General features: G+C 42.4%; 6 protein-coding genes and 2 long non-coding RNA genes across 22 annotated transcripts; 5 read left to right on the top strand and 3 right to left on the bottom strand.

Moving 5' to 3' along the window:
• Positions 1–12914: 12914 nt before the first annotated feature.
• HYCC1 (hyccin PI4KA lipid kinase complex subunit 1) lies at positions 12915–55452 on the bottom strand. 10 transcript variants are annotated; one of them, XM_027450929.3, is made up of 12 exons: positions 55314–55452; positions 36712–36791; positions 34162–34263; positions 30207–30386; positions 28536–28616; positions 28008–28123; positions 27589–27684; positions 25534–25650; positions 24652–24739; positions 24029–24188; positions 18313–18607; positions 12915–17449 (listed from the first exon to the last, which is right to left on the bottom strand). In XM_027450929.3, the coding sequence occupies exons 2-11, from the start codon at positions 36760–36762 to the stop codon at positions 18339–18341; spliced, it is 1260 nt and encodes a 419-aa protein (XP_027306730.1). In that variant the 5' UTR covers positions 36763–36791; positions 55314–55452; the 3' UTR covers positions 12915–17449; positions 18313–18338. The 10 variants fall into 10 exon arrangements, with proteins under 10 accessions (XP_027306730.1, XP_027306731.1, XP_071889651.1 ...); XM_027450930.3 differs by having other exon boundaries at positions 18393–18607; XM_072033550.1 differs by lacking the exon at positions 55314–55452 and adding an exon at positions 54286–55122.
• A 12330-nt stretch (positions 55453–67782) lies between these two features.
• Positions 67783–75022, bottom strand: LOC140001594 (uncharacterized). Of its 3 annotated transcripts, none has more exons than XR_011806966.1 (3): positions 74904–75022; positions 71432–72775; positions 67783–68889 (listed from the first exon to the last, which is right to left on the bottom strand). It is a non-coding gene; the product is annotated as an uncharacterized lncRNA (long non-coding RNA). The 3 variants fall into 3 exon arrangements; XR_011806965.1 differs by lacking the exon at positions 74904–75022 and having other exon boundaries at positions 71432–71530; positions 72012–74887; XR_011806967.1 differs by lacking the exon at positions 74904–75022 and having other exon boundaries at positions 71432–72153; positions 72712–74887.
• On the top strand, positions 74932–98169 carry KLHL7 (kelch like family member 7). Of its 2 annotated transcripts, XM_005020526.4 has the most exons (11): positions 74932–75242; positions 78191–78293; positions 79219–79312; positions 80478–80602; positions 82857–83032; positions 85633–85807; positions 87213–87355; positions 91840–92080; positions 94685–94886; positions 95163–95260; positions 96911–98169. In XM_005020526.4, the coding sequence occupies exons 1-11, from the start codon at positions 75123–75125 to the stop codon at positions 97192–97194; spliced, it is 1761 nt and encodes a 586-aa protein (XP_005020583.2). In that variant the 5' UTR covers positions 74932–75122; the 3' UTR covers positions 97195–98169. The 2 variants fall into 2 exon arrangements, with proteins under 2 accessions (XP_005020583.2, XP_005020584.1); XM_005020527.6 differs by lacking the exon at positions 74932–75242 and having other exon boundaries at positions 79196–79312.
• A 710-nt stretch (positions 98170–98879) lies between these two features.
• NUP42 (nucleoporin 42) lies at positions 98880–104979 on the top strand. The gene is made up of 7 exons (XM_027450931.3): positions 98880–99399; positions 99531–99756; positions 100603–100697; positions 100997–101073; positions 102302–102388; positions 104054–104138; positions 104250–104979. The coding sequence occupies exons 1-7, from the start codon at positions 99306–99308 to the stop codon at positions 104819–104821; spliced, it is 1236 nt and encodes a 411-aa protein (XP_027306732.1). The 5' UTR covers positions 98880–99305; the 3' UTR covers positions 104822–104979.
• Positions 104980–125915: 20936 nt separating this feature from the next.
• Positions 125916–144144, top strand: GPNMB (glycoprotein nmb). Its single transcript, XM_005020529.6, has 11 exons — positions 125916–126134; positions 131024–131173; positions 131877–132020; positions 133328–133501; positions 134640–134798; positions 135261–135569; positions 136642–136752; positions 137468–137570; positions 138454–138659; positions 141117–141204; positions 142008–144144. The coding sequence occupies exons 1-11, from the start codon at positions 126065–126067 to the stop codon at positions 142159–142161; spliced, it is 1668 nt and encodes a 555-aa protein (XP_005020586.1). The 5' UTR covers positions 125916–126064; the 3' UTR covers positions 142162–144144.
• Positions 144145–145467: 1323 nt separating this feature from the next.
• On the top strand, positions 145468–150327 carry MALSU1 (mitochondrial assembly of ribosomal large subunit 1). Its single transcript, XM_027450933.3, has 4 exons — positions 145468–145681; positions 146561–146733; positions 147760–147841; positions 148448–150327. The coding sequence occupies exons 1-4, from the start codon at positions 145486–145488 to the stop codon at positions 148633–148635; spliced, it is 639 nt and encodes a 212-aa protein (XP_027306734.1). The 5' UTR covers positions 145468–145485; the 3' UTR covers positions 148636–150327.
• Positions 150328–154096: 3769 nt separating this feature from the next.
• Positions 154097–261368, bottom strand: IGF2BP3 (insulin like growth factor 2 mRNA binding protein 3). 3 transcript variants are annotated; one of them, XM_038174133.2, is made up of 16 exons: positions 261212–261368; positions 260460–260681; positions 259445–259505; positions 237747–237795; positions 195678–195729; positions 195524–195587; positions 186618–186902; positions 184047–184181; positions 183345–183467; positions 181661–181796; positions 179780–179911; positions 164484–164603; positions 160356–160430; positions 156924–157055; positions 155539–155652; positions 154097–154612 (listed from the first exon to the last, which is right to left on the bottom strand). In XM_038174133.2, the coding sequence occupies exons 2-16, from the start codon at positions 260632–260634 to the stop codon at positions 154511–154513; spliced, it is 1755 nt and encodes a 584-aa protein (XP_038030061.1). In that variant the 5' UTR covers positions 260635–260681; positions 261212–261368; the 3' UTR covers positions 154097–154510. The 3 variants fall into 3 exon arrangements, with proteins under 3 accessions (XP_038030061.1, XP_038030062.1, XP_038030063.1); XM_038174134.2 differs by lacking the exon at positions 261212–261368 and adding an exon at positions 261036–261126; XM_038174135.2 differs by lacking the exon at positions 261212–261368 and having other exon boundaries at positions 260460–260769.
• Positions 205586–216008, top strand: LOC119715812 (uncharacterized). The gene is made up of 3 exons (XR_005263218.2): positions 205586–207005; positions 207240–207677; positions 214809–216008. It is a non-coding gene; the product is annotated as an uncharacterized lncRNA (long non-coding RNA).
• Positions 261369–263580: the final 2212 nt, after the last annotated feature.

Genomic DNA, 263580 nt, shown 5'->3' with positions numbered 1-263580 from the left:
TGGATTCTCTATCTGAGTAAAATATTCTAAATCTAGAGCAATCTCAAAATAGTCTTCTCTGGAGTACCTCAGGGCTTACAGAGATCAAGAACAGAGTTTCACTCTATATTTGTTCTCTTACAACTGATGTTAGAAAGCTTGCAAAGCTTCTGCCTTGATATCTATTTGTCACACACTTTATCTCAAGTCATAAGGTGAGCACTAGGGGGAAAAAGCCTAGGAACCACATCTGCCAGATGATAAACAGTAAGAAGTTGGGGGCAGGGGGAGAAGTCATCTTCAAGGATGAAGAGTCTTAATTCAAACACTATTAAATTACAGAACCCCAAAATTAAATTGTTGAAGTTTAATTAAGCTGTGAAAGCAGCCAAAAACTGGGAACTCAATCCAGCCACGCCACATGTGCTCAGTCTCAGTTCTGCAAGACTGGAGCATCTGTAGCAGGCAACACAGCAGTAACGAGGTTGAAGGGAGGAGGTGCATGGGCAGCTGCCCAAACGTAAACGAGCCCTCATCCAATTGCGTAACAACTCTATTTACAAGATGACATTAAAAAAAAAAAAAAGCTGACAACCACACTGACATCCTGAAAAGCCCCGTGAACCTGTGTGCATAAGGGTGTGATGCAGGGAGAGTCTGACCCAGGTTCCACTTGCAAATGAAGCTTAAAACTGTCAAATCTCCAGGAGGATGAGGAAAGGTTTGGGGCTTTACTCCAGCTACAGAGGAAAGGCGCCACCCTGCCTCCTGTGGGTTTGGCCACCCAAGCCACAAGAGATAAATCTGAGGGGAGGGAAGCTAATGGGCCTCTAACAGTCCTGGTTTTAAGATTCTGTGAAGCAGTGATAGCAACAAAAAGCCATCACGGGCAGATCTATGATCACGAGGACCAGAATTCAGTTACACTCACAAGCTTGTTTGGGAGCTGGCAAGATCAGCCAGGAGATACCACAGACAAGCGGCACGAGAAATGTCACCTCCTCTGGGACAGTCATTTATCAGATGAACTACATCTGGGTTCTGCTTAGGGTCTGCTCTAGCAAACACATTTAGCACTGCTGCAGTCACTTTAAATGCAGGAACTAAATACACAGCATGCTGCCGTATGTTAAAATCCAGGATGTTCAGTTCAGCAGTGAGAAGTGAGTAATACAAGTGACATTAATTGAAATACATTTCAGGAACCTACTTTCCATCAAAAAATGTCCTTTCTCAAAATCAATCCCTTCATGAGGCAAATCCATTACTTCAACATTTTTCAGGGAAATCTCAATGCTTTTCCTTGTTTTTTGTAGGTCACGCTTGTTTCAGAATTAAGCAGGCTTAATTACAATGTTGCTAATTACAATAATTTTTCTTTCCTTTTACATATTTTATATGGAACATACACAGGGACAATGAGAAAGAAACACACGAGTGTTTCTGAGGTAATTTTTTTCTTGCAAAAGTCCCAGTTAGGAACAAAGCCTTTCAAAATGCTGCCATTTCTGTGGAAGAGCAGTTCGTGCTCCCAGCCAGCCTTGTTCAGACAACAAGTGTTTCTTGGATCGCAAGGTCACAATTAAGTCCAGCAAACAAAGTACAAAGCATTACGGAAAACAGCGCTGCTCAGCAGCAAGGCACTTTTTCCTGGCCAGGCCAGTGAGAAGAAACTGCAATTATTGACTCAATATCTTGACACTGAAACCACACAATACCTTTAATTAGGGGAATCAGCTCCTTCTTCCCAAGGAAGGTTTATACCACAGCCAGTTTGTTCTCACCCACCTTAGGGCAACTGAGGCTCTATTAACTCAGAGGGAAAACAAAAAGTTTGATAAACACTGCTAAAAGGCTCCACATTATCTGCCAATGTGCAGTCCATCATACAACAGGAAGAAATAAATTCCTTTGACCTCAAGCCATAACGCCATGACTCCTGTGTAAGCTTTCAGTGGCGTTAATACTGCCATGTGGTGCTTTTGGTCTTACCCTGCTCACTGGGGATATTCCACGTCTCTCCTTCACAGGCATTGCGAATGGTAAGCGTGCCTTGCACAAAGAGCTTCAAATACGACTTTTATAAGCAAGACTGAGAGCAATTATAGCTGCCTACCCAGAAATATAGATATTGGCACCAAAAAAAAATAAAAAAATCATCCTTATTTCTTTGTTGTCTGTCACTGCAGTTTCCAAGTAAGTCTAGAAGCAGCTACAGGGAGGCTGCCACCGTGAACACAGGAGCAGCTCCCAGGAAGAGCTTGTCTCCATGCAGATACGTGCCTAGCAAAATATCACTTTGATCCCCAAATAAAATGGAAAAGGCAACACAGTATTTTTGCTTCAGCCTGACAAAACAATTGCATGCTGTAACTAAACAAAGACAAAAGCAGGTAGTGGGATGTACGAATACGTACATTTTCAGCACAAATACCAACATTTCTGGGCACGCTGCCCCGAACCGTCTGGTGTTTTAGTAGATACCAGCTCATGGATAGATTTCTGTGCTTTCAGAAATGCAAATGCTTCTGAGAAGTAACATTCAGCTTGGCCTTGTGGAACAGAGCACCCCAGAATGACTCCCAGCAGGCACCTGCTTTTCTGCTTGTGGCTTCCTAAGGGGGCCAGAGCAAGGAGATGTACCTGGAGGCCAGCAGCAGCCAAGTTAGAGTGCTCCTATGTCTTAGAGGGTGTAACTCAGTAATGTACCTTTTAAGCAGCTACCTTATGACTGAGAGGAGAGCTCCAGAGATGCTCCAGCAGTGGATCCACACCTCCAGAAGTGTAGGACCAAGCAGAGAAAAGTATTGGATCCGCACTCCCCTTGCTGCTGCAGAAGGCACGGAGCTCAGGCTTTGGAGGCTCTGGTTCCACAAGTGCTGGCCTAGGAAAAACAAATCTGTAAGCCATCATTTTTAAGTGATAACCTGCCTGCAAGAGGTGCATGTTTATGAAAACATACCCACAGCAGGACGGGCAAACTTTTCCAAGGGTAGATGCGATGAGCGCGCACACAGGATGAAGGATGACAGCCTGCTCTCCTGGGCATCCACAAGGCCACGCGTACTGAATGCAGAAGCCAAGAAGTCTGCTGGTGGAAGACAGAACATCCGCCTTCATTTCAGGTGAGTGGAAATATCGTTAAAGAATACCAGAGCTTCCTCTTAAATAGTGTAAGCAGTGACAGAAGAAAGTAAATCTATTTCTGAACAGTGCTGCACTGATTCTGCTAAGGTAAGAGGGGAAAACCACATTTCATTATGTTGCAGCATGTTCAGTGAGCTTGAAAGCAACTTAATTCTGTGCTGTCCTTCTGGAGCAAACATTTCTGACTGCGGCTACATGAGGAGAATGTGGTCTCTGTAGATGGGCAAACCATTCATTATCCTTTCATTTTCCGTCCATGCTTTTGAGTCCTTTGTGTGAGCTGGTGAAACAGCCGGCTAACTCCTTGTTCCCCAGATCCGGGTGGATAAATGTGTAAATGGTGGGCGTTCTCCTCCAGTTCAAGGCAGCTGGACATCTTCTCACCTTCCAGCAACAAAATGCTGTAAAGCCTCTACTACCCTTTCCAACAAAATGCCTTGGTTTACTCGCCAGCTTTTATTCTAGTTGATAGGGAACAAAGCTGATTAAACACACTGACTACAGCATGCACAGTCTAATAAACTGGACTAATAACTGTTCCTGTCACCACAAAATGTCACATTTTGGTGTAATGTCCAATAAAGAATCACCTGAAGCAGATCAAAAGATGTAAACTGGCTGTTATAAATGAAGTCTCAACTCAATCTGAATTTAGTAATATTTATAAAAAGAATAGTTATAAAAGGCAAGTAAACAGCGCTGGGTGTGTGGGGAGTCTACGCTCCATCAACACGCACACATGAACATCAAACATTCTAAATATTACAGAACATTGCTTTTATATACTAAACCCGAATACATCTATACATATATACAATCAGAAAAGGTAACAAACAATCCTTTAAGTTGCATGACTTACAATGTCCATGAACAGTCTCCATTTTCCATTCCTTTTCTTGACTACAAATAACAGTCTCCATTTTCCATTCCTTTTGAACAATGTCTTGCTTTAAGTTGTCAAGCAACTCAGTCTTCTGGCCTTATGTATCCCATTCTTCCCAGATCGAAGAAAAACGTATCCATCTCCTTTTCAAGGCCAATAGGGCCTGGGTCAAAAGGCACGTCCAGGTCACCAGGGAGCATAACAGCAAAAGCCTTCGATGGCTGTAGCGTTCGGGGGGCCAATGGCGTAGCAGTCAGATCAGTAAAGGAGCCCACAGCTCCCTCACTGTCTGGCAAACCACACGTTTCTGACTGTGGCCCCACAGGGCTCTTTAAGGCCTCAGAGATTGCTTGCCAGGTGCCGAGCAATCCCACTGCAACCTTGTTGTTTTTAGTTGCAGAGTCCCACACCTTGACCTCAATTTGGTCCCGTATTTCAAACTGTCTGATTGTTAATAAGGAGAATAAGCTGTAAGGTTACCAGGACAGTCTTTGTTCCTAAGGACGTATGATTCCCCAAAACACGCAGCTGCTTACCAGCGAGGGGCAGCTGTGTGCGCGGCTCCGCTTCTCTCAGCTTGAGCTTCTTCTCAGCTCCGGTGGTGCGCCCATTTCCAGCAACTTTCTGTACGAGCTTCTCTGAGCAGTTTGCTGAGTTTGGCCAAACCTATCTTCATGAGGTGATCAGTGTGCCTGTTCCCATCCTGGTCTCCATTCTGCTAGCCTGTCCCTATTCATTCCTTCTTTCTACTTCTTTATTGATGACATAACTTCATTATATCGTGTTGCCTTTTTCTATCTTGAGGGCAGGCTCCCCTCTTATACCCTTCTCCCCACAGCAGTTCTTTTCAAAACAACTTTTCATTGGTCAAACAACTTCGCATATAACAGCAGCGGCAAACGCCCAGAAACTTCCATGCCTTAACGGCTGGAGAACAAGCAACACGAGTCTGCATGGAGTCTCCTGAATCACTCTTCTTTGTTCCCTCTGAACTCTTTTACATTCATCATAGCCTCATCGTTAACAGTCTGATGTTACCATCAACCGCAGGGCTTGCTGGCCACACTCCCACATCTCCCCCTTCTTTATTAATATCAACCATCTTCTTGACAGGAATTACCACTCCATATATAACACTGACCTATGCAGGGAAGTGCCTCCCTATTACAGCCAGCCCGTTAGCAGCATTAGGCCTACTTCTCTGCTGTGCTGTACCACATTCGTGCCAGATGTATAAATTGTTAGGCCCTGGAACCAGCAGGGATGGAGCTGCCTGTCAGATTCTGGTAGGATACTTGCCCTCATTTTAATCTCGCTTTTGCAACAAAGATTACATTTCTGTAAAGCTGAAAGCAGCAGGGGATCAGTGATGCAGCTAGCACTGGGACATGCAGCTTCCAGACCCAGCAGTGCTGCGGGCAGTAGCATGACACAGCCCGGTAACACAAGAGCATGTGACATACAGCCATGCATCCGCACGCAATAATTAACCACTGACAGACACCAGGAAGAGGACAGGCTGTGTTACATTCCATTAGCTGGCCTTTCTTTTGTCTGACAGGCAGCTGAGCACTACACACGAAATACAATTTCTGCAGATTTCCTTCTCCACGAGCACTATAATTGCTGTCATTAACACTGGTCAGCTACGACAGCAAAATTGTCATCTCATTAGTGCAATGTAGTAGCTTATAAAAAGGTACAATTTATCAGTTTTACTAAGTAGCTAACCAGCATTTCCCTTCTAGCATTTATTTCATGTACTTCCATGTAGGTTTTTTCAGGTAAGTCAACCACCTTCTACATAATTCTACCAAAAAATAGAATTTCCCTAAGAGCTATAAATTGGGATGAGTTCAGCTGAGGGAATTTGCATGTCCCTACTGAGAGGAAGAGTGGCAGGTGAAAAGTGACACAAGTGCTCCATGTTTGCTGTTGGAGAGTTGGTATTTTCCATCCTGCTGGTTCGGAGGGCATTACCTGCATGTCAGTCCATAGGAAGACGTCTGGCTGAGCACCTTGTACCTCTGTTTTGACTTTCTTCTGTTTTCCTTATGAAAGCCTACTTTCATACATGCTCAGTGTTTTATCTGATGTTTGATTTGTATGTCAGAAAGGTGCAGAGGATAAAAGAGGGGAGCAGCAAGGCTATGGGAGTCTATGCTAGGTCATAACTTGCTGACTGTGTGTGTAGGTATTGAAAAATTTGGACAAATATAGTCAAATTGGGTTTTTATGAGGCATCTTCCCTCCAACTGCTAGAGAGACCTGGGCAGTGGCTTCAGGTGAGCCCAAGTCCTTTGTGTGATGCACACTGTGTGCCTGGGGAAGGCAGGCTGAAGAAAGAAAAAAAAAAAAAGATTTTAATGCAAGCACTTCTTCACAGCACAGCACAACAGACAGCTTCTGTTAGCTTTGTTTGAAGCCTCAGGGAAACTGAATCTGCTGTGATAATTAAAAGCCTAAAGGAGATTAGCCACTGACCCCGTGATTCACCGAGCGAGCTGCTGTTCTCCTCACCCAGAGGAGTCCCCCACAAGCAGACCGCACACTATGGCACCTGGATTAACCCTTGGAGGTGGCTCTGCTCCCTGCAGCAGGGAATGGTGCCCAGCTGAGGCCGTGCACTGCCCGGGGCTGCCTGACCTTTTGCTGTTAATGAAGAGAAGCAGTTGTGACACTAGCTGTAGGAACATAACCTTACCGCAGGGTTTGCTTTAGCCTTTGAACATGCATCGCTATGTCCCTGTACTGAGTGGCCGTGTGGTGACAATGCCAATCTTCTTCAAGACATTTTCTTACATTTGGTGGTCTCAGCCCCTGCTCCTCCCCTTCTGTCCTTTGTTTTCCCTTTCTCTTTTTATAGTTAAGGAAAGTTTACACGTACAGTAATTTCCTTTGCAAATGTAGAACCATTTTGTCTTATAGTAATTCAGTCAATCCCCAGGACTTTCTTCTGATCATACTAACCTGTATGCTTCTTTCTGCTTCCCCTCCTTTCAGCCCTTTACAGGTGCACAACTAAACTTTTAAAGGGAATTAGCTATATGTCCAATGCCAGCTTTCCATATAAGATTTCTCCCCTTTCTAAGGTGCAAATGCTGTATACTCTCTCCTTTGACTAAAGTTTATTTGAATATCTTTATTTGTTTCTTTCTTTGCTTTACTTTATCTCAAACCAATAAGTTTCATTTGTCCAGCCACCTTCATTTCTCAAAATTCACCCTTTGGAAATAAAAATTCCTTCAAATCAGGTCTATTTTTTCTTCTTTATCTAAAACCAAAACAGGTTCTCATCTGTAACTATCTCCTACTTGTCTGTACAGTGGTACAATGAAACATTGCCACAACCCCAGCTGAACAAAGTGGTTTACATGCTAGTAGTTTGGTCTCACCAGCTTCATTCCCATTGAGGTTAATTAACTTCTCCCAGTTTCAGGAATCTAATCCCTACACTATTCATAAAAACGCTCAAAGTCTGAAACAGTATGCCCTATTCTTTTTTTGTTGTTTAATAAGTCTGTTGGTAATAGCTTCCAGAAGCGATAAGGACCTACATTATTGATATAATTTGTCTTCTAATAAAGAAATTTCAGTCCCTCCTAAGGGCAGTTTCTGGTAATATTCCTCCACCAAGATTATAAATGTGTCCCCACAGGCAGACCTGTAACACTACCCAACCAAGAGATTTTTGCCCAAAGGCCATACAGACATTTCCTATTTTTTCTTAATTTGCCACCATTGCACCACCCTTCCCTGTGCCTTTTCTCAGTACTGTGGTCTCTCCATGCTCCATGCCCAACAGCTATTGCAGTGAGTTATTTCTATACTACCAAGTTCCACAAACTGCTGCATGGGTGCTCTCAGTTAGTCTTGCATGACTGGAAAAAAAAAAAAAAAATTCTAAGTCACACTATGCTGGCCAAACCAAACCAGTGAGACAGTGGGATTTTTTTTTTAATTGGGATCTTTTGTAAAGTCAGATCTGTGTCTCATTCCTGCTCTGGATGGATGGGTCTCTTACACCACCACCACACAGGACAGCTCTGCTTTTCCAACCCAGCAGCCCTGCTGTTTCTGCACACCTCATGAACCACAAGCTCCTCGTTCACCTCTTTGCTTGACATCTGCAAATCCTGAGATGTCTTCACAGCTTCCAGCCCTCCATCTTTATTGGCTCTGCTTCTTCTCTGACCAGGCTGTGGCCTTTGCAGGGCCGCTTCCAAAAACTCCCTCAGACATCCAGCTGATGGCTAGTACATTCACCAAGATCTCTTAATTCTGTTATTCCTTACAGCTTAAGGGGCACTGGAGCAGCCAGTCTAGCAGCCACCTCCTTTAGGAAAGCAGAAAATCCTTCACACCCACTCACTTTCTCTCCTCTTCTTCTTTAACTCTCTGACAGAAACAGACATGTTTCCTGACATGTTGTCTACAGGTACCAGTCCTGTTCTTCTTAACAGGAAAGTATGACAAGAAAGCCATCAGTGCTTAGACACACAGAGCTGAGATAGCTCCCAGTGCAGCCCAGATGCCTTTTTCAGAACTGCCTGCAGAGACAGATACAGAGGAAGAGCACCAGGCATTGTCACAGTGCTACTCTGAAGGCTCCCGTTTCACTCTCCCATTCACCTCTTTTCCCACAGCTGAGCACAGAGCGTGCTTTATACAACGCGTTCCTGCTCCCAGGCGTGGAACAAAACCGTCCCTCAGCACTTGTGCTGTACCGTGCTGGCTCTTATTAGAGTAGGAAGGAGTAATTACAGGGATTATGAACGTGGTGCTGAATGTCAAGGCATATTAAAGCTGTTCAATATCTCGAAATAGAATAGAGATTCTTCCACCTAAGGCGCTGCTTTTCTGCCTGAAATTAAATTATGGCATCAACTGCCTTGGATCTACCTAGTAACTAATTTTGTTGGCATATTTAAGAAGTTACTCATCTCACCATTACCAGAATGCGTCAAAACTCTTTGTGCTCACAGGCATCACAGAGCTTTTTATCCAATACTGCTCCTAAGGCACAAAAACACCCTGTCACTCACCAGGAACACAGTGCATGTATCATGCTGCTGTATGTACCACGCATGCCAGGCTTTGGGGATAAGATGGATGATACAGTGTGGTATTAGGGACAATTCCATTTCCCTGTAACTTCTTTGAGTTGTCTCTATGCACATTTGACTTTGGGGAATAATGCCAAAGCAGTGGACTAGTCCATTTAGAGTCCAGATTGCAGTGTCTCAGGAGACTGGCAGCTGAAATGCTGCTCGGGCTCAATGCTGCTCCCACTCCTGCAGCCATATGGGGAACTTGCCACCATACAAGCACTTCAGTACCCAGCTGCTGGCATCGTAACACACCTGAAATCCATCGGGAGGCCTGGAGAAGTGGTGAAAAATCTCTCCTCAGCCATTCACTGAGCTGGGGAAGTCTTGAATACCTGAAACATGTTCAGGTTCATGCTCGTGTCAGGGACAATGCTTTTGCAGTGAGGCTTCCTACACTAGTAGCAGGAAAAAGTAAGATCTCATGGAAAACTGAAGAAATTTAAAAGTATGGATGTGATGCGGTTTGCAAGGCAGTTGAGAAGCTCCTTTCCAGCTTGAATAGCTAAGAAATAAGGCTCAGATTTGTCAGAGGATTCAGCTAGAGCTGAATAGCTATCGTTCAGTTATAGAGATGCTTTAACAACCTTGCTGCTGTTCTACCATTAAAGCCCAAAGCAGCTAGCACTATTGTGTATTTTTAAGTGGGATTCTGAAAGGAAAAATAAAAAAAAAGAACAGCAGAAGCAAGAATGATGTAAAGAGACCCATGGTCCAGTTCTTTCCACCTTCCGTGCTCTAGACATTTAGAAATGCAGCTATTTCACAATTACTCAGGTAATCCAAACAGATTCAGTAGAATTGTAGCTCCCAGTACCTGTCCTCATTATTCCAAGCAGATCTTTACCTCCCAGCCAGCAGAACTGCTAAATCAGGTCTATTCTTCCTAGGCTTCTGCCTGCTAGTAAGGACTTTAGTAAAAATAGGACAGCTGCTGACATTATTCAGAACTATGCTAAAACATTTGATCTGAAAGCTTATTTGAGTATATTTTGGCTCTGTGCAGCAAGAAGGGAGATGCACAGACTCTGTTCAATAGGAAGCAGTAACAAGGCAGTATTGTATCCAGTTGTCCAGGATAAAAAGCAAGGGAGAGGTGGGATGTGAACTCTCCAGGTGTCAGAGAGGACAACCCTCCTTTAATGTGCAGGATCAGTTAGATGGTGCCTCTGATGGGAAGCTGGAGGAAACTATACGCGTGTGTGTATATATGTACACAAGCATGCATAACATGTTTGTGTATGCATGATTTTAAAGAATCTAAGTTCTGTTCCTACTTTGATAGGAATAAAAGATGATATTTATATAAAATGATATAAAAGATAAAAGACTTTGTAAGCCTGAGTGAAGTATCTTTTCAGAAAAAATGAAAAAAAAAAACCACAACACTGAATCTTTGTTCTTTGTTTTGGTTCACTAGTAGTATTGCAGAAATATCAGCAAATCCCAGCCATGCTGAGGTCTTCTTGTGCCAAAACCAGATGCTCCTTCATTTATCTTGTGCACTGCAGAAGTAAGCACTGGCATTCCTTCTCACTTCCTCAGAAGTCTGCTCTCTCACACTAGAAAAATCCAGCACCATAACCCAGACCGAGAAGCCATAGATAGAGGACTGCCAGTATTAGTCAGCATTAACAACAATAGCAACGAGGTAGCTTGTCAGAAGGGCTGCATGACTCAGTCTAACTTCCACAAGTCTTTCCACGCCATTAAATTTCAGTATTGTCCCAGGAAATTTAGAGTAACAGGCAATTAAACATGCCCTCATTTTCGAAATCAAGTTAATGAAGCGAGCACCCTGCGATGTAAAGGCTTGTTTCACAAAGATTTCTAGAGTCACACTGCATTAGCAGGCATATTTATTACCTGGCAGCTGCTGGCTGTGAGAAAACACAAGTATTGAAGTCCCCTTTAATACAGAGCTAGGTTAACGTAAAACATGAAAAATAGTTGTCACAAATTAAAGGCAAGCAACTAGTTGCAAAGTCTGTAGAAACACATGTCAATTCTGTAACTAAATACTTACTTGCTTCAAAGATCTCTCTCACTCCAAACTGTCCCACAAAGAGGCTTTAAGGCATCCTCATCCTCCACTGAGGGCTATATTTTGGGGTGCCATTACCTTCTTTTGTACTCCCTACCACAGTTAGTGAATAAAAGATTCTAATTCATTTTTCTCCCCCTGATCAATCAGTGTTCCTACTTGAAACCACATAACAGCCTAAACATTCCCTTTTACCTACTGTCACTGAAAGAGCAAATCTTATGCAGCCACTGCATCAACTCTAACTTGAACTCCTCCAAAACTAAAATCCTTAGTTTGGTCATGTAAAATGTTAAGAATCTGAGATCTGGTGAGTGCCTCACCATCCTCTGAGTGAAGAATTTCCTCCTAATGCCTAGTCTGAATCTCTCCTCTTTTAGTTTAAGGCCATTCCCCTCTTGTCGTGTCATTATCTACCCAAGTGTCCTTCTCCATCCTTTTTATTAGTCCTCTTTAAGAAGGCTGCAATGAGGTCTCCCTGGAGCCTTCTCTTCTCCAAGCTAAACAAGCCCAGTTCCCTCAACCTTTCTTCACAGGAGAGGTGCTCCAGCCCTCTGTGGCCCTCCTCTGGGCTCACTCTAACAGGTCCAGAGGGACACAATCCCCTCCCTCGCCCTGCTGGCCGTTCCTCTGGTGATGCAGCCCAGGCCGCAGTTGGCCTTCTGGGCTGCAGGCACACCCTGCTGGATCATGTCCAGCCTTTCGTCCACCAGAACCCCCAAGTCCTTCTCTGCAGGGCTGCTCTCGGTGAGTTTTTCTCCCAGGCTGTGCTCCTGTCTGGGATTTCAAGGTGCCCAGGTAGTCGTACATTAGTGACGGGAGTCATCTACTTCTGCCATCAACCAGTCTACAACTTACCTGCTTAAGTACACCTGAGATTCAGTGCTTTCCAGTGGGTTAGGCACGGCGTCTTGACTGACAAGAAACCTCGCTGTGTGTAAAATAGGTACTCCACACATATAAAGTAACACAGTCAATCTTACTGTGACTTCTAGGTGTGTATAATGAAAAAGCTGAGAAAATATAGTGCTGTCTGTGGTGGGTTTACCCAGCTGGCAGCTGAACCACAAACGCTCTCTCACTCCTCCTCCTCCTCAAAAGGAAAAGGGGAGAAAATACAATGGAAAGGGCTCAAGAGTTGAGATAAGGATAGGGAGAGCAGTCACCAATTATCATCACAGGCAAAACAGACTCAGCATAGGGAGATTAATATAGATTATTGCGTATCGTTAGCTGACTAAAGCAGTGAGAAACTAAAACCAAACTAAGAACACCTTCCCCCATCCATCCTCTTCTACATCCTCCCCCTGAGCAGCACAGGGGAACAGGGGCTGCGGTCAGTCCCTAACACTTTGTCTCACACTCCCCATGAGGTCCCTCCCACAGGATGCCATCCTTCCCCAGCTGAGCCTGTGGGGGCTGCCCACAGGCAGCAGCTCTTCAAGAACTGCTCCCACATGGCTCCGTACCACAGGGTCCATCCCCCTGGAGAAAACTGCTCCAGCACGGGTCTCCCACGGGCAGCAGCTCCCCCCAGACCCCCTGCTCCTGCGGGGGCTGGAGCTGGCCCTGACCTGACATGGGGCAGCTGCTGGGCTCTGCTCACAGAGGCCACCCCCGCAGCCCCCTGCTACTAAGCCCTTGCCACGTAAACCCAATACATTGTCTAATGTGTATTTCAACAAAGCTTGTAAAAATAAATAAATAAATAAATAAAATTCTGCTGTATTAAGTATTTACAAAAGCATGCAACTTCCAAAAAGCCATACCAGTTTATTTTACTGGCCAAAGTATTAAACACTAAACAAGACAAGCTTCATGTTTATACAATGGGAATGCCAATTTTCATGTACAATTATGAAAACACTTCACTGTAAGGTGAAATACTGCAGTACTAAAACAGAAGTGTCACACAACAAACTGAAGGATAGAAGAAAGCGTGGCACATTCATTTAGATTCAGGCTCAGCTGAAGACAAACATCTATCACCTGATGTAGCTACTATGCTGCCTTTAGTGAGTATAAATGTATACATCTAGTTTGCTGTCTTAGAATTATACAAATCTCAATATATTACACATCTATATATAGCACTGTAAGCCTCAAACTGTGACAAAAGTTAGACAATTAAGTTAGACATCTCTAAAATTCTCACAGAAATCAGAAGAGACCTACTTAGAGAGAAGCGTGGCTAAAAGTTATGTATTTCTGTACCTGATGAATCTGCTAGGTATTCATGAGAATTCAACATCCCCTTTCAGAAAAGTCATTGTAGCTCTAGATCAAGTGGTTAGAGGTCATACATTTTTCGCACAAATGCTACAGATTCTCACAACAAAAACAATTATATTCTGCCGTCAAGAGTTTCAAAAATGTTGCTTTTCAAAGCCAGCATCGCAAACAGTTCCCTTTGATTTCAAACAGTAAGGTCAGTCATAAATGTCAGCATTAAACAACTTCTCTCATTATAATTTGAGATGATTCACTCCTACATAACATTTTTTTCCAGCAGAATGTTGCAACTGTGTGTGACATTTGGAGTGTACTCATCAGAACTACCTCCTAGCGGGTAGACTACAATATGTAATGTCTTCATATATTTTCCCTGTGCTGTTAGAAGACCTCTACTTCTTTAATATACACTATTCTTCCATCAGTAAAAAACAAGTAGATGATGTTCCAAATCCAAGGCCTTCCAAATTTTAGAAACACGGGGAAATAACTATGCTTCCTGCCCCAACCCCCTCCAGTTCTGCGCTGGGAACAGCACAACGTGTCTTATGGAGAACACACGACGCACATTTGGCCAACAAATATTTCTGCCCTTCCTCCCCCATCCCCATTTTTTCCACACTGTTGAAGAAAAGAAAGAAACACAGCTGAAAGTTTTATTACTTACATCAGTAAAGAAATTCTGTAGACTAGATCGGTATCAAAGTGTGATGTCAGTTCACAAAAACATGCTCATTCTCCGAGTCTCTCCGGAGACTAACACAGACATTTACACAGCGTCACACATGTATGGAAGCAGCAGTGTCTGGTACCAAGAAACTTTCTTTTTACCATTTTCTAAAGGAAGTATAAAGCCTTACATAATGTTATTTGTACCAATGACAATTTCTATTTTGGATTGAAGCCAGAGCACAGTTAGAATAATTAGCTGTATAAAATAAAAGGATAAACTAACTTTAACACTGTTTGACTTGTAGCCAACAGCACTGCAAACATGTTATGTATCTACACTTTATGACATTTTAGTTGTCTCAAAATTCCAGTGATTTACAGCTGAAGAAGCCAGATATTCCAAGTGTAATAAACACCTTTGACATCAACACCCAGCTTGAAACAATATCTACTGTGGAGATAACTGAAAGGATCATGAACTAAATGAAACAAAACAAACCCAACAGAAGTACTTACAAGTTCTAGTTTCTTAGCACTAACTCATAAATAATACTGTCACAACAAACATTTGTTAATTGCAATTTTATTCATCTATCCCAGTTTTTGTTTCTATTTTAGTTACTGTAAGGTGTTTCCACAGTATTGTTAAATGACACTGCAAGAACAAATCAGGAGGCAGCCCTAAGTTCTGCAGGTTATTTCTTCATCACATCTAATACAAATTTCAAGGAAAGGAAAAACTTTACATTCGGTAAATGTACTTCTAGGCAATGTCTGCAATCAGCTGCCTGAAACTTTTTCATTGCTTGTCATGTATGCTCCAGCAACCACATATATTAGTCAATCTGAAACAAATATATTGTCATCTAATGTGTATTTGGGGGGGGGGGGGAGGGTAAAAAAAAAAAAAAAAAGGCAAAATTTTCTGCTGTTCTAAGTATTTACAAAAGGATGTAACTTTAAAAAAAAATACACCAGTTTATTTTACTGGCCAAAGTATTAAACACTAAACAAGACAAGCTTCTTATTTATACAATGGGAATGTCAATTTTCATGTACAATTACGAAAACATTCACTGTAAGGTGAAATACTGCAGTACTAAAACAAAACAATGTCACACAACAAACTGAAGAATACAAGAAAGTGTGGCACATTCATTTAAACTCAGGCTCTCAGTTGAAGACAAACATCTATAGACCAACGTAGCTATTCTGCTGCTTTAGTGAATATTAAGAAATGTACACATCTAGTCTGCTGTCAAAGTAGTAGAATTCTACAACTTAACCCTATCAACTATGTCTTCTTATCTCTTTTCATTAATTAACCAGCTATAAACCTGAATAACATTAGCTGCTTAAAAGTTATTTGTGCTTCAGTACAAGTCAAAAAAGGTATACCTAAACTTATCTCCAGGCAGACAGAAAAGTCTCCTAGAATTTTAGTGTTTGGTCTGTCACAAGGTCTTTCTATGTACTTAACAAAAAGGGATCATTAGCTGCAGACACTTGGACAGTTGGGAATGACTATGCATTAGATCCTCACCTTGATTCTACACACACAATAATATGCTGCCTCTCAGATAATCACTGCCACTGAAGTGCTTTTGTCTGCTATTGCTTCTCCAAATTTCTGCATAAGTAGTTTTAACTTTTTAATTGAAGTCTTAAGCTTACAAAAGTTGGTATCAAACAGGGTCACCAAACTGACTGAAGGTTAAAGGTTAAGTAACCTTGAACATGTTGTTCTTTTAGAATTTCTAACTAGAAAAATAATAGATACAAAAAAGTAGGAATTACACTGCTAGTTATATTTACATAATAATTTCCCTTTGTGCTTGCAAGTTACTGAAAGTACACATCCTTTGGTAGTATTCTCTAAGTCTCAAGTAACAAGTTCATGTGAAACGCATTTACACTCCTGATTTGCTTGATTCAGTGCAAAGGGTTCATATTGTCTACAATGCCCTTACACAAGCACATCTCTTCCTCATAAGTAATAACTACTGATGATGGCAACTTTTCAGTGAGTAGTTTTGTGCTTGCTATTTAAAAGTACGAAAGGGATACAGAGTCAGTCACACTTGTTGCCTGAAAAGTGACTATTACAGCAGTTGGTAAGAACTGCCATACACAAGTACTGCTACCATATGACTTTTGACCCAGTTTCAAAGCTACATATATAATCCAAAATGCATCTATACCTCAGACACATATAGGCATACAGAAGTATGAACACTGCAGTATATACTGACAAACATTACAAAAACCATCCATAACATCATACACTGACCAATGCCTTCCAGTTTTAACCTTGCATATAAGTACAGCTTTCTCATGACTCACATAAGAGTGTTTATATTCTAACAGTGCCATTCCAAAACTCTGTGCTCATGCCATAAGGCTTCTCTTAAATAAAAAAAATACTTGCAGTTTTGCCTATGCCAAGAAGTACTGAAAAGCAGAATCTGGGAAAGAGGATCTATTTGTTCCCATGGTGTGCATTTGTAAAAAGCCAGATATCTTGGCCAGTGGCTGAACAATCAATGTTTGTAAATCTGGTAAAGCTGTAAACTTCTCACAAAGCCATAAGCAATCAGGAGTATAAATAGAGTGAGTCAAAATCGGAACGTAACAAGCTATTAGGAGCTGATGCAAAATAATTGAAACTGTAGTCTATTCACTACTACTGTCAAATGTGAGCTGAATAAGAATTTATGGGCTTGAGGTTTAAGAAAGTAATGTAGAGCACATTAAGGAGCTTACTGTACGGTACCAATATTGGCATACAACCCCATATTTATTTTTTCATACTTGCTAATTCATGATATCAATCAGTTGACAAAGTTATACTAATACTTGGAGGTCGCTGCTGGTTAGGTTGCTTGCTTAAAAGAGGAAGGTCTGTTCTTTCTGTTCCATAGATCAGTTTTTCCTCCTGAAGACTGCAAGCTGAGAACCTGTTTGCCTCTGTACCAGATACACCACCACGATTATTTGGAACTGTGACACCACTGACCTGTTCAAATGATTTACTAAATACAGTAGTGGTAGTTCTGGCCAAACTATGGCTACCAGGTTTAGGCAGGGACTGGCTGGTTGTCAGTGTCAGTCTCTTCAAGGAAACAAGTTCTAGATTCTCACTCATGGCTCTCTGAGTTTGTTTTCGTGACAAGTGTTCTCTGCAGGTTTCTCCTTCTTTTTCTTTTCCTCCAGCTTTGCTTCCTCCAGATCTTCGTTGGCTCTTCCCTAAAAGGTTCTTACTGCTTGTGTTGCCACTGTTAGATAAGGCGGACTGACTTGTGCTAGATGCAGCCCTAGAGTAAAACCCTTCATCAGCTTCAGATACTTCTATCAGTTCTTCTTCAATTCCTAGATCAGTATTACCTGTGTGGTAGGAAGGAAAAAAAAATTAACATTTGGCTTTCTCACTTTTACTGACTTTTATTACTAGGCTTTGATATTTACAAGCATGAAGCCATAAAGCAAAAGAACAGAGAATAGAAGACAAAACACTTACCTATTACATTTTGGAATTAAGATTCATTAGGACATAAAGCTACAGCAAATAACACTGCATTAACTAGATCAAAAAGCATGCCCACAACCTCAGTTTGTAGTGATTTTGAAAAAAATGCATTATTGTTAATTCATGCAGGAGATTAGAAACATATTAGAAGATACCACACAAAACTAAAAAAAAAAAAAAAAAAAGTATAAATCTCATTTTGAGCAAGTGCTCCAATACATGATTTTGCAAAGCTGATTAATTATAAAGATCTGTGATCGATGTCCCAGAAAACGCAATATGGCACCTGCTCATTTTGCAACCCAAGAATGCCTTAGGACTGAAAGGTCACATTCTGCATCATAAGTCTGGTGGTATTAAGTTGGAAACTCAAGCACAATGGAACGTGAAATCTCCTGTATACCATGAAAAGTCCAATTTGGAATACCTTAGGTACACAGCGAGATAATTTTCACATCCATTTTGATTGATTCTTCATACCATTGATCACTGGATCTGTAAATCCAGTAAATATGCTCAATACAATCAAAGAAGTGTTGAGTCTCACAGCATACAGCCTCCAGATTAAATGTGTCTACTTGTAAGTACGTCGTCATTGTCTGTGGCACAGACAAAGCTGTGTGCAATACATGCATTTGTGTTATTACACATGCAAATATATTAACTGCATACTTCAATTCTCCAAACATGCAGCAGTGATCCTTTCAATCAACAGCGGTACCTTAGAGTGCAGCTACAAGTGGTCTGCTAAAACTGCACTCTGCCAGTTGAGTTTATTCCATCATCCATCATTTTTCTTACAGATTTTTGCCTCCTGATTTCTGGCATGCCTTTGCTGTCAGTTCTAGGATCTGTAGCTGTTTCCTGTACTCCCTGTATATGCTGAACATCATTCTCTGCTAGTGTTCTGCTTTTTTCCCCATTCCCGGTTCTCTCTCCAGACACATTTGTGACACTAATCTCAGGTATGATAAAGTTGCCCAATTCAGTAGCATCATTACCATTCTCTGGTTGTTCTAGAATTAAAGATGGATAAGAAAAAAAAAACACACAGAAGATGGCTGAAACAAAACATGAAACAAAAAAACAACAGGAACAGATGACTAAAGCATTATGAATTAAAGCAGATGTTCACATGTCAAAGTCTTGTTAATCTGCAATATTAGTGAGTATGGAATTTTATTTCTAAATTCTGGCTTCAATCTTCTGACTATCATCCTGCACCCACATACTGGGAAACCCCACACGCAGTATTCCAAAACTGAAATTTATTTTAACTGGAAGGGATCTTCCCCCGGCCCCCACACTGAGGACTCCTGCACAGGCACTGTACTTCCAGGCACAGTGCGCTGCAGAGCTTGGATCCGTGCTGTTGTGCTGTCTGCATTCACCACAGAAAGGAAATAAATCTCAGAGGCAGAAGGGTATTCTGGCAGGGATAGACATCGCTGTCCCCCCGTGGAAGAGCTATTGTTATGATTCTTCCTAATTAACTAGTCAACTATTAAGAACAGTATCCATCCAACAAGTGGTACTATGCAGTGGAAATGGCGTTAATAATTGCTGCTACTAGCCACTACTTTCCTGATAGTAGGCATGAAACACGAGTTAAATGTTGTGTTACTCCCTTTAAGAGCACTTTTTGCAAACGTCTTCTGTTGTCAGTAACAAGGCCAGAACTGCAACTGGGCACCATGAACTGCAGCAGTACTCCTACCACCAAATACAGCACTTTTTCTAAAAACACATGAGCAGAAAGTTAGTGAGAAGACCAGCATTCTCATTGGCCTTACTGGACTCACTGCACACGGGTGAGGCAGCTGTGCCTCTCCTGCAGCAATCTTCAAACCCCTTCCTCCCCCCCCGTCAGTGCCACTACAGGCACCTTATTTCACAGCACCACCTCTTCCCAGGATCCACAGATCTCCACACACACGAGCCAGAGACTTCACTGGCAGCTGGGAAACCAGGCAGAGGAGAGGGCAGAACAGAGCTCGCTGTCAGCCCCTTCTCCACCAAGGGCAGAAAAGCACTGATTAGCAGCACCCAGCTCCAAAGAAAGGAGATTCAGAGTGCATGAAGTCCTGGGCTCAGCACAGACTGGAGGAACAGAGGAAGAATTTATTTCATGGATTTTGTGGTAATAGTGATATTTAATTATTGTTTAGTGGCTTATTATTGCATTTCTAAATGCAATATCCTGTTGTGTATCAGCACTTTATCCATCATTGCTGGATTCACACAGCTGAGTAACCACGATAAAAATTAGGAAAAAAAAACTTTTACTCAAATAAAAAAATAAACATAATTATTCTAAGTTCTATTAACTACTTTTAATGAAAGGTAATATACCTTTCTGAGCTTAACATTGAACTACAGGAGGAAATCAATGAAAAGAGGACGTGAGGTATATCAACTTCTATTATCGCTGTCTCCCACAATATCTACAAGCCCTTTGGAAGGAATAAGGTTCCACAATCCAGGTCCCTTGTAGTAGCACCCCATCCTTATATCTTAAAATTTTTAAGAACACCTAGAACAAACCTTCAGCTTCGTAGTATTTGGTTTTGAAGATAATACTGCTTCAAGCTGGACAACTCTGTGGGTCTATCCTTTGAGAAAGAGATATTAATACCCAGTGCACAAGGCAATGTAGCAAAAGAGAAAAAGAAACGGCTGAATTTTGTACAGATTAAATAATTATGCCAGTTTGAAAGGCAATATAAATATGCTGTAGCGTTTGAAGAAAAATACATTTGGAGTTGTTTCTGAATGCTAGACCTAGTACAACCAACTTTGATAAATGCATTTCATGATTACCAGCTGATAAGGACTAACTTAAAAGATTTCAATCATAGTCTACCTTATTATTACAATTGTCTCCATCAGATTGCACAAACAAACTGCCCATTTGAATTGTAATTCAGTTTTAACGACCAGAAGCTCAAGCTGCATTTCCTGCACAACGTCAGCATTTTGAATTATTATCAAGCGTATAACTCCAAATTAACATACATTCCAGATCTCCCCCTCCCCCCCCCAAAAAAAAAAAAAAAGTAGGAAAATTCTCTCCACAGAGATTCAGTGACTCAGTGTTTCTTTGTACACTACCTGAAAGTCAATTCTAGTGTTTATTGTCTAGTCAATATCTTTGTTTTTGTTATACATCTTACTAGCATCTGCTCAGTGATTCTTACTTAGTCTGTTACATCAGGGTATTTGTCTTACCTGCACAGAAGTTTTTTCCCCCAACAGCCCTTTTATGGTTTGACGTATTTTACATTACCAAGGAAAGCGTTGCTGGTGTTTGCTTAATTTTTTTGCCCTAGCTTCCACAAACAACCGCTCATTTAAGTGTTTGTGTACCTTATGAACTCTATGATTTTTCTGTTTTTCCTCTACATTTGAATAGAAACATAAATGCCACTCAGGATTTGCTTTTTAAAACACAAATACTAATGCATGAAAAAGTAATGCTAGATCAAGTCCTCTTTTTCAAGCTTTACAAATTTAGGGGCAATCCAATTCCATAGGATTAAGTAATTTGTTGTTAAGGGATGGCTAATATCAATGAAGTCTATAAATCCTATTAATTTGTGAGCAGACATATCCATTTTGCAAATTACCTTTACATTTAGTACCTCTGTCAGAAGTCCAAATTGGCAATACTAGCTTGATTCAAAAAAACATTAAGTTGACCTGTTTGCAAAACAGACTTCAATCTAGAGTTCTAACACAGGCTAGCAAGAACTAGTGCCTTAAATTTTTGGTATTACATTGATTTTTTTTATAGTTTTTAAAAAAATATGTGCTTCTCAACTGGAAATATGATCAGGTGTGTTTTGTTTTGTTTTGTTTTATGTATTTATTTTACTTTACACAAAAAAGACAATGATTGAAAATTACTGCTCTCACTCCTCCAAAGGATGTTTTGCTTTATAAGGTCTTGTCCACATAATGTGCAAGATCATACCATATCTAGCTGTATCGTCCATTGTATAATTCATTTCATATTGAAGCACAAAAATTAAATCCCTGAATATATTTTTCCTTGTCACTGTGGAAGAGAGAATAGTGGTCAAGAGGTACAAGGTTTGTTATCCTATAACTAACAACTCCAGTACTCATTTTAATTCAAGCACCCATCTGTAAGGATAAGCATCATCATTCTTTAGGCCCACCCTAAGGATCTGTTCCACATCTTTCTCTTATCAAGGGTTGGGAAGCACTGAATTTTATTAGGAATTTTGAAATCCAGAGAATATTTATTCTGACTTTAAAAGACTTCTTTTCCAGTTATACGCAATTTATTTTTCAGCATTTTGTAATGAAATTTTTGACTAGGCTAACTGAAGTACTACATGCTTGGAATGTATGCCACTTAAATCAAAATAATTGGTAAGTCAAAAATACTGTACGTTCATCTTTTGCCTTTAAACTAGTCTAATGTTTACGCAGCCTTCAAATTCATAGCTATTGCTAAATTTGCTACACGTTTTTGTCCCCGCCCGCTATCAGTATAACTGATTTTCTTCTTCTTCATCAAATCCTGTACCACTGAGACAAACTTAAAGTTTTTCTGATAACCCAAATAAAATGTTGACAAGTGCTTGTTATTTAGATCCTCCAATCCTTATCCCTAAATATTGACTTGCTTCAGTCATATTAGCTAGATTATCACTGTTTATCTCAAATCGTCCTGCTTTATATGAAAGCTCCACAAAACACTGCATTTCCCCCACATTTCTATGAATCCTACTGTTATTTCTCTTTCATCTGTTATCTGCTGCAGTGCACACTCGTCCCACCCACAAGTTCTTGAACTTCACCCAAGTATCACCCCTGTAAGAAGGCAGTATTTTTAAAAGCTTCCAGATTCTTGTAGTTGCTGAAAAAAATAGATTTACATCAGGATGGTTCCAGAGCAAGTTGTGTAGTGGTTTTTGTATTTCATTGTTTCTGTAAATGCAGGAGCAAGGGAATGTTTATTTTAATACACTTTCAATTCCTTTGATTGAGCAAACACTCAACATCCCTGATCTGTGTTCCCATCCACTTTCTACAAACATCAGAACCACTCAAAAATAATAGCTAGCGAAACTGCCAAGCTTCAGAGGGCATATCTGAGTTTAAAAGCTAAGCTATCAGTTTTCTGAGTCCTGGTCAATATTCCCTTCTTAAAAAATGTAAGCCTGAATAAAGGAAAACAAACAGTAAAGGCTAAAATGTTCCTTAGCAATCTTCAGATTTCAGTAATGACTTGCTATGAGTGTAGTCCAGGGAAAGACACTACTGCTTTACTCCTTAGTTTTACCTGACAGTTTTAAACAGTTTATAAATTAAATACTTTTATTTCCTTTAAATGAAAAGAACTTCAATATTTTAACTTCCTTTAAATTCCTTCTTCCCCTCCAAAAGGTTACACTATTGGTAACACTAATACCAACAGCTCAGAAAGCTCTGTCACTATTTTAAAGTCGTCTTCTACCAGTATATTTATAAATAATTTCCAACACTTACCTGAAATACTCCTAGGTTCTTTTATGACACAGAACTCTGCAATATTTTTCTAACTGAACTGCCTAACTACTACAGAAGTTCATACAGTACATATTATACAGAATTCACTCTGATACTGCTTCAAAATCTTTATTGAACCTATTAAAAAGGCATTATCTACACTCACTCCCTTAGCTTTTCATCATTATTACAAGCACAGCACAGGAAGCAATCTGAAATTTTGCTCGCTGGTCCAGCAGCTCTTCTCTCAGCTGAAACTGGTAGAAGAAGTGGAATATAATGTTTGTCCTTTGGCAGTATACTCAGCACCATTTTTTTCTACTTCTTAGCACAGAAATGTGCATCACTTTGGGGAAGCCCTTATACTATTTTGTCCAAAAAAATAGTAATTTATCCCTCTACCCTTAAATCTCATTTTTATTTAAATAATGTAAGACATGAGTTTTTGTGGCTTTGCTTCAGGTGTTACACACTACCCCTTCAGAAAAGAACAGCCTCTTTAAATAATCAAAAACTTTATACAGCAGCCCTTAAAAAAAAAAAAAAGTTGTTTGTTTGAAAAAAATAGGATTGGGGAAAGAGAGAATATACTTTCTGAACTGCAGTAAGACCATTTACCAGTTTAAAAATGTCCTAAATATGCCACTTCCTTAGCAGCAGCAGCAGAACAGCACCAAAGTTCAACCATGACATGTTTCACGTAGTACACAGCCAATCTTAGCATTGCTCCAGACCCACTTTAAAAATGTGATTAAGTTTGTTCCTAGGAAGAATCTCATTTTAAAAGGAACGAACGTATAGCATCAGCTCACTGAAGACATCTTAATTAATAACGAAGATTCGCAAAGACAACATTCTAAATACTACTTTAAACAGGTGTAAAAAGTTAAGAATTCATTGTAAAATGTGTTTCTTACCATGCCTTTTCCATCTATGCCCTCGGATAGACATACTAGTCACAGCATTTCTTGATATCCTGGATGAAGTAGGTGTAATTTCAACCTGAATGCACCTTGTGCCTTCTTTACTAGATTTCATGGCACCCTGAGGCAGTGAAGCTTTTATTGCATTAGCAACCTAGAGCGAGGAAATATGCAGATAAGTTCTTAACATGAAGATCAACATTTTAGAGAAGACTTCTATCACATGGTTCTTATTACTCCATGTAGATCACCGTGTACAATTCCAGTTTAAGGTCAATTAAGTATGCTAGCATTTTGCACAGGTTTTAAGAATGCTGGTTGCAATTACCTCTTAGAATTATTTTATATTTAACACTTGTCACTATTTAAAACAAAGTCTCCAATTTAAAGATGTGGCTATTACTTAACATGAACCTCAGAGTACTTCTGCACTATCATTAAGCTTTCAAGACTTGGAAGTGTTCTACTGTAAATAGCTTATTCACTAGGGAAGATGATAAAATAACCAAGCGCAGCCACATAGACCACATGAGATTTAGGTTCCTGGCACAACATTCACTGGAAGGACTTATTAGGCTAATAATTCTACTCTAAAAATGTTGAAATATGTTACCTACCAGTAGAGGTTCTGGATACAGTTCTAGCTGTGCTCTATACAAAATGTCATCCATAGCTTTACGAGCCAGATCCCATTCTCCATTATAACTGCAAAGGTAAATATATTCAGAATAATAAGCATCTGTATCAATGGATGAACCTTCTTGATCATGACCTTCAAGAACATAGTATTCCTTGAAGGTTCAATTTAGAGGAATTAACTGTGTTTATTAATTGTGGAATTAATTAACTGTGGAATTAATTGTGCTTATTACCAGCAAGTCTGCTACTTAGAGAAATTGTTCTGAATTATTACATATGGAGACACTAGTTTTATTTCCATTAACCACCCTGAGCAGTTTAGAAGTGACATAACTAGTTATTGATCAGCCAGTCATGAAATATTTTGAAATTCAAACAGGATGGTTTTAATATTGCTCCATGTTTTTTGATTACTTCTGTGTTACTAGCCTCTGATTATTTCAATTAATACGAGAGCTTTATGCATCAACATGACTACCAAAAAGGTGGACAGCATTCAGCATTTCAGAGAAAGAATGGTAGAAGACTTTTTTGCTTAACTAGATTGATGTCAGAAGTAAGCATGTAGAAATTTGGACAGCAGACAAAATTTGGAAAAAGGTTTTTGGGCATTTTTTCACATCACCAGTTATAACTCCCAAGTGCTAGTCCAGTCCTCTTTCCCCATTATTACACACGTACTATCGTTTAACTAGTTGGTGAACTAGTTCTGCTCCTGAAGACTTCATTGTTACATCTACCCATTAGAAAATAAAATATTTCAAAGGTAGCTTGCCTAAGTGAATGTACAACTTAAGCTGTTATTTATTTTGTACACATATTAAAAAAAAAAAAAAAAGCAAACAAACAAGAACACTTACAAGGCATAATAAATCCCTGTTAGCATTTGCACCATGAATTCAGATGAAACTGGAATCCTGCAGTTTACTCCCTTGTACTTTCTCACTTGTTGGCGAGGATATCCACAGACACAAATTCTAAGGAAATCATGCATTGTCATTAGTAGATAATGTAGAATACCTTTGTATAGAACACTACCAAGTCAAGTGTTTAGTATATTTTTTAACTGCAAAAGACCTCAGAAAAGTGATCATCATCAACAGTGTTCTGAAGCAGACTTTCTTATTATGGAAGAAGGGTATGCCCTCTACTGGCAGAGTGCAAATCCTTCAAAGCAGAGATACCCTAGACAATGTTACATTTATACCACAGCTGAACATGGGAAAAAACAGCCATTAGAAGTCATTCTCAATTCAAAGCATTTACTGCAGAACAGAAAAAATAAACTAACAGTATTTAAAGAAATAGAGCAGCATAGAAACTATTACTATAAAAGACAGAAGCAAGTGTAATTCTATAAAATATCAAAGTTACACGCAGATTTTTCAAGCAGAGACCAGAAGCATCACGCTCATGAAACCCATCTAAAATCCAGTAGAAGTCAGCATTTGAATTAGTCACAGATCAGATCCAAATTCCACATCAGATTCTGTAGACAAAAGATTTTGAAAAACAAAGATATGGGGTGGTTAAATATTCAATTTATTGACTGCTACTGGACTTCTCGAACTGCCTTTAATGACATTCATCAGTATTTTCTTCTTCATAGCACAGATTGACAGGTTTATTCTTAGAAACCTTCAATTCTTCAGCTTCAATACAGATTTAAGACCATGAGCTAGTTACTGAAATTAATTAGGTTGAATAACCCACCCCAAAAAATCCCATCCATTCTCTTCCTCTTTATCCCCCAGTAGAGGTTACTATTATACAAGATGGGCAACACTTTAGTTCCAGATATTCCATAACTTCTATCAATGGTTTGGCTCAGAGATAATTTATCATATTTAACTGAAGTAATAAACATATCAGTATTGTCTAAAGCCTGGAGGATGGAGGCAGGGAAAAATTAGCATCCAGTTTAAAGTAAAGCTAGCTTACATAAAAAACATCTAAACAGGTCGTTTTTATGCCAGTAATATATATAATTATGCATTTATCAGATGCTACAGCATAGTGATAAGTCAAGTACTTAGGGGGGAAAACTCACTCACTGTGAACTCACAGTAGCAACGTAATCAGTTAATGATGACAATGATACAGAAAAGACCCTCTCAATACAGCCATTTCTTTAATGCCAGTATTGACCAGTTTCAAAAAGCCCTACTCTGTCCCGAGTTACTTCCTGTAAAAAGGCTAGAATGAAATCAGCAGAACTGCTTCACTGTATGTCTCAGTAAGATAATCTTCTTATGAAGACAGACTTAGTTGATTTCTGCATTTCTCTTGGGTTCTCTGGGTTAACATCAGTATTCTAATTTCCTTAATACAACGTCCACTTTGGAAATTCTAGAGAGAGAAATGTTCAATACCAGCACTTCCTCTTTGAATAAAGAAAGAGGAAAAATGGACACCAATAAAAGCTGAGGTTTTATTTTGTTTTTGAAGTAACAACAGATTTTGGAAATACCCCCAACATCTGTAAGAATGAGCATATTTCTAGTTTCAAGATCTACTATAACTCCAAAGAAGTTTCAGTTTGCACTACAGCTAAATATACTTAGTAAGCATGTAATGCAAAGTTTACCAAGATTTTAGAAGGCCCTTCTTATTTTACTTAGTTAAAACACTTACAACTACTTTAATTAAAAAGAATGTCCTTGATTTGACTTCTTTCTCCATTTTACAGCACTGCATGTAAACCAGGTCATTGCTTCTCCCATCTCAACCCATAGTTAGATAAGAGTAACTTAAACACAAGTAATGCAGCAATAAAAAAAAAAAAAAAAAAAAGTCAAGTTTACAAGCAACTTTTGGGATCCTGAAGAATTTTTTTTTTTAGAATTCGAACTGGTTGCATTTCAAGTTGGCATTGCCATTTCAATTATAATTAAATTAAAGCCTACAGAAATTACCTTGAACAAATTTGACACAATGACTGAAGAGAAACTGCAGGCATGTAGCTTAAGGCAGCATTGTAGCAGAGCAGAAGGAAAGTTAACACTTCAAACCTGGAGTTTACAAGAAACAGAGAGTATGTTACCACTTTCACTTTGAAAAAAATAAAACAGGTTTGCACAGAAATTTGCAAGAGTTATTTGAACAAACTCAATGTAATTCAATAAAATCATTGACCAATGATTATCTTGGGTCTGCAAGTTTTTCCTCTTCATGTGGAAAAACTCCTAGTCTTTCTGCATCTATATTTACATTTAAAAAAAACAAACACACAAAAAAAAAAAACACAGCACACACCTCTATAACTTCTGAATATATGAAAAAACCTTAAGATTCATTACTGATTCTCTAGCAAAATCCTATTATACAATTTTACCTGTTCTGTGCTGTTAACATCTCCCTCTGAGGATGAGGTCCACTGTATACAACCCTGGATAAACCATGCTGGGATAAAGCTCCTTCAGTAAGAGCCATGGAGCCAATGCTGGAAGGCTAAAAGAAAAAAGATCATTCAAAATACATCCACCTGAAGCCTCGCTACAATGCAAGAAAAAACAGACAACAGGACACCATCACCATATTTGTACATAAATTCCAACTGGCTTAAGATTATCCGTCTGCCTAGCTGTCTTAGATTTAAGAAATCATTTTTTAATAGATAAGGTACAAGATTTCAGAACAGGTAAAAATATATTTGGAGCATGCATACTATGGAGTTATGACTACTAAAACTTGAAAAGGTCTCAGAGGCCAGTTAGTAGTAATCAGAAGACCAAAAAATACGTTACTACGTCATGCTAGGTCAAGTGTTAAAGATCATTTTCATTTTTATTCTTAAACAGGCACCAAAAATCATACTGCTTTTCACAATCAGTGACAAGTTTGTGTTATAGGTGTTACTTACTTCATGATATACTGAAGGTTTGGATAAAGACGGAATCGTGAAACTCAGCACTTTGCTATGTCCCTCTTTGTCGACTATCTCCTGAAAAAGTCAGAAGACACCAGTGGTTATACTGTACTACAGAAACCAGACATTCAAAAATGTTAAGTGCTGAAGCGGGGTGAGTGGACAAAGAAAACAACATGAATGGTTATAAGAACAGAGAGTGGATACTATAACAATTCAAGTTACAAGCTAGAAGTCATCTCTTTATTTACTTTCTATCACAGAACATTTGTCTTGCTTCTGAATACTATTCAAATGACTTATCAAAGGGCATGTGCTATGATAGGCCACCTTAAAAACTTAATCTGGAAAGCTCAGTAAGTTTAAAGCATGGTGGGTTTTTTTGTTTGTTTGTTTGCTGTTTTTTTGTTGGTTGGTTTTTTTTTTTGGTTGGTTGGTTGGTTGGTTGCTTCGTTTGTTTGCTTTGGGGGGGGGGACGGATGTTTAATTACACACTATTTCCTAGTTGTGAAGGTTAACACTCAATTATGTTTGGAAAACTACTTGCCCATCAAATGACTCTACAAGTCCTTTTGGAAATACACTTCTAAAAGGATTGCAGCCTCATATGGCTTGACATAGTAGCAGACATCAAAATATTTGCAAAAGCTCAACCTTGACACTTATTTACAAAGATAGTTAAAATATGCCACCTAGGAAAACAGAAATTTGGATGCAAAAATCTTTGAGAAGATACCACTATGGCAGTATCTTGGAAGGTGTGTTGCAAACTTCTCACTCCTGTTAATTAGCATAAGACTAATGGGTAATGCAAAAAAAAAAAAAGGTGCCCACACATTACAGAAGAGCACCGAAGTACTCTCAGTCAAAACCTTCAGAAATAACTTCTGAAGCAGATCTGGCCAAAACCACACAATAAAATTTTTGTTTTGTTTTGTTGTTGTTTTTATCATAGAAACAAATTTCACATATCCAAAGGTAGAAATTAGAGAGGAGCTTCAGTAAAATCTCTAACACAGACCAAATTCATTTTGCCCTTAACAACTAATGTACGGTGCTCTTAAAGGTTCCCCCATAAATTTGTTTTTCATTGGACTATTTTAACATCAAACAGTAACTCTTCATGGAGAATACAAAAAAAGATGTCAAGGTTATTACAGAAATGAAAGATGACCTTTATGTTCTCAGAACTGAACAAACTGTTCAACAATCAAGTCCTAAGAATTTGTTGAAAGTGACTTTTTTGTAATCTCTATTCAAGACAGTTAGAATACCACAGAAAACATGTGCAACCACTTCAAAAACAGTGCTTCTAAAAGCTCTCAAGCAGAACATAAACTTTAATCACTGTACCAAGAATTAATGAAAACAAAGTAAATAAATAACAAGGAATCCTTTGGCTCCTTCAGCCATTAGAGTTCATCACACTTTCCAAAAAACACAAAAAGAGCAGAAATAAATATTCACCAAGATAAAGGAATCTAAGTTCACGTTGGTGATTTCAGACTAGGACATCAATTCGAAGAGACAAATTTGAAATAATCACTTATTTTCAGTTCTGAAACAAAACTGTTTCTTATTCCCCACTAAGTACTCCGTAGTATCCCCCCCCCAAAAAAGCACATTAATATTTTTAGGCCTGAAAAAATATGTGCAAATACAAACCAAGTTGTAAACTCCTAGGAGAAGGGCCTCTATGCATCCACTGCTCTGCAGATCTCTGCTGGCTGAGACAGCAAGGTAGCACCACATCAGTTCTGGTAGAAACTGCAGCGTGAATCGCAGCAATTGTTCTTCACCACTGCGGTAGAACTCGAAGAGCTGATGGCAGACTGGCTCCAGAAGCTGAAGTAATAATTAGGTTACAATTGTTAATAAGTAAAACATCATAGAAACCGCAAATTCATGTGGAAAGAAACTGATCGGTCCTTTGGTCAAAACTCTAAGGTGATAAATGTTAGGCTGTAGCTATCAGTGAGTGACCAGAGCAGAAGGTGCCCAAGTCACTTTGTCACTTTGCACACTTTCTGTCTCTGACACTTTCGGATACAGAAGTAGAGTCTTCCATCCCCTCAGAAGTAGTAGTTCCAACAACTCCTTTCTTTCATTTTTAGCCCACTTCCTCTAGCCTCACAGCCATAAACAGAGGGTACTCATTATCACTGCATCTCATACCATAACCTCAATACAGATGATATACATGAAGAGTACCTGAACAAAACACCTTGCTATTCTAGAGCTCTCACAGTGTACACACAAAATGCTGAAAGATTTTACTCTGCAAGTGAGAAAAGCTGCAAGACATTCATGCATAAAGTATTGCAACATCCTAGTACGCTGCACTTTCAGTCTTTCCACTCTCGTTAAACTCTTCCAGAAACTTCAGTGTATAGGTTTGGAAGAGAACTAGGAAGCCTCAAGAGTAATTTTTTCTTTTTCCTTTTTTTTTTTTTTTTTTTTTTAAAAAAAAACAAGATTGGTTAAGCTTCCAGAAATTGAAGTAATAGATTGAACTGGAAGTAGTACACTGAGCAAGAACAGTTAAATATTTGAAGTAATTAAGTGATCAGCTTATGCTGCTTTTCCAAATGTAATGCTCATTCTTCTGCTATGACCTACCTCTGCTAGAGAACAAAATATAGTGTGAACCATGCGTCCCTGTATGGAGGTTACACTTTGGTCATGACAGTAAGAGATTTCCTAAATCAACTGGTAAACACTGTCTACACTAGCAGGCACTTTTAAAGGCTAGCTGAACTGGATACTGAAACTTCAAACAAGCAAAAAAAGTCAAAAGCACGATCTCAGAAATTCTTTTTGACTGCAAACACAGCAAATTGCATATAAAAATTTTGAACTGTTAGAGGATTTCTTCCTTACATTCCTCAAAACGTCACTAAAAATGGGTCAGGAAGAGAGGGGGCAAAAAAGGATGTTTAGTTAAATATTCTAAGTCATGCATTTGCAAATAACAAATAGGAGGACATTGTCATCTGAGGTACTACTCTTAGAAAAAGAATCATGATAGTCAGTGGATTTGCATTAAAAAACTTTACAAAATGAAATCTGAGATTCCTGCTATTTAGAATTCATTTCATCAACTGCAGCTCTAGTATATAAAAAAAGCATTACAAGAAATGTGACATTCTCCAATTGCAAATCTCTAAGACAGGATTCAAATGCAACATACCTAAAGGATTAGTTTTGCTGCCTTGGTTCCTCACCTCCAAGATTTAACATCTTAATGGTTCATCTACATGACTCCCAGAAATAGACTCAGTTTATTTTAAAGCCAGGAATGTTAAAGACAGTAATAAATTGAAATGTGTGACTCAACAAAGTCCCCAAAAGTTTCAACCTGAATATTATGGAATCCAAACCAAAGAGTATTTTATAGACTGCACTGAGAAAAAGATACTGTAATAATCAGAGTTACCACTGCACTTCAGTTCAGAAAGCAAAGTATTATGCAATACCTTAATGAAAATCCTTAAGAACTGGGATAAAAATATGTACTTTATTGCTAGTAACATGCATATAATGTTTTGCATTTGATTTATTAATTTCCTTCAAAAAATTTTGAAAACTTACAGAGAAGACAAAAAAGCATATCAAGCTAAACTACCAGTTAGTTTTCAAAGCAGACTATCAAAGATACTTCTAGAAAACCTTATCAGCGAAAGCGTTTTACATCTTCAGCTTACATATTTCACACAATTTGCATGCTTCTTTTAATGAAATACCAGTTCAGAATGATGTGCTTGAACTTTAGAAGGCACAAAAATAGCTATGACAGGTATCCATGTTCACATCATTATCTCAGTTGAGACAGCTTTATATCAGCACTTTTAAATGCGTAATCAGTACAAAAACAGATTTTCCTCCTTAAAATGCCACCACATGCTAAAACCTAATATCAAAACACACTGATGAGTTGTTGCTGCTTCAAGATAATGTTTTATACTAAACCAGTTCTAAAGGGTATGAAAACTAGACTGATTTTTTTCTCGTGCTGGAACAGAAGAATGTTCAAGCAATTTTATCCTTCCTTCTTCAGTGCTGCAACCAGACACGTTGGCCACTTCAAACATTTTCTATTTCCTGATGCAAAGACCTGAATGTCTATTATCAGCAGCAATAGTGCTTTAGGTACAAGGCAAAAAAATCCAGAATTTGTGAATAAACCTCTTCAGAAAGAGAAAAAAGAATTGCCATTGGACTTTTGAGTATCTGCTCAATTAAGAGTCCTTTAAACTTTAACATCTACTGAAGACTCTCCTTTTATTGAATTACAATTTCCCCTACTAATAAAGCCGTTATTAACTTTCCATAAAGTGCCAGGTAGCTGGAGAATTGTACAAATAAAGATTTTAGGAGTGTTCTCTCAAGTCAGAACATGTACATGTCAGCACTGGCTTTCCATTTCAAGTTTCACTACCAGGAAAATCTTCAATACCTTGCCCCTGGAATTATCCCAACAATCTTTTTGAGCAGAATTTTCACAACCTTGGCGACCCTGCTGCATGCATACAATGGCAAACCTGGTGATAGCCAGTAGTAGTAATAAATCAAAGAACACGTGAAAAGTATCAATAGGGAGACTCATCAGATTAAGTTGCATGTTAATACACACTTTGAAGACCAGGCAAGCTTGACTCAGTATTTGGAATGACTCAGAATGCCCTCCTGAGCAGCAAAGAAAAGTCAAGTGAGATGTTTTCTCTGTTGTACAACCTGGATTTCTCAATCAGCATACTCTCTAAAAATGTACCTATACCAGGAAGTCTCTTACCCTCTGCCCACTATTGGCATCATCTCAAACTTTGGAGAGGTGCATTATGCTGGGTCTTTACAGAACAGGAATTAAGGACTCGGTGCAGTTTAAAAAAAAGTATACAAAAAGTATGTTGGGTAGTAGGAAGTGAGACAATACAATTACCAGGATACAGCTAGCACCAGCTCATTATGTTCTGATCTCACCTAAACACTGCAAAATAAGTGCAGGCACAGTATATGAACCATTCCTTACACAGATACAGAGCAAACCTGCCCCTTTCCACCCCAAAATTTTTTAGGAATTGGCAGATTGTTGTTTTAAATGCTTGTAAATATATGTATTTATACAGTGGACGTACATTTGCCGAAGTGATGGCAAAAAAGCTGTAAGACACAAGCAATTACATAAAAGGAATGCAAACCTATCTAACATTGGTCTCTTGGCTTATAAAAGACAAGCTTCTGATAGCTTGATAGCTATAGATTCACACTCAAGTTATTTTGAAATGCAAAAATAATTCAGTCAGTCTCAAACATCTTTTCAATTCCTAAATTTATTTCTCAGTTCTATACACAGGTCCTGAACACCCTGAGTATGATCCACAAGCTTAGTTATGATCAGCAGCTTGCAAAACTTAGGAATTGTTTCCATGGTATTATGTCATTGCTAAGAACATGTCTCAATAACATTAAAAGGAAAACATTTTGATGAAGACTCTTCATGAAGTTCACATAGTTAGAACTAACTATTTCACATAGTCAGAACAGAGTTAACCAGCATGCAATATTTACTCTGCTGGCATTCTGTGAAAAACTTTGTGTGTGCAAGACCTGATATACTCACTTCACTCTGTGGCTCCTGAATTACTTTGTAAAGAGATGAAATCAGAGCAGTCTTGTCTTTCAAGTTTGTCGCATAGCTGGATATGGATGCTTCTGGCAGGGTCTGCAAAAAAAAAGTATATTATAACTACTAGAAAAAAGCAATTTTTATCATTAAAATGTAACAGCTATTTCAACAATTTTCCATTACAAGTTACTATTCATCAGAGTTTACAGGAAACTAGAATTTGTTTCATAAGGAAACCCGAACAATAGAAAACATCATTTTTTCATGACAGCAGAGTTGCCAGAAGACACTACATTTTTTCATTTTGCAGACAGTTTCATTGAGAAACTAATGACATCAGAATGGAAATAGATAAATAGATAAAAAATGAGTTTCAGAAGTGCAATCTCATTGAAAATACATAATATACTGATGAAGCCAGGAAAAAAAAATCACAATTCACTTCCCACTCTTTTTGCTAGTGTCAGTGACAACACATACCCACTATGAAATTTAAATACTGGGAAACTTTGCAGTTTGCAGACCCACTCTTTATGACAGTACACAGACAGTGAATTAATATCACAGGATATATTACTACCTGAAAAAAACACAAATTCAGATTGGCAAGAATAGCTCTTCTTTAACATAAGCAGGATTTCTGGTAGCAGAGATTCAAAGTCTAATCTCTTTAACAACTCTTTGGAAGCTGTACATTTAAACTTACTATTCATAGTTCTTACTTAACTGCAGTCTTTCAGAGGAGACTGTACTCCGTTACGCAGATAGGAAAACAAGAAGTGATTCCTAGAGTATGTAAGCAGACCAGGAAAAAATAAAATCTATGGTAAAGTCCCTGTCCATACTCACATCAACCAGACCACAACGCAGGTCTCATCCCAAACACTACAAATATCAAAAGGAGAAACAAAGAATGGAACAGAAGGCCAGTATCAAAGTTTGGAAAGAAATCCAGCAGGCTACCAGAATTTTCACAAATGACAACTAACAGAATTTCTGGGGTTTAGGTTTTTTATGCATAACTTTCAATTCTGTTGTATAAAAACTTTCAGTTATTCAGTAACAAGATCATTGAACAGAATGCTGAGGACTCACGAGACATTTCAACAGTAGCTTGACACAACCAAAAAGTTACTGAGATAAACACTAAGAGAGAAATAAGGTTGGTCTATAATCTACATGGATCCATAACAAAGGTACATTTTCCCCTACAGCTACACAACATACTTAGTGTCTTCAGTATCAGTATCTTACAGATATACACATAGCACTTGAATCTTCCAGTCAACATGTTTCAAGAACACAGTTTGACCATGACCACAAGGGTTTAGGTATGCTAAGGTTACAATCTTAATCTTTTATTTTTATCAATGAAGTTTTCAAAGGTATTCAATCAATGTTAAACTTTCTGGGTGTTTGCAGGACAGTGTCCTAACATTAAGGCTGAGAGTACAACTTAATAAAACAGAGCTGTATGGCTCATTCTCTTTTAAAGGTTGGGGCCATTAACTGTGCCCCCCAAAAATTTACCACGTTTCAAGACAGAAAATAGTGAATTCAGAAGGGTGTCAGAGAGATGGTGTTTTAATTTGCAACATTTCTTCAAACCACATAAGCAACATTTACATGCTGATATCAAGTTTCTTCCTAAGTAACAGAAGATTGTGGCTTCATAACAACAGAAAATAAAGCAGCTCTGGCTTCCTTGGAGCCAGCTTATCTATCTGCTTTTGCAGTTACCAGATAGTGGCCCAATCAAGTTATGCATGAGGAAGTAGTAAAACAATAGTTCCTTTCTTCAAAGTTGTCTTTATTGTTGCTAGAGCAAAAACTCTATAAATAATCAACAATGAAATAAATAAATAAATAAACAAAACACTCATGTACCCAACTGTTTTTCCCATGGCAAAGGTAGGCAGAGATGACCGGTGATGCCTGCTCTCTGCTTTGAGATATTCTCTTCCATAGATTTTGCCCCACTTAGAGCCAGACCTGATCTAACATACTGACAGTGCGACAGCAGAGGAATGCAACCTGCACGGAATAGACCTGGATATCTGATCGTAAATGAGTTCTTTGAATGGAAAAAAAATATAGTGATCAAAACTACAGGATGCACCAGTAGTGCAGCAAGTTCAACAAATGAACAGCAACTATCACACTATTGAATCTGTAATGATAAAACTTTAAGAATGCACTCCAGATCCAATGGGTGTTAATTACTCCATACAGTCCATAAAAAGGTAAACCACGCAGGAAAAAAATTGAAACACTGAGATTTGGGGTACAACTTTATAGCTTGTAGTTCTTAATTTTTTGCCACAGCTCACAATTATTTTCACTGCTCTGTATCAGGAAGTATGTCATCCCAAAAAGGACAAGGGAAAAAAAATAACTTTCCAACAGACGTTTGTATACATCAGATTACCTCAGCAAAATCCAAGGTCAGTGGGTGTCTTTATTTTCTGCAGCAATCAGGCACTGCTGCATACTGCTCCGGCAGCAGTTCAAATACTAGTGGCTAAATATCTTACAGTTTATTACCTTGAACTCCGATAACCACTCCTCCACAATCCCAGTATCCACAGCTAACATCTTCCAGCATCCGTTCCAAAACCTTCAGCCTGAAAGAGCAAACAGTTTGTAAAAAACCATGCAGTTGCTGCATTAAACAGATGATGAAAATTAAGTTCCTGGGAATATTTAAAGCATCTTACCATGCTTTTACTCATTAACATTTCACATGCTGACATTATTTTGAACTTTCATTCTACCTCACTTGCGCAAGCTGCTGGAAGCATTAAGCATGGGAGCCTTCGCATACAGCAGTTTAATAAATTCCAAATATGTATTGCGTGGGAAGCTCAGTAAGTCAAAGATTTGCAGAACTGGCATTTTGAAAACAGAAAAATATTACCTTCTCATTTCTATTTATTTTTCAGCTTACAGAATTCAAGAGAAAACTGTACAAACTCACTGAAGAGAAACGACTATTTAGGTTTTTCCTTGACAACTGCTATTCCTAACCTGGAAAAGGACACTGAAAGACTGATGGAGAACTTTCAATCCTCCCCCTCACCACAGCTGCAAGACAATGAGTCTGCAGCCTCAGCATGTAGCCTGAGATGGACTCCCCTCCCTAACTTCCCACACGGGCTCAGACAGAGCAAGATCAGTGGTACTGAGACAAACACAAAAGATGCAGAACGGCCTTGGAAACTCACTTTTGATTTCCCTGAAGCTTTTAGGAAACATTTTAAAACAGCTGTTCTTTGAAATGGCTTATTCTGAAACTAAGAGCAACATACCACCAAGATACAAAACTGTTAAAGTTAAGAGCGTGCGGTGGAGTATATCCCAGACATGTGAAAACTGTCCTACATTAACTTACAACTTTGTGGTCATGGATTTCACACAACAACAAATACTCATCTGATGAAATAATTAACACTTACTTGAAATGTTTGGTCATGATACACGTTATCAAGCTTCCCTTCGCTAGTTTAAAAATAGTCACAAAGTTCTGCTACCCAAGTATGGGCTTCTTTGAGAAATGACAAACAGGGAAAAGAGGGAAGTGAAGAATTGCCTCATATAACACAGATGCAAATTTTTGCTCTGAAATCCAGATTGCAGTGGAATTTTAGAAAGCCTAAATAAAAGGAGAAGAACCAGGCATGATAATGGTGAGAGCTCACTGTAAGCCTTCCAAAGCAAGGGAAAAAATTAGTTAAGAGAGGCTTTACTTAAAGAGAAAGCTACTGAAATCTTCCAAGGTATAGTAAGTACATGGTTTGCAGCAGTAACTACACAGATCTGCACTGCAAAAGCGACGAAACTGGACAGGCTATCTGGCAACTTCTTGCATCGTGTTCATAAAAAATAATGGCATAAGCAGGCAGAGATTTTCCTTTTAAGAGAAAATAGGCTTCAAGTTCTCCCAAGACTTAAGGCAAGTTCTCATGTCCACTTGTTACAAAGGCAAAGGAGTTCAGGAGGGCTGGCAGTTTGTTCAAGAAAGAATCGTGAAAAACAAGCCCAGATTATGCCAAAGGAAAAGGAAAGGGCAGGGAAGGGGAGGGGATCAGATGATCAGCCTAATCATGAGTTGAAGTCAGAAGCTCGTAATGATCTGAAATTCAATAAAGAGGCACACTGAAAACCAGATCCATTTTAAATTACTGCAAAATACAAAATAGCTATGGTCTATATGGACATGCATTAGAAAGGTCAAAACAGATACATGAAAACACTAAGAACACACGATTCTTGTGTCCCCTTGCTCAGAGGGAAAACTTTTCTGTAAGAAAATATACCAAAGGCTTGTTTCTGGTTTTGGAATTGGTCAGGTTTTATTTGGTTTTGTTTTTAAATGACGACTGAAAAAAAGTCCATTGCAGTTAGATTACTGACATGGCTAGCATAATTAAAGAATAAGAACTCACAGCATTACTGAGAAAGAATTTAGCCTGTTAAATAAATTATCTGATCAGATGAAAACTAAAATCCTTGGGAAACCAGCTACTGAATTCTCCTCTTGCAGCTCCAGAAAGATATGGAAGACTGCAAAAAGTAGAAGGACAGTGCTTTCCAGTAATGAAAGTGGAACAAGGGCTAAGGAAGTATAAAACACACAGGATTAGATTTAATTTCTGGAGAAAACAGCAGTGGTAGCTGTAAAAACCTAGCAGCAGCAGCAGCAGGTCCATTAAAATGCCACTCCTGGCAGGTGGAGGGTTGCAGCACTTCCATTAGAAGGACCAGCTTAGATGATCTCTAAAGGTAAATTAATGAAGATACAGATTAGCAACCTCTAGATGAATTAGCTTTTGTGTCAAACCCTGATGTGAAAGGGAGGCTTTCAAACAACTCTGTGTGCTAACAAACACAAAGGCAGATCCTTCTGCAAATACTAAAGCAACAAATTCATCATTCTCTACAAAATCACAAGATCTGCTAGCCCTACTTTCATTCCTATGAATGTGGACAAAGGCTTCTGCAATGTCTTATGCTTCAGTAGGATTGACAACAGCAACCCTTACTGAGCCCCCTTAATAGCATAAATGCTTGTTCATATTGACTCCTGTATCGAGGAACCCTGGATACTTCAGTTCACAGCTGACACCAAATTCGTCAAACACTTGCATTATTTTTTTTTTACCTATTTCTGAAAATAACACTTGATAAATCAATAGATTAAAGACTTCCAGAGAACACAGGATTTATTTGACTACTGAAACAATACAAACATCCTTGGCTGGCACTATCCTTTGGACCAAGAACAATACTTCAAGACTTAACGACTGTATTTGATGGCAATTCTTTTTTTTGGCACATGAGACAGTGCTGAAGTATGAATATTGAAATGAAAAGCTGAATTAAAAGAAAAAGGAAACATTTTTGCTGATGGGGTCTTTGATTTTTTCAGTCATGAAAACATCCCGTTGAGATTTAAGGCAGTCGTGATCCACAAGAGACGCAGACTGCTCTTATTTTACCTTTATACATTACAAGAAAAACCATACACCCTTCTCAATACCTGGTTTAAACTTAAGCACATCCACAGCAATACACATGCAAGTGTCATAAGTAAAAAACCTGATTCTGAAGACATAGATTATGATCATCTGTAAGACTTTTCTCTGCATATAAGAAGCTTCATTTCCACCCATCAGGCATGGGGGGCAGGGGTTCTTAGAACAGGCAGATAACCTAATGTTTTGCTCAGGATTGCCGCATTTTTTGCTGGATAGATCATGCTGCACTGCAACAATGTATGCACAGATTTGGCAAACCCTTCTTGAGACTGTTCTAAAAGAAGTATCAACAAATTTCTGTTAACAATGCATTTTTTTTTCCAAAGTTTACAAAAAGAAATCAACCCTAAAACTGATTTTTTTAAAAAAGACACTACAAAGTGGGCCAAAATAGGGGCTAAGTTATTGCATCTGTTAACCTTTTGTGCACCAAATTCCAAGAGGATTTAGAAAAATGTATCCCTTAAATACAGCTCTAGTTGAGTAGATTCAACTGCAGCACAGAGGCCACTGTAAAGCATGAGATGCCCCAGTCACTGACGAATTAAAACAACAAAAGTAGATATAGGAAATACATGCTACTTAAAAAAAAATGTAAAATTATATTGAGAACGATCTTTACAAATACCAAAGCTGTAATGAAAATTCAAACAATACAGCAAGCACTACACAGCATTCCCCCCCCCCAAACATCTTGCTTTAAGGACCATCAGCTTGTAATTCCCTTTGAACAGACCGGCTTTTTCCTTGGCCTTCTCCTTTAAGTCCTTGTAAAGAGTTCAGATCTACAGACTTTGAGAATTTCTTTAAAAATTAAGAGTAATAAAATAGCTTTTGTCCATATAACCCCCACAAAAACAAAACATTGACTAAAACTGATCAGCAGCTTTCAATGTCCCCATGCTCCTCACTCCAAAAGCCTTACAGGCAGAGCCATTTGGACATCCTCATGGAAGATCGTTGCAGGAAGGAGAGAGAAGTCGCAAAGATACAAATGATCCCGCAAAATTATTTGTGATGGATTTCAGTCAGGCTGTCATCCATCTGCTGAACTTAACGGTAGACACATATAACGTGTCTATGTCATATTAATGTTAGACATATTCTTAGCTTACACCATGCGTGAGGCAAAGCAACTTCAGGCAACTCTCACTGCATGTCTTACTATGTTTTCACATTTATCACATGACAAAAACATGCGTAGGCACTGCAGCCCAGCTAGTGCACAGCAAATTTATCTGTACATTTTAGCCTGTAAGTTAGAAGCACTTTGGAGTATTTTCCTCACGTGGATTAGCAGCAAGAAATAGGATTCATACTACATAATAATCAACAAACAAGCTTCCCTAGTGGAACATCTATTTAAAGTAAGCATACATGAAATCATACAGCCCTTGCTAATCTCTAACATCAGAACCCAAAGGAACTCGAGCCCTAATATCAACAAGAAAAGAATCTAACTTACATTCCACTCAGTCCGCAATCCATTTTGATACGGCTTGAGGTAGGACTTTTCTGGATCTGTTCCCAAGTAATAAGCAGACTCTGAGAGCTGTAAATTGATCGTGCTCCATTCTAATGCCATAATAAAACTCTCCACATATCGGAGATGGCATTTTTTGCTTTGCTTCAGAATGAATAGTACCTCTGGAATAAGATACCAAGCAAGTTTGCCTGACAAAAGCAGAGAGTTTTTTCAGAGACTTCTACAAAGTGGCTGCAGAGACAATCCTTTTTTCATTATAGCACAAGCACACCAGGAACTTACCAAGCTTTTAATAGAGGCAGGGAGAAAAAGTTGCTACACACCAAGTTGGTGGAGAACAAGCCAAGACGAATGAAGCTATATTCTCTGGCAAACCTACTGATGGGTTCAGCTACTTCAATGGCTTTCATTTTCCATGTCACTCAAGACTTTTTTAATCTTCTAGTATCAAACGATGGCCTTGAGTCAAGGCACAGACAACACATGCACAGGCTGTTCTTAAAGAAAATTCTCACAATAGGTGGCTTTCCTATTCTTTAAAGCTACCCAGCCTTGGTAGAATTTATCCACAGGATGTGTGTATCTGAATGAACTCTGGATTAAGTACAAGGAGGTTGGACTTGGACAAAGAATGAACTCTTGAGTTCTGCAGAACTGACCTTCTGGAGTCACTGCACTAGGCATTTGCTAGTGGAAAAAACAAAACCAGGAGCCAAAAACTGCTCAAGTCCCATCCTCTGGGAACTGCTGGAAGAAGAGGAAAAGCATATATTGTGCCCTTACTTAATATGAAAAGCATCTGTTTGGAAGTTTGTGCTATTTGCTAAGAAATAACCTTTTCTTCGTCTTCAGCTAAACAGATCTAAGAGCGGAACAAGATTTTTAAGAACCAACAGCCAAATTTGGTTCCTAATTCCCTGAAGAGGAACAAAGTAAACTTTTGAGCATTCTGTTATGATGCACCAGGTCTGTAAGAGTCCAAGTCCCTGGTCCTTATGGTTTTGTATTCTACGGCAGTTCCATTTTCAGAAGTAGGGAACAGCTAATTAGGACTCAACCTTTATTTTTCCCCCCTCCTTTTAAACCCTTTGAAGTGGTACAATTAGCATTGGAAACTTTTTAAATCAGCTCTGTATCTCACATCAAGTTCACTTAAGGACCACAGTCTATGCTTAAAATTCATGCTGCTGAACCCTTTTCTCTCCCAACTCTTTTCAGAGACAAAGGCAAACCTTGGTAGGCCTCAGAAGAGGAAACGTAACTTGGGCAAGTGTGTTCTTGACTAAGTTGTCAACGAAGTGAATGTATTTTCCTGATGTTAATGCACAGCTTATTCTACTGATACAGTGCTTTATTCACTTATTATGGAATTTCAAATATTGTCAAGCTATCCTGTTCAAACAGATACCTGTTGTTGCAGTAATAGATAGCAAATTAAAGTCTGTCAAGAAAACAAACCAAGGCTGCTCTGGGCTCCAAAAACCACTCTGGCAAGTTCCACAAACCACAAAGGCCAGGTGTGACTTCTTGACATTTTTCAAATTTACTCTAAGGGAAAGAAACAAAAACCCCATTGTGCTAAGCCTGAAAGTCACATGCTCTATTCAAATACACAATGCAAGCAATGCTCAAAGACTCCGTGTCAAATACTCTCTTGTAATTGCTGCCTTCTGTGTAAAAGGAGGCAATGTCAACTAGCTAGCTATAGCTGCACCAAGCATCGCTGACTCAAGCTCAGACAAGTTCCTAAAACGACAAGAGAGCTGTTCAGCATCTTCTCACAGGAGAACTAACAAGTGCCAGGGCTCAGAACAAGCGGGAGGAGTTCCCGAAAACAATGCAGAGAAGGCATACATTGAGTCCCACGGCAGAGTGGGTTAAGTCTACAGAACTGCACAGAAAAAGAAGCCTGAATGCATTCATGGAAGAAACCCATGCACAGCCATTACATGTAAGAGCACATCTTTGCATTCAGAACGCCCAAGTCAGAAGGTGATCCCCAACAATACTCTTCCAGCCTTCCCTGTCACTATATGCCCTGTTTTCCTCTCTAATAATCTATGAACAGCCCTTGTTAGACAGAAACAGCTCAGAAGTTCTGGTCTGACTCCATATGGTCCCAACCTCATCCAGCTTACCTTCACAACTCCTGTGCTAAAGCTATACCAGGACAGCAGTATTGAACACCCTTGTTTCCAGTGGTTTTCAAAGGTTACTGAACCTGCGGAACTGAAACGGCAGACAATTTGAATTTCACGCTGCCAAGGCTGTTTTTCAGTTTTGCTTCTATTTTTCTCCCCCGTCCATCAGCACTAAGCACCTCCTTAGGAGGTTACACCTCAGATGAGAGCCAGAGGTCAATGAACTTGCCCACACCAGAGGCTTAAGCAAGATTTCCTCCTCTTGTGCATATACTCTCCTTGAACCGTTTACATTTGAGATATGACCAAGTTACAGATCTTCGGGCATCACATGGAAAAAATCCTCCTAAAAAGTACTCAAAATAGGTTCCTAAAAATCACACTGCAAATAATATTCAGACACAGACACTTCCGTTCTGACAATAGTAGATAATGAAAAAAATAGTTACGCTGAAGCCAGAAAGTGTACATTAACTAAACTGCACAGAAGCAACAAAAAGCTGCCTTAAAGGCAGTTGTTTCTTGTGCTAGGGATACAGCACCATACAATACTGACAATGTGCAGCCCAGAAACCTACAAATTTAATTTTTGTATCAAGCTATAACTCACCCTTCCACAACCCTCAACTTCTGTAAACGTGGAGAGGAAAAAAGCAACAGCTGAGCTCGTAATGCCATTTACGGTGCTGATAAAGAGTCGTGTGGGCACACAGGACCCAGAACATGTCTGCAGAAAGCTTTCTCAAATCATGAGTGAAGGGTAGGAGCCCTATAAGCATACGCTTTAGGAGATTTTAATTCTGACCTTTGGCTGCTGGCAGTTACATTTGCTTAACTTCAGATTAGCAAACAACAATTATAAACCACCTTTGTACACCATCCACCTTTTACTTGCCCTTTACCTGGCAAAAGATAACTCTTTAAACACAACCAAACGACTCATGCCAGCCAAACAGTTTACCAAGATAGAGAAGTGAGATTCGCTATTGATTTATTCCCCTGAATTTATACAAGCTGTAGTAAGTCAGGTTTGTATTGTTAAAGCTGTACAAAAGCAACTCTAATAGTTGGGTGCCAAACTGGTGTAAAAATGAAATTAAAAAAGCTTAAAAGTTATTTTTTAAAATTGTACTTCACCATTTCTTCCTCACTGCTTTCTGCACAAGAGCACACCCTAAGTACAACTGCAGTATTGCTAACAACAGGCTCAGTCAAAATCTGTCACTGGAAACCAATTTGCCCTGGTCATATCCCATTCCCCGGCCTGCACAAGCCCTACTCTGTTTCAAGCTATTTCATTTGCAGTACAGCAAGTGTTAGCTTTTCTATCATCTGCAACATACCGAGAGTTACATCCATTATAGGAAAAAGAAAGAGCTATTACTTCCAAACCAGCTGTTCTTAGCAGCTGAAATATACCTGCTTCCTCTTTTGTTTTGGTCCATGCAAACGCTATTGTTTACATCTTATTAAATCTTTAAGAAAGAACAGATACAAACAGCTTAGTCTTGGAGAAAACGGGAGATCTAAATGAAAAATCTTGTTGTAAACAGTTTGTAGTTATTCTGGGTTAATAGAGTTAACAGCTGAACATACACGAAAATCAAAGTAATAGCTATATATCACAAGGAAAGACAATTTAAATTAAAGCAGTGTTAAAGGTAGTGCAGCCAAAAGCCTAACCAACCATACCAGAATTAACAAACAGAAATGCACAGAAGGGAACAACATGCTAATACTACTGAAGTCACCCAATCCACCCAGGTTTTCCAGGCTTTGCATTAGCCCCAGAACCCCACACTATTCAAATCAAGTTATCTTCTTTATGCTCTAATAAGAAAGAACTAGGAAGCTTTAGAATTTGTTTTTAATTGTATCTTATCTTGCACCTGTATCTCGTGTCAGGAGTAAGAAACACCACAGTACACCACAGTGTTCTTACCACTTCTGTAAAGAAACGCAGAGCTGCAGAAGTTACCAAGTTAGAAGAAGCATTCTCTACACAGCTCTGAACAAAGTAAAGTTACTGTTTTCCTACACCCTCATTCCCCTAACTCCAACACCTACTACATCATGATGCAGTCAGGAAGTTTCCCTGAAACCCAGAAAGCAAAATTTAAGATGGTGAAATAGAACAAACTATGCAGAGAGAATAATTACATTGCAGCTCCTGTTTCAGTGCTCACACAAGCCTTGAAGCAACAACCAACATTCTTTCCAAGAGCACAGAGCATTATTTTGGTGGCAATGCCATGACCTCTAGTTACCTACTTTGCATCCTCAAACTTCAGTGCTACTGTAGCTTACCTTTACTAGTAGTTACTCCTTTAATCTAACTGTCTGTGAAATCTGCTTGTTGCAAGCTCATTTTAAAAATAAGTTTTTCTTTCTGTGAAAATGGGAAGTCACCCCAGAGGTTCTTCTGACCAAATCAAAAAGAAAGGTGGCAGGTAATTCAGCAGTCGGAAAAGCTGTCAATATAAATCATGCATAAATAGATGCTGCACAACAGCTTCAGGATGACCTAAAAAGCATGCAGAGAATCGAGCAGTGGCTGTGCTTCACCTCCGAGCATCAGCTGCCAAAGGCACAGCTCCAGCACCTCTCCCACAACAGCGTAGTTTTGGCTAGAGCAAGCAGAAAAGAGTTCATCCAACAAATAGTTTAGCAGTGACTTATCAGAAGGCCAAAGACTCAGCTCACAAATGGACAGGAGTTGGAGCAGGCTCTTCACCTCCCACTTTTAATACTCTACACCTTCTACTTTTCAGTAACAGCATTAAGAATGCAACACTTGGCCAAAGCCTCTTCACTCCACTGGCTGAGAGCAAGATTTTTGGAGGTTCTCCCTACTTCCAACCCTGCTCAAGGTATCCAGTCCCTATCTGTTTTGAAAGGCAGAGATGCCTACTTACAAGCCAACAGAACCTAACTGTATTAGACCGTACACAAGCCCCATGAATGAAGAAATTTCGTAGCAGCTCTTGGGACTTCTTTTCAACAAGATCTTCCTTCTGCCTCCGCAATGTGCAGGGAGCTCCACAGACTGAGAATTAGGTTGCAAAAGTTCCAGGTGCTTCAGAAGTGATTGTTTTATTTAGCAAAAAAAAAAAAAAATTAGTTAAGTTGTAAGTTCTATTATTTTTTTAAGTAATATTACAAGCATGAAAATATTTAAAGAGAAGTGTCTGCTCTGAAATCACACCCTCCTTTGCCAGCCGCTCATACATGCCCAGCTGAAAGGTCCATCTGCAGCCTGAACTCCTGAAAGCATTCCCAAGCACCCACAAATAAGAATTATCCTTTCAAAGCAGGTCCATACATAGCTGAGAAAGCCTAACTCACTGCATTTGAAACAAGCATCCAACTATACTATCCGCATAAATTCTGGGAAAGGTCAGTGATTTAGATGACTCAGAAACAGCCTTCAAAAACTTACTACTCCTAAGAACAGTTATGGTGTGTTTACCCAGGGCAGGCCTGCAGTAATAGCACACTAACATCAACACACATGCTCAAATGTGACTGCAATGAAAGGGTTTGATTCTTATTTTTACCCCAGACAAGCAACTGCTATGACACTTCCCACCACCCTGCTCTACCACTGCAACAACATAAGCATTCCTGATAACTTAATGCATCCCAAATATCACCTCCAGTGTACCATTCTACCATTTCCCCAAAGACCATGAGAGAAAAGCAGGAGCACTACTATCTGGGATCCAGCACACGTTTTATAGCAAAAAGAGGCTTGTGGTGATCTACCGGTAACTGGTTCAGTAGCTTATTTTGTCACGAAGAAGCTCTAGCAAGCTGCATTTTCCAGAGGAGGGGCACATCAACACTGACAATGATCGTAGGACTTGGTTTGCTTGGAGTGGTTGAAAATAACTTTCTGTTAAGTTGCAGAACTCAAATGATCCATCAAGAAACGTACATAATGCTACATTAAATAGCTTCAGGAAAAGGCTCCTTTATCTCCACATGGCAGTTTTCTCTTTCTTCCTCATCTCTTCCCCACCAAGCTCTCCCACACAAGCCTGCTGTATCAGAAGACTGGACACGTTAATTTGAACAACATTTTCCAACACCAAAAAAGAGCTTTGTGTATTTTACACGCTTTGTAAACATCAGAAAAACACTATTTCTTTCCTGATTTTTTTTTCATGTAACAGCAAGATCCACACTTCTGTCTTACTCAGAATTTGGTATGTTTAAGATTTAAAAAAATAACAATAACAGGGCATGGGTTCAATTTCTCTTTTCCTGCTTCCTTTATTTGCATGGTCATTAAAACTCCAGATGTCTTCTGCTCAAGACAGGCCTGAGTTTCTAAGTCTATTCTTTACGACTTCCACACTTAATATTTCTAGAGCAATCAGTTGATCAGTACTTCAGCATTTGGTTACAAGCTCTGAGCCCTAGTTTGGAGCACAGGTTTCAGGAGTTTGAGTCTGACAACATCTCTGTAGCCTAACAACAAACTAGTTGAAATTGTTTCTGCAGTAGCCTGAAGTCTGTGGAGTTCAACTTGGAACCTGACTCAGTGCATTCTGCTTACGAGAGGCAACTGAAAAGCCATTTGAATTGCAGATGCAATTACGACAATACATGGAAATTGGTCATTGACTGCACATGTATTTGGGACACGGTGGACTCAAATGAACCAGAGCCAAGTGAGAGCAGGACAGCTTCATAGCTCCAGGAAGCACATTACGCTCATGAAAACTGCTGTGGCCACAGTAAAGAGGAGCTGTAACAAACCAAGAGCAAAGCAAGCTATCACATGAGGAAACACCAAATAAAATCTCAGTGAATGGCCACTTTTCAAACAGTACGGCATTCTTTTCAAGGGGAGAGAGAGTGTAATTGCACAATACAAAAAGATCATAATCCTATCACCTAAATCACAAGTCACATTTGATTTGAGGAACCTCTTAAAGGTTAAATGTGGCATCATTTGGTTCCTGGTGGTTTCATCACCTAGTCAACTTCCTATTCACACTGTTCAGTCAGCTCCTCTGGTTGCTGTACAAGCAGAGGTTTCTCCCCTCGATGACAAAAACACCCACATCCTACAAAGCTACTAAATTTATACAGGACGTTCACTTCTCTGCACTGAAAAGTGGTCATAAATGGGTGTGTTAAGCGGGTTAGCCACTGTTTCATGGGAATACAGATGAACTAACAAGCATTCCTTTACCAGAATAGCACATTTAAGTACCACTAAAATGGGAATGAACCAAAGATTTCCATGACTTCCTTAAGGAACGAATGTATGCACTATGTATGGGAACTGCAGAGTTTAGAGATCTTCTCTGGCTAGGCTAAGTTTCAGGTGAAAAATATGTGCCAGGTTTTCCCATTACATCTACGGCTTGCCAGCACCACTAGTTTAGCATGAAATATCACCGCACAAATAACCATTACATCCTAGTAAGACCTTCCGGGAACCACTGCTAATGCACATGCTTCAGAGACTCTTAAACTTTGATGCAAGACAAAAAGGGCCATATTAAAAATACATATGAAAAAAAAAAGTTACTAAGGCAGCAAAGAAATTCAAAGGAGCAGAGACTGCATCATGTTAGAGTGGCTGAGTAGATTAGCAAGTGCTAGAAGAGTAGTTCTGCTACATTTGCAGAAATTACTGAAAAAGCAACACAGTTTGAGCTCGCGCCTTCAAGCTATCTTGACCAACTTCAAACAATTCTAACTGAAAAGAGAATCCAGCCACTTCAAGCAGTATCATTAAGTACTTCGCAGAACAGATGTTTCCTTTGTTGTGTTTCACCAAGTGACATGCCAAATTTGATTGTCTGAAATACCGTGCTTCATGACAGCGTGGCAATGCTGTGGTGAAAATACCTGCCACTTACAGTAATGATGCAAAATGCTGCTGAGAAAATGGGGATGGGAGGGGCACAACGGTTTTTTTTTCCCCTCCTCAGCTTTACAATGAAAAGTCAGTTACATTTTCTCAAGAAAGAGAGGCGTTGGTAAATACAGTACAAGCACTCACAAAGCTGTGTGAGCGGATGTACAGAATTCCTGTCAAAGCCCATCACCTGCTCTTCTGGCTGCTGCACCGGGAATTCAGTTCAAAGCAGGGGGGAGGAAAAAAAAAAAAGGGAAAAAAAAAAAAAAAAGCAAGAGCCTATTAGTCTTTCTAGACCTGATATATAGAGTCAATATAATTGGGAGTGTGAGAGATGTAAGTGGAAAGACTACAGCTTATTAAGCCTAAAAGCTGCAACTGAGTAAAAGTAGTAGCATGTCCCCAGCATGTGACATGAAAACTGTAAGTGTTTTAGCACAACCTCGAGAAGAGCAATAAGAAAGGTATTATCTTAACTGAGCAGACAGCAACTGGCTCAGCCAGATGTGCTACTAACCGCAAACTGTGGCAGAATATTCAGAATCTCACTGCCAAAATGTAAAGTTACTGGAAGTCACGTTAAACTGTTGCTTTAGTACCAAGCTTCCCTTCATTAGCCCAACACAAGGTGTTGGAAGTCACAGTCTGATTTTGCAACCTGCTTCACCTCTGGAAGAATACCAGACAAATTCATTCAGCCAGCAAGCACTAAGGAAAAATCTTACCATGGAAAAAAGTTTCCATTTTTTTGCCTGAAGATCCTATAGAGACAAGCAGAGACCATACAGCATATCCAGCATGCTTACAGGATAGGCTGCTTGAAAACATACAAGCATCCTAACGTTAAGAGATGGTAGATGGCAATAAAAACTATTAAATGAAGATTCTTAATATTTATTAGGCCAACTTACAACTTTTACTGATACTTGAGTCATTTCCTTCGATACAGCAAATACAATAGGATTAAAAAGAAAAGTACGAAACAATCTTATTTAGAAATGAGAACTGATTCAAGTACTTGAAAACAAACCAATGATATAGTACAGCCTTGTCCATCAACCAGGCATTCATGAAGACCTTATATTATCCAACATTAGCTTGTGCACAATGCTCAGACTGCTAGACAGCTTAATTATTGAGCATTCGACTTAATTCTCTACCTCCAATCAAAAATCTTCCCACAAGAATCTACTTCATTTTGCAAAGGCTGTATATTTAGAGCATAACGGGCTTCCTCCCCCCGTTTCTAAAAGAAAATAAAAAAAGGACTGCAATAAAACGTCGTAATAGTAGTGTTTAGTATTAACAAAAATACTAAGGCTGTATGCACTGTTCCTCAGGTTGGAGTTAGCACCTTGCTGAAGCATAAATATTTATCCAGTGCAAACAGCAGGAGCCCTGAGGAGACAGCAAGGCTTAGAGCACTGAAGTGCAGCAATTAGCATCCAGCACGGCTTCGGAGCAGGCTATGCTATTTTTAATTAAAGGTTAGCTTCAAAATAGAAAAAAAAGTAACAAAATGCTAATGGTATCTTAACTCTTACCTAGGAGAGCTGTCTGTAACAGCTCTCTAAGCTACCCCAAACACAGAAAGCTTCTGGCACTAAATTTAGAGTAAGAGCACTTATTCCAGTCAGGATGGAGAGCAAACACTCAGTGACTCGTGCACCAGCAGTAGGCGTGTTCAACCGTTCAGCCAGAACTGCTTTTACCTACATCTCTTTGTTGTGCTTTGTTTGCTACAGAGCATTTCTTATCATCGGGGGCTAGAGACAGAAGAATGCAAACATACATCTGTTTTGGAGAGATAGCCCGTTTCCAATCTTCCTCTCTGCAATCAGATGATATGCGACCGACTCTCCTACAACGCTGATTGTTTAAAAAGGAGTAAAAATGTTTTCATGCACGGTCTCATTTTTCATGCCACTCTCCATACACAAGAGTGATGATTACTGAGCACGGTCCAAATTCCACGTGCTTTATTGATTCCAAATCTAATAAATAACGCTCCCGATAACAACTGTTTATGGAGCGCACATTAAATTTGTGCACCATTGGGAATTTACAACCAGGCCTTATAAACCGAGCCTGAAATAACCCCGGCACCATCCTCCCATTTCTGCCAGCGGGATGACAAGGACGGGTCATGTCCCAAGCACTGCAGCGTTACGGGGGCTGCAAGCCACATTACGTTCATTCACTAGCTCCCCAGTTGTTACCAAAGCATGCGAGTTCACGCGGGGATGCGGCTAAAGAAGTCACCGTAAGTAAGGCGCCTGACGAGAGTAAGCCAGCGCTCTATTTTTATTCTGCTGGTCTCCAACCTGATCCTAATTAGGACAAAGGCTTCACAGCAGTTTCACCAGGAGGACTAAAACACTTAATATCCTGCATCAGTTTAGATGAGCAGTATGTTAAACGCTTGGCTCTTTCAGCTGGCTTTTAATATAAACCAGAAGGATTCAAGTTTGCAAGCTAGCGAAGTTCCAGCACCGATTTGACAGAACCCTAACCACTTACAGTCAGAGAAGATGCAGAAGCAAGACCCTCAGCCTCACAGAACTAAGAAATCATTTTAATGGCGTGCAGAGCTTGAGCGCCCTGGAAGGCGCTTTGCAGCCCTGGCATAATTAAAAAGCATTTTTCATACTTGAGTTCATTTTTTTCTTCAACTACACTGACCTGACACAGATTCCAGTCTTCATCCTGACACCACTTTGTTGCTGCCTTCCAAGATTATCTCAAGAAGCATTACAAATACATTAATCCAATTTAAGTTCCTAATTAACTGATGATAATAAAACAATGTTTTAATTCCAACACATCCTTCACTCTCAAATGTGCATTTAATACTCCCCACTTCAATTCTGGCAGCTGAAGGCAGCGAGTGGCCAAAAAGGCCACTCTTTCATAAAAGAAAGAAAATACAGATTTAAAGAAAAGATATGATGCCTACAATTTTACTTAGTGGGTTTGGGGGGGTTGTTTTTTTTTTTTGTGTGTGTGGTTGAGCTGTTGGGTTTTCTTTTAAATACTTCTATGATTAAAATGAACAGCATCAGCAAATCAAAAGCCATAGTTCTGTCAGACAGCAAACTATCAGATTCCAGTACAACAAGAACTTCCAAATCCATCCTACCATAACCAAACCAGCATGCTGAGCAGTAAGTTTTGAGCACTTTGTATTTTCATAACACCACAGAAGTCTAGGAGGTTACACACAGCCACTCCAGTGCTCAAGCTATTACGCATCAGTATTTGCACAGTCTTCAGTTTGGGAGGATTTGTGTGTGTGTTTGTTCACTGTGTATTTTTGTTGTTGTTTTTAAGCGTAGGAGATTTGGGCTCTTAGTTCTCCTAACCTAAGGAGACAGAGCATACACAGACAGCAAAGGTCATATCATCAGGCTTTCCATTTCCTACACAATGTGACAGATCTCCTGGTTAACTTCACGCTTATTACTCTGGCAGACCGACTGCTTGATGACTGTTAGTATCTTCAGTAACACACAAGTGCAGTGACTCGTGCATAATCCCCATCTATGCTAACAAAAGCACCTGCACAAATCCAACGGCAGACTTAAGCATAAGCTTGCACCCAATCTTGCATTTGCTAGACAGGAAGCGTGCCAGGATATGCAAAGAGGGCATTTACCTAAAGGAGGGCTTGGTAACGAACCTGGTGATCCAACTAATGGAGTTAAGTCTAAGCTGCTCCCATTGGAGGCTCTGCATGTCTGCAGAGCAGCCGGGTGATCTCTGTAAGAGTACAAGACCCACTGGGTTCAAATATTACCATCATTATCATAAACATTTAAGACTCATTCAAATGCCATTTGTAAGCCTCAAACACAGAAAGCACTCTGCAGGCTCTTAGTGCCAAAGGAAAACCTGGGAACTGTGACTTTTCTCTTACAGATCATGCAGATTTCTCAAACTTCCACAGAACCTGAAACAAAGTAGCGTCAAGTTGAGCCATAAAATGCATATCAATTTTCTGATCAAAATAGCCAGACAGTAGTCAACGTTTGAAAACTAATGATAGTAAGATAAATCTCCAGAACAAACAAGGTGGTTTTCACGTTGCACATGCTAAAAGAAGTCACAGATCAGAGATAACCTACCTACCCTAGGGTAGGATTTAACGAAGAGGCATTTCTTGATATGAACATGTTTCCTTGTGTGCAATAACATACCAAGAAATAGATTAATTCCGTGACTTACTGCTCGGCTTGATACAGTCATAACATTTGCATCAGTAAGTGGGCTCAGAGCGTAGGGCCAGCCCCATTGTGCTAAGGAAAATACAGATGACACATACCATTTACAGGGCCTAGCCTTGCAATATCTTTCGCACATTCTTGTTTGCAATACAAGTCTTTACAAATTAGAATCCAAGTGACTTAACCATCCAGCTATGCCTGTGAACATGTCTACCATGAACTTTCCCGAGTGAAAGGGAACCCTCCCATTCATGTAACTATCTCAGAAGCTCGAGATGATTCTGCCCATAAAAGCCTTCTTCCTTGTAAGAAGCATTCTGAGTAAACTTAACTTGTCCCCTAAAACAGCTCAACACTGAAAGGAAGTGAAATGCTAAAATTAATAAATCATCCGCAGCATCACGAACTTCCTCAAAATTGTCACCCCTCTGTTAAAAGGCCTGTTAAAAGCACCCTGTCTCACACAAAGGTTAGCACAGGGAAGAAGAAGCCGAGCTTTGCATTTCAAAAGTAGTATTTTTATGTTGTCTCCTTACTCTGGAGGAAATAAACGTATCCAAGCACAACGCCAGATGGATTCAGCTCAACTTTAAAGTTCGTTACTATTAGCTCAAGTATTTCACTGATGAAAGTGAAATAGGCTGGAAGTTAATTTCACCAAGTTTTCCAAGGCTACTGACTTTTCACAACTCAGAAAGAACTTGTTGGAAGGTGGAGATGACAACAAAAGCACGGCACTGTCACAGAGGAAGGCATGCTGTGAAAGGCACAAGCTTCTGAAAAGATGCTTTGTAGCATCCAGAGGCAAAAAAAAAACCTGCAGAAAAGCCTTTTAAACGCAGTGACAACCAACCCTCAGCGTCGCTCTACACTTTGCCACCTAAAACTGCTCCTTCGCGGTGTCTTGTGCTCCAGTCGCTTTTCAGATAACACTACGCACGAAGCCTGAGCGTGCAGCTGACACAACTCCTTAGCGGCGATCACCAGCAGCTAATATTTGATCCCTCTACGGTCGTGGCGTGTGGCGGCAGCCGGTGCCAGCAGCGAGCAGAGATGGAGCGGCGGTGCTGGACCCGCACTCCTCGGGTACCCGAACCTCGTCCTCGGGGACACCCAACTGTCCTGACAGAGCTGGGCTTCGGCTGCAAGAGAAACCAGGCGGGCAGCCCCTGGCACCACGGGAACCAGCCCCGGGCGTTATTTCTGCCACGGGTATTGCCTCGGGGAGACGGCTCGGGGCAAATCGGCACGATTTGGGGCGGGATGAGGCGATTTGGGGCGGGATGGGGCGATTTGGGGCGGGATGAGGCGGTTTGGGGCGCGATTTTGGGGCGCTCTGGGCTCGATAGCGAAAGCTCCCCCGGCACTGCCTCCCCGCAGCACTTCCTCCTCACGCCGCCCGGCCGCCAACTCTCGCCGCTTACAACTGTTGCTGCCACTTCTCGGAACCCCTGCCCGCCCCGCGCCGCGGAATAAATAAATAAATAAATAAATTAATTAAATAAAACGGTAAAATATGAAAAATAAAAAGAAGGCGGAGAGGGGACGGGCGGCACGCCTCGGCACCGCTGCCGCTGCCCGCCCGGGGGGCAGCTCTTTGTCTGCCCGCCGCCGCCTCCCTCAGCCCTCGGGGCACGGATTGGGCACGGGGGGGACCGGAGCCGGAGGGGCGCTGCCCAGCCCTGCCCTGCCCTGCCCTGCCCTGCCCTGCCCTGCCCGCCCCGGCGGGTACCGGCACGGAGCGGCTGCCCCCGGGCCGTGCGGGGCTCCCCGCAGCCGTTGGCCGCCCACCGGCCGCCGCCGTCCCGCGCGGCCCCGCCGAGTTCCCTCAGCGGCCGCGCGCCCCCGCTCAGCGCCGCGCTCGCTCCGCCGCTCACTCACCCCGCCCGCCCCGCGGCGCCTCCGCTGCTCACGGACGCGCTCGCCCGCGGGGAGCGACGGCGGGAGGGAGGCGGCGGGCTGGCACCGCCCGAGCGGCCGCTGACTGACGGCGGCGCCGGCCAATGGGCGTGCGAAGCGCGGTCACGCTAGCCAATGGGATCCTCTCCTCGCCGCCGGGGGGCGGGGCCGTCCCGCGGGCAGGGCGGGCGGCGCCGCGGGGCTCTGAGGGAGCCCCGGGGGGGGCGGGCGGCGCCCGGGGGGTCCCGCAGCCGCCTCAGGGCTGGAGGTGGCGCCTCCCGTTATGAGCAGTGTCCTGTCCCTGCCTTTTGGGCTCGGTCCTGCTCGGGCTGCTCCGGAGAATTGCCTTGGAATAAAACGGAGCGAGCATAATTAGCCACTTTTTGTTTTAATGATAGTTCTAATTTCATTTATTTTTTTGTTTGCGACGCTTTCCTTGCAAGCGTGCCTCGGGGATTAACTTTTAATCCTCAGGAGCACATGCTCAGGGTAATCCGCGGGATCAATGCGGATTAAATTAATCAGTTATCTGCACCGGGGGCTGGCAGGGCCCGCAGTGGCGTCCCCTACACCCACTGCACCCATTGTGCCACGGGAGTCCCATTGTGCCAAGGGGTGTCCCATTGTGTGTCCTATTGTGCCAAGGGGGTCCCATTGTGCCAAGTGTGTCCCACAGTGCCAAGGGGTGTCCTATTGTATCTAGGGGGTCCCATTGTGCCAAGGGATGTCCTATTGTATGAAGGGGGTCCCACTATGCCAAGGGGTGTCTCATTGTGCCAAGGGGGTCACACTGTATCAAGAGGTGTCCCATTGTGCCAAGGGGTGTCCTAATGTGCCAAGGGGGTCCCATTGTGCCAAGGGGGTCCCATTGTATCAAGGGTGTCCCACTGTGCCAAGGGGTGTTCCCCTGCATCCACTGCTCCAGGGTCCAGCTCCCCCACGCCTTGCCCCACAGCTCCCCTTTCTATAGGATCTCCGTTCCCACACCAGTTGGTTACATGGAGCTTGGAGCCCAAGGAGCTGGCAGGTTCAACGCCTTCACTCAAAATCTATCCTTTTTGAGTTCATACTTCGGTGTCTTTCTGCTTAAGCTGTCTCTTGACCTGTACCATCGTACCACTCATTTCCACAGGTGTCCAGTGTGTTATTCACATTCGGTGACAACGAAACGTATGGATTATTTTCAAGGATCTTCAATAACACAAATAACACATGGAAATTGCTTTTAGAATGTAAATGTCTTTCTTACTAAGTCATTTCTCGTTATGTTACTCCCACTGTTTTATGGTCTAACTTGATTCTGGCATCAGTTTCTATGACACTGGATAAAATGGGTCTGTTTTCCTGAAAAAAGAGATGGTATTAGTTCCAACGAAGGTGTAAGGGTGTTCTGTTATTTTACTACGGTAAGACGAAGAGAGACAGTTAAATGACATAGTCTTAGGAACAACTAAACAGAACTTTATGAGTAAGATTTTCTGTCTTTTTTTTCACCTTAGAAAGAACATACATCTGAATCAGAGCCAGATTGCTTAATGCTCTTTTTTCCCCTTCTAATTACCAAGTAACAGAGAGTCTTTGCATTTCCATCACTTTTTGCCAACAGTGCGGGCATAAGCAGCTCCCATCAGAACGTTTCCCACCTGCTGGTTGTACCTTCTTCTGAGATCCTTTTGGTTTCTGGGACCACACAATTACCTGACTAGCCAAACCAATTCAGTCTGAAGATAACCAAGTGAAAAAAGACCATTTAAAAACCATATTCTGTTCCCTGACCTGGTTTTGTGCTCAGTCCTGTAGATCTGGGAGCAGCATGGAATACAGAACAAACCATGGGAGTAAAAATGCAGCAGTGCAAGAGGAGTTTAAAAACAAATTTGTCAGCCTGTATGCTCAGACCTATCATGTATACAGCATCAGGAAGGAGTGCAGGTGCTGATGTGAATGCTGTATCCCAGAGCTGCTGTGGGTTGTGACATAAAGGACATGTTAGGTGACCCTGCTAGTTGCAAAGAGAGGCAGTGAGATCATACTGTCATTAGTTATTAATGTTACTGTTGTTGATGCATTATGACTCTAACAATTAGTAAAAGTAATGAATCATGCAGAAATGAAAAGCACACAAATACTTCACATGAGATACATTGACAGTTCTGCAACTTCAGGTCACATTATTGAAAGAGAATAATTTACCTGGTATTACTTTCTCATTTTGCTTGAATTATTTTAGTGCTTTAGGTACTCCTAGGACATTAGTCTTAAATACCCTAAATGCCCAAATCTGTTTGCAGTGCATCCTTTCACTAAGGGCTGACATTTCCATGCACAGAGGTACGCCGCATTTATTACCTTTTAATCTTACATTTATGGCATTTTTTTTTCCCACTAGAAATCCATTCCAAGTTGCCCTCTAAGAGGAGAGCCACAAAGAATCAAGACCTGGGTTGCACTTCCCCAGCAGCCAAGGCTGCTCAGTGTTGTTTCAGAAACAGCTTTTCCAGGAAGCAGTTTCCCTTAGTTTTCACAAAGTATTCTTGTTGCTCGGGAAAATAATTTGGAACCAACAGCTTCTGCCCGTTCGACTATTTTTGATCTGCATTTTTCATTGTAAGTTCTTATATTTGGATTGCAAACTATAATGGGGTTGTTAGCCTCTTCAAAAATAGAAATCCTTGATAAATAAATACTTAACAACTGTAATCTCGGTCATATGACCGCATTCTTAAAGCTCAATTCAACGCACAGTCCATTTTTAAAAAAAACAGTGCATCTGGACATTGGGAAAAAATAGCAGTTATTTCCAGTCATCTGATCCGATACCAAATCCACAGCCTGCAAGACACCGAGAAAGGCACTGTTTAGGGAGGCAGAAGTTGTGTCACTCCTCTGTCCCAGCCCCAGCCTAGGCCATGCAAGCCGTGACTGTGGCCGCAGGCTGGTAACACCTCATGGAGCAGCCCTTCTGTGTCAGGCAGGATGGAATAACGCTCACTTCAGATTTAAGAGCAGTCCTGTCTTGATTGGAAATTCAGCTAACATTGCCAACAACACCCAGAACTCGCTCTGCCCTTCACAGAGCCTTTGATAGTGCCTCTGATTTGGACCATGAGCAAGCACCAAGTCGTTCTTCTAATCAGCAGAGTTGTAAGGGCTTCGAACCAAATGCAAGGGTCCCCGGAGGCTACTGCTCTGACATCCTCCTTGAAAGCAGTTTCAAGGAAAATAATGCTGGCCTAAGAACAAAAAACGGATATTCTGAAATTTCCTTCCAAACGAAAATGAAAAGTCAACACTTTCTGCAAAACAAATTCTGCAGTTTTTATTTTGGGAAACAACTGGCAGAAATAAATATTTTGACAGCATCAGATGTTCAGTTTGCACTTATGGTTTTCCTCTTAATATTCTAGTTCCAACCACAAATAAAATATTTGGATAACTTTTTCTTAAAAACACAAACGAAACTGCTATGTTCCTACAAAAAGTTAAGTTTTATCAAAACCACATTTTGACAGAAAACTGCTGTGGCTGAAATCTCTTTACAAGATCTTTCAGGAAAGTGAAAAGTCACTAATGTCTGCTTGACTCAAACACTGAAGATCTCAGTCTCCATTTCTTTGTATTATCTCAAAACTAAGGAACAGTATTTACAACACTAGAAAATAAAATGTAATACATGTAGCTCCTCACTTTGCTTAAATTTTAAGGAGAGGCTACTACACAGATCCAGTAAGAGAAAAAAAAAAAAAAAAAAAAAAGATTTTTCTCACTGTACCACTAATATAAAGCGAAGTTTAACAAAAATACGGGAACTAAATCTTAATAAATTTAAATAATGAATAAACTGTTCTTACAGCAGGAGACCCAGGAAGCCCATTGCTTCTTCTTCCTCACTCTTCCCTGAGAACACATTGCACTGTGACTGTGACGAACACCAGCATCAAGCAGAGGTTAAAAGCACGCACGTAGGTTTGTAGTGCAGCAATTACCAGGATTAATTGCTGGAGGGGACAGACATAAACCTTGCCTCAGAGCCCACACAGCCTGGAGTCCTAGAAACCAGCACTCAATAAAAGGGAGGGGAAGAGGAGAAATGCGTGGAGGTTGCTCTCACAAGACATAAAAGCAACTACTCAGCATCGGGACAGAACCGCAAGCAGGGGAGGCTGTGCTGGGGAGCTGGAAGAAGGTGGCGGACACCCACCAGAGCACAAAGCCTCCTGCACATCCTCAGCACCACAGCCTCAGCACCACAGCCACCCCACAAGAGGGTGGGGTTGGGCTCGGCACTAGTGGCTGGTGTTGCATTATTGCTGCCCCTCGGGTCGTGCTGGTGAGCTCTGCCTTTGAATCTCAAGGGCTGGAAGCCCAGGCACACACTTTGTTAATGGAACCTCTCCCTTCTGGTGTAACCCCATTAACCCCTAAACCAGGAGGTGAGCTCCTTCTGCCATCCTGGATAAGAGGCTTGATGTCCTGTGTTAGTAAGCCCTTAGTACGTATACAGCAGTGGGCTCCACACAGCACCAGTGGAAGCAGCCCTAAAAAGCAGCAGCAGTAGGTCCACGCAGCAACATCAGTTTGATCTGACCCAACCCGACCCCCACCACGATGCCATCCGCCTCCCAGCTGTACCTCTTCCAAGACACAAAACCCAGCGTTGGTCCAAAGACTCCACAATTCAACCTATTCCCCCTAGAAATACTAAGGCTCCAGCTGTATTACTAAGGCTCATAGCCCTGCGGGAGCATAACGCTTATTTTAAAGCAGATAGGGTAACATATCACAGGGCTAACTGCAGCGAGGGAGGCAGAAGGTGGGCGTTAGGAAGTCCTGCTCCAACCACACAGATAGCACTGCAGCTGGAGCAGGTCGTGGGAAGAAAACGTGGAATTACCAGCAGGTCAGTTTGTAAGAAGAGTTCAGGTGTACTGACCATGATTTAAGGCGGGTACAGAGAACTGAGTGATACCTCTTCGTGAGTTATCTTCTGATCTTTGGGGCTTTTATCAGCTGCACTTATTCTCTTCTCTCAAAGTAATGGGTTGCAGACTGAATATTTTAAGACTTAAGTGAAACTTGAAATACTAAATTACAGCTTTATAGAATGCTTTTAGAATAAGAATGAGAACACTGTTAGCGGGAATGTAAGCATTCTTAAACAGGACTATATGTGTACCAAAAAGTTACCTATTTGCAGCAAAATCCAAACCAGACATGAGGTAGTAGTTGTGTGTTGTCACCTTTGCTGACAGATTATAACCTACTTCACCTTCTGCTTTTATAGTTGGCATCTATATCTTTGCATCCCTCTCTCTTCATGTATTTTAATAGACACTTACGGGGCTTTTTTGATATTTCATTTGAGATGGTTTCACTTTGTCAAAACAATCAGACTAGGTGCCTGCTCTTGCTCCGTCAAGAGCATCAACTGTTTTGTTTTAACTAAATATTTTGTCTTCCTGCCAGCAGGGAGTCTTTCTACTTGGTCAAGGACAAGATTCCAGCCAATTTTTTTTTTAATGTGAACAATAAAAAAATCTTGCCAATATGGCTCACTTTCTCCCTAATGTAGGAGGTCACAAATTTGGTCTAATCATCTGGCCGTTTTCCCTAGAACTCACAATGTTGGTTGCAGAGACAGGCTTCAGTCTTAGATACTGTGCTAAGGAGGAGAAGCAGCCTCTCAAGCTAATCAGGCCATTAGTGCCCTGCTTTCTTGCTGTCTACTTTCTCAAAGCCTGATATTTTCAAGAAGATAAACTTATTATTCATAGGGCTATTATCTGGTGAAAAGAGAACATTCAAATTACGGACTCGTTATTTGATGTAGATGCACCCTGTTGATTTTTAGGAAGTCACATCTCAGCCCAGCAGCCTCCTTGCTTCACGTGGCTCAGCTTGTGCTCTGTTACCTGACAGCACCTCACCGGAGCATCCTTCTGTCGTGAAGAACATTGGTGTAGCACGGATCGAAATTAAAAAGGGACCACACACGTTAGGTACGTATCACATATCTGATCAAACCACTGGGACATCCAAGGGGAAAAAAGGTTTCTGTTTTGTGCAAGAACTTCATGATCTTAGGTATTATTCCCTGATAAAATCAGATCAGCATTTGACAATAGCTAAACATATTTCCAACCCATTTCTCTAACTCTGCCGCAGATCTGTGTGTTCCAGCCTGGCAGCCCTTGTGTGTGTCACTGCCAGGGACTGACTTGTCTCCTGCCTTTTCTGGGGGTTTGCTCTCTGTTTGACAGATTAAAATTACAGCCAGTTATGTTGTCAGGTCGTGGCTTTGTTCACCTCTAAATAACCATCGTAAGACACATCGCTCACTCAGACAGCCCCGAGTCTTAAAAGTGACCGGGTGCTGGCAGGTGGGGGGAGATTCGTTGTAGATAGAAACAAAGTAGGAGGATTTTGCTTTTCCTTCGGAGAAATCACTTCCAAGGAGGAACTGGGGGAAAAAATATAAGCAAATAAATAAATAAAGTATGACAGAAAGCCTGAGATGGCATTGAGCAGGGGACGCCAAATGAATAAAGCTCTGTAGCTGGGAAAAAGCAAGCAGCCAACAAACAGAACTGCACATGCACGTGTGCACGTATACATCTGTATTTGTGGCCACCCTCGGAGCGTATAAACCCTGCTGCCACGAACCACAGCCCAGTGACCCCACTGGTGACTACGTTTTAATAGCCACCATGCTTTTCAAAGCATCACAGAAACGCAATGCACTCCGTAAATGCTAACGCTGAGAGAGCTATCACATTTTGACAGAAAGGAAGCCGACTACAAGAAAGCTTTTTGCCTCCCTTGGCACAGGACCTCTCATCACAAGCATCCCCAGCGGTATTTCCCATTGTCGCAATGACATCTGCTGGAGGGGATGGGGTTGAGCACGGATTTCGCTGTCCAGGTGTTAACACTTCCAGCACCAGCAGGGCTGGTGCAAATCCTCGTCCTGAAAACTGGTGGAGGAGTGAAATGGGCAGAAAGCAACATGTCAGTGTTATTGCTCTATTTTACACTCCCTCAAGAGACGCGCGATAAAAAAGAATGAGAGGAAATGATTCAAACCTCATCTACTATGTGTAAATAAAAATGACCCAGCCAGATATTTTTAAACGATTAGCTGAAAAGGAAATGAACTTGTTAAACATCTCTTGAAAGATATAACGATCGCTAACTTTAGAAGAATACTTAGCTGTTGCACTCCAAAGATACGTAAGTCCAAAACAAAGGTTTGTTAAAATAAATGAGATATTAGAAATTGGTTATGTAAACCAGTATAAATTGAAAAGAAAATATATGCAACATTTTTACATTTGAGATGTTTAATTTTACTCACAATAAAAATACTGAATGTTTACATGAAAAAAAATAGTATATATTCTTGCTACATTTTCACTTGAGGAGTTCCCACTGTCTGCACAGGGCAAGGCAGACATCAAGTCCATCTACTGCTCCCTTCCCTTCCCTTCCCTTCCCTTCCCTTCCCTTCCCTTCCCTTCCCTTCCCTTCCCTTCCCTTCCCTTCCCTTCCCTTCCCTTCCCTTCCCTTCCCTTCCCTTCCCTTCCCTTCCCTTCCCTTCCCTTCCCTTCCCTTCCCTTCCCTTCCCTTCCCTTCCCTTCCCTTCCCATGGCCAGATTTTGCCATGAAGCCAAACAAAAATAGGCCTTTTCAAATAAATTTGCAGCCTAGCATAGCACAAACCCAGACTTCAAAAAAAAAAATAAATAAAATAAAAATAAAAAGAAGAGTCTTTAACAAAACAAGGTTTTTTGTCTCCTGGAGTCTCCTTTTCCTTGGAGTGTAGGAACAGAAACAATAACAGGGGCCTGCAGATGAGTGGGTGGTCTGAAATTTATGAATTCTTCAGAAAATTCACAATATACAAAGTCAGGAAATTTTTCCATAAGAAGGAAATTCACTGGGCTAACAGAGAGGGGTGAGGACAGAAGAATAACATGAAGTAATCATTGCAGTTGGTATCCTTGATGAGAGGAATGTGGTGGAAAGCAAGAGGAGAGGAAACAAGACCTCCAGGGCAGCCAAACGTGGGGCTTGGAGGGCAGGGCCCTAGGGTTTGAGCTTGGCAATAGGCAAAGGTACACTCAGGGACTCGTGTGCTGAGCAGCTGCTCCATGTAGGAACAGGTAGGAAGCCTGACATGCCCTCTGCCCAGCTTCCTGAGCACGCTTGTCCTGGATTTCAGGCTGCCTAGAAATCAGAAGAGCATTGGCAAAGCAATTTGGCAGCAGATGGCTGCTGCTAAAAGAAGACATCTACTGCCCAAGGTATTAGGGTTGGCAGGCCAGAAACATGCTGTCAGTGCTTGGCTGCTCGGGAGCGAGCTGAAGGGTGGGGGTCACACAGCTGAAAGGAGAGCACTGCTCCCCCGGTAGTGATGTACCCCTGCTAGAAAGGGAAAAATTAAATTAAAATTAAAAAAAAAAAAAAAAAAAAAAAAAAAAAAAAAAGATGTTTCAAAAGGTTTTTACAAAAGACTTGTTAAAAAACTCCACTTAACCAACAATTAAGTTAAATCACAATATTAGGGAAATCATGGATATGGCATAGGAAGAAGACACGAAAGGAAAGAAAATACTCAGAAAGTGTTTGTGAAATATGGGAAAGCAGCTTCTTAGCACTGCTGTGCTTGAAGAACGCCTCTCACCTCAGTCTGAGCAGGTTTCTTCCCACAGCCCAAGCCTCTGGCTATCACCTTTTCTTTTTGTGTGTGTGTGTTTGTGCTGAAATATGATGCTTCTGCCTTCAGCCAGGGCCCTGTCTGCACTTCCCAGACCATGAGTTATGAGTGCCCTCGTCCTTCACACTAACTATTTCTGTTTTCCCCAGAATCAATGACAGCAGAAATGAATGGCCAGCTTAAACTCAATTATCTTACACTTGCATATGAAAGCCATTAGATAAAGCGTATCTCTAAAACAGTGAAACTGTCCACACCACACGTACAATTGTCAGGCTTGCCATCCTCCTATCCAGCAGGACTGGATTTGTTTGAATTTCCTTTATGACCCCTCTCCCCTTGCCTCTGCCAGTTTGTCTCCACGGGGAGCTGCTGAGAGGTGATCTCCCCCTCCTGTGTCTTCTCAAAGGGTTTACAAGTGTTTCAGCTCTGTTTCATATTCAAGGTCTCAGACTGAAGTTTGTTTCTCCTTGGAGGCTGCGTGTCGTGCCCCTGAGTCTGCTGGCTTTGCCTGTTATCTTTTTGCTGTGAGCCTGGCTGGTCTTGTGCGGGCACCAACTGCACGGCCTGCGCCTTGTCTGCTCTTCCCTCAGCCTCAGGCTAGGCCGGAGAAGATGGGACACCCAGAACTCAGCCTGTACAGATCCTGTTGTCTCTCCCAGATGCATATCCTTCATTGGCTTGTTGCATCCCAGTGCTGAGTTTTATTACTTCTCCTCATTTTTGTCATTTACCTGCTGTAAACGTCCCAAACCACCGTCTTTCACACCGGTCAGATCACAGATCAGCCTGTGTCTGACTGTGGCTGCACAAAGACCACCAGGAGCACTGATTGCTCATCTTGACTATGCTCGTGTCAGCCTCAGAAGTCCGCCTTGGTAATCTGCAAATACCTCATTGTGTAACTTCAATGAAGATTAGGACTGAATATTCTTACGGTATCAGAATTTCTCATACAAACGTCAGTACAAAAATCTGTTTTGACCGAACTATAAGAAGTAATACACCTTTTTTTTTTTTCCCCACACACACATACCACAAAATATCCTGTTTACTTACCCACCATTTCAGCACTGACAACACAACCTCCTGGGGCGGACACAACTTAAGGGAGAACTGTTGTGCAACCCCCGTGCAGCTGCCCTGAGCAGTGAATGGGACCAGGACATCCTCGTCTGGGGCAGACACGGTCTATCAGAGGTAACTGCCTGCACCAAAGCTCACCCCACCTGCCCCACTGTGCTTCGGGCACAGCAGCATTGTTCTGGAGGCCGGTGCAGAAGCTGCAGGAGATAAATTTGCCCCCCCTTTCTCCATTTCCATGTTCAGTTTCCTTTCTTCTCGTGAGAACAGAAACAAAAATAAGCCTTTGCAATCATCGGTCGCTGTTTTGAGCCTGACCTTCTGCAGGGCTGGCTCTCTGCTTTGCTTAGATCTCTGTAGCTCAGGATCTATGCCAACAGATTTAATGTTTTTAGACACTTGGCAAGACCAAGCCAGAGGGGATGCATCTTGCAAGACTAAGACTCTTTGGAGCAGCCCTTGCAACACCATAACCGTGCTTCTTGCTGGCCACGTAGGGCCTGCAGCTCCCCAGTAGGTTTCGCAGTTCCTGCACTGCGGGACATCGTGTTTCTTGGTCCCTTGAGACACAAAGCCCTGTACAGGCTCATTTCTGTGATGGAGTCAGTGCAGCCAGCCTCTCACCTGCTGCAAGCATCACTTGTGTGGCAATGCAGTAACACTGCTGCTTGACAGGACACGCCAGGGCTGCACAGGGCAGGGAAGAACCCAACCATCTAAAGAAAGCCTCGGGAGGATTTCAGATAGGTTAAGTGAGCTGTTCCACTGACATTCATCCAGCATACCACCCCGAGCTGGACTTGTGGTTTTCCTAAGTGCTTACATCTCCGATCTGCAGCTGTTCACAACAGCATGAATCTGGCCTTGGAGCTGACGATCCTGTGGCTTGCAGGCAGGAGGGGGGCAGTGAGAAGCGTTGTTTATTTTGGATAAAAGTGGGTCGGGGGCTGTGTCACAGCCCCCTCGGTGCCTGGTGGAAACTGCCCTGTTATATCCATGCAGTGGTGTGTGTGTTTTGGGGGAGACACCAACACACTGCCACAGCCGACAGAGTGAGACACCACGGCGTAACAGGCACTGTCTGACCTTTACATATTCATAAAGGCTTTTATTAATTTGCTTGGATTCTAGATTATTTTCTAAAGCAGCAACAACACACGCTGCTGAAGGCAGCAGCTCTGTTCCCAGCATCCCAGCAACAGGCACTCAGTTAACACTGCCTGGGCTGGCATCCAGACAGACCCAGCGCTTCTCCCAAGCCCTACCTCGTGCCCCTATCTCTCTCTGTCACCTCCCCTGCCACCCCACCATGGGTTCCACTGTCTGTGTGCCAGGGATCCAAGGTCTAGCTCTGATGCAGCCCAGCTGCATAACCTTGGCTCAGGCTTCTGGGAGGATTGCAAGGCCGCGGCCAAGCGCCGTGAGGTCCAGGCAAAATAAGTGAAGGTAAAATTACAGAGGTGGGTGAAAACTCGGTGAAAGACTGGGTGAAAGACAGCAACCCCACAACTCTGATCTGCTCCAGAAAGCAGCAGAGGCCAGCCCACCCCATCCTGACTGGTGCTGCAAGGACTCTTTGCTGCAAGGACCCCCTTTTGAGGGGACATGAGCATGTGAGCTCTGGTAGCTTGTTAAATCCCAGCTATCTTGCATGTGTGTGAGCCAATAAATTGTTGCTTTATACTTTTAAGCTGTGTTTGTCCTGACTGCAGAGACTCTTTACATATGGCTAACTGTGCTGGAACCTAAGAGGATCAGTTACAGTCAACTGCAGAGCAGCTTCCCTTAATCATCATTAATCATTGTTTCTTTCAAAACCAGCTTCTTCCTACCCACAGAACAAATATTTAGTCAAATGAACATGACAAATACGTCAGCATCATTCCAAGATGGTTCCTCAAAGCTCGTTACTGCGAGCAGCCTCATTAGCACCGAGTCTCGCTGCTCCTTCAGCAGTCATTCGGAGTCCAGGCTGCTCCCAGGCCCTACAGATCTCCCTTCTCTGTGCCATAAAACATGTCCAAAGCATCAGCCCAGTGCGTGTCCGGGGAGAGAGGAGCTAGAGGGGCAAAGTATTTTATTTTATTTTCTTCAGCTTGATGCTGGAATGACTCATTTTTTTGTACAGTCTCTTCACTTGCCAACTAACCAGATTTCCTGAGCCTTTATTACTCACCAGAGCTCATGTGAATTCTCTTGGGAGTGGGTGAAGTTGGGCTTAGTGTTTATGCACGGCACATGCATGCTATCCCAGTGACAAAGAGAGCAATAGGACCAATTCTCCTAGGTAGGGTGGAACAGCAGCAACAGGAGAGCATTGCAGCCACACCACGGGCCTGCTGGCTGGGCGTATAGTTCCATACTCCCTGAATTTCATGCATCAGGCCATGCAAAATGATGTTGCTCCTCCCAAAATAAACCATACCACTCATTTATAATTTGTGAGGACTTCCATCACACCTGCAACAAGCAAGCTCTGACATATATTTAGCCCTTCTCAAAGCTTTTTCTCCTTGCATTACCTCTTGGAGTGGGAAAACTAGAAACCAGTGCAAAGGGGTTGAAAACCAAAGCCAGCACAAAGTCCATGTATGAATGGAAATTTGTGAAAATTTATTCTATAATAATATTTTCCTAATACAGAAATGGACACAGAAAAAAAAAAAAAAAAACAAAAACAAAAACAAAAACAAAAAAAAAAAAACAATCCACAGAAGTCTGTGCGTGCTACTATCTTGCTCACCATAATCCCTAGTGAGCTCTCCATCCACCTTGAAGTTCCACTAGTATCAACCCTCAGAAAGTATCTTTTACATCCAGGCATTCAAACAAGAAGTGTTTAACAAGGAATAAAAGTTTTACGAGTTTTAAATGATCACTGGCTCATGCTTCTTTTCTTAACATAACCCAGAACAAGCTATAACTGAGCTGGCATTTTAATCTCCGTGTGCTGTTATTCTAACTTTTAACATCAACAAGCCAACAGTAATGCTTACTGTCATAAAAAATCAAACAACAACAACAACAATAAAAAACAGATTGCTTCTAAGGCCATCGGGCAATTATGTAAGTATCACCATCATGTTTATAACTGGGTATTTCAGATGAACGTACATGACTTTGTTCCAAAGGAGGTGCCTCCACCGCACGTCTCTTGAGGATGACTCATGCATTGTTTTCTTGAAGGCATCCCATTACAGGCAGCATTTGGAAGGGAAAAATGTGATTTGTTTAAAAATATATATATAGAACTGCAATCATGTGGACCGGTGGGGTGTAGAGGCTGCGAGTTCCTCTGAATGATGAGAGAATCCAGCATCACCAGGAAGGCAGTTCTGCTATTTCCTAGTTTCTGCTACAAAAACAAAACAAAACAAAAACCATGTTAAAAGTGTGCCTCCGTAAGGGTTTTTCCCATGTGTTGGCAAGCCTGTCTTTTGTGTGTGTGTGTGTATTCAAAGAAGAAGCAATTTATTTATTGGCTTATTCAGGTAGAAGAGATTCAGGAATATCCCTTGTTCATTGTAGGCAAATCAGTAAAAGCTATGAATTGGAACTACTCATAGCAACTTTTTCTGTTGATGAGATCCAACATTTGGGAGCCTTCCTTGGTAGGTGTGATGGCAGCTATGCTCAGCTGTTAGAGCTGTGCTCCTTTTCTGTACCTCAGTTCAGCTGAGGGCAAAGCTCACAGAGACGACAGTAATTCAGATGGAATCTCTCCCTGGCTTCATTGTCCCTGCATTGTCCTGAATGTTCCTATTTCAAAAAGAGAAATTTAAACCTTTCAAATTCATGTTGAAAATATTCACATTCAAGAAGTTTGAATACAGACTTTTACTGGAAGGGCAGATAATATTTATTATTTGTCTGAAAACACATCTCTGAACTGCTGAAACCTTAGTTATGGAGAGACTGACACCCTCTGTAACACAAGAAGGCAGCGTTACTCATTGAGTTGGACTTTGCACAAACAGCTCCACTACTCCATGATCTTGTTTCCAGCTCTGAGGCTAATGTACTGTGAGCTTTAACAAGTTCAGCCACTGGAACACACACTGCCAACTTGTGGAGTGGATCTTCTAACACTGGAGCCATCCTCAACAGGAGATATCGAGCTGCAGCTAATCCTTTTCCTTCTGGGTTTCTCCCAGGAGAAGACTAGATCTGAGGAGGAGAAGACAGCATCTGGGGGCTCTGGTTGCTAGAACATACTGAAAGGCAGAAGGTGCTTGAGGGAGACAGGTGCTAACTATAGCATGTTGTCACTTTAAGGTTATGGGATCTACAACTCCCTGAACAGAATGCAGGTTTTAGTCTTCATCAGGTTTGTGCCCACTAACTTCAAGTATGGAAATCAAAAAAGCTACTTCTTTTTTCACACCTCATTCCCCTGTGAACTTCATTTTTTTTATCCTACAGTTACTATGACCTTGCTGCAAAATCTCCCTCAGCAGGGCTGCTTGCTCTTCTGACCCATGGACAAGGAAGTCCTGGGCGTCTGCAGGATCCAAGAGCACAGCAGGACGTGCAGGATCCGCTGTCCCAGCCCCTGGCCAGATCCCATGGGACAGCCTCGCAGGGCACCAGGACAGCAAAACCAACCCAAACACTGGTGTGCCGACACACGCTTGCCATGTTCTGCTGCTCTGTTGACACATTATTACAACCCACACTAGTACAGTTACTGATCTGGCTTGGAGACACATACAAATATTATTTTCTCCTCGAGGAAAGGGCAAAGAAGTGAATTGGGATAAAAGTATTGTAGGCAGCCTAAATATTTATCGTTCTCCAGAGTGGAAAAGCTAAACTGAAGGTCTGGAATTAGTGCCGAACATTAACAAAAAAGAAGAGATGCATTCAGAGTAGGGCAGATGTTAATGACTAAAGGGCTTTGTGCAGCGCATCCTGTGGCAGAATTAACCTCATCTCACTCACCGGCTGGGGTCAGCCAGACAGGGATCTGGAGTCCTCTGCTTTCCTTCTCGTATTGCTTATTTTATCTGTTCCCAAAAGGAGATTATTTTCAGAGTATTTACAAGCCTGTGTCACAAAGGCCTCCTTTGGCTGGCCCTGGTGATAAATCATCCCCCAACGAGCCAAGATAGAAGTGCTGACAGCGAGGAAGGACCGCCGCCTGCCACAAGGCACGCACCAACCTGGGCTGCCAGGACCACGCTGCCCTCGGTCACTCCCCCATCCTGTCCCAAACCTCACCACTGAGATCCAGATGCGTTGTGTTACAATGACAGTGTGATTAAATTGCATGAAATTCACCCAGAGAGGGCAGGGGGCATCTGCCTGCATCAAGTTTTGGGTACCCAAACTGCTCTCTACAGTGGGGACCCTAAAATTGGAGGCACAGATGCTTGAAACAGAGCAGATCCCATCCCAGCACAGTGACCAGCCATACTGGGGTCACCTCGGCTCACCCCGTCTCCCAGGGCAGCCCCACTCTGCCTGCTCCCTGAGGTGGGAGTGCCACTTTCATTTCCTGCTTGGGGTAACACGCAGCAAAACTTCAGCAGGTACGTGGTCTGCAAAGAGTCACTTCGTCAGCTGAGGCTTTGCTTATGAGTTATTTTGTGGTCTGGGGTTCTCAGGATAACCAAGCAGGACCGTAATCTTTAACGCAAAAAGGCAAATAAACTAACTTTCTTACATCATGTAAGAAATGATGTAAAATTTGCTTTCTTACAAGCAAATAAAGAACAAACACCTTTTAGCCTCTCTTTCCTCTGCCTTTAAAGCTCTGATGCATCAGGCACCTACCAGAAGAGAAAATTTGCAATAGCAGGGGCTGTTGTAAGCCACAGTTCACAGAAGTGCAAGTCTGCCCTCCATTAAACTGAAGGCACGAGTCTAAACCATGACGGGGGGAGGGAAAGGAAAAATTGAAACCAGCGCTGAGACAGCCTTAATTCAAGACAGTAAAACAACTCTCTGAGCCAAGAAAGCAGGAGGACCTCTAATAAACTGATTAGGAAGGAGTACCCTGGAAATAATTCAGACCTGAGAAAATCCTTCAGACAGAATTCCCCCCGTGCTCTGGCACAGCTCAGAAGGACTCACAAAAGGTGGCACAAGATGTCCTTGCACAGAAGAGGCTGCTGGCAGCCAGTAAGAGCATGCTCCGAAGAAGATCAGCGAGAGTTAAAAATGTACCAGTCAAAACCAGAATGCTGATTTCAGCAGAGTAAGCCGTCCCACTGCTCCGGAGAGAGCAAGGAAGTAAATGTTATTCGATCTCCTTAATGCATGCAGTAAGGTGTCCCAGCTAATGGGGTGATAAACCCACCTCATCCTTGAAGTTTATGCCCCTGTGAGTGTCAGTGCTGCGACTTGTCCTGGTCCCCCTTCTGCCGTAACACAGTTAAGGTTTTCACGTGCAGCTGTACTGCAAAAAAAGAACTCATCTGAGGTAAATGAAGAACAACCTGGAGGTTTTTGTTTTGTTTTGTTTTGTTTTGAAATATCTGGGATGGGTTAACATAAAAAGAATCAGAAACATTACAAAATTAGAAAGCTTTTTGCCACTTTGCTAGATAATACACCTGAGACCCACACGTGGTATGTTGCGGAGGCAAACCTGCTGATAATCCCTGGCTTAAAACCATCCCCCGTTAAGTGTCTGTTTTCATCTTTGATGTCATATTCCCATTCATCCAGTAGCATCTGATTGGAGTGCTTGTCATTTATTTTTTTGTTCTCTGGTGTGATGTGTTGGCTTGTATTTCTCTAACCAACAGAATATCAATTGATCACAAACTCAAGAGAGCTGGCTTTTAAAGCAGTGTGTGTTAAATATATAATTAGAGGATCATCTGGGCGATCTTTCTCTCTTGCCATAAGTGCCAGCCCTGCTTCAGCCCGCATACACTTAGCAAAGCCTGTTGCCATTCCCTAGAGCCACGGCTTTCTATTTGTCTCCACTGCTTCATCAGGACTGTCGGCTCTTCGCACAGCAGCACCCCTCAGGTCCATCCGTCATTCATGTCACATAAGCAGAAGAAACTTGACCTGCCACAAAAGCCAACCAAAGGCATTTGTATCTTTCACTACAGTGCTGCCAAAAATAGAACCATAATACCGCTAGGCATCACTGTAACATCAAAGCTTTGGGAGAGGATTGCCATGCTTTTGAAGGGAGGTGGCCTGGCACAGGACGGAAGGGCTTCTCTCCTAGTATCCTGATCTCCGAGGGATGAGAGCTCCCTTGGGATCCACCATTTCATGGTGAAATCAGCACTGCAAGTTGGCATGAGACATTCTCCATATCCAGCACAACTCCCTTCTTCCCCCTCACTTTCCTCATAAGACCCCCAACTCTCCTCATTCTCCCCACCTTCCCCAACATACCCACTTTTCCCACAAGAGGCAGAGGCTGTGCTGGTAGAGGAAGGGGAGGGTGAAAGTAGCATTTCTTCATCTGAACCGAGGAGTAGCATGGGGGGAAGGGTGAGTAGGCCCAGGCTCAAGATAACAAGACATAAAGCTAGAATGACAGCTCTATCTATATCATGGCAGTAGCTGCCATCATCACTCCAAATCATGGTGAAATAAGGTGTTATCACATACATTCAGATTCAGAACTTCTAGTCTTTTACTCCAGTCTTCTTTGCCTTCTTTACTTCTAGTCTTGCTTTGTGAATTGGAAAGAAAACAAGGCAAAAGTGAACAATCACCATTTATAAACAGTATATAAGAAATTATTAATGCTAGCATGACAAAAGGGAAATTAATCTGACCCCAATGTCAAAGCAGCAGAAGAGCATCCTGCTGCAAATATCCTGAGTTTGTCTCAGTCTAGCAAAGAGTTGAACACAACCAGTACTCAGTGCCCTTTTGAGTCTGTACCACAGAACCAGGCCCTCCTAATCTTCCAAATTTCAGCATAACACAGATATTACTTCAGCTTCTCAATGGAAACATTTCTACCACGCTGTGGATTAGAAATTATTGGATTAAGCAAACAATGCTCACAAAAACATTTCAGAGTATTCAGCTGTGCTGCACTAACCCCGTTAGCAGCATTAGTTCATCCCTCAAAATACAATTTGATATACTTTCAAAACCGCAATAGACATGATACTTTGTGCCAGAACAGTTATTTCCCTGTCAAACTCATAAATAAAATGCACTTTAGAGAAGAGTATAATCCCTTTCCGTTTTTAATTTTAACCTCAGTTTGTGAATCAGAAGATAAGACATCATTAAACTGTTAATGTTTGTAGAGTGATTTGAGTATAACAATGTGTTTAGATGAGACACGACGTATTATGATGCTTTCACTTGTATTAAATTCCCAATTTGTGTTACAAACTGCCCATTTCATTTAAATGATTTGAATTTAATTTCTCAGATTTCACGAGGAGCTGACTTCTACTTTTTCCAATTTCCATCTAAAAATTCTGAGTAAGAGATGCTGTCCTGAGATTACATGATTTTCTGCCATCACTCCAAGATTCTGGTGTCTTAGAAATCTAGGACATTAATATGTTTTTTTTTTTTCTCATCTTGACATGTTCTTCATTTGTAACTTTGTATATTTACACACAGCAGTGCATGTATAAACACAGGTATACCCACACATAAATGCTAGCTGGTTTTCATCAAAAAATAATATAGGATTTCACCTCAGCTAGGACACTTACTCATAAGACCATTTAAATTTAAGCTAAATGTAGAATTTTCTTTCTAATACAGCATCCAGGCTGCTCGTGGTGATGCAGCTGCCTTGATATCACGCTCTGCTCCCCACTCATCACCACTACTGGAACAGCCGGACCTCACCGCTCCCACATGCACCCTTCATCTGTGAATATCTCTCATATAGTAAAATTTGTAAAGCCAAGTGTGTCAGTGCATTTATTTCAATGAAATAGAGGAGGTTTAGGTTAGAAATTAGTAGACATTTCTTCTGAGAAAGAGTAGTAAGACATTGGGACGAGTTGCCCAGGGAGGTGGTGTCGTCACTGTCCCTGGGGGTGTTCAAGGAAAGGCTGGACGTGGTGCTTAGGGACATGGTTGAGCGGGTGACATTGGTGGTAGGGAGATGGATGGACCAGATGATCTTGGAGGTCTTTTCCAGCCTTTTTGAGTTCGTAATCCGATGATAAATGCATTACAACTCTCTCCTCAGCACACACAAGCCTGAGCCTTGCTGCCACCTTGTCAGAGCAAGGCAGAGGAACTTCAAAGCAGGAGCTGGTGTGGTCTCCATGCATGGGATGAAACCATTCACTCAACACTCACAAATGCACACAACTACCACCAGTCCCTAGAACAACACAGCTTCAAAACCCCTCAGGTGAGGAATTGAGCATAAACCTCTAAAAACAAGCCCTGACCTGGGCTCTTGGGCGAGAGGGATTCCCTGGAGGTGTTCAAGCCCAGGTTGGATGAGACCCTGGGTAACCTGATCTAGCGGGTGGCATTCCCGCCTTATGGCAGGGCAGTGGGAGAAGATCTGTGAGGTCCTTTCCAACCCGAGCCATTCTGTGATGCTATTTCCAAGGATGGGGCACCCACAGCTCCTCTGGGCAACCTGCTCCAGCGCCTCACCACCCCCAGAGCAAAGAATTTCCCCTAACATCCAATCTAAATCTCCCCTCTTTCAGTTTAAGCCCATCACCCCTCGTCCTATCCTTACACCCCGTGCCAAAGGCTCCCTCCCCAGCCTTCCCGGAGCCCCCTTCATGTCCTGGCCGTTCCCCTTCCCCACGCCCTCCCCAACCCTTTGTTAACCCCAGCCGGGGGCAGCGCCCCACCAAATGGCGCCCGCGCCTGCGCAGCCCCGCCTCGCTCCCTCAGCCCCAGGGCCGCCTCCTCCGCTCCGGCATCCCCCCCCGTCTGTCTGTCTGTGTGTCCGCCCGGCCGTTTGTCCGTCCGTCTGTCCGTTGGCTGCGGGGCGGTCTCCGAGGGCTCCCCGCGGAGCCGCATGCGGCCCGCGAGGGGTGGCGGCCCCCCGGTGCCGGCGGTGAGGGGCCATGGCCGCCGCCGGGGCGGAGAAGGGCGGCAAGAAGAAGACAGAGAAGAAGCTGGCGGCCCGCGAGGAGGCCAAGCTGCTGGCCGGCTTCATGGGCGTCATGAACTGCATGCGCAAGCAGGTAACGCGCGTTGAAAAACGCGTGAAACCCCCCAAATCTGCCCGTGCTGATTTGAGGAGCGGTGAGGGTTTTTCCTCTCCTTGAGAGCCCCGAACTTGTGGTGCGGGCGCGGGGTCTGCGCGGCTCCCTAAGCGTGAGGGGAACTTGCTGCTCGGCGGGTATTAACGTGCCCGCCTGTCTGGGCTGTGTCCTGAAAGGCGACATCCGATATCCTATGCATCTTTTATTAATAATGCTGTCAATTGCACTTGTGTGCATAAAGCTTTTTGCGTAGCTCAGCCCCTGTGTATGAAGAACTGAGTTGGCTTCGATGGAGGGTTTGTGGTGGCTTCAGGCAATGGGGCGCTAGGACTGACGTTGGCGCTCGGAGCCTATGACCTACTTCTTGTAGGGTTTCTTTCTGCTTTGAATCAGGTAAAACATGTTCCAGGGTGCGGCTGAGCCCAGTAACTCAGCTGGATGCCATCTGTCTCGTACCGCTGTCCTTGCTGGCAGGGGGACACCAGGTGCTGGTGCTCTTTGTGCTTGGGTAGAGGGAATCGAGCCCCCGGTGTGAGAAGGTGAAGCTGAAGTGCTGCTGTGACACCTGTGGGTACTTCTGGATGTCTTGAAATTTGGGGTGCCAGTGGGGATGCGACCCTGGATTTTGACATCTTTTATTGTGCCAGAGTTTCCCAAAAACTTCAACTCAGACCTCAGGTGGTGGCTTTGCACGTCTGTCCACCCTTCTAGAAACTTGTGTGTAGCTCATGACTCTCCTGCTTCTTCTGGTTGTTTGTGGGAGGAGCAGCCAGAGGAAGGCATACTGGATCGGCTGGTTTATTATGCTGTGGTTCAATAGGACCTGCAGGAAGCTCTCCTATGTGTTTTGAGAACTTTTTAACAGGATTGTGCTGTGCTTATAAAACCTCAGTAAGCTGTGTGTGAAAACTTGCCTGTGGTGGTTATAGCAACCTGCGTGCAGAACGCCACCAATCTGACTGCGTTGGTTTAATGATATAGGAAAATGGTCTGGGTGGAAGGTACGGCTAATTCTTAAGAAGCTAGTTTTTGTGTGAGATGGGATCTGGAAGCAGCTGCTACGTTTATGGGATTTTAGAGCAAACTGTGAACACATCTGCGCTTAGTTCTGGTGAGATGTTGGGAGCATGGAGAAGTTGTTGCTCGTCTCCAGAATGAGGTGACCCATATCTTTGTGAATGTCACTGAGCTATTTGACAGCACACGCATAAGTCCTCTGTTGCCACTTTGTAGCTGAGTGGAGATGTGCCAAGAGGGAAGCTATTGAGAATGAAGTTGGGGTAGGTTTGCAAGGTGTCGCTGAGCTCCCAAAGCTCGGCAATGCCAGCTGATGCCTGGGTGTGTCCTCTGGTTGACGAAATGCTGGTCTTGCATTGAATCCTTGGAGCTGTGGAGTGATGCAAGTGGGCCCTTTTGGAACGAAGTTCTTGCTGGGAATTTCTGTACGGTGTTTGAAACGGAGCAGTCACACCCAGGCACATCACAGAGGGAGAAAGGAAAGCGATGATCCGTTCTGGCTGACAAATATTTCTTCCCACGCCCAGAGAGGCTTTAGGATATCTGAGATGCTTCAAATGCTGAGCTGAGGCAGTAAACATGTGGACACTAAGCATACCTCACAAACACAGCACATAGGGCAAGCAGCATTGCAAGCCTTAGCACAGCTTGCCCCCAGAATTTTATGGTATCTTATAGTGCTAACGTGCAACACTTATTTTGAACCAGATGTGCTGGGAATTCCAGCTTTAAAAGATTTCCTTTGAAATTTTTCTCACATGGTCTTTTTTATTGATTCAGTCTTAAATGTTTTAAAGCCATGGGTGCACAAAGAAAGTTGGGTGTCATACACCCCTCCACTCTCTGATGAGTGTCCTCTAAGAAACTAAAAACCAGATTTATTTCACAAGGCTCCGTGTGGATTATCAGCCTGAGTTGAACCCTGGGTAACAGTCTATGTGTGGAGAAAATTCTAACACTGTTCTAATCAAGTGTATTTCCTTCCTACAGTAGAAGTGCTGCTTTCTGGGGTTAGCATTGGGATGGGTGTAGGTAGGTGTTACCCAAAATAGTCTCATGAACTTAACATAGTAACAGAAAGTGCTGAGAAGCTAACTTCCTAAAAACAGTTTTTCTTAATAAGAGAATGTTATAATTAACTGCAGTATGGCGTGCCCTCATTTCAGTCCGTGTGTTCTTAGCAAGGATACCACGTTAAAATCTATTCAAATAACATATTTTTACCCTCACCCCTTACTCTTGTCTCCTGACAACTTTTAAGTTCTGTCACTTTGTCCTTCTAGTTTCTCTCCTACATGAACTGTCACGCGCTGTTTATATGCAATGAGCAAACAATGAGAAATAAAAGTGTATTTTGTCTGAAAGTTAGTTGCTGATGGGGTGTGAGCATTCAAACTCTTTAATATAAGTGGTGTTTTTGGGATATGCTTCATTTAACATATCCAGCTGAATGTTTTGAATTTGTTCATCACTTTCACTCTGGGCAGCATGGTGGGATTCTACGGGTATTGGGATCCTCTGAGTTATTTATGAAAATTGACAGCTGGGTAGGTAAGAGAGCCCCTGATGGATGAAAAGGCTGCAGTGTCAATGTGGTCCCCGCTAGATTCTGTAGAGACTGTTATAGGAGGTTGATGTAAATGTCACAGGAAAAGCTTTAGAGTTCATATTTTATCAGTGACCAGCTTTAAGGTACAAGTTCATGGGGAAAACTGAGCTTTTTTTCTTCAACCTGGCCAAAGGTTTGACTTGGTTGCCTTTCAGAAAATATTTTTGTTACATGATACTCTTTTGAGTTATGCAGATTAAGGACACCGGTGAATTTCCATAAGCTGCTGTTAGAGAAATATTTTTGAAAGTGTTTCAAAAAATGCTCATCTTTTTCTGTTTGTCTTTTTCCTTTGATTCAGAGAACTCTATGTGATGTCATTCTTATGGTTCAGGAAAGAAAGATCCCAGCTCACCGTGTTGTGCTCGCTTCAGCAAGTCACTTTTTTAACTTGATGTTCACTAGTAAGTCTTCAAAATCGTTTGATTTTATGCTTTCATGGTAATATGCTGTTAGATACGTGGCTGACAAGCTGTTTATTTTATGAAAGTGATAAATTTCAGAGATAAGTGTGAGTGAAGATTTCAGTTTGTATCCTTCCATTCGTCTCTGTTAACCATTCCCCTCGTTTTCACTTTCTCTCCTTTGATCAAGTCAAGTGTTACTTTGTATGAAAGCCCAGCTGGAGCCCACACACTGTCTTGCAGTTGCTTTCCCTCCCTTAACCTGAAAACTGGGAGTTGCTACTCCTGTGGCACAAAGGATTCCTGCCCTGTTCCTTCCCACCATTAGGCACTGCCGCGTACAAAACAGGCTTCCAGGAACATAGGCGTTCTTGTGTTTGCACTAACTTTACAAAATCAGCCACGTAGTGTCTATGTTACAAATCATAGGTAAGGCATGCAAAAGTTAAATTGACTTCAGTGTGTGTTTTACAGCACAGTAAGTAGCAGTAAAACGTGTGTGCCTTCCAGTGGTTGGCCTGTAACCATCTGTGGGTGAACTTGCAATGCATGGGGAGCTCTGAGCTGGCTCTATTATCAGCATGAATATGGAGATAGCTTTTAGTAGTGCAGTCTGTGCTTCCAGTCTTTGGTAATGCTGGCTTGGCAGTCTGCACTGCAGTCAGCAGCATTTCTGACCCTTTCTATTTAATACACCTTACAGCATAATTGACACAACACAAGCACGTGTGCGCACGAGTTCTCTTGGTTGTCACTCTGCCTCCTTTCTTTCATGACTTGCATGAATAATCCCGGGACACACCAATCAACTGTGTGCAGTCTTAGCAAGTTCCCCTTTTGTCTGATCACTTTACATTTTGCAAACTGGAAAATACAATAACCAGAGTGGCTTATTGATGTAGTTTGTCTTTTAATCTATTTGCAGCAAATATGCTTGAATCCAAGTCCTTCGAAGTGGAGCTAAAAGATGCAGAACCTGACATTATTGAACAGCTTGTGGAGTTTGCTTATACTGCAAGGTAGTTTTGGTATTTTAAAATGACATTTCTGCTAGAAAGCCTGCCAATTGTAAATGGTAAAATGTTAAAATAATGCTTTCATGATTCATCAGTTTTATTACTATTATAATCCTTTACTCATTTGAAGTCTGATGTGACTAGACCTTCTATTCTCCTCCCCTTTTCCTTTTTATTTAATCAGTAGGAAGCTCCACAGACGAAAGAGGGTGGTAATTGTCTCCAGAAGGCAATTCAGAATGCTTCTGGCTTCAGTCTTGGAGTCAAATGATATTCCCCATTGTTCTGAAATCCAGGCCCCTGTTGATACCAGCAGGGGTTTCTCTTTATGCCCATAGTAGCTATCACAGATAACCATTTCTGGGAGCTGCACCTTCACCTCTGGTCGGGCCGGGTGGATAACAACTGTGTGAACAGCATTTCCCTTCTATCTCAGGCTGCCCCCATGCTTGGTTTTAAATAGCACTGCAGGCACTGCAGTGTTTATACAAAGCTCGCTCAAACAGCTAGGATTGTGAACAGCACTTTGCAACGAGCTCTTATGGCAGATGGATGGCAGGCCCTTCATCTTCGTGCTGATGGGATTAACTCTCCTTAAGAAGGCTTCTTCTGTTTTCTCAGAGGAGCCTTGTATGCTTCATCCGTGGTCAGACACAGTGTCAGCGCCCCAGCCATACTGTTGCCTCTGCTGGCACACAAACGCTTGCCTGTGGGCTCTGGACCTTTTCTTCAGGCACTCCCAAATAGTTGTTGTGCTCACACGCTTTAGACAGATCAACCAGAGCAGTGTCCACAATGAGTTTAGACAAAATTTGCTGATGTCTGTTAGGGAGTAGGTGGCTGTCAGGAAAAGGTTCTGTTCCTTTTCTGTTTCGTAAAAATGGTTCACCACACAAGTCAAAGTAATTAGCATGGTATTCCAGATGGCCTGTGTTAGAGGCTTAGCCTTTAAAATCCGGGACTGTTTGCCCTTCCTTAGCAAAGTACAGCAAACCAAAGCAATTTGGAAAGAGCATGAGGGGAGGCTGTGTCTTCTTTGCGTGTAAGAGAAGGACGCCAGGGGAAATAGCAGGGGAATAATTTTGCGATTATTTCAATTGGTGTAAGTTGGTGTTTTGGCTCCAACGAAGTAGGTATTGGTGCTAACTTTGCGTCTTCTGTTCCGCAGAATTTCTGTTAACAGCAATAACGTCCAGTCTTTACTAGATGCAGCAAACCAATATCAGATTGAACCTGTGAAAAAAATGTGTGTGGATTTCTTGAAAGAACAAGTCGATGCTTCAAATTGTCTTGGTAAGAGAAATGCAGGCTTTTTACTTTGTTTTTAACTTTGCTATTCTCAAAACGTAGATAGCATCATCTAAAAGACAGTAGCGCTTAGCTAAATCCAGATATGTGGAAAAATAATTTGGCTCAATCTAAACTGTTTTCCCTTGCCATAAACGAAGTGATCTGGCAGTTTTTGTTCAATACCAAGGTCCACTGACTTTGCTAGGTCTCATCCCAGTTTAGCAGCAGCCTGTAGCTTCTTGTTTGTTTGAGATCCTTACGTATTTAATAAGGTGGAGCTTTCAATTGTTGTTACTGTACTTGGAGGTGGAATTTGATGCTCGTAGTTCATACAAAATTAGCCTATCTTCTAAAAAATATGAAGAGGATAAGTTTAGGTTGCTCTATTTTTAATTGCTTCTTTTGAGTGATGTCTGTGATTGTCATCTGGGCGGATTTGGTAGTTAATATGCCCTGTAGCCTTACTGTAAACTCTGAGTTACAAAAAAGGTAACAAGCAGAACTTGGTGTGTATTGGTGCTCCAAGATTTGGAGCACTTTAGTCTCTGATTAAAGAAAATTTATAAAGCTTCTTACTGACCTTGGTTATGTTATTCTCCTAGTGATATCTCAAGTATGTTATAGATGTTTATAATATCAACAGAAATGTTTTGTGCAGTTTCTGAATTAAAGGATTCAACTGGTGCCTCAGTGCAGTACAGCAGTGGCTCCGAAACAACTGCTGGAAGGAAGATGTTACTTTCTAAGGAAAATGCCACTTACGCTTGCTTTGGGGCATGTTCAGTCCTCTGTGGTCTTTGTTAACTAGAAAGCTAATTATATTCTCTTAACACTTGCATACTTTGCTAATTTATATCAAAAGGGAGATCGAGATTAAATCAAATCTTCCTCAAGATATGCTTTACAAGTTGAAATGTGTTCTCTGCAGACTCACAGGCAAGCCCTTAGCTCATAAAAATGTGTACTTGAAAGAAACCGTGGTGAATCTGGAATCTCTTGAAATTGTTTTTTCTCACTTGGACAGCAGCTCGTCAGAGAGATGCTTGGATTTTATTATTGTATTTTGCATCTTACTACTTAGAGAAGCACAGAGTTGCATCCCATGGATTGCCTTTCACTGGTGGGTTGCTTCTACCACCCCCCCATCCTGCAAAGGAGGAGGAGAGGGAAGATTTGCAGCATGCTCATTCCTGCATGCAGATTTCCTGCTGAGTATCCCTCTGCTTACCAGGTTACTAGAGGGAGTGTTGGAAACGGTGCTTCTCAGTAGCAGTTGCCTTTTGTACCTTTATGCCAACTTTCTGCTCTTGATGCAGTATCAACTCGACTTCTTTGTGTCAGCCTGCAGCAGAGTTTGCTACCGACACATAAAAGTCCCAGTTGGTTGTGGCCCTTGCAGGAAATTGGGCTGGGCTGGTGACTGCTGCTGTGTGACCAGGTCAGGGGAGGTCAGGAAACCTGGAAGCGGTCTCTCAAGCTGTGCTGGTTAGACTGGGTTGTTGTAGTGTGGCTCAGACCTAGTTAACGTGCTGTTGGCTCTTTCACAGTGGGGAAGGAAATAGTGGGGAAGTAGCTAATACAGCAAGTGCTACAGGCCTGGCTCTCCAGTTAGTTCTGCAGGGATAGGGATCACAAATTCGGGCTTATCTTAGTTTGTCTTGAGTTGCAGATGAGTTGTAACAGCATCTTTTTTCTTCTGTTTTTAAAAAAAAAAGAGAGAGAGAAAAAGTATATCAATAAATATGAACTAGGTTTCTAACTATTACTGAAGTTATGGTATTTTTATTCTAGTTTAATATATTAAAAGTAGAACCATAAAATGGCTCAGGTTGGAAGGGTCCTCAGAGATCACCCAGTTCCAACCCCCTGCCATAGGCAGGGATGCAACCCACCAGATCAGGTTGCTTGAGGCCTTGTCCAGTCTGGCCTTGAACACCCTCAGGGATGAGGCATCCACAACCTCTCTGGGCAACCTGTTCCAGTGCCTCACCACCCTCTGAGTGAAGAATTTCCTCCTAACCTCTAATCTAAATCTCCCCTCTTTTAGTTTAAAACCATTCCACTTGTCCTGTCATTGTCTAACTGAGCAAAAAGTTGCTCTCCATCTTTTTTTTATAAGCCCCTTTTAAGTATTGAAAAGCTGCAATGAGGTCACCCCGAGCCTTCTCTTCAGGCTGAACAGCCCCAGCTCTCTCCGCCTTTCTCCGTAGTAATTGCAGTTCAGTTGGGAATTATTTTTTCAATTTTTCCTTTGCAGGTATAAGTGTGTTAGCAGAATGCCTAGACTGTCCAGAACTGAAAGCCACTGCAGATGACTTCATCCATCAACACTTCACTGAAGTTTACAAGACGGATGAATTTCTTCAGCTTGATGTTAAACGTGTGACACACCTCTTGAACCAAGATACGCTAACTGTGAGGGCAGAAGACCAGGTGAGATCTCTGTTTCATTGTAAAAGAGCTCTGTCTGCTAGCAGCGAAGAGCATTGAACTTCACTATGGCTTTCTAATCAAGAAACAGGCTGAGGCAGCTCACTTCGTATGTTCCTACAGTGTGTGATGCACGCAGTGCTTGCTAAAAGTGTATCCTAGCTTGGTCAAAACCCGATGTTAATGAGCATCCACACTTGAAGTGTGGATGTTTCGTGTGTAGTCTCAGCAAGCTGCAAAGAGAAGTAATAAAGGGAGTAAGCGAAATAGCTTTCTGTATTGTGATAGCTGTAGGGCTTTCAATTCCATGTAACATGAATGGAATTAAATTTATTATATTACAGGAGTTGCTCCCAGACTGGGGTGAGACGTACACCTTAATGGCTGCGTGTCTCAACCTGAGTATGGGCTGAGCCTCAGCTTGTCTCAGAGAAGAGCTGCTGCTGATGGAAATATGCATACATAAACTAATCTGCCAGAACTCAGGAACTTAGGAGCAAGGTGCACCAAACAGTCAGAACTAGCTGCATTGACAGTGACAGGTTGGTGGAAGGCCTTTATTTATGGAATAGATACAAAAAAAAATAAAAAAAGCCTGGGTGGCTGGAAAGGGCCTAAAACTCCATTCATTTAAAAGCTGTAAACTGTGGTAGAAAGTACGTTCACAGCAGTCCCATTTGGAAAACTTGATTCAATATACCACAGCTCTGAATGGTTATTTGCCAGAATGTTCTTCCTACTGCAAGGAAATAAAGTACAGGTGTGTCTGCAGTGCAGCCCAAAGAGGTGATTGCAAGATGGTTGTAGCTGCTGGGTACTTCTTGAAGGTTCTCAATCAAATCTGTTGAAACCATACTGACGTTTTGCCTTTCTAGCTGGTTCTGGCGCTTGAACTAGATAATTTAAGTTCATTTAGCTATGTCATCATGAGTCTGTGTGCCTCTTTGAAGTGCAACAGAGGGATCTCGTAATCAAGATGGTATGTGTGTGTGCACTTAAATAGAAATGGGTGTTCTGCTGACTCTGAAGTTTAGTCTTTGCATAATTAATGCATTTTCTTCAATGTATCTGTTACATGAAAATAAGAATTACTATGGGTAGAGGAATAATATCAGGTGACAAGAATATGACAGCTAACTAGTTTATAAGTATAAATACGATTTAGGTCACAGTTCAAAATTCTTACCATGGATTGGGAAGAGTTCAGGCCACAGGGTAACAGTCTCAAAGCTAGAAGTGTTATATTTTATTAGTTTGTAGTGGAAATTACACTTTAGAATTTACATTCTTGAAGTTTTGCTGATAAAGATGGGATGCTTCAACTTGGCGGGGGTGATAGAAATTTCAGGGAGACATCACGGCATGATAAAAATTCCTCTTGTTAAGTGGCAACGTACAGTATGAAACTGCAAAGTTAGTGATACCAAAAAAAATCATCTTTCTTAGGAGTACCAATAGAAAGTTGCCATAGTCCAGTCTTTGCATGGTATAAGGCATATTTACATTTAGCAGAAACAGGAAGGGCAGCTTTGATTACTAAGTGGCCTATTTTTCCTGAATGCTAATAGTGTTTCTGTTGTTGACTGGGACAGGAACACCATATGCCAACATTCTGCTGAATTTCCTTAGCTGATGGAACTTGAGCCTTAAATCCTTCTTTCTTTCTCTACTTTTCCTTGCTCTGTGGTCATTTTGCAGGATTACAGCAGAGGAGGTTTAGCAATCCTTCTGAATAACTCATAATATGGAGAGACATTTAATGGCAGAACTAAATCACTCACAAGTGATCACTGTGATCAGTTTCAGCTACAACGAGTAGGTATTGAACGTGTTAATCACTTGTAATGAAACGAGTGCTGACTCTGAAATGGCAGCGTAGCAGATAAGCTTGCTATGTCTGAGAGCAGCACTGAAATATCTTAGTACGTAGGAATGGAAAGGAAGTCCACTATTACCTTCCTGACTCAGAGGACAGTCATAAATAAAACAGGTTACCTTGCTTGTCCTGTCCTCCCTGCCCTGCCAAGGAAACCCATTATCTTTTCCTGTAAAGAGGAGCTAGAGAGGAGAGTCTCAGAACAGTAAACTTATGGCAGTCTGCAGTTAAAAAAGCATATATATATTTTTAAATGGTCCCCCAAGACACAATAGCAATGCATTTGGAACTTCCCAGCACTGATTCGATAACAGAAGCAGTTTGTCAGCTCACGACACTATATAAAGCACGAGCTATTTCAGCACTTCTGGTGAAGTATTATCTGTGTTGTGACATTGAATGCAAAGCGTACTAGTTTTAACGTTGCCCAGATAAATATGAATTGCAGATTCATGCTTCCCACTTGAAGAAAAGGTTAAATGGCAGTAGAAGTTTTTATTATAAAAAAAAAAAAGTTTTGTACAGGGATTTTACTTCATGCCTGAGTGTTGTCTTGCATTTTTGGAAGATGGAGATGTATACACTTGTGAATTCTCCGTGTACTGAAATGTTGGTATAAGTTAACCCTTAATAGGTAGAAGAATCTGTTCAGAGCACTGACATTTAGCTTTTGTCTGAGTCTGTGGTGATGTACATTGTCCTTTTCTTTCCTTTTCTTTTGTTTAAGGTTTATGATGCAGCAGTCAGATGGCTGAAGTATGATGAGCCAAATCGCCAGCCATACATGGTTGACATTCTTGCTAAAGTCCGATTTCCTCTTATATCAAAGAACTTCTTAAGTAAAACAGTTCAGGCTGAACCACTTATTCAGGATAACCCAGAATGCCTTAAAATGGTGATCAGTAAGTTGACTTCTAGTTGAAATCTTTGATGTTCTGTATAACTTAAAATTTTTGTGGAATGTAGATTGTTGAAAATTGGTTTAAAATGCTCTGACAACATTTTTGCGTTAAATACATCTGACTGTGTTCCCTTGAGGATTTTGCACCTATTTGAAGTTGGATTAGCAAATTGTCATGTAAATAGCACACATTCTTATGTAACAAGAGGAAAGAAGTGAAAGTCATCACCAAACGATGTTAACTCTGTGATGTGTAATGTAATGAAGTTTCTGTCAATGGGTTGTCAGGGTAATTGGAAGCATTAGCGTGCCTTTGGGACACGACAGTAACTTCAGTGTCTAATATTCATGTGTGAATTATTAAAATTTAAAGAAATAAATTTTTAATATTGTGAAGCTTCCCTATGCAAATAAGAATGTTAAGCCTCTGTTGTGCTATTTACATCTCTAATATACTCTGGAAGTTGAAGCTAACAGAGTTACATTCTCAAGGTACAGATGAGATGAGGAAATAAGCTTTAAGTGTTTTTAGACACCAAATTTGAAGTTTTATCACATAAAAAATAAAAGCCTAGATGTTGATAAATATTCCCGAAGAATTTTTGCATTTCAGTAGCAGTTATTTAGGCAACTTCCTTTTAGTGTAAATCTAAAATTGGCATACAACCGTTTTCCTTCAGTCAACAAGCAAGGTTCAAATTAGCCTATACGTTGGTAAGTATTTGCCAACCATCAGAATTTCAGTCATACTTTTTGCATGAGATGGAACTAGGTGGATTGTTGAAGGAATACATTTTTTTTGTTTTATTGGTTTGTAATGTCACTAATGTTTTTGTATTCTTTGGAATGCTTTTGTAAGAAAATGCTAATTTTCTTATAGCAAATGTAGCTAATACTTCGCATTGTCAAGTTATGAACAACAGTGAGGGTTTTTCATAGATGCATTCCTTATTGATCAGAAACCACGGGGTAAGGAGCAGGGTGTGGTGACTCCTTGTTGCCTTGAAGTTCCTTCTTTAAGGTTGGTGCTGTGCTCCCTGGGCTCCCAGTTCTGCCAGTACTAGTCATCCTTGGTTGTGCTTCTTTTTGCCAGTTTCAGCATGGCAAACTTAGTTGCCTGGTAGTATTGGCAAAAATTGAGCCAGTAGATAAATTGGTATGTGACATGCATCCATATCCGTGTCCCGTTTTCACATGGAGTAGGCAGATTGAAATGGGATGTAAATCTGGATGTATTCTCCTATGTGCTACTGCACGTTGTTACATTTAAAAAACAAAACTAAGCTGTACAGATGCACTGTGGAAACTTGATTTCTCCCCCCCCCCTTTTTTTTTCCCCTCCCTGGCTCTGAAACATCCCTTTCTCGGCTACACTGGATTTACAACAGTTGTTGTGTTCCTTCCAGGTGGGATGCGATACCATCTCCTTTCCCCAGAAGACAGAGAAGAGTTAGTGGAAGGTACACGGCCAAGAAGAAAAAAACATGATTACCGCATTGCTTTGTTTGGAGGCTCACAGCCCCAGTCCTGCAGATATTTTAATCCAAAGGTAATCGTTACCTCAGAATGCATTAACATTCACTGTCTGTAATCTTCCGCGGTTTATATTTGCTGATGATATTAACTAAGGCATAATGCTCTACAAAACGGTGTGGGGAAGGATGTATTCCCTGCCTCTTGGGTATGCAGTTGGAAGAGTGTAGCTAATTAGGCGTTTTCAAATCCGTGTACCTAGATGTAGGACTTCGTTCTGAGTAGAATGATTATGTGCTTGTTGTTGGCAATATTAGATAGGGAGATCTGAAGTACTTTTGAGTCAAGAATTGATTGGTGTGTGCATCCCACAGCTGGAAATAACTAAAAGGTCACAGAAACATCAGGCAGGCAGTTAGGAATATATAAAAATCCATATGCATGTGCATGCGCGTATGTGTCCAGAGACTAACTCAGAGCAGTTTCTTCTTAGTGTAAGTTGAAACATTGGCTTTTATGATAGTATAGAACCTGTTTTAGAGTACAAGGGGTTTTGGTTCATTCAGTATAAATGTGTAACCTTTCCTAAATTCCAGTGGTTCACAATTCCACGAACTAAGAGTATGTTAGAAGAATCGGCAGCCAGTTACCCTAGAAGTGTGGGGAAAAGTGAATTTCTACAACAAAACCCTTAGAGATGGCCAATTTAGAGCAATCAAGCTTTGCCTGATATTTTCTTCCACGTTTCCTGAATGAAGTCAAGCCACTGGAATGTTTATTACAGCTCTGCAGACTAGATGAGGTTGGAACATTGGCTGCTTGCAGGAGGATTACCCATACGCTGTTTTACCAGCCAAGCACATGCAATAAAACAGAAATAAGTTTCTACCAAAGCATCAATGCTCTCTAATAAATTATGAAGTTACACAACTGTAATATTTTGTTGCAGAGATTCCAGTTGTTTCACCTCAGCATATTAAATGCTTGTTAGAATTTCGAACAGTTGTGTGTTATCTCTCTGAACTGCATAATGAACAGGAGCCCTGTCAGATCTAATTCAGAGTGAACAAGGCCTTGGGGTGCATTTTGAACTCATCCAACATGAATTTGCATTCCCTTAGGTAAAATAAAATTGAAGCCACCTCTTACGAGCATTGATCAAGTTCGGAGAAAAAAAAAAAAAGATTTGCTGACTTAAAGCGAGATATTTAATTTGTATTTTTATTGAGAATCCCAAATTGTTGAATAACATTCATCTTTCTTCACGCGTATGTTCAAGTAAGACATGTGGTGGGGTGGGAGGAACAGAGTAGGTGACTTTTATTTTTTCTTTTTTGAAGAAATCTTGCAGAATTACCTCTTGCTAGAGCTGTATGGTCTTGCATGTGGATTAACTGTGGGGCCGGGCATGGGCAGAAGGGTAGGGGCAGGGAAGGAGAAGGAAGAAAGTAATTGGAGAACTTGATTCTAATAAGCATTGTCTCCCTTCAGTGTCTTTTTTCTAGTGCTTATATGCTTCCTCAAGTGTTCTTAGCTAGCCTGTCATGTCTTCTTCAATAGCTTTACTTATTTTATTTTTAGCTCTTAAGTTACCTAAAGGTCCTTTTCTGGATATTTTCCTAGAGTGTGTCTTTGATCTTTAACTATGACTGTAGCTTCTTAAATGCCACAAACCAAGGATCCAGAACCCCTGTGGGATTAGCATCACGTGCATGTGAAATAAGTGTGGGATGTAAGGCTCCAATGCTGCAAATCTCCATGACATGTTTAACCTGCTTTAATTAGTTTTATCAAAAGTAACAGGAGTATCAGAGTGCCAAAAATCGAGGTTATATATGGACTTCTGCAAGGTTATAGGACCTTGGGAAGTAATTGAAATTCCTTATTTTGTTGTCTTCTGGGTTGATTGAATAGTGACCTAAGCCTCTACTTTTGATTTTAATTAAATTCAATAATTTAATTATTGAATCAGCGAAAGAAATAGTTCAAAACAAACTTAGGTAATTTTTCTCCTGAAAATATTATATTGGTTGTGAGTGACATAACTTTCACTAATACTGCAAAAATTATTTCGCTATTGAATAGGCTGTGTTTGTTGAAACTGTTAACAGAATTATATTGACTACCTTTGTCTTTGTTGTGCTTTGTTTAATACTTTGTTGCATGTACTTCAAGAGAGCAAAATGATGGAACAGATGCAGACTGGGGCATAAAGCTCCTGTGGAGCAATCTGGCACTATTTTGAGTAGAGATGTTTGGTTTCGGAATTATACTGAAAATCTTAAGTGTTCTATTTGTGGTGGTGGGAAATACTTTCTTGTTGAGTTTTCCACAGAGCACTAAAAAAAAAAAAAAAAAAAAAAAAAACCATTTTTTCCAAGTTGAAAGTAATTTTTTTTTTTATGATTTCTTGATTAAAATTTATACATAACTTCATATGACTTTAAGGTAGGAATACTCCTTTGAAATTATTCTGTTAACCCTAGTTTTAGGCTTTAACAATAAAAAATCCACCAATGGCAATTAAAAATTAACAGATGCCTGGCATTGATGTTTTGTGACAATTAAGAGAACCAGCATGCCTCCTAGGAGGAGATAAGGATCTATAGGTGATATGCTGTTAATGGCAAGGTTGTCCATGTTAGATGTCTCTGCTGTTCTTCCCTGGAAGAAGAAGTAGCAAGTGAAACAGGAATTAAACAAAAGGATGGCCCATTATGACATCTGGAATTGTTGTCACTGCAGGGCCTTGTAGCTGCCAAGAATTCAGATAGTTTTAGTGAGTTAAATTTATTTTTTAATTAAAAAAAAAAAAAAAGCCTTTCAAAAACGATTAAATACAAAGATACAGCTTCTGCCTCTGGTGTCCTGCATCACCAACTGTTGAAAACCAAGGTCAGCAGGCGAAGTGTCAGCATATATTTATCTCGTTCTTTCTTTCCTTCTAACCCCACCACTCCACCCCCTGCAAAAAAAAAAAAAAAAAAAAAAAAGAGAGAGAGAGGATTCCCACTGCCCTGAGTTGCAGATCTTGGCTGTGGTGGCAAGCAACTGTTTGTAAGCGCAAAAGCCCTGTTGAGATGAATACTGTGGGGTACAGGCGAACGCACTGAAGAGCACTGAAAGAAAAGGACCTAATTGCCTCCTGCTGGAAGAGGAGGGTTCTGCTGAGCGTGCTGAGGTTATGGGAGAGCCTCTGGCTTTTCATTTGGTAAAGGTGTGATTGAAAGGGTGGCTAGGAACTGAAGCCACAAAAGTGGGTCAGATCGCAGCCCTTACAACAGTAAGGGAAAACAGATTTCTGTAAAAGTGCCAGAAACTTGAGCCAGAAAATATGATGATCTTGCAGAAAGCACTAAGACATTTTTCTTAAGATTTATGCAGCTATTTATTTTGCCATGCTGTAGTATGGCTTTCCTTTCTAGGATGCCTCAGGACGTGTTTCTCACCATAAAGGGCCACATGCACCTGCCAGCTCTTCTTGATTTGGGGGATGCTACAGGAAAAGATTGTAAGATGTTTTGGACTATAACATGCTCTGCCTCTTTCTTTGAACCCCCATGTAGGAGTCGCTGTTCCTCCTCATTGACCAAGGTGTTTGAAGTATGTCCTTGCTAAGAAAATGTAATAATGTAATGTCTTGTGTGAACCATTACGATGAAGGTCATTCAGCAGGTTTAGCTAGACCATCTGAGGTGACAGAGATAAGTTCAGGTCCCAAGCTTTCCTGTTCAGCATAAGATACAAGCTGTGCTCACGATGGCATGGAATATGTGAGATGCAATTATTCAAGAACTGTTTCTTGTTCTGTATGCTATCCTGGTCTGCCATCAGTTGCTGAGTTTGGTGTTCTTAAGGCTTTGGGTAGCCTTAATGCCTATATTTGATACTTGCTGGTTTTGCCAATCCATGCAAAATCAGCTTCCAGGCACCATGACTGTCAGTATTTGTGATAAAGCATTACCCAATTTCTCATGCTATCAGCTGTGGATAGCTATAGATCATTTGTGTTTTGTAAATTCTGTAAATAAGCTTCTAGTTGTTACGGTAATAAAGTATGTATCACAGAGCTTTTTAACTGAGTTGCTTGTCAATTTGGATATTATCTTTTCCCTTTTGCCATTGCCTTTGTTTGGTTTTACTTTCTGTACTTATTTTCTTTAGATGTAAGATGTCTTTTTCCATTCCTATAAAAGAAAATGCAATTCTGCTTTATTGATTACATGCATTGTTTCTGACTTGATAACAGCAGGAGGTCAATTCTGTTGGGGGAAAAAAAAATTGTTTTTCAGGGAAGCTGTACGGGGTCTACAGAGGGAATGAGGAAATAGAAATTGATAATGTCATGGTTCGTTGCAGCTAACTATGTCTGTGTCTAAGCGAATTTTTCAAGAGTACGCCTGAGGAGTATTCTTCAATAAACAGTATTCATGTTTGTTTTGAAAAGGAAATTTAAAACTGACCATATCTAAATCTCTATGAAAAGCTCTGTTTGAAAAACACTCACTGTGCAGGTAAGTGTTACAATCTATTAGACATTACCTGTTCTTTGTAATGCAGGATTACAGCTGGACAGACATCCGATGTCCCTTTGAAAAGCGCAGGGATGCAGCTTGTGTCTTCTGGGACAACGTAGTTTATATTTTGGGTGGTTCCCAGCTCTTCCCTATAAAGCGAATGGACTGCTACAATGTGGTGAAGGATAGCTGGTATTCCAAGCTAGGACCTCCAACACCTCGAGATAGCCTTGCAGCCTGTGCTGCTGAGGGCAAAATTTATACATCTGGTGGTTCAGAAGTGGGTAAGACACTAAAAATCTTTAAACCAAACCCAAAAAAAAAAAAAAGCACAAACAAAGATACCTGGAGATTTTTCTGGTTTTTGCATGATAATGTTGGAACGAAACTGCACGTTGCCATGTTAGCCTAATGAGTTATTTTTCCCATATTGAGAATTTTCTCCTCCCTACAACCCAACAATCTATTTCTGTTGTGTTTTTAAGATGGTTTCACTTATTGAAATGATAATATTCACATTAACTGGCGTGTAAAGCACACTGTACTTTTCAGAGTTAACTAGGGACAAGCAAACATGATTTGCCATCCCACTCTGCTATTAGTTCACCTCCATAAATCCACAGAACTGGTTTAAAATTTTCTCGGGCATATGGCTGGAGTACCTGCATTTTGGCAATGGCATACATTGTATAAGTTGGGCCTCATGATTTATTTATTTTTTTCAAAGAAAAAAGTGTGAAATAAAGCTTTTGAGTTACTGGTTTTGGTGGTGAAGTTATACCTGAGGTTTTTTTTTTTTAGTCTGTCATTTCACAGAAAAATCAGAAGTTATCTTCTGTTAATTTGTTATTGTTGGCTTGCCTCAGTAGATGATTAAATACTACTTTATTTAGATGTAGTTAAACTTGTCCTTGTAATTAAACTAAGACCACTGGGGGGTTTTACCCCTTCCCACAAAAAACAAACAAACAAAAAACACTAGTGGATGATGTAAACCCTAGCATAATAGCAACTGTTACTAATTTTTGTCTAAATTTGGTTTCCTGAACATGCATCAGATTAAAGTAGAGATGTAGGTATGCTATTATCCATAAAAAGTTTTTTTTTAAAAAAAAAAAACAAAAAACACCGAAACACTGTATCTAGGGAGAAATTTTTAGTAAATCCTATTGAGTTCTGTCTTACTGCAGAGGAAAGAGCAGGAAAAAGTAATTGTAATCAGTGCCAAACACTATCAAGATTTTGCAACTTCCCATTAATTGACTTAGTAATGCTATCTGACTTCTAAAATATCTGCTGCTACAACAGACGTCTTATAATAAGACAGTTTATAGCTGCCACCTAGTGTGATAAATGTGATATAACACTTCCCATTACTTAAAACTGGTTTAACCAGGGCTTGGAACACTAAAACCTATTAGATCTTCTGTGGGAAAGACAGAAAAGTAACATATAAAAATAAACAAACTCATTTACTTTGCAAGTGCGTTTTTGCTATGGTGTTCAGTGAACACTGCTTTTTTTAGACAAGCCCATCTATCCTCATTACAGTGTTTTCTAAATTGGAGCCAACAATTATGTAGACCTATTAATTGGGGAAAATGCTGTAGTGCGTTTAATTGTAAAGAAATCTAAAAATTCCATGCTGCTTGCATTGACTGGAGAGCTTGGAAAACAAAGTACTGTGCCATGCCACCGAGACAACAGGGTTTGTTTCACCTCTTAGAACTGATGGAATCCAGGTTTACTTGCAATACCCAGCAGAGTTTGAGCATTAAACCTCCTGAATTCTTCCACTATAATCAGGTGCAGAACAAATACTTAACATGATACTGACTGAAAACAGCAGCTTTTCACTTTTTAGCAATGACATTAAAGACAGTTATTCTCTGCTTCCCATGGAGAAGAATTTGTACAACTTCAAAGCAATACTGATGTATAGTTACATCAAGAAAAAAGTCTCATTTTGTAGTTCTTAATGATATGAGAATTATGTGGTAGGAGTAAATAAATATACAGTTTATAGAAGTCTACTGTATTTTGGGTCTGGAAACATAACACTTCCACATATCTTGATGATAGTTGGGAGCGAGTGCTGCTAGTGTACACGCTTGGCTCTTTTCAGAGCAGGTTGTATCCAGCCGCCTCTGCTTTCGTTATGGCTAGTCATCCAAGCACAAGTATTTAAGCTCCAATTTATTTACGTTATAAAAAAAAAAAAAAACCCTTTTGATTTAATTAATAGTTTTATTGGCCCTTGAGGGAGGAAGACAGACCTTGCACTTCCAGAAAATATTAAGTATCTGCCAGGCCCCAGGAAGAAAGTAAAATGGTGAGGGCTAGCTACTTTGTGGTCACTAATAATTCAGAATTATGCTCTAACATAATCTAGCTATCTAATTCAGAAGCAGCAAATGTGCTGGGAATTGTACAAATCACTTTGCTTAGAGAGAGACTCTTATGAATCTGTATTCACTTCACAAAGCTGGTTTCATCTCCACATCCAAAAGTTCCCTATGTCTCCAAGTACTGAGAGTAGCGTGGATTGATGGCAATTTGATCAGTACCTGATCAAACTATAACGCACATCTTGATTCAGTCTGCCCCCCCCTCCAAAAAAAACCCTGCATAACATATACTCATTTTCAAACACAAGCAGCAATTTTATAAACTTAAATATTTTGGAACAAAAGAGTCAATAAAAGAATTACAAGTATGTGCTTTTTGAATAGTCCCAAATTTTGAGTTGGTTGGCCCTATTTTTAGTGGTGGAAAAGCACCTTTCCCCTTACAACTAACAAAGCAAATTTGATAATTACTGTTACTCTCCTCCTGAAGGACGACCATCAAAATTAACGCCGCTTTGGTGGGTTTCTTATTTTTTGAAGGAAATTCTGCCCTGTATTTGTTCGAATGCTACGATACGAGAACGGAGAGCTGGCACACAAAGCCCAGCATGCTGACTCAGCGCTGCAGCCATGGGATGGTGGAGGCGAATGGCCTCATTTACGTGTGTGGAGGAAGCTTGGGAAACAATGTTTCTGGAAGAGTACTCAATTCCTGTGAAGTTTATGATCCAGCCACCGAAACGTAAGTGTTGTATCAACTCTGAATGTTTTTGGTCACTTCAAGCTTTGTTCAGCCAAGGAATGCATGAAATAGAGATGAATAGGAAAAATTGTGTGCATTAAAGTATTTTCCCTAGTTAAGTAGTAACATAACAGTTACTTGTAGTTTTACTTGAAAGGCTAATTTTCTTCAGCTTCCTTTCATATTCCCAACTCCAGGATTTATTTATGTATTTTATATTTATTTTCTAGGAACTAAATAGTCAATTTTGCTGTGGTATTGTGTTGTTTTTTCTAGGTGGACTGAGCTGTGTCCAATGATTGAGGCCAGGAAGAATCATGGGCTGGTGTTTGTAAAGGACAAAATATTTGCTGTGGGTGGACAAAATGGCTCAGGTACTCCAGCACTTGTAATCCTCTGCACGGTCTCACAAGGTTTCATGGGAGGCTTTTGCAAAGAATTCATTCTACTTTAGTCAGCTGAAAAACTTTGAGCAGTACTATAAAACATGTGCTGCTGATGCATCGTTGTTGCCCTCCTTTCTCCTCCTTACATCACTATATCTCATTTCCCAAAGCATTTTACTAATGATAATACAGTTAAATTCAGAAACGCACCGTGTTTTAGCCTAGTTCTGCAGTAGCTTAGTGTGGCTAAGCTTAAGAAAAGGTAATTTTTTGGATGAGTTAGCTTTTTTAGTCCTTTATTATGTATTTGAGAAACTTTGTTATTCCCCTAAGAGACAGGTAAAAATGTAGCCATTGTTTTGGGAACTTCAATCTAAGTGAGCTATTTTCAAGTGGTGAGAAAGTAAGAATTTTCTTGACTGCCCTAGTTAATGAAATATGACTGACTGTCATAGGCAGGTCACTTTATGATCTATCTCCTGATCTGTAAAAGTAGAGTGATAGCTTATCTCCCAGGACAGTTTAATTTTAATTTTAATTACATAGGGTTTCTGAAGTGCTTTTGAAAATGAAAACTTCTCTGCTAGGAGATTTATTAATTATTATTTATGGTAACCAGAATATCTAATTTCACATTAATACTGTTTTAGAATAGAGCTTTTACTTTAATTAGTTACTGAAACTATTCCAACATGATTGACTCTTAATTTAAAAATAGCAGTAGATAAAATCTTTGTACTTTATCTAATAGTTATGGTTAGAACTGCCACTTTGCAAAATTTTAGTGTATTTGCTGAATGTGTATTCCAAGGCAATAAGTATTTTGCTACTTATATTCTGCAACCATACTGATAAATTGTTCTTAATATAATGGTGAAGAACTATGGGATGAAATATTTATACCTCTTGAGATTAGACCTGAGAGATTCATTTCTACAATAATTCATGTCTGGAAGCGAAAACTTTTCTGTGCCTCATAGTCATTGTTAAATAGGGATAACAAGTTGTTTGTAGATCATATGAAGCATGATAACTGCCCGTTTCCTAAAGAAACAATTCGTACATAGATCTTATATTTTTGATCTTATAGAGATCTTATATTGATCTTATAGATCAAATGAATAACTTGAAACTATTGGCCCTTCCAAAGGCACTTAGGCCGTTACGATAGTAAAATCCTTGAAATTTATTGGAGAAACATCCCCCGTCAGTATATGACCTATTTAAGTAAAAGTATGCTGAAGACTCCTCTAGAATGACATGGTCGCACTAGAGGCAAGCTTGAGGTAGTTTCCTAACTCTTGGTTACTAGCCACAAATCCGTAATGTACTGGGCCTTGTTCTGTTCATGAAGCAACACATTAGAATCTTTAGTAAGTTAAATGTTAATCTTTATAGTGTGAAACTTGTAACAATATCTCTCATTTTCAGTCTCCTTTCTACTCTTCTTTCCCTATTTAAAAAGAGTAGGACAGCTAGTAAAGAAGCCTGTGGCCCTCCTTTTCAAGGATTTTTAGTTTGATCTCTCTTTCAATGTAAACCTTGCAAATAACTAAACTTTTATTAAGCATTTGTATGCTCAAGTTCAGCCTTGACAGTACATTGTAATAAGCAGTTATCTGTTTCATTGCTTTGTAGGTGGCCTTGATAACGTAGAATATTACGATATCAAGATGAATGAATGGAAGATGGTGTCTCCAATGCCATGGAAAGGTGTAACAGTGAAGTGTGCTGCTGTGGGATCTATAGTCTATGTCCTGGCTGGTTTTCAGGGTGTTGGTCGCTTAGGGCACATTCTTGAATATAATACTGAAACAGACAAGTGGATAGCCAACTCCAAAGTCCGTGCTTTCCCAGTGACGAGTTGTTTAATCTGTGTTGTAGACACTTGTGGTGCAAATGAAGAAACATTAGAGACCTGAAGACGTGTAGGAGATCCTGAGAAATTCTTCAAGGACTTGGGGAAAGATGGCCATTGGTACTTTGCTTCCATGTTTTACTGAATCTTGTTATACTGAGTAATAGGAAAAACTGAAATGCAGTCCTTCAATTTGTATATACAGCTTATTGTATAACATGGATTTTTGTGATGCCCATTTTATTGTCTGTTTTGAGATGGGGATGTGTTTTAAGAATCCACTTACCTACCTGAACACATATGCCATCTTCCTGTAAAAGGACTCTTTGTGTGGCCTTGTCAAAAAATAGACCCAAACCAGTTATTTAGAAGAACTCAAGGTATTTGATGAAGATAATGTTTCTGGTTAAATGACCCCCAAGCACAGTTACAGAGATTCTTCCTTTGATAAAGGTGAGTAAAGATAGCTTGGGTCATGAGAAATGTGAGCAAATTTTTCTCATTCATACATATCTGCAAAAATCTTACTGGGATGCAATGATTATTTTGCTCAGGAAAGACCAAGGACAGCAGTACTTAGATTCCTATAGTGAATGGGGATAGATTATACAGCTCTCCAGATTACAATAGGTGTTTTATTCTGGTGATTATCTTCCATCATCTGCATGACTGCATAGCGATTTTAAAGTCAGACAGGCCATATATATAGATAGATTTGAGAAATACTTTGCTTAATGTCATCTTTGGCATTTTGGGAAGCTCTCACAAAAGACTTTCCTATTTTATAAAGGCAGGGGGGAGGGAAAGGTCCACAATAATTGTGCACTATCGGATCGAGTTGGAAATTCAAGATATCAAACTCAGTACATCTTCCTAGGCAACCAGGCTGTACATACTGTGGATGCCAAACTGTTATCAAAGAAGTGAATAAGAATGGGAAAGCAAAGTCAATACAAAGAAAAGTATTGATTTTTATTGAAAATGACTGTTTTTAAAATGGCACGAACCAAGTCATTAAAGTTATTTTGCAGAAGCCTTCTGACGTTGCACATGATTATTAATCTCTGGTTTTGTAAATGTTTCCAGCCAACATGATACTAAAAGTGATCACAATTTTTCTTCCAGCATAAAGTTCAAGTTGTCAGGCTATCAGTGTCGATATTGCGTACGTTATTCTGAAAAACTACAAACTTCCATGCAGGTCTGTCCTCCTGCCATGCTAGTTCATGAAGATCCCAGTTTTGTCACTTTTCTAACTTGCCCATTCTTGCAGGTCTGGGTCTGTGGGACTACAGAGTTAAGGTTGATGCTTGCCCACCTGTATCTTACGTGTCACTGGTGGTGTGGATTTTTTTAGTCAACTTTATTTCTGAAGATCTCACAAGTACTGCAATTTCAGTTCTCAAAGCTTTTTTGTAACCTTCTTCCTGATAAACTTCTTCCAGATTTTCTTGTACCTCTTAACAACTCGGCATGTATGGAGAACAGTAGATGCGCTCAAGGGCTTAAAGGGGTTTATGTACCTCGGTTCTCTATTCAGGAGTAAGTGAATGATGTACAATGCTTTTTTTTCCCCCCATGCTTTTCTGTTTTTGAAAGAAACAAATGTCAGTGCCCTTTTTGATCCTTATAAAATACTGTAAACACTTTTCTGTACTCTTTAGGCTGCACAGGCTCTTTGATTTTTCGTATCCGCTTTTAAAAACGTGAAGCGCCTTTTTCTAACTTTGTTTTGAAGGGGTAACTTCTTAGGTTACTGAAAAACGCGTAAGGAGAAGGTTGTAAGAAGCAGGCTGGGTGCGCACCGGGCTGTGAGGGCTCCCCGTAACGGCCGTTTCGTGAGGGGCGCTGTGGTGGCGGCCCTGCTCTGTGCCCCTCCGTGCCTCGCCACCTGAGTGGGGCCACAGAGCCACGACGCTCCCCGTTACGGGCACCACCAGGGCATCGCTGTTCATCATTCCCTCGACTCGTACCATGCTGCGGTACCCCGTTACCTTGAGCCCACCCCCGCCCCGCCCCGCACACGCATAATGGCGGCGGCCGCCGGGCGGCACCCGCCCCGCACACGCATAATGGCGGCGGCCGCCGGGCGGCACCCGCCCCGCCCCGTTCCACCCCCGCCGCTGCTGCCTGGCGCCGGCCGTGACGCGGCGGCGGTTGCGCGCTGTGGCGGCCATGGCCATCTGCCAGTTCTTCCTGCAGGGCCGCTGCCGCTTCGGCGACAAGTGCTGGAACGAGCACCCCCGCGGCGGAGGGGGCCGCCAGCAAGGTACCGGGGGAGGGGGAGGAGGGTTGGGGAGCTGCCACAGCTGCCGCTTCTCACGGCCGGAGCCGGCGGCGGCAGGGGCTGGGCTCACCTGGGTGCCTTGGGCGGGTTTGGAGCTGTGCTTGTGTCGGCAGGCGCTGCCAGAGGGGGAGGAGGAGGAGGAGGAGGAGGAGGAGGATGGGGCGCCTCGACGCAGAGGTACAGCAGCGTTATCCAGCCGTCAGCCTTCAGGAGCAGCGCGTGGGGCGGCAGCCGGGAGCACGGCGGCGGCAGGAGCGCCGACTTCTCTCAGAACAGGTTCTCCGCCTTAAGCAGCCAAAGCCTCGGCGATGGCTACAGGGATGAAGACGAGAAACTTCTGTAAGTTATCAGCCTGCCTCCTCGGAAGGACTTACGATGAGCTAAAAGTTTACTGGGTAACGCAGAGGGTGCGGTCCCGAGGAGGGCAGCGGGGATGTGTGGGAGAAGCACAGAAAACCCTGCTTCATTTAATTCTCTTCAGTTCTGGTGCCATGGGAAGAGAGGGATCCTTGCATTGAACCCGGGCAGGGCAGCCAGCCAGCTGTGACAGGAGGATAAGGAAGGAGAAGCTAAGCTGTGTATTATCGTACATCTGAGCGCCTGTAACGTTTTGTTACTGTGGAATAATCTGCCTCTCCGCTTCAGTTTTTAACCTTTCACTGTTTGTTTACATTTGGATTTCAGCCTGTTGCTGTAGCTTCTATTTCTGTGCTTCCACCAAAGCTTTTTTTAAGCTTTTGATTCTTTTCCAAAACATATTGAGAGCACTTCTCTTACTTCCTCCCCCTTTACTGAATTTTGCTATTTAATACTGTGCACATTCATTCACATCATAATATCTTCTAATACTGAGAAGGTTCTAACTAGCCTGTGACAGCACGTGCCATCCAGGGATTAAACATACATTGCGTGTGTTTTTTTTAAAGACCTAGTTTAATTTACTTGCTTTACTCTATACTTTAGATGATACAGTAAAACGCTTTGAAGGGACACACATATCCTGCAGAATGAGTGCGTTTTTTTTCCAGAGAATTGTGTAGTTCTGTTGTTCATCCAGAGTAGCATCCTACTTAGCGTTAAACTTAATTCTGGTGTTTTCAGGTACTTAAATTTGACTCTGCTTGTGGTGGTTTTTTTTTGACTGCCTAGTTTCTCCTTCATTTGTTTTTACGCTTTGTTCTCTAGTGAATGTATAGTGAAAGACATGGAAATTTGGGAATCCTCAGGACAATGGATGTTTTCATCTTACTCACCTATGAAAGACAAGCCTAATATTACAGGTAGGTAATATTCTTAGTGTCACTGCGTACTGCTACTTTTTAGAATGTTCCTTATCCACATCTATTATACGTAGATATATTGCAAGGTGATCACTTGCCTTGTGATGCAACAGGAAGGAATGTTGGATTATTACCAACTCATTTTGCATACTCGCATCTTCTGTAGTTAATCCTTTTTGCAACACAAACAGTGACTGACTTATCACAGATGGTGTAGCAAGGCCCGTTTCTTCCTAACTAGAGAGGGTGACTGGAAGTTATATTTTCTTTGAGATTTTTGATTATTCGTCTCCTTGCAGGCTTTCAAGATTTCTCGCCAGAAGAATTGCGTCTGGAGTGTTACAACTGCAGAGCAAACAGTAGCGCTCAGACCTATGTAAGTATTTTAAAACGACTGGCTTTTTATTTCACTATAGGACTTGTTACTTGTCTTCGGGTGGCAACTCTTGACTCACTTGATTACCAGACTCAAGGAGATTATCAGAATACCAAAGTATTTTTAACTTGCTGTGCACTAAATAGTACACAAAATAGCTGCTAGTCTGAGTGCTCTGCCGTAACTTCTTATTTCTCTCCGATAATTATATGATACAGTCCTCAAAAATATGTAAGTATCCAAAGCATGTGTTTCTGTTGATAAACCAGGTCAAAATCTGAATTTTTCAGTCTGTTGTATAAGAACTGATACTAAATAATGTGATCTTGCAACATGTGACTAGACACAAAAGCATTATTGATGTTTGTGATGCAAGATCTTCTTGAAAAATTAAGAAATTCAGTTACAAAAAGATTAAGTGCTCTGCTCTTACAGGTACTTGGGACATCAGAATACTTTCTTAATTTTTAAGGAAAATTTGTTAGTCTAGACTTCAAATAGGGTGTTCTTGGAAACTTAAATGTGGGAAATTCAAGTTAGAAATTCCTGAAAAATAAGTTATTTAATAACTTCGGGGTTTCTTATTTAGCACTTTAATCACAGTTATCCAGACACAAGTACTATTTATTGCTGCATATGTTCTGTGCAGCAACCTGTTGGACTACATTAAAGGGACTGATTCAAATTAAGGAAGTTAATTTCTGCAAAACTAAATATTTTAGGATAATACTATTATATTGTTCTGAATTGTTTTATGTTTTGAAAGGGGTTGTTTGTTGTTTGTTTGTTTTTCTGAAAATGTGGGAGAAACTTAGGACTTCAGCTTGATTAGCGAGCCCATAAGTAAACGGGACAGATAAAAAACAAGAATAGAAAAGCTTAGTCTTTTATACATAAAACTCGAATCTTTTGTATTTTTTTTTGCAAGCACCTATTTCAGATAGTGATAGAGCTTAGATTTAGAAAGCTCCAGGACATTTTTTAATCTTACTGTTGCGTAAAGTGTAAAATAATAAAATAAAGGGTAATAGTAAGAGAATTGAAGGAATTCTGGGTTAATAAAAATTTCAGCTCCTCACCTTGAAATTTGAAGAGAGAAAAAATTCTGTCTTTTAGCTTAACTTTTTCTTTTTAATTCTAGATATTTTCTTGTAGTTTGCTATCAGATCATTCTAGTTCCATTTTATCAAGTCTAATAAAAACATGCTTGTCTTTTCCCTTGTTTTAGTTAAATTCCGTCCAACAATTAGTAAAAGGCTGGAAAGACAGGCTGCTGCAGTTGAAGACTTTAAATGCAACAACAAAAGTAGCATTGGTGAGTGTCAATGAAGGGTAAAATATTTCTGTTTCTGATGTCATTTTTTGCTTCATCTTTGGCAAAGTTTTGTGTTTTTTTGTCTTTTTTTTAAGATTCACATAGTTTCTGTTAAAAAGGCTATTAATTAAATGACATAGTTGTAATATTCCACCTTCTTTTTAATGAAAAAAGGATCTTCCAAATATTCCATAGAAAATTCAGCTGTTATTAAAGGGTTTAACTGCACAACTTTGTAAAATAAATAAATAAATAAATAAAATTAGGTAATAAGTATTGCTTTGAATATCTCAGGATACTGTTGTACAAGCAAATACACATGATTCTTCTAGGGCATCCTTTTTTGCAACTAAGTACCTGAGACCTGAAAATGTTTGGTTCCTGGATTTAGCAGCAGTTGTAGTGGTAGATACATGAATCGTTCTGAGGAAGAACACCTGGCATGAAAATGTTTGGCTGACTGGCAGCATGAAAATCTTGGCAGTAATCTGAAAACGGTAGAGAAACTGCGAAGTCTGGAAGGAGAAATTACATAAGAGAGTAATTGGAGCTTGAAACCTGCCTCATCCTTGCTTCAGTGTGGTTTTTATTGGTGAGAGAAGTGTGAGTGAATGCTCTAGCGCTGAGTCAGATGAACATGGAAGTCTTTGAACGCAGTTTGGGGTGTCAAATCCACCCTTCTCTGGAATCATGAAATCAGTGAGTTACTTGCAAGTTGGATTAGAAACAGAAATCTTTAGTTATGTAAGGAAAGTAGTAGTGAATCGGGATGATTCCAGTTAGGATGATGTTAGCAAAGCAGTGGCCAGGGTTGGAAAATGTTATCATTGCAAGCCACATGGGAGTAACTGTACCTTAGGGATGGGTCTGGGTCATATGCATGCGTAGCAGGGTGCAAACAGCCGGCCCCACCTTTTTTCCCCTGTGCTGATGGTGGCTTTTCTGAAGCGTAATCACTAGACCAGAACAGAATTGTCCTCCAGGCCATTTTAGGATAAATAGAGCATTTTGGTAATGCTAGAATGAGAAATTGATACATCTTTGATACAGAAGAGAGACTGTGTTTAGGTGAAATGGAAAGACTAGTTGTTAGGCTAGTTGTTCTTGGGAAGCTGGCAAACAGTTGTGAATCGAGATGTTTCAGAAGAGGATGCTCAAGAACAGTTAAAGCCAATATTAAATAATCACAGAGACAGTAAGTCATCAAGCTGAAGTCTGCTTGAAGTGCGTTCAAGTTTAAGAACAGACCCCTCAATATGTCCAGGGCTGAAAGTGAGGAGGTGGGATTCAGACTTCAGCACAGAAGACCAGATGTGTGAAGGTCAGAGAACAGAAGAAGCCAAAGCAGTGGCTCAAATCAAACAGACTAGAAAAGATGAGATAAAAACGAGAGCTCAGAGAGGTGTTTGGTCATTGCAATTTATCAATTTTTTTTTTTCTGTCAGTGAAGATATTTGTACTTCTAGGGTGTTTCACAGAAAATAGCCTCAAAGCAGTTTTTTTATACCTGCAGTTGCATGCAATTAGTGAAAATGATCAGTGTCTAACTTTGTCTAAGTTGTGTTCAATTGAATGGTGCAGCTGTTCTGTTCTTCCATATAATTATTGAAAGATACCGCCTGCTTTGGAATGTAGTTTTCATTTATGTATTTTGAATTTTTAAAGCTCACTGAGTTAAAGAACACGGTCATGCAGCCATCACCTTCATTTGGATTTGGAGGACAGCAAACATCCAGCTTCGGGGCGTCAAGTAAGTTCCTGCATTATGAACCAACTTTTTTTGAGTTTTCTTCTGCGGGATTGAAATAGCAGTGTTTTAGGATCGCAGGTGTACCCATTCTAAATGCATTTGTAATTGCAGGTTTTCCTGTGAACAGCAGCAGTACCAGTGCCAGCAATTTCTCCTTTAAAACAAGTTCCAGTCTCTTTGGTGCCTCATCAGGAAATGCCCCTGCTTTTGGGAGCTCTTCTGCAGGCTGCAATCCTCCTGCATTTGGTGCGATGTCTTCCACGAGCGTTTCCCATCCTCCTGCTTTTGGCAACCCATCAGCTCCCTCTGCAGCCTCCTTCTCGTTTAAGCTTTCTTCTGAACCAACCAGCAGTTTTGGATCTTCTGGGTTTTCAGGCTTTGGCAGTTCTTCTACTGTGAACTCTTCAAGCAGCGCTCCACTTCCAGCTTTTGGAGCTTTTAATGCAGCAGCACAAGCGTCCCCCTCACATTCGAGCAGCACTTTGTTTGGTCAGGCTGCCACTGCCTCTGGACATAACGTAACACCAGTGCCTTCTGTGCTCACAAATGGTGGTACAGCGGATAAGTTATTTACATCCAAGAGTGAATTAACAGCAGAGGAGTTGAAACAGTTTGAAGCAAAAAGGTTTATCATGGGAAAGATACCTCTTAGGCCACCACCGCTAGAACTTTTAAATATTTAAGACTTGTACGTTTATTCTGAAATGGCACGTTTTGTAGCTGGTCTATGACACCTCAAATACACAATATTGTGATTGACTCGTGAATTAAAATGCCTCTCTCTGAGATAAATTTTCATTTCATCTCAGTCTTCTGCAGTAATAAACACTTAAAAATTGAATTTTTTCATTCTGTATTTATTTTGGAGTTGACTTTTTATATCCATGAAATAAGCTACTGAAAATAAAATTTCTTAGTAAAAGTTCCCTTTTATATTCTGTACTGTGAACTTGTGGGCAAAACGTGTATTTAAAAACCTCTTGTCAAAGGCAGGAATGCTCTGGTGTGGCATTCACAGCTACTGTGAATAGAATGCTAGAAAGAAATGCACACAGTGCCAGCCTGCTTGTTGGACCACCTTGCTTTTGTCTCTTACTTACAGGCTTCATGCAGCCTCTGATAATTGTGGCTGGGCAGGGAAGGAGCAGACCACACAGGAGACCTCTGTGGCCCCGGAGGCAGTTCCCTTTCCCAGCTGATACAATTTAGGTTTTGTTGGTTGTTCTGCCTGAGGTCATGCTACACGCGTTCAAGTCATACACTTGGTGAGGGGCAGCCCTGAAAGCATTCATCGGGAATAAGAAACTTGCTGTTTGCTGTTTTGGCACATCTTAGATAAAACTTTTCAGCAACTGTAAAACTACTTATGACATTTGCATGACATGATGCAGTTTTGTTGTCTGGGCCTCGAATCTTGGTGGGTGCATGTGCCATACCCATACTGAACTGATGATACGAGGGTATTTTGCCAAGATGCTATAAAGCAGTGGTCAGAAATTTTCCAAAGGAGCTTCTAGAGTCAGGTGCAGACAATGTTAGTTCTTGGCCACACATTCCTATTGGCAGTTTAAAATCATTTAACCTCTTATTTAATAGGAAAGCAAAAAATGACCCTCTGATATACATAAGTCAATTGGCTGTTTCTTTAATGTCAAAGGTAACATTTCAGATCTTGCTATGGACTCATGGTCCTACTTAAAACTTGACTGTAAATGTGTTTCCTACTTAAAGGCTGTTGCAGGAAGATGGCTTGCTAAAATAGCGTGAACAGGTTTAAGATCTCGTATGACAGGGTATGGGTGGGCACTCTGCAGTCGTTCTGCTCCAGTAAAATCGGAGTTCCTCAGTCCATGTGCTCAGTGTACACGAACCATAAAATTGCATGTGTTATGTTACAGTGCTGGGTTGCTGTTATTAAACTTTTTGGGTGATTGTTTTGCAGATGAAGTAAGGCATCTGGTTTTTGTTATTGTTGTTAATGAACCAGTGCAAGCTTTGTGCAACCCATAAACAAAATACTGATACATTGGCTTGGAGCCCCGTTTCAATCTTATGAAACGTGTTTTTCTGAGCAGGATCTCTGGAGCAGCGCTAAGACTTGTTCAAATTAAGAAATGTGCATCTCTTAGGGCTCACTTAGCACTGGATCGCTTGTGCCAGTTACTCAGCTTTTGACACAGGAACTGAGGAACAAACCAAAATCCATTACGTAGCTGCAGAAAATCCACAACTTTACAGAAGCTATTAAACTCACATTTGTAAAAGCTTAGTATTTAACAACAACAACAAAGTGTGGCTTGTTAGATGAATTCCACAGCTGCCTAAACTTGGTCTATCCTATACCCTTTCCTGTATTTCATTTGTGAAGCCTTAGTGATTCTCAAACCCAAGTGTATCAGACAGCTAAAAGTTTTGTTTGTTTTTTAAGTTCCTGCAACATTTTTTTACTGTTGCCATATTAAAGCAGTATTCCAGCATGGCAAGAACATATTTAGGGGTAAAGGTGTAATAGACTGAAGTTCCACTGACAACCTCAAGGATCCCCTGGCATGCTTTCAGAAGACTGTGGATAATTTTGGCTTACATTTAAGGCAGCAAAGATTTTGAAGTCACCTGTGTTTTTCATTTTTTCCTGAACACTTATCCTCTGAAATAGGTTTAGAAAAAAAAAATAATAATAATGGACCAAAAGGAGGGGGAGGGGGACTAAATAGCACTTAAGGATACTCTGACGAATACTAAAGGGATCTTTCCTAAGTCGAAATATCTTCATACACAAGGGCAGTGAAAGATTGTTGACCTTCTGCACCTCAGTGCTGCTGCCATGCAGTGGAAGACCCTAAAGCAGCTCACTTCCAAACTGAAGCGATGAGCCGTCTAAAACCTTTCTAAAACCTTTACACTCTCATAGTATCTCAGCAGGTTGCTGCTGCTATGCTGCACTAAGATGTTTCAAGGCCTTGAAATGTGTAAGGGCTATTTAAGTCGAAGTACTGTTAACTAATGATAATAGGACCGTGAAAAATCTGACTAATCTGTTGCGTGTACCTGAATTAACAGCATTGGCTAGATGTTCTCAAACATCATCCTAGCCTACAGGGATGTAAGGGGAGAAGGGAATTTGGAAGTCCTAGGTCACTTTGCTGTAAGAAATGAAAAGAGCAAGGTTCAGGGAGGTATTCCTGCTTTAGATGATGATAAATGAAAATTCATGTTTGAGCAAGTTTTATAACAATTACTTTTTTAGATCCTCTCTTCACATGCTAAGAAAAATGAAACAATGCCTATAAAGGAAATATTAAAGGCTGGATGTTTCATCTCAAATGGTCTTCTGAGCATCTAAAAAGATGACAGAGAATAGTGTGAGACAAGAATTGGCGATATGACATTACTAGCAAAAGTCAAGCTGTCTATTTGGCTGCAGAAGTGGAGATAAGGACAGAATAGAAATAGTCTTGCTCTAATGGGCTTACTAAACTGCAGAAAATAAGCAACAATTTGTCAGTAGATCAAAGCAATCTTTCCCAATATTTGCTCTCTATTTCATTTTTTGCAGTTTGTCCCATTCTGCGTTTGTTACACTTGCTATCAGAGTTGGTTATGAGTACAAAGAAGGCTAAATAATACCTTCCTTTCAGCTCCTTTCAGCTCCTTCCTTTTCAGATCCTTTCTTTGCCTTAACTTCTCCTTTTCACATCTGCTTTTTTGTCTGCTAGAGGGCTGCCATCCAGAAAGCCATAGTATTGTGGTCTGGTGTCCAAAAATACATATAGGGTGGCAGCAGTCACATAGCTTATTTACTGTGCGTTGTTTTGGAACAGGAAACACAAGGTGAAAGCCCAAGCACGGAGGTGTAACACAGCGTGATCGGCAGGACTTGCTCTGGGAAGCAGGCTAGGACCTTCAAGCTCCATGTGATGTTTTCAAGTGCTTCCCTAACTTTGAAATAACAGGATTTATGAGTCACTGAAATTCCTGCAGTGTGGTACAAACAACTAAGTTGAAGAATTAGTTGAAGTTTGGTTTCCAAGAGATCCTGGATTAATCCTCAGACAGCAGCACTAGAGCCTGGCTGCGTGCCAGAGAAATGCCCTCCGCTGCCCAAGCAGAGGAAGCAACCCAGCATGTAACGAAGGAGATCTGCTCTGCCCTCAATCCTCTGGACGATGCTGGCAGCAGTGGGAGATGTCAAAACATGAGCTATTAACAGAGAAGAGAAAAACAAGTCTCGGAAAACACTATTTTCTCTTACAAGTTAAGCATTGTAATCATGTGCTCTGTAGTTTGGCTGCAAAGAGGTGAGGTAGCTTTGCTTTGAGAGTGGGAGGCGCTGCGAATAATCAACTGACTGGCTTTAAGCCACAAAGAGTAAAGCTAAAGGCATCAACAAGAATGATTTAGCAAAAGACAAAGATAAGGAAAGGAGCTTCCACAAACATCTAGGGGAGGGAAATACAAAGAGCCTGTTAGTGTAGGTGCACTGAGGTGAGATCAGTAACAGATGGTAGCAATCTGTGTAAAATAAATATGTGAAATGGGGCGGGGGTTGGAAACCATCGTGGATGTAATGCAGTTATTGATACATGGCAGGTGAGAAAATATTTATGGAATGTAATTCTACTGCAGCATAGCGGGAATCCAGACAGTTGGCTTTACTGGTCAGTAAGGGACTCAGCTAACGGAGTTACCGTAGTAAGAGTGAGTGTTTAGCTAAGTAATAAAGCAGTAGGGATGTGCTAACGGGGAAATACTACAGCTTAGCAATCAGAGGCACCTCTTTTGTTGATGATTACAAATAATTTGGGGGATTTAGAGACTGATACTTTGACTTTTACTAAAGCATTTGGAATAGACACCGAAGGCTGTCAGAAGTGATTAGGGTTAGAGATTAGTCACACGCATTGATGAGTGAGTGAGTCCTTTATGTCTGTGATCTACAGACTAATGCTGATCCTAATGCTGAGGATAGAGAGAGAAACTGTAATTTGATTTTTACCTGGTCAATATCTGAGGAGAAAATCCATAGGTTCTATTTAGACATTATCGGTAGGTACCTAATTGTATTTGACCTCATACAAGCCAGCAGCTGAAAGATAAATCTGTACTACCAGTGAGTGTACGGAGAGACTGAAAACTGCAGGGTCACAGGGTACTGACAGTAGGTGAACCCACAGTGGTTTCCATCAGGAAAACATAGTTTGAGACACAGGAATCTTGTTCACTGGGCAATTCAGTAACACTGCATTCAGTTCTGAGCACACCATTGCTGTAGAGGAGCTTGACAAATAGAAATTCAGAGAGCAGCCAAAGTGATCAACAGCTGGAAACAAGGATTTGGGTGGAATCAGAGGAGCTGAAAAATGCCTGCTTGGTGAAAGTGAAGGTCGCAGTATGGGATGACTGTCCTGGTGGAGGTTTGCTCACAGGAGGGAGGAAATGGGATTTTTTTACAACACCTTGACCAGTAACCAGAATATTGAAGTGCTTACTCAGAGATGCCTTAGGCAGCATGTTTTCCCGCTGGGAAAGTCCTATTAATTCTCTGCTAAGATCTGGCCAGGCCAAAACGACAACACTGGATACAAATCCCTGCTGTCAGGGCTAACGGCACATGTCCTCAGAGACCTGAGAGTCAGCATAAGCACTTCTGATCCCTCGCCTTTGAACCAGAACACACCAGCACTTGTGAAGAGACTGACAAGAGTGTGAAGCAGAGCATTTGAAGCAGGAGCTGTATGCTGCTCCCTGCTCTCCTGGGAAACATTTAGGGCTCTCTGTAGCACTGGAAGCAAATATGCTTCTCAGTCTTGAAACGCACTCACAAATGCTTGTTTTTTCTGTTAAGAATTAAAAAAAAAAAAAAAAAAGCAGTTATTAACAAGGCAGCCCTAGGCAGTACTCTTATTTAACCCATGATGCTGTTGCAGGCTTTTGGTTTGTTCTGCAGAATAAGGCTAAGCATGATCTTACAACATGGTATGCAACAGGCTCTTTGCTAAGACTTACCCTCCTGCAAGATAACACAAATGGCTCTTAAAACATAGGGAAGAGGAGCAAGAACAAGGAGATTTAAATGTCAGCAGGCTGGGCAACATTTTTTTCCCCATGTTACGTGGATTGCTTCGTCTTCTGTGCTTTTCTCTGCAGGCAGTGAGTGGGATTTGCCCTTACCATGTCACGTGAGAGGCATGAGAAACAAGTTTTACATCTTACGCCTTCCAGCGGGCAGCTCTGTTACATTGCTAATTGCATAGTAGTCATCAGAACAGCGAACTGGTGGTTTTCAAGTACCTGCAGCACTTATATCCTGTTCCACCTGAATTTCTGTCTCATTAGGGCAGTGCGCTCTTGGCAAACGAAATGCTTTCTAGTCAGCATCCAGACATGCTTCTGGAAGTCTTCAGCATGCCCTTATCTCTGTAAATCACATGAAGGTACCCAATATAAATGCCCCAGCTGTACTAAGTAATTAGATTAGTCCTAATTATACAGAGTATACCCACCCTCCCGTATGAATTGAAGAAGCAACATTTGTGTGTGTGTATGTGCAAAATCACATCACTTTAAAAGGGGCACTGCTGAGGTACAGTTCTGATCTCAGATAGCTCACCTTTTCTGTCCAACCAGCGCTGTTGCATTTTTCTCAGCCTGACAAGTATCTGCAGGACTCTGGCTCCTGGTGCGCTTCAGCGTTAAAGCACTCCTTGAAATCACATGAGCTTTTGATGTTGTAGCTTACTCCTATACCTACAGGCTCCTCCTTAGCAGCCGGGTTTCTCTTGGATTATATGTAATGGTGAAATAGGTCCAAAATCATATAAAACTGAAACAGCAAACTTCTAACAAAGGGTTACATTAAAAAAAAAAAAAAAAAGCTTTACAGATTTAGAACAAAAGCTGTCTGTGGATGACTAGTCAGTCACACGATAGCACTTGTTGCTTTATATACCCTGTTTTCCTCAGACATAAATGTCCTAGCAGGGAGGGGAGGAGAAAGGATTTGAACAGTTCCTTGTACTGACCGGTCATCTGTGGTCTTCTACCTTTGGTCGCAGCTCACTCTGTCATGAAACTCTTCCAGAACAGAGGGTTAGCACTGCATCCCTTGGCAGCACCCAGCACCTTCTGGCTGTCCAAGTGTCACTGGTCACCCTCTGGGGAGGTCAAGCAACAAGGCAAGGGGAGGTTTCCAGGGCCTTCAGCGTTCCCCCACTGCCTTGGAGCTTGCTCAGCAGCTCCTAAGGTGCTGGGGACAAAGAGGTCCTCTGCTATGCCCACCAGCAGGTGAGGATGCCCTATGTTGCTCTCACAAAGCAAGGCGCTGCTTGAACTTCTCCATAGGAACTTGGCACAGCATGAAAGAAGGACCTGGCCTGCAGGCAGATCTGCCTGCCCTCAGATAAGGCTAACATTTCACAGCAGAGCCTCTTTCCTGGAGTCTGCTTCAGACATCTCTGTCTCTATCTAACCTGCCTGACTCCCTGCCCTGCATGTCTCCCACTCCCACCAACCTCCTTATTCCCCAGATTATGCAGTGTGAGGGACACGACCCGCTCGGCCTTCTCACCCAGGATTTGCCGAGGGAAATGGCCACCAGAAACAACACCGCCCTGGAGCTCTGTGCCCGTTCCTGATGCCTGCATGGGAACTGATGTGTGCATACAGCTCTGTTGACCCCGGGTCCGTGCATTACTCCAATCACCACCGAGCCAGCCGAGAACAGACGCAGAGCTGTACCCCGCCACAGGTAGGTGGTGACACAGCTCCAGCACAACTTGTTCTTCCAGCTGGTGCTGTCTCAAGTGTATGTCCTACCAGCACCCTGTATTCACATGCTCAAACCCCAGACCATATGATATTTCTAGCAAAACTAATCCCCCTCAGCTTTTAATCATCTTGTATAGCCACCAGTCAACTCCTCCAGCCTGTTCTTACCAGGTTCTCCACCCAGTGTACAGCTCAGGGAAGGAGGGAGCAGCTCTGGACCCCCACACGATAGTGACCTCTCTGCTAGCAGTTGCTTAATTGTCTGTACCTGCTGACAGTCTGATTGACTTTCTCCTGTTTTTCCTTTCTGAGCAATGATTCACAAAGGATGAGAAAGGAGAAGGAATGGCACAAAGTACTCCAGCACTTTTGCTGCAGGTGTACTGGAAATCCCTGACACTGCCAGGGGAAAAAGCCTGGACATCCAAAATTTTGGCTGTATGTTTGAAGCACGAGCCCACCCTTCTTTTCACAGTGCAAATAAAGAGCAATGCTTAGCAAAGAGCACACATTATACAAGTAACCCAAGCAATACTTTTTGATCCCTGCATCAGTTGCCCACAACTGGGCAACACACCCAGTTGCCAGTAATAGGTCCGCATTAAGGTAACAAAGTCATCTTGGGCATCTGAAGATATATAAGGCTGTCTGTCCTATCTGTCCTGATGAAAGCAGAGCACTCTTTCTGACCTTTTCTTCTTGATTTATCTACTTTCTGTTTGGAAAAAAATATTGGGTTACATTAAAAAGAGCAGCAGAGTACCTCCATATTAAATACAATGCTGGAGAACAAACAATTAAATGCACACAAGGCACTTCATGATCACAGCTGCTGTAAACTGGTTCTGGCAGCAAAGAGATTTTCTCCCACTTAAGTGATCACTGGACCCATTCCATCCGTGTGATGATTTACTTTGAAAAGGTTTATTCTTCCAACAATAACTTAACAGAAACAGTCATGAACAGAGGGAGTCCTCTAAAATAACTGAGAAGTACATGAGAACAACGTGTGTGTGTGTGTTTTAAAATCTGTTGGTGTGTGTGTGGCTGTAATTTATAGCTCTGCATCTTAGATCACTCACTTAGGAGTCTGTATATGTTGCAGTACGTGGTATATAGCAAGAGGAAATAAATTGCTTTTTACAGCACTCCCACCTCTGATGCTGGGCCCATGGGGACTCATGCAGCTGGAGGACCTGGAGCCAAGAAGCCAAGAAGACACGGTGTCTGGTGTGCCCTTGCAGACCCTCAGCGTGGACCCATCTCTAGAAACCATGCCACAGAGCTGTCACGCTGCCTGTTAGCTATCTAAAAAAAAAAAATCTCTATGGAAGTAGCACTTCCAAACAGCAATTTAAGTTTCTGAGATAGTGCACAGGAGCCAGAAAACTGCTAAGGTCCAATTCATGATGTTTTCTGTTTTACAGTAAAATAACTCAATTGTTTTAGCAGGTTTCCTAAGAAAACAACGTGGTTTTGATTAGACTGTCTGATCATCTGTCTGTCATTCCTTCTGTCCCAGTCCCTTTTTTAAAACCCTGTGGCCAATTTCCAAGCACTTAAGCCTCGAAGATGACTGTATTCTCATAGCTGGACTAAGAATTGGCAGCTGGATGAAGAGGGAGACCAGAATTAGTGCTTCGACTGAGAGAAAAACAGGCACAGCTCAGCTGCTATGAATACTGCCAGCGGCTGGCTGGCTGACCAGCACCCATGTAAATCCAGTTTGCAAAGCTTTCGCCCCACTGGGGTATTAGCGAGGACAAAGGGCACCAATCTCAAGGAAATTAAGTTTCATACACACATTCTGTGGGCCAAAGCCAACTTGTTTTAAATATCAAAGCACAATTCTTTCACTTCCGAATGTGAAGTTCATCCAGGAATGAGGAGTAATACAGAAATCCTGTGCTTGTAAGTCCAGATAGAGCAAGGTATGGAAGCTCCCAGCTTCACACTGGGTTGCTAACTTGCTGCTGATTCCATACTTAGTTGAAATCAATGAAAATATCCATAATCCCAGATCTGTGCTGATAGACCCCCCAAGCACCATCATTCCTAGAATCCTCTGAAGTTCATGGGGAAAACAGGTTCAGAGCAGATGAGCTTCTGCAATGGGACAGATACTGTGAACGATGTTTCATGTAAATGAAATGAAATAACTCGCTGTCTAAAGACCATTGTTAGAACTTTATTTCCCCCTCCTACTGGACAGTTGCTACCCATGGCTAGTCACTAACCCTTTATCATATCATGTAACACCATATTCATTTCCTTGGTCTTTCCTGTGGCAGATAATACCTTTTTTTGCCAAAACAATTGAAAATTGAAAAAGTGCTGGCTACAGATATCAGCTGAGTCCTACAACATATTCATTCATCTTCTAGTCTTAAACCTAACAAAACCTACTCCATAAGGCTTAAGGTACAGGACAGGCTGAATGTGAGTGAACTCAGACAATCTGAGATGTTTTTCTGTCACAGGTGCCAGGCTCAAACACTCAGCCAACACTAACTCCTTCAATCCAAACTGGAGAGAACTGACCGGGCCTCCATATATAGAGCCCCCTTTACTTTGCAGGTCAGCCACTGCCCCTGCAAAAAAAGGGGTCCAAAACATTCAGGACAAGCATGGGTATAAGTGAGAATATTCAGCCTCACCTGCAAACTGAAGCTCATGAACCACTCAGGTGGGCTCTCTGCCTGAGTGGTTCCACCAGGAAACATCACTGAACTGATAACCACATCTCCTCTAACGTAACTTATGTCCGCTCATACCGTGTCATCTCCAGGTGGCGACCTCTCACATGGTTATCATACAAAGCATGATAATGGTCATCAATGATCTGGATGAGGGCATTGAGTGCACCCTCAGTAAGTTTGCAGATGACACCAAGCTAGGTGCGTGTGTCGATCTGCTTGAGGGTAGGAAGGCTCTGCAGGAGGATCTGGATAGGCTGCACCGATGGGCTGAGGTCAACTGTATGAAGTTTAACAAGGCCAAGTGCCGGGTCCTACACCTGGGGCGCAATAACCCCAAGAAGAGCTACAGGCTGGGAGAGGAATGGCTGGAGAGCTGCCAGGCAGAGAAGGACCTGGGAGTGATGGTGGACAGTCGGCTGAATATGAGCCAGCAGTGTGCTCAGGTGGCCAAGAAGGCCAACGGCATCCTGGCTTGTATCAGAAACACTGTGACCAGCAGGGCTGGGGAGGTGATCGTCCCCCTGTACTCGGCTCTGGTGAGGCCGCACCTCGAGTACTGTGTTCAGTTCTGGGCCCCTCGCTACAAGAAGGACATCGAGGTGCTTGAGCGGGTCCAGAGAAGGGCGACGAAGCTGGTGAGGGGCCTGGAGAGCAAGTCCTATGAGGAGCGGCTGAAGGAGCTGGGCTTGTTCAGCCTAGAGAAAAGGAGGCTCAGGGGTGACCTTATCACTCTGTATAAGTATATTAAAGGAGGCTCTAGCGAGATGGGGGTTGGCCTGTTCTCCCATGTGCCTGGTGACAGGACGAGGGGGAATGGGCTAAAGTTGCGCCAGGGGAGTTTTAGGTTAGATGTTAGGAAGAATTTCTTTACTGAAAGGGTTGTTAGACATTGGAACAGGCTGCCCAGGGAGGTGGTTGAGTCACCATCCCTGGAAGTCTTCAAAAGACGTTTAGATGTAGAACTTAGGGATATGGTTTAGTGGGGACTGTTAGTGTTAGGTCAGAGGTTGGACTCGATGATCTTGAGGTCTCTTCCAACCTAGAGATTCTGTGTGATTCTGTGTGATTCTGTGTGATAAAACTTGCTGAGATAGTCAAACAAGAGTTCCCAAATTGGGCTACCTGTGTTGGCCAATTCGGAAGCCACCAAACATTACCTGCTGGCCCTATGGCTACCACAAGAGCTTGTGGCAACACAGGAGCAACCTTTCCTTGCTACCGGTAAATCACAGAGATAATAGGTGAGTAACAGGTGGGATTGCCTTTATCCAGGACACCAAAGCTCCCATGGTAGAAGACCAGCTGAGATGAGGCCACACCGTAGAACTACAACAGCACAGGAATACAGCCCTGCAACACTGGCTTATCATTATATGTTCATGAAATGCCCAGCACAAAGCAGCGATGGCTGATTATGCCCTCTAAATACTACTGTGATACTAACACTAAGTGATTCCATTAGCAAGTTTATTTTGCTGGTTCTTAATTACAGAGAGACTTGGGAAGATATACACATCAAAGGAATCCTTTTCCCTAGCCAGATAAGTCTCTATTTATTCCTATGATATTTTAAAATTCCCCACCCTATTCAGCTTGGAAAACTGCTGCAGGCTGTTAGGATTTAAATCACTATATGCTTATTTGGAGACTTTAAAGGTAAATGAAAGGTTACATGGACTGGTACAGAACTGCTTCTATTCGGTATGTTTTCAGGTACATAAGAAACAGAATTAAATACCTTCCTGCTCTCCCAAGCTGTCCATTATAAACCCCAGGCCAGTCATTTCTTAACTGAATTTAAAAGCTCTCTGAAAATAATGCGATGTACCATGAAGCACAGAGCTGTCTGCTCGCAGCATTAACTCTGTAAATTATTATTAGCAAAAAACTTGTATCCATCAACTCTTTTCCCACACAATGTCCTGCAAAAGCATTGGTGGACTGACTTAAACACTGAAGGAACTGGGATTCAGAAAGGAACTTAAAGGAAGGCCACTACTAGGAAATAGACTTTACAGACATATATAGCCCTACAACCATTGAAATGACCCCAGACTGAGCACAGCAGAAGAAAAGGACTTGTCTCCAGTGAGAATGCAGTGAGCAGGGGTAGAGTTTCTTTTAAATTGCTTGTTTTGTCTTATTCTATATTTGCTCCTATTTAAATAGTGAGTAGTTCCCATTTATGTTCTAATCAGACCTAGCTCTTGAGATCCAAAGCTTTTCTTGGGTGTTGGGGATCTTTGTTTTAATGAGAAGCCATCTCAAAGCCTTGGACTTGGTGGGCCTCATCCAGCAGGAAATAACCTTTCTTCAGTTGTAAATCTGAAGTTTTTTATTTATTTATTTTAAATTAGTAGCTATAAGAAGTACATTATGAGAGGGTGTTCTGTGTAATCTGAAAACACATGAAAAGCATTCAAATACAACGGGAATGAAAACTATAAAACATGTCACAGATAAATGAAAGGCATAATTTGCACATCCCTCTGCTTTCAGTGCTGTTGTGTTGGAGAGGTGGGTTCTGTAATTTGAGCAAAAATTTCAAAAAGATATTATTTGCTGGGGCTTTTGCCTCCTGTCTACATGAACACACTGTCTTCAAGCTTTCCAGCAAAAGTCACCTGATGTCCAAACCATGTGAATATGTAACAGTGCAAAAGTACTCCCTGTGCCCTTCAAGATATTCACATAATGTCCTTAAGCCCTGCCATATACGACTTCAAAAATTTCATAACACTGTTTGCTCTTTGTTTTATTTCTAGATGCTCTAATTCTAAGAGCCCTGAAGAAATGACACGAAATCCGTAATGAAAGACCTAGTGATTTTAATAGAGTTTTTCCCTGAACCTAGATAGCCAGAAACATTTTCAACTGCTTAAGCAGAGAAGCAGTCATCACTGTAAGTATTCCTCCCAGGGAGAGACTGCATGAGCTGAGGGGAAGATCTAGCTGGTTATTCAGAGGGAAGGGAGCTGGTTCAGGACATTTTGATGGGCTCCTCCACCAAAGTGTCATCTCTGATCACTTTCACTTGCAGCCTTTCCATTTTGTGTGAATTAAAGAAAGAAATCAAAGTTGCCCTTAAACATTTTCAATCACTGTGAGCACACAATCTTAGTAGGGTATTAGAGGTGCTGGGAAGATGTTTGGGGTCAGGAACATGCTGCCATCCCTCTGTGCACCAAACAGAGTGCTGATGGTTGTTATCCTTTACTGCATATACATCAGCATGGTGTTTTTATATATTGTCATGTTTATGACCATCAGCTTGCTTAAGGTATTGTTAAACCTGTCCTTCTCTTGATTTTTCTCCCTTTACTTATAGAAAGCGAAGTAACTTATTCACCCAAAAAGCAGGGCCAGCAGTATCCTCCTTCATGAGTCTTTTTCCTGCTGCAGAAGGAGGTACTTCAAACCCCTCACCTCTGGCTGCTTGGACCACTGGGGTGGAGGAGAAGGAAGAAGCCTTGCAGACCCTCTGCTACACATCCCCAGACAATAGCGATGTTTTTCACATTTTCTTTCCTGAGAAATCTCTCTCCATTCTCTCCTCAGTTATGTAGCCCCACACATTTACTTTTAAGTCTTTTTTCTCTCTCTAGCTAGACAGAAGACATCATTAATCAATTTTGTGCTGTGTGAAGACACAAGCAAAACAACCAAACACTCCCTATTCTGATGGATCACCTGTGGCTTAATCGAGACAGTTTTGAGCCATCTTACAGTTCAATACACCTACCAGCACACAGAGCTGGGCTTTCTATGAAGCAACAGGGGCAGACCATACCCATGGAGCCTCCTGGTGCTGCTTGCCCCTCGCTGCCCACTGCCAGCAGGCAAGGTCACCGTATCTAACGTCCTCACTATGAGGTTCGTGTGCTCATTTTCACTGATCGGTGCGTTCCAGCTGGGTTTTACTACTCAGTAGATTGCTTCTGCAAAAAAAATGTAAACATCCATAAACACGGACTGTTTCACCAGTTAAAAGCATGGCTGCATGGGAAGGGATGGGAACATAACTGCATAGCTGTGTAAAACCCAAAGCCACAGTGGTCACAGCAGGTAGATGGCTTCAAAGCTGCTCCTGTCTTTGGACTTCAGAATTTCACCCTTGACAACAAATACCACTGCAAGGTAAAGAAGCTCTGACTTCACATCATATTCTAAATAAAATAAACATGGCAGCTTGGGCTGTATACCATGTTTCTTTACATTTGTCAATTTCTTGATTAAACTTCTTGACTTGAATAAAATTTAAATGCATACGAATGCATTAGTAATTAATTCATCTGTCCTCAGCACCCACCTAAAGTAGCTTCTATTTGCTATCAGAACACCCACAAAAGTCAAACTGCTAAGAAAACTGCTCAGTGGAAATGATTAACAGCATAGCTTGGTGTATGTGTCTTAGCACATGCTGATTTTTCTTGTGTTTCTATTTTTAATTCTACAAAGCGCCATTCAATAACGAGTTCCACTTGCTGAAAGGTCTTTTGTATCATGCAATAATAGAAGAACTGAGTACTCGGGAATGCAGCAAACAATTGGCAAACAAAAGATCAGATTATCTCTATTTTCATTTTATCGTGTTCTTATTTCATAAAAACAACTTTTTGCCTCCATCTAAACCCTACTCACTGTGATTACCACATAAAAAAATCACTGTAAATTTATAGGGGTCTGAATGTACAATCCGTTTTCCTCCTCTTCACTTACACTACTCATTTCTTTATTTTCTTTTCTTTAGGGCTATTCCAATTTTTCTACTTTGACATCAGGCACTTACAGTACAGGATTAAATCCAGACCACTCAAATTGCGTGTAATGTCCTTTACTGAGAAGAACTGCAACTATTTTACATTACATCCCAGTTATTTAATAACTGTTAAACCTCCTTTCCCCTGCAGCAGAACCCAACCATTTGCAGTGAAAATGTAACCCCCTGTGTTAGGCAGGAGCCTCCTCCCTTTCAGGCTCCTGGCACACAGTAGTGCTCAGAGCAACCAGCTGCAATTAAGCATGTCCAGGGGAAGATTTGTTAAGCTCTTCTGCTCCTTCAGGAGAGACAATTTAAACTATAGATCTAAGAACCAGATTTTTCTGTTACATGATGCACAGACATTTTCTGTAACAATTTTTTTCAAGTCATCTAACATTTCCCATGCAGACCTCATAGCTCTGGTGATCAGTGCATTACACATGACAGACAGAAAGATTTTAGCCTTTGTATTTCACTTAAGCCAGGGATTGTGAGTAGGCTGCTACATTAAATCAATTTTTTGGTTCTCACACTGTAACACAATAAAGTCATGTTAAGTTTTCCAGCACTGGCAAAGAAAGCTAAAAGAAAATAGCCTTGTCCCAATACAGATTTAAAACAGAATCAGAATCGCATCACAGAAAAGATAAATTAAGGATGTCAGTGTTTAAGGCAAACTCAGAAGACTAATTCTGATATACTCAATGTATATGATGTTGTATTTCTCTGCCTACATGTGATTGCAAGTGTTAGAGATTACTAATCAATGTTTTGGGGAGTAGGGCCTTAAAATATAGATATTTTCTCATAATGACAGAAAACCATCGGTTTCTGTTAAAGTTTTTGCAAGCACAAACCCCTCCACCTGTGCTGCAGCCCTGGGGGGCTGCAGAGCTGCCTTAGCAGCCCGTCCTTCCTCCTGCCTAAGATGCATGGATGTGGTGCTGAGTTGGTACATGTGGGAACTGGCAAGTCAGGGCACAGCCACGCTGCTCCTCCTGCGCCTTGCCAGTTAACCCAGCGTTCCAGCAAGACATGACAGATCTGTGCAAGCGACAGCAGATCAATTTGGAAAAAAAATACAATACAAAATAAAAGAAACAAAAATTAACAACAACAAAAAGTACGTTTTTCTTTCTCTTTCCCTCCAGAATGAGCTTTCCCCACTGTTGCCAGCCTGGAGCAGGGTCCAGGTGGATGTAATTCCTAGCACTACAGCAGCACATCTCTAGGAGCACAGCAGTTCCACTTGCTGAATTTGCCTTCTTTTCATGCCACAAATGTTACTATCTAAACAGGGCTTATAGGTAGAAAGCTGGGTGCTGCATAATGTATTGTTCTTTTTTCTCATTTTCCATTGCCTGTATGTCCACAAGTGGGTCTGGCCTCCAAAGAAGCGGTGAGTGTCTGAATTACTGCCATGAGTGAGTGGGAATACAGTCCAAAAATGCAAATTTTTGCCCACATTCTTGTTGTTAACATATTAAAGAGAATGTTATGCTAAAGTTCAGCTGCCAGCGCTTTCATTTTTTTCAGACTCCTATTACAGAGAAGTGCTGAGCTTATTTCTTGAGCAGTCAAGGCAATTTCAGTGAACTGTAAAGCAACTGAGCTTCTGTGTTGAACTCTTGAAGCCAAGCCCATAATAAGTGAAATATACCATATACAGGGAAGGAGATATAACTTAGTACACTAAGTTTGTGTTTTTTCTTAGAAAAACTTAAAAGGAGCAGATTTCGGCTGAGATCACTTTGCCTTCAGTGTCCTGTCACCAAAATGACTACAAAGCAGATGTTTCTGTTACATATATTCCTTTTGAAACAACATCACCTTTTTGGTTGGGTTTCGTTTGTTTGATTGTTGTTGGATACTTTTTATTTTGAAGAAATCTTTCTTTAATTTTCCTAGACAAATATCAATGAGAGCCTCAGGGAAAACAACTTTTCAGCAATAATTTGGTCGCTCTCTTTGGAGCTGGTTCATCCAATATCTTCCTTTTAAAATCTCCCCGCTCAGCAGAGAGGCCTGAACATATTTCATTATAATAATAATGTGTAAAATGTGGGTATCACACAGTCATAATCATGCACTTTTACAGCAATTATCTGCCCTCACAACTGGAAGAGGATGGTGCCTTGATGACTCACTGTGAACATAAGCCGTGTAACTAACAGTTCATTAAGCCAGCGTGTAAAATGTAGTACAGTAAACCCAATGTCCAGACTGCAAATGAACCGTGGCAGCTCTACAAGTGGCTCAGCTGAGGTGTGCACAGGGCCATCAAGAAGCTCACAGAGGCCTTCAGGGGACCACCAGCAAGGGAAGCAGAGCACTGGGATTACTGGGATAACTCCTCCTTGTATTGGCACCGTAGCTAACAAAAATCTGCCTAGAGACATTGAATGAAGCTCACTTGCTCTGTTTATACATCTTGAGGAAAAAAAGGAAAAACAAACAAACAAAAGAATAAAAAAAGAGTGGTGAGGTCTGGGTGAGGTCTGGAAGGCCAATCTCTGTTACCATGCTTCATCTCCGACTGCTGATCATATACATGAATTAGTTCCCATGAGCTGGGAAGCCAAGTCCACATGTGAGAGATGAGTGGAGCGGCATGGGTTTGATCTCAAGACTGAGCTCTGTGCATTTTCTGATGTCAAAGAGCTGCAGCCCTTCCTTGAATTGAATGTTATCTTGGGTTTCTGTGCCTTCCCGTGAGCTGCTTTCACAAGAGTTTTGGGGCACAGTCACGCACCTGATCAGTGAGGTTAGTGTTACTACAGAGAAAAAAACAGAGACATCCCTAGAAAAGGCAGAGAGATGGCATGGTCATTCAAGCCTTTGCTCTAGAGGCAATCAAGCCAAAAATGACTTCTATCACACACACACACAAACAAACAAACAAACAAACAAAAAAACCTCCAGAATTATATACTGTGGTTAAGTACAAAGTTTGGAAAGCATCAATGCATCAATACCAATACAGGAATTTGAAGAAGAGTACAAGTGTTTGGAAGTGCCTTCCCATTAAAAAAAAAAAAAAAAAAGCACAATCAGCACAATCTTAGCTGTAGCTTTATCTCTCACAAAAGAAAAAATAAAATTAAATTGAAAAGGAGACACTGGAATTACTGGAAGCCTGTTTCTCTACTTGTGATGGTTAACTCATTTTCAAGTGATAAATTGAGCTGGGTGGTGCCACAAACTGATCAAGAGCTTTAGTAGAGCCTTTTTTTTTTATGTTTGTCATATACACACAGATACATGGCAGTTTCTTATGTATTTTCTGCAGAAAGACTGAAGACTGCTAACGCAGCTTTGTGTACACATTCAGTTTAGTCAGTTGATGAGGCACTGTCCCACATGAAGTAAGACACAGATGATATCCTCCCAGAAAGGTAATTTGTGTCGCCTTAAGCAGCATTCCCTAGAGACCACTGGTAATGGCAGACAGCTTTCACCTGCACGTATCTGGTTAGCTAAAATGAGATTGGTTCATTTTCATCTGCTGGTTTGGCTAAACATCAAGATCATTCTTCGTATCTGTTTGTTTTTCTTCTTTTTTTTTTTAAAGTTCCTATGAGAAGTGTTTAACAATTCCTGTACTCGTGTTGAGGAGATGGAAGCATGATAGCAGTGAGAACATGCCAGCTCTGTCACAATCTAGACATGCAGGTACACATGATTTGATCACACCCTGTCATCTGACAAGCCTTCAGGTAGCAGAGATCTGTATCTCTTGGACGAGTTTTAATAACTGAGGAGCTAAAGCTGTGAAGAACCAAGCTCTTCCTACCCACCCACTTCTTTGTAAGATTAAGTCCTAAATCTCTCTGAACATATTTCTTTGCTAAAAGAATATTTAAGCTATATTTTAAATCTTGTCTCTGTTGCAGCTACACAATTCAGTTCAGTTGCTTTAATTGTGAAGCCACTTCTCAGACACCAAGCATAATGATGTAAAATCAGTGAAGTTCATTTACGATCTGGTGATGATCAGCCAGCTAAAAGCAATTCTTTGGTGTTTCAGAAGAACTCATGTTCAAATACAAACTGAGAAGTCAGCTGACATTGGGACTTAGGGTACAACTTTAAGTCAGCTCAGTTTTCAGAGGGTCCCTTCAGTCTTCACTTCTAATACTTCTTCACTTTTTCTTCCTCTCTTCACTCTTTTTACATCTCTGTTCTTCCTAGCTCTTTCTTCTCTTATTCTATGGCTTCCTACTCTCCTCTTTTCTTGCTAATGCAGTTGGCTGCAGCCACAGCATAAATGGATCCAAACATTTTCTGTTTCAACCCTTCAGGACTGTTTAGTCTAAGGCCCAAGAGCAGAAGAGGGAGAATGTGAAGGACCAGATCTTCACAGTACAGACACCTTTTAGTGATTACCCCAGCCCTGGTGGTTTTGGATTCCTGTAACCACAGGCCTGATCCTCAGTGCCCCTGAAGTCTATTTACAACATGTTTAATAATTTCCACCAGCTGGCTCTTATTGAGAGTGTCACTCAATATTTATGTAACATTTTCATGTATCAAATAACACGGCAAAAAAAAAAAAATCTGTCTTAACCAACCTTATTGTTTTTAGGCTGATAAATTTTTGTTTTTAATTACCAGACATTTGTTGTCAGCAGTTTTTCTCTGGAGGTTCTCAAAAACCCTGTTGGGAAAGAGTGCTCAAGCCTCCTTTCTCCTCAGCAGACTTTGGATCAGTGCTGAAACACAGTATTTGAAGGTCCTTTTCACTTTTAGGATCAATAACCTGGAAACAAAGGAGTGCAATTAAAATTAATGTCCGATGTGGTTTAAAAAATAGTTGTGAATGGCTTTGAATCCTGACATTTCAACTGGGAACGTAGTTAATTTAATAACAACAAGAAAGCAACAATCACATGAGGACGCTACAGTCATATGATTTTTTTTGCATAGTCAGTCACAGGTTTGACTTTGATTTACGCTCCCTCTCCTTTCTGCCAGATAATGAGGGCTTAGTTTAAACAAGCCTGGTATCCCTAAGGCTATTGCCTTCACCTCTTTTCCTGGCTTGGCAGCAGGAGGGAGATCTGGCTACAGACAGGAGGCTGCTGAACCATGGAGTCTCCATATGCAAGATGCACTTCACTCTTCACATGGCCTGGGATCCTTCTCTCTGTGCTGTTGGGAAGACAGGGGCAAAAAAGACACTCCTGTTTTCTGCTCACCCATGTCTGGCTTCACACACAAAGGCCATGACTTACTCTTTCTGAAAGACCTCCAGAAGGAGTCTTGCCTTGCATCCATCAGGAGCTTTTAAGAGGTCAGGACATCAGAGTCTGTGTTTCTGAGAAAAAATGCTGGCCAGGGTGCTCCAGGTAGTGACAATAACTTCCAGGTAATAGAAAATGTTAGGGGAAAAAAAAAAAAAAGAAAAAGGAAAAAAAAAAGACACTAAGAAAAAAAAATTAAAAGAAGTCATACTTGTAAAGTCTCCTCTCTTTGGACAATCTCTTCATTTTGTTTAGAGTATGTTGGATCTACAGATTTCCACCTGCCTTGCCCAATATAAAAATGGCTTAGTGTTGCCCAGCTTGCTCTTTTCTGGCTAACACCTCACTTGCCAGTGATTTTTGGGGTCACTGAAACCATTGTTGAACTCCCATCTTGAGGACTGTATTTGATTCTATGCCTTGTCTCATCAAAGCTTGTTTTCTGCTGGAAAAAAAAAAAAAAAAAAAAAAAAAAAAAAAAAAAAAGCAAGAAACTTCATGAGGCTGCCAGGACCAACATAAAATTCAGTCGTTGCACCGCTTATGGAAGACCACCTGGGGAAGGTATCTATGCTGATGAAGCATGTTGAACCTGAATTTGAACCATAAGTGTGGTGTTTGAAAGTATTGCCCTCCTCCTCTTCAGCCACTGGCGACACCTTATTATTAGGTTGGACAGTAAAGCCTACTTTTAATTTATCTCTGTACACCACACACCACATTGAAGTGCTTTCAGTGCTTTGGTCACGGCAACTAGTGACCTAGATATTGGCTGGCCATCACTACACAGCCTGTGATCATACCTCTAATTGTGGACATGTCACGTCACACAGCTGTGGCATGGTGGTACACACATGTGCCCACTAAACAAGCCCTTAAATATTTTTTTTCCTTAAGGATCAGCTCTAATCAGGAGCCATGTCCAGGGAAGTGCTAGAATCCACCAGTCTCCATCCAGTTTGCAGTCTGTTGCCCAGCATGTGGGAAGAGAAACATGTTTAAGTAGTGGTGGGCCCATCAAATGCAATGAGCTGTTGCAGTAACACTAGCAAATCAGGCTAGGGTGAGAGTTAATTTGGATTTCTGGAAATAAATGTTCCTAATTTAAAAACAAATTAAGTACCAAAATTGATCATACTATAAAACTAGTATAAAAATGCCTGCAAGGTAAATGGTGTGGCTCTAAACAGGTCTCTCAGAAATCCCAGGGAATGCTGAAAGCAAAAGGAGTGAGTCATAAGCACATGAGCCGAAAGAAGCTGAAGACAAAATCATGCATCTCTGCTTAATTCCATCACATGATGAGTCCCGGGGCCCTTCATTTAATTGGAGAGCTGCGCAGCGGAGAAACTTTATTCTCACTTCTCAGCGGAGACCGACGGAGTTGCTGCGTGCAGGAGCTGGGTGCCCTCCACTCCTCCGTGCGCACCGACCCGACGTACGATCCCTCACACCATGAGCGGGGCTTGCCGCTACCTCGGATTCCTGCTCCTGGTCGAAGTGGTGCTCTGTGCTGCTGCCACGCGTGAGTCCTTCATCCCTTTCCTCTCTCCTGTCCTGAGACTGTGCTGTAAAACCTGCCGCTCCTTGCAGGCGTGGTGGTTCCCGTAGCTCTACTGTCTGTAGGAAGATGCCAAGAGCTGTCCGGTTGTCTCCTGGCAGATAGACAGTTGACTGGAGCTTTGGGGTTCATTTCCTCAATTCCTAACAATATTTCCCCAGTTCAAACCTGGCCAAAAAGACAGAGGCAGTGTGGATTTCTCATAGTCTGCTCAGCTGTGTCTGGGAGAAGCCACCAAACCTCTGCATCCTGAACCTCAAGGAGCCCAGTCAAGGAGCTGGACCTTCCAGCTGTGGTGGATGGGCACTGGACTGGTCCTGGTCTTCTTCCCAGACTCCAGCTTGGTTTACAGTCTTACGCTGACTCACTGAGCTTGGTGCTAGGAACCCAGAAATGGGAATTTAGGGTCAAGTTCCAGCATCTGAGAGAAAGAAACTGAAGAAAGAGCTGAGATTGCGCATACCGCTAGCCTTGCACCTGCCTCCAGTGGGGAAAAGTCATAGATGTAGAATTGGACAAGTGTACAATGGCATTTACCGAGGACACTTCCCCAGCCTTCAGTGATTTATAGCACCAAAACTTCCTTGGTCAGATGTAGAACCATTGTATTTAACAGTTTTTACTGGACTTCTCTTCTGCCAGTTTGTGCACTCAGGTTTTGGCGGTAGCCCATGTAAATTTTGAGCACGCACAACATCCTGCCAACAAGAAATTTCACAGCTTAACTGTGCCTTGCATGAAGAAATATCTTTTTTTTTTCTTTAGTGTGTGTGTGCTTAGAACCTATAACCTGCTGGTTTCATTTGATTGTCCTTAACTTTTGTGCTTTCAGAAACTGAAAAATTGCTTCTTTCACCATGCTGTTCTTGATTCTGTTTTTATACTCTCCTCTGTCACTTCTTCTGTAGGCTCAAGACATGGTCTATTTAGCTGTTCCTCATATGGAAATGATTCCATCCCTTTGCAGCATCCTTGCCACCTTTCTCTGTAATTTTTTTAGCTCTTTTACACCCTGCTTGAGCTGCAGAGAACAGAGCAGCATACGGTATTCAAGACACGAGCACACATGGAATTATACAATGCTGTAAAGACATTTTGATCTCCGTTCTCTAACCTTTTCCTAGGTTTTCAACTATTCCCGAGCACTGCATTCAAAACTATAAAGCTACAAGATCTCATTTCTGAGTGGCAATAGCTAGTTTAGAGCCTCTCATTCTTTAACTTTACCTAAAGTTACATTTAACCATGCTGAATTTCATGTTGTTACATTGTTGAGTCATTGAGTCTCATCCAGTCCTCCTCTCTACTACTTTATCATGCTGTCTTTGGCAGAGTAAAGAACTTCACTGTTTACCTGTTTTCCAGATTATTAACATTTAAAATTATTTCATCAATGGTGGAAACTAGCCGCTTGCTCACAGCTTTCAAACATCCTAAGCAATCATTTACTCATGTGAAATCCTTCTTGTCCCATGGAAACTTAGCTCCTTTATGCGCCTTTAGCAAGGAGCCTCACCAAATGCTGCCTGGAACTCAGGCAGACTGTAACCAACAGGTTACGCGCTCTCTGGCTCCCTCAGCAAAACTTGAGTATATTTGTGAGGAACGCACTCCTTTTACAGAAAATCATATTAATCCCCTGTATCTGCTAATTCTGTTCTTCACTGCTGTTTCTACCAGCTTGTCCAATTTGAGTATCACACTTTTTGTAATCCTCTAAATCTTCCCTGGAAATGTTTTTAAAAACTGTCATCACAGTTGCCAACTTTTGTTTCACAGCCACTGAAGCAGTTTTAAGCAAGACTTTACATGCTGTGGTTAGCAGCTCATTTACTTCACTCTTGAATAACTTCCACACCTTTTGAGCCACCTGAGCTAGACAACTCTTTTGTTTGTTAATTTCTTCTGTAATTCTTCTTTTGTGCCAACACTTCATTTTGAGAGAGATTCTCCATCATCGTAAAGAAAAACTCTGGCACAGAAGTCTCTCAGGCTCCTCCTTTGTGAAAGAAAATGTAAACTAATGTATATTATTTTTGTGCCATTGCTTTTTCTTCCTTGAATGCTTCTTCTGTATCTATTTCATCTATTGGCCCTACAGACTTGCTGGCAAGCTTTCTACTACTTTTGTATTTTAAAAGATTAATTAGTAGGTTTTATGTTTTTGCAAGTTGTTTCTCAAAGTCTCTTCTGTCCTGCTTTATTATGTTCCTACATGCAACTTCGGTAAGGTTACATTATTTTCTGTGTTCTTAGCTTAGCCATAACATCAGCCTTGTCCCATTCTGCTCTTTAACTATGTCATCTTTTTATTGCTATTCTAACATTCACTTTCTCTCTATCATGGCTAACACACTATCACAGGAAATGCTGAACTTCTTGACTTTTCTGTATTTTTCACCAAAATGAAAACCAGAATGAGAAAGAAGAAAGCCTATTGAAGTTAAGATCTTTTCTCCTATGACCACCTCACCGAAACTATTATAGAAATCATTTCCTTAGATTGTTTTATTACTGTCTATTTTGAACTGAATCGCTCTAATTTTATATTATGACCAACATCTGTTCTTGAGTGCTTTGGGCTGGATTTTCTTTAGGTTGGTTGTGTTTTGTTTATTTTTTGTGTGTGTTTTTTTATTTATTTTGTTGTTGTTGTTGCTGAAGAATAAATGCATTACTTTAGATTTAGCAATGGAAAATCTTCAGTTCCATGTGTTAGAAAAACTAGAGCTAAAGTATTTGCTCATCTTAAAAATGCCTTTGTCTAGTTCTGAAGCTTGTGAAATGTTTTATATTTGATTGAAATACACAAAGCACATCAGGGAGGCACAGAAATGCCCAAGGAGCTTGTGATTTAGAAGCAGTGACCATGGTTATTAGTAAAGCTGGACCAAAAAAAATGACTTCTGAATTCAAAAATTGTTATTCAAAATTAAAAGCATTTATAAAGTTAAAAGTGTTCCATCTCTTTTTGATGAAATGAATACTTGGGAGAAAAAAATGATTGAAATGTTTTGAACTTGCAAAATCAAAACATCGTAATCTTTACATAATTTTTCAATAAAATCAAAGAGAATGGGAAAAACTAGGAAAAAAAATCCCTGACTACTTACTTTCAAATAAGATGAAATTAATTTCTTGACATAAAATGCAATTAAGCTTGATAAGCCTTTGTGAAATATTTTATAGTCTCTAATCTGTTGTTTTTTTCCCCCTGAGAAAAGTTTCTGAAGGACAGTATTACCCAACTCTGCTTCTGACCAAGACTGAAAATAATAGAGCATGTGATACAGGCCACTGAGTAAATACCAGTCATGATGTTATGCTCTGCTCACATCAAAATATATTAACTCTTCAGGAAAGTCTTGATCCAAGTGGTCTAAGTGAGGCTGTGAGGAGTTCCTGTAGGGCAAAAGAGTATGGGAGATGATGTCTCATAAAATCTCTAAAATTTGCCCTTTTCCTCTGACCTATCAGTCCTCAAACCTCAAGAGACTAGGGAGAAAGCTACCAGCATCACTTCAGAGTGACCACTGAGATGGGACTGGCTGAGGGAAGTCCTGCCCAGCTGAAATTTCTCTGGGTGGCAAAACGCCAAGAGAAAACAACTCCTACCTCTTCTTTAGTGCCGTTTTTCTGGCTCTTCCTTGCAGTAAAATTAGGAGTCACATGCCCATAAAGACCGTGCTTAGACTGGCTGCACCTGCTCTGCACCTTTTCCAAAAGTGGGAGAAACTCCAACACACTTGGTTTTGTAACACCACGTAGGGCCATTCCTGTCCTTCTTTATAACTCTCTGCATTTTCCTTGAAATCAACCAATTCTTTGCTGTACTTGGGTATAAATCTCAGAAGCATCCAGCATCTGGTAACTTTAAAAGTCACGAGAAGCAGAAATCCTAACTCCCTTGATCTTGTGACAGAATGGCACACCCAGCAGTTACCTGATTAACATGACAGGGTTGTTTAAAGCCTCCAGGCTTTAATGGAACTCTGCCTGTCAGCCGGCTTATGAACATGCTTCTGTGGCATCCTCCAGTGTCTGACATGTTCCTACAGGTTACTTGGATATTTATTTTGCTTCCCATTGTGTGAGTACTTTGTGAGAGAAAGAGGGATCCTCGAAGGCCTGGGAAAAGTTTGAGTCCATCATTTGTAGTAATATGAGAAGAAAGAGGTTATTAAAGTTATTTAATCTGAGCCATTTTAAAGTAATAGGCGTGGAGCTAATATGTTTTTGTTGTTATATTACAAACACATTGAATTTACTACTCAGTTCTGAATTTCCTTTTCTGGAAATGCCAGCTTCTGTTACGATTGGTTCCACCCCTCCCACCCAAACCACCAGCCAGCTCACCAGAAAAGCCTCACTGGGTCAAAATTCATTCCTAGCATAACTTCCACTAGAGCACAACCCAGACACACAGGGAATTTAGCCTGCTACCCTTTCAGTCACAGATTTATTACCAGTCAAGCACAAAGCAGTCAGCAACAGCAGTCAAGCAGCCTCTTTACAACTGGCCTGACTGTTGCACGGTTATCTCCATTCATAAGAACAATTGCTCTGAGATGGTCAAAATGTTGTAAAACTTTGCATTCTTCCTGTGGGGAGCCTGCAATAGTGCAAGCAGAAAAATGTCAGGCTGTCAGTGGCAGAATTGTCTTTGTGCTGGTTGTAGCTGATTTAAATGTCCAGAGCTGCAGTGACAAAATTCTGTAACATTCCACTGGCAAAGAGTTTTCTAAGCAGCACAAAAATACAGCCACAATGAGACAGCTGTTCAGCACGGGCACAATGCTTTATAGGGCAGGAGGGAACATAGTAGCCCATTGCATGTTTGCTTTTCTATCCAGGGTTTCAAGATGTGCTGAGCAATGGAAGAAATCCTCCTGTTGCATCCTACAAGCAGGTACAAGGCTGGTCTAGCGATCAAAATAACTGGAATGAAAACCTTTATCCTGTCTGGGAGGAAGATGATCCCAGGTGGAAGGACTGCTGGAAAGGTAATTGCACATATGCAGTTCACTGAGAAAATTGGCCATAAAACCCACTCCACTGAAGAGTGCGGGTGCTGCAGTGCATTTTTCATAAGTGCAATGTTCACAGCTGCTGCAAGCAAGAGCAAAGTAGAGACAATTGGGATTGATGCCATTACCGGAACGCTATCTGAAGCAGCAGAATAGTGAGTTGTTACAGTAAATGCTTTCCCATAGCTCATAGCCTCAGACATGAATACTTATTAAGATGTATTGATGGCCAGGGCTCTAGGATAACCCTTTCTTTGAAGCATGCCCTACAGGATATGCAGCTTCAACTTCTACCTCAGTAGGGTACTGTGGGTTTCAGGTTAACAACTTCTGTGTAGAGCCTGTTTATTATCATCTGCTCTGAGCTGAGGTCTAACAGCTGGGGAGAAATAAAAATATTTTGCTTTGGAATCTATCAACTCCATGGGTAAAAAGCTCATTCTTAGCTCTAAGAAGGAAATGAATGACAGATCAGTAAGTTACATGGGGGAAAATGATGAATCCCTATTGTCCTAAATTGGGACTTTGATGAGAGCACAAATGAGTGAGGAGCAGAAATTCCCTTGGAAATAAAGGAGGAATAAACAAAACATTCCTAAGGTAAAGGGTGCACAGCTGCAGGTAGCTGCTGCTCTGATGCATCCATTAATGCTGTGAAGACCAATTTTGTTTTTTACAGGAGGAAGAGTGACAGCCAAACTGGTCACTGATAGCCCAGCACTGGTAGGATCCAATGTGACCTTTGTTGTGACTCTCCAGTTTCCCAAGTGCCAGGAGGAAGATAACGATGGCAACATTATCTACAAGAGAAACTGTACCCCGGGTAAGTAATGGCAATCTGCATGCACTGTACATGCGTCTCACTACTGTACTGGTGTGAAAGCACCATAAATCTTTGAAATCGTGAACAGTCATGGTGCTTTTAACTGATAACTACACTAGTGTCTAGCCTGGGTCGTACCTTTTTCGTTCCTCAGAAGATCACTGTAGTATTTTTAGCATTCTGCACCTGTTACATATAATGACCAAGTAATTTAAGGAGATTTGTCTTGAGTATAAAAATGGCTTCCCAAAATACTTTAATTGGCTTTAATTTGGCTTCCTAACAAAACTGGTGCTGCTTTTCAGCTCAATCGCAAGGTTGAACAGTCCCTGGGAGAGTACAGGTTCAACTGATCTCTCAGTCACACTGTTTTTGTCAAAATTTGCAAAACTGTCTATTTATAAAATTGAGTTGTTGTTGCTTTTTTTTTTTTTTAATTACATACTGTAGAACTCACTAGCAATCTTTTGTATCTTGGAAAACTCACAAGAAAGTGTAAGTCTCACATTCCCCCATTTTAAGAATTGGAAACAAGAAGAAAAATAAATAAAGCATTTAAAAAACAAGCAATCTCTTCATCAGAGAATCACCTTTTTTATGTTATGTATATGCTCCATGAGGAAAAAAAAAAAAAAAAACCAAAAACATAATGACTTCAATGTTTGAAGCTGCCAGTAATTTTCATTTCAAGGCATATCAACATTTTTTTCAGCCTATGTTCTACTTTATCACCATCTAATGCTTTGTTAACTGTTGATAACCATTTTCTACTTAATGTCTGTTGTGCAGTTTGAGGAAGGAAACTGTCTTTTCATTATTCAGAAAGGAACTGAAATTCATGTCTAAGTTATTTAAAGGTGCCATAGAAAATTATTTTGACAAAACAAAATAAGTCACTTCCTCACAGTGTTTCCATGGCTGCCATTTCTACTCAAAATTTAAAATTATGCTTGCCAAATGCCAGGGCAAATTCACTAGCTTCAGTGAAACACTAGAATTGCGTGCAGTTGACAGAAATTTTTGGACAAGCAACTTAAATTGTGTCTGGCCTATTATACTAATTTTTTAATCCTCTAAACAAAATGGTTCCAAGCAAGAAAAATGTGGTGTTTACACTAAAAACAAAAACTAACAAAACAAAAACAAAGGACAATCTTGGGAGAACTGAATGTCAGTCTAAAAATATCCCACTTACCCTGCTGCTTAAGTGCAGAAACTTTGCTGTAACCTGGGGTGTTTGCCTCCTGATTCCTCATTTACTGCACAATTCTCAGTTGACCAGGAACATGTCCTGTTTCTACATTTAGATTTCCCAGCTTCCCAGGATCAGTATGTCTACAACTGGACTGAATGGATTGACAGCTGTGGCTGGGAAAACTGCACAGGCAACCACAGCCATAATGTGTTCCCAGATGGGAGACCTTTCCCTCATAATCCTGGCTGGAGAAGAAGGCACTTTGTCTACCTGTTCCATACATTCGGTTAGTACTGCAACATACCTCAGTGTGGCTGATTCTGCAAAGCTTACATTCATTCTGTACCTCAACTCATTTCACCAGTATCTTTCGTTAAAAGTCCTTAACAAGATTCCACACTTCTTTAGTGGAGACTCTGAATTCATTCCCCACTTTCCAGGGAGGCCACCAATTGTTATGTTATCTTCTACTAGATTTGGAAAACATGTATTACCAGATCTTCAAGTCTGCATTCACAGAACTACCACTGAAGAAAAATAATTTCCTTTCCATAGTACTCAAGAGACTTTCCTAGGAAAACAGAGGGTCTAGGCAGGTCAGTCAGATGACTTACTGACCAGTCACTGCCATTTCAGATTCTTAAATTTAAGAGAGAACACAGAGCTGTATATGTTCAGATCAATTTAATGGTACAGCACATCTTGACTCTGGCAAGAAGGTGAAAATTGTCATTGACCATGTCATACTGTTCTGGTCACAGATGCTGATTTTCCAGCTGTGAGTATGTAATGGTTGAGCTATTCCTGACATTGGCTACATACTGAATCTTAGTATCCTGATTTAGGTTGAGAAACTCAGCATTACCATTAGTATCATTCCAAGTAATAATGTCCCTAATTTTACATAGAGGTGATACCTACCTCAGTCTGCTGACATGAAGAAAAATGAATAAATGTATGCAAAGGGTTCTGGGGTACGAAGCAAGAGGCATTATATCTTTTTGCTACACTGAAGGCAAACAAACACAAGATGACTTAAAATGCCTAAGAGGTAATACCATCCACTACGTAATCCTAATAACATAACACAATTTGTTTGGAAAGATGAAGATGCCTTGGCAAATGCCCTTTCTTAGATCAGTGAAATCTGGGACATCTGACACCTTTGGAAAAAAAAAAAAAAACAAAAAAAAAACAAACAAACAAAAAAAAAAAAACAAACAAAAAAAAAAAAACAGAAATAATGGGAGTAAACACATTGAAAAAGTGCTCTAGAAACACTTACCAGATAACTGAAAGACAATTCTGAACTGTACATTTTGATTTAGACAATCTAAGATTCACAGAGATATAGGTCCTCAGAAACGATTTTTCGTAGCTGGCCTTAAGGAGAAAACATATTACAAGTTCATGTTCTGTTTCAGGTCAGTACTATGAAATAATTGGACGATCTTCAGTGATTTTTTCAGTCAACACAGCAAATATCACTCTTGGCAAACACGTAATGGGAGTATCCATTTACAGGAGAGGGCACTCAACATACATTCCAATTGCAAGAGCAAGTGCCATTTATGTTGTAACAGGTGAGTGTGCTGAAATAAACTGATAAAATACTGGGGGTATTTGTTGGTTAGGTGTTATAAGAATTCAGCACAAACATCATCTGGCATGAAAAGAAGGCTGAGAAAGGTTCTTAATACAAATGTGAAATATCTGGTAAATTGCCTTGAATAATGTAATTTATGTTTGTACCTGTCTCAGTTTTGACAACTCTACTTTGTGATGAAGCATGATTTACTAGAGGAAACATGGTTTCCACAGATGCCTGTGATTCCTTATTTGTTCCTGTACTTTTCTGGGTACCTGTTTCCCACTAACATTAACTTGTCAGATCGGTAAATCAAACTAAAGTGGAAACCCATATAATAATATTAATGTCTCACATTCTGACTGTTGCTGTTCAGAAGCTTTGGAGCTGTTTGTTGCTTGCAGCCAGATATACATGGTTTATTTATTTTCTTCCTTTTTTTCTTTTCTCCTGGCAGAAAAAATTCCAATATTTGTGAGTATGTACCAAAAACATGACCGCAACATCTCAGACTCCATTTTTATCAAAGACTCGCCAATCACATTTGATGTGAAGATCCATGATCCCAGCTACTACCTAAATAATTCTGCCATTTCCTACAAGTGGAACTTTGGAGATGGAAGCGGCTTATTTGTAGCAAGCGGTGCCACCACACCCCACACCTATGCTCTGCAAGGAAACTTCACTCTGAATTTAACTGTCCAAGCTATTATACCTGTACCTTGCAGGCCAGTAACACCTACGCCACCACTGCCCACCTCAGCAGGTAAGAGTTTGTCAATCAGCAGTGATATTAGGAGCTCTGTGTAGCTCTGTAAACAGTCTATAAATTGGTTTAAAGACAGAATCAATAAACACAGACATCATTTACACATTTAAAAACCTAATTATCGATTGCACTAAATCTAGCTATACCACCACAGTGACAGCACAAATAGGTGTTCAGATGGACTCAGCATATACGCATTTGTTTTTTTACCTTCTGCTTTGCCAGATCAAGTGGTTTCACTCTTGCCTACTCAGAGGCATATTCTGAGGTAAGACGCAAATTTTAAGTGAGGAAGAGGTATTTCAGAACACTCTTATAGCCTGTTCCTTTCTAGGTTGCGTTAACTTCCAACCCAAATTAAATGAGATTGAATTGAACTAGAAAAAATGTACTCATATTTAAAAATATGGGATTTTCAGATGGCATTAACCCAGAATGGCTCTTCCACTTTACATTTATGCACTACTGCATTTCCGAATAACTTTCATTATATTCAGTATTGGTTTATCATCTCAAAGTTTTATTAAGGTTTGCAAAAGGACTGCAGTTTAAGGCTGGGTAGTTGGAACAGTACCACTATTAAATTGTAAATCTGACTATATTTTTCAAATGTCAGGATTTTATTTTTTTAATGAAATGGTAAGTGAGAATGAAAAATGAAAGACAGAATTTTCACTACTTCCCTACTAGCTCTAATGTAGAGCAATGGAAAAATACCTACTTTTAAAGAGAGCATTTTAAGGCTCTTACTGGCCTTTGGATTTATTCTACTATTGATGAGGGAGTTTTAAAGACTTGTTTAATTATACCGAACCTTGCAGTCTCACTTTTACTTCACAGAGACAGGCAACTACACAGAAACTATCTAGGCCACTCCAGGGTTCTACAGAACAGCTCACCACATGTGTTTTCTTACAATGATCCCATACGGATAAATATATACTGCATAACTGTAAAGCAAGATAATCCATGACGTATGACATGAATGCAGTTGAAGGATATAGCCATGTTCAGAATACCTGTAAGCAGAACTCATTGTAAAGCTACTTTTCTTCCTTCATCTCTGAAGCATCTTCTAATTCAACCTATTCTGCTGCTGCTGAGACAATGGAAGACAATCCTGATGGAGGTTGCCATATTTACAGAAATGGATACTATACAACTGGTCTCTCCATTGTAGGTAAGGTCACGAGTCAATGCTTGGAGCAAAATGGGGCTAATAATGTACTATACGTATGGTAAAGATGGTGTTTACTTGAGCCACACTTTTATCAGATTAGTGAGACCCACAGTAAGATCCTTCTCTTGGACATAGCTGACATTTTTAAAGATTGATGTGCACATAGCTAACTGGCTTTCTTTGGCTTCTACACATTCTACCAGGTCAGGTCAGTAGCAGATGTTACGGTGCGTTGGTTTCAGACATGTGAGTCTGAGCCTTGATCTTGATGCCTTCAGATGGTTGCCCCTATGCTACACGTGGGTTTCTAAGCACCTGGGCTGGGAAACGGCTGGTGGGAATGTGAGACCTTTCATTCTTTTCTGTATCACCAGTTTCTGAAACTGGCACACCCCAAATGTACAGGCCTGAGGGGTCACATTAGGTTGAGTAGACCTTGGCACGCACAGAAGTTGTGGTTAATGGGAAGTGGAGGTGATTTTGTAATAGAAATAACTAACCAGTTATAAAAGAAAAATAAAGTGGAGCAGAAAGGAGCAACCTCACAGGGAAAGCACTGGAACATTTCACAGCTTTCAAACCCTTCAAAATGAGTGCTGAGGGAGGGAGAAGGTTATGGAAAACAAGACTTGACCTGAGCATCAGCCAAACACTTGAGGTTCTGTACACACAGGCTTGTCATGTGTCCTACAGTTGACATCTGTTTCCTCTCCAGAGGGAATCCTTGAGGTAAATATTATTCAGATGACAAGCATCCAGATGACAGAAAGTCAAGCTGAAAATTCACTGGTTGACTTTGTTGTTACCTGCCAAGGGAGGTAAGTGTGTAAATGAAATTGTCAATCATCTTCCCTCTTTAAAAATAATTAGGTGCTGGAACACTGTCTGCACTTAGATGCAGCTGAATGAACTAAAGCTGGGAACCACAGTGTTTCTATTTCTTGACTGGAACTAAAGATAATGCAAGTCTCATTTGTAAACTATGTCAACAGAGGTTATTGCCAGGCTCTTAGGATTCAGAACAAATGGCAGGCCTAAGTAAAAGTAAGAGAACTAGATATTGAGAAGTAATTCTATATTTTTCTGGCAAAGACGAGCTTTCAGCACTCACTGTGAAATTGGAAGCAGTCTACTGAAATTGGAAGGAAACCATTTCTTTTTGGCCATGATTTTTTGACACTTAGAGTAAATGGGTGTGTCCAAGCAATTTCTTGGAGAGGAAAATGTTGCACTAATATCCCTGGCTTCTGGAAGAACATTTGAGTTGAGAGGACTGAGAACTACAAGAATTGTCTTGGCAACACAACCAGAAAACAATTAACCTCTCTTAAGTTAGTGTTCACTTTGTCAGCATATGATATTACACATAAGAATCCTCATTTCTTTCATAACAATGTGCATTAAAGGTAACAAACTTTATAAGCTGATTTGAGGCATTTTTTTCTGTGATCACGATAAAATGCTAAATATGGAAACAAGCAGACAAATTTATAGACATATAGACACCACGTGTGTATATATAAAATATAGAGGTATGTATAAAGTACAGATAATATATCGATACCTTGTTCATAAATCACTGTAGTATCACTGACTTGAGTAACCAGGCACCAGCATAATACTGGGGCATCGGTGCAATGTGTCTCTAAGCTGTCCTAATAGGACTTGACAGATGTGATGCATTCTGTCTTCCCACCCCAGTCTCCCCACAGATGTCTGCACAGCAGTTTCTGACCCCACGTGCCAGGTGTCTCAGGGTGTGGTATGTGACCCCGTCGTCATCACCGATGAATGCTTACTCACCATAAGGAGAGCTTTTGACGAACCTGGGACATACTGCATAAACATCACCCTAGGGGACGACACAAGTCAAGCCCTTGCCAGCGCGCTGATTTCTGTGAACAGAGGTGAGTCTGCACAGAGCTGATGTGGGTTGTCCGTGAACAGCTTCTCCTTGTGGTCATTTCGCTGCTGGGGGGAGAACACAGGAGGGTTTCTAGGGGTTTTAGCATGCCTGGAGGCCTCAGCTGAGGTTGTGCCATCTTATGTGAGAGTCCATACAACAGTAAGAGATAACTCCTTTCCTATGGAAACCTTAGATGTTAGAACTTGATTTGATTTATGTGTACAATCTAAAGAGTACAGCAACTGCACAAACCCTTCAGCATCACAAAATATAGTGCTCTTAAGCTGTAGTTTATTTTTTCTATTGGACAGAAAAGTAGGTGAGGGACATGCCAGTCTACTCTGCACATGGAGGAACAGGAGAAACTAAGAGCGGAATTCAGTTCACTTGAAAGAGAATAAAAGCCTACAGCTGAGCTAGCTGCCCTGAGCCCTCTCTGTAGCCCATTGATCTTGACCAGGTTTCTATTTCTACTTTGGGATAAGATGAATCAGATTCTGGAAAGGCCTGTGTCATTCACTGACTACAAAGTGTGCCCAGGGCAGCTATTTCAGAACAGAAGGTTTACTTTTGTTCAGCTGACTATAACTGTGTCTTGCTCATAATTAACCAAGCAGTCTTTGACAGAACCAGGTATTAAACTTGGTCTCAAGTAGAACCCCAAATGATCATGATGTCTCTCTGCTCCCACCCCATTCCATTCCCCTTCTGACCTCCCACTACAACATCTTAGTGATTCTTCTGAGTGCTTTAATTAGCATCAGCCAAGAAACTGACCCTTTGCGGGCATTTGTCACAGTATTTTTGGCTGCTTTTATTTTATCTAGGTATAAAATTAGCTGTACCTAAATCAGTTTGTGGTGACTAAGACACAATTCCTGACCTCTAAATGTATTTAGGCTCCTGAAGATGAAAATAAGCATGCAGTAGGATCTTTCAAAACTTTATTCACAGAGACTAAATTTAGCCCCAAAAGACTGTCTCCCGAGGTTTCCTCTAGGAAGAAAAGCTAAGTTGTATTTTGGGGCTTCAGCTATAATCATAGCAGAATTAGGATCTAAGAAAGGTTGCTGTTATGAATCACCTTCCATAGGAGCCCATCTGGCATTTCCAACCATTTCCCGTGTGCCATGATTTTCTACTCATTTCAAGGGAATGCAAGTATTTATGAATTTCTGAAAATCCTATAATTTGGTGCCTGAGAATACCTGAACACCTGTCTTTTGAAGTTTAGAAGGACTGTGCCTGGGTTATGCAGGCATTGTACAAAAACTGCTGAAAGGGTTGCAGTCCTATGACTTAGACCTGGCCCATCAATGTGTGTTCCTTTGCAAACTAATTCAAAGATCTATCTTATTAATAAAATAATGTAAATCTCTGCACTCTCAGCAAAAATACTGTGTAAACTGGGAATGAGGGCAAGCCTTCACAAATATTTTATCAACAAACTGAAAAATGCATGAGGCACATGTAACGAATAAATGGTAAATCCGGATTTGATATCTTGATTTTATAGATATCAACTTAGATATCTTGATATCTTGATTTTATAGATATCAACTATAAATTAATACAATGGAAAGGGAAACCAACATGCACTTCTAGATTACTCCACTGTATAAACACTGTAGATAATGTGAGGACCAACAATGTATATCCATCTCAGCAAACTCAATAAATAGGTCAAAGTACAGTCTGCGAACTGCAAAATTAAGATATTTAACACAAATTTAACACAAAATTAACACAAAAAACATACTTGTAATGATTCACCTTCTTCCATCATATACAGTGAATTAGGAGTAGATATGAGTGAAATGCTTAATGACAAACCAGAAGGCAGAGCTCAATGACAGGCAAAGCCCAAAGTTAATTTCCCAGAACTGAGAACGTTAAAAAAGCAGAGCCCTCACCTCTTAAATAAGGAAAACGAGCCTGGGTTCATCAGGTTCTCAGCCATGCTTTGCTATCTTAGCATGTGGGGCTGAAACAAAGATGCAGAACATTTAAGGAACTCAATTTTTATTCCCTTTTCCTTTCTCCCTGGCTATCACCCTTAAGAATAAGCAGAAGTTGATTCTCACATCACAGCTTATTGGTGCAAATGGTCAAGGCGATTGGCAAGGAGCAAATTAGCACCACCTCGTGGGATGCCAGCAAGCACTTCAGTTCCCTCCCACACTGGAAGGGCCACTGTGTGTCTCTGGAGCATGGCTCGTGCAAAACCAAAGCCCAAGTCACAGCCTGCTGGTACTGAGAGTTAAACTGATCAGGCTGTGAAAACACCACCGCCTGCCAAAGTCACTGACCTCCAATGCTTAGCTTGCATTCCAATATGAGAAGTATTAAGCGTGCTTCAATCTTTGCAGCAATCAAATTAAAATGACATTTTCTTTAGAAAGTCTATCTTACTGTAACAACAAGGCTAACACTTAATCAACCTATTTCTGAACTCTAGGATCATCCCCAGGAACAACAAAAGGTGTCTTCATCTTCCTTGGGTTGATGGCAGTGTTTGCCTCTGTTGGGGCTTTTGTCCTTTACAAGTAAGTTACTAGTGGCTAAGATTAAAAGTAGTTCAAGGAACTGACAAGGATATTACTTTAAATTAATAAAACCTACAGCTTAAGTTTGTGTTAGCTATATTTTTGTTTCTTTTTTTTTATTGCTGTTCAAATATTCTAGCAAATATTCAAGAAAATGAGATTACTGCCTTAAACCACAAAATCATCACAAAACATGTAAATATTAGAAAAATTAGTAATAAAAGGCAGCCTGCGAACTGCATGTAAGCAGTAAGCAAATTCAAGCTGCATGATGTGATTTACATATGCATTAAAACCTAACAAATAGAAATTTAATTTAGCATTAAAACTCTTACAAGTACTGTTTGTGAATGACTGACAGATTAAGAATTAATCGTCAAAATACTTCATTACAAAATTGACAGATTGTTTAGAAAAAGGATACTGGGCTGCAGGAAAGTGGTTAAAAGAAGCACATATTACTGCATTTCTGGCTTGGACATTTCTCATGAAACTTTAAGACTGCACTGAGACTCCTGAGTCAAGAGTGTGCTCAGCCCTAAGAGCCAGTGGCGAGAAAGAAACATTTCCATGGAGCACCAGAACTCCTCAGTGCAACACTGCCTTCTCATTAACCAGGCCTTAGTCACAGCTAACTAATTTTTATTTATTTTTTTTTTTTTTTTTGGATTTAAGAGGGAAAGAGAAAAAAGAATATATGCTATGAACACGATTAACTCTCTTACGTGCTGGTTGCACACTACATGTGGATCTTTGTTTAAATGTCTTCCAGCAACTAACTGTACACATTCTTTCTCTTGCAGGAGATACAAACAATATAAACCTATCGAGAGAAGTGCAGGACAAGCAGAGAACCAGGAGGGACTAAGTGCTTACTTCAGCAATTTCAAAGCCTTTTTCTTCCCTAGGAGCACTGAGAGAAATCCTCTCTTGAAAACCAAACCAGGCATTGTTTAAACCTTTAGTCTGACACTACTAGATTACGTACAGGACTCATATCTGAGCTGTACCTTGATGGTTTGGGGTTTTGGTTTGTTTTTGTTATAAAAACAAGGGGCGAGGGGAAAACACACATAGATTGGTGGGTAACTTTGGGGGGCTTGGTGCAATTAGAAATATTAAAATAGTCCTTATTATAAAACAGTTAGTTTTGAGCACTTGCTGTTCTTGTTTGTGATCTAGGATATAGTTTTCTAAATAACTAATCCCCCCCTCCATCTGTGTTTTCTTACTTCTGGGTTAACTACCTGCGAAACTAATCAGATCCATAACCTGTAGGGGGAAAAAATATTACTAAACAAAGAAAATAAAGAATTGTAAATATTTGGTCTTAAATACACAGTCCAGCACAGCTGTTTACCACCTTAGTGAGAGCCATGCCTTTGCTGGAAAGCAAGCTACAGGCGGACAGGTACGGGTTATGTCTGTGGAACAAAACATTGCCACGACAGACAAAGCCCATCTGCTTGGCTATTCCTGCTGAAACATTTTACTTTTAAAGAAGCACTAATTTCTGCTTGACCCTCCATCCCTTCTCTTTGAACACTTACTCAAGTAAATGAAAACCCCCTAAATGTAAATAACGCACTGTGCTCCAGTTTTTGCTTTTGCATGATCAAGCATAGAAAGTGTAAAGTTTTGCAAAAAATCAAAACATGTTGACTTGCTCACTGTAGCTGCAATTCTGCATTAACAAAACTTACATGGAAGCTTTTCCCAAGTGACACAGTGTTCTAGCTGTATGTTCTTCTAAGTCTGCTTTGTGGCATTTAGTAGTGGAAGACTGGAAGCACACTGCTGAAGGGAAGCACACTGGGTCACTGGATAATATGAAAAGGAGAACATCTTATTTGTGGAAGGCAAAAGGTTGCTAAGAAGATTAATTGAGATGAGAAAGCAGGCCAAAAAATGCTTTAAACAGTTTGTTTTTCATAAGTGCCTTACTGTTAACATTAAAGTTTCTAATCAAAATGAAATTAACTTTCAGCTAAGGGCAAATGCCTTTGCACAATCCTGTTCCTTGAAGAGCTATATTTTGATATATTTAGCTTATTTACTGTATCTTGGAACATCTCTGATACATATTGTTCTCGGTTCCTGCAGCAATAAAAAGCATAAACAGATTTTTCTGGTATCTTCGTAGACCTGTCAAATGCTTGTCACTTACAATCTGAATGTAGTCTTCATTAGCACTTCCCCAGAGTGCATAGACACGACTTGAGGATATAAAAAATACAGATTGTGGCATACCTCTGAGATTAGTTCTTTAGCTATAAAATGCAACAACCTCTTTTCTTCTTTTGTTTCCATATTCTCCATTTGTTTTAATTCTTTTGTGGCCATTTCAGACATTGACATTTTATTAAAAGCACCATGTTTGGTTTTATTCTGTCTTCCATATGTATAACAAGCTATTATCTAACCATAACTGGGCATCTAAAATGATTCTCTGACTTAAACAGAGAACAGTTCCTACAAAAATTGTTGTCGGAATGTTATGACCCCTGTAATGTTTGACTCTTGACTTGTTGCAGGACAGGGGTTTAGTCAAAAGCTTAAGAAAATCTGTAATGAAGCATGAAAAAATTATGTCTATCACAGTTATAACACTCAGGATTAGTGATGATGCACGTGGCTGACCTAAGCTCTATGCAGAAAGCATCTTGTTTCTGTAGAACACTGCATTTTGGGAGCTCAGAGACATCTTAGGCCTTTGTACAGAAAACAGTTCTCAGATATACTTAAAGAACTTTTTTCACCTTTCACCTGTGTATACAGTATAGCATACACTATCTTCCTTTAGCTATAATGTCAGAATATTAAATTTCTATAATTTGATTTTGCCTTTTCAACTGTAACTTCCCTTCCATACATCTGTTGTTTTATACAAATGAACGTTTAACTGCTGTCTTGACAAATAAACCACCTAATGATTGTAAAGAGTACTTCTCCTTTATCTCAAAAAGAGACGGTCAAATAGGCGACTTGATGAGTTTCTAATTACTGATCAAAACAATACGTACCGCCAGAAAACAGATACGAATTTGCCTTAGTCTTAGTTTACTTATGCGTATCTGGTATTACTTATTATTATTGCTTATCCAGCAGTGTTTGCTGTTGCTATTCAAGGATACTTAGAACAACAGCACCATGAACCTGAGAAGTGGGGAAACTTCCTTGATAACCACACAATGGCTGTGGAACTCAATTTTGGAAGAGATCAGGATAAAAACGATCTTCGTGTCCATCAAAGGCAAGAACAGCTGACAAACAACAGATTTGTGAATGTCAGCAAACGTGTTCTTAGTCATATGGTGATTTTTTGGGTAGTCCTGTTTTGGGAGAGGAGCTGGACTCGATGATTCTTGTGGGTCCCTTCCAACCCCAATATTCTATGTTTCTAATATGGATAGGTTTCAGGCATTCCCTTTGGAGAAATATTCCCTTTGGAGAAATAACATCAAAGAATAACATCAGACATAAATGTGCATCGTCTTTAAAAACGACATTTTCAAACACGCCACCAAGAGAAACAGAAACGTTAGCTGGGTAGCAAGTTTGTTTAAAAATTACTTAAAAATGAAGTACTGTTTCAAGCAGCTTGTTTTGTTTGTCCTCCCCCTATTTGCTGAACGCATTTTATAGCACACAATTAAGAGATTCATCAGATGTTAACATCCTTATTAAAAGCATTTCTGAGATGAAAATAAGGCTAAAAAATGCCAGCTCCTGAAGGAACCGTAAAGGAACCAAACATTGTAAGACACATCCAGATACCGTGGCATCATACTGAACATCTTCAGCCCTGTACAGTAGAGTTGAATTTATTTAAAACTAAAGCTTTCATCACTAAAAGTGTTTGAATAAAAAGATAATGCCTCTTAAGTCTTATTACCATTGTTATTATCATCACTTTGTGAGGGGGAGAAAAACAGAACAGTCATTTTTTTATGCATCAGTGTAAATGCTCACATCTTCAGGGAGTGGAGTAAGTTTACTTTTATCCCCAGTTAAAAATAAGTGTATTTATTTCTATTTTCAAGCCAGCTGCAGCTTTCTTAGACCAAACTATAGCAGGCGTCCCAAGCCTGAGGAGCCCCAAGCCTGAGGCGCCGAACTCGAAGCCCGGCGCCCCCTCAGCCTCGAGGTGACCGTTGCGCACGCGCCCAACGGCTGCCCCGGACCGACAGCGGGGCGAGCCAATGAGGTGCGAGGGCGGGCGCAGCGCTGGCCAATGGCGGTGCGGGGGCGGGCGGTGGCGGCAGAGGGCGGCCGGCGGGGATGTGGCGGGCGCTGCGTGGGGGGCGCCGCCTGCTGCGGCTGGGGGCTGGGGCTCGGCCCCGCTCCGCTGTCGCCGCCCGCGGACCGCGGCCGCTCCTCGGGCCGGCGGCGGGGGCCGAAGGAGGAGCAGGAGGAGGAGGAGGAGGAGGAGGAAGCGGGGTGCTGAGGGCGGTGGCGGAGCAGCGGCGGGCGGCAGGTAGGGCGCGGTGAGGGGCGGCCGGGGCCGCCGCCGCCGCCATTTTGTGCTCCGGCCCCTCGGCAGGGGGTGGGGGCAGCCCTTGGGCGCGTTGCTCGGCTCGGGGGGTCCGGGTTGGGAATGAGGAGACTTTGCTCCGCAGGGAGAGCGCTCAGGCAGCGGGGCGGGCTGCCCAGGGAGGGGGTGGGGTCACCGGCCCCGGGGGTGTCGAAGGAGAGGTTGGGAGTGGGGCGTGGGGCAGGGTTTGGTGGGTGGCAGTGGTGGCAGGGGGTGGTTGGGGCAGGTGAGCTCGGAGGTCTCTAACAACCTGCATGGCTCTGTGGCAGAGCAGGCTGGAGAAGTAAAGTAAGTGAAAGAAGTGGCTGCCCACTGCATCACATCAGCTCCATTTTTGACATTGATCCCATCTACTTGAAATTTTGGAGTACTTTCGTCACCACATATTGTCACAGGCCTGCTGGGGCCTGTTGACAAGCATTGTTTCGAAATATTTTTAATGGGCTTGAAAAGAATGTCTGTTGAAGTACCTAGGTTTCATTCATCTTAATCATTAGGTGTCTGATGATAATACTGACTCTAATACTTACGAATAAGGAGAACTAAGTAAGTTAGCTAAAAGAAACTGGGATGTTTGCTCTGTCTAGTTACAGGGCATTATTTATGAGGAGCGTGCTTAGTACTCAGCTTTGATGATTTTAAGAAATGGCTTTTAAAAGTCTTCCACATTGGATTGTCAGCATCAGACCAAACTTCACAGTGAGTGACTAGCTTAGGCTATAATTTAGTTCATTGCTGTTTTGTGTTTTTAATAACTTTCAGAGTGACTGATGCTTGCAATTTAAGAGAAATTACCACTCTCTAATTCTTTCTCTGTTCCAGATACTGCAAAGTTCAACATTGACTTTGTTGTAGCTCTGCTGAGGCAAGAAAATGCAAAAGACATCTGCGTTATCGAAGTACCTCCAGAAATGAAATACTGTAACTATTTTATCGTTGTGAGTGGATCTTCAACACGGCATCTCCATGCAATGGCAAATTATATGATGAAAATGGTAAGACAGCTCCCACTGCCCTCTCTAGGTTTTTGGGACTGGTTTTAGGTGGAGATGCTCTGAAATTAATTTCCCTAGGTTTGCAGCTGTACAGATACACCAGGTAAGATGAAACTAATTGTGCTTATGCCATTTATTTCCGAATACACCTACCAACTAACTGTACTTTTCTCTTATAGTGACAGTACTCAGTATGTGGAGGTTATATTTTAAAAACAGCCCTCTCTGTATTTAGAACGCTGATGGCAGTAGCACAGTTTGGTGGCTAGAATGAGAGCATCCATCAGTGATGTGAAATGGTGCTGGTGACTAGTATCCATGTCTGACTTCTGTCCAGCAAACTTCATAGCTGTTACCACTCACTCTAAAGAGAGATGAATACTCCCCAACTCTGCAAAAATACCTGTGTAGTACAACAGTGTGCTCCCTCTGGTGGCTGCAGGACCGTCTCTCCCCAGAGCAGAGCCTCTGGGGAGAGACACGAGGTCTTCCTGTGTGCTGAGAAACTGGGAAGCTTGGCTTGCCTGGTGTTAAAGAGTTTTGTAGGCAAAAGTGAGGTGAAGCATGGCAGGAGCTGGGGCAGCTGGCTGGCTTTGCTGTTACGGTACTTAAAATGTCACAGGACTGCATGGTGAACTGCCTACCTTGCCCCAGCTGAGATTTCACAGTCCTGCTTTGAGTTTTGTTCTCCCTTCTGTCACAGTAACTCATAGCCTGTAAACCCGTATGCCAGCTGTATGTTCTCCATCTTGCAACGAGTGTTCAGAGCACACTCTCAAGGGGCAAGAAGCTTGTTTGGACGCCTTCCTCATGACACCAGGTCAAACCTGTTTTCTCCCCACCTCCCCTTTGCCATTGGGCATCTCCATTTCTGCATCCTTAGCTAGCCAGCACAAAACACCTAAAGGCATCTGAAACGAAGCAAAACGTGATGGTAATGGCAGTCATGGGGAACCTATACCTTAGGTTTGAATGCTTTTAAATAAATGTGAAGTATTCCACTTTCTGCTGTTGCTTCTCTCCCAGTACAAGCTTCAGAAAGAAGACAGCGATCCTCGTGCTCAGATCGAAGGGAAGGAGACAGATGACTGGCTGTGCATTGATTTTGGTGAGTATTTGTGGATCTGACCTATATGAAGTTCTGCATGGGCCCTTTATTAAGGACACATCTCACTGTGAGCCCTGGCTGCTGTGGAGAGTTGAAAATACTCTGCTGTTTTGGAATTCCGGTTGTTTTTATTGAGTTACTAACTTAATTTTCACTAAAATTGTGGGCATTGAAAAGAAAGTAGAAGCTACTCATCAGTGGCTAAAACAGGTCTTAATAAGTTGAAGATAACAGTAGCAAGAGAGAAGCTACTTCAGTAAATTCTCTCATGTTTATATGATCCCTGGGCGAGCCGGGGCTCTCTGTATGCTGCCGTAGTCATGAGCTGTTGAACAGACTTCGGCACTGTCTGGGTCATACCATGGCACTGGGTAAAACCACAGTCCTAAAGAAACCGAGTTCAGTTCCTGGTTCTTCATGTGTGAAACTCTCTACACAAACATGAAGACTTTACCTTCGACAGCATTTCACCTTCACCACTGTCTCTGTAATCTCACCCTCTGAAAGAGAGAACATGAACGTGAATATTTTCAAACTTATCTGATGGATTGCCCAGAACGGTTCGCTCCCTACTGCTCATTTGATGTGGATTTCTGTTCTGTGCAGGTAGCATAGTGGTGCACTTCATGCTGCCAGAGGCACGGGAGACTTACGAGCTGGAGAAGTTGTGGACTCTGGGTTCCTACGATGACCAGTTAACGCAGATGACTCCACAGTCACTGCCAGAAGACTTTGTTCTTGGGCTGACTTCCCAACAGCAGTGGGAAGGGTCATCATCTTGTGACAAGAACTGAAGGCAGCTGCTGAGGTGGCGAGTAGCAAGAGAAATGAGTGCCTTAACAGACACGAGAGGCAGTGGGCTTCAATGCTGACTCAACCATCAGTGCAGTTGGTCAGCACAAAACGATGCATTTATTGGATGTGCCTGGGTAAATTGCTGAAGGAGCTACCAGAATGTGAGAAAGAAGGAACCGTATCACAAGGGAGCGTCCTGGGAGAGTCACTCCCTCAGTGGAGTTTGCAATAGAAGGCTCTTCCCTGCTCCGTTGCAGCTTACCCTGAAGCGCGGGCATTGCCTCTGCACTGATCATTTTCCTAGTACCTTTGAAAGGCCTGCCCGTAGTGGCAGTGCACGTGTAGTACCTGTCCTGTGAGAAGGCCGAGTGCTGCAAGGTGAACCATGAGATAAACAGTGCAGTTTAGATGAGGTTTTTATTAAGCCAGTTGCTTCTGGTCATGTTGAAGCAAATCATGTGCTGAGTTGAAGGAGGAGAGAAAACATAATGGCATTACTGAGCGCATAAAAGAGCAGCAGTGACAAATAAATGTGTCTTGAATTAACAGAGCAGTAAGTCACTTCTTCAGCCAAGGCCAATCTGTTTTTAATAACAATAATAAACTGAAGAGCTTGAGCTCTGTGCCTTCACACTAAAACATGCGGCTTGCTTTAAGTGTGCTACTGGCCCATCTCTGGGCTTTCCTCTCACCTCGTTTCTAGAAAAGGAACCAAGGCAATGTGCTGTGGCAGCCTAAACCTTCAGCCCCTTGGAGGTGGGGGAATGTTCTGCAGGAAGCCCTTAGCACTCAGCATGACTTGCTGTCGGACAGGTCAGCAGTGGTTAGAAGAGCTTCAAGTTGGTAAAAAAAACTTGTCTCTAGGTAAAAGATATTTTTTTCTGCTCCAGGACAGAGCTGTCAGCAGTAGAGTAGAATCTCTTCTTGAAGCTGGCCCTGCCATGCATCAGGGAGGAGGAGCAGTGGCTGCTGAGGGTGGTCGCCTTTTACCCCATAACCTACTTTAAGTGCTGACAGCATCTTGTTCCTACATAGCAGCTGCTGGTTGCAGTGCCCAGAGAAAGTTTTTTGTTGTTGTTGTTTTTTTGTGTGTTTATTTTTGGGGGGGAGGGGGAGCAGCCTCATTTCAGGCTGCTTATGTTACCCTCCTGTGTCTAGCCTCTTTCAGGAAGAACCGCCTCTGAATTCTTCTGCTTTCTGCTAGAAGGCAGCAGATAGTTCTCCAAATTAAACAAGGAACATTTATACAAGGAACACAAAATAAAGGTGTTTGTGGTAAACTTGCCAGATTTGCAAAACACTTCATGATACTTTGCTTACTGCAGAGTAACCCAGAGGCAAGATAACAATGTCTCTCTTACAGAGAGACAGGTTCTGCATCTGGCATGACCTCCCAGGAGAGGTGTGGACTGTTCCCTGAAACTATTTACCTTTTCCTGCTGCTACTGAAGGTGCGCACTGCTGGATGAGTAGAGGCAGCTGCAGCAAACACAATGCCGTTACACGTTCCTGCTGTACCTTATGTTTAGCAGCTGGACCTACACACAGTGTGCTGTCTCTCAGAGAAGGGTAACAACAGGGGAGTCCAGAAAAGAACAGTAAGGGATAGGGAACAGCTGTGTGATCAAAGGTGTTTTTGTGTGTGTCATCCCTTTCCAACTGTAAAAATAAAAATGAGGAGACAACAAGCACTGAAGAGTGTAACTGAAGTTACTGTCAAAGCATATTGTGAAAATGAGTTGGCTGAAACAGTCACTGATTGCTATTAATCAGAACTTCCAGCTCAAGAAAAGCACTTCCTCACCCCTCATTTAAAAGAAATCCATACTTTGTACCACCCTACTGCAACACCCCAGCCAGGTTACCAGCCCAACTTGCTGAGCCTTTGGGCTGGGACCTTGGAATTAACAGAGATGGTCTGGCTGCTCGCTCCTGTGCAACACTAACCCCCTTTGGAAAGAGAAACATTTGGGAGTGTTTCAGTTCCATGGATAAGTTGAGTCTTGTGTAAAATTATTTTAAAAACTAGAGTGGTTGGTCCAGGGAGACTATAGATTCCTCATTCAGTCCTCTTGCAGAGGTGCATGCAGGATTTCTTGATGATGGGATGAAGAGGAGAAACAATTTCCAATGTGAAACTTGTCATACCACAGAATTTCCCTTACTGCATTTGAGTAACTTGGGTATTGAGCAGTGTTTGCATCCATAAATTGAGCAAACATCTGTTACAGCCCAGCTTGAGTGCCTACTCCCTGATTTCTTACAGTCATTTAGAAATCCCACACCCAGCTGAGCCTGTGTTGTCCTGCACAGCATACATGCTTCAGGTAACGGAAGCTAACACAAAGAGCGCATGCCTTTGAAACAGCAGCTTCAGAATAAAAGCTTTGGAAGGTTAGAAGCAAATAAAGCATCATGGTTAAGCAAATGCTTAAGAACAGTCAGGGGCTGAGCTATCACAAATGTGCCAGCAATACAGAGGAAGGCTCGAGGTATGTTGCTCAAAGGGCAGGGATGCCAGTTCTGAGAGGGTTTCTTAGTATCAACATGGGACAATGAGCTGGAGCTCTCTGTGAGGTGCAGAACCATACCAGGCGTTATCTACATGCATTGTGCCTTCAACTCCCTCCTTTTAACGGTCAGTCCCAGTAAGTGAACTGTGAGGACAAGTAGGAGGGTGCAGGAGTTGGGAAAACAAGCCTGGCTTTCCATTCCACTTTAAAAGATAGTTAAATTATTGCTGAACACAACCCCAGTTCCCCAAATCCCTCCATCTCCACCGAAAGCATTCAGTTATGTGTCTACCCTAAATCAAGAGGAGGTGCCACCTCCCCCTTGCAGCTGGGGAGCAAGCAGCAAGTTTCTACATGTGCTCCCTGTGGCTGGTTCTGCCTATCTACACTTCCAGGGCAGTGTTCCTTACACAGCTGCACCACACAGAGCACCAAAGTAAAGACTGGGTAAAATGCAGCCAAAAAAATGTAACTACGATTCAGATCTCACTTCAAGCCTGTTAAAAGATTCCTTCACGTTTGCCCTTGGTCATGACTTGAGCACGCGTTCCTTCCAGAGCAACCCAGCCCAGCTTGTCTGCAGGAGACACACGGTGAGCTAAGGGCTGTTCCACAGACTGCACAGTGGTGGTAGACAAAAAGATGAGGAATTACAAGCCACAGAAGTCACTGCTTGTACTGGAAAGCGCAGACATCGTAACCTGGCTGCTGGATGCCTGTGGGTGACCGTTCATTCCTACCCGGTTATTACAACAGACAGAAAACCAACCTGATCAAAGCACCACAGACACGTGGAGCAGTCAGTCATTATGCCTCATTAGTTTAAGAAAACACCACACAACTTTATCTGATGATAGGAGTTAAACTCTTTATTCCATTCAGAGGCATCTGGCAAGTGGAGCTGCATTGGGGGGCACATTACAGATGAAAAATGATCCATACTTTGTGGATATTGAAATCATTTACAGTATTTACTTTCTAGCTATTCCCAAATACTCCAAATTACCAAGTCTCATTGAAAAGAAAAACATGATTTACCATACTAAGTCTAGAAATTTAAGAGATATGACAGTATTTAAATCAGTAGATGTAAATGCAGCGCCTATTTGTAAAGTCATTTTTTATGGAAAATAATGAAGTCAAATCCTTCTCAAATGTTAAGAAAGGAATGTCAGACTGACTTAAGCCTCAACAAAAATTAAAATGCTATGACTTTTCATACTTCAGTAATTTTAAATTCATTGTAAGAAAAAAAAAATTATCCTAAAGGCTAGATGAAGGTCACTGTCAAAAAAGGAAAAGAAATTCATTTTTCTTTGCTAAATCTACAACATAAGTTTGTGGTTTTTAAACCAATTAGTAAAGAAGAGATGCAGGAAAAACACTTCAGACCATTTTCAAAATTATCTAATCTGTACAACAATGATCTTTGGGAAAATTATCTAGTCTATGTAGTAATGCCTCTATTTCAACATGAACCTAAGAGGTAGATAACAAAATGATGAAACAAATGTTTTTGCTCGTTGTGCCCCTCAAATCAGTGCAGCATGGTGATTCTGATCATCTCATGCACAAAAAACATCACAAAAAAAGGTTCAGAGGTAATAGCATGGCTCTGTCGACCACACACATACAGGCGCGCACGCGCACACACACACACACAGCAGTCTTTATGCACCATGTGTTGCCACATTTTTTTTTTTTAAACTGAGGTAGACTGAAGTTTATTGTAGAAACTTGAATGTGTCACTATTACCACAATCATCATTCAAATTACATTCGGAAATTAAAAAATTTGGTAACTTTCCTGTTATCCCTGCCTTTTGACATTTTTTTTTCTTCTCTAATGGTTGGTTGCAGAACGTGCATAAATCCTGCTGCATCTATTATAAGCCAGGCTAGAGAGGTTGTTGTTTTTTGTTTGCTTTTTTTCTCGTAATAGTTTTCAAAACCTTCAAAGTGGCTTAGTGTGGCCCATAACAGCGGCTGGATATGTAAACTTAGCCTTTCATTATCTTTCAACGTGATCAAACACTGTTTGACCTTCCCCCATCGTGGTAACTGAAAGCAGTATGATGTGATCTGCAGACAGCAGAGACCCACGCGGCCTCACAAACGCTCTAGCAGATCGAGTGTTCTATCAAACTGAAGATGAAGCTTGCTCTTTGAACAAAATGGCAAAGTCCAAATGGGCTGCAAATGGTTAAATGTAGCATTATTAGGTAGTGATGGTCAAAGGCACAAAGGGTTCATGCATTCAATCAAGTAGCACAAAAAAAAAATTCAGCCTCTTGCAGCCTTCTAAATTTTTCCCCCAACCCCAGCCTCTTGCCATCACTTCCTTGTCCTGTTCCCAAAAAAGTACCGTCACAAACTTTTTCATCCCATCTTAAAAGAAAACTAAACGGCATTGCTGCTATCAGAATGTTGGCATCATTCACTATCTTTTGAACATTCACTGAATTTTTTTTTAAACAAATGATGGTGTTGAAGCCCTCAGAAAACCTGAGGCTATGTTTTTTTTACCCACCTTACTCCCATCAGCCAGCAGCTAGAAGTGCTCTACTATATTTTCCCCGGTAAGTCTGTAGTACTCCTGGCTGGTGGCTGATCAAATTTTAATTTTTTTTAAAAAAATAAAATGCTCAAGAACTATTAGCTTTATAAAGTATACAAAATACCAAAAAAAAAAAGCAAAAAAGGAACAATTTCTCATTGAGGTACTAAATGCCTGAGGTAGTTTAGTAAAATGCATATTTATCTTTTTATGCCCTGGCCAACACCATTCAACACTTCCCTTAGGTTATTCATGGCAGTGTTATGTAAAAATGCAACCAAATTCTTTTTAAAAAATGCCACTTGTTTCAACATTGGGACTAACACTTAAACTCTTGTCGATACCCTTGCTCTAACCCTAGCCCACCCACAATCCCACCCTCCAAATGTGTTTCTTCTTTTACAACTGGACCTATGAGAGCAATGCCTTTTCTTTTTTTCCTTTTTTCTTTTTTTTTTTTTTAACCAGTGAACTCAGAAGAGAAAGCTTCATTAAACCAAGTTCTAAAATTGTTGGGGAATAATAAGAACAATAAAAAAGACTAACGAGTTTATGTTAAATTGTGAGAATAGAACAAAAGGGAAGTGAAGGGGTCCTTATTTTAAAGCTGGGTTTCAAAAGTTTGAGAGAGCCTAAAGAATACATTCTCAGAGACAGCGTTCAACGGTTGCCTGGTCCTCGAACAGGTGATTGGCTTGGTGGATCTTCTGCATATAACTTCAACAGGTGCTCACCACCCGTCTCTCTGTTGCACAGTCTGTCTTTGGTCTGGCATCTGTCTCTGATGGGCCATTTCCTAAACCTTTATTTCCGTCTTGGCTGAGGCTGTCCGCTTTGCAATGTTTTTTGCTGTTGCTGCTGCCTTCTTACCTGAGCCAGTATTTCCTGAATTTTTCTCTGAGCAAGCTGAAGGACAGAAAGAAGAAACAACCCATGATGATGCCATGCTGCTTACAACAGACCCTGTAGGTGCTACCGGGATACAGAAAACACGGAATAACTGAGTCCCTACTACTCACCAATTACTCACTAGATAAAATACACTTTGGTTAGTCATAATGTAGTCCCCAAGCACAACTTATTTTAAACTTCTACTTTTTCCACCTACCACAACTACCTGCGCAGTCATTTTTTCCATCTGTAATATAGAAAGCATGAGCATAGGAAGATGACTACCAACAAGACTAACTGAAGTTCCAGCCTAATTTAATTTTATTCCCTGGAGATACTATTTTGTATTTATAGGAACCACTGCTTCACTGGAGAGTGAACTAATTTTTCCGTACACTGATTCCAGGAGGTTTTAAGTTTTACACAACTTACCAGCCTTCCCCATCTCATTTCTAAACTACAAGGCACCTGCAGCAACGTGACAAAGGAATCAATCTGAACTACAAAGTTGGGTGAGGGAAGGGATCTTGCAATCCTTTTCTTTATGGCATTCAATCAACAGATTGGGAAATGTGGACAGATTGCACATACACGTGCATTTCTTGCCAGGTTCTACAGGCTTACACCCCTTTCATCTGCACCTTCAGTCCAATCCCAACCTGGGGTTTCTTTTGTGTTGAAAGTTTTAACAGTGCCAGAGCCTAAACACATCAATGGGACACTTACAAGAAGATTGTTTTAGGTACGTGAGAGTGCAACATTGCTATAAATTTTTCTCATAGGCACGGGGAAAATTTGTTGAGCAAGGCAATTAGAGAAGCCTGGCAAGCAGTGCTTTCTGTATCCCAAACAAGTGCCTTCCATCCCATGGCTCTGCACACAGACAGAGAAGACAGACCATGAAAACATCAAGGCAATGTAGAAATTCGTTCCAGTCCTACCTGGCATGCATAGAAGTGACCAGTTATTTTCACAACCACCTGATCATTTTCATCAGGTGTCTGGTCACGAGGGACTACAACTTCTGCACTTGTCAAGTTTTGAAGCTCATTTACCTATAAATAGACAGAAAGAGTCAGATAATCTTGAACAACCAAATATCCCACAACATGCAAACCTCAAATATGCTGCTGGCCATAGAAACATCCTCTAAGTTATGGCTAAAAAAAGAAACCCACTACAGAAAGCATCTTCATGCAGCAGTGTACTTTGCAAGATGAGCCTCGTCTCTCTAACATAAATTAGCACCAAGTTCTCTAGGTTTGTGGAAGTGCTTTAAAGACTAAATACAACACAGAAGGTGTTAAATACACCACTTAAAAAAGCAGATAGATGCCACAGTGTTTGCAGTTGAGTTTACAAGCCTAAGGTCAGAAAACTCGTACAATGTATAATGTAAGGAAAAATGAATGTAGAAGTATTTATAAAAAAACAGCTTCCACAAGATGGAGAATGATAAACAGAACAATGAGAAGCATCCAGACTATTTTCAGTAGCCCATCAGCTTCTGTACTGTCCGATTTACACTCCTTTTGTTTTAGAACAAAATTATATATATATATATATATATTTAATTATATAATTAAAAATATTCTAGATGGCCAATTTTTCAAAGATTTTAATCCTTTAATCTCTTAGTACTGCAAGTAATAAGGCTGCCTCCTGACACACAACTTCAAGACCCCGTTGTACTCAAGGATGGGGACCCAAGACTGAACTGTTTCTTTGCCAATATCAACTAGCTCCTGATTAACAAGCGTATGGAAAATAGAAGAGTACCAGCACGCTTGCAGGGCTGAAGATCTCAGTTCTATTACTTTATGCAACAAAGTGATCCGAAGGGATGCCATTAGTTAAGACAGAGCAAATCACTGTGTTCGTTTGTTTTTATCATATTCAATATGTCCTAATTTTCTACCATTTTTTAGTTATGCTTTCAATTCAGGACAGAAATGCCACCTTTGTACACACTGGATTGATTTAAATCAGATGAAGTCAGTGACTATTTCCCCCAGATTTGACATCAGGTAAGGTTCAAAGAAAGTTGTCTTAAGTGGGAATGTAATGGAAGAACAACACTTCTATTAATAAAAGCCCTATAAAAGCCTCTGACTGCAAGTACCCTTTTTAAAAAATCTTTTAAAATATATCATTCTGTGAGATTCTTGAGACAACAGAAAGCTTAAATACAATTAAGAAAATAACACCAGCTTTAACTTAACTTCAAAGGATTAGCTATTGGTTAGCTAAATCTTTAAGTCTTATATGCATACATACAATGAAGAAACATAACTGAGTAACTCTACGTTTCGTTCCAGCTACTTACTGTTTTGCCTCCTTTACCAATAACTCTACCAGCAGCATAGGATGGCACTTTTATATGAGCCTCAAGTTTCACTTCTTCTTTAGGTCCAAAGAAATTTTCTTCTTTAAGTTTTCCATAGATTCTCCCTTGAGCCTGCAAAAGTGTTTCCAGTTAAAGAATGTGCTTACTGAAATCTAGTTAACTTCAAAGAAATTCCACAGAAAGGAGCGTTTTCAATGCACAACCCCGACAAACCATTTTCCCCAATAAATGCAATAGCTATCAACAGCTATTTTTCTGAAGTATGTCTTTGCACCAAACTAGGACCCAGTGCGGTACAACTTTAAAGATTGCACGACAAACCAGTGAATCAAGGAATTATTTAAAAAAGATCATTATTACTCCATTTTTCAGTAGAAATGTTGCTTTTAAAATAAGCTATTACATCTCTATAGAGGTAAAGAGTAGTAGAGAGAAGAACTGTCTGGCTGAAGCATTTTTTTTTATTACACCCAGAAGCACAGAACACAGTTAATTGGCTCAGAAGCCTTTTTTTTCTTTAAGGGATGCTAAACTAAAAAAAAAAAGTCACAGGACAAAGACTTCACTTACAGCAAGCTGCTTAGTTTAACACTCAATTACAACATATTGCTTAAAAAATAAATAAATCAGAGCTAGCTCCATTTTCTGAAGTGGAAAATTAAAGCTGTCTAGATCTAAATGGCACCATGGGAACACAATCCCTTCAGCCCGCACACAGTTGCCTTTTCTGGGGAATATGCAACTGCCAGGTAGCAAGAAGAATGTCCACTGAGACTAAGCCACTGAATCTCGCTGATCTTTAAAAGACATTTATTTCCTCATTGCCTGCCATTTGTCAGGGAATTCCTGAGAGTGACAACTGGAGTTTCATCTCTGCATATCCTAGAAGCACTGAAAGATTAATTCTGTTGAGGTACTGAAGAGAGATGCTCTGTGACGAGCAGAAACCTATGGTCAAAGCCTTTCCAGTTCAGGTCCTTTTTCTTCTCCTTTAAATGAGACCCACCAGCCCTGTCACTGCAGTGCAGCCACCTTCCCAGCAGGCCACCAATGCAACAGAACACAAAGTTCAGGAAGACCGTGTGAATGGGTAATTAGGTTCTATAGTGGCAGCTTATCTTATCTCATGTCCTCAAGCCTAGTCAAGTTCACTCTATTCCAGAACAGGTAAGATGAAAGACATTTTGTGACCTTGGAGCTGAAAGTACTTGGTATTTTTGTAGGTCTGACTCCGTGTAAACAGTTTGGGGAAAAAAAACAAAACCTGCAGTGTATGGCTTTGGCCTAGGTAGGAGACGCACTATGGGGGAAAAAGGCACACATGCATTACTGCTGAATGATAGAACAAGGTGGGATGTTGGTTTTAGAAAGACTTGTGGTGTTAGAAATATATTTACTGTCTTCTCGCTGTTGAAAGAGTCTTTAAGGAAAGGAAACAACTGGGTTGGCAAGTCCTTTGCAGTAAAACAGTGGCTGAAATATGTTGTCTACACTTGATTCCACTTCCACTGCACATGTCCCACATCCAAAGCAACGAGATCCCCTCTGAATGCTGGCATCTGGGCATGCCTAAACTCTAGGGAGCACTGCAGCAGAGGCTGTAAACAGCAGCATATTCTCACCCTTCTTCCAGCTCCCTCGGTAATAAATGGTCCCACATACCGCAACGTCCTCGGGCTACTGCAGCTGAGGAAGAAAGGGGTGCAGCCGCTGCAGCTACCACTGACATGAATCACACAACGGAACACAATGTAGTAGGGAAAGGATGCCAAACTCACAGGCTCTGTGCTGACACGGCCTCTCCAAGAGCTGGTTACTCATTTGAGCAGCAACCAGTCCCTCTTCGAGTTGCTGTGCACCCAGACTACATTCTTGTGTAACGAGAGCCTGTGCTCAGAGATGGAGAAGACACTTACACAGAGCTGTGGTGGTGATAAAAGAAAGGACTGAACTCTGCCCATCCCAGCAAGAGGGCATTGCTCAAGGAGTATAGTAAAGAGCTATGGGGGCTGCAGTGATGGAAGACCTAAGGGATAGTCCCTCTCCTTCTCGAGGCCTGCATTCTCAGGAACACTGGACAATACAGTGATCCCTCTTTGCAGGCAGAAGCCTAACTGTAGAGAAGTAGCTGATGTTTAATTTGATGTGGTTTTAGCCAAAGCAGGGGGTGCAGAGAAGGGAGACTTTCTGCAAAGGGTCCAGGCTGGGGAAAGAACTTGGCAGAAGAGCCCTGTGGTACTCCAAGCCAACGTTGTGGAGGAAACCTACGGTCAAGCCTTTGCCTACATGAAAATCAAGACAAGGTCAAGACAAGGGGCACCCAAATCCACTTGGGCCTGCTACTCAAGGGTTCCCTAATATCTGACAAAGAAAAGGTCCTCAAAAATCCAACCTTGTGCTGATCCCAGGTCATGAAGATGCCTCCTATGTGGAGAACGCCGTGTGACCAAGCCTACATGTGCACAGAAAACCTCCAGGAGGCAGAGCTTTTAAGTTATGCTTTGCACTCAGTAGCTTTTCAAATCCATATGGTAAGCGACTGAGCAACAATCCCAAATGCATCCAGATCACTGTTACTCCTGTAAAATACCTGCCCTGATATTTCTCCAAAACTCCTGAAGGCATTCATGAAACTGATTCTAGATATGCCTGAAGTTTGTGTACCTTCTCCCTGCAAGACACCCTGAAGCAAAAATACAAAGCCAAAAACAAGAACAGGCAAGAGAGCAATGCCAGGACATGAACTCTCAGGTGACTTCCTACCTGCTTGGGGCCTCATCTGTGAGGAAATTGAGCTGCTGCACTGAGCCATCTGCACCACCGTTAGCGTGGTCAACTCCTTTTGGCAGTAACTAGATTTAGCCCTTGGCACTTAAGGCAGAAGGCCACTCCACAACTCAATTTGAACACAAATGGGATAATAGTGTTGGAGTATCTCCGTGCAGTTGTAGTGTAAATACAATTACAAGCCTTGCCTTTATCTGCAGAGCCACCCAAACAGCACTTTCCAGTCAGCATGCAACAGTAACCTGGGGAGACTCAGTCTCATCTTGTTACTGTTATAACAATTAAACACACTACCCTATTACAGGTACTAAGGCAGGCTAGAAAGACAACTGTTGCTCTCATAGCCCAAAAATGAGAATGAGGAATGCAATATGGTCACATTGACACGCTAGACTTGATCCTAACTTGTGTGAAACTGCTGCCAGTTTGCAGATGACCAGAACACAGCCCCTGATGGTACTCATATATTCATGAAATACCTTTCAGCAAAAGGAAAGCAAAAATAAAAGATATTATTTACTACATTTCTGAATACACTTCAGTTTGAACTGAGTGGTTAGATTTCAGTATTGCCCCTCGCAGCACAAAGGCCACTACAGATTGACAAGTTTTTATGTGGCTTACCTTAAACTGAGCTTCTGGAGGTCCAGTGATGATAACCATTCTCAGCTTGGCATCTGGTCCTTCAGCAGGGGCAATCTGGAATGGATAAACATAGCTTTTGGTAGCTGTCTTTTGAAGGAATCGTTTAAAGCCACCTCCTCCCCGTTTCAGTCTCACATTCTGTTCAAGAGTGAAAAGTTATTCATTACTGCAGCAGCATTACACTTCAGTCATGACGGGCTTGTTCTCTTTAAAGTGCATTAATTAGCTGTAATGAAATGTGGAGAAATTGGCTAAACCATAAGCAAGCTCACTTCTGAAAATTAAAGGCATAACTGCTCATCCGCATATGGCAAAATCCCACAAGCAATTTTCATGTGGCTACGAGGGATGCAAAACATGTAGCCTTCAAAAAGAAAAGTATGGTTAATAGGCTGAGATTCTTATCCTTGCCTGCTAACTTAAATAGTCTAACGAGTTTTGCTCATTAGCAGAAGTTCGCATCTGTCCCCCTGAGAGCAGAAGATCACTTTACTGTTGTAACTAATCAGGTCCAAAACATTCCTCCGCACTGGACAATGAGTTCACAGTTTCCAAGGGTTTTCTATCTCCAGACATTTGTGTGACCCAAATAAAAATTAAGCTCCACCAGAGCTGAGACAGAGATGCCTGCAGGGTCTTTAGCAGTTCATGTCACCACAAAAGTAAGATTTCTGTGGGTGTTGTTCTCAGACTCCATTGACATTAAATAATTCAAACTAGCCTCTGACATTCTGGATGAATCTTTTGTTTATCACAACTGACATTTCCATTGTTGCGTCTACTATTACATAGCTGCTGTTGAATGGGCAATATTTTAAACACTACAGGATTTCATCTTAGCTGTTGGCATGGGGATGTTATTCATATTTAACAGCTGTAGTTTATTTCAGACAAATTACCAGTCACCATGCATCATTTTCACTAAAGAATTTTGCTAACCAAAGTTTATATAATTATTCATATTGTACCCTGAGATGGAGAATATATTACATGCTAGTTATCTGGTTTGCATATTTATTTTTCATACCATTTCTGCATTCCGATCGGCTACAGCTAAAAATACACATTCACTTTACAACAGTGCATTTACTCAAACACCAAGATGGGGCATTGTGGTAAGGGCAAGCACAGGATAAATACATTCACTCTTTGGAGCGCAGGAATTTTACAGGGGTAAAATTCTAAGGCACATTTGGCATCAGCTGACTGAACAGAGCTTCGCCTACTGATTTCCATTCCGGTAAGATGGATGTTGTAGTTTGCCTTTCGGTTACCTCAGTTTTTCTTAGTCAAAGCCTGCTTCTTCATTGACATTTTAGGAAAAATGTTTTCCATCAAGTCTTCATTAACTATGCATAAGATGCAAAGATGTAAGTGTTCTGGGACATTTCTTGCTTTGCTCTCATCTTGGGATGGCCTGTTCTCCACAGCTGGAGCAGCACCTTGCCAAGGGCTATGAGAGAAGCATGTACCAACTGGAGCATTTTGAAGTCTGAAAGGGCAATCTAAGAGCCTTCAGTGTTAATTCTGTCTGCCTGCTTTTGGAAGGAGCAGTTATATATGTACAATTATTATTCAAGTGGTGAATTTTTAACTTCTGAGGGAAATATCTTCACATTCCTACCAGAAATGCCTTTACATTGCTAACTTGGGGGGAGTCTTCCATATGCTGAGGTACCACCAGACACCTTCATACAAACAAAATCAGCAGTGCCCATCCCAGCTCCTTCAAAGACAGGAAGGGGAACTGGGGGAATTATTTTATAAGCTAAGAGATGCTAGTGTTCCCAACAGGCCCCAGCACTCCCCTGCAAGGTGGAGAACTGCTTGGCTCTAAGTAACTGTGTCTACAGAAGGCCCACGCCAAGCCTGCCCCGCCAAGCAGCAGCCTCTGGCACAGGAACACAACCCAAGGCCATCAGCAGCCGCGTGCGCCTCTGAAGCACTGGGCTGACCACAGCCTTATGCAGAGCCCCTGTGCATCTGCAGTTTATTTAGTCTTATTTTGTGGCTAACTAGTTTCATCAGATCTACAAAGCTCAGCACGAGCACAAAGAAAATGCATGCGGATGTAAAATGTTTTCATATGTAACTATCTCCAGCACTGCTCAAAACAAGCTCAGAGCATCGTGCACAAAGCCTTACTTCCTCCCAAAAGCACGATTACTAGTTTGGAAAGCTAGATGTTACTCCAGCAGCACTCCCTCAAGCTCTTCACTAAGAGCACAGATTCCTGGCCTCATGATTTATTATTTTGCTCAGAAGTTGCGATAAAGGGCAGGCTGTCAGCACAAGGGAAGTTTAGAAGTTTCAAGTAAGTTTGTTCTAGCTGCTCCATGTTGTTTGGTCAGAGTTGAATTTGTGTTTTTATCCTAGTTAATAGTCTTACACAAAACCCATAACTTCCGGATTTAACAAGCATATCCTATATCCATACAGTTCCTTTAAGGCTTCATCCTACTTCCACAGAAATCTTCCTCACCTTACTGTTTATTGAAGGAACAAAAGACCAGAGCTTTAAGAAGCTTAATTTCAACTAATACAGGTACATTAAGCACGTTGAGTAGATGGGGTGCCAGCTAGTAAAAGCAGCCTGAGGCCACTGTTAGCCAGATGTGTGAGAAATGCAGGAAACTCCCTTTCCATTAAACTGTCTTCCAAGGACCAACCAACGAACTAGTTTGGACTGGCTCTCAGAGGTCCAGGTTATTCTGCATTTCTCTCCACCTGGCAGTACCCTTCCATGTACCGCTTCATCTTTAGATACAAACCAGAGAGGGAGGGAAAAAATCCACGTGATACATCACACCTCCATGCAAGACAGATTCAATGAAGAACCAACACCTTACACCTCCTTCCATCCAATCTTCCCCACTAAAAATATGACTATTAGTGCTCTACTAACATAAACCACCCAGGCAGCATAACAGATATTTAGTACCCATCTTAATAAAAAATGGGATTGGGCAGCGTGCCGGTTCGTTGACTGGCCAGTACATTTGTTGGCATTCAGCAAGCCACACACGAGGCTCACCCTCTGGGGTTCTCTGAACATTTTGCCCTGCACACTTAGATGAACACCTTCCAGGAGAAGCCAAGCCTCTCTGGCTTCACCAAGCTTCACTCAGCAGAGACACCTCCTGCCCCTTCAGCAGATCCCTGCTCCGTAGCCCTCACTGAACAGGCCACATCTCCTGAGCAAAAAGGAGAAAACGCTTGTTTCATTTGCTCAGGAAATCTTCAGTCTAACAGCAGATAACAAAGCACTGCAGAAAACTGCATGGTTTAGGCCAAGACATTATCATTGCAGCACAGAATAGCAGAACTGGCCATTTTTCAAGAAAAAAAGCTCCAGCACCTAGAAAAGCTACCTGTAGTTACAACAGTATTCCTGGCAGAAACCCAAGGCCTTCCTACAACTCCTACAACTGCCGCTGTTACTAACCCCACCCCTACAGACAGAGGAATCAAGGATTTAACCAAACTGGTTCAAATTCAAACTCATACTTCCATGATGATTTCCTCTGCAAACCATCTTGCTCTCCCCTCACTGAGTTGGTCAACACAAGCGGGCAGATGTTAAAGCAGGGCGCTAAGGTAATCACGCTGTCGAAATGCAAGCTGAGCCAGGAACCCAGATTAAAGCAGAGGTTTTAAAACACAAGCGCTTCACTGCGGAGCCACCAGAGCCTAACAGCCCTGCCTGGTCCATCCAGAGCAAAGCGAGAGTGGTCACAGCAGCAGGAGACGTCACCTGTGCAGTTGTTTTTAGGAGGGGAGTTTACCTCACCAATTTTCACTTCACGGAAAGCAAGAAGAAAGCCTTTAAGCACCGCATCATTAAGACTTAAGTCTGTTTCTAAGAAATTGAGACCACCAAAGTAGCTTTCTTTCCAGCTTATATTTCACACCTCAGGAGACGTTTGAAAACATGCTTCTAATTATCTTGTCTCAAGGAAGATTAAAAGATGATTTATAAACAAATGTACCATTTATCACATCACATTCTAAGCACGGAGTGGGGGAGGACATTCACAAAAACATGGCTTGTACAAACTTGCTGGAAGTGTCGTGGAGAATAGACAAAGTTAGTCAGTGTAATAATACCTTAATAGATGCGCCTGCAAAACGAGAAAGTTGTTTGATGTGCTGTCCCTGCTTGCCAATAATAGCTCCAACTGCCAAGGCTGGGATGAACAGATGAACAGTCTCAGACTCGGGCTGTTGCTGTGGGGAAAAAGGAAATATGCAGTGAATGTTTTTGAACATTATGAATCAGACTGACAGGAAAACTGGTATGGAACAAGCATGCATGGAAATGAGGGAGCACTCTTATGATGCCCTCTGAAGTCTGAATATTAAGGGTCTGCCTTTTCTCTGGAAATCATTGAATTCACAGAACATGAAAGAACAGTTTGAGCCAAAAGAGGATTCTTCTGTCTTTTAGAAAATAATTGCAATTTTCATGCTAAGAAGTTCTTCTAAAAACCATCGAGCCATTGCTTCTTCACAAGGCATTCGTTCTTACCTGTCACTGTCTTGATGCGTTTCCACATGCAAGACTCTGCAGATGAGGCTGCCACAAGTGAACGGGCTGCAGTCAGAGCAGCCAAACTCTTTCTAGTTTTCCTAGCTATTTTTTTTTTCTTTTTTTAATTTTAGATTGTGCTGAGGGCTGCACAAAAAGCCTCAGAGTTACATATACGCTACAATTTCCTTTGTGTGGGAGTACTCTGGAATGATAGCCAGCGTGAAAACTGCCAGTGGTTCCTCCTGGGTAACATTATGCAACAGCCGGGGTCCTGGCGGCGGGCCCGAGGTGGGCCGGCAAATTCAAGGCGAGATGAGGCACTCGTACCAGTGAGAGGGCCCGAGCGCTGCGCCCACTGCAGACCAGGCACCACTGTGGTTTTCTCTATGGCTTTCGAGCAGACAGCCCAGCTGGAGAACACCATCTCACACTCGAGCTCCTCTTTACATGCTGCATAGCACTGATCAGGCCGCAGGGCTACGTATGCCCTGCTAAACCCTACTTATTTTACCAGCCTCAGGAGCAGCTTCTGAAGAGCTCGTCTCGGGCCAGCGGAGCACCGCCGAGTACCCACTACACTGCAGTGCCATTAATCCATCTGTTTACGTCAGGATTACTTCTCAAAAGCACTTCACGCAAGCCCTTCTGTGAACTAGAAGGCATTGAAGACCTCTATTGAAAAAAATTCCTTCCTCTGAGTCGCCCTCGCGTGCAGCTTCTGAATTTGTTGCCTTCATCCCTAGCAGGAAGGCCAGTGAGCCCTCTTCCTGCAGGGGTCTTCAAGGGAAAGACCTTCACCTCCATACCTCCACCCTCAGTGCCTGCCCCAGGGCCCAGCCCCAGCACCCACCGGCAGAGCAGGGGGACCAGCCCGGCTCCCTTCGCTCTCCTGTGCATCGTGCAGAGACGGGCCCACGTGCAGAGCCTCACCAAAGCAGCCTCCGCTGCTATACTTTAAGAAACAGACACCCTCTATGCACCAGAAAACAAAAAGCTGCTAATTTTGTTGTAATCCAACAACAAGAAGCTATCACTACTTTAATTTAAGCGTCTCAGGAACTTCTTTCAAAGTCCCAGCGTGCTAACCGTAAACAAATGAGAATGAAAAGCTCCTTTCCAAGTTTTACCGCTTTCTTTTGGTAAACACAAGTCAGCCGTAACCTCGGGGGAAACAATTCCAGGAACAGCTCCACGGACCAGGTGAAGAAACCCCAAAATAGGGCATTTAGGATAGAAACACACTCTGCCAATCGCTTTAGGTGATCGCACCCCTTACACAGCTCGCCCCGTGTTTCCACAGCAGCGTTCACAGGCAGCTCGTGCTGATCTTAGCCCATGTTTTCCCCTGGACCCAGGATCCCCCCACAGCCAGCCTCCCCGCTCCTCCTCACGACTTGGGGCCAGCAGGACAGCGTCTCTGGCTGCTGTGTGGTGCCAGCGGAGGGTCCCTGACCTGAATAACCACAGAGCCACACAAATGGCAGTCCTGGAGCAAGGGAGGAAGCGAGAGTAACTAGGTCAGGGCATGGGAAAAGGTGGAGCAGCCTTTTTAGTCTGCCTAGAGAAAGGTTTAAACGAACTCAAAAACTACGCCCTGAAAGTACGTAGCTGTAATGAAAGATAGCAGTCATTTCGGTAGAGATGTTGAACCACTTTCCAGCAGATTACTCATTTTCTCCTCTTATTGCTACCAACATCCTGTGAGTGTACTCAGAGTAAATCCTTTTACATCTTCATCGTGAATCCAGCAAGATTTCCAGTAATTTGGAAACGCTACCGTGGATGCCTGGCTGATGGCATCACTTTGGAGAAGTTTCTGAGCGGATACAAATTGGCAAGACATTTGTTTGTTCCAGTTGTGTTGCAAGGACCCACGCTACCTGCACTGGGTGTAGACGCAATGACTCTTTGCAGCCAAGCACACACAGCTTAACAGACAGCTTAGCTGCTCTTTGCAGTGACCGCTACCTTCAGTTATCCCCACACAGCTCCTGCAGGAGTCCACTGCCAAATATTTCCTCCCCACGTGCAGCTCCAGCCCTCCCCGTCCCAGCTCCACTTTAAGCTAACTCCTACAACGCTGCTATGGATCAAACATGCAGCCTGAGCTGGGTGTCAAGAGGTTGCGCAGCTTCTACCTTCATCCACCTCCAGACATCTCTCTCCTGTATAAATGAAGCAAACTTCATTACTTTTGTTTGCAGGTATTTCCTGCCTCCCCTCTGTTGCCCATCTGCCTGCAGCCCAGTTTTCCCCTCTTCTTCCCAAAGCTCCATTTCCAGCCGCTCTCTTGGCTAGGTTCAATTCACCACCGAAATTCCTTTCTGCTGCCTCACCCTTAAACATGAAACAGGGGCAACAAAGGCAACTGGAGTCAGAAGACATACACGTGCCTTCCCAACCCTACAACCTGCAGCTCTATCCCTGTCCATCCTTATAATTTTGACTTGCTAATATTTATTTACGCATTGTGAGTGAGGATCCTTAACATCACCATCCCATTTTGGTGTAATAGTGATATATGTTTATTAGGGAAGGGAGGAGAATTTGTCCATACTGAGCTGATTGCGTATCATCGTTTTTCATATTCTTGTTTGCAGAAGTACATTGGCACGTGTGTAACCAAATTCATCTCCAGTATAATATAGGATTTAGAGAAATTATGTCCATTTCCTCAGCCACACCGATTTTTAATCGCTCAACAGAAACATTGTTTGATTTGTTTTAAAGCAAGAACATCAAAAAAGACAGGTCTTTCTTTTTTCTTTTGGCAGAAATCAAGTATAACAAAGACTTCGGGAGCAAATAAATTGAACTTGGAGTTATGATAATCTGTTCATGTCCTTACCCACAATAATTTAAAAATAATTCTATATTTACTGGAAGACTTTCTTCCAAAAGAAACACATCAAAACATAATGCAATGACTGCACCACCCATCAATCTCACAGATGCTTCTGGTGAGCTTAGGAGGGGAAAAAAGTCAACTATAATTTAATCTTCTCCATGCCATGCCACATAAGTCATGTAGCTTTCCAGGAACTTCTAGCATGAGTTATATCAGAAATAGATTCCTAGATCTTAAACATATGTTAGAGGCACTAAATTTAGGAAACTCATTTCCAAATGTGTGCAATCTGAGCTTCACATTCACTCCCATCACAAGGCCAAAAGCAGCTTCCTTAAATGTATAGTTAAAATTTAAGGACTAAAATGCGTATATTTTGGAGAATAATCATCCATTTGGACTCCAGAGAACACCCTGCAGTTCATCTTATAGTCTTTCTAAATTTAGAGTGCTACTAAAAAGACTGTTTCCAAGCTATGAGGATAGGGGGAAAGATGCTTTATCAGGTCATGTTTATTGTGCTTTAACAGGAGCTGTAGCACTCGAAGATCGGTTCACTAATATTTACAGCAAATTTATCATGTTACCAGGTTTATAGCCTCCTTAGAGAAGGATGAATCTTTTTTTTTTCTTCTTTCAGAATTTTAAAACTTCTTAAAGATAGTTAGCTTGTGATAGGTCTTCATCACCTTTTTCATTTGAAAGGTCTTAACTGTATGGTTATAACGTGTATATGTTTTTCAGTGTAAAGATTAAAGTAGCATGCACTTTTTATCAAAGTTTTTATCAAAGTTGCAGAGTTCATTAATCATGGAATTAATAGTAGTACTCATCAACTAGTTTTTGACACCAGTAAGGTCTCCTGCATGTGGAGAGTTGTTTGTACTCTACTTCCCAGTTAACTTCATTTTCCACCCACATGACAAAATAGTTTGTTCAAGACCAGCCCTGGGAACTGACTTCACATAAAACACATAGAAAAACAACTTGAAAAGTATGAATCTAAGCTCTCCAAGACACATATGGTCCATATGTCCACCTTAACTTCTAAGTAAGTGCCTCAGATGTCTGTGGTGCACAGAAGAGCTCTTTTGCCCCAGCAATATTTGTATATTTGTTAGATGGGCTCAGGACTAGTTGCTTCCCACCTTTAACCAGGTCCAAATAATATAAAACAAGCAGGGGGGATTGCCTTTGTTTTGCTCATTAATGCTACCTGATGGGAGCTCAGCTGTTGATCGAATAGCTTACATTGGGTTTGACCTGCATACTTCTGGGTGGCGGGGCAGGAAGCCTGCGCACACCTGAGAGAGATCTGGGGAGAGATTTTGGTCTCAGATAGGCGGGGCGCACAGACTCCGCCAGAAGGTTTGCTCAGATGGAGAATTTCGTTTCTTAGAATAAAAAAAGAACAACTCCGGAAACTGAGATTTCTTAGTTCGAAGAAACAGATTCTTCAAGAGCACGCTGACCAGAAACAATTAATTTGGTTCATAAACAGCTGCTAATACTCGCTTTGTTGCTACAAAAATCAGCATGCTTTAAACAAAAACAGACTTAATAAGCATTTTTCATCCATATCCAGCACGTTTAACTAATGAAAACAACTTTAAATGCCATTTTTGTTCATTAATTGGATTCCAATTTCCATCCAAATGTAGCCTGATGAAAATTAGAACTTAAAAATTAATCAAGCAAGTACAAAAAGCACCATTCATTTATAAAACACACAGAAAATAGAGCAAATATATTAACAAAAGCCAACTAACCTGAATATTTGTCTAAACAGAAAGATTCACTACGTGAGCAAAAGGTAGCTGTGGTGCTACAGGCTCCATGAAGGCTTTCAGAAAGGTAACTGAAGTACTGATGTAAAATGAAATAACTCGACTTAAATCACATTTCCTGCTTGCTCATTTAAATCATGACTGAAAGCAGTAATCTAACACAGAGATATAAGTTAGTTGCACTGCTGGATGAAGCCAAGCAACTCCTGCACACAGTAACTAACATTTTAGACTAGCCCAGCTCTTTTTCCCCTAGCAGCTTGGATGCATTTCCTTCCAGACCTCCTACAAGTTCACGAACACCAGCCCCAGCCCTCTGCTATCTGTCCCTCGTGTAACAGCCCACACAATTTTTTATTTCTTTTAAATTACTTCTATTTTAAATTCCCACCTCCTTCCAAGATTTAACTTAATCTGATCCTAAGCCCTGTAACACCTGCTGCTTGCCTGGAGCCCCTGCACTGCAGGCACCATAGGATGGTCCCATCCCTCCACCCAGACTCCACAACCCTATAGAAGATTTTTCCAGGGCATTTTTCCAGAAGAAGCACTTCTCTACTACCATTCCCTACCACCTGAGCAACCTGGCTCAGCACAGAATGGTTATTTTTGTTTCCAGAGCCTCTGCTGAGGTGAGGTTATTCCCTTCACTGGGGTATACACTTAGTGCAAGGTCTCATCACTCCTCACCACAGCTAGAAACTGAAGACTCCCAGCCAGGCAAATCTGCAGGTTCTTCCTACACCTACCTGAAACTGCTTTTACACTTAAAAAGATCTGTAGAGCCCCAAAGGTTTCCTGTGGGATAAGCTTATTTTAACACAGTTCCAGCGCATCGGTCCTGCAAACTGCATGAACAGGAAAGCATTTCCCTTACCTACTGCATCAGAAGAAGCAGCATTTATCATCTTCTCACGCTTGCATAACAGCCAAAGCCTGGCCAGGCAAGAACGAACACTCAAAAATCACAGATGATTCTTCAGATGGATGGTGGTGGGGAAAAGTAGGAGGACCCAGACCAACAAAACTGTGGGACTGCACATCACATCTGGGGACTGGTCTTGGGTTTTGTCATTGTCTTTTTGTCTTAAATGGAGTTTTGCCTTCTCTGTTCTTCCCCAAGATAAACCTTTCTCCTGCTTTCAGCGAGCATGGGTGTGTTCCCACCCTTTGAAGGGCTAGTGAGGGGAAATGGGTTTCATTTTATGTCCCTCATGTTAACTTGAGCACTAATCTCCGTCTTTTTCTACAAGCCTGCCAACAGCATGAATTTTTTTCCCAGTCATCTTTTTAAGTGTCTCCACAGACCCCTTGCTCCATCAAACGTATGTGGTTGGTAAATCCATTGCAACATTTGGGATAAGGCTGTAAATCTTTAAAATATTGCACCCACTGAAGTAAATAGGATTTTGTGCCAGACGTCAGTGGGAGCAGAATCAGATCACTGTTTTCTAAGCCTGTTCTGCATTCCCAGTATATGTTTTCATTTACTCTAAATGTGCTGCAAATGAATTACCTTCGGATGAGGCATTTATTTTAAGTCACAAAGTCATGTTATCCATTTCTAGCCAGCATCAGTTTTTAGCTGTGAGGGAAATAAGAACTATTTTAAGACCGCATGAAACAGTTTCAGCCAGTGTTTGTCTACCATCGAGCAGAGTGGGTTATTGCTTTTGCTGGTCTTTGTTGTTGTTGTTAAAAGCTAAACAAATCCACTCGGTAAAGAAGAGACACTAGAATATAACTGCTTTAAGAAGCTCTCATTTCCCATCTCCCTTTCCCAACTGCCACGATCAGGCAGGACCGAGATTCCAGAAACTCACTTGGTCTTCAAATACCCTAAGCTTTGTCAGGAAGCCATGTACCATTTTCTTCAGATCCCCTACCAGATCCAAAGCCAAAACTTAAACCATGTTTTTGCAATGCCCTGTGAAGAATTATTCTGGCCTACAGCTGCACTAAGCATTCTTATTTAGTTAGTAATAAAAGTTTGCAGAAAGGGGAAAACCAACATTAAGCCAAGTATCCCTGAAGACATTCCAGTAAGAATCAATGCATTAACACAGAATTAGCTTTTGACACTGGTGGAAGAAATCCTACTGTATTCATTTTGATGCTAACACTAAAACTAAGCCTTCATTAGAAACAAAAGGCTCGTTAAGAAAAGCATGAAGTACTGGTAGATATGCCTAATCTGACCCAAAGCTTTATAACACCCTTGGAAAATACGTTCTGGGTTACCATTTCGTACATCAGTTGAAGTAGTGCTGCCAGTTTAATATAAACCGAAGCCTAAGCTTCCCTACTCCCCAAGCTTTCTGCATTTATTTAGAAGAGATTAAAGCTTGTGCTGCAGGTCTAAAAGCTTCTGCCATATTGCCTCCAACCAGAAGGTAATGGAGAGTTCTCACTGCTGAATTCAGTCTGCAAAGAGCTAGCAAAACACAATTTAGAAGTGATGCACGCGTTTGGCGTAGCTTTGGACACACTGAAGTATCACCCACCTCCCCCATCCACACACAGTACTGCCACCACTCACCCATGGCTGCATCTTCCCATGAGCTCCAAGTTGGTGCAAGGAGGGGTGTGAGAGGTTTCCAGCTACAAGGAGCTCCCTCAGCAGCTTCACCACCACACTTGCTGCAACTTTCTCCTAGTGTGGCCAGGAGCTCATGACACCACCTCGTTCCACCACCCAGATCAATACAACACACTGTACTGGGTATAATCGACTCCCTCTTGTCCCCAGAGGCATTACTGCTTCGTCGCAGACCAAGCTGATCATTGCCCACTAGCCGTACCCTAAAATACGCAAGATTTTAAGAGTAGCCTCTTAGTAGTACTCACTCCACTTCTTGGCTCTGAACTTGAGTGCTTTTCATCACCATGATCTTGTACCTGGCAAGCCAAGGGGATCTCCTCATACTACTAGAAGTCGCTACCACGACTACACTCATCAGAAGTGGTTCCAATATGGAAACCTAGCCAGGAACAGGGAGGATAGCAATCGCAGAGGCAGAGAGGGAACATTTTCTGGCAGGCTGGTTATAAGGCATTTCACAAGCAGGAACAGGTCTGACATATTTCTGAACATGGCATGAACCCTGTTTTTGCAAAATCTGATTGGCCACTATGCCAAAAAAAGCAATCTGCTCCCTTTTGTTCTGAACAGATAGCCAAGACCAAAAATCAGCACAAGGAACAGATTCTGCAACTACATAAGAGGGAACTTTGCTGGTCATCCACAAGCAGAAAACCTAGGTATTCAGTGCTCTAACACCACACAGCCACTAAAACAAAAGTGATGCTTATGTATAAAAGCACTTGCACTGCAAAACTCATGGCTGTGACACATCAGCCACTGGACACCGCAGGCTCCTCAAAGGCACGCATGAAATCAATGGCTTTGAAAGACAGAGGTATCCTTCATTTCTGCTTTAGGAAGGCAGTGTTCTCAGAAGCTGCAGGGAAAACAGGTTGTGAAAACACAGGGAGGTCACTTGTTTTTCCATCACGTTTAACAAACAAGAGATGGAGCCAGCTACACCAGAATGAGGACTTGACCTATTTCTGGTTTTGGCCTGAAGGAGCTCAGCACACTGTACTAACAAAGTATTATTTGGTACCTTAAGGAATTAAACTTCTAATTTAGCTTAATATTCAGAAGATGCTGAGCCTGTTAATTAGAGTTTCAGTTAGAGTTCAGGAGTCTGAGATGTTCACGAGCATCACCGAAATCTCCCCACCACAAGAATACGGGAGCAGGGCACCAGCACAAGCTCTCATCTCTGGTCCCAGGGAGCTACAAAGAAGAATACAAGTATCCAGAACTGCAGGGAGGAAGGTACCATTTTTATTTTAAAAACAGTGTATTCCTGGTTAGCCAAAGACACTCTTTGCATTATGACAGCCTCAGAACCGTATGAAGAGCTATTAAGAATAGCTGAAGACTTCAACACCTTGGAAAAGATGCCTGCTATCAACCTGACAGATTTTTGTGCATCATACGGTGCCAGCTGCATTTTTGCTCCCCACCATTCCCCTCACTGGGGACCACTCCATCTCCAGAGGCAGAATAGTTTCTGATTACTCCCGACATGGGCCCCCGCCAGCACAGCATGGCAGGACAGGAGGAGCTGTGGGAGGACCAACCATTTTTTCTACCAATTGAACAATCCCACACCATTATGCAACCTGGAGCACATTTTTTAGGTGTCAAGTTTCGTTCATAAATTTAGAAAACTAAGCAGGAAAGGCATATTCAAGGCACCAAGGTTACAACTTCAAAAAGAAGTCTGATGGGCTAGTAGCTTTTTTATTTTTGAGACAGTGCTGTTGTCCTATAGTACCCTGCTCAAGATTGTGTGTGCTGCACAAGTATGGTTTTCATTTCACTGATATAAAACCATTTTGTGAAAACACTGCCAAATCCTCCTTCATCCCCCCTCAAAACCACATCCTCTTTTGGCTGTAGGACAGCTCCTTACAAAATCATCTACTGCTTAACTAGCTAACCAAATTAGGGCAAAGCCACTTAGACTACACAAATTATAGATGTACATACATTACTACCCCTGGGTAGTTCAGACACAACAGTTGCACAAGCTAATCCTATCAAACTCAGACATCCAAAGGAGCCCAACTCCACCAAGAAAGAGTCAAAGTACCTGGAAACATAGGACAGTTTTTCCTCTTCCTTGTCTCTCTCATCTATGCTCAGGGCACCAAATGAAGGCCCTTCAATGAAGCAATTTTTCATTTTAAATTACTGTTCTTTCCTGTCAAAAGCACAATACAGTTATTTCTTCTCACATCTATGTGATATAGAAGAACTCTTCTTTTTTATTTCTGAACATTACTGGACAATAAAGAAGGAATCTGTCTTGAACACAAAATCTTCTAAGAAAGTTTCCCATTGGCATGTTCCTCACCTGCAACAAAAAGCCTTAAAAGATGGCAAAAAAGGAAAGCAACCTCTTAAGCCCAGCTGCACAGGATGATTCTTCGTCATTGGAGAAAGGTGGTTTGATTTCTGTTTACTGTAGGAAACTGCTTTTTTCTTCTCCCCCCAACCCCAGAAGTCTCTATGCATATCCCACAAACTAAAAATTAACTGTGAGGCTAAAGAAAAGGTTAGAAAAATGCATTTTGAGGGTGGAGCTCCAAGCAGCTACTGTCGGTGTGCAAAACTGCCAGTACAGAAGGCGGCTGCACTGTGAGCAGAGGAGCAGCTCCTCACCTCAGCTAATTCTCACAGAGCAGACACCCAGCTGATTCCTACAGGAACTTGTGGATGCAGGAGACCAGCTGGCATGACCTCCTCTCGAGGAGGAAAGCTGTCTCCTTCTCACCTTTTGATGTGTTTCAGTACATCTACCAGGTGTCAGAGATCCTTTAACAGGAGCATTACTTCTACCGCAATGTTTCAGGACGTTCAAGGGCAGGATGAATTCTCAATTCCCTCCCCCATCCCTTGGGATGCCAACTTTCAGACCCAAAGGCTACCAAAAAATGCAATCAGATGTACAATTAAGCAGAACAATTCAATTATAAGAGAAAGGGTGCAACCCACTTAACCCCAGTAGATTGGCCAAGTATATTTAATTGAATGACTGCACATCGTTGGACTTCAAGACAAGGATTTCTTGTTTGGTTGATGCTTTAAGCTCCTCAGCTTCACACAAGAACAACCCTTTATTCTTGTAAGACAAGCACGTTCGTATCCTCCCCAAAGTTCAGAAAACAGAAACAGAAAGTTCATCACAACAGCTATGAGCAGTACAGCACTATCTGAAGCAGTTTGTCTGGGATACTTCTCAAACACTTTTCTTGGTAACGCAACTCCTGGAAAATGTAAGCACGGGCGTACTCACTTTTACAGAACCTTATTTTCCTTCTCATACACAACCCAGTTCTGTGTGCTCAGCTCATGACATGTCTACAAGCGACAGGAGGCAGACTAACAGAACTGTTGGTAGTTGTGTCCGAACTGTAGCACACAAGTGTTTATGTGCAGAGCTAAGGAGAGAGATTTAAGGGTAAACAGAAAGCGGTGGCTCTTCAGACCCACACGCAGCTGGACAAGACATCAACTACAAACAGGAATGGAAAGGCCACCGGTCCTTAGTACAGTCACACAAGAGTACACAGTCATCAAGAAAGCCATTAGTGATACCGTGTCAGGATCATAAGAGTAAAATCACATGAATTTACCAGCATCGAGAATTTTTAACTCAATATTCTCAACCAACTGATACATTGCTCAACTCCTACATTTTCCTCCAATCTTAAGATGTTCCAACAGTTCCTTGCCTGTCTTTTAGGAGGACAGAGAAAACACACATCTTGGATTTTTGCAAGAAGAGACAAAAAACTCAAAATAATAGAAATACGCAATGCCATTGCATCCCCTTCAAATGACTACACAAAATGAGTGCTTTGAACATGCAAACAGAGCCTGGACTTTGCAATATAAAGAACTGTTGCTAGTGATAAGCAAATAAACAAACCTAATGGTTATCTGGCACTAGACCTGGTGCTCAGACCCATTAGCCACGTGCCTGCACACGTGCGCTTACAGCCAGACAGATCCTAAGGACAGCCTGTGCCTTCCTGCATGCACTCTACTGCCAGGACAGAGGGTAAAGCAACAACCAGCTTCTGAGACAGAAGCTACATCTGGTAACCTAAATTAGATAAGGCTGTAATAAGACTCCGATGAGTCTTATGAATCACTGTGGAAACTGACCCTAGAGAATGAGGCTCTTGGGTCAGGTGAAAATTGCTCTCATGAACATGGCTCAGGCCAAAGAGCTAAATCCAACACAGGTAACATGAACATCTCCCATGGCTGTGATGCTGGACTGATGCTGAAGCAGGTGGAGAAGAGTGTTTGCACTCTTATTTAATATGTATTGAAGTTCCATGTGGAGAGATGGAGAGGACGAAGCACCACACAGCTCTCAACAGCACAATGAGACCTCCCAAACTACTCAGTTCCAAGCTCTTGAAAGCTTGAATTTAGGAATACTTGGCTATGGCTGTGTAGCTGGGAGTTCAGACTTGTCACTCTAAGCTCTGGCAGAGGAACCAAACCCAAACCTGTTTATGGTGTGGATTTTTCTCTTTCCACCCATGTAAAAAAGCAACAACAGGAATATGACAGATGCTTGTTTTGATAATTAAGACAACACCTCAGTTTCTTTGGGAGTCAAGTCCTACACAAATTCACAGCAACACCTTGTGCCTAGAAAATACTACAGCTGCAGGATGAACTGCATATGGAAACATTTCTGTAAATGCCCCAAGCCTACCCACCTACCTCTTCTGACCTATGGGAGGGACACTTGCAACTCTATCTCCATGATAAGGTGAAGAAAATACCTTACATACATTTGAACGTATTGAGAAAAAAGCTTCACAGCTCTCAGGAGGCTCTAGGTTACGAGGGAACCTCCTAAGCAAATTTACACTGATAAAAATAAGCAAAACAGCAGTGGGATATATTTACTACAGCCTGGTGCCAGCAGTATTTTCAGAAATTATTTTCAAGTGCCTGACAGGGATATCCTCAATGCCAGCTTACCAGCACTATGCATACAAGGGCATTACTTAAAGCAAGCCAAAGGGTCTTGGGTTGCCCAAACACCTTTGCTAAAACAAGGAACTTGCTAATAGCTTACAGGCAAACAGCCATGAAGCCTCCCTCTGATCTCTTCATTAACATTTCTAAGACCTTCTTTCCCTGAAGTCTTTTTTTAAACTTTTTTTTTTAATTTATTATTTGCCCTCCTAAATCCCCCTCTGTGGCTACCTTTAGCCTTTCAAGTTTTTTTCACTTCTCTTCTAAATATAGGCAGCCCTTTCCACTTGTTCTTTTTCTTCTACATGCCCCCAATACTGTATTTGAACAATATTAAAAGTTGTATTTCAAAAATAAAATGTATTACTGAAGGAAAAAAAGTTAGATAAGAAAAAATGAGAAGTTAACAGAAACTAGCCTCATACAGAAGAGGTAAGAGCTTTTGTAGAACACAAAATAGAAAATTAAGTTTGTTTTCCAAAAACATCCATTTAAAAAGAAAAAAGACAAAACTCATCGTTTCCCTTGTTTTCCTCACCCCAGAGATGGAGAGGTACTCGTAAAGCACATGAGAGGGGCTGGCTTGCCAAAGCTCACAGAACAACCTACTATAAGGTAATACACAAATAAATAAAGTTGTGGGAGTTTCAACTGTTCATGCATTTGTGTTCCAGCAGCTCTTTGCTTCAGGTTCAGGGGCTTTCCTGGTACCAGACCCAAGATCCACAAAAGCCATCAGAACTCATTCTTTGTGTTTGTGAGCTTGTCCCTCATTAGCTTATCACACATACTGACTACCTGGAACAGAAGCCAGAGAGATTCAGACAGCAAGGTCCATCCAGCTCCAAAGTCTCTACATTTTCTACAAAATAACACTTGTTTCTTGGTGATCTTTTTCCAGATGGTACTGCTATCCACCACTATCCTATTTCCAAAAACCCAGAAACTTCCAGAGATCCTAATAGGCCAAAAAAGGTGCATCTGTGGGGGAGAGTGGCCTACTAACAGAGGGACAGACATGTGTAAGACCGAAATTGCCAAATTCAACACTGTTTGGGTGCGTATTCAAAGCAAAAGCAAGAAAGAATCATGACAAGAGAAAAAGTGGGAAAAAAATGAAAACAAAACAAGTGAGGAACAAAGCCATAGGCTTACACTGTGAAGCTCTCAAGAAAAGTAAAGCAATTTGCAAATTCGAAGAAACAAGAAAAAACTACACTCTTCATGACCACCAAAGCAAAGAAAGTTATATACTGTTAACAAATCATCTCTAGTTTCTCTTAAATAGAATAAATTGAGGCATTCCATTACAACAACAGATGGCATTTTACACAATACAATGAAGCCAAAACCTGGGGTCTTTAGTTAGTTTAGTCTACCACTAATTAAACTGGAAAGGAACTGTGGGGAGGGAAAAAATATTTGTCATACACAGAGGCGCTGCTATTAGCAGTAAGCTAACTGGGTATAAACACATTTCTGTTGTGGTTCTCGTTGGAACCTTTTCCTGATAAAGCCACTGTTATACTGACTATAGTTTATAATACATTCATATCGCCCAAGCTGTTCATTCCCACAAACAATGCTGCAAGTGTGGAATTTTCCCTGTTCCTTTCAGTGACATTTTCTTGGCTTCTTCCTCTGGGAAAAATATTTAGGCAACAATTTCCCTTTAGTGCAATTTATGTAGGCCCACTTGAGTCGTTTGATGCAGGTCAGTGTGCTGTGCTGCATTTTCACTGTTCTAGTTCATGGAGCCTCAGACCTAGCTCTCTAGATGTTACTGTTGAGCAAAGAGGAGGGCAAAGTCAGCCACATCAGGGTTTGTAAAGCTCCGTCATCCACTTGTTAAGCATTCAATTTGAAAATTCATCTTACACCGAGTAACTAACAACAACCACCACCTGAAAAAAGAAAGTTGAAAAACCTCCTTTTCCATGTCCGTTGTGTTTTCTTGACCTGCAAGCAGAGCGCCTTCTCTTTCCAGAAAGGCTCTGGCACTTTGATGCAACAAATTCTCTTCTGCTCCATAGCAAAAACAACTCATTTATGACTACTGTGCAGCATTAGATTTGAATACGATTCTACTGGGCCTTTTCACTTATTTCTTAGAGAACAACATGGCAAGTAAATCACAGGTTTCTGGAGATTGATCCATGTAATTTAAATCCTATATAGTTAGGAATACTTCATTTCAACAGGGCTTGTACCTTTATAAACCTACTACAATCAAACATCTTTGCTACATACAGATCCCTGCTTCATAACTCATTTTTTACCTTCCAGGTGAGCAGAAAAACAATTGCAGATTAGCATTTTGTTACTTGCGAACTTCCAGCAACCTTAGAATTCCATTTCGTACCTGATTTCTTTGTGTAGTAATTTGAGTCCTCTAGAAAACAGAATCTAATACTTCTCCCAGAAACACTGTTTTCTGGTTTCACTGAGCATTTCACTAAATGACCAATGAATGCCTGTTGTCAACATCAGCTACACGGAATATTTTCAGTGTACAAAGCAAGCAGAGAGTCAAATATTTAGGAAACTGACAGAATGTAGCTACTAATACACTGTTCCCAGATCTTCAAGGTAATTTGACAACAGCATTGTACAGACCAACATCACTACCCACCCGAAATCAGAGACTTGCCTTACCCCAAATGGTGGATACGAAGCAGCAGCAGCAGCGGAGGCAACGCTCACTGCGGGAGGTGGTATTCCTGAAGAAGAAGGTGGGAACAGACCCAAGGCATTCAGATTTAATCCAGGAATTAAATGTGCTTGAAGCTGCAATGGCAGAAGAGTTTATTTTAGATTTACAGTTCCCATTAAGTTTAATCAAAATGCTAGCTGACAGACTTTTTGACTTAGTTAAGTTTTAAGTTTAACAAAAATGCTACTTGACATAGACCTTTTTAGAAGATGTCAGTACGTTCTTTAAAGCGTTTTCCATCTCCATTACCCCAAGGACTCAGCTTCAAACTTACTTCCCAGACATATGCACAGAGCAATAATGTTAAAAAACACAACTGTACTAGGAGAGGCAGCTGAGAGTCACTTGCTACAACTTAATCGAATGAAATATATAACAAGCTTCGTAGCAAGAAATTCAGGCAATAGCATCATTTACTTTCAGAGTGAACAAAAATTACCAGAGAAAATCACTTTGGCTTTATTCTAAAAAACACCCAGCCCTGTATAGTCAGAGAAATCCTACGAACTAGCCCCATTTTTTCATATATCCTACACTATAACCTCATCTTTCCTCCCTGCACGCAGGAAATCTTCCCTCCATGCCTGCATAAGATGAAGATCCCACCAGTGCTTGCTGGGAAAGCATCAGCTTTGAAGTTTTTTTAGTACCATTTTTGACTCTGCTAAATTATTGCCCAGTAATACTGCTATGATTTAGAAAGACTTCAGCTAGAGACTGACACCATCTCACAACATCAAGATAACCCAGGCATGAGACATCAACAAAACACCTCAACACTTCAACTACCCTACTAACCCCAACTAATTAAACTTGAAATACATCCAGTAATTGAAGTAGTTTTCTGCTTACCACACCTTTGCCCAGTAGCAGAGCAGAACTCACTAAATGAAGCAAAAATGCAGCACAATAAAAACTTTTTGTACTCGTGTGTAGTTTGAGTCCTGACTTTGCACAGCATGGGAAAAATAAGAAAAGTGGGGAGAATATTCTCTCCACCCAGTAGTGAAGCCATAAGGAAGAGTCATTTCTAGAAAATGACACTACTGTAAAGTTGAAAAATATTTTCAGCCCAATCCTAGCCCATAAGATTTGGTTACACTAGCACACAAGAAGCTTTTCATGGCTTACCAACAATTGCAGTTGTTTCCCAATATGCATTAGTAATGCTTTGGCAAACTAACATGGTGTGGTTTACTTGCTTTTTTGTTTTTTAATACAGACAGTTATTCAAAGATGATTGATTTTCTCATATATATAATCAAGAAAAATCTTAATATAGCCTTCTTAAGTTAAACAATTAAAAGCAGCAGAGATCCATCTCCTGTATGTTCAATCAAGAGACTAGGAATCATGACTTTAAGAAACGTACAGTATAGCACAAACCACATCAGCAAACACATTCCTTTTAAGGCTTCTGCAACAAGAAAACGTGAAATCGTCATCCATTTCCTCAACCTAAATGAATTTCTCAGTTTCCCTACTCAAAACAAACTGGCAGAGAAAGCCTCCATTAATAATAATTTAAAGAAAACACACAAGCCCAATGAGCAAATGCAAGACACAGAGTGGTTGCAAGAGAGAAATTCTGATTGGATATTAGAAATTTTCCCTAGAGAGACTGTGGACTCTACCCATGGAGGTAATAAGGTAATAAGGTAATTACCAAAAGGTAATAAGGCGCTACACCACCTCACTTAGCCTTGAAACAGGCCCTTGACAGAGCAAAAACCATGTTGGGACAGATGACCTCCAGAGGTCCATCACACCTAAACCATCTGTGGTTCTAGCTCCAAAAGAGCCCATGACACAAGACAACTCACGTTCATAGCAGCAATGTCATTTTCATAGGACTCCCTGATTTTCTTCATAATTTCTTCCTCGGCCTTGGCACAAGTTTCGATACTGCCTTTAACTGTAATGGTCCTTTCCGGATTATAGAGTGTCAAGTCCTGCAACCTACAGAGGAAACAGAAGTACAATTAATTAGCAAACAGCAGAAGGTCATCAAGGTTTATCAGCTGCGTGTGAAGACATCCAAACATGTTGAGTTTGCCCTCCAGACAGCATAATATCAGCTCACAACATGGCTCAGACACTTCTCAGAGCATCTGGAGAAACTCTACCCTCCCAGCAAACCCAACAGAAATCGCCACAGCAAGGTTGGGCTTCACATGCTTGTGATGCACTGATAAACCCAGGCAGCTTCATGGAGATATTTTAGGCTTAGCAAAAAGATTAAGATAAAGTCCAAGATTTTAATGCATGTAAAGCATTAAGGAAGATTGTTAATTTCACAAATTGTTTACGGACTATATTATTCGTATCATCATTATAAAGTTTGTTTCATGGACTGAAAACCATTACCTCGTTTACCCTGTATATATTTTTCCTTTAAGAAACAGCACTAACAGCCTGCATACTGTTTTCAAAAGTGTTGGCATAAATATTTTAAGTGAGCATGCTGGCCTTACAAAGCCTATTCTTGAGAAACACTTGCCATTTTGGTGCTTTTTCTCCAGTTGATTTCTCTCTTTTTCTTAGATTAATTCTGTAAAAGTTTAACATACCTTCAAGGAAGACCTCAAGTTCTCTCACCTGATTTTGAATTACCTCTTTTTGATGCATCTCATTCACTCCTAACTTCTTTGCTTTCATTTGAGCTATTTCCTGCAAACTCCCTCCCTGCCCCCCTGCCCCAACATTTCTTCACACATCTTTTTGTTACAGCCTATAAACCTTATTCTCTCTTTTCTGGCTAAAGCTCAAGTCCAGAATACTCAAATGCCTGGAAGTTCATGCCAGATCATTCATTATTCAGCATAGGAGGTTCTCTGAAGATATTACTTCAGGGTAAAACTACTATCAGCAGCCAAACTTCTACAGAGATGTTGATCTAATCAGTGATTTCCCCCCACTGACTTGCAGACACAAACATTTTCCCGGTAAGGTGAAAATTCCTGTTTTATCTCAGCTAAATTTAAACAGATCTGTTACCTTCACAAACTCACAGACCATAATCTATTATTTTGATGCATCCTACGCAACATACAACATTCAGCTGCTAGTAGCCACAAAGAGGGACAGAATTACTAGCGCAAATACTCTTAAGTATTCATTTGCTTTCCCTTTTGTCTAAAAACTCTGATCTATACCAGTAAGTAAAACATCAGTAGTTTCACAAACAGCCCAGAACTACTCAAGGCTTATGGTTTACAAAACACTCTTCTTTGCATATAGCATGGTACGTTAAAAAAATCACTTAAAATGTAGTCTGAAGAGCCCATGTTATATTTAGCCTTCCTCTTGACTGAATTTATAATGAGGAATCACTGTTTACATTCAGTGCATCTCATCTTAAGCAACTGTTTAATCCACATCACGGAAGGGGCTCCGGAAGGTTGTCATCTCAATTTTCAAAACAGAGCATTTTTGTAAGAACTCTGTACATGAACGTACCACAGCAGTGAGACACCTCATCAAAAGATTAGACCACTGAAAACTTACGGAGATATCGTGATTTTAGTATCTGTGTCCTGCTCAATTTTCTTCAGGTTTCTTCCTTCTTTGCCAATAAGTCGGCCAACAAAGTTGTTATGTGCCAATATCTTCAGGGGAATTTCTTCTGTACTGTAATAGAAGTTACACCCAGTAAGACTTTTGGAGAAAAGACTGCAAGCTTTTATGCATAACATGCATTTTCATAGAAAAGCATACCAATCCCATTCACTTGCACATTTACACTAGATGCAGAAGAGTCCACGTGTGATGTTATTTCAGCAATATCATCTAAAGTGTCATTGCAACATATCTGCTAAATAAAAGTCATACTGAAGCAGCAAGAGCTCTTGGGAAGGAAACAATATGTCTTAAAGGGAGATAATACGTCTTTTAGGGAGATCACTCATTATCCTTGCTCTGATTAAAAGTTACTAGTTCCTCAAGAAGCTTCAGTACTTGCTCTAGTTCTCCTCAAAATCACAGCCACTGAATAGCTAGAAATGTGGAAGGTATTGGGGCTAATTAAACAAGCAGACTGACCCTGAAAGGTAAAAGATGACTTTTCTAGTTAAGTGTATATAATTTCTAGTTAAGTATGGATAACAGCAACAGAGGATTCACTACTTCATAGATTTCAAAGACTTCTTTACACGGAGTCAACAAGAATTCAGTTTTTAGTGCCTTCAAAATGAAATGTCTTTTACTCACAATTTAGTATCTTGAGCTTCCTTTTGCATGATCTCCATAATAATTTTACAAGCCGTTGAGCAGCCTTCAGGAGTTGAGTGGATGGTAATTGGTTTCTCAGCAGCACCTGCATTCTCTTTACGATGAATATCAATTCTTGAAAGAAAGGAAAACACTAACTGTAACCACATATTGTATGGTAAGCTTGCATATTTCCAGCTCTCATTGAGCTAATTAATTTTGAGCTAACAATGACTACATATTTAAGAGGCCTCATTTCAAAAAGGATACAATTAGTTGAACATCCCATAAATACTATTTTCTGTGTGTTTTATAAAGAGGCTCCCCTACCCTGACTTCACCAGTTAAACGTCATCTACATGGACACTGGGATTTTCATTCCTCAGACCGCAAGACAATCAGAGGATATGTTAGATAGACAAATCTGTGACAAACCACTGAAGAGAACATTTCATCAAGATATCCCAAAGCTCTGGACATTCATCACCAGTCCCATCGCTCCACTAATAGTGACTGTGCAACTCGAGTACAGCAAAACTTTGTCCCACCTTGTTTTTTCATGACCTCAACAGTAGGGTTTCCTAACACTTCTCTGCTAGCCAAGTGGCAATGTAGTGCCTGCATTCATCATAAAGATTACTTGCTATGTGTTCTAAGCCTAAAATGTGTCCTGCGATTACCTCTCCTCCAACTCCACTCTCTGTCACCCTAAAACTAGAAGCCTCGAACCACAGCAGTTTACATAGCTGTAGGACTAAAAATTCATCACAACCTGCAGCAAGACAATGCCTTGGATGCTGCTCGCACTTTGCCAATAACTACAGGTCACATCCTATTTCTACCTCTTCTTTTTTGGCTTCCTCCCCTCTCTTTCCCCCCCGATCAAAGCTGTTTCCAAATTTAAGAAACAACCATGATGCTCTTCAATAAACTTCTACATTTTTCCAGTTGTGATCCTGAAAATTCATTTTGTTTCATGATGCAGCGTTTTGAGGAGCCCATGGCAATCCTTGCTGCAACTGGAAGGAGACAACCTTTCTTTTCTTAATCCCCCAAACAAGAAAAACATCATTCTTGTAGTCACATATCCTTCAAGTCAGCCATCTGCTATTGTTTCTGCTCTAGCCAGCCCCCCTTTTAAGAGATAAGAGCTTTCCTTATGCCAACCTTCTAATTCACGTGCTATAAAAAACCTGGAAGTTTTAGATATCACCTGAAAATTGGTTGCCCGTAGGCAAACTACAACCAAGTCTTGTTAGGACAGCACAAATCTCTTAAATCCGTGTTGTTAAACACAGCAAAGAGTCTCCTGGGATACAACATGCTAATGCGAGGTTTGAAGCAGCATCGAGATAATCCGGAGTTCAGTGGGCAGGGGGGTCTGTTTGTTTTGTTTTACTCCTAAAGGCAGTGTTTTCCACCCTGTACTCTTAGGGCAATCCTAGAAGAGTTCCTTGAATGCAATCCCTGCCTCCCCCTGCATCTGCACGTATTTCTTCCTTGTGGGTAGGGATTTAGCACAATGAAAACAATCTCCTTCAGTGTCTCTGGACCTTAGTGCTCTAAGCTTCTTAGGTCACTTAGTAGCTCACTTTTTGCCTTCCGTGCATTTCCTTAATCTGTATTTTGGTGGGGTCTGCAGTTTAATAGCAATGCATTTATTCACCCCTGTGTATTCCTGGTAAGGTGCAAGGAGAGGGAGAGATGAAGGCCCTTTTTTTATGGCCTCCCCCTCTTTTATTGAAAATATATTTAAATCCTAAGAATGCCCCAAATTAAACTGCAGCTAGAATAAGCACTTACAGGCTAGGCATGTCACCACAGTGACTGCATGTTCCACAGACCGAGATATTACAGCTTTCACGTTCACCTTTTGTGCCCAGAGCCTTATCAGTACATTTATTAGGTAACTCTGGCATCAAGTACCATCCCACTAACACCGCCTATTTTCATTCAAAACCAGGCAAGTGAGCTAGTATTTGAACACGTATTAAGGGCAGAATACAGTTCTTAAGTCTTGCAAAAGATTTCCTGGTCGCAGTGATTTTCATTTGTTGTGAAATTTTACACATTTCTAGAGTGACTCCTTGCCATCCCAGCACAGAACGCAATACTGCTCATCCAAGCTGAAAGCAAGGTGGAACACCAAAATTTGGTCCCCAAAGATGACACTTCTGAGGACACAGAAGCCTTCCAAAGGACGTAACAGCATTATGGGAGGAGTGGGAGACATTTCTCCCTGTAATCAAGACCATTTTAGTAGCACAAATTTGTAGAGGGTTATGGCTCAAACATTCCACATTTTTTAAAAAAGGAAAAAAACATTACTGCCAGTGTCTCCTAGCACAATTAAGTTTGCACAATTTACTCCAACTAGAAAAAGCAGTGCTGTTATATCCATAAGGCTTTCTTCAGAAGTATCAAGACAGACACAAACCAGAGCGCAACGCACACAAAACACATTCTTACCCCACAGAAGAGAAACAAATTTCACATTTCCCTTTACACAGCAGAAAAAGACACGACATTAAAGCTTAGGATGACTTTTTTTTTTTAAACAGGGTAACCTACTTGGACTGCGTCTGCTTTGTGATGTTTCTGATGGTTGCTCCTTCCTTCCCGATGATGGCTCCTACGAACTGCGTGGGGACCAGCATCCGCAGAGGAACGTCCGACTGGGGCTTCTGCCGCGTGGTGGCACCGGGGGACCCCTGCCGCGGGGGGCCCCGCTGCCCGAATCCGCGTCTGCCCTGGGGATGCTGCTGCGGAGGTTGCTGGGCTGCCATTTCATCGGGGATATATGCGACTTTCAAGGAGTAGTTTTCAAGCTGAAACCCGTTCAGTTTTTCTATTGCTCTGTTTGTTTGCAAAGGGGAGGAGAGAGAAAGGGAAAAAAAGAAACAAAACAGTCACATGTGGGACCTTATAAAATGAGAAGTCACCTAGGTGTAGTCTTCTGCACTTTCTAAATCACATGACAAAGCTAAAAAGCTATTTCCTAGATGAATGGTTACATTCAAGACTCTTTAGTCAAGATTTAGATTACACAGCTTTTTTCTTTTTTTTTTTTTTTTTTTTGAAGTCACCATATTAAGAACTACAAGTTAGTTCTTGCTTGCTCTGGGCTTCTGTGCACTTTAAACATTTCGCTGGTACAACCCTATCAGCAAAACCTCACAGGAGACAGAGCTTATACACTCAAAAGCATTCTTTTGCCTGATTTAATTTAAATCAGTTTCCCAAATAGAATTAAAGCTGCACCAGAGGGAAAACCTTTTCGCTGCTATCACAGCACCTTCATTAGGGTTTCTGCCAGCACAGCTATTTGGCTGGATTTTTTTCTTCCCCCTTCGATAACTGACACAGCTATGACACAAAAGAAAGGAAAGACAGCTTCTGCTTCGCTCTCAGCAGGAAAGAAAGCGCTCAAAGCCAATCCATGGCACTTGAAACATCACTTGGCAGACCACTGGAACACCTCACAACTTACCAGCCTCGTTGCGGGCAGGATTAAAAGTTAACCAGCAACTTAAAGCATCAGCTAAGCTCTCAATGGATGCAAAGGCGCTCAGAGCCATTTACATGGTGTTTCAAGTTCTGCTGCCCTTTGAGGCAAAACAGGGCCCCCTCCGCTGAATATCAAAGAGGGATTTCACCCAAAGGCACACAACGTGCCCACACCGTGATCCATCACGCCGAAGAGCAACCCGGTGCTCTCCTCCCCTCAGCCTCTCCACACCGGCTGAGCTCCCACAAAACACGATGCTCCCTCCCCATGCCATCCCACCGCATTAAGCGATATTGGGGAGCGTGGCTTCAGCTTCACACAACGCTCTGGTACCCAACTTCTGGGCAGCACCCGCTGAAAAGCAGCCCCTGCACCATTACAGCATTGAGGTTGCGATGACAGCACTGACAGGAGAAAGGCAGAAGGGGCATGGTCTGAGAGCAACCATTTCAACGGAGCAAGGAGGCCCCAGGCTCACAGCTCTGCCTCCTCCTCTCCACACAAATTCATGCTTTTGTCTGATGGACGTGGAGTTTCACTACAGAGGGCACATCACTCACATTATCAGCTATCTGATACACCAATATCACCAAAACACGCATTGATTTGGGGCAGTTTATGAATGCCAGGCTTAATCTGGGACAAAAGTTTACGGAGGGATTTTGTTTAAAGGCTTAATTTAAATTAAAAACACTCAGGGGAGGGCAGGAGGTTTCCATTTCATATTAAAGAACCCACCAACGTTTTCTCTTTTTTTTTTTTTTTTTTTTTTAAAAAAAAAAGCTCATAACAACCGTATGCTCTGGAGCAAGGCCTTTGAAATGCCGAAACCTAATCCTGTCTCTCCCCTCGCACATTTGCATGTAGTTACAGCCAGTTTGCCATCCGCTGCCCTCTGCAACAGCTTCACCCCTGCAGCAGAGGTAGTGGGAGATGCTCGCCACCCACCTATGGTTTCAGGGGGAGCCAGGACGCTCATCTCCTGGGTGTCCCGGCCCTGTGGTCTCCTGCCGCTGTCGGAGGTGAGAAGTAGCCTTGGTCATGAGAAGTGGGATAGAGGTACCGAGACTAAGCAGCAAAAAAAGAGGATAACCTGCCCCTTGACCTCACAGGGAATAGCCCCACGTCTGTGAAATACTCCAGCAGGGCAGTAAAGAGCTTATAGAAGGAGTTCTTGTCTTTGGAGCACCGTTTAGTAAGGGCTGATAATAAATAAGGCCTAAGGCAAGCCCGCTTACAACAAGGAAAGCCAAGTATTGAATAACTGATCGCTGCTCATTAAATACTCGTGTTCACCAAATGAGACAGGTCCTTCTGGGACAGGAGGGAAGGGTAATTGCTCCCACGATGGGAGAATCTCCTACAGCACATGGCAAAATACACGTAGAGCTGCACTGAAATTTGCTGAGGCTATTTCAAAGCTGACATTTCTCTATGTTTACTGCACGGACTTTGGAGAGCATTTTGCTATGCAAAATGCTGTGCTTACAAGAACAGTATGGGACTGAGCAGCACAGCTCATGGATCTTGTCATCCCATGGATTTGCCTCTCAGGTTCGAGCTGCACGGAGTTGCAGTACCCAAAAGGCATTTTCTGGAGAAGTGGTCTGAAGGTTTTCCCTTTCATGTAACCTGAAAATAACGTTTTTGGTTGCAAGTGTCTTCAAACCTCTTTCTCAGTTGAGTCTTACTGGAATGAGTCTTTTTAAAATCAGCCAGGAAGCTGAAGAGCTACTGGAGAGGAGCATGGCACCATCAGGCAGCGCAGTTGCACAAGCCCCGTTTGTTTTTGGAAACAAACCCCAAGATGCTGGAGAGATGAGCACCAGCCTTTTTGCCAACACGTTGGTGGTAGGCTCCAGATTGACATGCATCCCAGCTCCTTCCCTTCCACGCATTCATTTGACAAGTCCAGACACTGCTTCTTTCCCAAAACGCTTCAAGCTTACCTGGCTTTAAAACATCTCAGAGCAGAATCCAGCACTAACACAAACTCTTACATTAAAGCAGTACAAGAGATGTCTCATTCTTCCTCAGAAGTGGCAGGAGAGGAGAAGACTAGGCTTCTTGTTTGCAACCAAGCCACATACGTAGGTTGCACAACAGATACTGTAAAGCAACAACTGACATACCACGCTTTTCCTGGAAAGTTTTCCTGGAAAGAAGGTTGCAGTTTTTCTACTTCGAAACAATTTCTAAATTGTTGAATGATTCTGTATGACTACAAGTGCCTTAAATTCAAAGCAAACTCAAAAAAGGTCATTTTCCATTTCAGGAAATCAATCGTGTTAGCAGCGAACAACCCCAGGCTACCAAAACCATGTGATGACAGGGAAAAATAATTCAAATATTGAACAAGTTGGTTTTAAGTATTTGAAAGCAAGCAGGCTTTAAAGTTCACTTCTCTAGCTTTAATATTAGAGGTTAGCATCTAGAGATACTACGATATCACATGTTTAACTAGCCCAGATATTTATAGAGAAAACCTTAAACTAATGAATTCATCCTCTGAGTCACAGTTCTCCCTATTTTACAGGCTGACTGTTTTGTAATCCGAGTCGATCAAGTGACAAGAAGCCAGAAGAGTCAGAAAACACTGCTCTCCCAGCCGTGCGTGGAACTGAGGCTTCCCAGGCAGGTGTCTCGCTCTCAGCTCTGGTTCATGCCCACAGAAGCGAGCGCAGCGATGACTGATTGTCAGTAATGCAGGGAGAAGACAATGCCCACAGCTGCTGAGAGATCACTTGGTGCTTTGAGCCTGGCCTTCAGTTTTCCAACATTTGACAGTTTTCACTAGGTCCTTAATATGCTGTCATAGCACCTTTATTTAACCGTGCTGAAGTTTTCTGTGGCATAAAATGAGGCTATGATCAGGCAAGATTACACTCTCTTCAGGAGGCCTTGAGCACCAGTAATGACCAAGTTTCAGAGGCAAAGTACTGCTTCAGGAGAGAGAAGGAAAAATAGAAAAAAAATCCTGAAAAAAAAATGTCAATGGATTTAAGCCACAGGGTCCCTAATCTTACTCTGGTGCTAGCATCATGGAAAAAAAAAAAAAAAAACAAAACAAAAAACATTAGAACTTGCCATCAGGAGAGCCATCCCCACTCCCTGTGGGAGAGGGAGCCTCAGAGGAAAGCAAGGGATGGTTTCTTCACACCCCCAGTGGCATCTGCTTGAGTGAAGGCTACAGGAGATCCCCACCACACTGCCTACCACCATTTTGGCAGTCTACCAAAAACCATGCTAAATTCAGCTCCTTTCATCAAGCACATCCTCAAACAGGCTGACCACCTTGGAGACCCGAATCCAAGCCACACCAACACAGCCACTGCTTTTATGAGGCCTCTGCCTTCCCAAACAGAGCTGGGCATCTCCATGACCACAGTCATAAAGGTCTCACAGGTCACCTCTGCCATTATCGGTGCCCAGTCTTTTTCATGGGGCCTAAAAGCCTTCGGGTGACTCCATGATGGCAGGGATGGAGAAAACTTCCATAAGCTTCCTCATTAAGAGGTAACCCCTCCTATTACTTTTTTTTTTTTTTAATATTTATAGGAAAACTGAAAATGTTTATATTTCATATGCCAGCAAGAGCTGGTAGACAAGAATCTCACTGTAGTTCAGAAAATATTCTGTGAAATAAAACAAAGACTGCCGCAACCACTGCCTGTGCTCTGTGAAACTGTACAGCAGCCTGCCTTATGTTCAGGTAACATCTATTCAGAGGAAGATCTCTGCAAGATTTATATCTTTAAATAAACATTTTGTAAATTAGTCACCTGAGTTTTTTCCCCCATCAAAATTACACCTCATGGCTGTCCTCTTGCAAACTTCCTATGCGGAGATATTTGCTCAGCCTTCTTCTCCCTTCTGATGCTAGCAGAGGTTAAATATCCTAAATAAATGAATACAGTAGAAGCACCAAGTCTTGTGCAGGAAATCATTCATCCATTGATAGCGTGATCACACTAAGCACTAGATGGAGAACATATTTCACTCCCACATGCAGCTTGTACATACACCATCTTTCATTTTTCCTCCCTAAACAGATACATTTGCATACCGAGAAGACAGATTTACATGGTAATTTTTCCTCAGCATAAAGATTTTTTTTCCACATTAAGTAAAAATATAGTTTTCATTAGTATTTGTGAAAATAAAAACAAAGCAAAAGACAAATCTAAGCTTATAATCATATACCACACCAAATTTTCAGTCTTATCGTTCCTATGGCAACATTAGTCCTGACCCATGATGGAATATAAAAGTATTAGTTATGTGAACTCTCATTCATTTGTCAAGGATACGTGTGGTGTGCACACAGCTTTGTGCCTCGTTGAAAGGGTAAAAAAAAACCCTGTTTTTGTATAGATTCTAATTAAAAGGTGATCACTAGCATCTTATAGTAATATATCTACCTGTATCTGCGAAAACACAGATCCCGAGCTCCTCACGTTGCAGCCAGCAGCTAAAACACACCATCACTTATGAGACACAACCAACAGGCATATCTCACTCCTGAGCTAGAAAAAAAAATGAGAAAATGGACATCCAGCCCCATCTTCAAACGATAGGCACCACCTCCACAGGCATGAAGCCAACTTTGCACAAAAAACCTTCCAAAACCCTGGGAAGAGCTGAATCCTGTAGCATGTACAAGATGCCTACAAGCTACATTTTGGGGAGGGAAAGAGGAGGCAGCATGACTATGAAGCCAACAGCCACAAGGACATGGCCAGCCTGTCCTGGATCGACAAGGGGAGAGGAGGGAGTCCCCTTTGGTGAGCAGGCCCCAAGACCTACATGGCACTGGTTGTGTGTTCAGCCTCAACTGCACACACCGGGCTCTGCCACTCCTCTCCCCCAAACATTCCAGAATCCACTGCAACAGTCAGTAACCGCATGTGCAAGCACAGTGTGCACATGCTTTTTAAGACCCTCCTTAACTTCTGGTGAAGATGAGGCTTCCTCCCTGCAGCTGCTTGCAGGAGGGCAGGTTTGGGGTCACAGAGCTCCCCAGGCAGTCTCAAGTCTTCTCCTTGCTACTCAAGGAGTATGAGTGGATCTCCCTGGCCTGTGCATGACTTGGTGCTTGCAAACCTCCTGGGCCTCCTGCAGACACCTGGTCTGCCCACTTGAGGATGAGGAGCACCATCCTGCTTTCCTTGCCCAGCCAGCATCACACCTGCTCAGCTAGGAAAGAGACAGTGTGGTGACAGGTCAAAGCCACAGACCTCTATTCCAACTAGAAACCAGCAGCTGGGCACCTCACATCTCAGATTTTGGGTGCTGTGTGCTCTGTCCCAGACTTACTGCTTAAAAGAACTGCAATGTTCTTCACTAATTTTAGTCTCAAAGTTGATTTTGGATGCGGTGCTATACTGTATATGCCGCAATTACAGTACCAGCCTAGAAAAGGGGGGGGGGGGGGAGGGAAGACCTCTGCCACAGCAATTAGGCTTGCAAGACAGAGGAATGCTCAGTTTCCCAGCTGGGTGGATCCAAGAGCTTTATACACAGTACCACCCTTCAAGCCAAGCATACCACACTTGTATAAAACTGCTTATCAGGAGCATCTCCAGGCTGTTCCAGCACCATCACGGCAGAGTGCCACATGCACACACTCCGGCAGGCAGGGCTATGCCGTACAGCCTGTCCAGAGGGGAAGCAGCCAGCTCTGCATGGTTTGTCAGCCAACACTTAGCTGTGAAGTTAGGGAGTGCACTGAAAAAAGTTGGTGAGATGCTCAGGACTGGGAGCCCACTGCATGCAGCACCACAGGGAACGGACGGTCTCAGTCCTTGCAACAAATGGGTAATAGCATTGTTTGCCCTCAACAGTTAAGTCTCACAAGGCAGAGCTCGTTATCAGCTGCTGAATCCCAAGCAGCCTATAAACAGCTTCCACAAAGTCGGTTCTTGTTGCTCCCACCACTGCACAGGCTGACCAACACTAACTTTTATCAGATGTCAGCACTCGTGCACCGCCCCCCTTCCAAAGCCATTGCTGCCCACCATAACCAGTTCCAAGAAGCAAAGCTAGGTCACATCTAGCAAAACATCCAACTGAAACATCACCACAGCTACTATAGATCAGCCACGCATGCATATACCCTGTTGTGATTCTACATTACAATTCCTTACTGTTTTTCCTTAAAAAATACCCACTTCTCCTGGGGGTTGCTAAGTGGTTGCAGGCCTTCACCCTAAAGCCAACCATCCTCATTTAACATTTTCCTTATGGAAAACAGGCTTGTGTCCTTAGGCAAACTCAAGTCCCTCTCAAGGCATTCACCACACAAATCAAGGCTCTTCTACTTGCCCTACCTGCCCAAGGCAGCTGACACTGTGTCATCATTCAGCCGCTTCAGGTCCTCTTACCAACACTTGCGCTGGATGCTAGTTCACCTGCTTTGAACTCAAGATACCTTCAGTTACGTTCATGTGATTTCTCATGCAAAAACAAATTTATCTCAGTTGCTTCCTCGCAGGCTTGGCTTATCTCAGCATTTTCTCGGTATTAACCTCAAAATTTAACAAGTACAGGCTGAGGGGGAAGAAATTGTACTTTGTTGTCTTCAGTTTCAGCATGGAATGCACAAATCCAAGAACCCACACCACAGATGACAGATCAAAAATATGCATCATGCTTCTTTCCATGGTATTTTAGGTACTTCCTTCTTACATTTTCAAAGAGGGAATTAGCACATGCAGGATTTCTAACATTGCACCATAGGCTTCTTCAGAACGAGAAATTCAACATCTTTCTTAATTATTGTGCAACAGAATTAAAGAAGAGCCTGAAGAACACGTTGAATGATTCAGGTTTTGAGAAGGTAAGTTTAATAGTGAATTGAAGAAAACTACTGTTTGCTTCAGCTCCACTATGTATAATAGGCACACTGTTGACACAAGTTTCCCATCACATTTGCTTAGAGTACACTAACAAGTAACCTAACACTTGGAAAGATGAAACATGTGTTGCATTCAAGTTGCACAGAAGTCCTAATTACTTAATTATGTGTACAAATTTATTTCATTTGTAATTGTATATTAATGCAAACCATAAGCATAGCCCGCATCTTAACTGCTGGTTTTAGTTAGCCACAAGGTGGCAGAAATTTCAAAGTTAAAAAAAGAAATTCATTGCAGGCTATTCCCTGGGTTGGGTTTTGTTTAAACCTGCTGTGGTCATAAAGGAGGAGGAAAATATGTTTATGTCCCCAGATTAGGAATTAAGAAAAAAAGACTTCTGTGTTTCTACCTGCAGTGGAAAAGCAAGATAGAACCTATAGCATAACAAATAATGACAACATTTAAAAGGGAAACGATACACAACTGCTGACTACGAAAACAAAACGTTATATTTTTAAGTTTCAATATCTAGATCAAAATTCCTCAACTACTGAAGATATAAGCAAGCAAAGTTGACTACCTAAAGTTAAAAAGCCCAAATAAATACTTCAGTTTTTCCAATAGTGACCTGCTTGGAAAAAGTGTTAAATTTTCTAGTTAAAAAAAAAAAGACACATTTATTGAGGTAAAACCTCAACAGAACAGAAACCAACAAGAGAATACAACCTCTGTTACACAGGAGACAAACACATAACAACCAACACTGTAAAAGGACAAAGCTTTTAAAAATAGATAAAAAAAATCATTAATTCCCATCCTCTGCCATTGGCAAATCACTAATCTTCTGCCCACCACAGTCAACTAAGTTTACCTAAATTTTCAATTTTCTCATACAATCCAAGTGTAGGAATAGTTGACGACAAAACAGCAAACTAAGATAAATCACACAAGACTTGGCAAGGGCAAGGCAGAAAGGCTTTCTTAAAATATTATTGCTCACGTTATCATTTTGTTGGTAGATTAATAGGAAGCAAAGATGCATATAAAATTTAAAACAATGTGAACTCCAACATGCAAGTTAGCCTACGGTAACAAATAAACGAGACACTTACTGTCTAGCCTGGTCCTTATTGCCGTACGTTACATTTACGACTGCAGTCTCCGTGTCAGTGTTCACTGGAGAGAAAGAGGCAATGGAAAAGGGTAAATTCAGCGTGCACTCACTTCCTACAACAAATTTAGAAGCAGTCAGATTGGATAGTATACCTTGCTCACAGTTCTCCACTGTTCCATACTGAGCTAACAAACTGTCCAGCACCTATCAAGAGGGGAAAAAAAGAAAGACATTTCAATTTTAAAATACATTTAGAGAAGTCTGTAATTACACCAAAATTTATAATAATTTTATCAGAACATTTAATATTCAAGACAACTGCTGTGACAAGCTATAACTTCTTATTTTTTAATCACGGGACAAGCAAGCATGCAGAGCTTGTATTCTTTCCCAAGTTAGTAAATCCAAGCTTGAAACTTCATGAATGTGAAAACGCAGACCACATCTCCGAGAAGTCACACTGCACCATGAGTCCTAACCTTCGAAGATAAGCCTCCAAAACATGTGTTCACAGTGTGGAGTAAAACAAGAGGCAAGAAGAATTAAAAAGGAGCAAATCTAGAATAAAATATCTGTGAATAAAATCTTTCCAGAACAGAATCCCAAGCATGTTCACAACTCTGCTTTTGTTTTCCCCAGATAAGTATTATTCTCTGTCCCAGGGGAATCACTAGCAAGAGCATCCTCACAATTCAAAAAATCACAGCTCGTTTGTCCATTGGTAGAAAGACAAGGAAGAACAGGTAAAGTCTGAATAAAGCAGTCTCATCTGGCATAATTTTGTTCTGGTCAAATCAAAAACGAAGGGGCAAGAAATACTTAAATCTTGAGGAAAATCAGGGTGTCAGAGTATTCCAATGAAAACATCAAAATACCCGCTGTTGTAACGCCTCTAAAATCCAGGTGGTTCACACTTCACTTTCTTCCCACTAAGAAATCATGTTGCAGAAAACAGTTGGCTACACCAGTAGCTAGCAGAGAACACAGGTATATTGTTGTGCTCTGTTGCATCCTCACGTTTCGTGTCCATCACCAAAAGGTTGCTGAAAAAGTTTCCGGTTTACATCAAGAAGTGAAAAAGTCAACTTGCAATTTATTCCATGGTAGAATTGCCATTGCTCATCTCAGTTATTCTCTTCAGGCTAGCTGTCATAACAAAAAGGGAGAAATCCCTTTTGGGAAAGGAAGGAAAGAAGGAAGCACTGACAGAAGTGAGAGGCACGCCACACATCTGTGCAGCTTGCCACTGCAGCCAGGTTCCTCTTGCTGCAACCAGCATCCGAGCACTCACAAAAGAACAGCCCCTAAAAACGTAAAGGCTTGGAGCCCACATCCCTGTGAAATTAACTATTCAAAATGATAGTTTATTAACCTACTGTATACTTTTACTACAATATAAAAGGCGCTTTTAAAATAAAATGAATGTGTATGCCCAAACTTAATGACAGCTTACATCAGTATAATTTCAAATCTTAATCTTCACCTCCTATTAAACCTGAAATTGCATGCAGACATTTCAAAGGTAATATTCCAAACTAGGTATTTAAAAGGCAGCGCGCTACTTGCCAAGTCTGAGCAACGCATTTACTACCTCTAAGTGCAGAATTTCCCCATCCTTATTGCGCAGGGTTCAGTAAGTTTTCTTGGCAACAGGTTTCACAGACAAGTTGCTAATTGTCCTCTCCTCCTACAACTAGGCATTAGCCTACTCCTTGCGATCCCCTAAAATAGTCTTTCTGCCACTCCTCAGGTTCTACAATTGGAAGCTGCTTAAGAAAAAGTTGACTCTGAAATTCCCTAAATATTAACCGAAACAGAGATGGTTCCAGGGGATTAGAGTAAATGAAGAGTCTGGGGAAAATCCTTTTGAGACCATTTAAGCATTCACTGAGACATGTGGGAGCACAGAGGTCTTGCAGCTCAGAGGTTCTGCATCAGCACAAGCCAGAAGAGTCACCGCACGTGTGACCAGCAAAAAGCCTTCTGCTGCAGACGCCCCAAAGGATAATTTTGCCTCAGCTGAAGTCAGCAGATGAACAGGACCTCAGGTGGTTTGAGGGTTTTAAAACAAGGAAAAGCAAAGCAAGTCCCTGGCTTAAAGACCCAGTTTGAGATGTTTATTCCAACCAGGATACTGAAGAGCTCATCAGTCGCAAAGAAGCAATTTTTGTCCCCACAGCATGTCAACACCAGTGCTGCATTACACAGCACTGTACTACAAGTATGAGCTAATGTCTTTAGTTATTTATGACAAATTTTGATTACACTTGAACTCTGCAGCCCACCCTGGCCCAAAGCTGCATCACTTCAAAAATCACATGTCATTTTCAACAATAGAGAAGACAATAGTGGAATAAAAATTAAACAGCATTTTATAAGCTATTTCCATATTAAATTTATGTTCTGAGCTAAGAATGAAGTGTGATTTTTTCATTAAAAGCTAAAGCCACCTGCTTCACTATGAAAGGGAACACTTTAAAGCTGAAACTAAGTAACCTTCCCCAGACATGATGCTCTCAGAGCTACTGCTTCCAACATGTCTGTCAGCTATCATACACCTCTCAGCACGCTTGACTTGCATCTCCTCCAAGAAGCCTATGAAGCAAAGGCTCTTTTGCCACTAAAACTGAGGAATAGCCCAGGACCCACTATGCTGAATAGTGGGATTCAGCATCCCACTCCTCTTCATCACAAGTTTTCCACTTACACTGCTCCTTAACCCTCTGAGCTGTCTCAGAGACTGCGTCCACCTAGGTTTTAATCCACACGATTGAGTTCCTATTTTCTTAAAGGACTTTAATCAAACCAAACAGATTTGCAAGAAGTTTCCTCCAAAGACTGGAACTTGAACAAAAACAGAACACAATCCCTGTTGTGTCAAGGAAACTTGCTCTTTGCAGCACAGTACTCAATATACGCTTATGTTTTCATCACCTTGCTCATGCAGCAAGGTTGGAAGTGTGAGCAACACCACAGGGGCAGCCATTTAACCAGACTGTATTTAAAAATATACTAGTAAAAATATATATCAGCAGTGGTTGGGGCAGATGTGTGCGTGCATCTATTTTCCAGCGAGCTTTGTAGGGAGATGGATACTTTTAATAGAAGCAGCTGATCCAGTTGGGAAGAGTTGTGTGTACTCAAAACCAGATCCTCTATTGTAACTCACTGTCAAAACACTGAGCTCCACTCTTGCATGTGTTTCTTGCCTCACATGTATTTACTGCAACAGCCAGTTTCTATTCATATCCTTCCATTTTTTCATATTTCTCTTCATACTGTCTTTTCCTCTCCCCAAATTTTTCTCTCTAGCCCAAAGCCTCTAATTCTGCTGAAAAACAAACATGTTTTGTTTAAGCTGCTCTTCCGTAACACTCTTCGTGTACAGCCTTGTTGGGCAATCAGAACAAAATTCAAAGCCAAGTTGGTGGTGCAGCAGCAATTCTGATGAGCAGCTGAAAAGTTTATTTGTATAAACTTTTCATCTAAGCTAAAAAAAAGTCTTTCCTTTTCTTGAGCTCTTGTTCTAGCAGTTGTCTAAATTGGGTCTCCTGCTCTTGTTATAGCACAGATGTCTCTCTCACAAAAAGCCGCAGTCTTATGCTGTGGACTTTCATTCATCAGGCTCTAAAAGCCAGTTCTGACTTCATTATAAACAGCGTTACCCTACACCAAGCCCCACAAATCGCAACTGCTCTACAAGGGCTGCCTCACGAGCAAACACTACCCTTCAGCAGTGCTGAGAGCTCAAAGCCCACGTTGAAATATTCCGGTTTTCATGCAGATTTCCCGAGTTTAGAAGTGGAGCCTTTGAAAAAGCCAGAACAGTCATTTTCTGCACTATTTTGTGCATCTCTTCATACTGGGACTGTATGATTCCTGCCCTACACCAGAAAAAAAAAATTAGTCTCAAGGCATCGGGTATAGAAGAACAGTTTCCCTTATTGTTTCTCACACAAAATGCAGGAACTTCAGTGTTACTGCACAACCTAAAATTGTTTTCTTCACTCGTAAAGCAAGTGCTTTAGACCACCACCCTTACTTCCACAACTCTTAGAACACTGATCAGGAGTTAAAATTAGCCAACACAACTGAAATCACAAGCAGCAGAGGCAGAAACTGAGACAGGAGGATTAGGGTCATTCAGTAAAAGGCCACGTGGAAGCTTTTGGCAGCAAACACTCCGTGAGTGTTCCAGGTGATTTAACAAAAAAGGGGGGGGAGGGACTGGCAACAACATGAGGAAAGAAGTTGCTGGCACAAGTGGCATCTCTTTTTAGAAAGGAGAGGCAAGGTGAAAGAAAAGGAAAGAGCCAGGTGAGTATGGGGGGGGAGGCGGTGCTGGTAGCACTCCAGATATCAAGCCTGTTTGAACCACTGATGCCATCTGTACACCTTACGTGCTCTGTTGGCATATTTAAGCCCACAAAAAAAAAAATTAAATTCCACTAATGCAACACAACAGCCTGATGTAATCCCCACCAGGCCCTTGTGCACTTGCGACACGGGTGCATGAAGCAAGACCTCGCCTCAGCAGAGGAACCAGCGCTCGCCCAGCCCCACGACTTACAGCAACAGAAGGTCTTCAGAGCGGCTTCCTTTCGGCTTCAGTAATCTTTTGATTGGTAAAACTTGTATCCCCACTAGGGGGCCCGGCCAGCATAGCTTACAAGGAAAATTAAACATGAAGAAGCACATAATGAATCCCCGTGGAAGCCGTCATCTCTGCGAGGTGCAACCAAACAAGGCGGCGCCACCTGTGTGGAAGCCACCACAGGCCCCAGAGCTGGTGCTAGGCTGGCCTGGGCACTGCCACACGTCAGAGCACAAACACAGCAGCTTTGCCCGTTTTTACCAAATATAAGGTGAGACCAGAGCAGCGTGGACATGGAGGATCCAAACCAACACGTGGGCTGCCGGGATAAAGTTGCTTCAAAATGTCGTGAAGGCATTTGAATAGGCAAAGCCAGCTTGCAATGGCTCGGCACATTGCAACATGTGGTGATGGTGTTTTTCGTCTCGTAGGCCCTCCAATACCCAGTTTACTGTCTCATGAAACCATGACCATAGTCTGGAAGAATCAGAAAAATAAGTCTGGAAGCTGCTGAAGTCATTGTTTGCACACACCAGAAAGGCAGCGCCTGAAAACAATAACTCTGGCGTATTTACCACATCCCATACAAACCCTGGAGTGAATTCTTCTCCTGGGAACTTACAGTTGTATCCAAATGTTCAAAACTATTAATAAGTTTACCCTATAATACAACTGTGTTTAGGTGGCATTACCAGGGTTTTAAGAATGTAAAACTGAACCACAGAGAACAAAACCAAAATTGTCAGAAGGAACTACTAATTGAGTGACCAATTTGGACACCGAGGGCTTGATTTTCCACAGTGCTCAGCACTTCTGGGCATCCAAAGTGCAGCTTCAAAGCCACTTCAGCAGCAAGGGGAACGCTGCACTTCTGCACAAGAGGCCAGAGGCTCTTCACGTGAGACAAACTGAGCACAGCCCACACCACAAGCAACTCCTGGCAGCTCCTGCTTACACTGTTTGCCCAGCGCCAGGTAGCTGAGGCTAGGTGTGGAATTCAGTTTTCTGTGGCAGCATTCAACTCCCCTAATCAAAGGGGTTTGTCTTCCTGAAAATCCTCAGGTTACCACACACTTTAACTTTCTTATAACTGCATGACAGAAGAGCCAACCTCCTACCCCAAGCCAACATCCCTCCCTACAGCGCCAAGAGCAAGCACTAGGTCCCTATTTATCTCACTCATTACTGAACATCTGAAGTGTTTCATCTAAAACATGAAAAATTTTGTTAAGAGGTGATGTGGGCTATTTCAACTTCAGTGTTTCAAATTAAACTATATATATATGTATACACACAACTCCAAATAGATCTCAGGTAGAGCATCACAGGCAATCATGTCTGCAATGATTGTAACCAACTCCACGTACCACATGTGTTTATAACTAATTCCAGATAATGCTGCTTAACCATTTAAATTTATACACATGCATACATAAAAATCAAAAGATCAGAACAAAGTGCTTTAAAAAAGCTAGTATTCAGGAACAACATTTGAAGGACCTGCCTTAAATCTGCTAAGTTAAAAATCGCATAAAATATGGTTAGCATGATTTACAGATGGAAGGTCTGCTTCCAAAGAAAAATTTACAAGGAATCCAACAAACGTAAGCACCAGGGTAAAACCATTACAGATGAAGATCAGAATCAGAAACGCCTTCCCTTTTTTTTTTTTTTTAAATATATGAATTCATATAATTAAATACTGTCAGAATTTTTCTAAGAAAGCCCTGAAAGCAGAAGAAATAGTGAAAGAAATTTTAGGGACACCACACTGGAGATGGAAATTAGGCCAGGTACTGAATTCGGCAGGCTAAGGGTTCTGTGTGCTTTTGTGTTCCCACATTACACCCTGAGCTGGAAAGAGCTTCTAGTACGTGCGATAGGGAGGGAAGATTAGTGTGCATTACAGTAAGGAGGTATGGGATGCCAAAAAAATAAAAATAAAAAAGAGGATCACGGTATCAATGCTGACGAATGGTATTAAATGGTCTCCAAGGTTAAAAAAAGTGCATGAGAAATGCTTAGAGAAAGGCAAAAAACTTATTAGATGCATGGGTGGCCTCCTTCATAAAGAGATTAAAGAGAGCAGGATAATTCAGTTTGGAAAGGAACGAGAGGGAATATGATACAGGTATTATGAAATAACGAATCATGTAGAGATGGCCAAATTGGCAGCTTCTATTCACCCTTCATCTAAATTAAATGAAAACAAGTTTGAAAACAGAGAAATAACCATTTAAGCAATATTATCTGAATGCAATTAAGCGCTGCACAATATCTGCCACAATATTAATCTCCCCTCGCCTTAAAACTGCGGGAGCAGCAGCAGATAACATCAGAGTTTATAAACCAGGTGAGCACTACCACGGACACCCGGCATTCCCCACCCATCCCAACCACTCAAGGAGGGCTCCTTGGGGCACAGATCCCAGATCCCTGCAGAGAGGGTCCCCGGGCAGCAGCACCAGCTCTGGCCCACCCTCCTCCTCCTCCTCTTGCTCCTGCACTGAGGCAGATGGCTTCAGTGGCAATGCTCAGCACTGCTTCTACAGGCTCACTTGTAGCTTGACAAAGAATAAGGGGGTGGGGAAAAAAATTAGAACCCACTATGAAAGCATTACTAGCCAGTGAATATCTGTTGCCCAACTGTGATTAAATGCTAGACTGCACAAAAGCATGGGAGCCAGCAAATTTTAAAAGCATGTTTCGAAAACAGACTGGAATAAAGCATGAGTTTTCTGCTTTATTCACAGCACTTTAATACAGCCAAGTGCTTCCCTGACAGGCTCGACACCTTGCCCCACAGGCACCCAGCAGGGCTATCGGAGTGCCTGCTACAGCAGGGCAGGTTTCCATGTCCCACTCTGCATAAAAGAATTGGGGCATCTTCCCCTTTCCCCCCTTCAACCTTTAATTCTTCCCAATTTTGTTGGCTCTGGATTATAATGGAAAGCGTGGTCTTTTTAACGGGAAGATGCATCAGGGAGAACTACATCTCCTGTACACTTTACTCTTTTCTTGTGTGCACACATGTGAAAAAGGCACTTTTAAAAGCTATTTTCCTGGAGCTATTAAAAAGTCTTGATGCCATTTCATTATCACTCTACAGGGCTGGTGCTAGTCTGATATTTTTAGTTTCAACATAATAGTTGATTCGTTTAAAAAGAATTGCCTTCTGTGAAGTTGGAAACCTGCAACTGTAACAGAAAGCTGTCGAAAAAAAATAAAAATCAATTTCTGAATCATCTTTTGAAACCAATCAACAATTACAAGTTCCAAGAAGTCGCCCAACAACACAGGGATAATTTCACAGAGGTCACACGTGTGAAAAATATTTCTCCTGGTACAGCTGTGCTGGTGCTTTGCAGTAACAGAGCTAGGTCAGTGTTCAATACTAGGGACAACCTTCCTGGGAAGTTTGCCCCATATTCTAACAGTAAGCATTTGCTCTGGAATCTGCTTATAGCTATCTAAAAAAATGATAGAGGGAATCAGAGAAAAATCCCACAAAATGGATTTAGTTCTCAGATTAGTGCAGATAAAAATAAAGTACGTTAGAACTCAGATGGAGATCACATCCAAGGCATTCCCTCTATTGTGTACAAGACTCAGGGTGACAAGTTTGCAGAAAAAAAGATAAGCCCTTAACAGCCACTTTATAAATACCTTAGATCTCTTTATAACTTGGGAAAAAAACTATAAAAAGACTGAAGCATTTCACATGAGTTATATTTACAAGATCCACCCCCCGCTTTTTTTCCCAGTAGCCATCCATAAGATGCATACCACGCCTCTGGCTTACCAGCAGTCCAAGTGAGAGCACTGCTGTGGTCCAGACAAACATTTAGGAGGACGTTTGGCCTCTGAACAACTAGTCTCCAAAACATAAGGGACCACTGAAGGGAAGGAATGGTTATCTGCATTTTACAGGCCCGGATTGCTGGATATTTTCGCATAAAACTTTCCCATCAAGCTGTCAGTGCATGAAAGGTACTATAACCTACCTCACCTACATCATTATTTTGCTGGCACAGAAAACACCTATATCTTAGTGCAAGGGGAGAAGTAGTCTTGTCCCTGCTGTGGGTCTGGGCACTGAAAAAGGTACAGGAGGTCAGGTAGGTCTCAAGCTGAAGCCCAGGGTCAGACAAAAATACAAATCCCATCCACATTTCAGCAAGAAGAATGAGACCGCCACCTTTAAGTACTGGAATTACTTTGAGCCACAGAATCAGGTCAAAATAAAGTCTATAGTAAACCTCTCTACAGTACTAAAGAAGAGATGAGAGCTTTGCAAACCACCAATAAGTATTGTCAAAGCCTTCCAGCTGGGGAAACATGAACCTCAGAGCAAATGGGAATCACAGGATTTTTGAGCGTAGAAAGTTTCTATGGTAAAAAAACACAAACCACGATCTGGCAGATAAACAAATTCAGGTAGTCATAGATATGACTTGGTTTTTAAGATTATCTGAATGCATCTAAAATACTAAGAAGTTAATTACTAAAAAAAAAAAGTTATTCAGAAGACCACCAAGAGTTAAAAGGAGATTATTGGTAAAAGTGTTTAACACAATTTCACAAGATCCACAAAATTTCAAAGTCTACCTTGAAGTATCCCTACATTGTGGTCAATTCATGCATTAGTTGGAGAGGTTTAAGATCAAAAAACCCACCAACTTTTGAATGCAATTAACTAACCTAGAGATTAAGACTGCAAGACATGCTCTACACTAATACCATCTGACCTATATCTCTCCAAACAAAACAATTCAGTTTGAATACTGAGTGCTAGCTAACAGCTTACAGACTATAAATTACTTTTAAGTGTCAATTGCGAATGAGCAATTGATTGACAAGCGAGATGACTGGGACAACTCAAGGAGAACAGCCACAGCTGAGTGAGTTGCCCATGGCTTGCATTAGCCATGCTTCAGAAGCAATCTCTGCATCCATCTTGAATTCAGAGCCTCCTACAAAGAGCTATTTCCATTCAGGGCCTCACTGGGTGTATTCACTCACCAAAAAGCTCTCTAAATTTATTGCACAGCTTCATTATTAATATAATTAGGATGTTTTCTAGAAAACTAGACCATAGCAAACGTGAAGGAGGCAAGCTTACACCGCTCTGCCTGCTCTGCATTAATTAGTACTCAATGGTTGCATAGACTGGAAAACTGGAATTCCTCACAAGCACTGGAAATCATAGAGGAAAGAGGAACTATAATCCAACAAGGGTTCAAGATAGTTCTGTGTTTTTTGTTTTTTGGGGTTTTTTTTAATTGTTTTCTAATTTAAAGGGAATTGATCACTTGCTTGGAAGATAATTAAATCACTACAGCTACTCAGGTCTACACAGGAAGAGCCAAAGGAATCAAGCACAAGGTCTTCTCTGCTCCTGTTGGCTCCGGTGGCCCCAGGGGAAAAGTTTAGACATAAGCCTCAGCCTTACATTTTGTAGCCAAGCGTTCAATTGAACTCAATCTGCTCTGCCCAACACTTCTGGTTTTACCAGGTAAAAAAAGCCATTAGAGCTGTACTTCAAAAAGTCACTCTTATGCTAACATCTAAGCACCTTGGTTGCACAAGGTGCGAGACCAACACGCTTTGCTTTAAACAAGCATCATTCCGAGAAAGCTGGGCACCCAATTTCTGTGCAACTTTCCTTATGCTCTGACACGGGCACTCTGAATATTCAGATAAAAGGCTCTGGTCCTATTTCACTGCTGCTCTGCGGAAAGTAGCTCTGTCCCCCAACTCTCTACAGCAATATTCCCTTGAACACAAATCAAAAGAGTCTTACAGTAGCAACAAATGAAGAGCAAAGGTGAACAATACTGAAGGGCACCAAGAAGTTGCATGCCATTTACCAGTTTTACATTTACTATGGAATAAATTACCTCCTCTTGTCAAAACAACTCGTCCTCCTTAAAATGCTTACAATTTAAATTTCTGACATTTAAGAAGCCAGCACTGTTTAAAATAAGGAAGTGGGAGTGTAAATCCCCAGTATATGCCTGTTTGAATGTACACTTCATTCTGATTTTTTACTGATTCATAGTGAAATCCTCAGCCCAGCAGAAGGGGAACTAGATTTTGAGGCAGAAAAGAGCACTTCAGTGCTTTGCTATTGACATGAGAAGAAAGAGGAGGCGGTGTAAGAGGAACTAAGAAATCTTGGTCATTCGCCTACTGAATATTTAGGAAGCCACAGCTCTGAAATCCCTGTTCATGGCATCCGGATAAGAATGAAATACATGATGTTCAGAGTTTAACACAGCAAGTAGTACTAGAGGGCTGCTGGAGCAGTGGAGAAATTGATTTCAAGCCCTCAGCAGTGCACACCTCTTGCATTAAGTAGCAGCTACACATAAAATCAAGAGGCAGCCCCTGCCTCAAAGAGCTTACAAAGCACAGCTAACGTGCAACCACCAAATGGGGAAGTATTAAGAGAAAAAAATGGGAACATTCACAAGGTCTTCTGGTTCAAGTTCAAGGTTGTCCTCAGCCCGCGTGGGCTGCAACTGAAGCCTGGATCGCTTTATTGCCTGGCAGTGGAAGTGAGAAACAAGCAGCCCAAACACTGAAGGAAGCCCAGCTGCAAGGTCACAGCAGCCCAGCTGCTACCAGGACTTCTCGGGCTAGGAGCACACAGAAGGGATCTCACTGAGAACTGGGTCTGTTCCAGGTAGGAGAGGATATTGGCAAAGGGACCACCTGCTGCGGAAGTACCAGAGGTGCTTCCAAAGTGTGAGGGGCAACATACAAGGAAGCCCTCCAACAGCATTTGGAGACGAGCTGCACTGCAACCTAAGCAGAATGGACATGGAGACGGGGATCCCAGCCCAGTACCTGGCCAGTGAACCTGCAAGAGCAGCTTCTGGGGGTAAGTAACATAGGGAGAATGGAAGAAATGGAGGCAAGCAGCAGCAGAAGCATCAGCAATTAATTCACATTCTCTCCTCATCACATATTGCTATAAACCCTTTCCCCTCCTCCCCAACAGTCCTCAGTTTCAGAGCAACAGAAACAGTGCAGCATACAGAAGCAGCCACATACAAAAGCTTTAAGGCTGAAAAACATAAGACAAGGCACTGATGACATGATTTTCATCACCCAGGTACTCAAATGGAGGAAAAAAATCAGAAGCATGACAGACGAGACCCTCTAACAAAGTGTAACAGAGCTACACTCTGTAGAGATGCTCCAAGATGCTCTTCAGACAAGAGCTGACTGAATAAAGATGGGCCCGCTGCACATGTTGTGCATGAAGACAGGTTCTTAAATTATGAATAATGGACACAAGATGCAAACAGCACAGCATCCCAGAGGAGATGAGAAATATTTAAAATGCCAAGAAAACAAACAAGAAAACCCAAAACACCCTCTTCCCTTGTGAAGCTAGAAACAAACTTCACAATAAGCAGCCAGAATTTGTCAGTAGCTCTAAAGAAAATAGAGATGCTGAACATGAATAAGTGTTTGTGCCAGCCCAGCTCCTGGAAGCACCAGCAGCAGCACATTTCAGCAGACTTGCTGCTCCTAACGTCAGGAGGAGGTAAGTTGAGGACACCCTGCTTTTGGCTTTTTTTTTTTAAACGCTTTATAAAGAACCATAGTGTTTTGGGGACCTTTTACCAACATTAAAGGCCTTTGAAAGAAAATAGATTTGAGAAAGCTAGGCTAGAAGGTTACCATACTGCTCCCCCCAGGACATCACAACACATGCCAGCTGCCTCTGCCCAGCAGCAGGGGTGACAGCCCCAGAAGCCAGCTCAGGAGCCTGAACACCCTTTGCCAGAGCTCAAACCCCACGTTGTACTGCCCCAAAATACATGGAAACATTTGGCCGCTCTTCCACATAGCAACTGTAAAATTACTTTTAAATAGTAATAAATAGTTAGCTCGGCCACGGCAGAGAAACCTTGTATGGGATGGGGTAACATGGCAGCGTGTGCTGCAGCAGCCTGGGGAAAGCAATACCCCGACGAGGTCTGGCAGCAGATCAAGGGCAGTCGCTTCAGTTGCTTTTCAGATTATATAGCTTGGAGAAATTATTTTTGTAAGGTTCGGCCTTCTCAAAACCTCTCTACAGAGCACAGCCTTTACCGGTCCCTTACTGTCAAGCCCTACCCACCAGCACACAACATGGTGCTGTAGCCATGCCGGCTGTGTGCTGGCTACCACACCAGCAGCTGCCGAACCCATGAGACCTGCCCAGAACAGGAGGAATGCCTCCCTTTCCAGCCTCCTCTTTAATTTCAGCGTGCAGGCAGCCCCGCTGCCAGGGCAGGCCGTGCCAGGCCGCTGTTTGGTTTGTAAACAGACACCCCGGGCTCATCTCCGCCACAGGCCCCGCGGTCCCCGCCTTGCTCCCCACTGGCACGCGGGAGGACTGCTGCACGTCACGTTATCTGAAACGGCGAGCTTTCACAAGGAAGCAGATGATGGTTAGGCTGCATATTTTTCATCTACGTGTGTTTGTTTTGCTTTCCCCGGCGACTATATTAGCTTTTCCTAGAAATGGGGGGAAAAGTTCTGTCATGTTCCAGCCCGGGCTTGGTGAGGTTTGAGAACAAAAGCTCAGTTAAGGCAGACACTTTGCCTGTACACACTACAACATGTGCAGGGTGTGTCCTTTTTGTACTAAATAAAGGCTCGTATGCTTTCCAATTCGATAAAGGAATCCCCCCAGGGTTAATGCTCCAAAAGCACGAGTGGTGACAGGGAAACCTATCGCTTTCATTCCTTATTTTGTCTCCCACCAAATACAACACAGAGCTCCTCTTTACCTGAGTTGGTGGTAGCCATCACGGAGCAGCTCCTGAAGTGCACAGCAGGCATTGTCACAGTTAAAATTAACTTTTAAGTTGAGCCTGGTCCCTTTATTTGTGCAGCCATTTGGATATGCAGGTTTTGATATCCAATTGCAGCAAACTGGAATTTTCTGAGGTAAAACACCCAGCAAGGGGTCCTTTTATATTAATTTCTGGGTGCCCATAGACAAAGATTTCTATTTCAGTTTGTTTCTTGCCCCTTGCAGAGGAATCGGGGGGAGAACAGGACACACACACAACCAAAATGGCAACAACCTACCTCCAAGCTGGGGAGAAGCCCAGCCTCTGGGCTACTCTTGGGCCAGGCTGCTCCACCACAACCAGCACACCCCTGAACACACCTCAATACTACTTGTAGTGCTATTCTTTCCCCTACCACCATCTCCTTCCTTCTGCTAGTTTTGCCTAAAACCTTAAGACAAAACCCTTTTCCTCAAAACATTTACAAGAACACAGGATACTACTTGGGTCTCTGAACACTGATACTTGTGTGAAGTTATATTCCTCACTGTTTTAGCTACATCAAAGCTGCCATTAAAAGCTTGTGCTTGTGGTATTTTAATACCTCCAGACAAGAAACCACAAAACAATTCAGAGATCTATACAAATTCTTGAAAAAGGCAGCCTGATTTATCTGTACTTTGACTATATCCGTAACTGCATGTTGCATATATTATCAGTCCTTAATTTAAAAAAAAAAAAAAGCCAAACGAGTACTATGACTTCCTCTCATCTGCTTCTTGTTAAGGTACAGGTACCGATGTCTTCAGCTGGATTTTCATCACAAGAGAAATGCTAAAGCAGGCTTTAACAAGAACAATATGTAGATAGCAGTATGCTCACCTCGAGCTGCACTGTGTGAGAATGCAAACAGGAATACTTCACAAGTACAAATATAGTTGTCACATTAACCACGTTACTACCTTCTCCTGGATGCTTCTCACAGAAACATTCAAACCGGTTGACAGACATAAGTCTCAGAAAGTCCAGCCTCAGGATTATTTAAAAAAAATATATTCACAAAGATGGTCCTGCCTCCTATTTCTCTCCACAATCCTGCATTGTTCACTACAGCTGCTATAGATGTGGATTACAGCTGCTTGCACTTGAACACATGCAGCTGACTGCTGCATTTATTTTTTTTTTTTAATATTTAGATACCTTTATGTTACATATATTTGTGTACATGGACACACAACATATTATACATATTCATTCATATCCCACCCACATGCAGGATAGCAGGACTCCAGCATGGAAGAGCAATCTGGCATGAGCATGGAAGTTGCATCACAAGTAAAAATATAGGCTGTGGGATGCATGCAGAGCACACACTTCTTAAAGAATTAGTGAGAGCATCAGATGAATAATATGCTCATCTCACTTACATGATTGGCTCACTTAAAAGGTGTCATCTCAAACAACATTCCATATGTACTATCAGACTTTACGGATTTAGCATCCTATCATAGGCTTAAACTACTTGATAAATACAGCTCAAGCTGGCCTCTTAATGATACCCAGAATGAAAACACTTCTCAGCCAGAGTGGAAAAATCGTGACCAGAACTTGCATCAGCAGTTGATAGCAAGTCAACCAGCGAACGTTTCGCAACACAACCTAGCAGTTCAGAACAGTTTTAAGTCAGAGACTGCTTTGTCCCCTCATTCTCTACACAGCGACTAAATACTAGATAGAAACACCAACAACTAATTTGAAAATAGAAGTAAACTATCCTCATGCACCCAGACTTCATTCATCTTATGCTTTCTACAGAGATGAACTCTGTACTTTGAAGCCATCCACAGGTGTTCCCTTAACCTAAAAGTAAGGAGATGCCTGCAGCAGGTTTCTTCTTACTTTAAAGAGGACAATGTCAATAAGGACACACTCAACATTGCAGCAAAGAGCATCAATTTAAAATTCAGGTGCTTTTTATGCTTTCGTGTCCTCCGAAGCCCAGTCAAGCTAACCACCAGTGTTCATATCACAGTCAGACTGCAGTTGCAAGACAAGGTCTAGAACTTGTCCCATGATTTTTAGAAGCAGGGTTGGTCTGATGAACCAGAGCCTTGACTAAAATTGGTTTTGATTTCTGGTGTTTGTCCCAAATTCTAAAAGCAGACATCTATATAAGACACCACCACCAGAGCTGTAAGATACCTCCACAAGTCATTTAACCTAGCAGAAGCTACAATCACAGCTACAACTCAGTAACTAAGAATATCTTCAGAGGTAGCAATACAAACATCTACATATGTATGAATTTCAGACAGACTCAGAAATACCCTTCCCATATCACTGCAGATTTCCTTATTAAGGCCCTTTACTGCTTCACTTGTCTATAGCAGATACTATGACATTTCATGTGCTGCTTGAAAACGTCCATCTTCACAATGGACAGTCAAAAGACTTAATGACCCCAAGTCCTTGGAGGTCTTGATTTGGTTGGGTTTTTACTCCCCCTTGCTAAGATACCCAAAAAAGTAGTCCACATGCTTCTTACAATGGAAGAAAGATCAAACCAAGGTCTCCAGAGAAAGACTCCGCTAAAGAGACTGAGGTGACAGGACTAGATGAGAAGAGGATGTTTGTCTCAGAGGAGGTGGCAGTGCAAAAAGAAGGGAATGACCTAGAGCCACTTCCCTCAGCACCAGCAAAATATCATCTGCTAGAAGTCGTCTCTACAAATATAATTTGAGGCATCAGTAACTGGTTTAGAGTAAGCCTGTATCCGTCAAATCCTTGAATAAATTTCACTTTAAAATCACCCAAGATACTTCAGAAAGTGAATGTTCAGACTCTGCACTTCATCATTCTGTATTGCTTTAGAAACAGGACTAAGGCACTTGTAAGCTCTTTAGTTTCATTCCCAGTTTGAGCCAAGTATAAAGTGCATGTTATACAGCATTAAGAGACAAACTGGAGTATAAAGCAAATATGATTTGTTAATATAAATCTATGTGAGCATGTAGACAAAACGTTATCATCCATCTATTACCCAGTTCACATACTGGGGAAGCAGACTTACATGAATGCAGACAGCTGTGTAAACACACTTGCAGTTAAGATACAAAACATGTAAGGAAAGAAAGCAACACTCCAAGAAGTTTTACATTTTCCTTCCATTTAGCTTCACAAAAATCTGTTTCTCCACTGTGCTCATAAATGGAGTTGAAAAGCATCTGAAAAGAAGTATCAGGGAGGCATGCAGTGGTGTGAGGAAAGTGTGAAAAAAGCTCTAGGTCTGGTGAATACTACCAAGAGCTTATTGCAGCTGTAAATAGTAAAGAATAATGAAGGTTTGGCTGTGTTGTTTGTTTTTTTTTTTTTTAAATAAAGTTTTTTGGTTTTGCATTATGTTTCGCCATTGATTTTTAAAGCCAATTAATATGGCAATAGAAATAAACTGTAAAAAGCTTAGCATGCGGAATGCAGTAGAACAGCAAGTGACAACACAAAACACCAAAGCCACCCGTGCAAATGCCACAAAAGCAACAGAAGACAACCTCGGTTTGTAGCAGACGCACCAAGATGCGCTAATAGGGACTACAATATCCCCATATGCTTGAGTTTGACTGGCTTTAAAAAAAAAAAATGAAACTTACAGGAAAAATCTGAAATTCCAGCTTTAAAGCTCCAAAAAGCTTCAACTGCAATTTATGAGCCCATCACCTCCCAGGCAGCGCTGTGAGCACACTGGGCAGGAAGCTCGCTGTGTTTGTACTTCATTTGTTACACCACGAGGAAAGAGCAGACACTGGTCACTACAAACCATTCAATTAAACGCTCATTTTCTAACCATTAGGGAGAGGATAAATGGTTCAAGTTCTGGAGTTCCCAACTGCAAGCCCAACTAGAACCATAATTACTAAATTCCAACCAGTAAATTGTGCATGGAGAGGATGAAATATTATGTTTTCTCATCTCAAATACAATCACCTCTTCACACTGGCCAACAACAACAAAAACTGAATAAATGCTCCATTGTGTATACTTCTCGACTACCACATGCAAGCATAAATTGTGCTGTAACAGTGGTTACAAACCACCAAACTATCAGATCAAAAAAAGGCATAATTTTCCAACTTGGATGTCACAAGTTAAATTCCTTAATCCAGAACAAGTCAGCAAAAGAGCTCGGCACCCCTGCCCTTTTTGGCAGAAGGAGCAAGTATTCCAGGCCTTCAAAAGTGAGTCCAATCTAACTGTTTTGGCTAGAAAGAAAAAAAAAGCCCTCACAAGTACATGGTATTTGTTTCGACTACCCAACAAGAATTGCATCTGGGTAACTTAAATAGACGGGCAGCTACAGGGATGCTGCTCGCACACAGCTCTGAGTCTGATACCCAACATGCGACCGTAAATCCGGGAATGGAGCAGACCACATGAGGGTACAGCCATCTGTGTGATGACTGCGACATCACTGTTGCAGCATGCGATACTCTGCCCTCATTAAAAACACCAGCACAAAGCCCCATACATGAAGCAGACGCCTGCTCACAGCAACAACCTCCCCAGCAGAGCGAGGAAGACCACAGGGCTGGCGTCAGGAGGCAGCAGTTAAGCTGGGCACAGCTGGGAGAGGTGCCACGAACACGAGCTCATGCCCTGGCACCTCTGGGTGCAGCGGGAAGGCTGCACTCCCAGCATGGCATCGGACCTTGCTGCTTCCCACAGGGATGTCCTGGGAGCGGTGGCTGTGGTGGGCAGGCTGAAACAGGGATTTCCACGCACCACGAGTCACCTTCTTTCTCTTTTCTTTGTCCCAGCCACGCGCAGCTTCTGCGGCAAGCTCAAAATGCCACGCCGGGGATGCACGTCTCTCTCACACAATAGGATTTTCGGAGTTATTCATGATTTAGAAATGCACAGATTAATTTGGGCTGCTTTACATCCCAGTCTGGCTTTTAATGCTGTGTAACTTGCTCTTTATATCTGCTCAAGCTGGGAAGGAAACTAAGCGCAGCTTGCAAACCCTGCAGTTGTACTTCTAAAGCAATCGAGAATGATGAAGTGCAGGCTCTAACCATTCATCTCTGCAAGGATTAAAGTGAAATTCACCCAAGAATTCAATGGATAAAGGTGTCTGAGAATCCTGTGGAAAGTTAAAAGTTGACGTAAGGCCGAATACAGTGCAGTTAATTTGTTTGCAAGGGTGATTGGTTTGGAATAAGCCAAAGTAAGTTTGGAAAGACAAGACTTTTCCCAGCACTGATCCTGGAAAGGCTTTTTCCCTCATGAGCAACACCCCTTCCCAGCCAGTCCCTCCAGGTCTTTCCCTGGAGCCCAGCATGCTGCCACGTGCCACCACTCAGAGACACACAAACTGCTGGGAAATCACCTGCAGCACAGCAGCAAGAGCCCTCCAACGCCTTCAAACCTCCAAGAAACATCCAAAAGACCTGCAATCGTGTCATCTACAGAGGAGAAGCCTGAGGGAGGAACTGAGATGGAGGAAAGAAGTTTCCCAGGACTGGGAGGCAGCAGGGGTAAACGCAGAGTGCTCGCATAGGATCAGCCCACCTCCACTCATTTCACAGGGACCCTCATCCCCTTCCTGCCCCGTACACCCAGCTCCCTGTATTGCCATCTCTGGAAGCACAACAGAATCAGACTCAAACTCAAGCTTAGTACTTCAATCTTCAGTTCTTCTCTGAGGGCTCTTTTCCTGCACCATCATGCAGAACACTGTTTGGTGTCACCGCAAACCGCATGGGGCAGAAGTGTAAGTTTTGGGGAATGTATCTGAGAGCAACCGTCACATGGGGCACATCGCACTAGGTAAAATAAAGAGGCGGTGTGAAATGCTTTCGTTGGCTTAACTCATTCGGAATTTTTTTTTTTTATAGGTGTGATGGAAGCACAGTCAAAGCCAGACAGTTTTGGCTAATACAACCGATCAGCCTGCCCACCACGTCATGGCCACATCTGAAGTGCTCTCAGTAATAGCGACAATAACCAGTGTGAAGGGCAACAACAGTGACTTCACGAGCAGAGTAGCAGCGTTTAAAGTGCTCACAAAAACAGCAACACCATCCAGGAAGAGCTCCGATGCTTCAAAAAGGCTGAAAACCCGCTCTGTTCTCTCCCACTGAGATTATAAAAAGTTACTGAGCATTATGAACAGACATGCCATGCACCTCGCTTTGGTCATGCAGGAAAGAAATAAATCGGGAGTTCCATGTACCGGCGTTGAATGCATAAAAATAGCCAAGAGGTCCGAGTATTTCAGAGTATCTGCTCACTTTCAGGAAAAAAACGTGACCATTCATATGATTGCTTAGGCATTGAAGCATCTTTTTAGACAAATAGGAAGCCAGCGAGCCTGTAGCGATGTCAAGCAGCCCTATTTTTAGAAGCATGTGTCAAGGGCACATGCCTAGAAAGCGCTTTCACTGCTTCAGCAGTTTACAGGAAAAACGAGGCAGACGAGCACATGCGTACGTAGGGACAGATGAGCCCGAGTCCCGTGTGGGAATAATCACATGGGGCCGCTTCGGCCCTTCCAGGTGACTCCTGGGAGCAGTGCCAGCCTGACGCAGCCCCAGCGCTGCTCGGGTGACAAGGGACGGGAGCAGGCGCGTGGCACTCGGTCCCAGAGCGGCACAAGAGGGCTGGGGCAGCACAGGCTGAAAGCAAATGGACTCAATTACATTCTTTCACATGAAAATTGAGTATTATGGGTAAGCAACAGGGTGTCTGCAAGAAAAAAAAAAAAAGGAATCACTATAAAAAGCTTTGTGTTCCCAGTTGTTTTCTATTTTAGGTTCCACCTATGATAATTTTCCAAACTGCTCAGTAGCTCTAGCATCAGCTGTTCAGAACAGCCCAGCAAATATTTCATCTGTGCGTGTGGATGAAGTCTGCAGAGTCGCTTAAAGGAGGCAAGAAGCCTGATCCTCTTGGCTCATCCTGGATCTTTCTAAGACTGTTCAGTGTCTCCAAACCTAGCCCACAGTGCCTAACACCATAACGTACCTGTACATAATACTATAATTAATACTGTAATGTGTTATCTGGTGGGTCTCATTCATTAATAAAAAACAGTTACCAAGCAAAACAAGTTTCACCACTACATGCATGCTTACCCTGCTACTTTCAAGTAGTATCTGTACACCTGCTGCCACTGCTAGTCACAGTCCCAGGAAAGTTCCCTCCGTTTTCATTAGCAACTCTCCCTTATTTGAAATATAATCTGAAATCTTGTAAGCCACTTTTTTTTTTTTAAAATGAGCAACACTAAGACTACCTTTAAATATGGTTTAGCTAGTAAGTTATGCAATGGAGGAGCCAACAAGGACTAATTAAAAGATGACAAGACAGCTCAGGTTAGCAGGGACCTCTAGAGAACATTTGGTCCAGGCTCTCACGAAAGAGGCTGCCTAGAAGAGATTAGCTAGCACCCCACCAGGTCACATCTTGAAATGCACAAGGCTACTACAAAAGTGTGAGAAACTGGATATAAATGTATTCTTCCTCCATCCCACGGGCACAGTGGTGCCAGATGAGCCCTCCTTAGGCTATCCACAAGCACTTAAACAAATGCTTTGGCCAAGAACCAAGGTGTGATAGCCAAGTGCTCACTGGTCAAATTAGAAATTTGGCAAAAGACGATGTGCCATATGTAGATGAACCAAAAGGCTATAAAGCACCAAGCCATCTGAAGCACAGCGATGTGGTTGTCTGTTACGTGGGTGCCTGTTCCACCAAGAAACCTTACAGTTCAGTGCAGGGCTTACAGCAACCTCAGTGTGTTTGCAAGGACCAGGAACACCAGAGCAGGTCGGTGTCAGCAGCAGCCCATGGTATACTTGATTCTTTCTGAAAACAGAGACCAAGTTACCAGTTATCAAGAGGAGCTGTCACATGTCCCCCAGAGCCCTCATAAAAGAGGCTGTTCAGCCATTCTGAGGACTGAAGCCAGAATGAAAAGCTTCACTGTTCAGTTCACTCACATGTACGATGTCCTCCCAACCACGCTGACTTCCATGAATCTATTGACATTTACTGGTTTTGACCTCTGGTAGGTAATGATTCATTGAAGTGTGGTGTGGTCAGCATGGTCACAAGACAGCTGAGACCCAAATAGCAGGCACCTGCAATGAGTACATCCAGTGCCATACACACAAACCGTGGAAAAAGACTATCAACCACAAACAGTTTGGAAAGCAGAGCCAGGACAGCAGGAGATGTGGACAGACACAGCTCTGGAGAGCTACCAAACAGCGCTGCTTATCAGCTTTGTATGGCCTTGCCCGGTGCAACTCCCCTGTGTACTGGGCTCTTCTTAGGATGGGAAATAAGGACAGCACAGGAACGTGTGTGTGAAATTACCGTTGCCAGCAAAGCAAGCATACAAGCACAACTGGAAGGAAAAAAGTGGAGATATTTGTATCTCCTTTTGGCTGCATTAATAAATAAGCTGCAGAGCAATATAAATCCCACTAATTTTCCATAAGAACAGATGTTTGCCAAACAACATCTCAGTTTCAACACTCACTTGTAGAGAACGCATTACACAGAACGTGCTACTAAAAGAATGACAGAAAACAGAATAAAATAAAAAACAGTTCCAAGTTACAAGATATTTCTGTGCCTGTTTAAACAAATGGGATGTAGGCTTAATCCTTGTACTATAGCTCCTCTCCCGAGACATCTGGATGCAACTCTTCTCCTGTGCCATTACTCAGGTCACCTGGAAAAATCATAGGTTACACCTCAACAAAGTCCAGCGTGGCTGTTTTGTGAGCATCCACAGAGCTGCAGTTAACTTTTTGGATGTGTTACTGCTGAAAAACCCTGCCCAGAGGTGAGGGGCACAGGTAACCTGCCATCCAAGCCCAAGCAGCTCCTCACCGCATTTCTGTATGGCAACCTACACCCTTTATCTCTCGCATTGCTTTTGGTTACCCTCATCTTTTCCTCCCCCAGGGCACACAAAGCACAAACCACCCCACCCCAGGCCACCTTCACCCTCAGCTCCAGCCTCCCAGCAGCAAAGCCCGCCCTCCCCAGCAGGGCTTGCACAGGGGCAGGGCACAGAGGAGCGAGTCTGTCGGTGCCGCACTCTGCTGGGAGGGGGTCGCAGGAGAACAGCTGGGATTCAGGGAGGAGAAGCAGCAGCAAAATACAAAAACAACGGTGAGAAGTTGCATAAAGTTGGAAGCATCAATGTAACAACCTCGATGATAACCTTCCTACTTTGCCTCAAAATGAATTTAAAAAGCAAATTGTTAATTCTGGATTAATTTAGCTAGAAAGCAAATATTTATTTCAAAGGACCACCTGCCTTAAAATTAAAATGCATTAGCTTTCCAATGGCATCTGCTAAAGCTGTGTGGCAAATGTTACGGAGTTTCCAACAAGTATCTATCTTGTTTATAATTCATGGCCCTGTATTTATAAACTAACATCAGTAAAATATTACATGATGTTACACAATGAATTTAATTCTAAAACTTTAGTTAATGCTCTAACACTTCACTGGCAATCTTCTGAAAGTTTTGCACATGTGAGTACTCGGGCAGAGGTTCTGACACAAGTTTCACCTTTTTTAAAAAATGCAAAAGCAGCGTGAATCTCAAGACCTGATTATATACACATGAAGAGGCAAGGCTGAGAAAAGCACACTGATTTAAAGCCACCCATGAGTCACTGAATTTGGAATTCCCATTACTTCAAGCCCAGCCTAAATGCTTACCCACCTCTAGAATTAAGATTTTGCTAATAGGAAGAGGTAAAGACACCAATATTCCTAAGAGAAACGATGCTTGAGTGCAGAAGCCAACCTCCACTGCTTTTCCTACAACTCCAAGCACAGATGAGCCTTTGGAGAGGAATGGGCAAGTAGTGACACATCCCTGAAATTTGAAGACATTGACAAAAACTCAACTGAACTCAGTTCCTATATCAATGCAAGATGAAAAATGTATTTTAGGAGAAATACGTGCTGCTTGCAAGTCCGATACTCTCAGTAAAATGGCAAATGAAGCAGTGATTCATATAGCTAATCAACAAGAGAAGCCTGACACTGAGTAACTGGTATTACAGCAAAGGCAGAAGATGCAGAGCTTTAACTCCATGCTTTTTCTCTTCGTGACACCTGAATGAATCTTATATTTTTGTTAAAGTTACTACCAGCATTCAATAAAATTTTTCCTGCATACAGCTGGTCAGCCAAGGAATGCTGAAACAAAGGGAAGGAAAAGGAAAACTACAGGCATTAAATCAGCCAAGCCAACAGCTTCTCTCACTGAGATGAGATCAGCTAGAAGCCAACTGGTCATCTTACTGCACTGAAGTCAGAATTACATGGTGTAATATTGTAAGGAATAACAAAAGAGGTACCAGAACCTTAAGACACGCTTCATTCTAGCACTGCCTTAAGCTGCACGCCTGCCTGTGCTTCCTGTAAGAGCATCGCGGTCCTGATATCAGCATTCCTGTCTACCTTTGAGGTAGCAGCAAAGCAAACACAAGGTGGGCAGTCCTAGCTAAGCTGTAGAGGATGGTTATAAGGACTCCACTGAACGCAACTCCCAAAACTACTTTCAAAAAGAGACCTAAAATAGCGCTCATACACACCAAGTATCATTTTTTACTCAACTGCTTTTGAACCATTAATGAGTCATCTCTTAAATCACTGGCTATTTTTACAAGGGATTATTCACACAGTAAACTAGCCTTCATAAAAAGGAACTCCACACGTTTCCAATACAAACTATTTTCCCCCTTAACCTAATTAGCGCCACACAGAAATCCACCGATTTAGTTTTGATTTTTCAACTTGCTCACTAATTAAAACACTGAAGTGCATTTATCATAGAGGGCTGGTTTTGTTTTCCACCTCGCAGCAAAAGCTTACTGCCTTCTACTTTGCCCACAGAAGGTTTTTTTCTCTACCAGAGGGGCTTTCTACCAACGTAAATGGCCAGCGACCAAGCGAACGTGGCAGAGCAGCAGAACATAAAAAGCAATTAGTGGTAAAGTTTTTGTAGGTTGTGTCATTTCTTATTCCTTCCACGCCTTCATGGGGCAGCAGAGACTTCATTAGAACCAAGTCCAGGCGCAGCCAGCCTCCTGCCCGCTTGGACTATTCTTAATCTTCGTGGAAGCCCAGCAATTTTCCCTGATTGCTTGTTTGAGGGACGCACAATTTCTGCAGTGTTTATTTTGGGCCGCGGCGGAGGGAGGGAGGAGCGTGGCCAAGTGGGCAGGAGCCCAACCCAGATCGCACAGAACGCGGCGTCCGCACTCGAGGAACGGCTCCCGGCCTCGCTCGAAGCCCCAGAGCCTCCTCCCCGCCTCGCCGTGGGTTGCACGCCTCCGTCTTCACCCGCAGGGCTCCTGCGGGATGGAAACCACACGGCTACACCCCAGCCAGCCCTGCTGACTGCCTGGAGCTCCCCCAGAACAGCGGGGGTGATGCCGGTAACAGAGCGTCCCAGGCAGTGCCACGAGGAAGGGGGGGCATCCTCCAGTGTGAAGAGCTGCAAAACACAAGGTGAGCTCCTCAGGGGCAACAGGGGACACTGCTACGGATCTCTGGATGAGCAGTGCGCTGCAGGAATAAAGAGTGAGATCCTCACCTGAACCAAACGTAGAACCCACAATGGCAAACACCTTGCCTTATGGAGAGCCTTGCACCCACACACATAATCAAATTCCCCTCAAGTCACCAAAATATCTCACTGCCATTTTTACAGGGTGCACGTTAACAAACAAAGACCCTGATCAAACATTTTTTTTAATAATCCTAAGAGAAAATTAACATGGATCTTAATGTGGATCATACCACCTCAGTGCAAGCGCACAGCAGCATCTGCAGCCTCCAGAGCGCCAGCTCTGTGGGTCAGGTATTTTGGTGATGGAGCAGGTCTTCGCAGTATTCAGTCATCATTTTGATGAACTAACCATTAAGAACAAATTTAAAATTCATGTATGAAATTAAAATTCTCATGCTAAAATTCTCTTCCCTCCTTCCTGAGGAGCTGTGATGGGGCAGACTGCCTAAGATACACATAACACAGGAGACAACAGCTTGGGGCAGCAGAGCAGAGTGAAGACCACACTTGAGGACCTCCCAGTGGCTGCAGTCGGATTGAAGCAAGATTCCCTTAGAGAGCACTGCTACATCTGGATCACCCTCCGAAGGAAATGAAAAGCAACACTCCAGCAAGATATGCTGTCAGATACGCCAAAGCCACAAAAGCGTGCGAGAGGCAGCCACAAGATGAATTAAAGTGCTTGCAAAAATAACAGGGAAAAGCAAATACGCTTAGCACAAGTCACCACTTTTCAAGCAGATCAGAAGAGATCCCCATACCTTGGAGCACAAGCATCATGCATCACAATGATCATTAAGATTTCGTTACAACCAGCTGAGGGGTAGTTAAGCACTACCCTATTCAGTGCTGGGAGAGAAGCAGCTTTACGAGCACAGCAAGGTAACCCAGACCCTGAACAGCCTCAACAAGGATGATGTTGCTCCTGCTTTTTCCGTACGGAGAGGAAAGTTGCAGAACTGCAAGGAATCCCACCAGAATTTGATTCCAGAAACAGTTTGCAGAAGGCTGTGATCCACAAGCAGGTCTGCAGGGAGCACATGTAGTGATGGTATCCACTGCATTCTGGAGGGAAAGTTATTTTTCTAAACCCGTAGGGCACTAAAGTTGCTAGCCATAGCACTGGGCAGGGAGCTAGCAGATGTAAGGCTTACTAATGATCGCTTCCCTCCTCTGTTATTTATTTCTTCAAGTTTGTACATTTTTTGCATTCTTAATGCACCACAAGCAGTCGATGAAGGCTAGATGTTGGATGGGTCATAGCTTTCCTCACAGAAGAGCCACAACATACCAAGAATTAATTCTGGTAGATAAAAAGCCGTAAATTGTCCTGTAAGGATCTCACATGCAGCTAATGTACAGGCTGACATTTATCAGTGTGCAAAGACTCCCATTGTGGGTTAGCATGGAATAGAAAGCCTTCGGATTGAGTGTGCCTCCTTTGATCAGCACAACATAAAAGTTTCCTCACAGTTCTGGTTATACAGAAAATATTTTTTGTATGTAGCCCAATTAAAATACCTCAGATTGTTTTTCTTAACCTGAAATAGAGGCAGGAATTTTATACTGAATTCATTGAAAGCATCCGTGAATAGTAATAGTGAAGTAGTAGTAAAGCTTAAGGAAATATTTGCAATACTGTAGACGTAAAAAAAAAAATCCACCAGCACCAACAACTATGGTGTTTTTAAAACCATTTCAAGTTACGTTCTTAATAGAACAAGAGAGAAGAGACCAAAGCCATCTGAAAATGGAAAACTTATTTTTGTGGAATAAGGACTCCCAACTGTATAGTCAGGGCTACTAATTCCCCATACAAATTCCCCAACAAATAGTAGGTTTAAGATTTCCCCCTCTACTCCAGGCACCTGTTTCCAAGCTCTGTTGGTACAGTAGCTGTGTCTGTGTCCTCCAGCTGTCTGCCATCAGATTTGGAGACCACCTAGTTCTTGCAATATCCTGATGCCAAGAAATCCACGCACAAATCCAAAGCTCTTTCCTTCAAGCTAACAAGCAGTCTTCTCCCATGAGATGACCACTGGTCCCTGGCGATGAAGGCAAGGATAAGAGATGCCCTCTGACCCTAGTCCTGCCACAACCACTGATAGCAGCAAGAGCCCCAGGAGCACGCCATCTGCTACAAACCTCAGGGTGCTCCCTAACATCCAGGGGATTCAGCATAAGGATGCTGCCACAACACCGCAGTGTGTAGAAGACGGACAAGAAAGTAGTTTCCACGACCAACAAGGTGCAGTGGAAGCAAAACAGCAATTAAAAAGCATACTTATGTGCAAAGGAGGACAGGACCTTGGCTCACAGGCTGGAAAGAGTTTTATTTTGGGGCAGTAAGCCTTCAAGTATGACATCTCACCCAGCAGTTCCAGTGGAAATTTGAAAGCCTAGAAGCCATAGGTCAAATTGCCTGCTGGAAAACAAACTTAGGCACACAACAGGACCGCGTGTGACACCTGCACTTGCTTTTCTGCTAGCATCAACATCGGAAAGGTCAGAGAACAGGTAGGTAAGCTAGTGCAGGTTTGTTATTTGGCTCTTACTTTGTTCATCTCAAAGAGAAACTGAACTGGTAAATAGCAAATACTTCACAAGGAACAGGGCAGGGGCTTGGGATGAGGGAATAATTCATGGACAAACAATCGTTTCAGGTAACATTATGGAAACATATTAGTAGGCTTAAAGACAAACACGGGTGGGTTTTGGTTTGCCTTTTTTTAGTATTATTCTTTAGACAAAATTCAGAATTTGTCTCATGATAAAGGTTTCTTTTGCTGATTTATAGAAATCCCCCTGAACTGCTCAGCTGGCAAACTAACAGCCTGGGAATGCCTATTTAAAAGCTTTTTTTAGAAAAAAATTAAATAAACGTGCATGAGATGTTGGAACTCATCATCTGGAGACTTGAATTTTCAATCTTTTTATAGTCTACGGTTTTCTTTTGCCAACCTTAAGATGTCAAAAACAAAAAGCAGAACTAATATAGTATCTATAATTAACTTGTTAGACACAATTTAAATTTGATGGTATCACTGTCCTGAAACCCATTATTAAAATTATCCTTCACTTGATTATGAAGTTACTACCGCCTGAATGAGAAGAAAATCCTGATGAAGTAACTTGGTACCTTTATCTGCTCCAATTAAATTAAACAGATTTTCTAAGTCAGAAATATTTCCTTTTCTGCACTTCCACAAACATCCCTTGTGCAGCTAACATACATTTTTGACCAGAGGGAACAGCAAACAACGCCAACGTGTGACAGAGTTGGTAGGTTTTGGGGTTGGTTGGGTTTTTGTTTGTTTCAGAAGGGTTTTCCCCATGCACGCACACAGTTCTCTGGCAGAAGAGTCGGGGTGCCCACTCCTACGTTTTATGCACTGGCTGCATCATTAGTGATTGAAAAATTCCCACTGCAACTCAGGCAAGTTTTAATATTACTTGCAAAAAAGGAAGTTCCCTCTGTCCCACACCCAGCCACCTGAATTTGGTTAGCTATGAGAAGGCTGGAGATAACATTTTCTACCACATACACACTAGAAAGTAATTCTAGTGATGGTGCAGCAGCTGTTGATCACTTCTGGTTGCATTTACTGCCACCAAAATGGGAAATTCAAAGAGCAAAAGCGTCAGATGGCACTGCAGCTACAAGATTTGTCACTCCAACAGTGACGGTGTCTGGTCTACAAGTCACTCGCTGCCCAAACAATTTATTTTATGACCACATCTGCACAGAAAGCTGTCTAGCTTTACTTCTCCCACCATTTCACACAACCTGCACCACCCACTTCTCTAGCAGAAGGCACATTCTGCTTTAAGTCAGCAGCTCTGTGCCTGTTCATTTATATGTTTGACCCAGTGGCATTCATGTCTATTATCATCTATTCATGTTTGCTGCAACAAAAATGCAAAAAAATAAAAATAAAAAAATAGCATTGTACCTTCTTTGTCAAGCAGAAGTCAGATATCCAACAAGGAGCTACGCAAAACAGGGCAATTCTTTTACATCCCATAAAACTCTGAAGCAAATACTACGTCGAAGGATGGGGAACAATGCACAACGGGCAGTGCCTCCCAGAGATACTGGAGACGGCAGTTCCGACATCCCCTGCACGTTACAGACTCAATGACCACATGCTTGGCTCACCTCTGGGAAGCTGCATTAATGCTCTAATCGTCTGAATGGCAGGGAAATTAGTGCGGGTTTGACAATGGGAAAGTGAACAATCAAACTGATGGGTGGCCATTAGGCAGGTTGGGTTTGTCAAGGTAATGGGAACTGCTGACATGCAGGTACACAAATTCGGTTATATCTGATCTCAGAAAATCAGGTATTCCTACTGTGAGAAGGAAATCGGCTGTTCCTGCTTTGGCTTTTGCAACAGACAGCAGCTTCGCACCGTGATGTAGAAGAGAATTGCCTGCTGACACTGAACACCAAAGCACAAAGGGCAAGCATGTCAGTGCCTCACAACTAGGGGAAGCTGTAAGACCACAGTTGTCATATTCTACGTAATGCTTTGTTTTAGTACCCTCATCTATTTTGTAAATAAAACCACACCCCCACATGGAAGCAGGGTAACATATTCCATTAGTCAGGTAAGGGCACCACTTTGAAAGATCTGTTTCATAAAAACTAAGATTATTTTCACAACAGTCACCAGAATATGCATTTCTTCAAAGCACAAAGGCATCACTTGACATCAGCATAGACCAAGAATTAAGTCACATTGAAAAGCAATGGAAGCCATGGACACTTCTCTAACATTGAGCAGCACCACCAGGCTTTTGTCTCAGCTCCTGAGCTGACGAAATGCGAGAATCTCTCCCAACAAATTTTGTAGTCAGTATGTAATAAGCATCCTTTCTTTGCAAGCTCACATGAACACCTCCTATAGATTTCTACACATTTGGATAGGGGAAGAATGACTAGAATACAACATGCCAAAGAGAAGAACGATGTGCTGAGAAGGTAGGTTGTGACTGTCTCCCATTCCAACAGCCTGCTGAATCTGTACAGACACTAGCACACGTGAACATCAACAACAGATGCACAACTAAGACCACATCCTAAAAGGTCAGTGACTGCTCTATGCAGACAGATTAAGATCACAGATATATATATACACACACACACTATACTCTTACTACACACCCAATGCAACAAAGGACTAGGGAACACCAACCTAGAGGCCACTGGCACATTATAAGCCTCCACTTCAGAGTATGTAGTTGAGGTTGGCCTCCTGGTTGCTGCTCACACTGAGTAACTGTGAGTTCAGTGCGAGTGAATAAGCGAAAGTGTTGCATGAATAGCTATCTACTATTCATATAACAGCCTGATTCTATTAACTAAAAGCAACCAAGAAAAACCCAACACCCAATAAAAGGTGTCCCAAGAAATGTTGATTTGGATCCATTTCTTACACATGCGCTCAGTCCCTTATTAGGAGAAAAGGGAACTTTAGAACAAGAAGGCTGTTTACAAGGATAGTTTTAATATACCTTCCTTCCCCTCAAGTTAATGGCGAACTATAGTTTTCATAGTGTTTTCCTGTTTGCATTATATTCTAAAAATTCTGCTCATTTGCTCCACAAAAACGCATGTGCTTGGAAGTGGTTTTGATGGCTTTTAGTCACAACCCCCTCTTTGATTGCCACGACTTCCAAAGCAGCTGAAAATAAGGGAGCTATTTCAAGTTACATTCCCTTCCTTCCCTGCCCACATGCACTTGGCTACCAGTTTGAGACACAGGATCAGAGGGAGCTTCAGGCTTCAAAATAACAAGAAAACTTAAAAAAAGAAACACATTAACACAACTTGATCTCCCTTCCCCCTGCTCAGCAAGCTTTGCCTCAGTTGACATCCAGCTAGGTCTTAAAAACCTCCAAGCTGTTCTTCACATCCTCAACCCAGCAGCAAGTGCCAGGCCCACGAGGGCATCCAGACTCTTGTCCCGATCACCAGCTGCTGTACGAGATGGCATTATGCAGCTGCAGGGCAGATTGTGTCGGCATTTCTCACCTTTCCATAAGCCCACAGCATTTTCCCCTGCTTAGTACAGCAGCCTCATTGCTTGCCTCGATCATGCCCATCTCCCTCTTTCTGCAGGAGGCTCCGCAGCTGAGCTTGTGTTGTTTTTTCCCCTGCACATGACCAAGGAATAACCCAAGACTTTTAGTACTACTAGATGAAAGCCCGTAGGAGCTGTAAGAGACACAGATGGGGGCTCAGTCTTGGATGTCCAGTTAGAGACTACAGCTAAAAGTCACTGAGGAGGGAGCAGAAAGGGGACGCAGAGGCAATGAAGCAGTAGGCTTGCAGAGCTGGCAGCAGCCAGACAGCTTCTGCAGGAGTGCCAGCAGACTTGATCTCCAGAGAAATAGCCCAAGAGCCACTTTCCACCTCTCCAATCAAGAAAAGAAAACCCTATGCCCCTAGGTGCATGCGTGAGGAGCGATGTGCTTGCTACCATTCCCTACGCAATGCAGAGGGCTGAAATGGGCCGGCCCCTTGGAAATAAGCACATTTTGTTTCCCTCCCTCTACACAAGAGCAAGTTGCATAAAGTTAGGTCAACATGTGGTACACATATGATTAGAATGTAACATTTCCTGGCAACCAGCAGCAAGCCCAGCAGAGGATCTGCACTACTGATAATGTAGATTTTTCCCATGACTGTCATAAAAAAGAAAATTAAGCCTGTTGATCTCTTGAGACAAAAGCAGCAATCCCCATTCCACTGATTAGCTTTCCACCAGCTCCACTGCAGGGTTTTTTTATTTCCCTGTTTAAGGAGCAAAACCCAAGGCATACACAGTAGTCTCTGAAAGCTTATACCTTCATAAGGCAAAATAACTTTAAATGAATGACAAAACTGGTTGCGGATTCAGTCCCTCAACTCAAAATAGAATTTCCAATGATGGGATGATGATAACCAAAAGATAGGGACCAGCTTCAACACTAAGACAACTACACAGGCTACCACTCTTCACAGCCTGGAAAAGAGATGGTTGAGAAATAAAGGTCCTTAAAAAAATAAGTACAGAGGGAGAAAAAGTCATTCATCTACTACTATGCACTCTTCCTTCCAATACAGCAACACTTCCAGCAGAAGCTCAAAGCAAGAAGAGGAGATGGTTCTCCCTGCAACAAGCCCTTAAACTATGCAACTCTTCACTGCAGTATACCATGGATGCTGAATATTTGCATTAGTTCAAGAGCATGTTCACAGGAGCTCTAGATTAATTTTGCAATCCCAAATGCACTATTTCTGGCTTGGTAAGTCCCAGAGCTGCAAAACACCAAAAGCCAGAAGAACGTAAAGGATCACCACCACATCCTTACCTTTATTCCTGTCCTCCTCCCAAGGCAAAACAAATTGGATACAGGATTACACATTTACTTTTTTTTTCCCATCTAACCCAGTGTTACTCTTTTTATGTTCTTTATGCACAAACTCTAAGTGGATTTAAAAAAAATAATCATTGAGGACACTTGAACATTTTTCTATTTCTTTGTCTACCATCAACAAGAGCTCATAACACTTCTATTATTGCCTAAAGAACAAGTCATTTGTGGGAGTCCTTCAATTCCTCTCAAATTATACAACCGGCAATTCTTAAGAGATGATCCCTGCTACTTACAACTTCTGTCAAAGCAGGTACCTGAAATTACTTGAAACTTCTCCAAAAGCAGGACAATAGTTTCGTAATCATGTTAATTTTACGAACTTAAAGGGCATCTTTGTTTATAAAAGCACGTAGCTCTCTCAACAGCTGTATTTGTTTTGGACGTGCATAAAGATACCAACATCTAATTCCACCCAGAATTTTGGGGCTGCACTCCCAACACCCTACCAGCACTTCTGAAGAAGATCCAGTGCTGCTAGGAGCTACTGGTTCCTCATCTCGCATATAAAACTGAAGTGAGCAAGATTCAACATCGCAGAGAGCACAAATAATTAATTAGGAGAGACTACACTTACATGCCAAAGACACAGAAAAGCTGTGTCAATAGCTTTGATAGAGATGAGAACACATCTTGAAAAGGTGTATTCTTCCCAAGGTCAGGAAACATACTTTGGAACTTGCCTTACAACTTTCTAAACTGAAGATGTGCTTAAAATGGAAATGGCTTTCAAAAGCTGCAATTTTTACCAAGCAATACCTTGGCAGTTCACTTTTTACGCTGCTAGAGTCCCAGTTTCACAGAGCTACATGGGAAATTAAGAAAGCAGTGGCGTGCAGGGGCTGCGTATTTCACTTCTGGACTTACTTCAGGGCAGTTTGAACAACGGGTTAAGTTATCCTTAGGTTTAAGGAAATTTAGCCAACCATGACGTGTTACTTTAGCTGTATCTGCAGAGATTTGGTTCTATCCACAGACTTTTCCCTCTCATGCACACAGGTGACAGGCTTGCGGATTTCCAGGCCCAACCTCACCTCCAGCAGTAGCACTAGAGCTGGTAACTGGTGGGACAGTTGGGCCCAGGGGACAATACTCTGCCTGGAGGCCAACACCAAGTGGTTTGTCACTGGACCTGCCCTCAACTCTTTTATCAGTTGACCCAGAGGTGGTGTTATAGCACATCCTCCTCAGGCTCGGGGAGGGGATGGAGTTGAGGGGAAGAGGCAACGTGCTGGAAGGCCAGGCTGCCACCCAGAGGGACCCATACAGGCTGGAGAAATGGGACAGCAGGGGTCTGGTGGGATTTAACAAGGACACATGTAAAGCCCTGCACGGGGAAAGGAACCCCTGGGCATTGGGCTGCCTGGCTGGAGAGCAGATCTGCTGGAAAGAGCACATGGGGTTTTGATGGAAAGTGAGCTGAACATGAGCCCATTGCATCAAAGATCAACAGCAACCTGGGCTGTATCAACAGGGTATGGGCAGTGGGTGGAGGGAAGTAAACGAATGCTGAATAACGAGGGATGACGACACAAGAGTAGGGCATCCAGTTTTCAGACCTTTAGTACAGAACATTGATAACCTGGAGCAAGATCAGTAGAAGGCCTCTAAGATGGCTCGGGGCTGGAGCACTTGGCCAGCGAGGAAGAGAGCTTCTTCAACCCAAAAGAGAGAGGGCTTTGAGGGGGACATCACAGCAGACTGCCCCAGAGAAGATAGAGCCAAGCTCTTCACAGAGATGCAGGATAGGAGGACAAGAGAAAAAAACAGACAGATTTACACAGGAAAGGTCTTTGCTGGGTGTAAGGAAAACTTGAAGAGGGTCATTGAGCCTTGGAACCGGTTGTTCATAAGGGTTTTGCAGACTCCATTCCTGGAGGTTTCCAAGACTGGATAAAACCCCAAACACAACATCGTTTGAACTCACTACAGGCCTTGCTCTGAGCAGAAAGTTGAACTACAAACCGCCAGGGGTCCCTTCCAACCTGAACAGTTTTGTAATTCCATGAAAGTACACATTGCACATCGCAACACTGGATCAAGAGGTTGCTCAATGATTAAAGTGACTCCTTTAGTGAAAATTACAGCTGAGAGATGCAAGACTTTGGCAACCGAGCCTTTGAACAAACAACTTCACAGGGACAACCTGATCTAGTGAAAGGTGTCCTTGCCCACGGCAGGAGGGGTGGATCTTCAGGGTCCTTTCCAACGCAAACCATTCTAGGCTTCTATAGTTTTTATTTGCAGTTCTAGAAAGGTAAAAGCTGATGGTTGGTTTCACAAGAAATGCTTTGAGCCAAGCAAGCTGTGTGTATTTTTAGGCTTCTCAAGTTTTTGGAATCACTGTTAGTTCCATATACTAAACATAATGAAATAAGCGTCCAAAAAAACCCAATACACAAGTAACCATATTATTCTAGGCTTGGGAACAATGCACTGTTCTAACACTGCCAAGCAATCCTATGGTGACATTGCCAGAATTCTTGCACACTAACAACCATTCTAAGTATTAGAATATTTCTGATCCCTCAACTTGCCAGAAGTTATGCCTTCCTGTACCCTAGAAGATCAAAACTGGGCATGAAAACAGATTTTTGCAGAGCAGAGCCCTGACCTCACCAGGAACTTATTTCTTACACAAGAACTACCAAATTGGAAAAAAAAAAAAAAAAACACACTGGTCTTCTAACCCTACAAGTGTAATAAAAGCACAGCAATGCATCTCTAGTAGTGGCAGCTGGAACATTAACTCAAAAATAGGGGCAGATGTTTGACATGAGCATCACTATCAACTACTTCAAAAAAAATCAGGGTCTTGTTATTTTAAAAAAAAAAAAACTCAAATAAGTTGGGTATTTTGAGCAGAAATCTGGAGTCCACTTCTAAAAGGTGAAGACTTTCCCCATACCTTTCCTCTTGATTACAACTCCAAACAAATTATCAGCACCACCATAGTGAACACTCACATGAATAAGTCACTTCAAGTGAGAAATATGCTCATTACGTGCTTACCCAGAGACCTTCGCTCCCACACCCCACATTTTAAACACCTGCAAAAGGTGTTTATTACCTCACATATACCTGTAAATATCACCCCCCGTAATTAAGCCAGGCAATTAAAAGCCACCAGCATAAGCCTGTGTGTTGACTTAAGTGCTGAGCCGGGTGGTCTGCCGCAGAGGTGGGCACTTCCCTGTATCAGGTTGCCTCACCTGCTGCTGAGCCCCACTACAGGATAGGAAACATACACAGCTCAGGCAGAACAGTTAAAGCAAACTGTGGGGCCCTGGTCAGATAGCAGAAATCTGGGAAGAGATTTTTCTCTTTTCCTTTTGGCAGGAGAGCAGGAATGCCCCTGTGTTGCAGAGGTCCAGAGGCAGGACCAGGAGGCAGCCAGAGGCTGTGCATCACATCCCAGGGGCTGCTGGTGGAGAGCACAGACCTGCCCAGCTGCAGGCTCTCACCCCAGGAGGGAGCAGAGCTGTTGAACCTTCAACCATTACTACAAACAACACGGACAACCTGCCTTAAAGTCCCATCAATCTTGGGGAGGGAGCTTCCCCCTCCTCCCCTCCCAAATGCAAGAACAGGCACCACTGGTCCCATCCCCTTCTGCCCATGTTCTCAAACCCTGCAGTTAGGGCTACAGCAAACCCTGACTAAATTGACTTCCTCGATGCAGAGTCCCAAAGGGTGGTGATTTAAAACACCACTAAGAAACGCAAGATCCATCACTTGGATGAAGCTTTTTGCAATGTAGCTGAACCATCCAAAGCACAGAGGTGACAGGCAATGGAGTTCAGTATCTCCAGGTTAAATACCAACACCACAACAACAGGTGAGAAGTTGACCTTGTAATCAGACAATACTCATTACCAGTCTGCCGTCCAACTAGAAAGCTCCATTTAATTTCCACATCCAGTGTAGTATCAGGTGTACATGTATTAAACCTGAAGACAATGTAAGGCTGAAATGGAGTCCAAACATAACAGAGGACAAAGCAAGAACTCAAAGTGATCCTAAAGTACAGAAGCTACTCTGGAGAAGATCCACAGGACATCTCCTGAAGACTGTCACAAGAACAAGAGATTGACTAGAGACAGGAATCCTGAGAAGAGACTGAAAGAGCTTCAACTCTCCTCACCCCTCTCTGCACATTATAGAGCTCCAAGCATGTAAAAGACTGCTGCAGAGAACAGAACAACGCATTCCCCATTCTCCCACAGAGCAGGGCTGGTAGCAACAGGCAGGAGACACACAGCTTAGTGCTTGACAGAGCATGCTGAGGAGGGAACAGAAAACAAGGATCCCTACCAGAGATTCCTACACCTAGACAGCAGCAGATAAAAGTTATTTGTGCGTGCTTAGCATTCTACTAGCAGTTTTATAGCTATGTATTATTTTTATGGCTTGGATGCTTGGAGAAGGCTTGAGGTAAAAGATCATATTTCAGTATATTTTAAACCACTTTACTGTTGGTTCTTCTTGTAGCTCAGCTCATTCCTGCACCTTCCCTTTCCGTCTTGCTTTATGAGAAGTATCTGCTTTGTGTAATTTGTATTCATTCTTAATTACAATTGTTCCATGTTTCTTTTTTCTTAAAACACAGAAACTCCTCACCTATCCCTTTTTCACATCCTTGGTAATCTAGAATAAGCTGCATCATGAGCAGGTACCATTCAGCAAAAAATAATTTTTACACTATATTTCTATGACAAAATAACAGAACTAAAAAACACCACACACCAAAAAAGCAAACCAAAAAGCTTGACACAGCTCAGTAGTTTTGATCCAAGTAATAACACAAGCTACTATAGATCACCAGAAGTAGTGATATGCACTGTAAGATTTACCAACTTTTCCTCCTAATCACAATCAGTCTCACTTCTTGTAAAGAAGCTGAATGCTGTCTTACAGTATATGCAAACAGGTTTGTGCCATCTCCACTCTTCTTGCGCTGCCAAATCTCAATGTAGAATGTGTACTCACGCTGCAACTTCCATCCAGAAATCCTTCCCTGTTACTACTTCTGCAGAGAGAATCGAAAGCAGAGGTCTCAACAGAGCTCAGAGACTGTTTTTTCATTTCCGTGGAAGAGCGAGGAAAAGCAAACCCTGGTTAGTAACAAACTTTTACCTTTGGAGGAGTTAACTCAGACCTCCCTTCCCACACATTCCTATCCCCAAAAGCAACCTGCAAGTCTCACAGCAAAGCCAGAAATACACACAATGTTTTCCTTGCTTCTCCGCTCACTCAACAGGTTCACACTCCACAGGCTGGGCTTTTAGTCTACCTTTTTTTATTACAGAGTTCATCAACACTGTATCTGTTTATCTGCTCCAAACAAACCGATAAGGAAATAAGCCTGCAGAAGATAAGTGAGAACTCTTCAACAGCTACCTTCCCGCTGAGCCAGCAAGTGCTGCTTCTGACACCATCTGTGTTCTGAAAATCTGTTCTCTAGCTCTCGATTCACTAAACATGGGAAAAAAATATTTGGAAAGTCAATTTCTTGAAGCAGCTTCTACACTGAAAAAGCTCATTTTAAAATGCTGTAAAGAGTTCACGTAATGGTTCCTTCTCGGGAAAAGAACCCTACTTGGATTCCCATCGTGTTGAATCCATTGGAAACAAAGTCTGGATACTTCAGTTTTAAGTCTCCACACTTAGACCTCTTTCTGGAAGGCTTGTCATTGTTCTAATGATAAATACACCTCCAGTGCTGAACGCTCACAAGCTAAGATAGAAATTGTGGTTATGAATTAAGAGACAAAACAGTACGTTATTGTGCAAGAGAACACAGCTCAGGAAAGGGTAACACAGCTTTTAAGTTTTCTGCAGAGACTATAAGGCCAGGGTGCACGTTTCCAATGAGAGAGACAAGATGGTTATGTGTGGAGAACAGGAAGAGACATTATGGCAATGTCTCCTCTTGCCTCAATTCTTCGCATCCAATCTGGACTTTGTATTTGATAAGTAAGGAGAGAGAAGGGGAAAAATTATACCCACCCACTGTCACTAAAAGATGTGCACTAATTGTGGTTTTACTCCTCCAAACAATCTCAAGAAGTGAAACTTTGCTTTATTTAAAAAATAAAATCTGTTAATGCACATGTCCTTCAGATTACTCGACTGGTAAAGCAACTTCTCTGTACACTTTATATGTAAGCGGAATAAAAGGAAGATGCATTCCAGCCAAGATCAGGGTTTTATGGAACACAGGTGTTTTCCTAGAGTCCTCAAACCCAGGAAGGCCAGCAAGGGAAGGAGAAAACGTAAGTGACCTCCTGGATGAATAGAAAACATGCTCAGAAAAAAAGCCCCTAGCAGTCCAGACCCCAGCCTCAGTCCAGAGCAAGCACTTATATTTACTTAATTTACACATATGCTGCCTTCCCTCCACCTCCAGTCTCTCCTGGCTGGGCAAAGAGTACAAAAATATCCAATCCCCAGGTACAGAAACTTGCAGGACCTTGCCAAAAATCCTCTTTTGAAGTTCAAATTAATTACCAGGCAAGTTTTACACAAATTTAACCTTAAATGCCTTGAAGTGCATCAGAATATTATCTTTTATAGCTGCACTTTAAGAACAAGCTCTTCAGGGTAAAACGTTGTGGTCTTGTTTAAGTGTAGCAACTCATCAGATTACAGCAGGTCATTATCTGCCTTTCTTCTGCCACTTCACCCTGAACATGGTCTAAAAGGGTTATCTTACCTCTTTTACTTACACCACAATGGTCTGATAAGTACACAGTGAACCTAACGTTACACCGAAGAAGTGAACACAAATCCACTTGCTGTGCCCGGCTGTAAAAGTATTTTATTCAGGAACTTGTTCAACCTATGCATAGGAGAGAACTAGCTGGCATGTTTTTCCTCCAAAAAGGCAACCAGAAAAATGCATCGTTAATCTAGGAATTTGTGCACCTGGTTTATGAAAAGTCTTATTAATAAATGCTTGGTACTCCCTGGCCATTTATACCCACTGTTTTCTCCTTGGAATAATTTCATGGGTCAAATAAAGCGTTGCACAAGACTTCAGGATAACCACTCTCTTCCAAAGGGAAGACAAGCTTTCCTTAACACTAAAGTTCAGTATTTTCTCCCTCTCTTGCAACACCAGCACCTTCAACCACTACTCCAAAGTGCAGGTAAGAACCTGCCTTCTCTGAAGGCAAGGAGCTGCATTTAAGAACAGTAGGGATGTCCTCCTTATCATCAGTAGTTTTGTGGGAGATTTTTTTTTTTTTGGTATAAGTCAAGTATCCCTCTGTTGTGTGCTCACAGAGTCTCGCTGGTTCCAGTCCTACAAGGCCCAGGACTCACAGATAGCACCGCATGACAAGCGGGCAGCGAGCAGAGCCAGGAGGCACTGAAATGAAGGCACACACCATGACTGAGGGGACCACAGCTGTAGGCTTTCCATGTTTGTCTTCTATAAAGAGCAAAACAAGACATAATTCAGTAGAGCTTAAGCCAATGCTTCTGCACAGAATGACAAGGTAACCTTCGCAACAATGATTACACTAGAACAAATTCTCCCAAGAACATTAATCTTTCTTCAGTCCACTTCATATATCCCTATGTCACCGTAAAGAGAAAGGTGTTGCAGGGTAATGAGCGTGTTTTGTATTTCACCCTTAAACATACAGGAGGGCTGACAGACCAAACTAACCCAGAGACCTCTCTCATCCATTGTTTCTAGCTTGGCTTTGAGGAGTTCACACCCATTAGAAGAAGTCAGTCTTGATTCAAGCAATTAACGAAGGAGTGATGAAGCAAGCAGATTGGCACAGAGGGACTATAAGAAACAATTTAAGTGAAATTGCTCCAGCTGCCACACACACACCCCACCCTCTCAGAAAACATTAGGCAAGAACATTACTCCAATGTAAGCCCCTCTCCGTAGGCACAAACTTACACTCCCCAACAAGTAACTGGCTGCAAGAAAGACTTGCTTTTAGGAGGAACCATCCCAAGCTTCCTTGCAGCACTCAAGAGAAGTTTTGGCAAAGTCCTTCAGCACCAAAAGGTACCAGAACCCAAGGAAAGCTTGACATAAGACAACCCTCTGATGAACTTAATCACCAGCTGCCATTTTTTGTCAGTAGCACTTCTTAGAGAACCTGTCAACTTACCTGCTCAGTGCAGAAACAACAGACCTCCAGTACTTACAAAGCAAAACTTCAGGAAGTTTGTGGACAACCTGTACTTGGCAAGCAGCCCTGATGTAGTTAGGAAATGCAAAAGCATTGTCCAGCTTATCCTGGGGCCTGATCCCTCTAAATCCTGCCCCCAGACACAGGCCCAGGTCTGCACAAACAGCTTCAGGACACCTAGGCACAGTCAGGGTGGTGTGAGAATGGATAATCTGAACTCTTGCTTTGTAACTTTAGCAAGTTACAGTGTTTTGAATAGGTGGAGCAGAGGGACCATCCCTGTGGTGGAGCCAGAGGTCACCACAAAAACTGTAGCAATAGACAAGGAAAGGGAAAATTTACAATCAGGAAGCAGAGAGAAAACAGGGCAGAACCCTGTAACATACTAGCACTAATAGCTACATGCATGTAAGAAGGGCCCCACAGGGGAACACGTTTTAATGTTCTTTGCCCTGTGCTTACATCATTTATTCCCCTTTTTCTGAACCGTATGCCCCTGCTCTGATACTCACTCCTACCCCAAGCCCTCAGAGGCTACTTGAGGTTTATATCAAAAATAAACTAATCCTCAAACCAGTCACCCTCAACCATTTCTATTACTCCTCTTCCCAAGGAGTTAATAGCTGGTGCCAAGGGCACGACAAAAAAAGTGGCTATGAATTTCAAATAAAAATGGATCAAATGGATGTGGCTCATCTGAGGGGAGCAAAAGGTTCAGTAAGTGCCGAGGAAATGCTTGTACTGACAGCACACACCAGAAGGACAGACTTCAGCAGCAAGAGGTGGTGTTTGCTGATACCCTGCTGAAAGTGTCTGGTTTAACAGCCTAGGTTGGCCAAGTAATGCCTCCACCTTTCTTCTAAGCTAGGAGACAATCAGATGGTGTAAAAGAAGAAGTAGCAGCAGGCAAAGTCAGATGAAGTACGCAGAGCAAGAGGAGAACACTACCAGCGCTTCAACCTCAATTCCTCTGCCCACCAAGCTCCCTCAGGTGAAAGGATGGCTTACCACTACTAAGATGTGAAAACATTTTAAACATGTACAAGATATAAAAAACAGCAAAGACAATAATCTGTTCTCACAGTAGCCCACTTACTGTAAAAATTATGCCATTTTGCAAAGCATTAACAGCAAGTACACAATATATTGGAGAGAGCCCGTAACTGTAATAATACAAGCAAATAACTTGCCATAATGCCACTCACTAAAGAGGAGCAAAAGATGGGGGGGGGGGAGGGAATCAAAGAAAAATCTGCATTAATTATCTGCTTTTGGCCAAGTATTTAAATCTGAGGACTTAAATCTTTAAATCTTAAGATTGCTGAGCCCGTACACCAGCAAGGTCTGAAATGGACAAGCTTTCAGTCAAAGCGAGTGACTGCATCAGGAAGTCAGCGTTCACCAAAGAATCCATTTCAACATTTTTTATGGTTAACTCGGAGCACAGAAATGAAGGCAGTTATCTGAATTGCTTAGAAGGCTCTATTGTTCCCTCTTCCAAAGGATTTTTCCCCAGAAAAGAATGGGTGGTGTGTGCACAGCAAGTGAAAGGTGGGGGAAGGGGACGAGTCTTGGGGGTGAGAAGAGAAACAGAAGCACCATTTTAAACGCAAACGTCTTAATTTTTAAAGTAATTTCCTACCTCCCACTGCAAGTGAGGCGGGATGTTTCTGATCTGAAGTTTCCGACTCCTGCAAATAAATCAAAAGAACACAGTTAAAAAAAAAAAAAAAAGAAAAAACATTACAAGGTAGGCTACACACGGCAGTGTCCACATTTAAACATTTTCTACCAGGAGAGGCAAAACCAAACACACAACAAAAAACAGATTGCCAGGGGGAATGTCAGGTCAAAATCATCGCAAGCCCAAAAAGCTGTTACAGGAGCACTTGCTCCATGTTTGACAGCCACTATATTTCAGGGAGTCTGCACTTTTTTGAGGACTATTTCTGTGTCAGCTTTAGGGCCTTCAGTACCCAACTCTCCCCGTTAGAACTGAGTAATCCCTTGCATCTACACTGGGTTCTCCTCCACCTACTAGTCCTTTTATTACTTTTTATTTAATTTTAGTTCACCCAGAAGATCCTTCAGGACTCCACAGCCTTTAAGGAAGAGATTAGGAGCTTAATAAATACATTTACTCTGATGCTAAGCTCCCCATTAGCCTAACAACAGGCTATATTTTAACACATCTGATACTCTTTGTCTCTGGTTGGAGGGCAAAGGGGGGGAGGGAACGAGCAGCAAATTCATTGTGTTTTCACCCCAAATTTATATCGGTTTTCACTTATCTAGCAAACAAAATCCCCACTTTGAAGTGCTACTGCAGAGCCTGGCAGCGTGCTGGCTGCCTTCACAGCCAAGTCCTTTGTCTGCTCCCTTCCCCCAAAGGGAGAGAACAAATAAATGCCGGAGATGCCGCAAACCCCTCGGGACTCGCAGGAATGTGCGGATTAACCGGGCTTCAGCCGGGCCCAGGTACTGCTGCCTGGCTCCTGGAGAAGGGACAGCACGGGGCGACATGGCCTCCAGGGCCACAAACACGTTTTGGGGCACTAGAAGAGCAGAAAGAGGGGCCTCTCGTTCAGCCACGTTTTCCTTGGTGCTTCAGTTGCTCAATGCTGACCCCTCCCAGAGGAAACCCCGCACGTTTTAAGGGCCTTCTCCGCCAGAAGTGTGTCAGTCGTACACAGGCCAATGGAGTCTCGTGACGGAGCAAGTTTGAGACGTTCCTGTCTAGCGATGAACCCAAAAGCTTTCGTTTTCCCCCTCGGCTCCTTTTAAAATGCACTCCTTCCTTCCTTCCCTTCGCGCCGCCACCCACACTCGCAGCCCTGCAGGGAGCAGTTTTCACATCTCCAAGTGCTCTCCTCCAAAGGCTTCGTCAGGGAGCAGCCCCAGCTCCCTGCTCACAAAGCTGCTTTGCCCAAATTTCCCTTTCTGGGTAGATTTTACCCCAAATGCTCTGATGCCCACGAGATCCCACAAGAAATGTGCTTTCTGCAGGGCAGGCAAGCAGGTCTCGCTGGTGCAGCGCTTGCTGGCTGCTCTCAGCCCCTCTCAGGCAAGAGCTCATTTCAGTACTTGATCGCGATCGTATAAATAGGCACAAACCCAGATCACACAGCCCCTTTTAAGCTGTCATTTCCCATAAAGCAGAGGCAGGAGGTGCTCCACGGTGAGGGGGGGGTGGAAAGAGTTGCAAAAAACTTCCTTACACTGGAATATCAGCTGGAGAAACTGGTGTGAAACAGCCACCCTAAATCAGTGATACACTTCTCTGGCACATCCAAGTAATCTCAAGCAGCAGCCTGAAGCTTGAAAGTTTGGTCCGAAGTGGAACACAAAAAAAAAAAAAAGGGGGGTTGGGTGAGGGGACACGGTTCATTCATCCTTACAAATGCTGGGAAAGCATAATGCCAAAAAATCCCAAACCACGGAACTGGCAGTCAAAGCGCTCTTCAGGGTGCCTCGCATGGTGTCACGCCAGCAGCCCCCCCGGGCTGCCCATGGCCATTCAGGAGGGTTGCACAGCCAGCGGGGCCGCTCGCTGGAGGGGCTGGGAGCACAGCACCGTGCCACGGGAATGGGACACGTCCTGCACACGCCCTGGCTCCGCACGCCCTGCATTTCCCTTGGGAAGGGGAGCCCGGACATCCCCCTGCCTGCTCAGCACCCAAAGGATGGACCAGAGGCTCGGGAAGCTGTCTGCCTACTGAGCTATGAAGGGTCTAAACCCAGCTTTTGGGGTTTTCTCGCTTTCCACACAGCATCGAAGGACAAAAGCTTCTGGTGCGGTTTAAAGCTCTGCCAAGAGGCACTTGGGTATCCCAAGAGGGAGGAGGAGGAGGAAGGGGGAGAAGCAGGGAAGAAACACCGCCTTAAACTGCTGGCTCCTCCACCCCGCTCGCAGAGCGTGGAAGGGAAGGGGAAGCGGAGCAGGCACAGCGCTGCCGTGCACCTCGATTCGTGGCAATAGTGAGACACCTATTGTACGACACTGAAAGGCTGCTTTGAAAGCACTAGGGTGGCTCCAGGATCCCCTTCCTCTGGCACTACGGACACGGCAAGCAGACGCCTGGCCGCACCACGAGCGATTTCAGCTCCTCGCCCAGCGCACGGGATCTCAGCCCCGTGGCGGTGGCTGCACATGACGAGTTTAAAGCCTCCGCGCTGCTGCTACAGCACCACCAGCAAGGGGGGGGGGGGGGGGACAGAAACAGAGCTCTGCGCGGTCACAGGAGTTACAGCAGCGTTAAATAAAAGATCACAGACACCCCTGAGACTTCTCCGCTTTGGTTACTATCGGCTCCCGTGAACAAATCCACGTGGTTACGACTCTATGAGCTTTGCGTACGTCTAGGTAATCCCTCTCCCCAGCAAGAAGGAGCAGATTAAAGCAGCAGAGGTGTGTCTGCGACCCACGCTGCCCTCCCAGGACCAGCACAAGCACCCTGGGAGCCGAGCTGTGCTCCTCCCTGCATGGGAACCCGAGGGGCATCGGCACCCAGCTTCCTCCAGAAAGAGCCCAAACCGAACGTGAGCATAGGGAGAGAAGAACAAGGGACAAAGGGAATCGCGCTGAATTTATTAGAGAGGCAACTGGCTCCGGGAGGACGGGCTCTGACTCCGGAAAGCACAGGAACAGAACTCCATGGGATAAACAGGGAAAGGAAAGCAGCACAGAGGCACCTTCCTGGAAATACCCTTCATCTCCGACAACGTCAGCGATTCTGGGTGCTTCCCATCTTCCTGCTAACCCTGCTCTCTTCAGCTCGGTGCAAGCAAAGCTCCTTTGGCTATCACACCCAGACAGCACGAGCCCGCAGAGGGTGCTTTGTGCTTAATTCTCTCAGTTTTGTTACTTTAGAGCACTACTTGCAGTCACACCAGGCACCTAAGACCTGAAACAGTCGTTTCCAATTCCACAGAAGTATTTTACTACAAGAGTTCTGTTTAATAAACGCATCACCTGGAGTTTTAATAAAGCCTTAGCAAAACACTGCCAGCATCTCTCATCTAGGTGGCTCACATGTGTCTGCACCTTCCCCACTTGAAGCAGGTTTCTTATTTCATCCCATCCACCCCAACTAGGCATTGCAAATAGCTGTCAACTGAAAAAAAGTCTTGGCAAATGATGCTTGTGCTCTGGAGCTTTCAGAAACCTTCAAGTGCTATCTATAGTTCACAGCATGGGAACAGATATTCCCACTTGTTTCCCTTTTTCAAAGATGCCCCAAATGCCTTTTATTGGGAAAGCAAACAGGCTTTCCTGCTTTCTGAGGGGTCCGTAATCAACTACTGGGCAAGAACTTACTTTCCAGGTGCTGTGTAGGCACCTGGGTCCTGTCACCTCAAGCCACAGCTGCCGACCATAAATACACTGACAGACACCAGCTGGGGGTGTCAAGCACCTCGAGCACACGTGGAACAAGAATTTGTGTGCAGAGACAGAAAAGCTGAAGCAACACGAAATGGGGAAGGTAGCAGAAGCCACCTCAGCACTCCCTGGACACAATCTCCTGTATGTAAGCACACACAGCACGCCCATGGTCACCCATCAACACCCATGACCTAAAAAACTCTCCACTTACTTGAGTGCTAAGCACCTCTTAGGGGAAAAATGGGGGAAATCCCACAGTTTCAGCATTCTTTTATATGCACTCTCCTTCTCTCTCTCTGTCCCCTTCAGCCTATACACTTTCTTTTTCCCCTTTAACCTATCAAAATCCTATTAGGCTTTCTTTCACATACTCAGGGTGTAAAAAACACCCCCTCCTCCCCTTCAGGGATAACTTAAAAAACCAGAAGTGGTACACCTATAAAGCAAAAACCAATGAAGTATTATATTTTTGCTCAGTCCCTCATTTATTTATTTATTTTTAAGTAATTTTTAAGTTTCAGGGGTCTCAAAATTTCCCTTTCTGACAGAAACATGCATAGGTATCAAAGCAGCTGTGTTTCCACATGGTCACTGCGCCCAGGCTCACCACAGACCCTTCTCAGCATCCTTCCCCCTCCCCTCAAAAGCTGCTCCTCTCTTCTCCTCAGTTCCCATTTCTCACCAATAACCCCACATAATACCTGATCTCATTTCAGCAGCACTATGAGCTACCTGCATCATTAATGCCTTCAAATTAAAAAAAAAAAAAAAAAAAATCACAATTCCTTCTGACACACACTGCCATGGAGTAAGAGTTAAACGTGTCTGAAAACAGATCAAGTGCACATCGACAGCTCCAGTCCATTCAGTTGTTTGAACTCAATACCTACGGGATGGAAAGTAAATGGTCTCCTCTCTGCTCTGAGGAACATGCAGGGAAGGAGAGCTTGTTCATTTCAGCATTTCATCCCTTCCAGGTGGGCACTGCCAGACCAGCTACCTGGGCAAGCCCTGGCACATTACACCAAGGGTGATCGTGGTGCACGCTGCAACTGCAATCAGCACCAAGCACCATCAGTCCCCCACACCACAAAGCTAAATCTGGGCAAAAAGTCCCCGTCCAAACAGGCACGGGAACAAGGTTGGGGACTCCCATGCCCAAATAGAAAACTGCTGCTAATAAACTGGATTTCTAGGCAAAGGGAAAGGTGTCCCGGTGTTCACTCCGCACCCAGCAGAACAGAAACAGAAAAACAAGTTTGGGGCAAGAAAAACCCCAAACTGAAATCCACCCTCCCAGCCACACTTGATTAGTTTCTCCCCCTGGGGTCGCTTCAGGCAGCTAATGCTTGATCACCCCAGAATGAATCAATGCTTTCAGTGCCTTACCAGTGCAAAAGGAAAAGCTGGTTACAGGACAAACTAAAAAAAGTCCTGAACTCATATTGGTGTGGCTGGGGAAAACAAACAGAAGCAGTTTGTTTTAGTCACAATATGGGGGAGAGGTGTGGGGGGTTCTGCTCGTTATATCCTTACAGCAAAGGCAGGCAGAGCAGCAGCCGAAGGCACTGAACAGCTTGTCCTGTAAGAGGTGCTGCAGCCTGCTCCTGGCTTCCCGGCGAAGCTCCGTTGCTTTTGGCAAGCTCGGCAGCCTTTTCAAGTTGTTCGGGTCTGATTGCTGAAAGCACCTACCGTGCTGAGAAGTCCAGCTAAATAACGCTTCCCAGCCCGATTTTAAACACATATAAAAGAATATGTGGGTATATTATACCTACTGGATATTACATACATAATCGTGGTATAATGTAAATATACTTCTATAATCTTACTTTTTTTTTTTTATTCCTAACAAGTAGTGCTGATAAATACAGCAGCAAGGGGTCACAATCCTTGCTTAAAAAGCAGGTATGCTGAATTTCTGTTAAAAACACTCAGTGAAGTGACAAACAGAGGTTTGCATCTCTCTTCTGGTAAGAGGTAATTAACATTAGTGCATCCTACAAGGCACACCGGTGATACCTACTGTATTTTATCAAATTTAGCCATTAGCTTGGGAACCAGAAAGTCCATCTTAACACCTTACCTGTCTAAGGAAGGAAGATGGTTTCAGATACATACTTGTTAACAAACTACCTCTTTGTGCTGTTTGTTTTTTTGGTGTTGTTTTTTGTTTTTTAAACTTTTGTGGGTTTTTTGTTTGTTTCATTTGTTTTCTCTGTATGTTGTTTATTTTGTTTGTTGTTTTTTTTTTTTAAAAAAAAAAAAAAAAACTTTCTGACCCAGACAGTAGAATATGTTAAGAAGAAGTGTTACTGCTCCATTTCAGACCCAACTCCACAAACCAAGCAGACAAAGCTCCACTGAGCCCTAAGCCACAGGCAAACTGCAGCAATGCTTCACTTGGTGTTGCCTCACTGTTTCACCACACACCTGGATTTAAAAGCACTGTTCTACCACTCAAAATAAACCTTTTTTAAAATAGTATTTGAACTTTTTCTCCTCAAAGCTCATGCAAAACATAATGGTTGGATCCGACCACCCGTCCCATCTCATCTTGCGCACACAACCCACTGAAGCAGCAGCTTTGGGAGGCGTGTTATCTAGGCACTCAACACGAAAATCTGCCTCTTGGATTACCTCACAGATTCCTCTGCGCTGATGATCAAATTTCCTCCCAGCATCTGCAAAACATCGCCTTCGCTTACTGCTTGCCACCAGAAGGAGCAACCGGAGCTGCCTGCACGGCTCGGCGCTCGGAAGCCACCAGCCAAATGACCAGACACTGTGCTCAGCTCCCATTTCGGGGTAACTCACCCCAACACGTGGAAGAGGCTGGATATTTGTGGGCAAGAAATACCCCAGGAAGCACAACCAGAAGGTTTAACACCAGCACATCCACGTCACAACATACACAGTAGGTAAATCAACCAGTGCACTTGCATGGATAAACCAGAGAATAAGTAGGCTTTCACCCACCCCACAACCATTTGCTTCATAATTTTGTTTTTATGATTGTTCATGCCACTAATTAGACTAAAAGCTTACATTCGTTATTTGTAAATTCCCATGAGCGGTCCATAAAGACATTTTTAAAAGAGAACTGTGGAGATTCTGCCATTACCGCTTTACTGCTGAATGTCTCGTTTGAAAAAAAAAATCATTTTCCAGGTGTTGTTAATGACTGAAGGCTGTTAAGATTTCTGTTAATTAAAGAATTAAGCACTGCTCCAAAATTAATAGGAAATTCCAATACCTTGCAGTAGGAAAAGACTTCATCTACCCTTAGCTTGGTGGCTTCCAACATTTTGAGCCTTCTCTCTCAGTTTCTCCAAAGCCTTTGGAGAAACTGAAAGGGGGTGGGGGTAAGGGGGGTTGTTTTGTTTAAAAGCCAGAGTTTCTCTTTCCCTCTTAGAGCAGGGGTCCACATCCCTCAAACACTTGTATTACTGAGCTGACTTTGCTGACCAGCCATTTTAGGGCTACAGTCACCTGCCATTTATTCTTTCACCCCACCGCTAGCTTGTAGTTAACTGGGATGTGGATAACACTGAGAACACTCAGGATGAATATGAAGAACCAAAAACACCTTTAAATGTAGTAGTGCTCCTAAACAAGTGAAAGATCGTCCACTCACTACCCTACCCAAACTGAATTAATAATCCCTTAATGCCTGAACACAGCGTCCACTCTCCTCCACCCCCTTTTTTCCTCAGCCATCAGAGCAGCCAAAGGCTCCCTCTACACCCTTACCTATTTTCCTGGTGTCCATAGGGCTGCTAGCTGAAGCAGCCAATATTTCCAGACTTATTACAGAGTTCTACCCCAGCTGCAAGCCTGAAGTTTGCACGTGGCGTCACTGCAATACATGGCCACACTCAGGGATGGGGAGCTCTGCCCAGGGAAAAGAGCCTGTTGTTTAATTTTCAATGAGTTGAGCTCCTTTTCACATGCCAGGAGGGAGAAAGAAATAGTGTAGGGGATTTCAGAGCCATTTCTAAAGGAAAAAGGGGCAACAAGACTTGGGAATTGGGAAGCCAACAAGATGTTTTGTCCCACAAAGTGGCTGCTGGACCGCCCTCAGTGCTTCCAGCCTCACACCTTCTTCCACCCATCTCCTTCAGGTGTCCAACAAGGGCACATGTTTCGGTGGAGTAAGTGACACAGATTTCATGAATGATGTGGAAGCGTTGGCAACTTTTTCGGAATGGGAGGTAGGGCACCAGATTACATCTCGCCTTAACAATAGCTCAGTGATTCATCCTTCCCAGATTAAAATATCTGAACTAAATTAGCAGCGTTCGTAGCCAAACGCTGTGGTCGTCCTATTGCCAGCACCAATTTGCTCAACCATGAGACAGTATTCGTGGAGAATATTGGAAATGCCTTCCAGATTCCTTACATCACCAGCACAAACAGAGAGTAACCCATTTCAGCCTTTTTCAGGTCAGGTTTGAGCAGAGGGTGTTTACACACAGGTTAAGGTCACCGTATGCTCCAGATTAACCATTCCAGTTCAGATCTGGCTTGGGGACGCTATAGAAGGCTTGAAATAAAATAGCAAGAGGTGCTCCTCTTATACCATGCAGCTGGTAAGCAGGGAAACTACTCGCTACGTTTTTGCTATTAAATATCTGTTTTAAACCTTCCAGATACACTCCAGAGCTTAACCTAAGAGAGGTTTTAGGTACTCGGGGAGCACAGGGATGCATCCAGGTGAACAACTCTGCTGTTACACCATTTCGTCCTACACAGACTTTTTAAAGCGAAGCCCATTCCACTGACTATCTTGGGCTATTCTATGAAAAATGGCACAAAGCAACATCCAATCCCAAAAAATATCTCGGTAAATTAAGATTCCTCTGGGGCTCAAAAACTACAAGGCTGAAGCACTAGTGCTGCAGAGAGCAGCACCGAACTCCACAAGGCTTACCTGCTACACCTGGAGTTGGTGAGAATTCAGAGCCAAGGCAGATTTTTAAGCAAGTCTCTTCCATAACATAAAGAGGATGTTAGGAAGGACAAAGTACTTCATCTTTTATTTTTTTTTTAAAGTTTTAAATCTAATTCCTCATTACTGCTGTCCAGCCTTCAATCTCTAGTCAAGCCAAGAAAAGTTTAAAAACCGATGACTGGCAAGACAAACAGCTTCTTTTAAATCCCCTAGACCAAACTAACAGGCATAGATTTAGTTGAATTTATCCATCGCTAGTCTTACAACAGCAGAAGTGTCAAATTCACCACACATTCCCCATTATTACTGCTTTAATATAAATAAGATCTTCCATCCCAAAGGATTCAGTGCAATAAACCTTATTCACACCGCTGAAAAGTTGTCTTAAAAAAAAAATCAGGAACTTTTCAAGTATAAATCGATGCACAAAAGGCATGGCAAAGGTATCAGCTCTCATTTTGATGTCCTAGTAATTATTTTACTAGCTCACACACTGAAAGAACTGAACACCGACAAGAGATCGTAACTGGAATTCTGTGGAACCTTAATGTGATTCAGTGACCAAGTCCAGGAGGTGTAACACCTCCAAGGGACCGACAGAACGTGTGGGTTTTGTACTGGCATCACCAGGTTTTTGCCTTCCTTTCTGCTCACCCTGTCAAGACCCAGAAGTCACCGAAATTGACCGCTCTGCAGTTTGGCTCTGTCATTTTTATGCTGAATGGCACCAGATGCAGGACAAAAAAGCCAAACCAATTAGGCTTACGGTTTTCAGATGCTATTGTGCTTTTTTTTTTTTTCCCAAGTTATATTTTCTGATGAGTTCTACCCCGAAAGACAAAATCCCCTTCAACCACATAAAAATTGTGGGGACAGAACAGTAGCAAATTTTATCTCATACCTGCACTTTTGTTGCAAGCCCTACATGCTGTTTCAAGCTGTGCCCTCTCCCCTGCAGGATCTGCTCCCCCGAGGTGTAAGGCACCCTGCCTTTCAGCTGAGCTGCAGCACACAGCAGCATACATGCTTGGCAAGTGTGCACAATTTTATGCATTAAGCTTCAGACCAAAGACATGTTACTGAAAAATGCACCTTTCTGATTGACAAATTGAACATCAGAAGACATGTTAAGTAATATCCATACTAAATTTCCTATGAACATGGGTCTACATGGCTTATTCCCTCCCTTTTTTTTTTTAAGGCATTAACTTGGGTCATTATAAGTACACCTACACTAGTAAACGTGTGTCATGGTAAATGTTTCATAGCAGTATAGTTGATCTACACTAGTAAATGTATATTCATAATGTTTCATAGCAGTATAATTGAAACATCACAGCTTGTGTGTAAAGTCTCTTGTAATATTTTATATATACTTGATCAAAAATCTTGTTAATTACATCTTCATTAAACCTCACTTTTAAGGATCACCAGAGCAATCTTAGGCACTTCCATCACAGCAGCTCTGTTTAGGACACGGATTTACATAGCATACTACACAAAAACAAGCCCTAAACTTTCATACCAGACCTCCACCAAAGCCTCTGAGTACCCTTTCATTCTGTCCAACCAAAAAAGCCAAAAATTAAAATGCAGCCGTTAAATTTTAACCTTTTAAATAAATTGTAAAACTGTGAAATGTTGCAGCGGCACAGTTATGTTTAAAAGCACTTGTATACAAGATGTGTAACCATATTTTTGTTGGTAACCTTTATATTTGACATTTTTTTCCCTACTTTTATAACACCGTAAAAGTCTGCCGTGACTTTAGGAAGCAGTGTAAAAAGCACTCATAGGGACAGCCACCATCACCTTTTAAATAACCCCATTATTTTCCATTTCCTTTTTCACAGAAAACAGAAAATAGCACATGCTGTGAGGATGAGGATCACAGTAAGCACCGATTTTTTTTACGCTGGAGATTTAAAATACACTGTCATGATTAGAGAACAAAAAATAGAGTTTACACTTCTGCAGCCCCGAAAACTGCACTTTGTATGTATATAGTTTAAATGTTTATCTGCTAGGCTATTTCAGCTCACTTTGTATTTAACTAAGCATAGTAAATTTGGATAAAGCAAAGGCCTATACCATGCTATAGCTAACTAGCTTGTTCAGAGACCAACTCTGAACCTGTATCGTCATTAAAACAAGGTTATTTGCATCTGGTAACTTGTTTTCAAACACGCAGCATTTTGAGATATTTAAGTCAAGAGTAGGAACAGAGTTCATATGAATGACAATGATAATTTTGACCAAGTTCAGTACATTATTTAGCAGTTGATTGTTTCGAATTTACTTTGTGTACAGATTTGCAAGCTTACTGTCACACCAGGAAGGTAATTAGCATCCTTTTTACAATCCTACAGTACAGGTGAAGTGACAAGGAAACCTAAGTTAGTTGCTTTTACCCGGAGCACAGCCTAGCAGAGCTGAAATACCCCTCCCAAAGGTTTGATATTCAACCATTCCACCTGCACCTAGGCATGCCCAACAACTGAGGATTTCAGAGCATTTTAAAAAGCAATGAAGAGCAGAAGCTAAAAATACCCCGTTACCAAAAGAAAAAAAAAAAATATCAGCCTAAGGAGGGCTATGATGTTATAAGGATTCAACCACAGAATGAAATCATCCTTCCTTCGGAGTCACTGCTTGCTTTCTGCTAACACCAGCACTTACACATCGTCTTCAATGATTTCCCACAACATCACCCCAAAATTCAGCTCATTTCAAACCCCACTGCCACCAGTTCCCCATCTGCTCTTGGACTGAAGAGCAGGACAGCCCCAGGCACCTGGCAGAGCTGGGGCTATCACGGGGCTCACAGTCACCACCCCTTGCCCTGCCTCCTCCCAGACCTCAGAGAGCTGCTTCAATACCTCTTAAAACACGTGCACATCACTCACAAGGTGCAGGGGACATTCAGGGCTGGATACTAGAGGGAGAAGCAGGTGGCCAGTACACCTCTTTGCCCCTACCCCAAGGCAGCACTTACCCAGCCCCATCAGGTAGTACACACACGCTTGCATCTCCAGAAAACCCCACCAGCTCCAAAGCCACTTCTTCCTCAGGAACTTTCAGGGCTTCATCACATTGAAGCATGACTAAGTTCTGGACAGACTTTTCCATGCCTTGCCTTTATTATTATTATTTTCCCTTTTTTCCCCCTGCTTTCTTCAAGGGTACCACCCAAAGAGACCCACCCAGTGACACAAGCCAGAAGCCCAGCACACAGCAGCTTGCTGGAGGAGCTTCACACAGGATTTCCACCAATACTTTGTGGCTAAAAAGTTAACATAATAACATAGGTTTTATTCGGAAAGACATTTTGAGGAGCCACCACGCAGAGGGCTGACACGAGCACACGTGCGACGTGGGATCCTCGCTGCCGTTGGTGCGCTCAGCAGCAGCACTGCCATGCCAAGGTGCTGAGCTTCAGCCAATTTATGCTAAACCAGCACCAGTTGTACTAAGGGAACCACACGGACCAGGTGAGGCAAGCACAAGGGCCAGGAAGACAAACCACACACGTAAATATTTACTGCGGAGGAAGGGGCAGCAAATGAACGCAATTTTGTAATTTTACTGAAGCTAGTCCGACACAAAGGGAAGGCAATCTTTAACTCAGCCCTAAAGCTCGAAGGGCTCTGAATTATAATGATAAATCCATCTTCTGAATTTATCTCCTAAATCTTTCTCCGAGGTTCTCTGATTGCTTTCAAGGAGCAACACGTAACTTCGCCCTTCCACGGGTAAAGCACATGCTACATACCTGAAAGAATGATTTTGCTTGTGACTTGTCTTTAACTGAACAATTGTCACCAAGTCCATTTGTATAAAGGGTATGCACCTTTTAGCTTCAGGTAAAAGCTTGAAGCTCTGTTAAACACAGGATTTGGGGCATGCTTACACACCACCACCAAATGTTATTTCTTGCTTAAGAGCCAGGGCAAAGGAAGAGGTAGAAATCACATTTATAAAAAAATCCCTCCCAGCAGCATAAGAGGAAAAAGAAGTCTCCTAAAAAGAGGCATGCAACCTAGCTTAAGTGAGCACTTCGTGGAGGCAAACAAAACAGGCACCCAAATAGTTACCAGGACTAATAATTAAAACGGGACTTTATCATTTGCTATTAGGACTCAGACCACTGAGCACCAAACTTACCATTTAACGAGTAAATGAACAAAAAGGAAGGGTTACCTACTTGGATTACCATAAATTAATCTTTTCTCTTTTTTCTTAATCTTAAAAGGCAAACACTGCTGTACCAAGAAGCTTTCTGGCACATCTTTGGACGGCAACATTAGCAGCACGAGAGGAGTTTTACACCGCTGCTGCTGAGCACCGGCATTAAACTCAGAAGAAATTTAATGCTGAACGTGCAGTGCTAAAGAAAAAAAAAAAAACTCTGCTTGGGCTTTAAGAGCTGTCCGTTTCCCGTTTATTTTGCGCAGGTTATTAGAACCAGCTCCCATACACATGCTGAATCACAGAAACCTCCGGTTCCTCCACTGAGCGTTAGTAAATCCACAGAGCACATGTTAACCTACACGCTTAGCGCCTCTCAGGCTGCACTCAAAACGGAAAGATAACCCCTATTCGCATAGTTTTAAATAGCTAGCATCCCTGCAGGACGCGCATTTCTTCTAAGCATCCCGCCTGACTAATTGCGGGGTGGCTGCAAAGTTGGAGCAGGCGGGACAGGAACAAACACCGGGATATGGCAGCTCTCCTGCTAGGGTCAGGAGGAGCAAGATGCTGACCAGCAGTGGCAGCTTTTAGCTCTCCGTCACGGAGCCGTGCTGCTCCCCTCGCGTGCAGGACCTGCTCAGGTAACCCACCACAAGGCTCGCTGCACGAGGACTTGCAGCACCAGGACCCCCTGTGCCCAGCACCATGAAAAGACACTTCAGTGTTGAGAAGTTCTCGCTTGACCCCAGAGAACAGATGCTTCTGGGCACCACAGTAACAGTTTTCCCAAGGAAAACGTGGCTCATTCAGGTACCCGGTGGCCTCAGTGGGAAGGACCATGCACAGCAGTTCCCATTTGTGACCAACCAGCACAGTGGCAGCCTGCACTTTCCAGGATGCAATTAGCAAAAAAATTATTCCAGAATTGAAAACTATATCCAAAAAACTCAGACAATTAAATTTAATCCCCCCCACAATTGTTACCTGCCTGTGGTTGCTGTCAAGCTTTCGCTGGAAACTAATTTAAAGAGTTTTTACCAAAATTTGCAACAGGAAAAAGAACAGATGTGGTGGTTTACACTACAAGGCTTTTCTCTTATCTTGGACTAAACTACTGCCCAAATTCCTCATCAAACATCCTATAGATTATTGTTTCCGAGTGCTGCCATAAAGACACGCTGTTTTGAAGTTCTTTCTCTAGAAGCGGGAGGCAGAAGCGAACTGCTGCCCTACGATAACTAGGAGGTCGCCATCACACAGGGAACCCCCCAGAAGCATGCAAACCCAACAGCCCGCTTTATCACTAAAACCAAATTTCTGGAGGATCTCTCCCCTAACAGTTTTAAACCTACTGTTGGTCATCGCGTTCAACACCCCCACCTCACGTCTGCTTTCTTTTCGAGAGCTAGCTTTTGCCTTTGCTGCCTGGTGCACGCGGCTTCCCTGTCAAGGCTGGGGCAGTTTTTGCAAACTCGGTTTCCCGAGAGCCTCTCGGCAGCGGGGTGAGGACTTCCTCCGAGGGCAGGGGGAGCAGGAGCAGCAAGCACGCGGGATCAGGCCCCGGGATGAGAGCTGCCTGCAGTAGCCATGTGCCGCAGCTCCCCTTCGGTGGGTTTTCCGCCCCCCTCCCCTTCGCCAGCCCTCTCGCCCTGCTGCTTCCTCAAAACCGAGCCCCTCTTTGATGCAAACAGGCTGCATCTTTCACAGATCGCTCCAAATCCAAACGGCATGGGTTGTTTTTTTTCTTTTTATTCCAACCCTAACCACTGTTTAACACGAAGCTTCAGGAAAATGAGTAATTGCGAACGCATCTAATAATTGAAGATACGTTTTTGTAAACACAAGGTTTTGTTCACGCAGACCGGGGCTCGCTCCAGCTGGAATTTTAATTCCTGCACCACAACGCTTAAGGCTCCGTTAGGGCGCAGCGAGCTCCGTTTTTGAGGGAAAACTTACTTTTAAATTTTAAAAGTCCGGGTCCTGTGAAATCGATTTCCCAAAACAATACAACCCTGCCATTTTCAAAGGGGAAAAATGTATTAGACACGCAGCGTAGGCTACATATTTTAAAATAGCGTTCCTAAAGTTCAGCTGAGCATGAAAGTTAATCTTTCAAAAGTGAACATTCAGCTCCGATTGTGTTCAAGTGTACCAACACCAGCAAAAAAAAAAATGGACTATTTTTATAAGTTCTCCAGATATTTTTAGCAGGTCTCTTCTTAAACTGCAACTGATTTTATGGTAATGTGTCCTCCTATGTACACATTTTTAAGGATACACACGCGGTTTGAAAGATTTCTCAAACTACAGCCACTCTTTCGCTATCAGGACACAAAAAAAAAAAAATAAGATGGAATAAGGCCCTTCCCACCTGAAGATGTTTCATTTCAGGACTATTTCATTTCACTACTTAATCCCATACCTAACAAAATGCATCTGACACTTCCTATCCATGCTCTACTCCAAATTTCAACTTGATTGATATAGAAAATGCCTCATTTTGCCCATTAGAGGCAGTTTCCCATTCAGATGGGTAGAAGGGCGGTTTTAGGTGATGCTGGCTCCAGTGCACCACAAAGAGGCAGGCAACAGAGGAAGCACGTTGCTGCTGGGGTTACACTACACAGGAGATGGCTTTTACACTGTGTTTCTTGTGCACGCTGCTGCGAGAATGCACTTCGGTGAAATAACTCACATTATAGCTGGATACAATTTTCCTTTCCAAATTTCTACACACACAGAAGAAAAAAAAGCACCTTTTTCCACCCTTTTTTATTGCTATTAAATGTTACACATTCAGTATTTTAACATTTACCCTAATATTGACCCTATACTTGGCAAATAAAATGTGTTACTAAAAATACTCAACTACCAACATCAAGATTTCTTCTTGGCTAAACATATGCATCTTTCTACACACAAACTGATATTGCAGATTTGGAAAGATGCAGAAACAGGAGATTACATAAATAGATAGAATTTGTTATTTTTTAATTACCTGAAACATGCCCAAGCATATAGAAGCCCTTGCTCCCATACAGAAACTTTCCAGAGCCAAATTGCTTACTGCAGGTGAGGAGAAAAAAAAAAAATAACTGCCACTGCTGTGCCCACACTGATAAGTGAGCCCAGGAGCACCAAATCTGCTTCTCTACAGCACACCCCAAGCCCAGAGACCCTCACAGGTTTCAGATGGCGCTTTTCAACAATATTGTATTTATTTGAACAGCAAAAGCAAATAAATATATAGAGAAATGGAACACAGCATTTATGGTGAGTCACATTTCTAGACAAAATAAGGAAAACTTCGGGTTTTATCTTAGCTTTCCACCCTTAGCATTTAAGTGCACATACCCCTCTATACCCTGCATCAGATTGCCTTTTTGCATACAAAAACAAGTTGAGAGAGCACCCACGAGAAGAATTGCTCTGAAGAGCCCCGGAAGCACATCCTGCACCTAGTGCATCAATTCCACTTAAACTTTTCCACCTATTTCTCTCTCCCCCCCCGCAAAACCTGAAAAGTTACCCTCATGCTTTATAACATTTAAATTTTGCACCCATTCTCCATCTGTTTTCTGATTTAAAATAAACCAATTCCAGTTACAAAGCCGACTCAAACTGCAAGAGCAGAAATTCCACGCCCATAACACACTGTGCCTGTCTCATCAGGCTCACACAAGGACAAAGTCACCAAAAAAAAAAAAAAAAAAGCTGAGCCCCTGCCCATGCTCCACAGCACTGTGCTCTCTTTAGCAAGAGCTCAGGAGGAGAAAGCCCTGAAAGTTAAGATGAATTCAGGGAGAGGAAGCTTAAGGGGGGAAGTTTTTATTTGAGCCCTGCCCATGGTTAAGAAGGTGTATTTTAATACTGCCTGGGTCCCTGCTCATGGGCATTATGGGAAGCTTCACATTTTCTGTTAGGTAGGTAAATCCCGAGCTATTCAAGAATTTTTCAGGTCCAGACTAAGCATTTGAAGTCCACCCAAAAGCTAACCAGAAGCCATTAAAGGACTCCAGCACTGTAGAGTCCTATGCTGTGCACTTAAAAGAGTGACTGAAATGAATGCCTCCATTTTACAAAAATACCACCTTCAAGGGCTCAAAAAGGTGGAAAAGTGTTTTTAATACCCCACGCTTAAAAACAAAAAGAAATAGAGATTTCTTAAACATTTTCTGATTATACTTTACTACTCATGAATTACACTTCAAAAAAAAAGTATTTTTTTTTAATCCATCCCTACAAAATTTACCACATCTACACAAAACGTAATATCTACTACAAGTATGCTCTCAGAGTACCTTCCACAAAGGGAAGGCAGAAAAAAAAAAGAGAACAAGACCAAACTTTAAAGATGCAAGTTTAGAGATGTGTTTCATGTACTTCAGCCTATTAAAAAAAATGCAACAAAAAGTGATTTTGGTGACCAGACAGTATGAGGAGTTGTTATGAAGAATTTTCAGTTCTTGCCATAACAACTTGTTGTCTATATAAGAATCTCAAAATCTGTCCAGGTTTGTATTTTCCACTATAACTGTGACTTTCAAAGATATTTTTTTCCCCTCAGAAAAAAAAAAAAAATCCTGCTCACATCTGCAAAAGTAATGTGAGAACAGAGATTAAACCCCCCAAATTCACTACGTAAAATTTTTACCCTTTGCTTTTGAAAACACTAACTTGGACCCAGGCATGGCCTTCAGCCTCCATCCACAGAAAAGAGCACAAATACAGCTGGTGAGTGACATTTTCTATCATGTCTCCTTACATACAGCATGTTTCGCCCTGCTTCATATTTACAGAAGCAAAACTAAAAATGTCTGCCACTAAATTATTTTATTTTTTTTTTAAATAATGCTGACTGCTGTAGCCACCAGACATAGGTTAGCCCCGCGAAGCCGCTTCCCACCGCCTTGCGCACACAAGCCACAAACCCTAATTATACGAAAAATTAGCAACACAATTCAACGCCCACCCCACAGCGCAAGGCTCTCTCCTGGAACAGGCGGGTTTTGTGAGGACTTTGGGGCCTGTTTCCCTCGGATCAGCCTTCCTTCAGGCACTTGAGCACTACAGGTGAAGCAGAGCTGGAAAGCCATTACCTGCGCCAGGCTGTCAGGAGGCCACACCACCCGCGTGGCACACCTCTGTCCCTCTCCTCTCCCAAATTAACCCCCCCCCCAGGAGAGACAAACTGAATTTATTTTCTCAACAGAAACAAAGGACCCCAGAGGCGTGGGGGGGAGAAAGAATTGGCCTTCCAATCAGCAAAAATGCCTCGTCATTACCGCAGTTCAGGTGTGGCAAGCACTGTAGGCACCTGAAAGGGCTGGGCACAGCCCCAGGTGCCCCCAGTTAGCACCATCCCTTCCCCCTCACCACACACCCGCGACATCAGGGCCATCTGAATAACCAGATTGCAGCCCACATCGCCTTGCAGGGTGCCAGCTGCTCCTGGATGGCCAGGAGGTAGCACCCAAAGGCCCACACCACAAGTTTCATAGGCGCGGGCGCACGGGCACAAGGCTGCGGCCATCCTCCTGCACAAGAGGAGAGCTAATCCAAGCCACAGCCGTGGCCAACCGTGCCCCCCGTTCCTCCGCCGAGCGTGACCAGCAGGCTGAATTATTGCAATGCCTTTGCTGAGTTTTAAATAAAGTGACCTAAACCTTTAAATATTGCCATGGCCTTCCTCCATGCAGAGGGGTCCGAATGCAGAAATTCTGCATTCCTTTTGCATTCCCTTGAGATTTCCATAGTAAGTCAGGAATCTACTCCGAGCTTATTAAAGACTTTGCACCTCCCCCAAAATAATTCCCCACCCTTCCATCAAGAAAACCTTGACCAGGCCCCTTCTTTCAGCGGCAGCATATCCAGCCCTCCCTCTTTAAATACTTCCAGGGGGAGGGGAGGCCAAGAGCCACACACAGGCTCCGCACAGCAGGTAGAAAGGTAATTTTGCAAACCTGGGTGTGCCCACTCCAAACGTGAAGATCCAGCAGGGGCTGGAATGCAGTGACTACGGGGCCCAAGAATCTCACTCCCAACAGCCCGCCAGGCACCCTCCATCGCCTCGGCTCGGCTCCATGGCAGCCCCGACCGACACCACCTCCTGACCTCCCTTTACGTGACAAGGATATGGATTGCCAAACTCTTACCCTTTCCTCCCATCCACCTCAGTGGAGAGATACCTGCAAACCACCACTGGGAGCAAAAGGATACACACACACACACACACCCCAAAAAAAGAAGAAAAAACACAACAATTTAGGAATTTGTGAGGCAGTGAGTTAGAACTCCCCATGAGGCAGCCTCACAGCAATATGGGGGCAATACAATGTACTGAATTATTTCAATACAACGTACTGAATAATTTCAAAGCACTACAAAACTCATTTTTGCTGCTATGAAGCATCTTTTGACCCAACTTAATTGTACACTCATGCTTTAAGACAGATTTGACGTATTTAAAAGCGTGTGTAGACAGATTTAAAATGGTGTCACTTCCCTGCCCGTTTCAGACACGGTGGAGCGTGCAGGGCTCCATGGAAAGCTCCCCGGCCCTGCAGCGTGCAAACGCGCTGGGTGGGCCTGGTGAGCAGCACCCCCCGCCCTGGCCGTATCTGACACCCTCCCCTCGTGCAAAAAGAGACAGGGACTCCAGATAAGTTACTTTGAAAACACATTAATGGCCATTTGCACCAGAACACTCAACTCTTGAAGGTTGTGCTTTTACGCATATCCAGCGACTCTAAATACACACCCAGTAAGCAACGTCTAGAGACATGGAAAAAAATCTCCAACTTCGTGACACCACCCCTCAAAAAAAGAAAAAGTATTGTACATCTATAAAAGGAACAAGAAAGTTACTTTTACGTATGGAGGCCACTGAATGAATTTTAAGTGGCTTTCTATATTTGATTTTGGAAAAGGGGGAGTGGAAACAAAGGGGAAGGAAGTGCAGTTATGAGAAATGCAATTTAATTTTCTGTTAAACAGCAGTATAAATCTGAACTGTGTGTGTTTTAACAAATAAGGTCTTTGGGAGAAACAATGAAGGTATGCTGATACAATTATATCTGTTTTTTCCCCCCTCCAGTATAATGCCTATACGCAGGCAACGCATGCCTAGAGAAGTGCTAAAGTTCAGTGTACAATTCCTCTCAACCCAAGTTACAGACAGATGCACATTTCTGATAACTGCTAATTCACAAATATGAAGACACACTACCAAATATGAAGAATGGACTTTTACACTGTTTCAGCTGACGACCAAAAGGACAGGAAAATACATTTAAACACATTAAACAATGATTCAAAAAAGTTGGGGGCGGGGGGTGGAGGGGGTGAAGGGCACAGCTATTTTTAATTTACCTTTACCATGAGTGAAATGAATTTGTTTTCACCAGCTTAAAGAAAATGCTATTTGTGCAAGCTTGAGATGATAAAGCATGATAGTAAGTTCATTTATTATGGAGACTGATAGGAAGTGATCAATTCTTACATGTGGCATGGACTTTTCCTCCTCAAAACTAAAAATATTTTCCATCTACAATATTTTTTTATATACAAAAGATCAGAAATACAGACTGCTATAAACCAAAGTCATATATCTTGCATTATAAATGAGAAAGAGCACATATAGCATATTAATTTCCAATGAAAAGTATCAAGTATAACCATAAAGATTACCATGCTATGAATTGGCCCAGAGAGGGGCTCGCCCCCTGCCTTAACTAGATCAAGAATCCTCCATACTTTCTCAGGCAAAGATTTCCTCCAACGCTAAATAGCGATTAAACTTTTAATTCTCAAACACCAAGGCACAATACCCAGCAAGCCAGCTAATTCACCTTCTCAAATCAACTACGTTGAAGAGACTGCCCTTTTTAAAACAACCCTGAAATAGCAGAAGCCCCTTTTAACAAAGTTACACAGACAGACATACTTCCCAGATTGAATAATGGAGTGCAGGAACAAGCACGTGGAAAGTTTGATCTATTTTGCTATTTACTATCTAGTGCACGCCAGGTTTTCTCTGATCTAAACATTTGTGAAAGAAACACGCTGAATTGCTACAGGCAGTATAAAAATACTACCCTGCTATACTGCAACTATTCCTTCTTTACATGAGGCCCACAAAATTACTACCTTGCAAGAATTAAACATACGTTTAGAAATTAAGGATGCATAAATCCTGTCCTTATTGGGAAGAAATCATTCTCCTGCTGCTTCTCTATACCAGCTCAAAAGAGTGATGAAAAATCCTCCCGAACACGGATATTCAAACGCAGACCTACACTACGTGCCTATAAAATGCTGCGGACTCCAACATGGCAGGATCAGAAAATATGTATACCGGGATATTTACAAAATGCCTTTTGTTGCTGGAGCAGGGCTCATGTGCCTGCCCGTTATACAGTCCACAACACATTTCATTTCCTGCTAACACGCTGATTTTTTAACTCCTCTCAAGAACTTCAAAATTTAAAATCTTCACAATCCTCCGCCCTCGGACCACGATAACCTGCCTCTCCCACAAAAAGGTTTTTTTTTTTTTTTTTTTTTTTTTTAAATGCTACGGTGTTGCCTGGCCAATCCAGCCCATTAGAAATACATGGGGCGATTCTAGAAAGCCTCTAGGACAGCGGGGAGAGCACGACTGTGGGTTTAAGAAAGCAGCCCATTTATCTACGGGGAACAGAAACACAAACCTAAGCATTTTTCAAATTGCTTCTCACTGGGTAAATAGGGGTAATCCGAGGAGGGAGGGAAAAAAAAAAAAAAAAAAAAAGAAAGGAAGGAAAAAAAAATTTACCTTTGTCTTTTCGGGACCGAATGCTCAACTTCTATGAGTTTCCCATGCAGCTCCACTTTACCTGCGGAGCCAAAGAGAAGGGGAAAGGATTGGAGAGCGGCCCCGCGGCCCCCGCGCCTCCCCGCCGGGCTCCGCAGCGGCGCGGGGCAGGAGCCGGGAGCGCAACACGGTCCGGGCCGGCCGAGCGGGGCCCCGGCAAAGCCCGGCTCCCGGGGCTGCTCCGGGCACGGCCGAGCCGAGCCCAGCCGAGCCGTGCCGAGCCGCCGGGCCTCGGACACGGGAGGAGGAAAAGGGAAAGAAGCAGCACCGGCGAGCCCCGAGCTGGCTCGCCCAGCAGGGGATGCGTGAAGCCGCTTCGGCCGTATTTTATTGTTGTTGTTATTATTTTTAATCGGCGTGGTTTATTTATTTCTTTAGAGGATATATATATTTTTAAAAGGCACCCGAAAACAGGATGTCGGGGCCAGGAGCCGGCGCGCTGCTGGAGGCGGTGATGGGTGCGTGAGAGCAGCGAAAAGAAACCGAAATAAATCCCGGAGGGCACCAGCGGCTCCCCCCCACACACACACACCCCAAAGCCCCAAGACTTTGGGGCCGGGTGGGCGGCTCGCCCCCAGCCCTACAGGGAAACCCGCGGCCTGCGCCCAGCCGCAGCGATGGGGGCGGAGGGGGGGGTCCTGCAACCCACCCACCCACCCCCCCCAGCCCCAGGCTGTGGGGTGGGGAAAAAACATGGGGCCGCCGCAACGAGGGGCCGTGGGCCCAAGACTGCCGGCCCCACACGCCCCCCCCCCAGCACCACCGCCCCCCCGGGGGGCCGGGGAGCAACGGGGGAACGGCCCCGGCCGTGCCTGAGCTGGTGCCGGGGGTGGGGGGCACAGCGGGGACCCCCCCCCCCTCGGCCCCTCCGTCTGGGCAGCCGGAGCCGTCGGGGGTGCGGGGAAATTTGGGAGGGTGGGGGTGAAGAATAGGGCCGGGAAATTCGGAGGTTGGGGCGAAGGATGGGGCCGCTCACCTGAAAGTGCCTCGATGGCCTTCATGGCCCAGCTCTCGTCGGGGCAGTCGACGAAGGCGTACCCCGTCTTGACCAGGAACTGGCCCGAGAAGGGGATCTTGGAGTCCTTAAAGAGACTTTCCAGGTCGAGGGGGCTGACGTTCTCGCCGAGGTTGCCGATGTAGAGCTTGTTCATCTTCCTGGCGGCTCGGGGAGGCGCGCACGGCGGGCTGCAACCCTCGTCTTGCGAGAGGAGGTGGGGAGGGAGGGGGAAATAAAACAAAATGCGATGGAGGAAGGAGAGAGAGAGAGAGAGAGAGAGGGAGAGAGAGAGAGAGAGAGGACGGGAAGGGAAAAAAAAAAAAAAAAAAAAATCAGATCTGCAGCTCGCGTCCCTCCCTCCCTCTCTCAAGGGGTAAAAAAAAAAAAAAAAAAAAAAAAAAAATAACGTGGCCAAATGGGAGCCCTAAGTGCCTGCCGTGCTACCCGGGCGCATGGGGGGCGCGGGGGAAACACCCAGCGCCGGGGCCGCGGATGGCGGGCTGAGGAGAGGAAAAGGAGGAGGGAAAGAGGAGAAAAAAAAAAAAAAAAAACTACTTTTTTTGTCTTGCCCCCGAGCCCCTTTGGCAGCAGCAGGCGGACTATGAAAATGTCACACTACGTGCGTGCAGGCGCCGCCTCTCCGTATAAAAAAAAAAAAAAAAAAAAAAAAAAACACAGAGAAGGGGAGGGGGAGGGAAGGAGAGAAGGGAAGAAAAAAAAAAAAAAATTACTTGAATATTCCGGCTTTTTGAATGAGCCACGTGTTCAAACTACAAATCAACTTCTCACGTGAGGAATCCCAGCTCTTCAATTAGCGAGCGGCCGGGGCGCGCACAGCCGGAGGAGGAGGAGGAGGAGGAGGAGGAGGAGGAGGAGGAGGAGGAGGAGGAGGAGGGTGAAGGCCGGGGGGAGGCTGCCCAGGACAGGACAAGTTTAGAGAGGGCCGGGAGCCGGAGGGGGGAGGGAAGGGGAAACCGGAGCCGGGTGGGCGAGGGCCCTGCGCCGCCTCTGCCCTTCCGCCGGGGGGGCCCCGAGCAGCGCCGTGCGCCCCCGCTACCCGAAAACGGCTGGGGCTGGGGCTGGGGCTGGGGCGGCCGCGCCTCCCCCTGCGAGCTGGGGGGAGCCCGGCACGGAGGGAGGGGAAAAGGCACCGCAATGCCCGCCCCCCCCCGGCCGCTCCTCCCCCCGGCGGGCCAGGCTGGGGGGATTGTGCATTGGGGTCGCGCCTGGGCGAGATGGGGCGGGGGGAGGAAGAGGAGGAGGAGGAGGGGTGGGTGTGGGGGAAGGCGGAGGGGGTGGGGGAAGGTAGGTGGGTGGGTGGGTGGGAGGGAAGGGGGGGGGGCGGGGGTCTCTGCAGCCCCGGCGGAGCCCCATATGGTAATGTTTCTGCAGGGCTCTGCCGAGGAAAGGAGGGAAGAAAAGGGGAGGGGTAGAAAGGAAAAAAAAAATTAAAAAAAATATATTAAAAAAAAAAAAAAGACAAAGGGGTGGAGGACGGTTGGCCGGGGGGAGGATGGGGAAGGGGAGACCCGCGGGGCGAGGGGGCCGCGCTGGGTCCTGCGGCTCCCAGGGGGGGGTCGGGATGCGGGGGGGGGGTCCCCGCTCGCTGCTCGTCTGCTTGGGGGCGGGGGGGGGCCGGGCGCTGCCCCGGGCTGGCGGGGGCACACAAAGGGCTCGGCGCCCCCCTCCCTCCCTCTCTGCATCCCTCCCTCCCTCCCCCCCGGGCCGGTTTAAGGAACCATTCATAATTCTCCCCATTCGTGCGGATATACAATGGTGGGCTTGTGGGGGAGGGGCCGGGGTGGGGAGGGGGGTTGGGGGGGGGGGGGGGGTGTGGAGCCTTTCCAGCGCAAACAAAATGTTGCCCGAAAGATGAAGAAAGGAGACGGAAATGAAAGCCAGCGCTGCGCTCCGCACGGCCGGCTCGGGGGGGCTGGCTTGAAGGATTTCGGAGCACTTTTCCCGGAGGGCTGCCCCCCTTTTTCGCCCCGACCCCCGCCGGCCGCGGACGGGCTTCCCACGCGGCCGCCCCCACGCGTGGCCCCGCTCCGGCTCCTCCGGGGGGCCCCGCGGTTTGCCCCCGAGGTGTGTGTGTGTGTGTGTGTTGGGGGGGGGTCCGGCCTTTGTTCCCCCCGCGTGTCGCCGGGAGCCGCCCCCCTGTCGCCCGACAGCGTCGCGACATCGCCCCGCGGGCTCCTCGCTCGGGCCGGGGAACTTTGAATTGTCACCTCCCGGCCCCTGGGCGCAACTTCCATTTTGGAGCAGATCGGCAAATAGTTGTCTCGGGGGGAAAAAGCAGATTCCCCATCTATTTTATTATTTTTTTTTTTCCCTCCCCTACTAAGGCGCTGGCCGTGGCGCTTTCCCCTGGCCGAATTTGCGTTTCGGTAGCCCACCCCGAGCAGCCCGCCTGAAAGCAGCGATTTCCCCGTGGGAGCTGAAAGCAGCCCCCTCCCAACTGCCGGCTCCTTGGGCAAACTTGGGAGGGGAACCAGCCTCTCTCCCCGCAGATGAGCTGCTGCCTTGGTGCTAAAGCTGATTTTGCACCGAATTGCCGAGGCAGGCTGCGTGTGCTCATCTCGACGTGGTTGCTCCAGAGCCTTGGCTGGGGGCTCCTGGTGAAGCTGCTACCCAGGGCGCACACATCGCATTTACTCCTCCACTTTGCTAATCTGTTTTGCTGCAAGGTTTATTTTTTATTTATTTTTTTTTTTCAGAAACGAAGCTCGGGAATTCACAATAACAGGACGCATCGCTTGGCCAACATCACAAAATGCTTCACAATCAGATGGTTGGGGGGGAAAAACCCTGCTTATTAGCAATCCCTTTCTTCTGATACTCTGAAAACATCCTGCTAATAAGCCGAAATATTTTCTGTAAAGCTAAATAATGTATAGCTTTGTTTGTCAAGAACTGTGGGTTGGTTAGTGGTTTCGTGAGTAAATCCAAATCTTGAATGCCAAAAAAAAAAAGGCAAATCAACAACAAAAACTTGCTCACGTTGCTGGATAAATCCCCGCTTCCCTTTGCGCAGGAGCACGCCCCGGAGCAGCTTGGCACCCCAGCCCCTCACCCTTTGCAGCGTGCGCTTTTACAATTT

This window comes from Anas platyrhynchos, chromosome 2 (assembly GCF_047663525.1).
Source record: "Anas platyrhynchos isolate ZD024472 breed Pekin duck chromosome 2, IASCAAS_PekinDuck_T2T, whole genome shotgun sequence".
In the NCBI taxonomy this organism is placed as follows: Eukaryota; Metazoa; Chordata; class Aves; order Anseriformes; family Anatidae; genus Anas; species Anas platyrhynchos.
Note: the sequence above shows the minus strand (reverse complement) of the source record. Positions and strands in the feature narration are given on the sequence as shown.

Bases quoted from the DNA above. Each gene is read 5' to 3' on its own strand.
- HYCC1 (XM_027450927.3), bottom strand. From the start codon at position 36,762: ATGTTAGCTGTGGATACTGGGATTGTGGAGGAGTGGTTATCGGAGTTC. The intron at 27,685-28,007 runs GTAAAATTGTAT...TGTAAACTCCAG, and splicing joins ATGTTAACAGCACAGAACAG to GTTTGAAGTGTTAACTTTCC. The intron at 24,740-25,533 runs GTAAGTGTTCTT...TTACCTTTGCAG, and splicing joins ACAGGGATTTATTATGCCTT to TTATAATGGAGAATGGGATC.
- KLHL7 (XM_005020526.4), top strand. From the start codon at position 75,123: ATGGCCGCCGCCGGGGCGGAGAAGGGCGGCAAGAAGAAGACAGAGAAG. The intron at 80,603-82,856 runs GTAAGAGAAATG...TTTCCTTTGCAG, and splicing joins CGATGCTTCAAATTGTCTTG to GTATAAGTGTGTTAGCAGAA. The intron at 85,808-87,212 runs GTAAGTTGACTT...TGTTCCTTCCAG, and splicing joins ATGCCTTAAAATGGTGATCA to GTGGGATGCGATACCATCTC.
- NUP42 (XM_027450931.3), top strand. From the start codon at position 99,306: ATGGCCATCTGCCAGTTCTTCCTGCAGGGCCGCTGCCGCTTCGGCGAC. The intron at 99,400-99,530 runs GTACCGGGGGAG...TTGTGTCGGCAG, and splicing joins CGGAGGGGGCCGCCAGCAAG to GCGCTGCCAGAGGGGGAGGA. The intron at 101,074-102,301 runs GTAAGTATTTTA...CCCTTGTTTTAG, and splicing joins ACAGTAGCGCTCAGACCTAT to TTAAATTCCGTCCAACAATT.
- GPNMB (XM_005020529.6), top strand. From the start codon at position 126,065: ATGAGCGGGGCTTGCCGCTACCTCGGATTCCTGCTCCTGGTCGAAGTG. The intron at 131,174-131,876 runs GTAATTGCACAT...TGTTTTTTACAG, and splicing joins GTGGAAGGACTGCTGGAAAG to GAGGAAGAGTGACAGCCAAA. The intron at 134,799-135,260 runs GTGAGTGTGCTG...TTCTCCTGGCAG, and splicing joins TGCCATTTATGTTGTAACAG to AAAAAATTCCAATATTTGTG.
- MALSU1 (XM_027450933.3), top strand. From the start codon at position 145,486: ATGTGGCGGGCGCTGCGTGGGGGGCGCCGCCTGCTGCGGCTGGGGGCT. The intron at 146,734-147,759 runs GTAAGACAGCTC...CTTCTCTCCCAG, and splicing joins CAAATTATATGATGAAAATG to TACAAGCTTCAGAAAGAAGA. The intron at 147,842-148,447 runs GTGAGTATTTGT...TGTTCTGTGCAG, and splicing joins CTGGCTGTGCATTGATTTTG to GTAGCATAGTGGTGCACTTC.
- IGF2BP3 (XM_038174133.2), bottom strand. From the start codon at position 260,634: ATGAACAAGCTCTACATCGGCAACCTCGGCGAGAACGTCAGCCCCCTC. The intron at 195,588-195,677 runs GTATACTATCCA...CTTTCTCTCCAG, and splicing joins AGTGGAGAACTGTGAGCAAG to TGAACACTGACACGGAGACT. The intron at 186,903-195,523 runs GTAAGTGTCTCG...GCAAACAAACAG, and splicing joins AATAAGGACCAGGCTAGACA to AGCAATAGAAAAACTGAACG.